At 44.0% G+C, this 232,117-nt stretch overlaps 4 protein-coding genes, 1 long non-coding RNA gene and 1 pseudogene across 11 annotated transcripts; 4 read left to right on the forward strand and 2 right to left on the reverse strand.

The window, feature by feature from the left end:
- The first annotated feature begins 28,492 nt into the window (after positions 1 to 28,492).
- On the forward strand, positions 28,493 to 46,059 carry LOC124042770 (annotated as a pseudogene).
- A 5,616-nt stretch (positions 46,060 to 51,675) lies between these two features.
- LOC124043400 (protein mono-ADP-ribosyltransferase PARP10-like) lies at positions 51,676 to 63,284 on the forward strand. Of its 2 annotated transcripts, XM_046361980.1 has the most exons (12): positions 51,676 to 51,755; positions 52,277 to 52,452; positions 52,694 to 52,936; positions 54,356 to 54,586; positions 55,019 to 56,073; positions 56,363 to 56,578; positions 57,001 to 57,139; positions 57,321 to 57,975; positions 60,773 to 61,182; positions 61,572 to 61,705; positions 61,803 to 61,977; positions 62,194 to 63,284. In XM_046361980.1, exons 2-12 carry the CDS (start codon positions 52,278 to 52,280, stop codon positions 62,490 to 62,492), a joined length of 3,732 nt encoding a protein of 1,243 aa, XP_046217936.1. In that variant the 5' UTR covers positions 51,676 to 51,755; position 52,277; the 3' UTR covers positions 62,493 to 63,284. The 2 variants fall into 2 exon arrangements, with proteins under 2 accessions (XP_046217936.1, XP_046217937.1); XM_046361981.1 differs by lacking the exon at positions 52,694 to 52,936.
- Positions 63,285 to 63,451: 167 nt separating this feature from the next.
- On the forward strand, positions 63,452 to 77,189 carry LOC124043399 (cleavage and polyadenylation specificity factor subunit 1-like). 5 transcript variants are annotated; one of them, XM_046361976.1, is made up of 35 exons: positions 63,452 to 63,590; positions 64,075 to 64,235; positions 64,391 to 64,418; positions 64,699 to 64,832; positions 65,030 to 65,110; positions 65,224 to 65,372; positions 65,606 to 65,752; positions 65,941 to 66,080; positions 66,200 to 66,310; positions 66,556 to 66,649; positions 67,312 to 67,399; positions 68,014 to 68,166; positions 68,822 to 68,873; positions 69,205 to 69,299; positions 69,406 to 69,480; positions 69,659 to 69,739; positions 70,012 to 70,251; positions 70,453 to 70,594; positions 70,745 to 70,923; positions 71,025 to 71,167; positions 71,363 to 71,552; positions 71,861 to 72,067; positions 72,183 to 72,272; positions 72,403 to 72,558; positions 72,740 to 73,100; positions 73,214 to 73,298; positions 73,451 to 73,592; positions 73,806 to 73,958; positions 74,243 to 74,419; positions 75,742 to 75,808; positions 75,921 to 75,968; positions 76,106 to 76,261; positions 76,455 to 76,584; positions 76,703 to 76,841; positions 76,960 to 77,189. In XM_046361976.1, the coding sequence occupies exons 2-35, from the start codon at positions 64,092 to 64,094 to the stop codon at positions 77,005 to 77,007; spliced, it is 4,425 nt and encodes a 1,474-aa protein (XP_046217932.1). In that variant the 5' UTR covers positions 63,452 to 63,590; positions 64,075 to 64,091; the 3' UTR covers positions 77,008 to 77,189. The 5 variants fall into 5 exon arrangements, with proteins under 5 accessions (XP_046217932.1, XP_046217930.1, XP_046217931.1 ...); XM_046361974.1 differs by having other exon boundaries at positions 63,453 to 63,590; positions 64,067 to 64,235; XM_046361975.1 differs by having other exon boundaries at positions 63,458 to 63,590; positions 64,091 to 64,235.
- On the reverse strand, positions 77,126 to 84,303 carry LOC124043401 (uncharacterized aarF domain-containing protein kinase 5-like). Its single transcript, XM_046361982.1, has 15 exons — positions 84,132 to 84,303; positions 83,143 to 83,228; positions 82,791 to 82,940; positions 82,621 to 82,696; positions 82,131 to 82,331; positions 81,784 to 81,924; positions 81,503 to 81,616; positions 81,243 to 81,374; positions 80,900 to 80,983; positions 80,732 to 80,813; positions 80,474 to 80,552; positions 80,217 to 80,308; positions 79,854 to 80,106; positions 79,502 to 79,618; positions 77,126 to 78,103 (listed from the first exon to the last, which is right to left on the reverse strand). The coding sequence occupies exons 1-15, from the start codon at positions 84,153 to 84,155 to the stop codon at positions 78,001 to 78,003; spliced, it is 1,734 nt and encodes a 577-aa protein (XP_046217938.1). The 5' UTR covers positions 84,156 to 84,303; the 3' UTR covers positions 77,126 to 78,000.
- Positions 84,304 to 84,996: 693 nt separating this feature from the next.
- On the forward strand, positions 84,997 to 213,110 carry LOC124043402 (RNA polymerase II subunit A C-terminal domain phosphatase-like). 2 transcript variants are annotated; one of them, XR_006840307.1, is made up of 13 exons: positions 84,997 to 85,683; positions 86,722 to 86,805; positions 86,963 to 87,056; positions 87,234 to 87,362; positions 87,555 to 87,705; positions 92,068 to 92,158; positions 93,055 to 93,221; positions 94,787 to 96,025; positions 103,277 to 103,418; positions 103,524 to 103,733; positions 108,297 to 108,459; positions 109,697 to 109,810; positions 113,674 to 113,863. XR_006840307.1 is itself a non-coding variant. In XM_046361983.1 (13 exons), the coding sequence occupies exons 1-13, from the start codon at positions 85,382 to 85,384 to the stop codon at positions 212,716 to 212,718; spliced, it is 3,207 nt and encodes a 1,068-aa protein (XP_046217939.1). In that variant the 5' UTR covers positions 84,999 to 85,381; the 3' UTR covers positions 212,719 to 213,110. The 2 variants fall into 2 exon arrangements, 1 of the variants encoding a protein (XP_046217939.1); XM_046361983.1 differs by lacking the exons at positions 109,697 to 109,810; positions 113,674 to 113,863 and adding exons at positions 145,762 to 146,039; positions 212,562 to 213,110 and having other exon boundaries at positions 84,999 to 85,683.
- LOC124043403 lies at positions 172,840 to 174,173 on the reverse strand. The gene is made up of 3 exons (XR_006840308.1): positions 174,058 to 174,173; positions 173,541 to 173,676; positions 172,840 to 173,361 (listed from the first exon to the last, which is right to left on the reverse strand). It is a non-coding gene; the product is annotated as an uncharacterized LOC124043403 (long non-coding RNA).
- Positions 213,111 to 232,117: the final 19,007 nt, after the last annotated feature.

Genomic DNA, 232,117 nt, shown 5'->3' on the forward strand with positions numbered 1-232,117 from the left:
TACACTGAAGAGTACTGATTAGATGAAACCTATACGTGAGGAGTATAACTATCTAGTTAGTGGTATCAGCAGTGCAAAATGGATGAACCTTTCTACTGCCTCATTGCTAGCTTTTCAAGAACCTTTTGTTCTTTGGCTATGGGCAAAACATGTATATACAAATACAAATTAGAATGATACAAAAATGGTTTTCAGATATAAATATTTACTAGTATAAAGGTCAGCTGTAATGCTACATGGTTTGATATCTCTGTAAAACCTCTGACAATATGACCCCCATTAACTCTTAACTGCTCAATGGCACAGTAATGATTAGTAAGCACAGACCAACATCTGTTGACTGTATTATATCTAATGTAGCAGGTTATAATGCTGTTCTCTCTGCATGCCGTCCACACAATAGTACATTATGTGGACATCCAAAATGGCACACTATGCCATATATACACTGCTCAGAAAAATAAAGGGAACACTTAAACAACACAATGTAACTCCAAGTCAATCACACTTCTGTGAAATCAAACTGTCCACTTAGGAAGCAACACTGATTGACAATACATTGCACATGCTGTTGTGCAAATGGAATAGACAACAGGTGGAAATTATAGGCAATTAGCAAGACACCCCCAATAAAGGAGTGGTTCTGCAGGTGATAACCACGGACCACTTCTCAGTTCCTATGCTTCCTGGCTGATGTTTTGGTCACTTTTGAATGCTGGCGGTGCTTTCACTCTCGTGGTAGCATGAGGCGGAGTCTACAACCCACACAAGTGGCTCAGGTAGTGCAGCTCATCCAGGATGGCACCTCAATGCGAGCTGTGGCAAGAAGGTTTGCTGTGTCTGTCAGCGTAGTGTCCAGAGCATGGAGGCGCTACCAGGAGACAGGCCAGTACATCAGGAGACGTGGAGGAGGCCGTAGGAGGGCAACAACCCAGCAGCAGGACCGCTACCTCCGCCTTTGTGCAAGGAGGAGCACTGCCAGAGCCCTGCAAAATGACCTCCAGCAGGTCACAAATGTGCATGTGTCTGCTCAAACGGTCAGAAACCGACTCCATGAGGGTGGTATAAGGGCCCGACATCCACAAATCCATTTTTGTGTGACTTTGTTGTCAGCACATTCAACTATGTAAAGAAAAGTATTTAATAAGAATATTTCATTCATTCAGATCTAGGATGTGTTATTTTAGTGTTCCCTTTATTGTTTTGAGCAGTGTATATTTAAAGGTTTCTCTTTGATTTTTACTGAAAATAGTGAAGACATCAAAACAATGAAATAGCACATATGGAATCAAAGAAGTGTTAAACTGTCATGCCCTGACCTTAGATCCTTTTTATGTCTCTATTTTGGTTTGTTCGGTGCGTGAGTTGGGGTGGGCAGTCTATGTTTTGTGTTCTATGTTTTCTATTTCTGTGTGTTTGGCCAGGTGTGGTTCTCAATCAGAGGCAGCTGTCTATCGTTGTCTCTGATTGAGAACCATACTTAGGTAGCCTTTTCCCACCTGTGTTTTGTGGGTAGTTGGTTTCCGTATCAGTGTTTGCACATTATGTGTTTGCACCTTTCGTTTAAGTTATTATCTTGTTATTTTTGTATTTAGTGTTCAGTTCAATAAATAATATGAACACTTACCACACTGCACCTTGGTCCACACCTTCTTCATACGACGACCGTTGCATAAACAAATCAAATTGTTCTATTTGTGATTCTTCAAAGTAGCCACCCTTTGCCTTGACGACAGCTTTGCACAGTCGTGGCATTGTCTCAACCAGATTCATGAGGTAGACACCTGGAATGCATTTCAATTAACATTTGTGTCTTGCGGAAAAGTTAATTTGTGGAATTCCTTTCCTTCTTAATGCGTTTGAGCCAATCAGTTGTGTTGTGACAAGGGAGGGATGGTATACAGATGATAGCCCTATTTGGTAAAAGACCAAGTCTATATTATGGCAAGAAGAGCTCAAATGAGCAAAGAGAAAAGACGTGAAGGTCAGTCAATGTAGAACATTTCAAGAACTTTGAAAGTTTCTTCAAGTGTTCAAAGTAGCCAACCTTTGCCTTGATTACAGCTTTGCACACTCTTGAAATTATATCAACCAGCTTCACCTGGAATGCTTTTCCAACAGTCTTGAAGGAGTTCCCACATATGCTGAGCACTTGTTGGCTGCTTTTCCTTCTACAATGGAATGGTTCAAAAATAAACATATCCAGGTGTTAGAATGGCCAAGTCAAAGTCCAGACCTGAATCCAATCGAGAATCTGTGGAAAGAACTGAAAACTGCTGTTCATAAATGCTCTCCATCCAACCTCACTGAGCTCGAGCTGTTTTGCAAGGAGGAATGGGAAACAATTTCAGTCTCTCAAAACTGATCGAGACATACCCCAAGCGACTTACAGCTGTAATCGCAGCAAAAGGTGGCGCTACAAAGTATTAACTTAAGGGGGCTGAATAATTTTGCACGCCCAATTTTTCCGTTTTTGATTTGTTAAAAAAGTTTGAAGTATCCAATAAATGTCGTTCCACTTCATGATTGTGTCCCACTTGTTGTTGATTCTTAACGAAAAAATAGTTTTATATCTTTATGTTTGAAGCCTGAAATGTGGCAAAAGGTCGCAAAGTTCAAGGGGGCCGAATACTTTCGCAAGGCACTGTAAGTACTGGTCTAAAATAATTTTACAAGATTCTATCATGTATTCCCTTGATAAAACAACTATGTTCCGAGGCTGCTTAGAAAGAATGACTACTCAGGAGTCTACTGTAGGATAAACCAGACACAGTACAGTAGTCATAAATCACATTATAATCTAGTCAGTACAGTAGTCATGGTAAGAAGAGTACTATAGTCATAAATCACACTGTAATATAGTCAGTATAGTACTCATGGTAAGAAAAGTACTATAGTCATAAATCACACTGTAATCTAAATCAAATGTATTTATATAGCCCTTCAGCTGATATCTCAAAGTGCTGTACAGAAACCCAGCCTAAAACCCCAAACAGCAAGCAATGCAGGTGTAGAAGCACTAGAAGCAATCTAGCCAGTACTCTAGTCATAAGAGCCAACTATTGTGGTCCATGCAGCTCAGCATCCTACACTGTGGAGATGCCATTCTATTAAGCACAGAGCCTGTCAGAGCCTTTTCTGCACATCATTCTTTTATACTGTAATTGCACGGTCTGGTCTGGGCACCAACCCTGCTGCACAGGAGATGGGAAAAGAGAGAGCACCATCCTGTGAACAGTCAGACCTCAAAGCTGTGGTTCCTGGCTGCTGTTATCTGAAGTGGTTACAGACAGCTTGTGAGATGAAAAAAAATCCAGAAAATCACATTGTAGGATTTTTAATGAATTTATTTGCAAATTATGGTGGAAAATAATATGCTAGTGTATTTTTTATTTGAATACACCAGCCTATTTTTGTTGTTTCTACGGTCTCCTGACACAATGAGGAGGACTACTATGCATGGCGAGCTGACAGTGGCGATCATCATCATTCTGAGTGAGTGGAGAGCTCAAAAACAAATTTAATCTCTTTCTTCAAGACCAGAGATAGTCAAGGCAACAGAGAAGTTGCAGTCAGGCAGCAGGGAAGGTGTGAGGTGCCGGTGAGACGCCAGGAATAGAGAGTGAACTGTGCTGCCTGCCTCTGGAGGACATGCTCATGTCCCCCTGTTGACCACTTCCTCCCTTTGCTCAAGCCATGTCACTCCATCTTTTGTGGGCTTGAATCTAAATCGTAGCCCAGACCTAACTGTGTCATCCATTTGATTGGATTCTTGTTTGTTTAGCTTTTTCAAGCGCTTTGAGACTATTTCTGTAATGAAAAGCAGAAGTTCAATAAATTGTATAATTATTATAATATTTAAATTGTATATTTTTTATTTCACCTTTATTTAACCAGGTAGGCCAGTTGAGAACAAGTTCCCATTTACAACTGCAACCTGGCCAAGATAAAGCAAAGCAGTGCGACACAAACAAGAACACGGAGTTACACATGGAATAAACAAACGTACAGTCAACAACACAATAGAAAAATCTATATACAGTGTGTGCAAATGAGGTAAGATTAGGGAGGTAAGGCAATAAATTGGCCGTAGTGGCGAAGTAATTACAATTTAGCAATTAAACACTGGAGTGATAGATGTGCAGAAGATGAATGTGCAAGTACAGATACTGGTGTGCAAAGGAGCAAAAAAAATAACAATATGGGGATGAGGTATTTGGATGGGCTATTTACAGATGGGCTATGTAGAGGTGCAATGATCTGTGAGCTGCTCTGACAGCTGGTGTTTAAAGTTAGTGAGGGAGATATGAGTCTCCAGCTTCAGTGATTTTTGCAATTTGTTCCAGTCATTGGCAGCAGAGAACTGGAAGGAAAGGAGGTATTGGCATTGGGGGTGACCAGTGAAATATACCTGCTGGAACGTGTGCTACGGGTGTGTGCTGCTATGGTGACCAGTGAGCTGAGATAAGATTGGGCTTTACCTAGCAAAGACTTATAGATGACCTGGAGCCAGTGGGTTTGGCGATGAATATGAAGCGAGGGTCAGCCAACGAGAGCATACAGGTCGCAGTGGTGGGTAGTATATGGGGCTTTGTTGACAAAATGGATGGCACTGTGATAGACTGCATCACATTTGCTGAGTAGAGTGTTGGAGGCTATTTTGTAAATTACATCGCCGAAGTCAAGGATCGGTAGGATAGTCAGTTTTATGAGGGTATGTTTGGCAGCATGAGTGAAGGATTCTTTGATTTAATTTTGGATTGGAGATGCTTAATGTGAGTCTGGAAGGAGAGTTTACAGTCTATAACCAGACACCTAGGTATTTGTAAGTCATAACCGTCCAGAGTAGTGACGCTGGACGTGCAAGCAGGTGCGGGTAGCGATCGGTTGAAGAGCATGCATTTAGTTTTACTTGCATTTAAGAGCAGTTGGAGGCAACGGAAGGAGAGTTGTATGGCATTGAAACTCGTCTGGAGGTTAGTTAACACAGTGTCCAAAGAAGGGCCAGAAGTATAGAGAATGGTATCGTCTGCGTAGAGGTGGATCAGAGAATCACCAGGAGCAAGAGCGACATCATTGATGTATACAGAGAAAAGAGTCTGCCCAATAATTGAATCCTGTGGCACCCCCATAAAGACTGCCAGAGGTCTAGACAACAGGCCCTCTGATTTGACACACTGAACTCTGTATGAGAAGTAGTTGTTGAACCAGGTGAGGCAGTCATTTGAGAAACCAAGGCTGTTGAGAATGTAAGAATGTGGTGATTGACAGAGTCGAAAGCCTTGGCCAGGTCGATGAATATAGCTGCACAGTACTGTCTTTTATCGATGGCGGTTATGCTATCATTTATGACCTTGAGCGTGGCTGAGGTGCACCCATGACCAGCTCGGAAATCAGATTGCATAGAGGAGAAGGTACAATGGGATTCGAAATGGTCTGTGATCTGTTTGTTAAATTGGCTTTCGAAGACTTAGAACGGTAGGGTAGGATAGATATAGGTCTGTAACATTTTGGGTCTAGAGTGTCTCCCCTTTGGGGATCTCAGACGATACGATAGAGAGGTTGAACAGGCTAGTAATAGGGTTTGCAACAATTGCGGTGGGTAATTTTAGAAAGAGAGGGTCCAGATTGTCTATCCCAGCTGATTTGTAGGGGCCCAGATTTTGCAGCTCTTTCAGAACATCAGCTATCTGGATTTGAGTGAAGGAGAAATGGAGAGGCTTGGGCGAGTTGCTATGGGGGGGTGCAGGGCTGTTTACCGGGGTAGGGGTAGCCAGGTGGAAAGCATGCCCAGCCATAGAAAAATGCTTATTGAAATTCTCAATTATTGGGGATTTATCGGTGGTGACAGTGTTTCCTAGCCTCAGTGCAGTGGGCAGCTGGGAGGAGATGCTCTTATTCTCCATGGACTTTACAGTGTCCCAGAACCTTTTGGAGTTTGTGCTACAAGATTCAAATTTCTGTTTGAAAAAGCTAGCCTTTGCTTTCCGAACTGCCTGTGTATATTGGTTCCTAACTTCCCGAAAAAGGTGCATATCGTGGGGGCTATTCGATGCTAATGCAGTTCGCCACAATATGTTTTTGGTCAAGAGCAGTCATTTCTGGAGTGAACCAAGGGCTATATCTGTTCCTGGTTCTACATTTTTTGAACGGGGCATGCTTATTTAAGATGGTGAGGAAAGCACTTTTAAAGAATAACCAGGCACTGTCTAATGATGGAATGAGGTCAATATCCTTCCAGGGTACCCGGGCCAGGTCGATTAGAAAGGCCTGCTCGCTGAAGTGTTTTTGGGAGCTTTTGACAGGGATGAGTGTGGTCGTTTGACCGCAGACCCATTATGGATGCAAAGTGATCGCTGAGATCCTGGTTGAAGGCAGCAGAAGTCTATTTAGAGGGCAGGTTGGTCAGAATGGTATTTATGATGGTGCGGATTTTACGGATTTTGGGTTGTACCTGGTAGGTTCATTGATACTTTGTGTGAGATTGAGGGCATCTAGCTTAGATTGTAGGAGGGCCGGGGTGTTAAGCATGTCCCAGTTTCGGTCACCTAAAAGGAAACAAGCTCTGAAGATAGATGGGGGGCAATCAATTCACAAATGGTGTCCATAGCACAGCTGGGGGCTGAAGGTTGTCAGGATTTGGCCAGGGTTGTTCCGGTTTTTGGTCACTAGATGCCCCCATTGTGCCTTTTGACCTTTTCTTTTCCCTTGATCCCCATTATTATTTGCACCTGTGCCTCGTTTCCCCTGATTGTATTTAAACCCTTTGTTTTACCCAGTTCTTTGCTCTGTGTTTGTATGTTAGCACCCAGCCCTAGTACTCTGTGAACTCTTGTTGATCCCGGTGGACACTCTTGTGGAATTCTGTTTTTTGTTCTTGTTTGTTTGTTTTTAAGTATCTTTTGAGGCTTTTTTGTGCTATACCTTCCACCTTGTGGATTTACCTTTTTGTCTTGGAGGATTACCTTTGTTCTTGTGGAATTCCTTTTGAGGTTGTGGAGTTACATGTTTTCCTGGAGAACTTCACTTTTTACTTCATTAAATACACCGTCTCAAGTACTGCTGTGTCTGCCTCATCTTCTGGGTTCTGCTGACTATTCGTGGCTCAGTTGGTTTAGTGACTGTTTCTCACTCCGGAGACCCGGGTTCTTAACCGGGTCCTGACAGAAACACAGAGCCAGAAATGAACCCAGAGGCAGCCAGTTCCCAGGACCTTGTTGCCATGCTGTCCCACCACCAGGAGACTGTCCAACGCCACGAAGCCGCCCTGGTTCAGCAAGAGGCCTTAATGGCTAGACATTCTCATCTTCTGTCGGAGATGCTGACTTCCATAAAGCAGATATCTGATCGACTTACCCCGGCAACAGTTCCCGTCCCAGTACCTCAGATTCACGTACCCATGGCAGTTAACCCTCTGGCTGAACCTCGTCTTCCACCTCCCCAACGGTTCTCAGGTGATCCAAGTGCTTGTAAAGGGTTTCTCACCCAATGTTCTCTCTCCTTCGAGCTGCAACCCTCGTCGTTCCCCACCGACCGGTCTAAGATCGCATATATCATCACCCTGCTGTCGGAAAAAGCCCTGGTCTGGGCTACTGCTGTGTGGGATGCCCATAGTTCCTGCTGTGCCAGCTACTCTGCCTTTGCTGAGGAATTCAAACGAGTGTTTCAAGGCCCAAGCAGTGGTCCTGACTCAGCCAAACAGCTCCTGACTCTCCACCAAGGTCGGCGCAGCGTGACGGACTATGCCATCCAGTTCCGCACGGTGGCAGCAGCGAGTGGCTGGAACAACGAGGCGCTCACGGTGTGCTTTCTGAAAGGCCTTTCCGACACTATCCAAGATGAACTGGCCACTCGGGAACCACCGGACAAACTCGAGTCCCTGATCAAGTTGACCTCGCGCATTGACCAGCGTCTGAGAGAGAGAGAACTCAACCGTAGACCTCTAGCCCCTATCAGTCCCAGCTCCGAGTCCCCACCTTTATCCTCGCTGGCTCCACTGGAACTCATGCAGATTGGACGCATCTCCCAGGATGAGGGAGCGACGCTGTCTATATTGCGGCAAACCGGGCCATTTCCGTTCTACGTGTCCCGGGCTCCAGGGAAACGCTCTGTTGCGTACAGACCGGGGGAACTGTAACGGGAAACATAACCTCCTCCCATCCGTCCAACTCCCGTCTGCTCATTCCAGTCATCCTTTCCTGGGACAACCACAAGCTTCACCTTCAAGCCTTGGTAGACTCTGGAGCCGCAGGTAACTTCATGGATGGTGTCTGGGCGAAGGAGAATGGCGTTCCCTCTGAACCTCTAAGTGACCCCATGAGGGTTACTATATTGGATGGAAGCCCTTTGGGATCTGGACTTGTCACTCATGTCACTACCTCCTTGCGACTTTCAGTTTCACAACACCAGGAATTGATGAACTTTCATTTGATCTCCTGTTCTGAGTTCCCTCTCGTCCTTGGAGAACCCTGGCTTCACAGCCATAACCCTCACATCAACTGGTCTGTGGGCACTATCAAGCAGTGGGGTCCTACGTGCCAAGCTACTTGTATTTTCCCGAATTCCCCGAGTTCTACTCCCGAGTCTTTAGAATCCATCGACCTGACCCGAGTTCCCGAGTGTTACCATGACCTCAAACTGGTATTTAGCAAACATAGGGCCACCATGCTACCACCCCATATACCTTATGATTGCCCCATCGAACTGTTTCCGGGCACTTGCCCCCCCAGGGGTCGGATCTTTTCCCTATCTCCACCCGAACGAGCTGCTATGGATACCTACATCAAGGACGCTCTGGAAGCAGGCCTCATGCGTCCATCCACCTCCTCGGCGGGAGCAGGGTTTTTCTTTGTGGCCAAGAAAGACAGTGGATTACGTCCTTGCATCGACTACCGGGGACTCAATGCCATAACCGTCCGTAACCGTTACCCGCTACCCCTTATGGCCACAGCCTTCGAGCTGCTCCAGGAAGCAGTTGTTTTCACTAAGCTTGACCTGCGGAACGCATACCATCTTGTGCGGATCAGACCTGGTGACGAGTGGAAGACCGCTTTCAACACGCCTACTGGTCACTATGAATACTTGGTGATGCCCTTCGGCCTGACCAACGCCCCAGCGGTGTTCCAATTGCTCATAAACGATGTGTTAGGGATATGCTTAACATATTTGTGTTCGTTTACTTGGATGACATCCTCATCTTTTCGAGCTCTCTTCAAGAACACACAAAGCATGTCAGACAAGTACTCAAACGCCTCCTAGACAGCCATCTGTACGTTAAGCCGGAAAAAATGTGAATTCCATTCATCCCGAGTACAATTCCTGGGATTTGTAGTGGAACCCGGTCGAGTCCAAATGGACCCCAGGAAGGTAGGGGCGGTAGCGGATTGGCCCACCCCCAAATCCGTTTAGGAAGTTCAGCGTTTCCTGGGCTTCACTAACTTTTACCGCAAGTTCATCAAGAACTTCAGCTTGGTGGCAGCCCCTCTCTCAGCTTTAACCAAGGGTGGTTTTTGTGGGGAAGAGAAGCTGAGACGGCCTTCCAAGGACTCAAGCAGCGCGTCCTCTCTGCTCCCATCCTGATACTACCGACTACGGATGAACCGTTTGTGGTGGAGGTAGACGCCTCAGAGGTTGGTGTTGGAGCTGTCCTGTCTCAGAGGGGTGAAGATAAGAAGCTTCATCCGTGTGCTTTCTTCTCACACCGGCTTACCCGGCTGATAGGAACTACGATGTGGGGGATCGTGAACTCCTAGCGGTTAAGATGGCATTGAAGGAATGGAGACACTGGCTCGAGGGGGCTTCTCACCCATTTCAAGTGCTTACGGACCACAAAAATCTGGAGTATATCCAGCAGGCGAAGCGGTTGAACTCTAGACAAGCTAGATGGTCTCTTTTCTTCAATCGATTCCAGTTTATCCTCACCTATCAGCCCGGGTTGAAGAATCTCAAACCGGATGCCCTGTCCCGAGTCTACGCTCCTGCCATTCGAGATGACACGGACATGCCTGTCCTTCCTGCTGCTAAGATCGTGGCTCCGATCTCGTGGCAAGTTGAGGATACCGTGAGACGAGCTCAAGCTATTGAACCGGACCCGAAAGGAGGTCCTGCCAATCGGTTGTTTGTCCCGGGCGTAGGTTGTTTGTCCCGGGCGTAGGTCGCACCTTGGAGTTCATCCAGCGTAAGTTCTGGTGGCCTACCATAAGAGAAGACGTTGCCACTTTCGTCAATGCTTGCCCCGTGTGCTGCCAGGGCAAATCTTCTCACCACCGCCCGCAAGGACTCCTTCACCCTTTACCTGTTCCCCACAGACCCTGGTCCCATATCTCGTTGTACTTTATTACTGGTCTTCCTCCATCCCATGGCAATACTACTATCCTAGTCATAATCGACAGGTTTTCAAAGGCGGCCAGGTTCGTCCCTCTGACTAAGTTCCCTTCTGCCAAGGAAACGGCTGAGTTGGTAATTAATCATGTGTTCCGAGTCTTCGGCATTCCTCATGATATGGTTTCTGACAGAGGTCCCCAGTTCGCCTCTAGGTTTTGGAAGGCCTTTTGCCAACTCATGGGGGCTTCTGCCAGTCTATCTTCAGGGTACCATCCGGAGTCCAACGGCCAAACAGAGAGGATGAATCAAGAGCTGGAAACCACCCTCCGATGTATGACTCGTAACAACCCGTCCACATGGTCGTCCTTCATTGTTTGGGCCGAATACGCGCACAACACCTTGTGCTCCTCCTCCACTGGTATGTCCCCGCACGAGTGTCAGTTTGGCTATGCCCCTCCATTGTTCCCGGACCAGGAGGCAGAAGTCAGAGTGCCTTCAGCCTTGAAGTTCGTCAGACGCTGTCGGCTTATGTGGAGGAAGACCCGTCTTAATCTTATGCGTCCCTCACAGAGGTACCAACAACAAGCCAACAGACGTCGCCGTCCCGGGCCTACCCTGCGCCCCGGCTAGAGAGTCTGGCTTTCCACAAGAGACTTACCACTACGGGTGGAGTCTCGCAAGCTGCCCCAAAAATACATCGGTCCCTTTAAGGTTGCCAGGAGAGTTAACCCTGTTTCTTATCGCCTACACTTACCCAGATCCCTTAAGATTAATCCCACGTTTCACATTTCCTTATTAAAACCTGTTGTTTTTTCTCCCCTTGTCCCGCCAGACAGACCTCCCCCTCCGCCTCGTGTCATTGGAGGCCAGCCGGCTTATACCGTCCATCGGATACTGGATTCCCGCCGGGTGCAGCGGTCCTGGCAGTATCTGGTAGACTGGGAAGGCTACGGTTCCGAGGAGCGCTCCTGGGTTCCTGCCAAAGACATACTGGACCCTGACCTCATTCGTCAGTTCAGGGCCCTCCACCCTGAGAGAGCTGGTAGGAACGTTATTATTTGCACCTGTGCCTCGTTTCCCCTGATTGTATTTAAACCCTTTTGTTTACTCAATTCTTTGCTCTGTGTTTGTATGTTAGCACCCAGCCCTAGTACTCTGTGAACTCTTGTTGATCCCGGTGGACTCTCTTGTGGAATTCTGTTTTTTGTTCTTGTTTGTTTTTAAGTATCTTTTGAGGCTTTTTTTTGCTATACCTTCCACCTTGTGGATTTACCTTTTTGTCTTGGAGGATTACCTTTGTTCTTGTGGAATTCCTTTTGAGGTTGTGGAGTTTACATTTACATTACATTTAAGTCATTTAGCAGACGCTCTTATCCAGAGCGACTTACAAATTGGTGCATTCACCTTATGACATCCAGTGGAACAACCACTTTACAATAGTGCATCTAAATATTTTAAGGGGGGGTGAGAAGGATTACTTTATCCTATCCTAGGTATTCCTTAAAGAGGTGGGGTTTCAGGTGTCTCCGGAAGGTGGTGATTGACTCCGCTGTCCTGGCGTCGTGAGGGAGTTTGTTCCACCATTGGGGAGCCAGAGCAGCGAACAGTTTTGACTGAGCTGAGCGGGAACTGTACTTCCTCAGTGGTAGGGAGGCGAGCAGGCCAGAGGTGGATGAACGCAGTGCCCTTATTTGGGTGTAGGGCCTGATCAGAGCCTGGAGGTACTGAGGTGCCGTTCCCCTCACAGCTCCGTAGGCAAGCACCATGGTCTTGTAGCGGATGCGAGCTTCAACTGGAAGCCAGTGGAGAGAGCGGAGGAGCGGGGTGACGTGAGAGAACTTGGGAAGGTTGAACACTAGACGGGCTGCGGCGTTCTGGATGAGTTGTAGGGGTTTAATGGCACAGGCAGGGAGCCCAGCCAACAGCGAGTTGCAGTAATCCAGACGGGAGATGACAAGTGCCTGGATTAGGACCTGCGCCGCTTCCTGTGTGAGGCAGGGTCGTACTCTGCGGATGTTGTAGAGCATGAACCTACAGGAACGGGCCACCGCCTTGATGTTAGTTGAGAACGACAGTTTGTTGTCCAGGATCACGCCAAGGTTCTTAGCGCTCTGGGAGGAGGACACAATGGAGTTGTCAACCGTGATGGCGAGATCATGGAACGGGCAGTCCTTCCCCGGGAGGAAGAGCAGCTCCGTCTTGCCGAAGTTCAGCTTGAGGTGGTGATCCGTCATCCACACTGATATGTCTGCCAGACATGCAGAGATGCGATTCGCCACCTGGTCATCAGAAGGGGGAAAGGAGTTACATGTTTTCCTGAAGAACTTCACTTTTTACTTCATTAAATACACCGTCTCAAGTACTGCTGTGTCTGCCTCATCTTCTGGGTTCTGCTGACTATTCGTGGCTCAGTTGGTTTAGTGACTGTTTCTCACTCCGGAGACCCGGGTTCTTAACCGGGTCCTGACAAAGGTGGTCTATAACAAGCAGCAACAGGGGGAGACTTGTTTCTGGAAAGGTGGGTTTTTAAAAGTAGAAGCTTGAATTGTTTGGGCACAGACCTGGATAGTATGACAGAACTCTGCAGGCTATCTCTGCAGTAGATTGCAACTCCGGCCCCTTTGGCAGTTCTATCTTGTCGGAAAATGTTACAGTTAGGAATGGAAATTTCAGGACTTTTGGTGGTCTTCCTAAGCCAGGATTCAGACATGGCTAGGATATCCAGGTTGGCAGAGTGTGCTAAAGCAGTGAATAAAACAAACTTGGGGAGGAGGCATCTAATGTTAACATTCATGAAACCAAGGTTTTTACGGTTACAGAAGTCAACAAATGAGAGCGCCTGGGAAATGGGAGTTGAGCTAGGTGCTGCAGGGCCTGGATTAACCTCTACATCACCAGAGGAACAGAGAATGAGTAGGATAAGGGTACGGATAAAAGCAATAAGAACTGGTTGTCTAGTGCGTTCGGAACAGAGAGTAAAAGGAGCAGGTTTCTGGGTGAGGAAGAAGAGATTCAAGGCATGATGTACAGACAAGGGTATTGTAGGATGTGAATACAGTGGAGGTAAACCTAGGCATTGAGTGACGATGAGAGACGTTACGTCTTCAGAGACACCATTTAAACCAGGTGAGGTAATATACAGTTGAAGTCGGAAGTTTACATAATTCATAAGTTTACAAAATTCACCCAACTTATTGTGGGAAGCTTGTGTAAGGCTACCCAAAACTTTTTACCCAAGTTAAACAATTTAAAGGCAATGCTACCAAATACTAATTGAGTGTATGTAAACTTCTGACCTACTGGGAATGTGATGAAAGAAATAAAATATGAAATAAATCCTTCTCTCTACTATTATTCTGACATTTCACATTCTTAAAATAAAGTGATGGTCCTAACTGACCTAAAACAGGGAATATTTACTAGGATTAAATGTCAGGAATTGTGAAAAACTGAGTTTATATGTATTTGGCTAAACTACCGACTGTATATATATATATATATATAGGGCTCTGGTGAAAAGCAGTTCACAATGTGTAGGATCTTAATTTCATCACCCAGTTACAGGAGAACTTTCCTTCAATGCAGAAAATTAAAACGTGTAGTGTATATGAGCTTTAAAAAGGTTTCTGAAGTTTATCATTTCCACTTTGAAATTTCAGACATAAATTTTCGTTTATGAAAAATGTATCAACCACTATTCATTGTAATCCACGTAATAATTCACATTTCCTGTTTCTGCAGGATTATTTTCATGCTGTAGCAAATTGGCTCAAATTAAGAACCGACATATCTAGGGAAAAGGATGCCATTTGGGACGCATCCAGAGTCTCCGCCCAAACAGCATAAACACTCAGAGCAGTCACAGACACTACTTTCCCTCCATAGAGTTTCTCTCAAGAAGAATTCTCTCCGGGCTTTTGGTTCACCGCCTTTTTTTATTTACAGCAGGGGTCCCCAAACTTTTTCCTGTGAGGGCCACATAACTTTTCCCTTCTCTGATGGGTGGCCGGTGTCAGTTTGTAACAGAAAAAGTGTGACGATCGTAGGGGAGCTTAATAAATGTATTGTTTTCCAGAAAGCCACACATAACCAAATAACCCTTTCCAGGTTCTTTACAGAAAAAAAGTCAGGAAACAAATAACACTATTAATGAAATAAATAATAACTAAATAACCCTCTGAGTTCTTCACAGATAAAACAGGAAATAAATAATAACTAAATAACTCTCTCTGGGTTCTTCATAGAAAAAAAGCCATGGAACAATAACTTTCTGTTGTGCCATGCACAATCTTAACAGATAAAAGTTCAGCTCAGTTGTCAGAGCAGAATCTCTCTGACACATATGAGCAGTCTCTTAAAGTTCTTGTGTTCCTTCCTTATAATCGTTTTGTGGGTTCCAGTAGGCTTGTAGACACCGCTGTTTGCAGCTCTCTCTCATCAACTTCCCTGTGAAAACCACAAAAGAAGCAGGTTGAGAAACTGAACTAAGTGATACAGCACCTACACAGCACAATACATTTCACTACCAGTATGGTTGTAAAGATGGATTTTATCCCAGTAGATTTTATTATGATTATATTTGTTTATGCTCAGAATGACTCATTCAAGTCAGAAAAGTGAGCTTACCTATGTATGTTCATCAGTGTGAACTGTGGGCCTGCATCTGGCTGGTGAGAAGTTGAATATCAGGTTCCATTCTAGTTACAGCCAGTCTCAAGCACTGATGCAAATGTTCATCTGTCAATCTTGATCTCATCGGGGTTTTCAGCAGTTTCATGCGAGAAAAGGTTTTCTCGCAGATATACGTGCTGCCAAAAACTGTGGACATTTTCATTGCGTGTTTTTTGATGTTTGGATATGTGTCGTTTGGGAGGGCGGCATAGAAGTCAATGAGACTGTTGGGCTTGAATGCGTCTTTCAGAACATCACAGTTCTGTAACTCAACCAACTCAAACTGATATGAAGGCTGGGCTTCATCAATGTCGGCAACAAAGGGGTTCTGAAAAAGACGGATTTCTTTTGCATGAACATGTAGTTCACTGAATCGCACACCGAACTCCGCCTTCAGCATTTCCAGTGCTTCCACGCACTTTTCAGCTGGGAACGGACCGCTGGGTTCTCTGTTGACAGGTTTTGGGTAGCAGGAAGATGGACGAAGTTGCGCTTTTTCACTTGTTCCAAAAGCAGCGCTAATTTCACCTCAAATGCTTTTATGTGTGAATACATGTCGCAAATGAGTTTCCCCTCGCCTTGTAGCTGCAAGTTAAGGCTGTTAAGTATTTCTGTCACGTCTGTTAAAATTGCGAGGTGCCATTTCCATTCTGGGTCGATCAGCTCTGGGACCGTTTTGTCTTTTAAATGAAGAAATGCGTTAATTTCGTGTAGCAGCTCGTAAAAACGCCTCAAAACTCTGCCCCGGCTCAGCCATCGGACCTCTGTGTAGTACAGCACATCTCCGTGCGTAGACTCCAGTTCAGACAGGAATTCTTGGAACTGCCTGTGTTTAAGTCCCTTTGCTCTGATGAAGTTTATGCACGACACCACAACCTTCATTACAGAATCCCACGTCAACACTTTGCAGCACAGTGCTTGCTGGTGAATTAGGCAGTGGACTCGTAGCGGGCGGTGAGACCCCTTTTTCCAACTCCCGGTTCATGCGTCCTATTAGACCGCGAGTTTCGCCCACCATGCTAGGAGCCCCGTCAGTCGTGATGCTAGCTAGCTTTGACCAGTCCAGGTCCAACTTCTCCATGGTTTGGCACACTTTGTCAAAAATATTCTCTCCCGTTGTAGTCCCTTTGAGACTTTGGAGGGCTGCCAGCTCCTCGCATATCTCAAAGTTTGCGCTAACTCCACGAATAAAAATGAGCAGTTGCGCTGTGTCTTGCACGTCCGTGCTCTCATCCAGTGCTAATGAAAAAAAGTCAAATTCTTTCGTCTTCTGCTGCAGCTGGGCATATACATTACTCCCGATTTCTTCAACGCGTCTGGTGATTGTACTCGCCGACAGACTTACGGCATTAAATGCATCTTCTCGGGACACACCTCCTCCGCGACAGCATCCGTACATTTCTTAACAAACTCTCCGTCAGTGAAAGGCTTACCGCTTCTTGCTATCAGTTTAGCAACCCGAAAGCTGGCCCGAACGGATGCCTGGTTCAGCTGAGCTTGGCGTACAAATGTATTCTGCTGAGATAGTAGTCCACTTTTTAGCTTTGAGAGTTTGTCTGCTCGTATTTGGCCTTGCAAGCTATCGTACTTGTCTTTGTGACGGGATTCATAGTGTCGGCGAAGATTGTATTCTTTGAATACCGCCACCGTCTCTTGACAGATGAGACAAACAGCCTTTTCTTTGCATTGAACAAAAAAATAATCGTTTGTCCACTGCAGGTTAAATACCCTGCATTCTAAATCAATTTTTCTCTTACCTAACCTTTTCGCCATTATTCCGTTCTCTCTTTGACAGGGCCGGGCCTAGGATTTTTTTTCTGGAGGCCAAATAGGAAAAAAATTAGATAGCGTCTCTGGTATTGTTCAGAGGGCCGGGCCAAATGTGCTGACGGGCCGTATCCGGCCCGCGGGCCGTAGTTTGGTGACCACTGATTTACAGTCTTGGCTCTGTGCCAAACTTATCTTTAAAGCACAGCATCCTACGTGACAAACTCCACATACCAGTCCACCACTTTCTACTGCTGGCTGAGGTCATGAAAACAACATTTTAACGTGTCATTGTCACCTATCGCAGATGTCATGGTATTATGACACAGCAATAGTATATTGTCTCCTTTTGGAATTTTTTTAACAAGTGGTTATAAATTGCAGTTATGTTGAGAGAATTGCCAAATGTCTGTTTTCCTTGGCACAAGGATTACCAGTTTAATTAATTAACTTCTGTCTCCAAATCAATTAACAAGGTGCAGACAGGCAACAGCCAGCTGTCTAAGGAGAGAACATGTTTAAAAGGCTTTCTACAGCTGCTCTGTTTCAGGAGGGATTGATGCATTATGTAGAACTGTAAATACCACCAGATATGTTGTATCCTTTTGTACATCACATTTTATAGATAGTTGTGAGAAATTAGATATAATGGATGTTTTTTTCCTCTCGTTTTGGTGGACAGATTTTCTGTCCTTGTCTTGTAAGGCGCTGTTTATGTGTCCCAAATGGCACCCTATTCCCTTTATGATGCACTACTTTTGAAAAGAGCCCTATGGGCCCTGGTCAAAAGTAGTAGACTGGGGTGCCGTTTGGGATGCAGTAGGGCGGAATCATTCTTTAGTCATTACTCCCATGTGTGTCGTCAGTCATGTGAATAGGCCACAGCTTACATAAAGCTTCTTCCTAAACCTTTTATTCCTATATAAGGTCATGTTGACAAGGTCACGCAGACCCGGACCCTGTCTGTTAGATAAAATGAACTACATTTCTACTTCCTATTGTAGACTGACTCTGTTTAATAGCGCACATGTTAAATGGCAAACCAACTACTGTTCTCCCTCTCCCACAGCCTATCCACACTGACTCTATGCCCATCCACAGGTCTCCACCTACTCAGACACAACCTACGCTTCTGCTAAAATGATTATTGATTAGATGTATTATTCCATTACACTGCTGTCCATTGATAATTGATTACCATTACCATTCATGTTTTATGTATTTATCCTGCTACTTGTCACTATTTCTCCTGTTTACATGCACACTGAGCGTACCAAATATTAGCAACAACTTCCTAATATTGATTTGCACCCCTTTTGCCCTCAGAACAGCCTCAGCTCCTCGGGGCAGGAACTCTACAAGGTGTCAAAACGGTTCCACAGGGATGCTGGCCAATGTTGACTCCAATGCTTCCCATGGTTGTATCAAGTTGGCTGGATGTCTTTTGGGTAGTGGACCATTCTTGATACACAGGGGAAACTGTTGAGTTTGAAAAATTCAGCAGCGTTGCAGTTCTTGACACACTAAAACCGGTACGCCTGTCACCTACTACCATACTCCGTTCAAAGGCACTTAAATATTTTGTCTTTCCCATTCACCCTCTGAATGGCACATATACACAATACATGTCTCAAGGCTTTAAAATCCTTCTTTAACCGGTCTCCTCCCCTTCATCTACACTGATTGAAGTGGATTTAACAAGTGACATCAATAAGGGATCATAGTTTTCACCTGGATTCATCTGGTCAGTCTAAGTCATGGAAAGAGCAGTTGTTCCTAATGTTTTGTACACTCAGTGTATATCCTACTACAAGTCATGTTGTATGTATAAAACCCCTTGAACCACTCCAGTAACCCTGCACATTAAATAAGGTACTGGTACTAACCTGTATGCACGTGTATTCTCGTGTTTCTTTAACTCTCATCTTGTGTGTCATTTTATTATCTATATTATTATTATTATTATTATTATCACTGCCTTGTTGGGAAAGAGCTCTCAATGTAATAATTTATCTGTATTGTTTTACACCTGTTGTATCCTGTCCAAGTGGCGAATAAACTTTGAAACTTGAAACTATGTCCTAGTACTCCCAACTGTGTCCGTCTTCCACCTCTCTGTCCTGTTTTCTGTTGGTAGGTCTGTTTGTTTGTTTGAAAAAGGCTAGTTGTCATGCCTCAGAGGTGTGGTGTTAATTAGGAGTTCTCTCTCAGATCTCAGCTCTTCATAATGGTCACAACATTCATTTTGTTTTGTGAGACTAGTTCAACTCACATGGCTGGTACGTGTTATGTGTTGGTGACACCCATCAGAATAATGTATGTATTACATCAGAGTCTCTAAGCAACAAGAATGGCATCCATCTGATCTGAATATTGGGTGTGATATATGCTGCAGGTTACAAGCATAACCTGTCTGTTTGTGTTTGGAAGATCTGCCATTGCTTGGTTTTGTCTTGAATAAAACAGAGGGAATGTTGAAGGATATGGTATAATGACCTTGTGGAGTCGTCGTCTTTGTTCTCTATGACAATGAATGTTTGTCTTTTCACCCCAAAAACTCAGTAGGGCTTTGTGTCTGGGTCTGAATCCATAGGCCTCTAAAGGTCTTGGTCAAGTAGTGCACTAAAGGAATAGTGTACCATTTTAGGACAGAAACCTAATAATTTCTCATCTCTTTTGCCTCTGGCCATTGTTCATTCCTCTTACTGTATAAATCATACCTGACTAACTGAAGCTTTATTCTGTAGTTTTAGTCAGAATTATCACCTTCCGTGAGAACTATAAAGTAAATGAAAAATACAGTTAATCACACTCTTACAACCTTATCTTACGAGTGACTTATTAGCTTGGTATAACTCTGAAGTGCTTACATAACAGTTTAACCGGCATTATAACGGGTTCAGATTAAACACATGAATAAAGGAACAAATACCTCATTGGCTGCTTATTACAGAAGGGAGGAAATCAAACTTCACACGTATTATTCCTGGCATGAATTCACACTTCATCCTAACATACACTCTTCAACCTTTATGAACTACACCCGATGACATGAAAATTTAGCTAACGCAGCGCAGGATTGCCTTCCCTCCAAAAGTGTGTTGCTACAATAAGGATCCCCGTTACAACAGTATTAGCTACGTAGTTCCGCTTGTATTATCATTTCCCCCGCACAGCGGACACATAAACAATTCAAACAAAAGACAACGACATAACCTGTAAGTCTAACGGTCAGTTACAATGGGTGCAATAGGGGAAACCTCCTGAATGGATTAGTCCATTGTTATTGTGGAGGGCCTTAGTGTTGTTGTAGATTGCCCCTGTGGAGTTAGGCTACAGCGGTGTTGGGCCCCATGGTTTGGCCCCTGGGCTGTACTACCATGTGTTTTCTCCATCTCCGACCACATACACAGAACAAACAGAGAAAAAACACCCTACCCATTAGGAGGGTTGTGTCCTAAATGGCACCCTATTACCTATATAGTGCACTACTTTGATTAGAGCCCTAACAAAAGTAGTGCAGTATATAGAAAATAAAGTTTGTAAAGGAAGCAACCTAGGAGAGCAGTGGGTTCACTACTAGGAGAAGAAAATGTTGCTAAGCACAACTTGTTACTGTATTGCCTTGCCATAGAGGGGAGGTTGCTGTTTTCATGACTTTCCTTAGAACATTCCCAAGATGTATTTTGCAACATTACAAACCAATTAGATGGACAACAAATGCTGTAACTGTCATGTTTTGTCATTGGTTATCATGTCTTGTCTCTGTGCTTCCCTTCTATTCGTTTCCCTCTGCTGGTCTTATTAGGTTCTTTCCCTCTTTCTATCCCTCTCTTCCCCTCCCTCTCTCCCTCTCTCGCTCTCTCTCCCTATCGTTCCGTTCCTGCTCCCAGCTGTTCCTCATTCTCCTAACTACCTCATTTACTCTTTTCACATCTGTCCCCTATTTTGCCCTCTGATTAGAGCCACTATTTCTCCCTCTGTTTTCCGCTTCTGTCCTTGTCGGATCCTTGTATGATGTTCGCTGTTCTGTGTCCTTGTCTCGCCCTGTCGTGTTTTACCTTCTTCAGATGCTGCGTGTGAGCAGGTGTCTTAGTCTGCTACGGTTGGTGCCTTCCCGAAGCAACCTGCAGTCTATGGTCGAGTCTCCAGTCAGTCATCGCTACTGACGAGTGGATTTCAGTTTTCCTGTTTTGTTTTTTCCTTGATATTTCCAGGATTATTACTTTTGTCTTATACTGGAATAAAGACTCTGTTTTCGTTAAGTCGCTTTTGGGTCCTCATTCACCGGCATAACAGAAGGATCCGACCAAGAATGGACCCAGCGACTACGGATTCTCGTAACACTGCCGTCGAGATCCAGGGAGCAATGCTCGGCAGACACGAGCAGGAATTGTCTGCTGCTCGTCATGCCGTTGAGACCCTGGCCGCTCAGGTTTCCGACCTCTCAGGACAGTTTCAGAGTCTTCGTCTCGTGCCACCAGCTACTTCCTGGTCTTCCGAGTCTCCGGAACCTAGGGTTAATAACCCACCATGTTACTCTGGGCAGCCCACTGAGTGCTGCTCCTTTCTCACCCAGTGTGATATTGTGTTCTCTCTCCAACCCAACACATACTCAAGAGAGAGAGCTCGGATTGCTTACGTCATTTCACTCCTTACTGGTCGGGCTCGAGAGTGGGGCACAGCTATCTGGGAGGCAAGGGCTGAGTGTTCTAACAATTATCTGAACTTTAAAGAGGAGATGATACGGGTTTTTGATCGTTCAGTTTTTGGTAGGGAGGCTTCTAGGGCCCTGGCTTCCCTATGTCAAGGTGATCGATCCATAACGGATTACTCTAAAGAGTTTCGCACTCTTGCTGCCTCTAGTGAATGGAACGAGCCGGCGTTGCTCGCTCGTTTTCTGGAGGGACTCCACGCTGAGGTTAAGGATGAGATTCTCTCCCGGGAGGTTCCTTCCAGCGTGGACTCTTTGATTGCACTCGCCATCCGCATAGAACAACGGGTAGATCTTCGTCACCGAGCTCGTGGAAGAGAGCTCGCGTTATCGGTGTTCCCCCTCTCCGCATCGCAACCATCTCCTCCCTCCGGCTCAGAGACTGAGCCCATGCAGCTGGGAGGTATTCGCATCTCGACTAAGGAGAGGGAACGGAGGATCACCAACCGCCTGTGCCTCTATTGCGGTTCTGCTGGACATTTTGTCAATTCATGTCCAGTAAAAGCCAGAGCTCATCAGTAAGCGGAGGGCTACTGGTGAGCACTACTACTCAGGTCTCTCCATCAAGATCCTGTACTACCTTGTCGGTCCATCTACGCTGGACCGGTTCGGCTGCTTCATGCAGTGCCTTGATAGACTCTGGGGCTGAGGGTTGTTTTATGGACGAAGCATGGGCTCGGAAACATGACATTCCTCTCAGACAGTTAGGGAAGCCCACGCCCATGTTCGCCTTAGATGGTAGTCTTCTCCCCAGTATCAGATATGAGACACTACCTTTAACCCTCACAGTATCTGGTAACCACAGTGAGACCATTTCCTTTTTGATTTTTCGTTCACCTTTTACACCTGTTGTCTTGGGTCATCCCTGGCTAGTATGTCATAATCCTTCTATTAATTGGTCTAGTAATTCTATCCTATCCTGGAACGTTTCTTGTCATGTGAAGTGTTTAATGTCTGCTATCCCTCCTGTTTCTTCTGTCCCCTCTTCTCAGGAGGAACCTGGTGATTTGACAGGAGTGCCGGAGGAATATCATGATCTGCGCACGGTCTTCAGTCGGTCCAGAGCCAACTCCCTTCCTCCTCACCGGTCGTATGATTGTTGTATTGATCTCCTTCCGGGGACCACTCCCCCTCGGGGTAGACTATACTCTCTGTCGGCTCCCGAACGTAAGGCTCTCGAGGATTATTTGTCTGTTTCTCTCGACGCCGGCACCGTGGTGCCTTCTTCCTCTCCCGCCGGAGCGGGGTTTTTTTTTGTTAAGAAGAAGGACGGTACTCTGCGCCCCTGCGTGGATTATCGAGGGCTGAATGACATAACGGTTAAGAATCGTTATCCGCTTCCCCTTATGTCGTCAGCCTTCGAAATTCTGCAGGGAGCCAGGTTCTTTACTAAGTTGGACCTTCGTAACGCTTACCATCTCGTGCGCATCAGAGAGGGGGACGAGTGGAAGACGGCGTTTAACACTCCGTTAGGGCATTTTGAGTACCGGGTTCTGCCGTTCGGTCTCGCTAATGCTCCAGCTGTTTTTCAGGCATTAGTTAATGATGTACTGAGAGACATGCTGAACATCTTTGTTTTTGTCTACCTTGACGATATCCTGATTTTTTCACCGTCACTCGAGATTCATGTTCAGCACGTTCGACGTGTACTCCAACGCCTTTTAGAGAATTGTCTCTACGTGAAGGCTGAGAAGTGCGCCTTTCATGTCTCCTCTGTCACATTTCTCGGTTCTGTTATTTCCGCTGAAGGCATTCAGATGGATCCCGCTAAGGTCCAGGCTGTCAGTGATTGGCCCGTTCCAAGGTCACGTGTCGAGTTGCAGCGCTTTCTAGGTTTCGCTCATTTCTATCGGCGTTTCATTCGTAATTTCGGTCAAGTTGCTGCCCCTCTCACAGCTCTTACTTCTGTCAAGACGTGCTTTAAGTGGTCCGGTTCCGCCCAGGGAGCTTTTGATCTCCTCAAGAAGCGTTTTACATCCGCTCCTATCCTTGTTACTCCTGACGTCACTAAACAATTCATTGTCGAGGTTGACGCTTCAGAGGTGGGGTGGGAGCCATTCTATCCCAGCGCTTCCAGTCTGACGATAAGGTCCATCCTTGCGCTTATTTTTCTCATCGCCTATCGCCATCGGAATGCAACTATGATGTGGGTAACCGCGAACTGCTCGCCATCCGCTTAGCCCTAGGCGAATGGCGACAGTGGTTGGAGGGGGCGACCGTTCCTTTTGTCGTTTGGACTGACCATAAGAACCTTGAGTACATCCGTTCTGCCAAACGACTTAATGCACGTCAAGCTCGTTGGGCGTTGTTTTTCGCTCGTTTCGAGTTCGTGATTTCTTATCGCCCGGGTAATAAGAACACCAAGCCTGATGCCTTATCCCGTCTCTTTAGTTCTTCTGTGGCTTCTACCGATCCCGAGGGGATTCTTCCTGATGGGCGTGTTGTCGGGTTGACTGTCTGGGGAATTGAGAGACAGGTTAAGCAAGCACTCACTCACACTGCGTCGCCGTGCGCTTGTCCTAGTAACCTTCTTTTCGTTCCTGTTTCTACTCGTCTGGCTGTTCTTCAGTGGGCTCACTCTGCCAAGTTAGCTGGCCACCCCGGCGTTCGGGGTACACTTGCTTCTATTCGCCAGCGGTTTTGGTGGCCTACTCAGGAGCGTGACACGCGCCGTTTCGTGGCTGCTTGTTCGGACTGCGCGCAGACTAAGTCAGGTAACTCTCCTCCTGCCGGTCGTCTCAGACCGCTTCCCATTCCTTCTCGACCATGGTCTCACATCGCCTTAGACTTCATTACCGGTCTGCCTTCGTCTGCGGGGAAGACTGTGATTCTTACGGTTGTCGATAGGTTCTCTAAGGCGGCACATTTCATTCCCCTCGCTAAGCTTCCTTCCGCTAAGGAGACGGCACAAATCATCATTGAGAATGTGTTCAGTATTCATGGCCTCCCGTTAGACGCCGTTTCAGACAGAGGTCCGCAATTCACGTCACAGTTTTGGAGGGAGTTCTGTCGTTTGATTGGTGCTTCCGTCAGTCTCTCTTCCGGTTTTCATCCCCAGTCTAACGGTCAAGCAGAAAGGGCCAATCAGACGATTGGTCGCATATTACGCAGCCTTTCTTTTAGAAACCCTGCGTCTTGGGCAGAACAGCTCCCCTGGGCAGAATACGCTCACAACTCGCTTCCTTCATCTGCTACCGGGCTATCTCCGTTTCAGAGTAGTCTGGGGTACCAGCCTCCTCTGTTCTCGTCCCAGCTCGCCGAGTCCAGCGTTCCCTCCGCTCAGGCGTTTGTCCAACGTTGTGAGCGCACCTGGAGGAGGGTGAGGTCTGCACTTTGCCGTTACAGGGCGCAGACTGTGAGAGCCGCCAATAAACGTAGGATTAAGAGTCCTAGGTATTGTCGCGGCCAGAGAGTGTGGCTTTCCACTCGTAACATTCCCGTTACGACAGCTTCTCGCAAGTTAACTCCGCGGTTCATTGGTCCGTTCCGTGTCTCCCAGGTCGTCAATCCTGTCGCTGTGCGACTGCTTCTTCCGCGACATCTTCGTCGCGTCCACCCTGTCTTCCATGTCTCCTGTGTCAAGCCCTTTCTTCGCGCCCCCGTTCGTCTTCCCTCCCCCCCCCCGTCCTTGTCGAGGGCGCACCTATTTACAAGGTACGAAAGATCATGGACATGCGTTCTCGGGGACGTGGTCACCAGTACTTAGTGGATTGGGAGGGTTACGGCCCTGAGGAGAGGAGTTGGGTTCCATCTCGGGACGTGCTGGACCGTTCGTTGATTGATGATTTCCTCCGTTGCCGCCAGGGTTCCTCCTCGAGTGCGCCAGGAGGCGCTCGGTGAGTGGGGGGGTACTGTCATGTTTTGTCATTGGTTATCATGTCTTGTCTCTGTGCTTCCCTTCTATTCGTTTCCCTCTGCTGGTCTTATTAGGTTCTTTCCCTCTTTCTATCCCTCTCTTCCCCTCCCTCTCTCCCTCTCTCGCTCTCTCTCCCTATCGTTCCGTTCCTGCTCCCAGCTGTTCCTCATTCTCCTAACTACCTCATTTACTCTTTTCACACCTGTCCCCTATTTTGCCCTCTGATTAGAGTCACTATTTCTCCCTCTGTTTTCCGCTTCTGTCCTTGTCGGATCCTTGTATGATGTTCGCTGTTCTGTGTCCTTGTCTCGCCCTGTCGTGTTTTACCTTCTTCAGATGCTGCGTGTGAGCAGGTGTCTTAGTCTGCTACGGTCGGTGCCTTCCCGAAGCAACCTGCAGTCTATGGTCGAGTCTCCAGTCAGTCATCGCTACTGACGAGTGGATTTCAGTTTTCCTGTTTTGTTTTTTCCTTGATATTTCCAGGATTATTACTTTTGTCAAATACTGGAATAAAGACTCTGTTTTCGTTAAGTCGCTTTTGGGTCCTCATTCACCAGCATAACAGTAACAACAGTCTTTGGTATGACTCGGCCAAGGATCGAACTCCTAATCCCAGAGCAGATACTCTAACAATAAGGCCACTGAGTTGGTAGATGATATGTTACATCCAATATAATACGGGGGGAAATGTTTTAGGGAGGTAGGAATGTATAGATCCATTTGAAATGTAAAGTATACATAATGTTAGCAACAGCATAACATACACTCAAAAAACCCAACAAAAAAAAGAAAACAAAACACAATTGGTCTTCAAAATAAATAAGGACACTGTAGTAAGTCATGCTAAAACAAAACACAAAGGTAAATTTAAAAACAATTAACTATCGAATACAGGCAATTTACTGCAGAGTAGAGGGAAATTGCAGGCTCTTCATAATTGAAGAAAAGCTTCCACATTTGGTAGAATTTCCTATATAGTACATTGTTATTATCAGTTACTCATCGTGTACAGTCATGGTTTCACGTCCTGATTAAGACACATCCTTTTAGTTTATATCAGGGGACAAACTATATGACTTGATACTAACGTCATGGAATACTAGCGTGTACTAAGCGTGCTAAACTCCCACAAATATTACAGTACATACCTACGGTTTTGCAACCCTCGGGTAGAATTCAATCAGAATGTTCTGTCACTCAGCACCCTTTCTTGCTCAAGGTGTTACCTAAATACCTGTTATTAAGCAATGAATGTTGCTGCACTTGTTCCTTCTTCGTTGTATGGTAGCCTATACATTGTGAACAGCCAACCAGATTTAAAAAACAAATCAAGCAAAACCTCACGCCACTCCCCCATGTGATATACTTTTTTGTGTATATGTACTGACGTGCATGTGTAACTGATAAAAGAACACACACCACATATTTTTTTTTACGTATGTAAATCGCAAAGTATTTAGTCTGTTGTGTCATTTTCGTTATGTATCGGACCCCAGTAAGACTAACTGTCGCCAATGGGAATCTTAACAAAATCATATAGCTATGTGGCTGTAATTACGATACCAATCATTCTGAAAGCGTTACACCAGTTTTTCCAACCCCGCCCTCGAGTACCCCTAACAGTACACGGTTTGTGGTAGCCATTGACAAACACACCTCATTCAACTCATTGAGGGCTTGATGATTAGTTGACAAGTTGAACCAGTTTGTAATTACGATACCAATCATTCTGAAAGCGTTACACCAGTTTTTCCAACCCCGGCCCTCGAGTACCCCTAACAGTACACGGTTCGTGGTAGCCATTGACAAACACACCTCATTCAACTCATTGAGGGCTTGATGATTAGTTGACAAGTTGAACCAGTTGTGTTTGAACCAGTTGTCCAGGGTTACAATACAAAAGTATACTGTTGGGTGTATTTGAGGACCAAGAAACACTGTATTGCGCAATGCTCTTGGGTAATTCCCAAACACCGGCCATTGCAAAGTGTTCCCAATTTTGTTTAATTTAAAACATTTTTTATTTTATTTTTTTACATGTGTTCAAATTTTGCCCAATAGGTTATGGCGTTAGAGTCAGAGTTGTCACATGAATGTCACTATAAACACGTCATAGGGGTGGCGGCCCGAGTTGATATCATTCTTAAACTCTAATTCTGCTCTTGCACATCGATTACTCGCTCATTATGCAGTTCCTCTAAACACCTGCTGTGCTGTTGGACTCAAACAAGCTGCATATTTCAAGGGCGTTTAAAAAACCACTTGAACCAGGTTGTCACGCCTTGGTCTTAGTATTTTGTGTTTTCTTTAATTCAAATCAAATCAAATCAAATTTTATTTGTCACATACACATGGTTAGCAGATGTTAATGCGAGTGTAGCGAAATGCTTGTGCTTCTAGTTCCGACAATGCAGTGATAACCAACAAGTAATCTAACTAACAATTCCAAAACTACAGTCTTATACACAGTGTAAGGGGATAAGGAACATGTACATAAGGATATATGAATGAGTGATGGTACAGAGGCATACAGTAGATGGTATCGGTACAGTATATACATATGAGATGAGTGTGTAGACAAAGTAAACAAAGTGGCATAGTTAAAGTGGCTAGTGATACATGTGTTACATAAGGATGCAGTCGATGTTGTAGAGTACAGTATATACATATGTATATGAGATGAATAATGTAGGGTAAGTAACATTATATAAGGTAGCATTGTTTAAAGTGGCTAGTGATAATTATTTGTTCAGGCCAGGGTGTGACATGGGTTTATTGTGTTGTCGTATTGGGTTTTTATGTAGGCATTGGGATTGTGGTTGATTAGGGGTGTAGCTTAGGTTTGGCTGCCTGAGGCGGTTCTCAATCAGAGTCAGGTGATTCTTGTTGTCTCTGATAGGGAACCGTATTTAGGTAGCCTGGGTTTCACTGTGTATTTCGTGGGTGATTGTTCCTGTCTCTGTGTAGTGTTCACCAGATAGGCTGTAATTAGGTTTCACGTTCCGTTTGTTATTTTTGTATTTATTATTTATTTCATCATGTATCGTCATTTGTTTCATTAAAGTCATGAGTAACCACCACGCTGCATTTCGGTCCGACTCTCTTTCGACAAACGAAGAACGCCGTTACACAGGTCAGTCATTTGTATATCTGTCAGAGCTGTACTCGCTCTGGTGTGACTGGAGAGTGCGTGAGCCAGAAACACTTTTTTTTTCCTTAATCGTTTTTGACAGGTTTGCATTTGTATGGAGCACAATACCACTGAGGAGTTTACAACGTCTATATTTTAGTCATTTAGCAGACGAGAGCGATTTGCAGTTAAGGTGAGACTTTCCAATGTGTTACGCTATCACAATATTGTACAAATTAGTTACTGTATGTGCGGATGCTGGGGCACGCTGAGGGAGAGTTTTTGGGAAGGGGATTTGTGCGGCGGGTCACTCCTGGAGTGCGTTGTCTGTGTTCATCCAAACAAAATACAACTAGGTTATTTCATGGGAAATCGGTGTCCTAGACTGTTTACGCTAGTCAACAAACGACGTGCGAGTTTCGGTGGCCTTACAGGTTCGTTACAATAGTTAGGTGGGACAACTACTTATCTCAGTCATTATGTGTGTCAGAGCTTGGGGGTAAAAAGTCAAGCGTAGTTCACAAAAACATTTACGAAAGGAGCGCTCATGTGGCACATGGTGGCTCTACCTTCCACCAGCCAAGTTCTGCCAACACCGAGCATACTCCCCCTTTCTGGGCAAGAACCTCATGACACTTCAAATTAACTTCTAATTTTGAGTTGCGAACACTTGTAAATTCAACATGAATTGCTCTAACCCGTGACATTATGTTGACCTGTGGTTTAATTCTGGTTAAAGTGATAATAAACGGTGTACATTGACGGTTAACGTGAGTCTGATGAGAATAACGTATATTTTTGACCAGTGGGATAACTGTTTACTACCGCTCTCTAAAATGAAAAGTGTTCTCTAGTCCGCTCTCTAAAATGAAAAGTGTTCTCTAGTCCGCTCTCTAAAATGAAAAGTGTTCTCTAGTCCGCTCTCTAAAATGAAAAGTGTTCTCTAGTCCGCTCTCTAAAATGAAAAGTGTTCTCTAGTCCGCTCTCTAAAATGAAAAGTGTTCTCTAGTCCGCTCTCTAAAATGAAAAGTGTTCTCTAGTCCGCTCCCTAAAATAAATCTGAAACATCCATGTTATCCTGTGTCCAAGGCTGAGTGCATCTCCATTATAGTCCATAGTAGTGCTTCCACATTTGCATTTTTTTTTTATATCTGTACTTTACTATTTATATTTTTACAACTTTTTCTTCACTACGTTCCTGAAGAAAAATAATGTACTTTCTACTCCATACATTTTCCCTGACAACCAAAAGTACTCTTACATTTTGAATGCTTTGCAGGACAGAAATGGTCCAATTCTCACATCCCTGGTCTTCCCTACTGCATCTGATCTGGCAGACTCACTAAACACATGCTTTGTTTGTAAATTATGTTGGAGTGTGCCCCTGGCTGAAAAACATCAAAATTGTGAAGCCTGGTTTGCATAATATAAGGAATTTTTAATTATTTAATTTTAAGTATCAAAAGTAAATGTTAATATACTTAAGTAAATGTAAAACCAAATACTTTAACTCAAGTAGTATTTTACTGGTGGATTTTTACTGTTACTTGAGTCATTTTCTATTAAGGTATCTTTACTTTTATTCAAGTATGACCTTTGGGTACTTTTCCACCACTGGGGAAAAAAGCCTAGATAGCTTGTTGGAAGTCTGCCATATTTTTAGGTCTAAAAGCTTTAACTTTGGGAAATGCTTACTATTCCTCAAACTGACACAATTAGAATTTGCTATCAAGCAGAAAGCACTGGAATTCTGACTCAATGTAAAAAATTACCTGATCAGTCTTGTAAATGACTGTGTAATAGAATCTCATAAATCTGATTGTAATTTCTTTGAGGTGAGGAAACTCACTACATAGTGTAATAGCTTTATATTTTGATGGGGTTATTTTTCCAGCTAGAATGTCCTTTACAGTACAGATGTGCTGTCAAACAAGTAATAAAAGTGTGATTCAAGAACTCAACTCTGCAGAAGTTTGAGAGCTGAACTTGCTCACAGGAAGCAGGAAATGAATAAGCAATCTCTCGGAACACAACTTATCTGTTGCGCCATCCTGTAAAGTTGATGACTTGTATAAACCTGAGATTAGAAAAGAACCTAACTCCTCAGCCGTCATACTTTTCCTCCCTCTCCTGCTCGCTCTCCCTTATTTCTTTATTTTCTTCACTTGCCTTCCTTCCCCTGTTGTACCATACAGCCTGTTCAGTCTGTCATCTCATTTGTAAGTCGCTCTGGATAAGAGCGTCTGCTAAATGACTTAAATGTAAATGTACAGTACTTGGCCTTATGTCTCCAAGGGCTCCCTGAGTTTAATACGCCACCTTTTACATTAGTGTGCATAAACCACACCACACACGTTCTCTCTCACTCAAACACACACACCTGTCATACTGCCTTCATGTTCCAAATACACATCTAATGGAAGTTCAAATGAGAAGTCACACATTTTAATTTTGAATTATACCTATGTCTTACAAAGACTTATGACTCCGAGTAGCAGTAGCACGATAGGCCTACTGTTTACACCTTACAGGTGATGTGGATATGAGAGGTTGATGTTTTTCTCAGATTAACCCGTCCACAGAACGATTACGATCCCTCCCACACAGCCTCTGACATTCCTCCATTCCATTATCTTCATCTCTCCCAGACACCCTTCACAACCCCTGCTCCTCTGTCTCCCTGCAGGGCAGACCCAGGGTTTCCTGGTAGATTCCTAGTTTTAAAAATAAAATAATTTAAACACCCCCCAGCCTCTGGTCTGTGTCCCTTTTTGTATTGGAGATCTGCACTAAATTAACATGACACAGATTTGTAATGATCAAAAATGGGAAGTTAGTATGTTTTTCTGCTAACCCCTTATTTGATCAACTCTGCCTAAACTTTGACAAGAGATTTCTGTGTGGAATGTGGCTATAGACTTGGTCCTTCTGTAGCTCAGTTGGTAGAGCATGGCGCTTGTAACGCCAGGGTAGTGGGTTCGATCCCCGGGACCACCCATACGTAGAATGTATGCACACATGACTGTGTCGCTTTGGATAAAAGCGTCTGCTAAATGGCATTTATTATTATTATTATTATTATTATTATTACTTGCCTTGGCTGAATGTGAACAATTCTGTGACATGTTAACAGTAAACCCAGCCTGCTGCATAGTGGAGCTCTGTCCTTTTATGTGGAAGTAGATCCCAGCCAGGTCTTCCTGCTTCTCTGTTTTTTAGTACAAAGCTAGTTGGTTCTGGGAATACTTAAAGTTGAATGCTGTTGAAGGGCCTTTTTTTTTCAGCACATATGATCGTTAATTTACCCAGCAGTGTGTATTTGTTTTAAATGTCTTGTTTGCCTTCTAGGTGGGTGATTGACTGTACAGGCAGTGAATGCTAGATGCCCCTGTCACTGACCCTATGCTGTCAACAGCAGAAGAGCAGATGTAGTTATCTGGCCATTGTTAAATTGACAGGACCATCCTGGATTGTGTACCACAGTGGAATTACCATACTATTGGTCAGCAGACGAATAATGGACATGTACCAGGATTCCTCATCTATGGAGATCAATGGAGTGATTTTTGTCTGACAAACATTTTCTATAGAAGGCCAAGGCTTTCCCTACAAAATATAAGGAGCTAGTATTCTGGTCACATTTTTAACTGAGATGTTGTTTTCCAACGGCTTGAAGTGGAGCCTGTAATTGTGATGAAGACACGGCCTGTTTCTGTTCATCAGAGAAACCCAGTGTTCATCCTGTTATAGCCAAGAAATCTCGAGGGGAGGAATTATTCTCAGACATCCCTTGGAAATCTGAATTTTCAATAAGGGGCTTCTGTTTTTCCCTTCCCTCCGCTTACCTGAATTTAATTTGTCTACCACTACACCATGTATCCATCGATGCAGAAGAACTTCAGGGCATTTACTGTGTTAGCCTTTATTGTAACTTTCACCATGTTACTCTTCGGTTTCACGTTGAGAGATCCCTCTGTACTTCTTCAAATACGGCATACACCAGTCGGACAGCTTCTTCTCTAATGGCCAGTGTGGCTGTCGACAGTGTATGACAGAGCTGGAAGACGACCCCTGGTTCACTGAGCGGTTCAACCTGTCAGTCCACCCTCTGCTGTCTAGGAGGAACAGCCTGCTGACTAATGACACATACCGCTGGTGGCAGGTGAGATGTTACTACTGCAAGGGTTAGGATTGAGCTTGGGTTAGGGTTGAACTGGGTTGTGGACATGAATCAAGGGTTAGGATTGAGCTTGGGTTAGGGTTGAACTGGGTTGTGGACATGAATCAAGGGTTAGGATTGAGCTTGGGTTAGGGTTGAACTGGGTTGTGGACATGAATCAAGGGTTAGGTTTAGGGTTGAGGCAAGGGTTAGTTGAACCGGGATGTGGACATAAAGCAAGGGTTAGAGTTTGGGTTAGTCTACCCTCTGACCTGTAGGGACAGTCTGCTGACTGGCATGTACATGTGATGGCAGATGAGCTGTTCTGAGACTTACAGGTGAGTATTCAGAGGTGAGTTTGGTTCAGTCACATCAGGCAACCCATCCTAAAGATAATCAGGACAAGGAAGAAAACAATGTGTCCATGACTACGTTATTAATGATATGCACGTATCAACGCAATTAACTTTGTTTTCTTAACAATGCCATCTGCTAGTCAGCTATGCTTTATTATGAGGTGGCTAAAATTGCACCAGAAAGAACTGAATGAATACCATTTAACACTGCTAGAAATGTCTAGATTCAATAAACAGGGAAAAAAACATCCACTCCCTTTTGCTCAGTCTTTCAGAGACATTCTATTTTTGAACCTAATCTGTCACCATATTGATAGTTATAGGTTAGTTTAAATTAAATGTGAACTTTTTTTTTATTGGTGCATTGCCCCAGATTCAAACCTATGATCTTCTGCTGTCTATCCATTGAATGAATCCACTGCTCCACAAAAGCTGGTAATTTTAGTCTATTCAAACAGACTCTATTTCAAAGGAAACAAGCACTCATTAAGATTCAATTAGTGGGCATGGCCAACACAACTGAACATACTTTAAGGGATACCTCGGGATTTCAGCAATGAAGCCCTTTACCTACTTCCCCAGAGTCTGATGAAGCAGTGGATACCGTTTGTATGTGTCTGCGTCCTGTAGCCAAGCAGTTAAGAGTGTTGGGCCAGGGGCTTCCCGGGTAGCGCAGTGGTCTAGGGCACTGCATCACAGTGCTAGCTGTGCCACCAGAGACTCTGGGTTCGTGCCCAGACTCTGTCGCAGCCGGCCGCGACCGGGAGGTCCGTGGGGCGATGCACAATTGGCCTAGCGACGTCCGGTGTTAGGGAGGGTTTGGCTGGTAGGGATATCCTTGTCTCATCGTGCACTAGCGACTCCTGTGGCCGGGAGCAGTGCACACCAAACAGGTCGCCAGGTGCACAGTGTTTCCTCCAACACATTGGTGCGGCTGGCTTCCGGGATGGATGCGCGCTGTGTTAAGAAGCAGTGCGGCTTGGTTGGGTTGTGTTTCGGAGGACGCATGGCTTTCGACCTTCGTCTCTACCGAGCCCGTATGGGAGTTGTAGCGATGAGACAAGCTAGTAACTACTAACAATTTCTCCCCACAAAATTGGGGAGAAAAAGGGGTAAAATTCAACAATTGTTGGGCCAAAGCTCAGAGCCAACTAGGTGAAAAATCTGATGTGCTATTGAGCAAGACACTTGTAAGTTGCTCTGGATAAGAGCATCGGCTACTACTGAGGTAGTTTTGGCTCAATGACTGGAAGTCTATGGGTATCTGCTAGCAGATTTCCAGTCATTGCGCTATTGTGCTAGTTAGCAACTTCCTTCAAAATGCACGCAGATGTAAAAATGAGTTCATCTGACTCTGGGGAAGTAGATACAGGGCCTCATTACCAAAATCACAAAGTATCCCTTAATAGGATTCTTTTTTGATGCTGAGAATAGAATTGTAAGTCGTTCTGGATAAGAGCGTCTGCTAAATGACTTAAATGTAAATGTAGAATGTATGTTTTTAAATGACTTAAATGTAAATGTAGAATGTATATGTTTTTAAATAACATTCTTTGAACTAATGTTTTGTGGTTTTTATTGAGTTCTTGAACATGACTTTAAATAGAATGAGAATCTGCAGAACATTATGCTAAAATCCTGGAATTCCCACAGAAAAACGCTGTTTCTTAACGTTTTCTGATCATTCTGAGAACATGAGTTTAAATAGAACCATGAGGAAACGTTATAGGAAGGTTGTATGCAAAATAACCATAGGACAACCATGCTCTCACCAAGCAACATATGGTTCTCAGAACATTGTGGTAGCTGGGCTGTCTATGCTGTGTGTCTACCTCTTCTGTCTTTGCTGTCCAGAGTGGTTGAAGACACAGCTAAATGATTAACGGTTTCCGTCTCTCTCCAGCGCTTGCAGTATCATAAGGACCCGGCCGACTTCAGCGAGGTGGTGGAGAAGTTGTTCCAGGTCATCCCTGATAATGATAACCTCTACAAGGACGCGGGGCCTGAGCGCTGTAGGACCTGTGCTGTGGTGGGGAATTCTGGGAACCTCAAGGGCTCCCGCTATGGACCCCTCATCGACTCCAGTGATGTCATCATCAGGTGACTGAGCAAGCTTGTTTTTTGTTTGAGAAGGGGTCAGCTAATGAAATGTACTCCTGAGAACATTACTTTAAAACCTTTTATTGCAGTGGGCTAAATTAGGGCCGCAGTGATTTTTGGTAGTCTTAAATAAATCTATTTTGAAACAAAAGTATATACCTCACACACATCGTTATGAACTTATAAAAGACACCATCTTATAAAAGATGTAGTGTAAATTTGAAATTGAGTTTGCATACAAATATTACACTTTATATACATCACAGAAGACTGAAATATAACAACTGTTTGCCATGGAAACACCGGATTTTCTGAAATCTTTATGAATTAACATTCCACCCATGAGGACAAAGCGTGCGCTTTTGGTCATTGACTACAGGGAACGCTACCTGCAGGTGGCAGTTAATAGCCCTTGGTTTTAAACGTGGTGAGACTAGACACACTCCAGCACATAGGTGGGGGTATGTACCTTTTCAGTTTATTTACCAACCTCCAAGATTTCGCTGGGATTTGTTATATTTGCAGGAAAAAATGCTTGATTTTGCAGAGGTGATAGAGGAATTTTAAATTCCCTTATGTTTTATTGTCAAAACCAATTAAATTCGCACTCATTTCTAATTCATGATAAGTTGTAAGTTTATCATTTGCATGAATTAGCAAGAGACCAGTCTTAAAAAACAAGTTCAGCATTTATTCTTGATGAGTACTCTCCCAAAATACAAAGAACATTACATTTTAAAGAAAGAAGACATAAAATGACATCATCAGTTACACCCCCTCTCCCAGCATTACAATGGCGTAGTATTCGGTCCTGGAGATAGTTTCACTCCCCTCATAAACTACATTCCAACCTGTCTAAAGGATAAATTATCTCCCCTAATGGAATCCAACCAAAATATTCTTATCTGTTAGATTTTCAATCTTATCCCTCCTTCCTCAAACTTTCCCAGGAGACACAGACACTATTAATTTCTGCTTACATTTTTAGTAACAGTACAATTAAGAACCCATACTTTTCAGATCATAACATAGTATTAGCATACATGGTTCTAATCATTAATGTATACAATTGATCATCTAACTATATTTTCCTCTAACGAGGCAATTCTGCAATTTTGCATAGCAATGTGCAACGATTTTGGCAAACTTGTTGCGGAAAGGCACTGATGAGGGGAAAAAGTTTGTTTACGTGTGGCTTGATGGAACCACATGCGATAAATGTGCAATGATTGGTCAATTATGAGCTCTCTTTGTATTACAGCGATGGGTCAGTTGTATGTGATGACTGTTTTTTTTTTTTTTTCTGAAATAGTGCAGTGAATGGTAAAATTAGCAAGGAATTGTTGATTTTGCTAAACATTTTGATATCACGGAATCCTGGAGGGACCGGCCAATACATTCAAATAAGATTGGGTTTGTTCGAGCAGTGAGGTTCCTTTACCCCCATATCAAACAAAACATAACATGTATAGGCTACAATTAATTTGTCTCATCACTTTCATTTGTACCCCATGTAGAATTGCGGCAAAGTTGGTTCCTGTTTGTCACGTTTGGTCAAGTCCGTGTGGGTTAAGCAAAAGAACCCTAATAATTGGTTGACAAATGGTGCATCCCACAATTCAGGTAATGGCTGCATGGTGCAGTTGGTGAGAAGCAACTTATTTATTAACTGCATGACCTTTGATCACACGGTTTTTGTAAAGTTCATGCAGTCAACATATAAGTCCAGCTTTAGATTTGATTTCTGCATGGTTTTTCAATGAGGAACCAAACCAACTATCAATGTGTAAATGAGGAGGAAAGTCCTTGGCTGAAATGGATTATACTGCTCATCCCACACTCACTTAAAACACAAACACACAGAGAGGGAGAGATCCTCTCTGCAGAACTAACTAGATTAATTGAACAGGCAGAATCACAGCTTTCCCCTCAATGCACTCACTGTTACTGGGACACATATGAACTGTATGATCATGTGGAGAAGCAGGAATGCCACAGACTGCCACATGATTCATCACCATGTTCACATTCCAAATGAACTAAAATTAATTTAGATACAATTTCGAGTTTTTTTTAACCTCCGGGCATCCCACCCTCAAAACAGCTATGTTGATAAGTATGTGGAAGTAGATTCATTTATATGTTATATTGCAGAAGATACTACCTTAACCGTAACCCTGCATAATGAACATGGCTCCTACCTCTGGCTTTGAGGAGGATGTTGGGAGCTGGACTGCGCATCACATCATATACCCAGAGAGCACCATAGATCTGGACAACACCCACCAGTGTTCTGCTCCATATGTTATATTGCAGAATATACTACCTTAACTGTAACCCTGCTCCTGCAGAATGAACATGGCTCCTACCTCTGGCTTTGAGGAGGATGTTGGGAGCCGGACTACACATCACATCATGTACCCAGAGAGCGCTTTAGATCTGGACAACACCACATTTCTTCTGCTCATCCCCTTCAAGACTCTGGACCTGCAATGGATTACCAGTGCCTTGACCACCGGCTCCATCGAAGAGTGAGTGATCAATAAATATGCTCTATACGTTCACATAAAGTATGTAAGTGCTCCTTAGCAAACCTTCAATAGAAACTGTAGTTGACGCCTGTGGAATTGTCTGCAAAGATGAAAGTATAAACAACATTCTCATCACTGAGGTCCGGAATCATTTATCCTTCAAGCTGTGTAAACTTTCTGTTGTGACATGACTATCATTAATCTGATGACTGTTATTTATTTTATCAACTGTTTTTAATTGTTACTCATGTCACAATTAACTCATTAGGAATATGGAATATGGGGCACCATGCGAAAAGTTGTTTATCGAATTAAACTCTAAACAGTCAATTATTAGCTGTCAATTATTAATCATTACCTAATAGCAGTCTCATTCTGAACATCACATACTCTTTGCTATCTGCAACAACCTTAACTTTATTGATGAATCAGCAATACACAAATTGGCTTATTTTCTAACTAAATAATTAAACAGAATACATGCATACCACTGTTGGCTTGCTTCTGAAGCTAAGCAGGGTTGGTCCTGGTCAGTCCCTGGATGGGAGACCAGATGCTGCTGGAATTGGTGTTGGAGGGCAAATAGGAGGCACTCTGGTCTAAAAAATATCCCAATGCCCCAGGGCAGTGCCCTGTGCGGGGTGCGGTCTTTCGGATGGGACGTTAAATGGGTGTCCTGACTTTCTGAGGTCATTAAAGATCCCATGGCACTTATCGTAAGAGTAGGGGTGTTAACCCCGGTGTCAACCCCGGTGTCCTGGCTAAATTCCCAATCTGGCCCTCAAACCATCAGGGTCACCTAATAATCCCCAGTTTACAATTGGCTCATTCATCCCCCTCTCCCCTGTAACTATTCCCCAGGTTGTTGCTGTAAATGAGAACGTATTCTCAGTCAACTTACCTGGTAAAATTAACAGATAAATTAAAAAAATAGATTATTGATTAGATGTAATACAATGAAAACAGGTCCCTAGTGGACGAACAAAAGCATCACTGCTTGGTTAAAAAGGGAGGGGTCAATAGAAAGGGAAAGGGAGAGACATAAATTCAACTTATCATTGTTACGTTTGGAACCTACGCTCAAAGGAATAGTAATACTTTGCACATGAACCACCGCTCATTCTGATAGGAAATGCATTATATAAATATTTACGCGTAGATGTCTGTCTTCAATCGATCCGTCTATGGGGAGTGGATCAATGTAAGGCTCTGGTTGTCCACCAGAGGTCACAATGTCCTTAGTTGTAGAGCTGCTCTGGTAGGAAAGTGTTTGTTAGAATAGATATCTCAGATGTACCAACGGTTGTCTGAGAGGGATTCTTCCTTCCCACCTCGTGTCTTTGAGTCAAAGTTCTAGGACCACTTTTGCATGCACAGCTGCAGACTGTGAATGTTCTGGTCTAGTCTTTATCATTTTCACTCTTGTTGAGGTTGAGAGCTTCAGAGTTTCTAACCATTTCTACGTGTAGACCACTGTCTCACGTCTTTTGGTTTCGTAGTGGTCTCAATGATTGAATATTCAGGGTTCAGCTCCCATACACTACACGCCAGTATTAACCCGACAATGTACTGGTCTCACCATTTTCAGCCGTGTAGCCACCGCTCCACTCTTTCTAGTGTTGTAGTTTTAACCATTCATGACGTCCGGCTTACACTGTCCGTCTGCTTGGTCTAATGTCAATTTCGCTACCAAGGCTTTTATCCTCTGGTAAAAAGGGGACATTCCATCGCGCCAACACAATGTCTGTGCTCACTTGTGCCCAGTCAGTAACCATGCCCAAGTTTATGAAAAACGGATCTAATTTAGAAGGTCAAAATCACATTGCCATCATCACAAAAGTATTCTCATATTTAATATATTTTATACAATATTTAGATGTAAAGTTGATTCAGAATACCTACACTTTCAGAGTGACAGTTACTTTGTTATACCATCCTTAATGACATCACAAAATAACAAACAATATGACATTGGTCGATGGGGATCTAAAGAATATTCTTAGCATTTGGATGTCAGGAATAATGTTCTCCTTTTATTGATGTAAACGTTTTGGCGGAAAAGAGACTGGAACAAAGAGGTTTCAGTCTTCCCATACTAGAGAACCAGAGGGAGAGTTTCTGCAAACTATTTAGGTCTGTCTTTTAATTCTTAAAACCCCCACTCCTCTCCTGTGTCTTTACTGGCACCTTGAGTATCTGGCATTTGGGGTAAATGCCAGATGGGTTGGTCCATTTTTAGCCAATTTGGCCTGTCTAACTTGGATTTTCTGTGGAACATGATTACGGTCTTGGGGGCTTCAAGGAAGAACTAAGCCAGTGTGGGGGCCTCAAGGGGAAAGAATCGGCCGGTGTGTTAGAAAAGCCGGGGCTAATTTCTGGTCCCAGAGCAGTCCTGGGTATCTGGGTAGCTTAATAATGTTAAGGGTAAGGCCTCGCGAGTGGCGCAGCGGTCTAAGGCACTGCAGTGCTTGAGGCATCACTACCGATTCGGGTTCAATCGTGGGCTGTGTTGCAGCCGGCCACGATCGGGAAACACATGAGGCGACGCATAATTGGCCCAGCTTTGTTAGGGGATGGTTTGGCTGGGTATTATGTCCTTGTCCCATCAGGCTCTAGCTGCTCCTATGGCGGGCCAGGTGCATGCACGCTGACACGGTCGCCAGTTGTATGGTGTTTCCTCTGACACATTGGTGCGGCTGGATACCGGGTTAAGTGAGCAGTGTGTCAAGAAGCAGTGTGGTTTGGCAGGGTCGTGTTTCGGAGGACGCATGGCTCTCGACCTTCGCCCATACGGGAGTTGCAGCGCCGGGACAAGACTGTAACTACCAATTAGGATATCACGGAATTGGGGAAAATACATGCATACATACAGTTGAAGTCGGAAGTTTATATACACTTAGGTTGGAATCATTAAAACACATTTTTCAACCACTCCACAAATTTATTGTTATTTAACAAACTATAATTTTGGCAAGTCGGTTAGGACATCTACTTTGTGCATGACAAGAAAATGAAAATGTCATGGCTTTAGAAGCTTCTGATACACTAATTGACATCATTTGAGTCAATTGGAGGTGTATCTGTGGATGTATTTCAAGGTCTACCTTCAAACTCTGTGCCTCTTTGCTTGACATCATGGGAAAATCAAAAGAATTCGGCCAAGACTTTAGAAAATAAATTGTAGACCTCCACAAGTCTGGTTCCTTGGGAGCAATTTCCAAATGCCTGATTGTACCACATTAATCTGTACAAACAATAGTACGCAGGTATAAACACCATGGGACCACAGTCATCATACCGCTCAGGAAGGAGACTCGTTCTGTCTCCTAGAGATGAACGTACTTTGCTGCAAAAAGTGCAAATCAATCCCAGAACAACAGCAAAGGACCTTGTGAAGATGCTGGAGGAAACGGGTACAAAAGTATCTATATCCACAGTAAAACGAGTCCTATATCGACAACCTGAAAGGCTGCACAGAAAAGTAGCCACTGCTCCAAAACCACCATAAAGCAATACTATGGTTTGCGACTGCACATGGGGACAAAGATGGTACTTTTTGAAGAAATGTCCTCTGGTCTGAAGAAACAAAAATAGAACTGCTTGGCCATAATGACCATCGTTATGTTTGGGGGAAAAAGGGGGAGACTTGCAAGTCGAAGAACACCATCCCAACCGGGAAGCACGGGGGTGGCAGTATCATGTTGTGGGGGTGCTTTGCTGCAGGAGGGACTGGTGCACTTCACGAAATAGATGGCATCATGAGAAGGAAAATGATGTGGATATATTGAAGCAACTTCTCATCAGTCAGGAAGTTAAAGCTTGGTCGCAAATGGGTCTTCCAAATGGACAATGACCCCAGCATACTTCCAAAGTTGTGGCAAAATGGCTTAAGAACAAAAGTCAAGGTATTGGAGTATCCATCACAAAACCCTGATCTCAATTCTATTGAAAATTTGTGGTCAGAACTGAAAAAGCATGTGCGAGCAAGGACTCCTACATCTGTTTGTGAGCATTTCTCCTTTGCCAAGATAATCCATCCAGCTGACAGGTGTGACATATCAAAAAGCTGATTGTAAATGACATAATCATTACACAAGTGAACCTTGTGCTGGGGACAATTAAAGGCCACTCTAAAATGTGCAGTTGTCACACGCCATAGATGTTTTGAGGAAGTGTTCAATTGGCATGCTGATTACAGGAATTTCCATCAGAGCTGTTGCCAGAATTAGTTAATTACTCTACCATAAGCCGTCTCAATGTTATTTTAGAGAATTTGACAGTACGTCCAACAGGCCTCTTGACCACGTGTATGGTGTTGTGTGGGTGAGCGCTATGCTGATGTCAACGTGAACAGATTGCCCCATGGTGGCAGTGGGATTATCGTATGGGCAGGCATACGCTATGGACAACAAACACAATTTCATTTTATCGATGGCAATTTGAATGCACAGATATACCGTGATGCGAGCCTGAGGCCCATTGTCATTCCATTCATCCGCCACCATCACCTCATGTTTCAGCATGATAATGTCGCAAGGATTTGTTCACAATTCCTGGAAGCTGAACATGTCCCATTTCTTCCATGGCCTGCATACTCACCTGACATGTCACCCATTGAGCATGTTTGGAATGCTCTGTATTGACGTGCCAATATCCAGCAACTTCGCACAGCCATTGAAGAGGAGTGGAACAACATTCCACAGGCCACAATCAACAGCCTGATCAACTCCTGCTGCATGAGGCAAATGGTCACACTGGTTTTCTGATCTATGCCCCTACCTTTTTTCTTTTTGTCACTATCTGTGACCAACATGCATATCTGTATTCCCAGTCATGTGAAATTGATAGATTAGGGCTTAATGAATTCATTCAATTGACTTTGAAGTTGTTGCGTTTTTTATATTTTTGTTCAGTATGTTACATTTTAGATAATTGGATCTACACTGCAGCTTTTATTTTCATACAGCCTAGCCTACCTGTTGTGCAAATCAAATCATTCCCAAATCAACATTGGTTATATGACCTCACACCCAGCACATCTTAAGACTGTGGTTTTAAATCATGTTAGTGTGTGACCTTATGCATGACCCTTGACCTTGATGGGAAACAAGCCTCTGCTATTTGCATCTGGATCTGGTCATCTTCATCGTTAGGACTGTCACTGTGATAATCTATAAAAACATAAATAATTTGACAATGTGTTTGCAAACTGTTACTTGGTTTAACTGTTTGTTGGTACAGTAACCAAAACAATATCAGTGTCACAAATTCACTATGAAATGTAACATTTTCTAACCTGAAATTGGGTTTCTTTTCCAGACATGACAACCTTTTACTGAACATATTACTGGTATAGGCTACTAGTTTGCCATGAGGAGCTCATATTCAGTAGTCTGTTAGCCAATGCCGATAGACGGGCCACCACAAAGTAAACAAAGTTGGTGGTGCCTCTGTTTCTGTCAGAAATAAGGTGAACTTTATCAAAGATGGTGGTTTATACTGACAGGACCCTCTCCCTGCTGCTATAACAGCCTCCTGGAAGGCTTTCCACTAGATGTTGGAGCATTGCTGCGGGGACTTGCTTCCATTCAGCCACAAGCTTTAGTGAGGTTGGGCGATTAGGCCTGGCTCGCAGTCAACGTTTCAATTCATCCAAAAGGTGTTCAATGGAGTTGAGGTCAGGGCTCTGTTCAGGTCAGTCCAGTTCTTCCCCACTGACCTCGACAAGCCATTTCTGTATGGACCTCACTTTGTGCACGGGGGCATTGTCATACTGAAAGAGGAAAGGTCTTCCCTAACTGTTGCCACAAAGTTGGAAGCACAGAATTGTCTCGACTGTCATTGTATGCTGTAATATTAATATTTCCCTTCACTGGAACTAAGTGTGATAATACTTTGTTTTTATATTATGCATTTTGCTTCCTGTAGAACATATGTTCCGGTCCGGTCCAGGATTAAGGCAAACAAGAACAGGGTGAGTGAACCTTTGGTTCTGTCTGTAATAGCACCCTATAGTGGAGCATTACTTTTGACCAAAGCCCTATGTATGGGTCGATCTGCTTTAGTTTACCTTACCTGGAGACAAAAGAATGCAGATTTTGAAGAGTGATTGGTTGGTTGAAAAACATTTCAATTTAATGATTTCAACTTCTCACAAGGTCAAAGTTTTTTTTATTTTTTATTTTGCAGGTGTTGATATACAGCCCAGCCTTCTTTAAATATGTCTATGACACATGGCTGGAGAGTCATGGCCGGTATCCCTCCACTGGCTTCCTCAGCCTATTTTTTGCCTTGCACATCTGCGATAAGGTGAGTACACCCACCTTCACAAGCTTTACACTTCCATTTGGCTGTCTGACAAAGTTCTATACACCTTGAGCGTGACTGCAAAGCATGAGCTGGGTTCGCGTTGAGTTTGTGCTGAGCTCTTCGAGTTTAAAGCTGCAAAAAGTGTCCCAAATTGTTTTAATTTTTAATTACTGCCGATGGAATTGAAGTCACCGCCTGCGTTGGTGAAATGGCTGTGCAGCACTGCTTTAACTACCCACCACTTTGCTCAAGAAGCAACGCTGCTCTACAAAAAAAATTTGGGCTGGAAAGAGGGGCAGAGCACAGAGTGTTATGCTAATTATCTCCATCTACACTGAAGGTGTGAATTGCAGGCAATTACCATGTCCTAGGCAGAAGCCATTAGCCCAAAGAAAGAGAAACATGTTTCAAAGTTGATATATGTGCCTCCAGGTATAAATATATGTATATTTTAATGACATTTATTTCATATTTAAACATGATTTTCAAAAAGTGTGATCTATTTGAAGTAAAAATTGAAAATATACTTGAAACATTTAATTTAAGACTTCAGGAAGTAGGTTAACTGCTGTTTAATAAAAATGCACCCATGGTTGCCTTGGTTGTCAACAGCCTTGTTGTATATTTGTCTTTTGAATGTAGAAAAAACAGGAATCTATACAGTTTACCCAAGTGATGCAGAGGTAGGGGCAACCGTCTTTGAACGAGTCACACTGCCAATGTCCTGTAGTTGTTACATAGTGCTTGACTGAGTCAATGTTAGAAGCGCAGACTTTCTAGTAACTGTATACTGACATCTAGAGTTAGTGCATTGCCCGTATCAATAGGCCTATGTTTTGTATGTTTCAAGAAAAAAAAAAATCCACAAATAGATGATTTTGACGATCTAATATGTGTCAGAGTACCAGGACACCGTATAGACGCTTCAATCAGTACAGCAACATTCCACCTCATCAGTTCTGCAGCACATGGTATTATCTGGGTCAAAGCACATATGTATATGACTAAGTCATATGGTAGTCAGTGGCATTGTGCACCAAACAAGTTTGGGGGAGGGGGGGTGGCACACTGATGGCCAAATCCAGGGTGGATGAGTATCTCTGCATAATGGTGTATTGTATCATTTAGGTGAGTGTGTACGGGTTTGGAGCGGACCAGTATGGGAACTGGCACCACTACTGGGAAAATAATTACCACGGAGGCGAATTCCGCAAAACCGGGGTGCATGATGCGGACTATGAGAACAACGTCACCCTGCTTCTGGCTGATAAACACAAAATTGATATTTTCAAAGGCTTCTGATATCTGGAGATGTCATTGGCCTGAGACCATCAAGCCTCATCAACCTAAATCCTGTTGACTCAGGGATTACCCACTGGGGATAAACAGGTTAAAATAACATTGTTTCAATGTAATTTGTCACTGTCGTGATGTGGAATGCATGTGTAAAATGTCTTGGAGTTACAAAAAGTCAATGTAAACAATTGTTTTGAGGGTGAAATTTCAACCAGGATTATGTCATGGTAACCTATTCTTTTAAGACACAATTTATATAAAATGTTACATTTGTACCTTTTGTGTAACAATGTCAGATCTTTAATGTTATATCCACTATCAGACCCCCCCCCACTTTTATTTTTTTCCCCCTGACTAGCTCTGACTTTGCTGATAGCTACTTCATTTGTGGATAAATGTACGTACTGTAGGTTTAACAATGCAAAGGAAATGTAACCATACTTTATCAATCGGATACCATCAATGATGCTATTTAGGCCTATATAGCTGTTGATGACTGTCGCAAATGCTATTTGAATTCAACCCAGGATTCAACTAAAAATAGACAATACATATAGGCAAATGGTTTGAGTCTTTTGGTTAATTTAAAAGTTAATGTATGGGGGGGGGTTGCGCTAAGCTGACATGGAATTGTTTTAGATGGTCATACTGTGAATCCCTTAGCTATTTGATTTTGAATTTTAGAACTCCTTTAGGTATACATTTTTGGGGATAAATTATTAATTTTGGCCTTTACTACTAAAGCGCATTGAATAGCACATTCATAAATGGCAAAAAGTAACAAAAATCATAAACAAGGTTTTGAAGTGTCATAAACCCAGTATACAGTGCCTTGCGAAAGTATTCGGCCCCCTTGAACTTTGCGACCTTTTGCCACATTTCAGGCTTCAAACATAAAGATATAAAACTGTATGTTTTTTGTGAAGAATCAACAAGTGGGACACAATCATGAAGTGGAACGACATTGGATAGTTCAAACTTTTTTTAACAAATCAAAAACTGAAATTGGGCGTGCAAAATTATTCAGCCCCTTAAGTTAATACTTTGTTGCGATTACAGCTGTAATTCGCTTGGGGTATGTCTCTCAGTTTTGCACATCGAGAGACTGAATTTTTTTTTCCCATTCCTCCTTGCAAAACAGCTCGAGCTCAGTGAGGTTGGATGGAGAGCATTTGAACAGCAGTTTTCAGTTCTTTCCACAGATTCTCGATCGGATTCAGGTCTGGACTTTGACTTGGCCATTCTAACACCTGGATATGTTTATTTTTGAACCATTCCATTGTAGATTTTGCTTTGTTTTAGATCATTGTCTTGTTGGAAGACAAATCTCCGTCCCAGTCTCAGGTCTTTTGCAGACTCCATCAGGTTTTCTTCCAGAATGGTCCTGTATTTGGCTCCATCCATCTTCCAATCAATTTTTAACCATCTTCCCTGTCCCTGCTGAAAAGCAGGCCCAAACCATGATGCTGCCACCACCATGTTTGACAGTGGGGATGGTGTATTCAGGGTGTTGCTTTTACGTCAAACAAACTTTTTGGCAACAATGCAAAACGTTAATTTTGGTTTAATCTGACCAGAGCACCTTCTTCCACATGTTTGGTGTGGCTTGTGGCAAACATTAAACAACACTTTTTATGGATATCTTTAAGAAATGGCTTTCTTCTTGCCACTCTTCCATAAAGGCCAGATTTGTGCAATATACGACTGATTGTTGTCCTATGGACAGAGTCTCCCACCTCAGCTGTAGATCTCTGCAGTTCATCCAGAGTGATCATGGGCCTCTTGGCTGCATCTCTGATCAGTCTTCTCTTTGTATGAGCTGAAAGTTTAGAAGGACGGCCAGTTCTTGGTAGATTTGCAGTGGTCCGAAACTCCTTCCATTTCAATATTATCACTTGCACAGTGCTCCTTGGGATGTTTAAAGCTTGGGAAATCTTTTTGTATCCAAATCCGGCTTTAAACTTCTTCACAACAGTATCACGGACCTGCCTGGTGTGTTCCTTGTTCTTCATGATGCGCTTTTAACGGACCTCTGAGACTATCACAGTGCAGGTGCATTTATACGGAGACTTGATTACACACAGGTGGAATGTATTTATCTTTAGTCATTTAGGTCAACATTGGATCATTCAGAGATCCTCACTGAACTTCTGGAGAGTTTGCTGCACTGAAAGTAAATGGGCTGAATAAATTTGCACGCCCAATTTTTCAGTTTTTCATTTAAAGTTTGAAATATCCTATAAATGTCGTTCCACTTCATGATTGTGTCCCACTTGTTGTTGATTCTCCACAAAAATATACAGTTTTATATCTTTATGTTTGAAATGTGGCAAAAGGTCGCAAAGTTCAAGGGGGGCCGAATACTTTCGCAAGGCACTGTATATAAAAGTGTATATATTTTTATTTGTAAAAAGAGTGCACGTTCAAGATCACAGGTCTGGACCGCTTCACAATTTCTACAATAAACAGCATTGATCACTTGCATCATGTCATTTTAATGTCACGTATTCTCAACTGCAATCTGTCATTTGGTTGTGCTACTAGATGGAGCATCGTGATAACACATTAAGTTATCGTATAAATAACATATGACATTGTATTCCCAGTTTAACTTTGTGCTTTTAAATGGTCTTAAATCCAGTGATACACGTACAGTGCCTTCAGAAACTATTCACCCTAGACTTTTTCCACATTTTGTTACTGCAGCCTGAATTAAAAATGGATAACATTGAGATGTATCACTGATCTACACACAAAGCCACATGTCAAAGTGGAAGTGTTATTAATTTTAACTAATTTATAAAAACGAAAAGCTGACTCACTCCTTTATCGCATGCCTAAATAAGCTCAGGAGTAAATATGTGCTTAGCAAGTCCAGTAAGTTGCATGAACTCTGCAATAATGGTGTTAATCCATTTCTGAATGACTCCTTTCTGTACCCCCCCCCCCCCCACACACACACACAGTTATCTGTAAGGTCCCTCAGTCGAGCAGTGAATTTCAAGCACCGATTCAACGACAAAGACCAGGGAGGTTTTCCAACGCCTTGCAAAGAAGGGCACCTATTGGTAGATGGGTAAAAACAGCAGATATAGAATATACCTTTGAGCATAGTGAAGTTATTAATTACACTTTGGATGGTGTATCAATACACCCAGTCACTACAAAGATAGTTGTCCTTCCTAACTCAGTTGCCGGAGAGGAAGGAAACCGCTGAAGGATTTTCCCATGAGGCCAATTGTGATTTTTAAACCAGTTGCAGCATTGTAGCAACATTGTAGTTACTCCACAATTCTAAACTAAATGACAAAGTGAAAAGGAAGCCTGTACAGAATACAAATATTCCAAAACACTGTTTGCATTAAGGCAATAAAGTAAAACTTAGAAAAATATGGCAAAGAAAGGTCCTGAATACAGAGCATTGTTTGTGCAAATCCAACACAACAAATCACTGAGTACCACTCTTCATATTTCCAAGCGTGGTGGTGGCTGTATCATGCTATTGGTACGCTTGTCATCGGCAAGGACTAGGGAGTTATTTAGAATAAAAAGAAAAGGAATAGAGCTAAGCACAGACAAAGTCCTAGAGGAAAACCTGGTTCAGTCTGCATTCTAACAGACACTGGAAGACAAATCAACCTTTCAGCAGGACAATAACCTTAAAATGCAAGGCCAAATATTGTACAATCCAGGTTTGCAAAGATCTTGGAGACTCTGTCTCCAAAGTTGCCAAAGTTGATTCTAACATGTATTGACTCAGGGGATTGAATACATATCTAACTAGATGCCTGTTTTATTTCCCATAAATGTATTTATTGTGTAGATTGTTGACCAAAAAAATGACAACTCAATTTTAATCCCACTTTGTAAAAAAAACGTGGAAATAGTCAAGGGGTGTGAATACATTCTGAAGGTACTGTAGGTGACCACTCAACCAAACAACTAGACATTGTTTCTCCGTTGGAATTGACTTGTGCTTTTAGACAGTTGAAAGCATAGTGATAACACATTGGGAATTCAACAACCTTTCGGCTGTCTTTTTGAGCGAGTGAATATAGATTGTAATCTCATTGATCAACGTCTCAACCAAATATTACCCAATTGTCCACATTGAAATTATGTGTGCCCAGTGGGTATGGTTTTGATACAGAGCTGATGCTGGTGGATTTATATAGATGACTGAAACAAAACTATTTCATATTCACATTTAGCCACCATGTACAGTCGTAACCCCAAAACACAGAAGGGTGTCATTTTTGGGTGGTAATTAAGTGCCTTATCCATTATATTAATTTGACCAGTTAAAGCAGGTCCAAAGTGCCGTTGTTATTCTTGTGAGGGAGCAGTGCAATATTCTTTGATAAATTATTTAACATGTACAGTATTACAATTCTGGAGCTGCTGCTCATGACAGCTCTGCAATTACTCATTACCAAATAACATTATTATTTATGACAGGCTTTTCAGATGTTACGGGCTTCTCAAAAACATCTCCACTAGTTGGACTCTGATACAGAGAGATGTATCAGACCTTTAACGATGATGGGGAAACTGTAGTGACCTAGAACCAGTGGTGTAAAGTACTCAAGTAAAAATACTTTAAAGTACTACTTAAGTAGTTTTTTTGGGTATCTGTACTTTACTATTTATATTTTTGACAACATTAATTTTACTTCATTACATTCCGAATGAAAATTATGTACTTTTTTACTCCATACAATTTCCATGACACCCACAATTAATCGTTACATTTTGAATGCGTAGCAGGACAGGAAAATGGTTAAATTCCCACATTTATCAAGAGTAGACTGCCTCTAATCTGACGGACTCACTAAATAATGTCTGAGTGTTGGAGTGTGACCCTGGCTATCTGTAAATGTAAAAAACAATAAAATAGTGCTGCCTGGTTTGCTTAATATAAGGAATTTGAAATTACTTGTACTTTTACTTTTGATACTTAAGTATATTTAAAACCAAATACTTTTAGACTTTTACTCAAGTAGTATTTTACTGAGTGACTTTCACTTTTGTCATTATCTATTAAGGTATCTTAACTTTTACTAAAATGTGACAAATGGGTACTTTTTCCACCACTGCCTAGCATTGAGTGGAATATTTGTTTGAAGTTTATGAAATGTGATATCATTGAAGCCAGTCAGATTCAGAACCTCTCACCCTTTTACATGGGGTGCTTGAATCTTGTGTTATTGCACTCATTCATGCATTTTAAATATATTTTACACTCTCGCTTGCATATTTTAATATTTTCACCTTTTAGATGACAAAAACAAAATCTCACAGGAGAAATGACATGGTAAGATAACTGATGTTCCTGCGTTATTCTATTTAAAGTATCATAAGATAAGCTGAAGGATGCCTCTGTGATTGATTTATCTTTGGGACATTAGGACTTTAGTTATGTGCCTTGAGGCAACTCTGTCAGTCAATGGGTATTTTCATTGCTCCAAAGTCTTATCCTTCCCCCCACACATTTTTTGAGCCATGGGATAGATCTCAATTGCATACTCCTCACGTCCTCTCTCATCTCCTTCTCAAAATCCATTGGATAAGAAAACAGAGGTCCCGCTCCTCTGACCTTTTCCTCCAATGGGTTTTGAGAAGGAGACGAGGAGAGAGGACACAAGGCGTTTGCGATTGAGCTATTCCCATGTTTTACATTACAAGTTTTGAGACCCTGTAACATGTTTCATTTTAATAAATATTTGTTTAAAAAAGGAGACCAGTAACACCATGTATGAGTATTATTATTAATGGTCAATGAATTCAATATCAGTGATAATAACACGCTCCACGTTTAAAAAAAAAACCCTGACCTAATGGATAAACTGTGGTATTTGCCAATGGCTCTGCTTCACAAGAGCATAATGACAATATCATCTTTGCTCTCCTGAGACTGTCTTGTTGAAGGATCAAGGTATTAACATACATACATACATACATACATACATACATACATACATACATACATACATACATACATACATACATACATACATACATACATACATACATACATACATACATACATTAGGCTACAAATTATAGTGTAGAACTACATTGCAACTACATGACCCAGCTGGAATCATCAGGGTCATCTGACTCTCTCCTCCATTCGTGTTCCATTAATATTTGCATATTTAACCAATTAGGATAGTCAAACTAATTAGGCCTACTTACTCCCGAGTGGCGCAGCGGACTACAGTCCCTGGTTCGAATCCAGGCTGTATCACATCCGGCTGTTATTGGGAGTCTCATATGGCAGCGCACATTTGGCCCAGCGTCATCCGGGTTTGGCCGGGGTAGGTCATCATTGTAAATACGAATCTGTTATTAACTGACTTGGCTAGTTAAATAAAGGTTAAATTAAAATAAAATAAAATACTCAAGTGGCCTTGCTACTGTAAATGCATAAATCCTGTAGCTGGCGCAAAAGCGCCGATTACCGGTGGCAGGCGGAACAACCAGGAAGTCGCTAGTGAAAACATTTCCGTGCGTCATGATCTGAGAATGCTTGTATATAAGGTAAGTTTTCTTGACAAACTGCAAATAAAAGTGTGTTTAAAAAATCACCCGATAACTAACTGGACGAGTTTATATTTATACCCACCGAGAGTTATTATTCCTTTTCATTATGCAATTGTGTCATTTGCCTTTCGTGCTGCTTGCGTTGTTGTACGTCGAAGATGGTTTCTATTTCTTCGAAAATGAGAACTAATGTACTAAAAATCCCCCACATTGTATTATATTCAGCGATTTATTAGTGTTTAAGTCAATAACTTAACTCTACTTTTGCAGCCAAATAGGACATATTTTGTGACCAATACACAGTTGGCTGCAGGTGTGCTCACACTAGGCCCTGTCTGTTAGCTTTGATTCTAACTTTCACCTTGTGCTTTGCAATACAGTAGTATATTCTCTTCACCGTTAGAAAGCCAAGATAAAAGTTGTAAAGATTGTCAATCAATCCCATGTATGTATGTATGTATGTATGTATGTATGTGTGTATGTGTGTATGTGTGTATGTGTGTATGTATGTATGTCAGGATGTCTGTTGAAAGCCAAGAGAACCGGACAGTGGAGGTACTGGGGGTACCTGAGGAGGTGGAGGATGAGCTCCTGTATTTGTACTTTGAGAACAAGCGTCGTTCTGGAGGAGGTAGTCTGGTGTCTGTGGAGCTGGAAGGGAGCCGGGCCATATTACTGTTTGAAGAGGCAGAGGGTAAGAATGGATTCCGTCTGTGTAATTCTTGTAATCTGATATAATGTTGAAGGCTAATAAATTTCCTATGTACCTACACAACATCTTCATGAATCATTCTTTATCTGGCTCCCCATTAGCTGATGTCTTCGCAACAGCTAGTATTCCTGCGGTCCACAAATTTAATGATACTATTGTACCAAAAACAATTATTCTATTACCATCCATAGCATTCTGATTTATATCTGTGTTTGATTGACAGTTGCAGCAAGGGTCCTGTCTAAAGGACCCCATGTCCTGCACAACTCTGAGTTGACCGTAAGGAAGCCTGCGTGTAAGGATCCATGGAGACTGTTGCTGCGGGGGGTTAACCCAACCACCAGTCAGGAGCTGGTGGAGCTGTATGTAGAGAACATGATGGGAATGGACATAGACGATTACACTCTGTACCCCTCACCTGGCAGGGACCTGTTCCTAGTACACTTCCGTCAGGCCTTCAATAAAGGTTAGGGGTTTTCCTATCAAGTTCAAAGATGGAATCCACAGTAGGGGGAAACGGCATCGTTGTGCAGCGTTGTAAAAACATCATAGGACATATTGTGCTCTATCGTGTGTGCAATGTCAGAAGGGGAAAAAAAGTTTGTTTGCAGTAACTTCTTTGATGTTGTAGTATCACAAACAGACATGCAGAGTTCAATTTACACCATGACATTTAGGGGGTGTCTGTATCGAGTGCATGCACTTGCACAACATTATTTTCTAGGCCTAATAATAAAGATATACTTTAAATGGTAAAAATGTATTACCTTTTAATGTGGCATGAACACAGCAAGTCATATTTTCATCTGATTGTCAAACAAATCACTTCAAAAAGTAGGCATGTTCGTCCACTTCAAAATGATTCCAGCATTCCAACTGGATGTATACTCGTGGCATTTGATGACTGTAAATATACATCTCTTACAAAATGACAGAAAGTGTTCCTAATGACATTCAGCGATTGCCATCGATTAGGCTGGCATTAATTTATGCGTCTTGCTGACAAAAATACTTTTTTTGTAGCCAGAAAAGTTGGGACACTTGAAATTGCCTGAAACTGTCCCGGGACAAATGTGATGGTCACCCTAACACACACAGTCAAATTACTAGACTAGGCTACAATGTGTATTAAAATGAAGTTCAAATAGGCCTACTGGCAGCCAGTGATGTAGTGTTAAAAAAAAGAAAGCAGGTGGGTAAATTGGTTGTGGTGGAAAAAGTTACACTCCCTATACTTTCAATGCATTCTTAAAATGTATTTTAATTTAAAGGGTGGGTAAACGGCACACCACTATGTCTACACCACTGCCGGTAGACTACCCTCTCAGACAAGGCAGTTTTAAACACCTGAACACATGCAGTATAGGTAGCCTACATTCAATTAAATAAATGATTTGAATAAGCCTGAAGGTATACCCTCGTTCATGAGTTGTCCATAATTCATGAGTTAATGCTTGCGGTCTTCCCAGATTGTGTGACATAAAACACTACCTTTTCTTTCCTTACATGAATGACATTTGACAGTGTTATTTGCCACTGGTAAGCATTTAACAATTGAATAAAAACATTGAACTTAAACCCTGTACAAATCATGGATCGTGGCGATCTTGGAACATGCACTATAAGTGTAACAATGCCTACGTAACATTTCATGATGTTTCACCGTGAAGCTGTTCTCATGGGCACACAAATCCAAAATAATGTAGGCTTATGCCATTGCAAAATCAAATGCTTCTAACCGTCACTATAGGCCTAATTAAAACCATAGATTTTAAGTAATTGAAATGATTTGGCAAACAATATAATTATGAATGTATTTTAAGTGGCTCTGCTTTTGCATACAGTATAGTTAATGTGTGTATTCTTCCTTATTTTGCATGCACAGACTTCCAGAAGCTTTTCACAAAGATTTCTAAGAAGCCTCTGGATGGAGCGCAGATTGATCTGGAACAGATCGATCAGACTGACTCCGTCTTAGTGGAGAACCTGCACCCCAGCATCACAGCAGACATGCTCAATCTGTACCTGGAGAGCCAACTGGGTGGGGGCGGTGGAGTTAAGGAAGTCGCCATCATCTCAGAAGGGGTTGCCAGGGTCTCCTTCCTGGACTTTGACTGTAAGTTTTGAACATAGACTTATATGGTTTGAATGTACTGTGTCTCTACCGAATGTCTCTTTTTGACTGTAAGTTATGTTTTCTACTCAAGAAAAAAAAGGACTTCGTACATTTTGTATACAAGCATTTCTGTTGTAGCTGTTGTATCCATTTTAAAGTACTAATGTTGAAGTATGTTAATGAAACATAAAAGCTATAAAGAAAGGTATTCAAATCCTACCATGAGGGTCTGGAGTACTGCTGGTGCTCCCTTCTACCTGATAATTAATTGCACCCACTTGGTATCCCTGGTCTAAATCAGTCCCTGATAAGAAGGGAAGAATGTACTGGAACTGGCTTCGAGATCCAAATTTGAATTTGATGGCTATAAAGCTTGCAAGTTTTATGTAGCTGTTGAATGTGTTTTATTCCCTTCCTTATTACATCTAACAGCAGTGGAACGTGTCCTTAAACAATCACACAAACTCGAGAAGATGGATCTGATGGTCAGGCCTTACTTCTCCTTCCTCCAATCAGAGGACTCCTCCTCACCTCTGACCGATCCCCTGACCTCTCTGAATGGAACATCCGATAGTAACACAACGAACACACCACAGACAGAGAGTGGTGGGCAATCGCAGACTGGTTCTCTCCCTGCAGCCAGTACCAGTGACTATTCTCAGTCCTCCCATCAGGTTACCTCTGAGCCCCTGGTCCCCCTGCTGTCCCACCCTGTATCCCAGGCAACAGCAGCCCAGGGAGGCATGAAGGACTTAACATCGATCCCAGAGCCCATGTCGAGCCACATCCCCGTCACTGACCCAGTGAAACTCGCGCTGCTCCAGCTCAGTCCCCTGCTCCAGAACCTTCAGCTGGCCCACCCAGCTTGTAGCGTCCAGATCAGGGAAGACGGGGTCCACATGACCGGGTCTGACCGGCTGGGGCTGGAGCAGCTGAAGAATGCTATGTTGGAGTTCCTTGGGGGTGTGGCCCAGGCTCATCTCACCTTTGACCTCGAGAAGGCCCACTTCCTGGCCAAACAGGAAGTGAAGGACAAGCTGCTGCAGACGTTGAAGGACAAGGGACTGCCGTCCATGTACACAGTGTCGGACTGCGTTGTTGTGGTAACGTCTCTGTCTTTCAGCTTGGTGAGCCAGGCGTGTAGCTTACTGAAGACCCTGCTGTCTGACTTCAGTATCCCCGTGGACAGAGAGTATGAGTGTATGCTGTATGCCCAGGAGTGGACTGGCTTCCTCCAGTCTCTGGGTCTCTGCTCTGCTAATGTGTCAGAGAGGGGACAGATAGATGTTCTGACTCTGAGAGGGTTGGAGGAGGAGAAGCAGGCTAAGATAGTAGAGTTCCTCAGTACACCCATTAAAACAGAGGCTATCATCTCTATGGAGCCAGGCATGTTGAAGTACATCCAGACCCACCATCATCAGCTACTAGCTGATATGGACCAGGTGTCTATCTTCCCTCTGGATGCACATGGTATCTGTGGACTCCGAGTAGGTGTTTTACCTTTTTGAAATATAATAAAAACATTCCCTTGCATTATCTAAATTAATTCACATTATATGCAGTAATCCTCTCATACCCTTTTCACACAACCGAGTCAAGCTGAGCTGTACTGGGTTGGCCTGGTTACACGTGCTGGAGAGGACATTGTGAAAATCAAATATCTGAGCCAGAACAGTACGTTTGAGTTTGGCTTACTAGTGTGAAAAGGGTATCCAATGTCTTTGTGAATAATGGTCTTATAGAGCGTTTCATACTCGTCATGTCTGTGATTGGTAGATCCACGGCAACGCAGGGGCGTGTCAAATGGCTGATGAGGTTCTGAGGGGCGTGGTGTCGTCCATCGTTACCAGAACCATCACAGTGAACGAACCGGGCGTGGCGCGGTTCCTCATCCAGGAGGGAGAGGGGACCAGCATCCTCAGGGAGATGCAGGCCAAGTTCCAGGTCTACATCAACATGGAGAAGGTGCACTGGGAACCCCTGGAGAACGAGGTAACTGGCCCAATGATGACGATATTAATATAGACTGTATTATCGATGCTTTTACTATCATTACTAATTCACTTGACAAATGAGGTTGCCGAATGATAAAGATCTACACATGGATGTATAATGCAATTTGTTTTCTGTGCCATGAACTTGTTCTTCTACATTGTTTGGATAAGCATAGTTAGACAAATGGTGTATTTCAGAGATCATAGGAGGCTGGTGGGAGGAGCTATAGGAGGATGGGTTCATTGTAATGCTGGAATGGAATTCACAGAACTGTATCAAGTATCAAGCCGTTTCATTTATTCCATTCCAGCCATTACAATGAGCCCATCCTCCTATAGCTCCCCCCACCAGCCGTGTGTGTGTCTGTGTGTGTACACAGTATGTCTCTGGTGTATTCTAGCTTTGTGATCTCCCTACAGGACATCTTTGAGGCTGCATGGAATATGACGTCCCATCAGAGCTTCCAGAGAAGGTCCTCAGATGGTTCCTTACAGGCTTCCACATCAGTTCTGACTCATACTAACCAGTCTTCCAACGACCTCTCAGCTCCAGACATAGGTACATACTTTAATTATTCTCTAAGCGATCACATATATTTGAAAAAAACGTTTTACATAAATTGTCAGTGTTGTACCCAGCCTAGACACTGAAGAGCATATGGAAGCACAGTGGCCAGAAGGGAGTTATTCTATTGGCATTGTTGTTTTGCAATCACTGAAAACATATGTACTGATCCCAGGTCTTCTAGAGGAGGCAAAGAGGCTGTTCTCAGCCATAGATGAGATGGTGGACTGTGGCCTCTCTAGTCTGACCAGAACCACTGACATTGAGGAGGATCTGTATACGGCTGGGGAACCCATTGCCCTCAGCACCGACCAGGGCCCAGACAGAGACACCACTGATGTGGAGGAGCAGGCTACAGAGCCGCTAGTGGAGGGAGGGGGTAGTGATGATGAGGGTGCTCTTGCTCCTCTGGTTGCCCAGGATGGAGGGCTGTCCTGGGCCACGCAACTCTCCTCTACCCTGGATGAGGAGGCCCAGATGTCCCTGGCCATCCAGTACTCCATGGAGACCACAAAGAGGTCCCTGACTGAGGAGGAGGAGCTGCAGAAGGTTCTGGAGCTGTCCAAGAAGATGACGAAGATGACTCGGCATGATGGTGGTGCCATGGCTACCCCTTCCCTCCCTGCTGCTGGCTTGCACCTCGATCAGGCTGTCCAGGTGTCTCTGCAGGAGGCCATCCAGTCAGCCAACACGGCAACAATCTTTGTGTTCGCTGGCTACAGTTGTGACCTGATCAGAGTGGACATTGCCCTGAACAAGAAGGTCACTCTGAGGAAGCATGAGGAGAAGCTAGAGCACCGCAGCCTGAGGATCCTGTCTCAGTACCACAGGTACGTGTGTGTGTCTGTGTGTACATTGCATTTTTTTTATAGTGAGGGGCACCGACATGGAAAATGTATATCGATATCAGTTGCAGTTTTTCCATTTAATATTAAATTGGTTCGTAGAAAATACGTTGTGAATGTTTACTTCTATTTGAAGTCCAGACAAGTGCTTGCTGATTGTCCATTGGGACAGGTGTGTTCTGACGTTATAAACCTACCTAACTGTTTTGAAAGTGCCTTCCTCACCATCTTCAATAAGCATGCTCCATTCAAAAAAATTAGAACCAAGAACAAGATATAGCCCTTGGTTCACTCCAGACCTGACTGCCATTGACCAGCATAAAAACATCCTGTGGCGAACTGCATTAGCATTGAATAGCCCCCGTGAAATGCAACTTTTCAGGGAAGTTAGGAACCAATATACACAGGCAGTTAGAAAAGCTAAGACTAGCCTTTTCAAACAGAAATTTGCATCTTGTAGCACAAACTCAAAGTTCTGGGACACTGTAAAGTCCATGGAGAATAAGAGCACCTCCTCCCAGTTGCCCATGGCACTGAGGCTAGGAAACACTGTCACCACCGATAAATCCACTATAATTGAGAATTTCAACAAGTATTTTTCTACGGATGGCCATGCTTTCCACCTGGCTACCCCTAACCCGGTCAACAGCCCGGCACCCCGCACAGCAACTCTCCCAAGCCTCCCCTATTTCTCCTTCATCCAAATCCAGATAGCTGATGTCCTGAAAGAGCTGCAAATCTGGACCCCTACAAATCAGCCAGGCTAGACTATCTGGATCCTCTCTTTCTAAAAGTATTTTTGCAACCCCTATTACTAGCCTGTTCAACCTCTCTTTCGTGTCATCTGAGATCCCCAAAGTGGAGACACTCTAGACCCAAACTGATAGACCTATATCTATCCTACCCTGCTTTTCTAATGTCTTTGAAAGCCAAGTTAACAAACAGATTACCGACCATTTTGAATCCCACCGTACCTTCTCCGCTATGCAATCTGATCCTGAGCTGGTCATGGGTGCACCTCAGCCACGCTCAAGGTCCTAAATGATATCATAACCGCCATCGATAAGAGACATTACTGTGCAGCCGTAGGCTTTGGACTCTGTCAATCACCATATTCTTATCGGCAGACAAAAAAAACGTTGGTTTCTCAAATGACTGCCTTGCCTGGTTCACTAACTACTTCTCAGATAGAGTTCAGTGTGTGAAATCGGAGGGCCTGTTGTCTGTACCTCTGGCAGTCTCTATGGGGGTGCCACAGGGTTCAATTCTTGGACCGACTCTCTTCTCTGTATCCATCAATGATGTCGCTCTTGCTGCTGGTGATTCTCTGATCCACCTCGACGCAGACAACACCATTCTGTATTCTTCTGGCCCTTCTTTGGTCACTGTTAACTACCCTCCAGACGAGCTTCAATGCCATACAAATCTCCTTCCGTTGCCTCCAACTGCTCTTAAATGCATGTAAAACTAAATGCGTGCTCTTCCACCGATCGCTGCCCGTACCTGCCTGCCCGTCCATCATCACTACTCTGGACGGTTCTGACTTCGAATATGTGGACAACTACAAATACCTAGATGTCTGGTTAGACTGTAAACTCTCCTTCCAGACTCACATTAAGCATCTCCAATCCAAAATTAAATCTAGAATCGGCTTCCTATTTTGCAACAAAGCATCCTTCACTCATGCTTTCAAACATACCCTCGTAAAACTGATCATCGACTTTGGCGTTGTCATTTACAAAATAGCCTCAACACTCTACTCAGACTGCATCCAATTTATCACAGTGCCATCCGTTTTGTTACTAATGCCCAATATACTACTCACCATTGCGACCTGTACGCTCTTGTTGGCTAGCCCTCGCTTCATACTCGTCGCCAAACCCACTGGCTCCAGGTCATCTACAAGTCTCTGCTAAGTAAAGCCCTGCCTTATCTCAGCTCACTGGTCACCATAGCAGCAACCACCTGTAGCACGCACTCCAGCAGGTATATCTCACAAGTCATCCCCAAAGCCAATTCCTCCTTTGGCCGCCTTTCATTCCAGTTCTCTGCTGATAATGACTGGAACGAACAGCAAAAATCACTGAAGCTGGAGACTCATATCTCCCTCACTAGCTTTAAGCACCAGCTGTCAGAGCAGCTCACAGATCACTGCACCTGTACATAGCGCATCTGTAAATATCCCATCCCCATAATGTATTTATTTATTTATCTTGTTCCTTTGCACCCCAGTGTCTCTACTTGCACATTCATCTTCTGCACATCAATCACTCCAGTGTTTAATTGGTATATTGTTATTATTTCGCCACCATGGCCTATTTATTGCCTTACCTCCCTTAAGTAATTTGCACACACTGTATATAGACTTTTTCTACTGTATTATTGACTGTATGTTTGTTTATTCGATGTGTAACTCTGTGTTGTTATGTGTTGAACTGCTTTGCTTTATTCTTGGCCAGGTTGTAAATGAGAACATGTTCTCAACTAGCCTACCTGGTTAAATAAAGGTAAAATAAAAAGCATGGGATGCCCATTCACAGTTGATGGCCCATCAGCAGGCAATTAACTATGGTAACTTGAGCCTGTGAAAATATCTGTTTTATGCCTGCAGGAACAGTCATGTTAAGTATGCTTTTTACAGAATGGTGTAGGTTAAAAATAAACCTAGATTACGATATGCCTTGCTCATATCAATATTAAAAGATATCATATGGAATTTGCAATATTGGTGCCAGCAAGCAAATGTTTTTATATTTACAAATAAATTCAATCAACCAATCAGGAGGTGTCTGGACTTCATCAAGAGGAAACATGCCGTGGAGGTCACCATCCAGGGAACCACGGCAACCATCTCCGGGTTCAAAGACTTCGTTACCGGGGCGATGCCGGACATGAAGCTCCTGCTGAGGAGGATATCCACGACGACATCAGACGCCGACATCCTGCGGACGGTGCAATGGCTGTGGCACGACCCAGCGTCGTCAGGAACAGAGACCGCGTACGCTCCGGAGGCGACAGTGTTTATGGAGAACGCCTGGAAGATGAGGCAGAAAAAGATCGACATCCTGCTCAACAACCTGCCGCACATCATCAACTTTGAGAAGATGCAGGAGTACAACGTGGCCTCTGGGAAGTCAGTAACCATCTCCAGGAAGATGCTGAGCTCAGAAGACTTGTACTCAGATATACAAGGTAAAGAACTTAGCAAATACTGTATGTGAGCCTATAATCATGTTATTTATTTTTTGGTAAATAACAATTACATTTGTGAGATGCAATTTAATTACTGACGCAATATCTTAACAAAGCTATTTAATATGTTGCACCGTTTTCCGTCATGCTATATCGCACTTATATTGCTACAATATGTTGCACCGTTTTCCGTCATGCTATATCGCACTTATATTGCTACAATATGTTGCACCGTTTTCCGTCATGCTATATCGCACTTATATTGCTACAATATGTTGCACCGTTTTCCGTCATGCTATCTCACACTTATATTGCTACAATATGTTGCACCGTTTTCCGTCATGCTATCTCGCACTTATATTGCTACAATATGTTGCACCGTTTTTCAGAGGAGGACTACAGTCTACTGTCCAACCTGCCTGAAACGTCCAGAGTGAATGAGGATTCTGATGAGTTTCAGGATGTTGTGAAAGACTTCTACGACTCCATACATGAATACCACAACAGAATCAAAATCATTAAGGTATGTAGGATCTATCGATGTCAACAGCAACTAACCATTAACTTTGTGCTGTATCAGTGACGTCAGAAGCCATTCCTATGTTAATCGCATTTCCCAGGTTGAGAAGCTGATGAATAGGCTCCTTTACAACCAGTATAGACTGAAGAAGGCTAGTATAAATCAGAGTGCCAATGACCCAGAAGTGGAGCGTACGCTGTACCACGGCACAAGTGAGACCAGCGTGAAAGAGATCTGCGTTCATGGCTTCAACAGAAGCTTCTGTGGAAAGAATGGTAAGGCTTTTCTAATAGTTTTTTTGTGTGTCTCACAGTAGTTCATCAGCATTTTTTCCATTTCACTTCATTTTAGCATTGTTTTCATGTAGACTTGTAATAATGTGGCCTCTATATCCTGGTCTCTCTGCAGCCATATACAAGTTATACTTTACTAATTTGGCCTGTATCTCTTTCTGTAATAATTGAGTCTCTTGTTGTGGTTTCTCTTTGCAGCCACTGTTTATGGTCAGGGGGTCTACTTTGCTCTGAACTCAGCCCTGTCTGTCCAGGATCAGTATTCTCCCCCCAACGCAGACGGACACAAGTTTGTGTTTGTGACCAAGGTGCTTACTGGGGACTACACGCAGGGCAGTCACTCCATGAAGACGGCTCCTCTGAAGGAGAGCTCTGAGATACCCCTCAGATACGACAGCGTGGCAGATAAGATGGACAACCCCTCTCTGTTTGTGATCTTCAACGACACACAGGCTTACCCTGAGTATCTCATCACATGTCAGAAGATTAATTGCTGAGGGAGGGAACTCTGTTATCCTAACTCTGGTTCGGGCATCGTGTTTTTACATTTTTCCCTATTGGGAAGAGGATTCATGGGAATTCTATTTGAAAAATACTGTGCATTGTGTTTCTTTAATCATGCATCTTAATTTAGTTTTTCTAACTTGTTTACGCCACTGCTCTTTATTTATGAGACAATATAGCCTTCAACAGTATAATGATTACAAATACTCAGTTATCCATACCAATAATGAAGTGCTCATTCTGGGGCGGCAGCGTAGTCTAGTGGTTAGAACGTTGGACTAGTAAACGGAAGGTTGCAAGTTCAAATCCCCGAGCGGACAAGGTACAAATCTTTCATTCTGCCCCTGAACAGGTAGTTAACTCACTGTTCCTAGGCCGTCATTGAAAATAAGAATTTGTTCTTAACTGACTTGCCTAGTTAAATAAAGGTTAAAAAAAATACAAAAATCACAGTGCAATTGAATCATGAATTCGCCAAATGCTATGTTCTCGACTAAAACCGTATATTTAATTGTATAGTTTGATTATAAAATATCAATGTATTACATGATATTTTACCTGTGGAATGCTGTTTTAACCAATCAGGATTAGACCCCACGGTTGTAGAAATGCATTTAACAAGTAATGTGTCTTGAACAGCCAAACATTGACCCTACTTATTATGTTGCCTTTCATATTTATTCTATTCCATCTGTGTGATAAATACCCTATTTATCCTTTACATTTACTTTGGGTAAAAAGGTGGCGTTAATTGGATTTATGTTCAATAAAACTCTTGTCCTGTCTGTTTTTCTTTTTGTGCACACACAACTGCAACAAGGTTGAGATTTGAATCGTACACACATTCTTTCAATGAAGATGGGAACTATTATTGCGTGGTTGCTTTTTCTTGACGAATTCAGTTTAGCTGCGCATTTGGGTCGAATGGCAGCCTGGGAAATGTTTGAATGAAAATAATTTCAACCTTTAATAAATGTATAGCTACAGTCATTGCTTAACCACACTATTCTTTTTGTGAACTGAATTATGCTGCAATAAAAGTGAGAAAGGCAAGACCCAAACTGGAAACTATTGTAGCTTGTTCGTAATAGGTAGGTTTATGTGATAAATTTGAACACCTGCTTGAAGCACGTTAGCAAACAAGCTAACCGACGCTAGTGGACCATTGGCAAGTGAGCCAAACGGCTATTCCAACTAGCTAGCGTTATTTTAACTCTTTAGCTAGCTACCAAACTAAATGGAAACATAATATAACTAGTATTCTCCCAAATAAAGTAGCATTTGCTTCGTCCCGCAACGAGCCAGGCAAGTAACGTTCGCAGACAGGCGAGCCAGCTAAAACATAATTGACCAGCTAGCTACTGTGCTAGTTAGCTTGCTAACAATCAACCCTGGATTGTATTTAAGCCTGACATCAATATGTTTAGCTACAATGTGCAACGTATTAGCTAACTTAGATATATATTTTTCTAACTAAGTAGTACTGGTGTAATATCCTTAGACGTGTCTTCTAATATAATGCGTATTCAGATTAATATGTAGTTATTAACTCTGCTGTAACGTTAAGGTGCTTAGGGTGTGCTGCTTGCAGGATGTATGCCGTGTACCGCCAAGCCCACTCCCCCACCGCCATCGAGTTTTCTGTCTACTGCAACTTCATCTCCAACGAGGAGAAGAACCTGGTCGTCGCTGGAACATCTCAGCTTTACGTCTACAGGATCATTCACGATGTGGAGGTAAAGTAGCTTTTAGCCGTGGTCGTCTTTCGTTCCTCAATCACTGATCAAAAGTACAATCAGATAAATAAATTGTAGCTACCGGTCGTGGGGAGTATGTTTTTTCCTTCATGACATCCAGTTTATTTATTTACATATTTGTCTTCATATTTCAGAATGCTTCAAAGACAGACAAATCACCAGGTATGTCCAAAACGGCCTTGCAATCTAGCAACGTTCTGGTGAATGAGCAGCTAATCCCAGACCTGGGGAAAAATCACTATACTATGTTGGAACATTGGTAACATTGTGGGAGGCAACCTGTCTGTCTAGACTCTAGAGAGACTAGTGAACCACACTATGCTATTATTATGTTGTCAGCCTTCCTCAGAAATGCACGTGCCAACGGTAGTCTCTGACGGACTGTTTCTGACATCTGATTTCTTCTTTGACACATTCTTGATCTTTTCCTTGTCCTCTGCAGATGTCAAGAGTCGTAAGGAGAAGCTTGAGCAGGTGGCTTGTTTCTCCCTGTTTGGTAATGTCATGTCCATGGCCTCTGTTCAGCTGGTAGGAGCCAACAGAGATGCTCTCCTGCTCAGCTTCAAAGATGCTAAGGTACCTGAAAGGTCTAGATTGATTGTTTTACTAATCCTAAACTCACAACTGTAATTTTCCAGGTTTCTTTAGCCTACTTATTCTTTATATTTCAATGTTATCAATTACCATGTAGCTGTACGTAGTAGGTGCAAGCAAACTGTCCTAGAAAATGTCTCTGACTGCTGTTTACAGTGTCCTGGTTTTGTTTACTCCAGCTGTCAGTGGTGGAGTATGATCCAGGAACACATGATCTGAAGACTCTCTCGCTTCACTTCTTTGAGGAGCCAGAGCTGAGGGTAAGAGGAAATGAACTGCTTGAAAAACATTCAAAAACATAATCTGCAAATTACTATTAAGATGAGCATATATGCAAAAGTTGTACCTTATTCCATAATTGTTCTATCTCCAGGATGGGTTTGTCCAGAACCTGCACATCCCCATGGTCCGTGTGGACCCAGAGAACCGCTGTGCTGTGATGCTGGTGTATGGCACCCAGCTGGTGGTGCTGCCATTCAGAAAGGACACGCTTACTGACGAACAGGAGGGAGTAGTGGAAGGGTATGTAGACATATTTCATTTCATCGTTTTATTTATTTAGTTAGGATAGACCACTCAGTAACATTTGCCACTGTTTTTCCAGAGAGTCCTAAAATCATAGCACCTCGTAGTGATATTTAGGATACCCATAGAATGCACTCTTGAGTTGTAGTAACTGTTCTTTGAGGGGTTTTGCCTTTGATGATTTCTTATCAGTCATCTTGACTCATGTTTTATCTTACCACTGATTTAAGGCCCAAGTCCAGCTTTCTTCCCAGCTACATCATCGATGTCCGTGAGCTGGATGAGAAGCTTCTGAACATTGTCGATATGAAGTTCCTCCACGGTTACTATGAACCCACACTGCTCATCTTGTATGAGCCCAACCAGACGTGGCCTGGGTCAGTACACCACAACGGCACCTGTCTTCCTCTCTGTTCTGTCTGTCTGTCTGAGACCGCCCCCCCTAAACAAAAGTCTGAGTTAACATGAAGAAGGCTAGGAACTTAGTCATATCTTGTTCAGACCTGTTTATGACTGGTAATATTGTGGTGTGCAGCTCTAGTCTGACCATGTCCTCCTCCTCCAGGCGTGTAGCAGTGAGACAGGACACCTGCAGTATCGTAGCCATCTCTCTCAACATCATGCAGAAGGTTCACCCTGTCATCTGGTCCCTCAGCAACCTGCCCTTTGACTGCACACAGGTCATGGCTGTGCCCAAGCCCATTGGTAATCACTCACTCCATTTATGGGTTCTTATATTCTGAGTTACATATGAAGAGACTTGTATGATCAGTTTCTAGATAATATCATGACTCAGATTGTGAATTTATTCCCATTGTTTCTAGGTGGTGTGGTGGTGTTTGCTGTCAACTCCCTTTTATACCTCAACCAGAGTGTTCCTCCATATGGAGTGTCACTCAACACACAGACCACTGGGACCACCGCCTTCCCCCTGCGTAAGTACTGACAGGACAATAGCACACATACATCAGTGTTCTCAAGCTCACCCTGCATATAGAAAAGAAAGCCACTTAGCCTATTTAATATTCCTAAGACATTTATACCATGCCTAGGGAAGTAATTTGGTAACACTTACACTGCAATATATCTGCAGATATAAAGCGTTATAACATGTTGTAAGCATGTAAGAGCCTTTATGTATTCTAATAAGGCTGATAAATCATGTGTGTTGGTGTTTCAGGTATACAGGAGGAGGTGAAGATCACACTAGATTGTTCCCAGTCCACCTTCATCGGCTCTGATAAGATGGTCATCTCTCTAAAGGGAGGAGAGATGTGAGTAGAGCCCACAACAGTTGTGATGGAATAGAGCCCACAACAGTTGTGATGGAATAGAGCCCATAACAGTTGTGATGGAATTAGCTATGTATGCTGAACAAAATAATTAACGCAACGTGCAAAAATTTCAATGGTTTTACTGAGTTGCAGTTCATATAAGGAAATTAGTCAATTAACATAAATAAATTAGGCCCTATTGTGTTGTGTGACACAACTGCACATTTTAGAGTGGCCTTTTATTGTCCCAGCACAAGGTGCACCTGTGAAATGATCATGCTGTTTAATCAGCTTTTTGATATGCCACACCTGTCAGGTGGATGGATTGTCTTGGCAAAGGAGAAATGTTCACTAATGGATGAAAACACATTTGTGCACAATTTGAGAGAAATAAGCTTTTTGTGCATATGGAACATTTCTGGGATCTTTTTTTCCAGTTCATGGGACCAACACTTTACATGTTGCGTTTTTGATATTTTTGTTCAGTGTATATTTATTAGCCATAACTGCTTTATTAGACCGTGTTAAAGCAATTTTTTGTTCCCTCAAATTGGTGTGGCATAGTAGCAATAACTGCATTGTGTAGCAACAGCTAGAATGGCATTGTATTTTTTTCATAACCTTGTAAGAGTCAGCTTTGACTGCCTGTCTTCTCTCCTCAGCTATGTGTTGACCCTGATCACTGATGGCATGAGAAGTGTCCGGGCCTTCCACTTTGACAAGGCTGCTGCCAGCGTCCTCACCACATGTGTAAGTAGGATACAGTAGCTGGGAAGAGAGAGAGAGTTGTTGGCATAGAAGGGATGATATATACACACTCAGACTCACTTAGGTTTGAAGAATGCTGTGCAGTGCTATTCTCAGTCAGCTGTCAATGGTTAGCCAAGAGAGAACTGGTCATAGAGGAGCTATGGAAGTATAGAGGTTCCCCACCCCTCGCCCCTGTCTCTTCTCCTCGCCCCTGTCTCTTAATATAATAAATAATATAATATATGCCATTTAGCAGACGCTTTTATCCAAAGCGACTTACAGTCATGTGTGCATACATTCTACGTATGGGTGGTCCCGGGGATCGAACCCACTACCCTGGCGTTACAAGCGCCATGCTCTACCAACTGAGCTACAGAAGGACCACTTCTCCTCGCCCCTGTCTCTTCTCCTCGCTCCTGTCTCTTCTCCTCGCCCCTGTCTCTTCTCCTCGCCCCTGTCTCTTCTCCTCGCCCCTGTCTCTTCTCCTCGCCCCTGTCTCTTCTCCTCGCCCCTGTCTCTTCCTCCTCGCCCCTGTCTCTCCTCCTCGCCCCTGTCTCTCCTCCTCGCCCCTGTCTCTTCTCATCCTCCTCGCCCCTGTCTCTTCTCCTCCCCAGATGATGACCATGGAGCCTGGGTATCTGTTCCTGGGGTCTCGGCTGGGAAACAGCCTCTTGTTGAAATACACAGAGAAGTACCAGGAGAATCCAGAGAAACCACCAGTGGAGGAGGACAAAGGGAAGGAAGAGGAGACCGATGAGGAGAAGCAGGTGAGTTGGTTTGATTTTAGCTCCTATGTAGATATTCTCCTCAGTCTGGTCCCTGTGGCATATTGCTGTGAGTGATTCTGTCAAAAATGTAAAGATTCCGGAGATTTTTGATTCTAGCCAAGGCAAAGTTGATCAAATTGAGCATCAAAATGTAGCCAGTTGTAAATGTCGCCAAAAGAGGATGTTTCAAAAACAAGTAGCGGTCGCTGCCCTTCTTCTGTGCTCGTGTTCCACGTATAAACAGATTTTTAGCACTGACTGGTCTTTGACTAGCAGATGTGGAAATATGCCACTTAATATGTGATGATGTCGCATATTATAGTTCACCCCTGAAAAAACAAGGTGTTTTGTCACACATACTGGATAGGTGCAGTGAAATGTGTTGTTTTACAGTGTCAGCCATTGTAGTACAGTGGCCCTGGAGCAAATCAAAGTTAAGTGCTTTGCTCAAGGGCACATCGACAGGTAAAAAAATCCGTCACTGGTGTTCGAGCCAGTGTTCTTTCAGTTGCTAGTCCAACGATCTAACCGCTAGGCTACCTACCGGCCCAGTGTCCATTTTGTAAACAGAAATGCTAAATGAGTTGCTGATACACATTTCTATGTCTGTATTCTGATATAAATTTCAGAATTAACTTGAATTTGATCATTCCAGGAGGAACCTCCCAGTAAAAAGAAGAGAATTGATTCCTCTACCAACTTGACAGGTATTTGGACAGCTGTTGTATTTTATTTATTTTACTAGGCAAGTCAGTTAAGAACAAATTCTTATTTGTAATGATTGCCTAGGAACAGGGGGTTTAATTGCCTTGTTCAGGGCAGAACGACAGATTTTTACCTTGTCAGCTCGGGGATTCGATCTAGCAACCTTTCGGTTACTGGCCCAACGCTCTAACCACTAGGCTATGTATTACAATGTCTTGGTTGTGTCTTGCATATTACCCTTTACATATGTATGGAACTAACTGAGGGGATATGGTCACCTATAATGTTCTTATATTTCTAAATAATATGTTTCCTCCCATGTCCTCTATCCAGCTGGTAAGAACCAACTGCCTGATGAGGTGGATGAAATTGAGGTGTACGGGAGCGAAGTGGCATCTGGTACTCAGTTGGCCACCTACTCCTTTGAGGTAGGACCCCTTGTTACCCCAGTAGAAGCTTTATCAGTTCATTATTCATATTCTAGTCTTGATTATTGCAGTCTTTACAATATGGTTTTCCTATATTTTCCTCCAGGTGTGTGACAGCATATTGAACATCGGACCATGTGCTGGTGCGTCCATGGGGGAGCCAGCCTTCCTCTCCGAAGAGGTACTTTTAATTCACAAAAGAGGTTTCTAACCTCCAGTCATGATGTCCATCATGGTTGTTGTATTTGTGAAAGCACTGATTTAATATCCAATACCTGTACCAAGTTATTTTCTCAAGCCTTTGCTATGCTAACAGTAAGATGCACTAAGACTTGTCTCTGGTGTTTCTGTGTCCACAGTTCCAGACCAACCCAGAGCCTGACCTGGAGATAGTGGTGTGTTCTGGCTTTGGGAAGAACGGGGGTCTATCTGTGCTTCAGGTAAATACTCTCCTCAACTGTTCTGTATTTCTGTGCATGTGTGTGGCTGCACTGTGCTAAGACCTGTGGTGGTGAGGCCTATCTACCTCAGGTTCAGTGACTGTGCTACAGAGAAAGACCACTGATTGTTTGTGGCGCATTAGAAGTAACTGCCGGAAAACAATGTGAAGAGCTGCTATTTTCAGAGTCAGCTATAGGAGTTGATGATTCAATTTTTCCATCTGGCCATTGTTCTGCGACTATTGATGACTGTTTTGTGTGGCCCCTTCCAGAGGAGCATCCGTCCCCAGGTGGTCACCACCTTTGAGCTGCCAGGTTGCCATGACATGTGGACTGTCATCCCCAATGAGATGAAGGAGAAAGGCAAGAAGAAAGACACGCCTCCTGCAACGGAGGAAGGGGGTGAGACCCATGAGGAAGAGGAGGCAGAGGAGAATCTGGAGCCTGCACCAGTGGAGGGCGACAAGAAAAAACATGGCTTCCTGATTCTCAGCAGAGAGGACTCCACCATGGTACACCTCCCACCTCATCTCTACACAGTACAGTACACACTGCACCCCTAGACACACTCCGCTCTACACAGCAGTCTGACAGGGAGCTTTTTCCTCCACTACGGAGCTCAAGCATGTTTAGATTGAGTGTGTAATGTTGATTAAGGGTAATGATTGAGGTCTATTGAAGGTAACTGGAACCCCTCCTGTGTGGTTCTCTAGATCCTGCAGACGGGCCAGGAGATCATGGAGCTGGACACCAGTGGTTTCGCCACCCAGGGGCCCACTGTGTTCGCTGGGAACATCGGAGACAACAAATACATCATCCAGGTCTCCCCCATGGGTATACGGCTACTGGAAGGAGGTAGAGAGATCTGTCCAATAAAATAATCCCTAATACTCTGTGTCGCTACCTCTCACTTGTACTCTTTCACAGACTGGAAAGCACTTTGTGACAACTGTTGCTGTAAAAATGGTTTCAGAAGTACATTTGATTGATTGACGTTCCTTCCAGTGACGCAGCTGCACTTCATCCCGGTGGACCTGGGTTCTCCCATAGTGCAGTGCTCCGTAGCGGACCCCTATGTGGTCATCATGACGGCAGAGGGAGTGGTCACCATGTTCGTCCTGAAGACCGACTCCTACATGGGCAAGACCCACCGGCTGGCCCTGCAGAAACCACAGATAGCTGCTGTGAGTCACGGTCATATCCTGTTCTGTACAACTAAGCCAGGCAGTATTACAACCCGATGAATGAGTGAAAAACCGGTGACTCTCTCTGTCTCCCCGTGCAGCAACCCCGAGTGATTACGCTGTGTACGTTCCGTGACGTCAGCGGGATGTTCACCACAGAGAACAAGCAGACCTGTCACACCAAGGATCAAGACACCATGTTCAACAGCCAATCAGAGACTGAGACCATCATGCAGGATCTCAGGTAGGAGCCAATCATATAGAACCTCAGGTAGGATGTTTTTGAATAAAGTAGATTGTTTTGAACTGAAGAATGAAAGATATGCCAGCTGTCCCCATGGACACTGTTTTTGGGCTGCACCTCATTTCTTTAGACAGTGGAAGCACAGTCACCTCAGAGTTTATTAGTACAGCTCTGTCTTCCATGTCTCCTCTTTAGTAACACGGTGGATGATGAGGAGGAGATGTTATATGGAGACTGTAACCCAGCAGGCATCACCCCCACCAAGGACGAGTCCCACCCCGGCTACCGCACCTCTGGGGCCCTGGGTGGGGGGTCCGAGGGGAGGTCTGGACGAGCTGAACCGACACACTGGTGCATGATGGTCCGCGAGAACGGCGTCATGGAGGTTAGGATCAATGTCTCTATTTTATCAGCACAATTTTAGTAATAGCTGTATCAATACACTTTTTATATTGTATCATAATCACTTTGTTGACTTAATTTACATAGCTGTTACAATTCTAATACTGTTTAATGCCAACATTTATACTATGGTGCCATTTAGAGGTTGGATAAAAGCCTGGGGACTTTAAACTTGTGTTCAGAAATTCACAAGAACTCAGTGGCCATAGCAATGAGTGTCACCACAACCGACAGGTGAACATTTTCTACAGGACAGAGCTAATAGTAAAACAACTTCCTCCTGTTCTCTAGATCTACCAGCTACCTGACTGGAGACTGGTGTTCCTGGTCAAGAACTTCCCTGTTGGCCAGAGAGTGTTGGTTGACAGCTCCGCCGGCCAATCAGCAGCCCAGGGGGAAGGGAAAAAGGAGGAAGTGACACGACAGGGAGAGATCCCATTGGTCAAAGAAGTGGCCCTGGTGTCGCTCGGCAACAACCACTGCAGACCCTACCTCCTGGTGAGTTTTCAGTACAGGTATTAAAGTAGAATGACAACACCAGAATATGTAGCAGTGGTACTTTGGGAAATTACTTTAGATAGAGCTGAGGTTTTATGTTGCGTTTCTTTCCCAGGTCCATGTTGAACAGGAGCTTCTGATCTATGAAGCATTCCCATATGACCAGCAGCAGGCTCAGAGCAACCTGAAGGTCCGCTTCAAGAAGGTAAGAAGAGCAAGGCCATTGGACAAGCTTTTTAGGACTAGGCTTAATCTGTGTCTAGGAAACCAGTCTTAAAATGCCCATTCAACACTGATAATTTATGTCTTCCAACTGTTCTCCTGACTCTTATCAGATGCCCCACAACATCAACTTCCGGGAGAAGAAGTCGAAGGTGAAGAAAGATAAGAAGGCTGAAGGTCAGGCTGGTCCCAGCGAAGAGGGGCCAGCGGTGGTCAAAGGTCGTGTGGCCAGGTTCAGATACTTTGAGGACATCTCCGGTTACTCTGGGGTAAGAGGTTCTCTTCCTACAGGACTATATCTACATCATGGGTAACGAAGGGTACGCTTTTAGATACTCAGGTTCCCTGCCGGATACATCTTGAAAAAGACGTACTGCTGTCTGCACAGACTTTATATATCTATACTGTAGTTCTGTAGGTTCTCATGATGTTTCCTTGTTTGTGTGTCAGGTGTTCATCTGTGGCCCCTCCCCTCACTGGATGCTGGTGACATCACGAGGGGCGTTGAGGCTCCACCCCATGACAATCGATGGACCAATCGAGTCCTTCTCCCCCTTCCACAACATCAACTGTCCCAAAGGCTTCCTCTACTTCAATAAGCAGGGTGAGCTGAGGATCAGTGTTCTACCCACGTACCTGTCGTATGACGCCCCCTGGCCAGTCAGGAAGATTCCTCTGAGGTGCACGGTTCACTATGTGTCGTACCATGTGGAGTCCAAGGTGTATGCAGTGTGCACCAGCGTGAAGGACCCCTGCACTCGCATCCCCAGAATGACCGGAGAGGAGAAGGAATTTGAGACCATAGACAGAGGTGGGACCAGTATATGCATTAGTCTCCATGACGTGCACATCACTTTCTCATTTGTTTAATACTTCGCTCATTCTTCCGCCATTAAAATTCCTTTGTGTTGTGTGTCTCTTCAGACGAGCGCTACATTCCTCCTCAGCAGGAGAATTTCTCCATTCAGCTCATATCTCCTGTCAGCTGGGAGGCCATCCCTAACACACGGTAACAACTGTAGCTACTGCAGCGCGGCCTCTAACATGAGGGATGTTCATTATAGAGCTGATGCATATTGATATAGATATCTTTTATATTTAAGCATCTAGGGCGTATTAGTGGGTGTCTGTTCTGACCTCCCTCTCTCTGATATTGGTCAGAATTGACCTGGAGGAGTGGGAACATGTGACGTGTATGAAGACTGTGGCGTTGAGGAGTCAAGAGACGGTGTCTGGGCTGAAGGGATACATAGCTGCTGGTACTTGTCTCATGCAGGGGGAGGAGGTCACCTGTAGGGGCCGGGTGAGTCACCAAAACTACTCTGACTACTGACTAGAGTCAGGAATATATTTTGGGCCCTAGTTATGTGCTGTAAGTTATAGTCTAAAGTAGGGTCCAGAGTTTGTCCTAGTCAGGAAACTCAGGACCTATTATGGAGTCCGACAGACAGATGATGCCTTTTGAAATCATGATGTTGATTTTAGTGTGGACTTATTTCTCTCTACTGTTGTTCAGATACTGATCCTGGATGTGATTGAGGTTGTCCCGGAACCTGGTCAGCCCCTGACGAAGAACAAATTCAAGGTTCTGTATGAGAAGGAGCAGAAGGGACCGGTCACAGCTCTGTGTCACTGCAGTGGATACTTGGTCTCTGCCATCGGACAGAAGGTGACAGACCCACCTCTGATTATATCGCTACAAATATCCCAATCTAGATCTATTTCCCACCCACCTCTCAATATAATTCTGTTCCGATTGACACTGTTTTCATTGTGTGGCCACCATGTTGCACTTGAGTGTATTTTTTATATTGAATTAGCCATTTATTATAAGAACTGGTCAGAAAGCCCTTTTAAGGAGCACAAATACAGTATGTCAACCATCTCTCCTGTAACCCTGAGACAAAGTCCTGGTTGTGATCGATGCATCTGTCTATTCTCCTCTCTGTCTAGATTTTTCTGTGGAGTCTGAAGGACAACGACCTGACAGGCATGGCCTTCATTGACACCCAGCTTTACATCCACCAGATGTTTAGCATCAAGAACTTTATTGTGGCAGCTGACGTCATGAAGAGCATCTCTCTGCTCAGATACCAGCCTGAGAGTAAGACTCTTTCGCTAATTAGCAGGGTAAGACAGCAAGGCTACAGGACTACTTAAGTAATAACACAGGGGAGATGTCAAACTAACTTCAAAGTATTGTGTTTAAGTGGCACGTGATTTACCATCTTCTGACTCTGATGATCATTCTCTGAGTGGTTTTGTTCTATGTTAGTTTGTTGTTTATGGATTTAACTGTACATCCCCGATGAGGGTTCTGAACATGGATGAAAGAAAGCACCGTCTTTGTTCCCCTGTGGGATCCCAGCGTTTTTGTGTGTGTCGAGTTTATCTTCCAGAGAGCAGTGCTGTGCTGGAGGGGATGATTAAATGATCAGGGCCGTTCTTCATGCCAGTGTTCTGAGTCTTAAGGGACTCTTACATTTACATTTAAGTCATTTAGCAGACGCTCTTATCCAGAGCGACTTACAAATTACAGACTCTTCTCTTAATGCAGGGTTCCTCATTAGGCTAAATTCGGCCCATGGGTGATTTGATCTGTGTACTACTCCTGTGAAGGGAGTAGAACACAGCGTTGTACCAGATCTTCAGTTTCTTGGCAATTTCTCGCATGGAATAGCCTTCATTTCTCAGAACAAGAATAGACTGAGTTTCAGAAGAAAGTTATTTGTTTCTGGCCATTTTGAGCCTGTAATCGAACCCAGATACTCAACGAGTCTAAAGAAGGCCAGTTTTATTGCTTCTTTTAATTAGAACAGTTTTCAGCTATGCTAACAATTGCAAAAGGGTTTTCTAATGATCAATTAGCCTTTTAAAATGATAAACTTGGATGAGCTAACACAACGTGCCATTGGACCACATGAGTGATTGTTGCTGATAATGGGCCTCTGTACGCCTATGTAGATATTCCATTTGAAAAATCTGCCGTTTCCAGCTACAATGGTCATTTAAAACATTAACAATGTCTACACTGTATTTCTGATCAATTGGATGTTAATGGACAATTTCTTTTGCTTTAATTTCAAAAACAAGGACACTAAGTGACCCCAAAATTTTGAATGGTTGTGTGTATATATATATATTACATGTTTGTTTTTGGAAGACTGTTAAATCACCAGGAAATGAGCTTAGTGATTTTAATCTAGGAAATCCTTTTCCAAGTATTCTCACTTATATAGAGGCATATCTGATCATATCCCAATGTAATCGAGGTTAGAAATGATTCTGTTTTTGTCAAAAATCTGTTTTGGATTCTTGTGGTCAATTTGTTATGTACAAATGATTTAACTACTGTATGTTCCGGTCTCCCGACCGAGGAAAAATCAGCCCACGGCTAAATGTAATTTGGGACCCCTGTCTTAATGGTTTTGTTTCTGTGTTTGGTTCCCTAGGACGCCAAGCCTCTGGAAGTCTACAGTGTAGAGTTTATGGTGGATAACAACCAGCTGGGATTCTTGGGTAAGGTTTATATAACTTTGGTAGTTAGCCTGGTAGTGTTATCCTGGTTAACTCTTTGGATGGAGCCTATATATGCCTCGACCTCTCAAAGTAAACTTATTTTCTGTTTCAGTGTCCGACCGAGATCAGAACATATCAGTGTACATGTATCTGCCTGAAGGTAAGTGATAACGTAAACTGGGTAATACTGTCCCACAAACATCACAATATCAAATAAAGGCCGAGGTCATGTGTGATGACAAACTACAGCTCCACCATGTCATGATCACATAACTGGTACTTTGCGTCCTGCTGTAGCTAAGGAGAGTTTCGGGGGCATGCGTCTGCTGAGGAGGGCAGACTTCAACGTGGGAGCTCATGTCAACGCCTTCTGGAGGATGCCCTGTCGAGGGGCACTGGACACAGCCACCAAAAAGACCCTGGCCTGGGACAACAAGCACATCACATGGTTTGGTAGGACACAATTTTGACTTTGAGATTTTGTATTGACCGACACGGTAGAAGAAGCTGTGAAGGGTTGTCTGTTTAAAATCTTGCTTCAGTTGGCCTGATCAAATGCTCCTCCTGGTATGTTCTCAGAAGGATGAACATGATTTTGTCAGTAGTAATTCTTAGTAGTAATTCTTCTCCTCTTCCCTCCCTACAGCCACTCTGGATGGCGGCATCGGGTTGCTGCTACCCATGCAGGAGAAGACCTACCGCAGATTGCTGATGTTGCAGAATGCTCTCACCACCATGCTGCCACACCACGCCGGGTTAAACCCCAAGGCATTCAGGTAACTTACCACACATCACTGATAACTGTTATGGTAATCATTCTCTCCATGCCACTAAAGTAGGTAACGCTTAAATGCTTTCAATTTGCTTTTTATTTTTTGGGATCTTGTCCTTCAGGATGTTGCATGCTGACCGACGGCAGCTCCAGAACGCGGTGCGGAACATTCTGGATGGAGAGCTGCTCAACAAGTACCTGTACCTCAGCACCATGGAGCGCAGTGAGCTGGCCAAGAAGATTGGCACCACCTCTGATATAGTGAGTATTATTAGTTCTCTACAAAACTAGCATCTTAATGTATCGAACCCATCTTATTCATGGTCCAAATCACAATTAGTTATGAGATGTTTGAATAAAGTATTTCTTTCCGTTTCAGATCTTGGATGATCTCCTTGAGGTTGACAGGGTGACTGCTCATTTCTGAGAGCAGCATCCTTGACTACGTGTGATCTTCCATCGGAAAATGCTTTTTGGTATCTGTTCTGTATGGAAACTTCTGCTTTTAATCAATTTTGTTCAGTCATAAGGAGTTCGTAAACATGTTTCTCAGAATATTTTGTAAGTAAACTTTATTAAAAAAAGTGGGATTGTACACTGCTTTAATCAGCTTGGTCTTTTAGGTTCAAATAATTTGAGATCTGCACCTGTAACATGCAAATCTATCATGGACATCAATGCATTATTTACAAGAGAAAGAATTCCAAGGGGAGGTAGGGCACTTCATTTAAAGTAGAATACAATTTAAAGATTTCTTCAGCAGCATTCGTTTTTGCAGTTAGGTGGGTGCTTGAGTGATAACCAAATAGTTCCAAAAGTAATCTCAGCATCTATAAGCCCTATTATCCAGGTAATGCAACAAGATTTAAAAATCTGGAATATTGTGACTAAACATGTGCTATTAATAAGATTTGATGAGAAGGCTGACTTCTCATTCAAGTCAGATTGCAACAGCAAGAATCTTGGCTAAAAGGAATCACTTCATGTTTTGTTTACCTACACATACTGCAATCATTCATCCCCAGTGAACGAGGTCAAATAAACCACCAAAAGAAATGGTTCTACATTTGTAATCATTAAATTGTGTTCTTGTCATGCCAGTTGACATTCCTTGGAGGCATTGAGACAGTGCTCCTCAATACCATGACTCCTGGCAAGTCAAGTCTTTGGCTTGGAACTGTGTTTGGTGCTTTTTCCCCTGTCTTAAGACAAGTCCAAAAAATATTTTGAAGTCTACACATTCTGCCAAAGCAGATTTGGCATGTACTGTAGATGTGTCAAATGTATAGCACCATTGTAGCAGCCCAACTGACAACTATCATTAAACTACTTAGTTATCTTCCTGTCAAACGGGGTGCATTTCTTGAGCTTTAATCAGGAGTCAGTCTCAGGTATGCAGCTGAGGTCAGGGTCTCAACCTCTACTTCAGGTATTGGTCGACTTCCTCATCCAGCGATATGAGGTTAAAGTAAGACAACAGGTATAGCAGGTATCGTGTCAGACGCATCGTCGCCATTTCTGACCTGGGAAGAAAATGATTGTTTTAGGCTATCTTGTAGGAACAAAAAATGCTGATGTATTTTGGGTAATGCCTGGAGCAAGACCTACCCAGTTGGGTCTACTGCTATGCATTCAGTGACCAGTTTATTAGGTACAGACAATAGTTTGCTCCTACAGACAGTGAGTCACGTGGCTGTGGCTTGCTATATAAAAGCAGGCAGACAGTTACTGTTAGTGGGCAAAGTGTGTGACCGAGTGTGGTATGATCAGTGCCAGGGATACCGGATCCAGCATCTCTGAAGTTGCCAGGCCTCCTTGGCTTTTCACGCACAACATTGGGAAACCCTGCCCTAGACAAACTCAGTCCTCAGGTCCCTAAGGGCTGCATGTTTTGGATTTTGCCCCAACACTACACTGCTGATTCAAATGATCAAAGCTTGATTATTTGAAATCAGATGTGTAGTGCTAGGGCAAAAACCAGAACGTGCACACTCCCTGGAGTCCTGAGGACCGAGTACGGGGAAACTCTGGTCTAGCTAGGGTTTACAGAGAATGGTGCGAGAAACAAAACATCCAGTCAGCGGCAGTTCTGTGGGCAAAAAAAATAGCTTGAGAGGTCGAAGGAGAACGGCAGGAATTGTGAATTGGTTCTTGTCACACTGCAGCAGAGGACCACACCAGGTTCTACTCCTATCAGCTACAAACAAGAAGCAGCTCCAGTGGGCACGACCTCACTGGACAATTGAGGAGTGGAAAAACATTGCCTGGTCTGACAAGTCCCGGTTCCTGTTGCTTCAGGATTTGGCATAGGCAGCATGAGTCTTTGGCCCCATCCTGCCTGGTGTCAACGGTACAGGCTGGTGGGGAATGTTTTCCTGGCACACGTTAGATCCTTTGATCCCAATTGAGCAATGTTTTCATGCCCCTGAAGAATACAGGGAGAGCTGGAGGCAAAGCGTGTTGACACTTGCGCTCTTAGATACAGTGCGGGTAGGCTACTCTACATTATGGAATTACGGACAAATGCGAGAATATTGGGATGTCAAACTGCAGTCAAGCATCATGTCATCAGAATAAGACCCTCAATATTTATAGGAAAGGAGCATCAAGAACACTGTGCACTTTCACCACACTGATATTAATAAGTTCTCATCTGTAGCCTAAAACTGCATGCTTTCCCCGGTCATAGTGGGAAGACCACACTATCACACGAGACTCCAAGTTTACTTCGATATGTTATATTTGCGCAAAAAGGCATTTCTCACATAATTAATCTTACCATCAGCATTCATAGAATTGTACGGAAACTTCCCGTTTCCATCACAGCTGTCATGATTATACATTTTTTATACAGTATGATTTTACTCAAACTGGATGGAAACGTGGTTACTGAGTGTACAGTGTTGAGGATAATTCGTTACCTCAGGGCATACTCGAATTTGAGGCTCTCCCAGGAGGTCCACACCCATCGGAACACCCTGAACCTGGGAAGAACTCCCGGCCTCTCTGCCCAGAGCCGCCCCCAGCCTTGCACAGCGCTGGAGACAGGACAACAGGTTAGTAAGTATCTACAACTGCTACTATTTGAAACAGTCGTCTGTTCGCCTCTTTAAGCCATGACAGTGTCTGTCTACCGGAGCTCCCAGCCTGATACGACTAACCTCTTGGCCATGACACAGTATCTGTCTACCGGAGCTCCCAGCCTGATACGACTAACCTCTTGGCCATGACACAGTATCTGTCTACCGGAGCTCCCAGCCTGATACGACTAACCTCTTGGCCATGACACAATATCTGTCTACCGGAGCTCCCAGTGTGATGTTGATGCTGCGGACCGTGTTAATGTTCCTGAACACCAGCAGCATGGGGCGTGGCATGGACTTGAGAACGACCATGATGTTGTCAAAGTGATTGACAGCCATGTCCCTCATATAGGATGTCTCTTCACGACTCAGGATGTTGGACAGGCCCAGCTCCCGCATGTTGATAGGCCGCTGCAGCAGCATCTCACAGAAGATGAAGTAGTCTGATTGGATAGGAATCAGGATATTGTAAGCATGTTATTAGTCTGTGAGACTGGATTTGTTTAAGGCATAGGACTTATGTTTGAAATAATGATATTAGTTGTCCTCTCACCTTTGACCCCCAGGCTGTTGGAGTACCTTTTCATGGCAGTGTCGTCTCTCAGGACTATGGACCGCCACAGTTTACACAGCGCTACCCTGTCACTACAGGGTCAAAGGTTAGGTGATGATATAACATACAAGCTGTACTATTAAAAAAAATGATTGATTACATTGCAAGGTTGTAGGTTCTAAAATGTATCCACACCACTGAGCTGCTTTGGATAAAAGTGTCTGCTAAATGGCTTATGATTATAGTTTAAATCTTACGTTTCACTGAGGTATTCATACAGACCATGATCCAACAGTACCAGCTCTGCCTTCTTGTCTGGACCTCTTCTCACAAGCACTGTAACATGGTACAGAACATGCACTCAAGGTCACCAAGTCCTTTTTAGCAAATATTGTTGAACAGTTAGTTATTTGTTATCAACTTGACATATACAAAGTTATCTGGAAAGAGCTCTTGGAAACTGCCCTGATACAAGTTAGAGTTCAGCAGAAACTGTAAACATGCCCCTGACCTACCGTTTCCAGGGTGAGGGTCAGCGTGAATGAAGCCTGTGTAAAATATCTGCTCTGCAAACGTACGGATCAGCTTGTCAGCAGTCTGAAAAAAACAACTGTTTATATGCTTATCCGAGTACTAACGAGCATCGACAAAGGCTGCTCTACGGTGTCACGATCGGTACTCACATCTTTCAAGCTAAGTCCTTGTCTTTTGATTTCTTTCACATTGTTGATTTTGCAGCCTTCACAGAACTCTGCAGTCAACACTCTCTAAAGAAATGGTCTGTTTATTACAGTACAATAATACAAAAGTGGTCAAAAAGGTATCAAAGGCGTTTAGACAGGCAGCCCAATACTGATTTTCCCCCCACTAATTTATCTTTTGACCAATCAGATCTGAAAAAGAGTGATGTTAAAAGATCAGTCATTGGTCTAAAGACAGTGGGAGAAAAAAAAAAGAATCTGAAATGAGCTGCCTATTTGAACACAGCCATTGTAATTTACAGCAGTGAATAGTTCTGGGTCTCACCTTGCTGGTTTGGTCCCAGTAAACCTTTGGCACGATGACAAATTTGAAGTGTTTCAGTTCCTCTGCACACCTCTCAGAGTTCCTGGCCTCATTCTCAAAGTCCAGCTCCTGAGCCAATGTCCCCTTCAAGTCCTAATATCGTCAGAGAATGCCAACGTTAGGTTAGGGGACCATGTCTATCTAATCATGCTCTGCGAGGTATTATCTGATGTCAAAAAAAGCATTTTCAGCCAAATTAGCAGAAAAGTTTAAGCCCTTACTTTGAGGACCCATCTGAAGCCAAAGCTGGGGTGCATGAACTTTATAACGTCCAAAAGGATCTCCAGAGTCCTGATGTCACCGTCAAACCGATCCCTGAGGTCTATGTACTGCACCTGGAGAAGAGGGAGAGGTTAATATTCAGAATAAGGAGTGATATCTAGCCTGGTTTAACCAAAGTGTTCTGTTTGGTTTAGTCAGGCAAGGTGAAGAGAGTAAATAAATCACACACAGTGAACCATTAACTGTGGCTGAATGTGTTGTACAGTTAACCTGAACCCACTTTGACAGCAACAGGAGTCCCGTCCTGCAGCTCTGCCTTGTGGACCTGAGCCAGACTGGCTGCTGCGATGGGCTCATAGTCAAACTTCTTAAACATCCTGTCTGGAGTAGTGTTGAAGTCCTCTCTGAACAGAGAGTCTACCTGGTAGAACGTGACAGATCATTTCAAGTAAGTGTGTTTCTCAACACTTTTCATTGTAAATGATAAAATTGCCAGCCTCGCATTATGAATGGCCAAGAGCCATTCAAAGCCATGACAACTATAAGCATGGCTCCCCATCACTTTCACTACATATTGCTTCATTAATTACTCAATGTTTGACAAGACAAAAATACTGCAGGTCTTACCTCCTTGTATCTCCTGTTAAGAGCCTTATCCTCCAGGACATGCAGTGTCTTGACGTACTCAGGAGGCAGCAGGTGGTTGAAAGCACACAGTCCCTGTCCAAGTTTAACATATATCCCTCCGTTCTGCACCGCTCCCTCCACCATGCTGTCTGCTGCCCTTTGGTGGCACAATGACATCCCTGCCACGAATGATGAGCTGCTCTGGCAACACAGAGGGGAAGACGGGATTGAACTACAGAGATCGTTTCAGACTCACACCATTGTTTAGCAGACAGAGACAGACACATAGGGCTATCACAATTAATAATGGTCGCGTTCCCCTGCTCAGACGTTGCATGCATCAACCAATGGTTGCGGTGCTGTCAGGCACCAGATCACTATAACATATGTGGTTAGTGGATACTTAAAAATACCAATCCAGACGTTCTAAGATCTGGCATGCGTCAGCAACACCTGGACAGGGGAACAATATGTATTCTGTCAAACTTACCTCGTCCATGCAACGTAACGTCACATTGGAGGTCCACCAATAATCTACTGAGATATAGAGGCCTACATATATAGACCTGTAGGGACAGAGAGAGGGACATGGTTTGAGTAACTCAAAAAGGAAATTACTCAAAATATTTGACCACATGCAAAAAGGATGATGAGACCCACCTACAGAAGCGACCGACTCCCTTCACCAAGATCTTCATCTTCCGTCTCTCTCGAGGTTCCGCAAAGGCGTACTGGACCCCCACCACCGCGGGAACACCCACCGCCACACCCAGAAACATCTTCCTGAACAACCCTCGGCTCTTCCCTGGCCTGAGAGGAGAAGACATAGGCATTTCAGCAACAGTGTGTGTACATTTCTTTCGATGTTGCTTTCTGGAAGGATACAGTGTTTGACTAACTGCTATAAAGTTCTGCTTCCTGCCTAGGTGGTGTTCTTGTACATTAAGCTGACAGACGCTATAGGAACAGGAGCTTGGCCATTGTCTCAGACAAGGTGTAGTTAGTATAGTACCTTTGTGAGCTGAAGGATCTGTACAGTTGTGGATGTGGGTGGGGACATCTTCGCAGCAGGGCCAAATGAGGCCAACACAACCTTAACTACAGAATGACAAAAACACCACTACAATTAGTGTCACTTTGAAGCATCAATTTAAAACTAATCCACTGTTTTTGCTAGTCACTGGGAAACACCATCCCTAGAAATGTAGAGAAAAACAAACTCTGCATGTTACCATGTTAAATTGAATAACATGGAGACTGGTGTTGGGGACTCTGCATCAAGGCCACTCTCCATAGACCAGAACAGGCTGTTGTTTTCCTTAACCATCTAGCACAGGACAAACCGTTTCCAGAGTAGTAGATTTATAGATAGATCCTTTATGTCAGGTCACTGACCACGTGCACACACACACACACACACACACACACACACACACACACACACACACACACACACACACACACACACACACACACACACACACACACACACACACACACACACACACACACACACACACACACGATTACTCATGCTACCCTGTTTCCCATGGCATTGAATAAAACACGTGACAACTTATAAGTAATGGAGGGTAAACTACGATCTCAAAATTAGGGACATCACACGAGCTCTTGATCTCGTTTAGCGAGTTTGTACGTCGACCTCTGATTTTAGTATGGAGGTTATACATTGCATTAGGTTCTACATTGCATCAAATGTCCAAGCGCATTTCCTGTGTGTTAGAGAGTAACGTTAGTTATTGGAACTAGACCAACCCTTGCTGGTAAATAAAAGTGTAACATTAGCAATATACTGTGCAACGTTAACATACAAAGCGCACACATACATTTAACCTAGTCATTATTTATGACATTTAATCCATACATGCATAAACTGTTAAATGTCAGGTGTTGATTTAGAAGGTATGTACAGGCATATTTTAATTTAACGTTACCAAGCAAGGAAAAGATAACATTAAAAAAAAAAACAGTTCAACTCACTGCTTTGAAGGTCTCCCACGCCATGTTCAGCCTATACAGTCACTGTGCTCTCTTCTCACTAATATGTAGTTTAAAAAAATAAAATTGTAAAAAAGTGTAGCCTATTCGAATGCAACTGCCTCCTCCAGTTTCAGATCGTACTTGATTTCCTGAACTGGCTACAAATGATGTAAGGACACATTTGGCACGAAATTGATCACGTGACAAATGGTCCGAATGTGACCGAAGATTCTCCAGTGAAAAGATTCCTCACTTGACTCGCATCGAATTGAATCAACCCAAGCATATACTTTAAAATTACTTTTTGAGTTTAAATCACAAATGTACAGAATAATGCATGTATTTTTGTGGTTGAATCAGAAATGGAGGTTGTAAAAAAAATATTCATTAATGTGGCTAATTACATAACATGTATCAGAAACTATTCAAGTGTGCATTCTCTGCACAACCTTGTTTACAGTCAGGTTTACGGTATTAGATGGTATGCGTATGGTCTGTAGAATCTAAACAATGTTGTTTTCGATGATAACGGCAAAATACCACTGACTCTGCCTTTGACTTGATCATTTGTGATCCTCCTTCCCAGCCTCTCAGCCATCACATCACTTGCATAGCCGGAATAATATGTATGATAGATAACTGTTTACATTAACATCAACGTGAGAATTACTGTGATCAGCCCCTTATTAGTGTGACTTTAGGTCAGTGGTAGCAGCTCTACTAATCAGGAGGAGCAGATGCATGATTTATATGTCACATCATCTTACGTCATATCAGGTAGAGCATACCAAGGGATATCCCCAGAGCTTTGAAGGGGAAGAAAACAGTGAGTGGAAAACAGAACAGCATGATGTTTGCATCTTCCATTTGATTTCTTTAGCATCTTGTTTACATTGATAGTCTCGACTTCTCTTTGACGTGCAATGCATGCACCTCAAACTGACACGTTTATTTCAACACAAAAGGATGACAACTGCATTTTAAGTGACTTAAAAGTAGAGAGGTCCTCTGTCATCAGAGCCACCGGAAGCTGTCCGACTGTCGTTGCTGAGGTCTTGTGTTTCCTGTTCACTGGCGGGAAGAGCGAAAGAATCTGGACCATCGGTCTGTTTTCAAAACGCACGTTGCTTTTTAAAATTATTATTAGCGCAGTTTCAGTAATTTATGATAAACCGAAATCCACATGATTTGGATACATATATTTGCTTGACCTGTGCTTATAGTTTAAAGGGGTTTGAAGCGCGAAACCGATGGAGGAGCCCGCTGACTCCGTCCGTGGCGGGGCAACACAGGGCCCCACAGCGCAAGTGGCAGAGATCCGCTGCCCAATGGCAGCGCGTCCTATGCGGCTGCTGGAATGGAAAGTCAAACCAGGGTCCCTCGTCAATGTGGACTCGGTGTTGGGGTTATGTGTTCCCATCCCGCTGGAGAAAGAGGCCGGGTCTCAGCCGCCAGAACAACCCAAAAGGCTGCAAGAGAAGAAACTGAAATCGGATCGAGCTGGAGTGGTGAAGGACTTATGTTGTCTACTTGGACAAGTCATATCGCCTGGGTGAGTATGCTAGCTAGCTAACGTTAATTTAGCTCATATTGTCTGTCAGCAATGTTTTTATATTGTGCTGTTGTGTGTAGTTAACTGTGTTTGCTAACTAATGATGTTGCTCATAGACCACATTCGCAGTAGCATTACTAACTAGCCTAGCTGATGGGTGGTAATGGTAGCTATCTATCCTAACTCGGTGCCTGTGCAGAAGCGTCAATCTCCAGAACAGCTGAAATTATCATGTCAATGGGGCGAGTTCGTTTTGCATGTCCCGGTGCCTTCGTAGTGCGGTGTTTAATAGTAGACCATTCGATTGGTCCTTAAGTCAAATATTCAACCGCCCGGGGCACACGCCAAACGAACTTGCCCCATATTGTAGTATGCACATTACACCATCCACATTGGTATCAAGTCGTCGAATTTGCACGCTCGAGCACTTTTGGTCCAGTTTTTGATGGACCCCCAGAATTCAGAGAACTTTCTGCTTCAGAAAGCATTTTGGTGTTATGAATTTGGGTAACAAGCCAATTATATAACTGATAACAACACATTGTGAATATGACCCATTGTTCGCATGACACCATTCCTGTACGACTGAAAACAGGAGTGGACTTTCATTGGAAATTGCACCCCCCCAGTTTTATAGTTGAAACGTGATACAAAACGAGGCAACGGTTTGCTTTAGGACCATGCAGATGCCTCCTAGCTGTTGGGCAGGCTGTTTGAGTGTTTAACTGACTGGGTATCTTAGAGCTGAAGAAGACACCCCTTGTTTCTGTTTTTAAAGTTTGAATGTGACGATTCAGTTGTCAATTTGTTGTTCAGAAACTGCTGACGGCTTTATGCCCTGGTGCTTTTCAATATGGAGGCACTAATGTAGTCTTATGGGGAAGTGTGAGGGGAAGTTGTTGATTAACGTGTTTGTTTAAATATGCATGTACACATGTTGGAGAGACAGTGGCCATTCTATCCGGCATCTGCATTGTAAAGCCCTTTTTAAGGGGGACACTCGTTATGCTGCGGTCTCAAGTGCCACTTCTCTTCCAGTGCTGTGATTGTCAGAGTAGAAGAATGCAGTCATCCAGTCGTGATGAAGGGGCTGTGTGCTGAATGTGGTCAGGACCTCACACAGTAAGTACACACCCACACACACACACATGTGTTCCATGCTAGAATTTCAATTGGCATATTCACACACTTAAAACAAAATAAAATAGGCCTGCTTCTTAGCTGTAGATGACCTCTTATGCGGCTGCATTACTAAGTGGATTCTCTCTCTCTTTTTCAGGATGCAGAGTAATAATGGGAGGCAGCAGGCTCACATCTCCACGGCAAATGTTTCCATGGTGCACAGTGTCCCCGAGTTGATGGTCAGCTCTGAGGTGAGGCTAAGGATGTCATGGCACTAGAAGACGAGTTTCCACTGACAACAATGTGACCTTGTAGAACTACCTCTGTGTCGTTGGAATTCAACTTTACAATGTAGTAGAGACAGTTTTGTGGAAGTCATTGTCTCCTTTTAATAAATGCCTAATCTTTGTGATATGTCCCCAACACAGCAAGCGGAGCAGTTGGGCAGAGAGGACCAGCAGAGACTCCACAGGAACAAGAAGCTGGTTCTGATGGTTGATCTGGACCAAACCCTGATCCACACCACCGAGCATCACTGTCGGCGCATGTCCAATAAGGTATGTGTATCTGATCTCCATAGCTACAATGACATTTTTTCCCCCCCTCTATTTCTATGCCCCAGGCTTTGCTGTGGGTTTGGTATTGAAGAGTCACCCTGTATGTAGCTAGTATGCAATTAACCACTAATGGTTATGTAGCTAGAACAAACCATTGATGGTTCTGCCCATGCCTCTGCTCTTATTCCACAGGGAATCTTCCACTTCCAGCTGGGGCGGGGGGAGCCCATGTTACACACGCGACTGCGTCCGAACTGCAAAGACTTCCTGGAGAAGATCGCCCAGCTCTACGAGCTGCATGTCTTCACTTTCGGAAGCCGCCTCTATGCGCACACCATCGCAGGTACCCACACACATTCTCTGATAATTATGCCGACATTAAATCACTATATCATTTGCTTTACAGTAAGTCGTGGAAAAAGTATCAAGAATGCAACAACAACAAAAAAAGAGGTAAATACCAAAAGTGTGTGAGTGCTCAGAAGCTAAATGCCAGGTGAATTTAAACACATTTAATTATCTAGGATGTCATCCTCTGTAAAAAAAAAAATCTCTACGGAATTATAGATCTTCGCTTAATGCCTGAGTGCGGTCTGCATTATAGGTGTGAATAGTTTTATTTAAATGTTTGTCTATACACTCCCAGTTTGAAAAATTAGACACCTAACAAGACTAACAGACATGCCTCAATGTGATTGGTTTCAGCATTGGAGGCAAATACTGAGTAGCCCTAGAAGTCTGAGTGGCCACTAGAGGTCAGCATTTACCTTCCATTTGTGTCCCAGGTGCTCATGAGTTGGGCTTCTGGGATGGATCTGTCTGAGCTGACTTCTCTCTCTGTCTCTCTGTCTCTCTGTCTGTCTGTCTGTCTGTCTGTCTGTCTGTCTGTCTGTCTGTCTGTCTGTCTGTCTGTCTGTCTGTCTGTCTGTCTGTCTGTCTGTCTGTCTGTCTGTCTGTCTGTCTGTCTGTCTGTCTGTCTGTCTGTAAATTATGTATATGGGTGTCTCTGAGCAGTAAGCCTAACGAAGCCAACCGTAGACGAAAATCAGCAAGGGAAGTCTGGGGAGGTGCATCTGCGACAGCCAAAAGCCGGACACTAGTGGTTTTCCAACAGCAAGGCTCAGATCAATATGACGGTGTCAACATACAGTGCCTTCGGAAAGTATTTTTACCCCTTGACTTCTTTCATATTTTGTTACGTTACAGCCTTATTTTAAAATTGATGACATTTTCTTTCCTCATCAATCTAAACACAATACCCCATAATGACAAAGCAAAAACAGGTTTAGAGATGAAATAAAACACGGAAATATGACATTTCCATAGGTACTCATACCCTTTCACTCAGTACTTTTGTTGAAGCACATTTGGCAGTGATTACAGCATTGAGTCTTCTTGGGTATGATGCTACAAGCTTGGCACACCTGTATTTGGGGAGTTTGTTCCATTCTTCTCTGCAGATCCTCTCAAGCTCAGTCAGGTTGGATGCGGAGTGTTGCTGCACAGCAATTTTCAGGTCTCTCCAGAGATGTTCTATTTGGTTCAAGTTCGGGCTCTGGCTGGGCCGCTCATGGACATTCCGTGTGCTAAGGGTCGTTGTCCTGTCTCCCAGTCCCTGCATCTGAAAAACATCCCCACGGCATGATGCTGCCACCATCCTTCACCGTAGGGATGGTGCCAGGTTTTATCCAGACGTGACGCTTGGCATTCAGTCCAAGCGTTCAATCTTGGTTTCATCAGACCAGAGAATCTTCTTTCTCATGTTAGGTGCCGTTTGACAAACTCCAAGCGGGCTAACGTGCCTTTTACTGTGGAGTGGCTTCCGTCTGGCCACTCTACCATAAAGGTCTGATTGGTAAAGTGCTGCAGAGATGGTTGACCTTCTGGAAGATTCTCCCATCTCCACAGAGGAACTAGAGCTCTTTCAGTGACCATCGGGTTCTTGGTCACCTCCCTGACCAAGGCCCCCCTCTCCTGATTTCTCAGTTTGGCCGGGCGGCCAGCACTAGGAAGAGTCTTGATGGTTCCAAACTTCTTCTATTTAAGAAAGATGGAGGCCACTGTGTTCTCGGGGACCTTCAAGGCTGCAGAAATGTTTTGGTACCCTTCCCCAGATCTGTGCCTCGACACAGTCCTGTCTCAGAGCTCTACGGACAATTACTTTGACCTCATGGTTTGGTTTTTGCTCTGACATGCACTGTCAACTGTGGGACCTTTTTATATAGATAGTTGTGTGTCTTTCCAAATCATGTCCAATCAGTTGAATTGACCGCAGGTGGACTCCAATCAAGTTGTAGAAACATCTCAAGGATGATCAATAGAAACGGGATGCACCTGAGCTCAAGTTCAAGTCTCATAGCAAAGGGTCTGAATACTTTAGTTTAATACATTTTGTAACATTTCTAAACCTGTTTTCACTTTGTCAATGTGAGGTATTGTGTGCTGAGTATTTATACAAATTAAATGTTGAATAAGGCTAACTTAACAAAATGTGGAAAAGGTTAAGGGGTCTGAATACTTTCTGAAGGCAAAAATAAAGTTTTCTATACCTCATATCACACACACGAACTGAAAACATAACGTGTGTTCAATTAATTGGTAAGAGAGAGGTCTGAAACATCATTTGTATCCAGAATACTTTAATTTGTATCCAGAATACTTTAATTTGTATCCAGAATACTTTAATTTGTATCCAGAATACTTTAATTTGTATCCAGAATCGTGGTAAAGTTGCCTCTTGTTTTAGTCACGTCTTTGGCCAAGTTCGCGTGGGTCAAACAAACCACCCTAATGTTTGGTTGACAAATAGTGCCTCCTATGTAGTTGCGAGTTGGACAATGTTTTATAACCATAATGCAACACACTTTGAAAAGTGGTCACCAACTTGACAAGAGTGATCTGCTCGAACCATGTCTCTGTAGGAAGCTGAGCCACAAAGGAAACTGGAAGTCTACCACCCCACCGCTTGGAAGTTTTGACAGACTTCCATGCAGTGCAGTCAGCACATATGACTGCTGTCCTCGTTATGAAATCATCAACTTTTCCCTGTATATTTAGAAATGGACATATACTTATGATTGTTTCAAGTAAAACTATTGCTGATGGTGAACCTGAATAATCCAAATAAAATGTCATGTGCCCCGATCAGCATGTAGCCTCCCTAAAGCCAGACTCGTTGTCTCCGGTGGCAGCTTTTATTTCGGTTAAACACCATTTTCAACAGCGCATTTGATAAAAAAAAATAACATGGCAAAATACATTGTCACTCAACCAATAAAGCTTCATTTTGCGCCATTACAAACATTTTGAATTCAGAAGGTGACGCGCAGATGTGCCAGATCAAGGATAGGCCTGCCTCTCGTTAATCAGCGTGCAAAGCTGCACACAGCGTACAGTTTGACTGATATCGCCTGGGGTTGTTTGGGCATGCAAAATTATTTGTTGATCAATGACTGTCAACATAGTTACGTTCTTAGTTTGACACAGGTGAGGGGTATTTTCGGAAGATAGAAAGTCATTTGAGCAAAAAAAAACATTTGCGAACCGGCTATTTGTAACGTTTGAGTTGATTTTCAGACTGATGCATGCTACATTTGGGTTGGGTTCCCTCATACCGATGCACTCATATCTTAAACATTTGAACACATTGGTGAATCGTTACATCCCTACTATATAGTGCACTACTTTTGACCAGAGCCATGTGGGCCCTGGTGCACTATATAGGGAATAGAGTGCGATTTGGGATGCCTCCTCACTGGTCAGTTTACCAGCCTCTCACAGAGAATAATATAGCCACTTCATACTCAACCTTACTTTTAACCATATCTCAGTTTACATTAAGTTACTATGAAAGGTTGAGCATTTTAGTCATCTAAATATCTGCATTTTGGTTATAGAGGTGAACATTGGATCTCTTTTTTTAAAGTTTGGAAACGATATTTCGCTACCAATTAGAAGTTATTCTATAATGAATGTCAACGCTGAATGTTGTAAGCAAATGATTAGTGAGTGTGTGATGTAGTACTTACCTCAGTCTGTGGAGCAGAGAGGTCACTGTATCTGGCTGTTTCTCCATGTAGGTGGGTTTGTGTGCTTTAGTCGACACCTGCCCTCTTCTCTGGGATTGAATAGCAGCCAGGTAACAAGGTGTTTGTTGTGAAGTGGGGATGTCGCTCCTCCATCAAAGCTCGGCTTTGTCGTTCCTCCAGACACACATTATTCTGCAGCTTTTAAAGAGGAACTGAGAAGACCCCGCTTGCATTTAGTTCTCATCTCAAAGCTTTGAGGTTTTAATGAAAGCCTGCGGGGTATACAGAGATGTCTCGCGCACGCACAGCGACGCCTGCAGTTTCATTTGACTTAAAATTGAAGATGTTGTGTAACAAAACATGAAAACGGCCAGATAAAGAAAAAACATGAGAATTGTCTCTAAATGGACTCAAAACCTTTTAGCTTTGTTGTTAGACAGCTACCCTGTGTGGCGCCAGGCGGCCGGGGAGTAATGCAGATTGGCGGTTTGGCAAAACTGCGCCTTTACTTTAGTGAATACATCCTGGTTTTCCACAGTGCTCTTTCAAATAAGATGTCTAATGTAGTCTCTCTCATTCTCTTTCTCGTGCTCTCTCTTTCTCGTGCTCTCTCTCTCTCCTATAATTTATTGAGTCCATTTTTAAGATGTTTTTCTTGTGTGTTTCTGTGACCGTAGGCTTCCTGGACCCTGAGATGAAGCTGTTCTCCCACAGGATCCTGTCCAGAGACGAATGCATCGACCCCTTCTCCAAGACAGGGAACCTGAGGTCAGACCTGGCTCTGTCTGGCAGAGCTGCTAGCACACACACTGCTTTATGAGGCCCACGCATTACACTTTGACACATACCAGTAGCATCTTCCGCCAGGACAATTTTAAGAAAAATCTGTTCAATATGAAAAGGACACAGCTGATATGTTAACTTTAATTTAGACAAAGGCATTTATTCAGTCAAGGAGAAATTGATTTCCACTCAGCCACTACTGCAGAAGAGTTCAACTGAGGGAATTCCTGTAATGATTGGTGCTACCAGACCTTAGTGTTGATTAAAACCTGGCATCAGTCAAGTCATCTGAAGTCACTTTGTTGTCCCCACAGACAATATGGCACGGTAAAACTGAGCCATCCAGCTCTAGCATGACAGCGCTATAGATGAGCAGAGGGAATAGCCAATAGCCATGCAGTATTCCTTCTAATCAGTGACTCCTGTTATAGAAGCCTGCTAGAACATTGTTCTCTTATTAAATCAAAGTCTTAATGGTAGAACATGTGCTTCTTGTATAGTTATGAAGTTCAGATAATGATTAGTAAGCGTGACAGACAGAATTAATTTCTACCCTGAAGGGATTCTGAGGGTCCTTCCCAAATGGCACCCTATTTCCTTTTCTAGTGTGCTACTTTTGTCCATGGCCCATAGGGAATCGGGTTCCATTTGGGACGTAGCCTATGACTGGGAGATGGCGAGAGAGCATAGCATTGTGCTCTGTTACTGTGGGACTTTGTTATTCCCTAAAGACACACTGCCTAGGTTGTTACACGTGTCAGTGGCGAGGGAGTGCCAGTTTCACTTATATTTAACTCTTATTCTCGTTCTTTTCTACCTTTCACTCTCTTTCCCCCTCTCTTTCTCTCCCCCTCTTTATCTCGCTCTCATCTAACCCTAAGGAATCTGTTCCCGTGTGGTGACTCGATGGTATGTATTATAGATGATCGGGAGGACGTGTGGAAGTTTGCTCCCAACCTGATCACTGTGAAGAAGTACGTCTACTTCCAGGGCACAGGAGACCTCAACGCTCCGCCCGGGTCTAAAGGGGCCCAGCAGGCAAGGAAAGGTACGGTATACAGGGTCTGAATACAATGAGCTTAACATGGCACAGGGGGCACTGTTTTGAAGTGGTCAATACATGACGCATGGTGATCTATTAAAACAGTCCTCACTCCCTTATAAGGGCATTCAGTGTTTTGTCAGTGTTACACTAAAGAAAAAAAACACTACCTTCTAAAAACCGTCGCGTGACCGAAGTTCAGAGAGGAAGAGGGAGTGGTTTGATGGTTACTTCAGGGGGATGTGATCTCATCCTGGTACTCTGGCTGCAAATGGAGTCTCACTGTTTTGATTTCATTTGCATCAACCGCTGCACCGCTCTCCGGCGTGGCAGACTGCTGCACCGCTCTCCTGCGTGGCAGACTGCTGCACCGCTCTCCTGCGTGGCAGACTGCTGCACCGCTCTCCTGCGTGGCAGACTGCTGCACCGCTCTCCTGCGTGGCAGACTGCTGCACCGCTCTCCTGCGTGGCAGACTGCTGCACCGCTCTCCTGCGTGGCAGACTGCTGCACCGCTCTCCTGCGTGGCAGACTGCTGCACCGCTCTCCTGCGTGGCAGACTGCTGCACCGCTCTCCGGCGTGGCAGGCTGCTGCACCGCTCTCCTGCGTGGCAGGCTGCTGCACCGCTCTCCTGCGTGGCAGGCTGCTGCACCGCTCTCCTGCGTGGCGGGCTGCAGCTCCGCAGAGGGAGGGTGAAGCTTTTTAAGAGAAATGGTTGTGATATGTAAATGTTATGATCCATAAATGGCAGGGAGGCAAGTGAGTTTTTAGTTTGGTAGGTAAGTTGTTACGATCCTCTCAACACAGGTGAGAGGCAGGGAGGTGACTGGGGGACCTCTCTGTGAAAATAAGGTCCAAATTGAACATTTTAGAACCGTGTCAGGCTAATGATCGTACTCAAAGGCCAGGGTTGACCAGAATCCAAATACTAAATACATCAATCTGATAAAGATAGAATGAGAGCTACCAAGCCTTAACAGCACCTCACCATCAACACTGTATTCATACTCCCACACCAAGCCTGGGTAGCCATGATGAGATTGGGTTCATCTGAACCGTGATTACCCTCTCAGACTTAGTCTCAGGAGGGCGTGGGTTCTTTCCTCTCAGAGAGCCTCTCCCAGTGGAGAGCTTTTTTAGATGAGCAGTAGAGACAAACAGGACAAGCTACAAATGAGGGAGAGTACTTCTATGGGTTCCCAGGAGAGAACGACACACAGGCTGTTCGATCAATTAGGGAAGTGCTGCTAATTTCCGTGACATCACATGGACAGCTGCCAGACCCATGTATTTCTGTATTACTAAGAGTTTGTAGATGACCTGCGAGGATAAAGTGCTATGAAGAACATTGTTGTTGTTGAGCCATGCACCATGGTTTAAACAGACCATGTTTTCAACGCTGATTCAGTGCCTCAGAGGCCACCGGTTAACTTGCCTTCATTCGGTTACACCTCCAAAACAACTTCAGTGAAATGTATTCACAGACACTAGTCCAGTGATTTCAGTGACAAAATGTCTGCGCATGTGTTTTCATGTGCTAACGGATCTTCCTGTGATGTTGCTTTACCCCAGCCGGCAGCCAGGCCAGCCGACCGGCAGAGGCCTCGGAAGCAGCAGTAACGCCCGGGCCTACAGCGGGGTCGTCTGCGTCAGAGGAGCGGAGTAACGGCCGTAAGAAACAGCGGTCTAAAGACCACAACAACGGAGGGAGGGTGGAGTCAACAGCCCCCGCAGCCACTCGGGAAGCAGCAGCCAATGAGCGGACTCAACCGGGCGAGGCTGTGGAGGAGGGTCGGGGCGGGGGGGCCGATGCCAGCACGGCAGCACAGGTGAGCGACAGGACACATGTGAAAGAGGATGTGCAAGGAGAAGAGGATGGCAGCAGGACAGTGGGCTCAGAGGAGGAAGCTCCTCCTACATCCTCCACTCCTCCAGACCTCCATGAGCCCAACAGCAACCTGGACTTTGACCTGTCCAGCGACTCTGACTCTGTTACGTGTAAACCACCCTCATCAGACAGTGAGGGGGAGTACAGCCAGACCAGGAAGTCCAAACAGGAAGGGGTGGAGCAGGCGGCAGTAGAGGATCCATCAGGCGGGGCTGGAGGAAAGGAAGAGGGAGGTATTAAGCAGAAGCGCACCGGGGAGAACAGCTCCGAGGTAGGAGGGGAGATGTCTGTGCTTGTCCTGCCTCCTGAGCAGGAGAACGGGCGCTCAGAACGGAGGGAGGCTGAGACAAAGTCCCAGAACAGTGAACAGTCAGGAGTCACCATGGAGGAGGAGGAGGACCAGGATAACCACCTCATCTATCTACAAGAGGTGCTGGAGCGTATCCATGGAGAATACTACGCCCGCTACAGCGCCTTCCTCAGGAAGGAACGCCCAGAGACGCCTGATATCAGGAAGGAACGCCCAGAGACGCCTGATATCAGGAAGGAACGCCCAGAGACGCCTGATATCAGGAAGGAACGCCCAGAGACGCCTGATATCAGGAAGGAACGCCCAGAGACGCCTGATATCAGGAAGGAACGCCCAGAGACGCCTGATATCAGGAAGGAACGCCCAGAGACGCCTGATATCAGGAAGGAACGCCCAGAGACGCCTGATATCAGGAAGATCGTCCCGGAGCTGAAGGCCCGGAGCCTGGAGGGCACCATCATTGTGTTCTCTGGGCTGTACCCCACCAACTACCCAATGGAGAGAACCAGGGAGAACTACCATGCCAAGGCCCTGGGTGCAAAGATAGGCAAGAGCCTCCTGCTCAGCTCTAAAGACCCTGGCAGAACCACGCACCTCATTGCTGCTAGAGCAGGTGAGTTACTACATACATTTCCTTCAGAAAGTATTCACACCCCTTGACTTTTTCCACATTTTGTTACAGCCTGAATTTAAAATGGATGATATTGAGATTTTGTGTCACTGGCCCACACACAATACCCCATAACGTCATAGTGGAATTATGTTTTTAGACATTTTTACAAGTTAATAAAAGCTGAAATGTGTTGAGTCAGTAAGTATTCAAGCCTGAATATGTTCAGAAGAAAACATGTGCTTAACCAATCACATAAGTTGCATGGACTCACTCTGTGTGCAATAATAGTGTTTAACATAATTTATGAATGTCTACCTCATCTCTGTACCCCACACATACAATTATCTGTAAGGTCCCTCAGTCGAGCAATGAATTTCAAACACTGATTCAACAACAAAGACCAGGGATGTTTTCCATTGCTTCACAAAGGACATCTATTGATAGATGGGTAAAAAAAAAAAAAAATCCCTTTTGAGCATGAAGTTATTTATTACACTTTGGATGGTGTATCAATACACCCAGTCTCTACAAAGATACAGGCGTCCTTCATCTTCTTTTTAAGTAGGGAGCCAATGAGCTTTCAGCACTTTTATTTCCATGACTGATCAACTTGATTTCTCATGGCTCTATCTTGTCCCTCTGCGGTAGACAAATGGTGAGCAATGTGTTTGGAACATCAAATCTCAATAAAATCACAATGCATATGGAATCGCAATACTTATCGTATCGGCATCAAAGCACCGTGATAATACCGTAACGTGAGGTCCCTGGCAATTCCCAGCCCTACTGGTTATGCCGTTGTTAATGGAAGTCTGAGTGGTGAGGTAAAACCACAGGCTGAATACCACACACATGGATGAAATAATTAGTCTCTTGTCAACAGAGGTGGTCAGGTTACCGTCAACACAGGGAGAATCTCTATTGCATACTCCTCGCGTCCTCACCTCCTCAAAGCCCATTAGAGGAGAAGGTCAGAGAGGATGGATATTTCTGGATCTTCCCCGTAGCCTGTTGCTCCAGCAGGTCAGAGCAGCACTATAGAGCCAGCATGGTCTGACTCATTACATCCATAATGACATGATGATCACCTCTCAAATGCATCAGTCTGACCCTGGTTCACGCCTCAAACGCATAAGAGCCTGTCCCCATGGTCCATAGTCATCTCAATCACATCAACTATCCCATTTTTACCAGTTCACTGGTCCAGGTCATTTCAAATGTCAGTTTACGCGGTTGTTAATTGCTCATTTGGCAGAATAAAAAGTTGGCTCATTCACAAACATTATCAGATACTGACTGGACTACTGAGAGAGAGAGAGGACCTGTGTACTCTCTACCAGGGTCTCAGTGTGTCTGTTTCACTGGGTCCTGAGACCAAACCAACTAGAGAAGAGCAGAAAAGGCACCAACAAAACAGCCTGAAGCATTATGTTTTCACTTGAATGTCAAGTGATTTTCCTTCCCAGAGTAAATAACCATTTGCAAAGGAAGAAGCTGCTAACAGCATTGCAATTGTCTTTGTGAAGAAACATCAGGAAGAAGAGTACAGAATAATGGTTGTTTCTGATGGAGTAAAATCTCAATGAAACAAGGCAACAGTAAACATGCCATCCTTCATTCACCCAACTTTCGTCAAAATAAAGCCAGTGCTATCTGAGATATTTTGTGTGACGAATGTATTAACTGACAGAGACAGGTCCACTGTACCCTCCCCAATTTTCATCACAATACATCAACATAATAGACCAGTGGTAGGCAGCCCTGGATTACTGCAGGCACTTCATGTTTTTGATTTAACTGCCCTGGAAAACCAGGTGTGTTGAATTCAGGCAATCACTGAGCTGATCAATTAGCTCAGTTGGTCAGGTGTGGTGCCTGGTTGGAACAACATCCTGCAGTACCTGTGTTGCCTACCTCTGTACCAGGCCATTGATCCCGTCAGGCATGGATGCTTACATTGATTTAGACAGGGGTCCTGAACTGCTCTGACTGAAAAACATAAACTATAAGACATTAAACTCAGTCGGCGTTCCAATTCTGCCCAAATGTGTTCGATGGGGTTGAGGTCAGGGCTCTGTGCAGGCCAGTGAAGTTCTTCCACACCAATCTCGACAAACCGTTTCTGTATGTACCTCGCTTTGTGCACGGGGGCATTGTCATGCTAAAACAGGAAAGGGCCTTCCCCAAACTGTTGCCACATAATTGGAAGCACAGAATAATCTAGAATGTCATTGTATGTTGTAGGATTACAATTTCCCTTCACTGGAACTCAGGGGCTTAGCCCAAACCATGAAAAACAACCCCAGACCATTATTCCTCCTCCACCAAACTTTACAGTTCGCACTATGCATTAGGGCAGGTAGCGTTCTCCTGGATTCCGCCAAATTCACCCGTCGGATTGCCAGATGTTGAAGTTTGATTCATCACGCCAGAGAATGCGTTTCCACTTCTCCAGAGTCCAATGGCGGCGAACTTTACATCACTCCAGCAAACGCTTGGCATTGTGCATGGTGATCTTATGCTTGTGTGCTGCTGCTCGGCCATGGAAACCCATTTTGTGAAGCTCTCGACAAACCGTTCTTGTGCTGACGTTGCTTCCAGAGGCAGTCTGGCCTACCACTTCGCAGCTGAGCCGTTGTTGCTCCTAGACGTTTCTATTTCAATAACAGCATAACAACTATAACCGCACTAGGCAGCTCTAGCAGGGCAGAAAATTGACTTGTTGGAAAGGTGGAAACTTATAACAGTGCCACGTTGCAAGTCACTGAGCTCTTCAGTACGGGCCATTCTACTGACAATGTTTGTCTCTGGAGATTACATGGCTGTGTGCTTGATTTTATACACCTATGGGTATGGCTGAAATAGCTAAATTCCACTATTTTGAAGGGGTGTCCACATCCTTTTGGCCATGTTGTGTATGTACTGAATTTCGCGACTTTTGGTCAAACTGGGTGAGGGGCATGACCTTTCAAAGTTAGCATTTTCATTCTCTTGTTAGAGAGCCACCATCTGGCCGATGTGTCATTTTTGTAAAGGCCGGATCTATGGCAAGACATCACTCAAGTTTTGTCAAAATCGTGCAATGCTGTCTGAAATATCGCGTAGGAAAAACGTACTAATGTACTGAGACCAGATCCACAGTCATCGTGGGGGACAATTGTGGTTGGAAACTAATTCAACGCAGTGTTCCGGTTTAAGCTATCAGGTTTCTAATGGGGAAGGCAGGGATGTGTCCCAAATGGCACCCTATTCCCTTTATAGTACGCTACATTTGACCAGGGCCCATTTGGGACGCATGCCATGTCGGGAAGAAACAGGCTGGAGTAGGAGGAGAAAAGATAATGGCACTTCTAACTGCTCCAGTGACATCATCTGCTCAACACATTCAACCTCAACGTCTAGCAGAGAGTAGGTTTTTAATGGGATGGCGAAGTGATACTCTGATGTTTTCTCTCTGTTCCTCCCTATTAACCCAGTAAACAGGCCAGAGGACTCTCTCCTCCATCACTGTAGATCTAGATTCTCTAGCGAGCTGAGCCATCATGAATATTAGGCCTACTTTAAGTGATGAAACCAGAGAGCCATATAACCTACAGTACATATTCTCTCCTGAATTTAATCCATTAATGAAATCCAAACAGAGACTAGCCTAAACTGTTTCTGAATTGCTTTTCTCGTCTTTCGCTTTCTCATATTCCGGTCCCTAATGGGTGTAGATGATATCATCTATATTAGAGAGATGATATCAGCTATTAGAGAGATTGCACTGTCATTTGGATTGTAAAATGGATTCTAGTGAAACGGATCATCAGACTGAGGGCCTATGGCTATTGAATCTGTACGTGGCTAGTTATGGCTTGCACAGTGAAGCCCCACAGTGACCAAGTAAGCCGTACTATGACCAGGTGTTACTGATTTGGATGAACACGTACAACTATAAGACAGACACCATTCGCTTGTCGCTGTTCCGTTTAAAATTCTGTCGCCGTGTAGCCATGGTTTCAATTTGGTCTCCCTTAGCACTTTGCTGGCGTTCAATCAAATGGCACTGTCAGAGTTCCTACTGACCGAAATGAGGTCCGGTTTGAATTGCTAACATGACCCATTCTTCTAAAGATAGAAGACCATTACGAGGGTTCTCTTTTCAGTTATAAAGGGGTGAAGATTCCATTAACAAGACCAGCATGCCTGGACAATGAATACAACTGTGTTCTCAGATTCTCCTTTAACATTCATGCACTTCAGGATGGGGGACTGGTTTCCCATTTTGAGTGTACAGAGTGGCAGACAGCCCCTTTCAGGCCCATTTTTAAAGGTAAATCACACAGGCACCTCTCTTCAGCCATTAGAGACACGTGGACGGTCTGAGAGACGCAGGCTTTGTCGGGTCACCTTACCTCCTGACATTCCAAATGTCACAAGTACCTTCTTCCTGCACTTGGAAACCCATTGACTTAAGTGATGCTACTCTGAAAGAGGAGCAGGGAATAATTGTCTGGCTGTGCCAAACAGGTGATTACTTCCCTTCCATCTCTCAGAGTAGCATCATTTAAGTATGTGGGGTTGGCTGTCTGACTGGCAGGCGAACGCCGTGTCTCTAAAGGAAGGCGCAACAATAGCCCAGCATGATGTGGTTTCTCATCCAATCCAACGTGCCCTCAGACAGCAGGCAGCGTTGTCGTGGTACTGGCTCTCTCGGAGCTGCACTTTGCAATTAACGGTCCGTGGTCTGTACGTCAGAACCGGACAAAATCAACCACAGAGAAAAGGAGAATGGGAGAGAGAAGGAGCACTTAACGGCCCAGCAGCATACAGGGGCCCACTTCATGTGAAGAGGCCATGTTAAGAAGCAGCCATTGTGTGGGCTGTCTGTACAAGAGCATAAGACTGTCTGGCATTCATTGTATTGGGCTTTATATAGCTTCTTGATTAGGTGATTGGTTATTTTAATTGCATCTGAAGACAAGTCTGGTGGTCAAGGATCAGGACCACCATGCCATGAAACACCACAGTCCTCCCCTGTTCTCTCAGCATCTCATTTTCTCTCGCTCAAGTGGACAAAGCCACAGGGGACAGTATGTCAGCAGTGAGATTAAGAGCCTTCCCATGGTTGTTTCTCTCCATCATGCTGACATGCGGCTGATCAATACCTGTCTGTCTGAATAGCCTACATGTCTGTCTCTGCTGGAGAGGGGACATCTGACTCACCACTCGGGTAGCGCTGGGAGGCAGGCGGGGCTGGGAGGAGTGCTCTGGAGCAGCCAGCCGAGAGCACGCACAGCATGAACAGAAAAGCACTGCTGGTGGCCTATGGGAAATGGTTTCTTTTGTAGTGATTTAAAGAGAGAAGATTGGGGGGGGTCGGGCTCACTTGAGATGACAATGTCTTATAGTGATTGTCTTGACGGTCCCATGTCCCTAGAGTTGAAAATGTGTGATAGCAGTGCAGCAATGGCAGCTTTCTGTGTTCTCACTGTTTCTTACATCCCTCCATCCCATTCATTTTCCCCATAGGGATATTCCCATATGACAATGTCATTATACAACACGTAATTGCTCTCTGACAGTGCCTTCAGAGTATTCACCCCTTTTACTTTCCCCAAGTTTTGTTGTCATAGCCTGAATTGAATTGTTTCACTCATCTACACACAATAACCCATAATGTCAAAGTGGAGTTGTTTTAAAAATGAAAAGCTGAAATGTCTTGAGTCAATAAGTATTCAACCCCTTTGTCACTACAAAGATACAGGCGTCCTTCCTAAATCAGTTGCCAGAGAGGAAGGAAACTACTCGGGGATTTCACCATGAGGCCAATAGTGATTTTAAAACGGTGTTCAATGGCTGTGATATGAGAACTGAGGATGGATCAACAACATTGAAGTTACTCCACAATACTAACCTAAATGGCAGAGTGAAACGAAGAAAGCCTGTACAAAATATTCCAAAACATTCATCCTGTTTGCAACAAGGCACTTTTCTATACTGCAACAAAAACAAAATGGATACAAAGCATTATGTTTGGAGCGTCTGCTTTCCAACAGACACTGTGAGATGAATTCACCTTTCAGCAGGACAATAACCTAAAACACAAGGCCAAATCTACACTGAAGTTGCTTACCAAGAAGACATTGGATGTTCCTGAGTGGCCAAGTTAAACTTCTCAAACAACATTTCAAATGTATTAGGGTTTCATTTTTTTTAAAGCAATTTATACAGGCAATTCTGATATGTCGCAAAGTTCTGTTGACCTGAACATTCTGGAAATGTCTGATGGATAGCTGTCTGTCTGACTGGCAATGCTGAAATTTGAGATGACTGAAAATAAAATAAAAATGTATATTTTTTAATATATATATAATTTTTTAAATTTACATTTTCAGTCATCTTTCAGCATTGCCAGTCAGATCATATTCAGAGGATTTGTTTGTCTGGCTGTTGTTGCTATGCAGTCTCAGGGCTGACCTCTTCTTGTTCTGGATCCCTGAGTTATAGCTAGCTACAGTCAGAACAGAACAAGCTTGTTTCAGTTTCAGATGCACCAGATACATTTGGGGAGAAAACATGGCCAAAAAGGAAAGGCTGTTAATGTGCAGAGCAAGGTCAGTACTTGTTGCCGTGAGATGGGCTAACCTTGTGTTAATGAGGTACGGTGTTCTGATGAGGTACACTGCTGCTCTTAGATGCAGTTCTCCTTGTCTGTGTGTCAGACATCAATGGTCCCAATTCAAATGGAAATTGCTGCTCCCAGCCCTCTTCTGAACTGATGTAATGACAAAATAAAACAGAAGCTGATTGTCAATGGAACCTAATGGTTTGGTGAAAAATGAAATGCTTCAGGATAATTGCTAATTGCCTTTGAATGTATGATAGAGGCTACAGCCCAAAATCTGGTTTTAACAATAAAATCAACTTCCATTGTCATCTGAGAGTTGCTGGATATTTCTCTCTTCAGTTTGCTCTCTCTGGATTGAATCCCAGAGCTGGCAAGGTAAAAATCTGTCGTTCTACCCCTGAGTAAGGCAGATAACCCACTGTTCCCCGGGCGCCGAAGACGTGGATGTTAATTATGGCAACCCCCCCGCACCTCTCTGATTCAGAGGGGTTGGGTTAAATGCATTGTGTTACAACTGACTAGGTCTCCCCCTTTTATTTATGCAGCTTGGTTGTTAAGAGGGGTACCTAACGACAGACAGTATCGATTCCTCTTCTTGATTTGTTGATTGATCCTAGCTCTCCCTGTCTCTCTCCCAGGTACAGAGAAGGTGCGTCAGGCCCAAGGCTGTAAACGCCTCCATGTGGTGAATCCTGACTGGCTGTGGGGATGTCTGGAGCGCTGGGAAAGGGTGGATGAATCACTGTATCCACTGAAGGAGGACTACACCAAGACCCAACGGTGTGTACACACACACACACACACACACACACACACACACACACACACACACACACACACACACACTTGCCCATTTTATCTGATGGTGTTTCTCTCTGTCTTTAGGAGCAACAGCCCAGCCACGTTCCCTGACCACCAAGGGTCCTTCCAGAACCCCCCGGCCCCCCTCCACCTCCCCCCTCCAGCTGCCCCTGAGGTGCGGACGTACGACCCGGTCACGGGGAAGCTGATTCGCCGCGGGCTTCAGGCCTCCAAACCACCATCTTACCTTCAGGCCTCCATGTTTGCTGCCCACGGTGACCAGACATCCCTGAGGTACTGACTTGGCTATTCAGCCTTGTTCTCAACTGTGCATGACGTGTACTTTTTTGTCTTTGTAACAAAGTACACGCATAACATAACAGATATGTCCACTTCTGTGGTACTCCTTCAGATGTATTGATATCTGGGATAGATGGTTGGCTTTTCAGTGCTTCTAAGTACCTGGTAAGCAGCTCCTCTTAAGTCCTCTTGCCCCCCTCCCCTCATACCTAGATGAGCAGGGACACCTGGTCTCGTACCAGTTAGAACATTCTGGAACGCAGCTTGTGTCTATCCTGTCTGCTCTGATGGCTGCTATAGGGCGGCAGATAGCCTAGCAGTTAAGAGTGAATACCTGAGCCGACTAGGTGAAAAATCTGTCGACATCCACTTGAACAAGGCATTTAACCCTAATTGCTCCTGTAAGTTGCTCTGGATAAGAGCATCTGCTAAATGACTGAAATGGAAATGTATTGCCTCACCTTTTAGTAGACACTGGCCCTGTAGACCAGAAGAGCACTGAAAACCCTGGCAATGCTTACAGCTGTTAACATAGAGAGCAGCATCTGGCCTGTTAATCCTATTTCTATTTGGAGGCCGGAGACCACCTGTCTGTCTAGCAGCAGAGCAGCAGGCGTTTACGCTGTTAGGCAGCTCCCAGACCGACCTGGCCACGCTCCCTCGGAGCTCTGACCCAGTCATTTTAGAGCTGTGTTGAAAGTGAGAATATATTGTCTGCTAGAGGGTGAAGTGCCTGTTCAGCACTTACGACTCTGGAGATGCATGTTTATTTCTATATCTAATGCCCTGGTCTGAGGGGCCTATATGCTGTGTGCGGCCTTTACCTTCTTGTGCCAAATTGGATTTTCTCCTAAAATCCATCTATACATGAATCTCAGGCTCGAAATCAAAATGTGAGCATCGTAAAGTCAGGTGGGCGTTGGCAGCTTTGGGATTGTTCTCCTGGAATTAAATGATTAGCCAATTTGCTGCTGGAATTTCTGCCTGTTCACTCTGCTCTACAGCTAGATGTTAATGTTAATGTTGGAATGTAGGAGATAAAAAAAAACCCGCTGGGGCTTTGATGAATGTGACAGGAAACTGCTCGTAAGTCAGCAAGCAGCTACAAGAAGTTGTAGTTGTATTAACTGAGTTCTACTTCCCAGTCCAACGTGAAGGGTTTATTACTTGCGGTGTTTGCACGCATTTCTGTGTTCAAGAGTGTAGGTAGCTGCTTTAGTTTCTTTACTCAACACCTCAATTGCCAGGTACAAAAAGGGTTAACATCCTAGGCTTGGTGTTGATGCTTTCCTTTTGAGCTGGCTCAAAATGTTTCCTCTGTCTGGCATCTGTTTTCCGGACGGTCTCTGCCAGTGGCTCCATAGCTTTCTGCTTTCAGCCAGATACTATTGTGTGTATATATATATATGTATATGTATATGTATATGTATGTATGTATATATATGTATATATATATATGTATATATGTATATGTATATATGTATATGTATATGTATATATATGTATATGTATATGTATATATATATATATATATATATGTATATATATGTATATATATATATGTGGACACCCCATCAAATGAATGGATGTTGCTGACGGGTGTATAAATCGAGCACACAGCCATGCAATCATGACACACATTGTCAGTAGTAGAATGGCCTTACAGAAGAGCTGAGTGACGTTCAACGTGGCACTGTCATAGGATGCCACCTTTCCAACAAGTCAGTTTGTCAAATGTGTGCCCTGATAGAGCTGCCCCGGTCAACTGTAAGTGCTTTTGTTGTGAAGTGGAAACGTCTACGAGCAACAACGACTCAGCCACGAAGTAGTAGGCCACACAAGCTCACAGAACGGGCCGCCGAGTTCTGAACCCTGTGCCATGAAGAAATTGTCTGTCCTCGGTTGCAGCACTCACTACAGAGTTCCAAACTGCCTCTGGAAACAACGCCAGGACAACAGTTGTTCTTCGGGAGCTTCATGAAATGGGTTTCCATGGCCAAGCAGCCACACACAAACCTAAGATCATCATGCGCAATGCCAAGCTTTGGCTGGAGTGGTGTAAAGCTCTCCGCCATTGGACTCTGGAGCAGTGGACACACGTTCTCTGGAGTGTTGAATCATGCCTCATCTGGCAGTTCGACGGATGAATCTTGGTTTGGCGGATGCCAGGTAAAAGCTACCTGCCCAACTGCATAGTGCCAACTGTAAAGTTTGTTGGAGGAAGACTAATGGTCTGGGTCTGTTTTTCATGTTTCGGGTTAGGTCTCTTTGTTCCAGTGAAGGGAAATCTTAACGCTACAGCATACAATGACATTCTGTGCATTCACATTCTGTGCTTCCAACTTTGTGGCAACAGTTTGGGGAAGGCCCTTTCCTGTTTCAGCATGACAATGCCCCCTCTGCACAAAGCGAGGTCCATACAGAAAGGGTTTGTCAAGATCGGTGTGGCAGAACTTGACTGGCCTGCACAGAGCCCTGACCTAAACCCCATCAAACACCTTTGGGCTGAATTGGAACATCGACTGCGAGCCAGACCGCATCGCCCAACATTAGTGCCCGACCTCACTAATGTTCTCATGGCAAGTCCCAGCAGCAATGTCCAACATCTAGTGGAAAGTCTTCCCAGAAGAGTAGAGGCTGTTATAGCACCAAAGGGGGGACCGACTCTATATGAATGCCCATGATTTTAGAATGAGATGTTCAATGAGCAAGTGTTCGCATACTTTTGGTCATGTAGTGTATGTCATGTTATTAACATCACAATGACGCTTCGCAGCAGAGCATGGTGCTGTATTATGCATGCTGAGCCACACGGAGGAATAGGTTTGGTCATACACACACACACACACACACAGTGAGGCAGAAAGCTGAGTTTTAGAATGGAATCATCACATGAAGCTCCTCACCAAATTGGAGACCGCCAGGAGGAAGTGCTCCCGCCTGCAGTGCGTCCTGGGTGATGTGGAGTGTCATTCACCTCCTTAATCTCTCAATACTTACCTTCTCAGTTTCTGAGAAACATTCCTCTCTACATCACCACTCAGTCCCCAGCCAGTCTCACTTGTTTATCCTCAGCTAGATACACCCATGTTCTCAATGAGGTCCTCCAACATGATAGATGTGAGATGTGCCAGTCTTCCCAAAGAGCGATTTATTTTTTTAAAGCCCGACTGATGTTTCTTTTGGGGTCGGATTCCTATTTTTACGGGGTACTTAAACTTACGGATATCTGCCGATACGATGTTTTACTGCAGGGAAATTAAAAAGCGTACTTTTTCCACACCGTATCTCCTAAATTGCCATTCAAAAGTGCAATTGTCCAGTAGCTATGCTTCAAATGTTGATTTCACACATTGTGACAATAATGACACATCATGAGAATGGCCACTAGTGTTGAGAGCCGCATGAGTGCCTTTTTTCATCCTAGTTTATTTGTTATTGGTCGGGCTCTAATTATTTTCCCCGCCCCACCTTGGCTCCACACACACACAACCTCAGCTTGGCTGTCCTAAGATGTCCTATAGCCTAAACATTTAGCAAAACATGTTCTCTAAGCCTCGCTTCTCAGGAGCTCCTTGTAGCTTATTCAAGGACAGGCCGCTTCTGGGTTCTCCTTTATCTGTAAAATGCTATACAGTAGCAAATACCAGCCATTGGGAGAAGTGGCTGTGATTTCCAAACGTTCCTCACAATGTGATTGGCCAGGAGGAGCTTGCTGAAATAGACCAATCAGGTTCATCAATGAAGGGCAATATTATTATTTTGAGTAGACTTCATTTAGAACATGTTATGAACAACAGGACATGTTATGTATCCTGCTTAGTGTAAAATGAAGGGAATATATCTGTCATTTCCTACTATCCCAGTGGATCTATCACTGGTCTGCAAACTGCTCTTTCTCCCACTGGGAAATATCTCATTTTCACCGCGTTTTTAAAAGCCCCGAAATTGCACCCCTACTCTCATCGTCTTTCCCTCCTCCCTACTAGTTCTCCCCCTCCACTCACAGATTGTGTCCTGCTACATGTCGACGTTGTCCTAGATTAAAAACGGAAAGTTTAATGGGTAGCATCTGTCTTTTTGATTATATGAATGTATAGTTTTACTGTATCCTTCCTACGTAACACCTGTCCTTGACTTTCTCCAATATCTTTGGAAACTCACACAAACTTGGAGACAAATGGAGGGGGGTAGATATATATCACCCGTTCCAGACTCTGTAATGTGTTTTTGGCCAACCACATTTCACCTGCCTTTTTAACAGGACTAAATGTCTAGTCTGGTTGTATATTAGCTCTATACTCCAGCTACCCTCTAAGGCTGTAAGCCTGAGCCTCTACTAGGAGTTCAGAACATAATGGATAAGTGTGTGTTCTGGAGGCTGAATGTAATTTTAATCACACACTGGGTGTTTGTGTGTCTCTTCGTCTTTCAGACCACCGGTGTTGAAAACGCCCCAGTTATCGCATGGGGATTCACAATGAGGTTATGGCTAATTAGGTAATAGTTGGAGATGTTTGTGTCTGGCTGATGGTTGTTTGTTTGTGGTGTGACCAGGGGGGGTCAGAAGGACCAGCAGGGGGAGACGGCGGGTCCCTCCAGTCGAGACGAGGAGCAGCCTGGACCCTCCTGCCGCCGGAGGGAACGCCAGCCCAGCATGTCAGAGACCAACCCTCTCTACACATTCTGTAAAGAAGACCTGGACAGCATGGACAAGGAGGTGAGGAATATATATATATATATACATACATACATACATGCATACATGCATACATACATAGTAACTACCACAATTTTAAAAAGGTATGTATACTGAATGAAGGACCATGAAAATACATTCTGTCATGAACACTACCTTTATTGTGTCTCACAATTCTATAGTCTCCTGACCGGGTTACAGCAGTGTGCTGGGCTCTCTGCGTTGTGTGTTATTCTGAGCTCCTCATATCTGCCATACACAGACAGAACTATACATACACACACACACACACATATCTCTCTTCAAGGAAAGGATTCTGAGAATAAAATCATTTCACATGCACACACACACACACACACATTGATTATAGTGCTGCTTTTCCTGGTACATCCACTAATGTGTGCAGGCCGTGCACCTCCAGCCTCGAAGCTAGATAATGGTGTTTAGTGACGTCTGATGGCTGCTAATGTGTCGGGACAGACTCCTGGGTCCTCTCCAGCAGCCTTCTCTCTTTGTCTCAGTAGGGCTGTCCAGAGTCTGCCTGCCTGGGAAAAAAACAAATCTGTCCGTTCTCTGCATGTTCAGAAAATAGAGTAATAGTAATGGCGTGTAACTCTGCCGTGGTTCGTTGGACAAAGCATGATGAAAACGAATGGCGCTTTTGGATAAATGTGGAAAATAAGGTCTGTGGTAAACACAAGGTGTAGGAGAACTTACACAATTTGTTCCTGGAATCTTCATCAGCTGATGACACTTTGTGAATTTTGAAGAGTTTATGTAATTATAAAATACACAAAGCACATCATTCATAAAGATCTGCTATTGTCTCATAGGACAGAGCATCTCCTAAGCCTGTGTTAACCTCACCCCTTATTTCTTGCGTTTATTCCAAAAGCCTATTAATTCCCCATAGAGATGCCCGAATGAACCTGGGGTAACTTATTTCCCGGGTTTTAGGACTACAAGTTGGCGCACTCTGACAATGGATAATAAAGTATTGCTCTTCCTAAGTCACGTTTCTCTACCTCTGCGTTGGTGCTTATGTTCGCTGCTCTCTGTCACTCACTGGTCTCGTGTGTTGTAAAGACTGTACTGGTTGCATTGCTAATGATTTTAAATGTATTTTTATTTAACTAGGCAAGAACAAATTCTTATTTACAATAATGGCCTACTGGGGAACAGTGGGTTAACTGCCGTATTCAGGGGCAGAACGACCATGTCAGCTCGGGGATTCGATCCAGCAACCTTTCTGTTACAGGCCCAACACTCTAACCACTAGGCTACCCACCGCCCCAAATGATGACAGCACCACAGTGTTTTAATTGATTCTCCAGAGAGCCCAACTCTCAGTCCTCCTACATTTGGCTGGCTGGTAAGAGAAGTTCCTCACACAACACGTTTTAACTGAATGGCCTGTTTAAAAACAGTCTGCTTGATGCCTCTACGTCTGTTTTTGAGGTTGAGCTGTGTGGCGTTCAGCCATGCTTATTATTGACCCACACACAGTCAGATAGAAGTCATTTGTATATAAAGGCTAGTTTTTTTATTGATCTGTTCTCATCGGTATTCTGTCCCCTTACACTGGCTGAATGCCACTAGTCATTTTGTGGACATGTGGCTTTTTAAGTTATTTGGAGAGAGACGAGGTGAAATAAATGAGAATCTGATGAATGATGGGCTGAATGAAAACAGGAGCGACGCTCATGATGGAAATCTGTGACGTTGACCTGGGTTTTATTACTGCCATACAGAATATGACTGAAGGCACTTTTGATACTCTTCTTTTATGAAGTTTCTTTCACTCTGCCCTCTCCCTCTATCCTTCACTCCACCTCTCTCCTCTCCCTCTATCCTTCACTCCACCTCTCGCTCTCTCCCTCTATCCTTCACTCCACCTCTCGCTCTCTCCCTCTATCCTTCCCTCCATCTCTCCCTCTATCCTTCACTCCATCTCTCCCTCTATCCTTCACTCCACCTCTCGCTCTCTCCCTCTATCCTTCACTCCATCTCTCCCTCTATCCTTCACTCCATCTCTCCCTCTATCCTTCACTCCATCTCTCGCTCTCTCCCTCTATCCTTCACTCCATCTCTCGCTCTCTCCCTCTATCCTTCACTCCATCTCTCCCTCTATCCTTCACTCCATCTCTCCCTCTATCCTTCACTCCATCTCTCGCTCTCTCCCTCTATCCTTCACTCCACCTCTCCCTCTATCCTTCACTCCATCTCTCGCTCTCTCCCTCTATCCTTCACTCCATCTCTCGCTCTCTCCCTCTATCCTTCACTCCACCTCTCCCTCTATCCTTCACTCCATCTCTCGCTCTCTCCCTCTATCCTTCACTCCACCTCTCGCTCTCTCCCTCTATCCTTCACTCCATCTCTCCCTCTATCCTTCACTCCACCTCTCGCTCTCTCCTCTCCTTCACTCCACCTCTCGCCTCACTCCACCTCTCGCTCTCTCCTCTCCCTCTATCCTTCACTCCACCTCTCGCTCTCTCCTCTCCCTCTATCCTTCACTCCACCTCTCGCTCTCTCCTCTCCCTCTATCCTTCACCCCACCTCTCGCTCTCTCCCCTCCCTCTATCCTTCACCCCACCTCTCGCTCTCTCCTCTCCCTCTATCCTTCACTCCACCTCTCGCTCTCTCCCTCTATCCTTCACTCCATCTCTCCCTCTATCCTTCACTCCACCTCTCGCTCTCTCCCTCTATCCTTCACTCCATCTCTCCTCTCTCTATCCTTCACTCCATCTCTCCCTCTATCCTTCACTCCATCTCTCGCTCTCTCCCTCTATCCTTCACTCCATCTCTCCCTCTATCCTTCACTCCATCTCTCCCTCTATCCTTCACTCCATCTCTCTCCCTCTATCCTTCACTCCATCTCTCGCTCTCTCCCTCTATCCTTCACTCCATCTCTCCCTCTATCCTTCACTCCATCTCTCGCTCTCTCTTCTCCATCCTTCTATCCTTCCTCCATCTCTCGCTCTCTCCCTCTATCTCCCTCTATCCTTCACTCCACCTCTCCCTCTATCCTTCCTCCCCCTCTCTCGCTCTCTCCCTCCCTCTATCCTTCACCCCACCTCTCGCTCTCTCCCCTCTATCCTTCACCCCACCTCTCGCTCTCTCCCTCCCTCTATCCTTCACCCCACCTCTCGCTCTCTCTCTCCCTCTATCCTTCACCCCACCTCTCCTCTCCTCCCTCTATCCTTCACCCCACCTCTCGCTCTCTCCCTCTCCTTCTATCCTTCACCCCTCTACCTCTCCCTCTCCTTCACCCCATCCCTTCACTCCATCCTTCACTCCATCTCTCGCTCTCCCTCTATCCTTCACTCCACCTCCATCCTCTCCATCTCTCGCTCTCTCTATCCTTCACTCCATCTCTCCCTCTATCCTTCACTCCACCTCTCGCTCTCTCCCTCTATCCTTCACTCCATCTCTCCCTCTATCCTTCACTCCACCTCTCGCTCTCTCCTCTCCCTCTATCCTTCACTCCACCTCTCGCTCTCTCCTCTCCCTCTATCCTTCACTCCACCTCTCGCTCTCTCCTCTCCCTCTATCCTTCACCCCACCTCTCGCTCTCTCCCCTCCCTCTATCCTTCACCCCACCTCTCGCTCTCTCCTCTCCCTCTATCCTTCACTCCACCTCTCGCTCTCTCCCTCTATCCTTCACTCCATCTCTCGCTCTCTCCCTCTATCCTTCACTCCATCTCTCCCTCTATCCTTCACTCCATCTCTCGCTCTCTCCCTCTATCCTTCACTCCATCTCTCGCTCTCTCCCTCTATCCTTCACTCCATCTCTCGCTCTATCCTTCACTCCATCTCTCGCTCTCTCCCTCTATCCTTCACTCCATCTCTCCCTCTATCCTTCACTCCACCTCTCCCTCTATCCTTCACTCCATCTCTCGCTCTCTCCCTCTATCCTTCACTCCATCTCTCGCTCTCTCCCTCTATCCTTCACTCCATCTCTCCCTCTATCCTTCACTCCATCTCTCGCTCTCTCCCTCTACCTCTCGCTCTCTCCTCTCCCTCTATCCTTCACTCCACCTCTCGCTCTCTCCTCTCCCTCTATCCTTCACTCCACCTCTCCCTCCCTCTCCCCCCTCCCTCTATCCTCTCTCCTCTCGCTCTCTCCTCCCTCTATCCCTTCACCCCACCTCTCGCTCTCTCCCCTCCCTCTATCCTTCACCCCACCTCTCGCTCTCTCCCCTCCCTCTATCCTTCACCCCACCTCTCGCTCTCTCCCCTCCCTCTATCCTTCACCCCACCTCTCGCTCTCTCCTCTCCCTCTATCCTTCACCCCACCTCTCGCTCTCTCCTCTCCCTCTATCCTTCACCCCACCTCTCGCTCTCTCCTCTCCCTCTATCCTTCACCCCACCTCTCGCTCTCTCCCTCTGACCTTGACAGTAGCACAGGTCAGACAGCTTGTCACGACAAATGGGTTCCAGTTATGAGTTTGAATCTGTTTCAGATATCACTGTGATTGGTCATGCTATGATTGATGAAGGGCTTGTTGTGAACCAGGAGACTGCAGAAAGGGATCATGGCTGTGTCTAGAATAGCACCCTGTTCCCTTTATTGAGTTTGCCTTTAGGTACGTCATTGAGAACACGTTCTCTTTAGCGGGGTACCTTGAGCTCTGGTCAAAAGTAGTGCACTACATAGGGAATAGGGTGCCATTTCGGACACGCATCAAGAGAGACTGTAGACATTCGCTCGGTCTGTTTATGAGTTCAACTGAAAGATGATGTTTGGCAACCCTGGTCGCCACGGGCTACGGTTCTGCACTTCTGCTGCTGCTGTGTCAGAATCTTAACATGAGAAGACCTATCTTTCTTGTCTTTGGTCTTTTTTAGTTTAGTGTTGAATGGAGTCTCGGGCTGCTCCACAAATAAAATGCCGAAGCAAAACCTAAAGCTCTTCTTACTTCTGTATTTTGGATTGGTACCCCTCTGTTTCCCAGTTCCTTTGTAATTCTCCTTTCTGAGAAGGTGCTCCGAAGGGCTGTGTGGGGATGTGGATAACTTGTTTTTTCACAATGTTGCATTACGTCCATGAACCATGAGAGGCCTTTCCATCGAAGTACAATTTGCTCCTTTCTTGCCACATGCTTTTTGCATGTACAGATATCAGGAACAACTAGATGGGTTAGGGTTAGTGGTATACTATCATCTATTTGATGATATACTATGTCCAATATCGTACCATGTTCGTTCATCTCCATGTCTCTGACGTCATTTCAGAAACCTTTTGCGAGATCTGAAAACAGCAGTTGGTGGAGGGAACCCCTGAAATATTGAAGAATTAGAGCAGTTTGCTGCTGAGAAGTGGGTCAATTGTCAGTAGAAAGGTGCACCAAGCTCATTGATGGCTACGAAAAGGCATTTGTCTGCGGTCCTCTTGGCCAAAGGCTGTGCATCGAAGTACTAGCTCCGGGGCGCCAATTTTGTCATTGACATTTGTGTCTTTTCAAAATGTTTACAATTAAACTTACGTTTACAATAAAGAAAATTGGTTCCGCAATGTTAAATCCAATAAGGTGTGGTGAATTATTTTATTTAAAAAAATGTCAACCTATTTTAGACTGAGTCCTGCAGGAGTCCCGATTTGAATATCACTCTAGTATATGCCATACAGTTAGTGTTTATAGCAGGTAAATGAGTGGTCAAAAACATCCATATATCAGTAAATCTTGTTGCCCTGTCACTGAGCTACCAGCCATTTTCATTACTGTCAGTAATCTGCCTGCATTCCTGTGTTTAAATATTAGTGGTGGCCTGGGGAAAGTCAAACTATTAATGATGAAGTCAAATCTTACCTGATTTGACTGGCCTTGATGTTGCCAGGGATGCGTGTTAGTGATCGATTACTACAGCCAAACCGAGAGGAGAGTTTTATTAAATCTGTTCTCGGCAGCATATGGCATCGGGACTGTCAGACAGGCTGAGGAATGGGCTCACTAATGTGGTGATCACTGATCTACAGGACGCTCCTACGGAAAGACGGGTACTGAGCTCCCATGGAAATGGAGGAAGAGTAATGGGTCTATCCATCTTACACCATCTATCGTTCCCGGAACATGGAAGACGGTTGAGAAGCAGGGCTTGGTTACATGTAACATACAAAACAAATGTATGTGCTAAGGATGTTCAGGTTCATTTGCAATTAATTTACTTCTGTCTGTCTGAGACAGGCTAACTCCCACGTGTGTGACTTGAGTGGAATAAAATACCCCCCCCCCACGTCAAGCATTCTGGGGCTTTTTGCTCCTTTGGCGGTCACCTAAAGGTTTTTTTCATGGTAATCGATTCCATGGCGGCATTAAAACAATTGAATGGTCATTCAAGAGGTTCAGACCTGCCGTTGATTTTTCTATTGTGACTCAAAGGCCAGTCTTATCTGCTCACAAACCTCAGTTATCACTGTAGATGGAGTGCTGTGATTTGCTGTGTGATGGACCATGAACAGGGAGGAATGTGGGTATTGTTTCCTAAAGACCAGCGGTGTTGTTGTGTAAATGTGACATTTTGGATGGTAGGACTTAAAGCTCAGAGGGCTTTAGAAGCCAAACGCCAGAATTGTAGCAGGCAGACATTCTCCCAAACCGTAGCTGCATTATACGGTATATTTTTCAGTCCCTCCAGGATTCTGCTATTGCATAATTCAATGTAAAATCAACCAATCCACAGACATTATGCGAGAGCTCGCAATTTTGACCAATCACCGCACTCTTACCGCATAAAACAGTCCAATCAAAAGGGGATTTGTAATTTTGAGCACTGTTACCGTGGGAAACCGCCCAATCAAACCACATAAGAACAAAAGGTATTTCCCCAGGTGTCAGCATGTGAAGCTGAAATTTGATGACGGGCAGAACAATGAACAGGAATCCATCTCATTTACCACATTTACATTTACATTTAAGTCATTTAGCAGACGCTCTTATCCAGAGCGACTTACAAATTGGTGCATTCACCTTATGACATCCAGTGGGACAGTCACTTAACAATAGTGCATCTAAAACTTAGGGGGGGGTGAGAGGGATTACTTATCCTATCCTAGGTATTCCTTAAAGAGGTGGGGTTTCAGGTGTCTCCGGAAGGTGGTGATTGACTCCGCTGTCCTGGCGTCGTGAGGGAGTTTGTTCCACCATTGGGGGGCCAGGGCAGCGAACAGTTTTGACTGGGCTGAGCGGGAGCTGTACTTCCTCAGTGGTAGGGAGGCGAGCAGGCCAGAGGTGGATGAACGCAGTGCCCTTGTTTGGGTGTAGGGCCTGATCAGAGCCTGGAGGTACTGAGGTGCCGTTCCCTTCACAGCTCCGTAGGCAAGCACCATGGTCTTGTAGCGGATGCAAGCTTCAACTGGAAGCCAGTGGAGAGAACGGAGGAGCGGGGTGACGTGAGAGAACTTGGGAAGGTTGAACACCAGACGGGCTGCGGCGTTCTGGATGAGTTGAAGGGTTTAATGGCACAGGCAGGGAGCCCAGCCAACAGCGAGTTGCAGTAATCCAGACGGGAGATGACAAGTGCCTGGATTAGGACCTGCGCCGCTTCCTGTGTGAGGCAGGGTTGTACTCTGCGGATGTTGTAGAGCATGAACCTACAGGAACGGGCCACCGCCTTGATGTTGGTTGAGAACGACAGGGTGTTGTCAGGATCACGCCAAGGTTCTTGGCGCTCTGGGAGGAGGACACAATGGAGTTGTCAACCGTGATGGCGAGATCATGGAACGGGCAGTCCTTCCCCGGGAGGAAGAGCAGCTCCGTCTTGCCGAGGTTCAGCTTGAGGTGGTGATCCGTCATCCACACTGATATGTCTGCCAGACATGCAGAGATGCGATCGCCACCTGGTCATCAGAAGGGGGAAAGGAGAAGATTAATTGTGTGTCGTCTGCATAGCAATGATAAGAGAGACCATGTGAGGTTATGACAGAGCCAAGTGACTTGGTGTATAGCGAGAATAGGAGAGGGCCAAGAACAGAGCCCTGGGGGACACCAGTGGTGAGAGCGCGTGGTGAGGAGACAGATTCTCGCCACGCCACCTGGTAGGAGCGACCTGTCAGGTAGGACGCAATCCAAGCGTGGGCCGCGCCGGAGATGCCCAACTCGGAGAGGGTGGAGAGGAGGATCTGATGGTTCACAGTATCGAAGGCAGCCGACAGATCTAGAAGGATGAGAGCAGAGGAGAGAGTTAGCTTTAGCAGTGCGGAGCGCCTCCGTGATACAGAGGAGAGCAGTCTCAGTTGAATGACTAGTCTTGAAACCTGACTGATTTGGATCAAGAAGGTCATTCAGAGAGAGATAGCGGGAGAGCTGGCCAAGGACGGCACGTTCAAGAGTTTTGGAGAGAAAAGAAAGAAGGGATACTGGTCTGTAATTGTTGACATCGGAGGGATCGAGTGTAGGTTTTTTCAGAAGGGGTGCAACTCTCGCTCTCTTGAAGACGGAAGGGACGTAGCCAGCGGTCAGGGATGAGTTGATGAGCGAGGTGAGGTAAGGGAGAAGGTCTCCGGAAATGGTCTGGAGAAGAGAGGGAGGGGATAGGGTCAAGCGGGCAGGTTGTTGGGCGGCCGGCCGTCACAAGACGTGAGATTTCATCTGGAGAGAGAGGGGAGAAAGAGGTCAGAGCACAGGGTAGGGCAGTGTGAGCAGAACCAGCGGTGTCGTTTGACTTAGCAAACGAGGATCGGATGTCGTCGACCTTCTTTTCAAAATGGTTGACGAAGTCATCTGCAGAGAGGGAGGGGGGGGGTGGAGGATTCAGGAGGGAGGAGAAGGTGGCAAAGAGCTTCCTAGGGTTAGAGGCAGATGCTTGGAATTTAGCGTGGTAGAAAGTGGCTTTAGCAGCAGAGACAGAGGAGGAAAATGTAGAGAGGAGGGAGTGAAAGGATGCCAGGTCCGCAGGGAGGCGAGTTTTCCTCCATTTCCGCTCGGCTGCCCGGATCCCTGTTCTGTGAGCTCGCAATGAGTCATCGAGCCACGGAGCGGGAGGGGAGGACCGAGCCGGCCTGGAGGATAGGGGACATAGAGAGTCAAGGGATGCAGAGAGGGAGGAGAGGAGGGTTGAGGAGGCAGAATCAGGAGATAGGTGGGAGAAGGTTTGAGCGGAGGGAAGAGATGATAGGATGGAAGAGGAGAGAATAGCGGGGGAGAGAGAGCGAAGGTTGGGACGGCGCGATACCATCCGAGTAGGGGCAGTGTGGGAGGTGTTGGATGAGAGCGAGCGGGAAAAGGATACAAGGCAGTGGTCGGAGACTTGGAGGGGAGTTGCAATGAGGTTAGTGGAGGAACAGCATCTAGTAAAGATGAGGTCGAGCGTATTGCCTGCCTTGTGAGTAGGGGGAAGGTGAGAGGGTGAGGTCAAAAGAGGAGAGGAGTGGAAAGAAGGAGGCAGAGAGGAATGAGTCAAAGGTAGACGTGGGGAGGTTAAAGTCGCCCAGAACTGTGAGAGGTGAGCCGTCCTCAGGAAAGGAGCTTATCAAGGCATCAAGCTCATTGATGAACTCTCCGAGGGAACCTGGAGGGCGATAAATGATAAGGATGTTAAGCTTGAAAGGGCTAGTAACTGTGACAGCATGGAATTCAAAGGAGGCGATAGACAGATGGGTAAGGGGAGAAAGAGAGAATGACCACTTGGGAGAGATGAGGATCCCGGTGCCACCACCCCGCTGACCAGACGCTCTCGGGGTGTGCGAGAACACGTGGGCGGACGAAGAGAGAGCAGTAGGAGTAGCAGTGTTGTCTGTGGTGATCCATGTTTCCGTCAGTGCCAAGAAGTCGAGGGACTGGAGGGAGGCATAGACTGAGATGAACTCTGCCTTGTTGACCGCAGATTGGCAGTTCCAGAGGCTACCGGAGACCTGGAACTCCACGTGGGTCGTGCGCGCTGGGACCACCAGAGTAGGGTGGCCGCGGCCACGCGGTGAGGAGCGTTTGTATGGTCTGTGCAGAGAGGAGAGAACAGGGATAAACAGACACATAGTTGACAGGCTACAGAAGAGGCTACGCTAATGCAAAGGAGATTGGAATGACAAGTGGACTACACGTCTCGAATGTTCAGAAAGTTAAGCTACGTAGCAAGAATCTTATTGACTAAAATGATTAAAATGATACAGTACTGCTGAAGTAGGCCAGCTGGCAGTGGGTGCGTTGTTGACACTACACTAATCAAGTCGTTCCGTTGAGTGTAATAGTTTCTGCAGTGTTGCTATTCGGGGGCTAGCTGGCTAGTTGGCTAGTTGGTATTTTTTTGTACCAACTGTTGTCACGGCTGAAGACCGTGCAAAACTATTTCCCAATGTTTTACATCAGCGATGTGTAATTTGGAAGGGGGTGGGGTCCACAAAAAATATGAACTCATCTTGAGGGGCTGCAGTGGTTCGCGGCTCTGCAATTCTACACATTTTGTCATGGATCGGAGAAGTCTTTGCAATTGTGCAACTAATTATCTGCAATTCTACACATTTTTCTATATGGAGGAGGGAGATAAATATTTGCAGTTTTTAATATGACATCTGAGTGAGATTGTCGGTAATTTAACAATGATTACTACAAATTTAGATGGTCGAGCCAGCTAATTTACCAATCCAAAATAATTTTAGTTGACATTGTTAATTGAGTGACGTAAGGAGGGAAACTGCTTATGCACAACCACATTTAGAAATTGCACCTTTTGTATTCTACTATTGTAACTCTGAGCAGTAAGTAGTTTTTTGTGTGTTTTTCACCTTTATTTAACCAGGTAGGCCAGTTGAGAACAAGTTCTCATTTACAACTGCGACCTGGCCAAGATGAAGCAAAGCAGTGTGACCAAAACAACAACCCAGAGTTACACATGGAATAAACAAACGTACAGTCAATAACACAATAGAAAAATCTATGTACAAGTGTGTGCAAATGGAGCAAGATTAGGGAGGTAAGGCAATAAATAGGCCATAGTGGCGAAATAATTACAATTTAGCAATTAAACACTGGAGTGATAGATGTGCAGAAGATGATGTGCAAATAGTTCAGACCCTGACTGAGTTTGGAAATTGATCCGCGTGCCTACAAAAGGGGGGCTGCCAGTTGACCATCTCTATTTTACATGAAAGTGGGGATGAATTGTTGTGCAGGAACACAAGAGAAACTTCGAATCCGAGAAGAATGTTCAAAGAATGTCCGCACAGCCACCGCAGCAGCGGAAGTCGGCAGATAACCAAAGCCATAGCAGGGACATCTGTGGTAGTGATGTGCAGTTGGCAAACGATTCATTCTTTTTGAACAACTATTTTTATTGATTCGAGAATAATCATTATTCTTTTTTGTTTGAGCTGCTGGCCGCAATGAATCAATAAATCACAATGAAGGATTGAGCCAATCTACTCCGGCTGAGCGCAGCGGCTTCAGAGACATTTTGCTGGACCCCAGGAAGAGTAGCTTCTGCTTTGGCTGCTAATGGGGATCCATAATAAATACAAACTCTCTCTCATATGTGCGTGCTAGAAAATTGATCATGCCGCAGACAGCGTCAAGGCATATTCTGCTTAAAATCGTACTAGAACTGAGCACACATTACTTTTTATTGCTTTATATGATATGACATTTTTTTAAATGTAAAACAGCTGCAGAATCAAGCATTTTTTGCAGCATATATCACCCCAAAAAACATGTACAAATCCTGGAGGTATGATTTTGTGCTTGCGTGTGTGTCATAAAGAACATATGGCTTAACTAACATTCTATTCAAAGGCGCCTCGAATCTCAGTCCAATGCTTATTCTGTCCCCTGTGTTTTAGCTGTGTATTTATTCTGCTCTGTATTAGATTGGTGTCCCTTAGGAGGTGCTCTGTGTAGGAAGTGTCTTTCTTGGTTCAGTGGTACTCCATTTTCTTTCAGCAATATTTTTTACAACTGGATTTCACAATAGAAAATAATGGATCATTTGTGAAGGTGTAGGCTATATTACATGGATTTATTAGACTTTTTAAAATGGCTTGTAGCCAGGAGATGCTAAATGTGTTTATGTTAATTCGCGGGTCAATTACCATGAGACTGACTTTATTTGCTTGACGATCACCGGCTGACAACATTTCGTGACCGCCACAGCTCTATGTCCAATCAGCTGAATTTACCACAAGTGGACTCCAATCAAGTTGTAGAAACATCTCAAGGATGATCAATGGAAGCTGGATGCACCTGAGTTTAATTTCGAGTCTCCTAGCAAAGGGTCTGAATTTTTGACACGTTTGCAAACATTTCTAAAAACCTGTGTTCTCTTTGTCATTATGGGGTATTGTGTGTAGATTGCTGACAATATATATATTTTTACGCATTTCGAATAGGGCTGTAACAAAATGTGGGAAAAGTCAAGGGGTCTGAGTACTTTCCGAATGCGCTGTATACAGGGTATAGGGTGCAATTTGTGACGCACACTGGAGTCTTCTCTGTCAGGTAGGCTGGCTGCTGACTCACATTTTAAAACGTCAGGGCTGGTTCCATCCCTGGAGGTCTCAGTTTACGAGAAGCAGCCAAATGTATCCGGTTGCCTGATGGTGTGTTGTTGCCAACTGGGTGACCTTTACTTTAGAACTCATGCAGCCTTGTTAGCACTGTGATTAGCGAGGCTTTAGCATTCTGCCATAAACCCCTGCTAGCAGTTATGCTGTCATCTGCTTTAGCCAATCTATCTGGAGTAGGTGAACTTAGTTTTATGTTCTTTAACCATTCAGCCTTGTTGGTTTCTTAGCGGTTTAGTTATCCGGCCCGTTAACATTACTCCACCATTTCATTGTCCTTGTGGTTTGTGACCTCCCTGAGATTGGAAGGATGGGAGTTCGATCCCCGGCTCGATCCCCGAGTCATACCAAAGACTATAAAAATGGGTTCCGGTGTGTCGCTGCTTAGCATTCAAGAGATATATTTGTGTTAAGGCCCAACGATAGACTGGCATCCTGTCCAGGGGGTGTGCTTGTACATCAAGCTGCCTCACGCTACAGAAACAGGAGATGGCTCCTGCTCCAGTAAGTCGTTCCGGCTCCACAACCCAAGGCTCATGCAAGTCTACTTACCATAGGACACTGCTTGGACCTCCCGGCCTTTAAAACTCCTATAACCCGGTTGGCGTTGTGTACCTGATCAATCCTACACTGCCTGCAGTCATCTGATCTGATAGGGTGTTTACTGGCATGTAGTCGTGGCTGATGTCAGTAAAATCCGGGGACAGACAGGATTCATCCCCCAGTATCTCTAATTGGATCAGGAGGTGTTCTGCTGAGATGTGAACATCTCACCAGTACATGTCGTCCCCGTGTCCTCAGAAACTCTTGGGTTGAGTTCTAATTTGATTTGACTGGCGACAGCAGCACGATTTCAAATACTATTTGAACCCAGGTATTTTTCCTCTGACTAATTAGAACTGTTCTGGACTGAGTTGCAGTATATCCTATGTTTTCATCCAGTCAGCCATGTCACTTGGCACATCTTGTACTAATGAATGCTAATGATGTGTCCTTCAAGTACAGAGTTTCCCCTTTGACTTACTGAGTGTTCAGTCCCTCTTGACTCCCTCAGGAGAATTGACTGTTACTGGTCGCATCACATCAATGGTGAGTCAAGCTGCTCATTAGTCTGTGTAATGAGGGATACAGTTGAAGTCGGAAGTTTACGTACATCTTAGCCAAATACATTTAAGCTCAGTTTTTCACAATTCTTGACATTTAATTCTAGTAAAGTTCCCTGTCTTAGGTCAGTTAGGATCACCACTTTATTTTAAGAATGTGAAATGTCAGAATAATAGTAGAGTTTTATTTATTTCATCACATTCCCAGTGGGTCAGCAGTTTACATACACTCACTTAGTATTTGGTAGCATTGCCTTTAAATAGTTTAACTTGGGTCAAACATTTCGAGTAGCCTTCCACAAGCTTCCCACAATAAGTTGGGTGAATTTTGGCACATTCCTCCTGACAGAGCTGGTGTGACTGAGTCAGGTTTGGTGGCCTCTTTGCTTGCACACACTTTTTCAGTTCTGCCCACAAATGTTTTATAGGATTGAGATCAGGGCTTTGTGATGGCCACTCCAATACCTTGACTGTGTTGTTCTTAAACCAGTTTTGCCACAACTTTGGAAGTATGCTTGGGGTCATTGTCCATTTGGAAGACCCATTTGCTTTATGTCTCCATTAAACCCCTTCAACTAATCCAGAACGCCGCAGCCCGTCTGGTGTTCAACCTTCCCAAGTTCTCTCACGTCACCCCGCTCCTCCGTTCTCTCCACTGGCTTCCAGTTGAAGCTCGCATCCGCTACAAGACCATGGTGCTTGCCTACGGAGCTGTGAGGGGAACGGCACCTCAGTACCTCCAGGCTCTGATCAGGCCCTACACCCGAACAAGGGCACTGCGTTCATCCACCTCTGGCCTGCTCGCCTCCCTACCACTGAGGAAGTACAGCTCCCGCTCAGCCCAGTCAAAACTGTTCGCTGCCCTGGCCCCCCAATGGTGGAACAAACTCCCTCACGACGCCAGGACAGCGGAGTCAATCACCACCTTCCGGAGACACCTGAAACCCCACCTCTTTAAGAAATACCTAGGATAGGTTAAGTAATCCCTCTCACCCCACCCCCCCTAAGTTTTAGATGCACTATTGTTAAGTGACTGTCCCACTGGATGTCATAAGGTGAATGCACCAATTTGTAAGTCGCTCTGGATAAGAGCGTCTGCTAAATGACTTAAATGTAAATGTAAATGTAAAATGTCTTGAGATGTTGCTTCAATATATCCACATCATTTTCCTACATCATGATGCCATCTAATTTGTGAAGTGCACCAGTCCCTCTTACAGCAAAGCACCCCCCACAACATGATGCTGCCACCCCCAGGCTTCATGGTTAGGATGGTGTTCTTATGCTTGCAAGCCTCCCCTTTTTCCTCCAAACATAACGATGGTCATTATGGCCAAACAGTTCCATTTTCCTCCAAAAAGTACGACCTTTGTCCCCATATGCAGTTGCAAACCGTAGTCTGGATTTTTTAAAGGCGGTTTTGGAGCAGTGGCTTCTTCCTTGCTGAGCGGCCTTTCAGGTTATGTCGATTTAGGACTCGTCTTGGCTGATTTTCGTATGATGTCAAGCAATGAGTTTGAAGGTAGGCCTTGAAATACATCCACAGGTACACCTCCAATTGACTGATTGTCAATTAGCCCATCAGACGCTTCTAAAGGCATGGTGTCATTTTCTGGAATTTTCCAAGCTGTTTAAAGGCACAGTCAACTTAGCGTATGTAAACTTCTGACCCACTGGAATTGTGCTACAGTGAATTATAAGTGACAATTGTTGTAAAAATTACTTGTCATGCACAAAGTAGATGTCCTAACTAGAGGTCGACTGATTAATCGGAATGGCCGATTTAATTAGGGCCGATTTCAAGTTTTCATAAATATCGAAAATTAGCATTTTTGGGCGCCGATTTGCCATTTTATTTATTTTTATTTATTTTTTACACCTTTACTTAATCTTTACTTAACTAGGCAAGTCAGTTAAGAACACATTCTTATTTTCAATGACGGCCTAGGAACGGTGGGTTAACTGCCTCGTTCAGGATCAGAACGACAGATTTTCACCTTGTCAGCTCGGGGGAACCAATCTTGCAACCTTACAGTTAACTAGTCCAACGCAATAATGACCTGCCTCTCTCTCGTTGCACTCCACAAGGAGACTGCCTGTTACGCGAATCCAGTAAGCCAAGGTAAGTTGCTGGCTAGCATTAAACTTATCTTTATAAAAACAATCAATCATAATCATTAGTTCACTACACATGGTTGATGATATTACTAGATATTATCTAGCGTTGCATATAATTTGACTGAGCATACAAGTATACAAGTATCTAAGTATCTGACTGAGCTGTGGTAGGCAGAAGCAGGCTTGTAAACATTCATTCAAACAGCACTTTTGTGCGTTTTGCCAGCAGCTCTTCCTTGTGCGTCAAGCATTGCGCTGTTTATGACTTCAAGCCTGTCAACTCCCGAGATGAGGCTGGTGTAACCGAAGTGAAATGTCTGGCTAGTTAGCGCGCGCTAATAGCGTTTCAAACTGCACTCGCTCTGAGCCTTGGGGTGGTTGTTTCCCTTGCTCTGCATGGGTAACGCTGCATTGTTTTGATGGCTGTTGTCATTGTGTTGCTGGTTCGAGCCCAGGGAGGAGCGAGGAGAGGGACGGAAGCTATACTGTTACACTGGCAATACTAAAGTGACTATAAGAACATCCAATAGTCAAAGGTTAATGAAATACAAACGGTATAGAGGGAAATAGTCCTATAATTCCTATACTAACTACAACCTAAAACGTCTTACCTGGGAATATGGAAGACTCATGTTAAAAGGAACCACCAGCTTTCATATGTTCTGAGCAAGGAACTTAAACGTTAGCACATATTACACTTTTACTTTCTTCTCCAACACTTTGTTTTTGCATTATTTTAACCAAATTGAACATGTTTCATTTACTTGAGGCTAAATTGATTTATTGATATATTATATTAAGTTAAAATAAGTGTTCATTCATTATTGTTGTAATTGTCATTATTACAAGTATATATTTTTTACATCGGCCTATTAATCTGTATCGGCTTTTTTGGTCCTCCAATAATCGGTATCGGCAGCATTGAAAAATCATAATCGGTCGACCTCTAGTCCTAACCGACTTGCCAAAACTATAGTTTGTTAACAAGAAATTTGTGGAGTGGTTGAAAAACGAGCTTTAATGACTCCAACCTAAGTGTTTGTAAACTTCCGACTTCAACTGTATGTGTGAGTGTCTGTCTGAGACTGACTGACTGAGCCAGGTAACGCTGTCTGTCTGAGACTGACTGACTGAGCCAGAGGTAACGCTGTCTGTCTGAGACTGACTGACTGAGCCAGGTAACGCTGTCTGTCTGAGACTGACTGACTGAGCCAGGTAACGCTGTCTGTCTGAGACTGACTGACTGAGCCAGGTAACGCTGTCTGGTGTTTGGTTTGAGTGTCTCCTCCCTTATCAGCTGTGTTCCAGGTCTCTGTCTGCTTCTCGCCTTTCACACCTCAGTACAAATTAGACAGATACGACTGCGCCTTCCTGTGATAAGCATCAGACAGACACAGCCTTGCCCACCCGGTGTAAACACGGCCCACCCTCCCGGTAATGACCACCACTGTATAGTATTCTCTCTGATCTGGAGGAAAGGGGAAATTTAAGCCACAATCCACTTTTCCCCTCGTCTATGCATTTTGTTCCCCTTCCATCTTCACACAACAAAAATCTTTCAGATTGTCTTGAATAAATCATGAAAGGGAGAGCCAGACAGCCGAAGGGTGTAAATCTGCTCCGCTCCCAACAGCCTAACTTTCAGACTGTGTGCCGCGACTGATCAGCATTAATCAACAACGCTACAGAGATTGATATTTGCAATGGCTGACTACTCATACTTTGCTCAGGGATTTCTGTTGTGATCAGAATTGAGATTATTCAACCCCCTCCATTTTAGTCGTAGACAACAACAAAAAAGGCTAGAACCTATTGAAGGAGTAGTTCACCAACATGTTTGATGATTCCTCACCCTGAAAGTAGTCTTCTATGGGTCAGGAGAAATTGCAATCCATGGCTTGGGTTTTTCTTAAACAGCCACAACAAACTTCAGCTAACTATAGCCACCGCTAGCTAAAACTCAATGGTAATGATGAGGGCATTTTTTAAATGGCAAAATCACCTTTAAGAAACATCCAAACCATATATGGTATTGATTTTGCTCATGGGGGATCACATGACCCAATCCCTTCCATTGATTTTTAGCTAGTGGTGGCTAAAGTTAGCTGGAGATTGTAGTGTCTGTTCACAGAAAGCCAAACTATGGATTACAATTTATCCTGGCCCATAGCCTACTTTCAGGGTGAAGAACATGACATGTTGTAAAATAGTGGTCTACTCTATTTTCAGTGTTGAAGGTGGTCTAAGCATAGGGCAGGCTATGTCTTTTTGATTCATCTTGAACTTATACCATGATTGCACAGTATCATGACAGCTGAATGTACACTAATGTTGTGGATGTGCAGTAGTTACTAGCTGCATTACAGACATAACAAGATGATTACAGTTCTCCTAATGGTCTCTTATCGAGGTAGGGGGCTCCATTCACACATCACTGGGTTCTCACTATACCCTGTGCAACACTTCTTTACATTTATTTAATCAGAGCTTTATTACAAGACCTGGATAGTTAATGTTATGTCTAGCCAGTATTGCCAATTTGTTTCGGATTCTCATCAAAGAGCTGATGTCTTGATAATATATATTTGAATAATTTCCTGATTTTTAATGTAGTTTCATCATGTAAGCCTGTTACTTGTGTTAAGTTATAATGGCAATGATCAAAAGCATGAAGTCTAGATATGTAAATTGCATGAGTGCAATGACAAAAAAATGTGGTGACCTTTGAAGAGATACTTCGGGATTTTGACAATGTCTCTGTGTTCAGTGTGAAAGAAGTTGGGAGGTAGTTTCGTGAGCCAATGCTAACTAGCCAACTCCGAGGGACGCTAGCCGTTACCATAGACTTCCAGTCATTGTACTAACGCGAGTTAGCATTTGCGCTAACACTAGTTAGCAACTTCCTTCCTTAAGATGTGGTTGTAAAATAGCGTAAGGCCAGTGAGGATGCTAAGAGACTTTGTTGAGACCTAATAGCACATCAACATCTAGTAGAACTCCTCAGTCACCATGGTGACTCATGCTTACCCAATGATCTCTCAACACGCTCCAGGTTATTGATCACATAGTGACCAGATCAGTGGGGTCCGACCCTAGTGGACAGCCGTCTGACCTCTGTCTGACCTTAATGAGAAAGAATACGATACGGTCGCTACTTCACAACCAGATGTAACCCAACGAAGGCTAGACGCTAAGATGGTTTGCTATTAGCAACAATAGGTTTAAATGGAGAAATTATTTAACACTGCTGCAGTGCTACGGGAGGGAATGGACATGACACAGCTCTTTCTTATCTTTGATTGATAGAATCACATTATGGTTGAAATTAGCCAGCTCGTCCATGCTCTCTGTAATGAAAGCTCTACCAAAATGCTTTCTGTGTATGTTTTTCGGAGGAGAACTCATTTTGTCAGTGTGAATCTGTCGGATGTTTGATTACACAACCAGACTTGACAATGATTCTTTAGAGTCCGTCCTTGTTTCAGTGGATGGCCGACTCCTCTTTTCAGCTTTCAGCTCTCGCCTCTTCAAACCAGCACAAAAGCCCAGCATGACTAAGAGAAGAGCCAGCCTTGTGAAAAATAAATGGAAAAACATGACCAGTGCTCAGAATGCCGTGTCCCCGAAAAACCGACATCATCTGGCTCCAAGCGAATGAGAAGCCTTTATCTTTGAGATTAGTCTCATTGTATCTCCTCTCAGTACAGAACAGAAGGGAACGGGGCAGTCAAGGAATGTCTCCCTCGGAGTTGGTTGTAATGAGATGGCCATTGTGTCTCTGCCTTCACAGGATAGAGACAGATAAGCTTTGGAGATTGGCCTACTGTCTTCCGCAGATGACAAGAACTGAGCCCCGTGCTTCCCCTCGCCTCCTCTCTTCTCACCGTCCCCTATTTTCCACTCTACCACCCGAATAGGAGGCTGCCAGAAGAAGACATCAATGTGTCACATTTAACAAGGGCCAGTGGGGGGATACAAATAATTCAGTATGGATCATCCAATATTTCCATGTTTCTACAATGGGAAGAAAAAGCTTTTTGTCCGTGAAATTGTGTTGATTTTAGCTTTCTGAGTAATCTCAGTAATCAGACATAATGAATGCCTGTGAGTGGCTCTACTTCCCCTTCCTGGTTGGCTTTGTCCCAGCCGGACTAGGTTCAGATTGTTCCAGCATTGGGCTGTGTTCTGAGTTCTGGGACCAAGCCAGGCTGTACCAATCAGCCTATGCCAGCCAACCAACCAGTCAGACAGGCAGTGGGAACATCTCGATCAGTCGGGGTGCCTCTGACTGAAACAGATCCCAGGTTGTGGGTGGGGAATCATAGCAAAGCAGAAGTTTCCCATCACCTTGAGAAAAATGGCAGACGATCCATAGACCAGACGCCTGCCTGTGATGGTGGTGATGAAGAGTTTGAGGCTCTGTTCATTTGGTTTATTTGCCTGCATGCCAACAGGCTGATTTAGTTTTATTTCGATGCTGGTCTAAAGCCTCCCTCTGAACTGACCAAGCTGCCGGGGCCAGATAAGAGAGGCTGCTATTCGGTGTGTAACGCCAAAGGCTCTTTAATCAATGGGTGTCTTTTTAATATGTAGTTGTGGCGTCAACTGTCCTATGCTTGGCCCTGCAGTGATGTGGAGGGAATTGCCTTGCAACTGAAGAGCAAGATGTGTTTCTCCATTTCGAGAGCTTAGTCAAGAAGTTATACATTTGACATCTTCACTGTTGGGTTTATAACTAGCAAAGATATAGTCTATGGAAAAAGTTTACTGATTTTACAAGACACCAACCAACCCTCCTATACATACACCTTGTCTTATTACATCCCAACATCAATATTTTCCAATCAGTTTCCAGTCTCTAAAAGGACAAACCCAGCCATGACAGTCTCTCATGTTGACCCTTAACATCAAGCAGACTTCACAGTGGATTTAAAGTCGAGCCGATGCTAAAATACCACACCGCTGCATGTCTCGCCCCATAATCCTTTGTCTGATCAGATTGAGGTGATGGTGTTTGCTTCACTGCTTGCTTTGTTCCCAACTCATTCTGACCTTTTTCCTTGTTCCACATCAGAAATCAATGTCCTTTTTTAAGACTGACTGATGTGTGTTCAGGAGTAGATTTGTAGAGGTTTCACTTCCAATCATTTTAATCTGTTTCCCTGTAGGTGTTGGCTACAATTCTCATCTTCTCCGCCTTCTATTGTGTGTGCTGCAGAGAGTTTAAGCACATATGGAACAATGAGAGATATTTCACTGTATGTATAAATGTGAAGCATCCTCTTGGCGTTTCCACTCACTACCAAATATGGTAGTGAGAGGAAGCCCACTGGCGGGCAGTGGGAGCTGATGGAACGAGATGGATTTAGCCGACATTCTGCTCATTTTTCTTATCTATGAAACATTTGCTCTCAATACAGTTATATGTATAATTTGCTATGAACAGAGTGGACTAAGTTTTTTTTTTTTGTGGACTTTACCCTTTGCAAAAGTTTTTTTAAATTGCGCTGTGTAGGAGTGCGAAGGTGAATTGAGTTGTTGGACACGTGCACTTCACAGAATAGGCGGTACTTAATGGAAATATGCAGACGCATGCTAGAACTCGCCAATAGGCAGAGCCAAGCACGCGCTCGCTAGATCCTATCTCCTTGCTTGTTCTGCCCACGATTAGTCCTTTGTTCTCATTAGACCACTGCCTGTCATTTCCATCTTGGTTTAGTTACAACTCTTTGGTGTAAGTATTTCTCTCTGATAACGTGTTGATATCGCTGTCCAAGGTGCTGAAGCTGGCCATACAGGGCCGGCTGTCCTCACAGACTACTAACCTCACACCAGTCTGAGTTATGTTTGGTTTGTACTGTCACTCACTTACTAATGCCGTTAGTGATCAGTAAATTTACAAAAGTCCCTGGGCCATTCCAGGCCCCTCCATCACCAGGGGAGCGACGCCGTCATCGGTCCCAAAACCTGGAACCAGGAATATTCTCTCTGATCAGTTCCTCATGTACACAGTCCTTGGCAAACTGACAGCAACACTAACAGTCACTCAACTGTCTGTCCGGGCAACATACTAGGAGGTGGGACTGTTTGGAACTGTTACTTGTGAGGAGGGAGAGGAGATGGGCATGGAAAGATGGCCCCTTTCTATACTTAGATGTGCATATTGGTATCTGTTTTACTAGGTGTTAGATGTCAAGTGAATTAATCCTTGTCGGTTACTTCTTCCTCTTCAGTTTCTACAACTTCATTTTCGCATAAACACCATATTTTGAGGTTTTATCTTATGTTGCAGTCCTAGCTTAACGTATAGTACTGCAGCTACTTTCTTGTTTCTCTTGGTTAAATGGAGAAAATAAGTTGTCCTGTCCTTTGCTGTTCATCTGTGCCTCTTAACAAAATCCCATCAGGCAGCGAGGCAGAGTTACATGCCCTTTAATTTGAGGTATTTATGCATCTCTGCACCTGAGAGTCCCTGTGAGGGTTGGACTGGAAGCTAAGAGCAGACCGACAAGACGATACTGAGCTGCTTTGAAGATTTTAACTTCCTTCTGGGGTAATTGCTCCGATCAGGATTGGACTGGCTCCAGGCTTGCTCTTGGCTGTGTTACAGAGGAAGCATACGGCCTTTGATCTGACCCTGACCTCGAGGAGCACAGTGAGAGGACTGCTGGAGAGAGAAGTGGCAGTGGAGGTCTCTGTCAGAGAGGCTCAGCTGCAGCGTGGGTGTCTGTCACCTCACTAGTCTCACTCTACCCCAGGTACATTTTCTTCTTCTCTTCTTTCCCCGGTTGTTGTGACTGACAGGTGGTAGTTAAAACTTTCCTGAGTTTGGGGAAGTGGACAGTGAAATCTATTAAGCGCCCTTGTAGTATCTAGTGTGATGCCCCTGCTGGGAGAAGCTCTTTCTTTCTGTGTCATTTGGGAGTGAACTATAGGAGCTAAACAGAGAGACTGTGGGAATTGTTTTAATGAGTTTACACTGCATGAAAGCGTTTTATCTATGATAATTGTCTAAGCTGGCGACCGTTTTGTTCTTTGCTCCCAGTATTTAGTGTTTTTCTATCGATACTCTTCTCCAACACTACATTTGGGCTCTTACCCTGCTCACCAGTAACCAATCATCTGGGCGGCCAGTAAAGGTTGTATAATCCCCTCAATGAAGAATGTTGATGTGTACATTTCCCTTTAGACTGCTCAGGGCAGAATCTCTCTTTATCCAATAACCTAGAGCAAACAGCAGTGGGCCAGGAAGTTGAGCTCTGATCGACTGACCCTCTGAATTCTCCTTGGCCGGTGTCAGTCAATCAACCTCTACCCAGTCTGTCTATCCACCCTACTCTGTCTGTAGGAGAGTTCAATCTACCTCTACCCAGTCTCTCTGTCAGTCTTTGTCAAACCACTGCCTCTAGCAGGAGTACTGCCCAGTCTGTGTGTAAATGGTTTAGCCTGCCCAGTCAAATAGAAATGTTTTTCTCTCAAACAGACTCCACAGTACTTCAGTCTACCTCCTGAAGACATAGAAAACATTTCCCTCCATCTGAAACGGTTTCTTTTCAACTCCAAGGACAGCGTTCCTAAAGATGTTGTCGCTTTTGATTGTAGCCCCATTGTGAAGGAATCTCACCACCACTGGTGAATGGAGAATGAGTTGACAACGATGTGTCCTCTCCTCTCTCTGTGGCGCTGTACAGCTGTGGCTCCTTCCCTTCAGCACAATCACCCCCTCACGAGCTGAAGTTAGACATTAAACTTCACACTCTCTTCCGTCCCGAAGTTTATCTCAACAGTAATCCATATTTCTATCGTAAATATAATGGTAATTCATTCACTTGTGCTTCTTTTGTAAAGAAAACCTCTGTGCCAGGGCTTCTGCCTTAACTAGAACCGCTGGGCCTCGAGGGCCCCTTCAAGCGAACGAGCATTCAGACTGCAACATTCTAAGTGTCATTAGTACATTTCATATATGCTATTGCGAAAATAATCATTTGCTTGTGTTCATGACGGTCTAAAGTTTCATTAGTTTATGCTACTGTGGGCTATATGTAAAAACGAAACACTAGAAAAAACACACATTAAACTGTTCAATAAATGTTATTTGTGGCGTGCTTTTGTTCCAACTATGAAACAGAAAGCATACTGTATGTGTTGGAACATGGTAACATGGTAAATCAGCACAAAGGCAATGATAGGCAATTATTGTCAGCTTGTGCTTACATGGTGTGTGTGTTCACGCAGTGGCATCAGTTTGATTTCATTTAGCGGTTAGCCCTTGTCCGAACAGTCGACACAAATCTTCGCCACTTGCGAGACACACTTCCCACGAACATGTCGCTTGCAGGTGGTACAGGTCTCTTTGGGTTCTGTTCTTTGTGCGCCTGGCACTGTCTCCTCCCCTGGAGCTGTGTGCAATTTTGTCTCGCTTGGAATCTTTGCTGCTGCCTCGGCCCTGGTTTCTCACGTAGCCCGTATGCCTGACTCATGATGAAGTCTCCCTGGCCCTGGTTTCTCACGTAGCTCGCATGCCTGACTCATGATGAAGTCTCCCTGGCCCTGGTTTTCACGTAGCCCGATGAAGTCTGCCTGACTCATGATGAAGCCTCCCTGGCCCTGGTTTCTCACGTAGCCCGTATGCCTGACTCATGATGAAGCCTCCCAGTGGTTTCTCACGTAGCTCGTATGCCTGACTCATGATGAAGTCTCCCTGGCCCTGGTTTCTCACGTAGCCCGTATGCCTGACTCATGATGAAGCCTCCCAGGCCCTGGTTTCTCACGTAGCCGTTATGCCTGACTCATGATGAAGTCTCCCTGGCCCTGGTTTCTCACGTAGCCCGTATGCCTGACTCATGATGAAGCCTCCCTGGCCCTGGTTTCTCACGTAGCCCGTATGCCTGACTCATGATGAAGTCTCCCTGGCCCTGGTTTCTCACGTAGCCCGTATGCCTGACTCATGATGAAGTCTCCCTGGCCCTGGTTTCTCACGTAGCCCGTATGCCTGACTCATGATGAAGTCTCTCCTGGCCCTGGTTTCTCACGTAGCCCGTATGCCTGACTCATGATGAAGTCTCTCCTGGCCCTGGTTTCTCACGTAGCCCTGATGCCTGACTCATGATGAAGTCTCTCCTGGCCCTGGTTTCTCACGTAGCCCGAATGCCTGACTCATGATGAAGTCTCTCCTGGCCCTGGTTTCTCACGTAGCCCGTATGCCTGAGTCATGATGAAGTCTCTCCTGGCCCTGGTTTCTCACGTAGCCCGTATGCCTGACTCATGATGAAGTCTCTCCTGGCCCTGGTTTCTCACGTAGCCCGTATGCCTGACTCATGATGAAGTCTCTCCTGGCCCTGGTTTTGTTGATGCACTGCTTGAACAACACTTGTGTGTTGATAGCAGCCAAGTCAAGCTTGTTGTAGAATACCGCAACTGGTCAGCGGTGGGTGCCTCCTTTCAGAGTACAGCCGCGCCACCTGATCCAAAACATCCAAACCAACATATGGAACAGAAGAGAGGAGAAAACATTAGGATTATTTTCCCCATAGGAAAAACAACACGTGTTTTACAGAAGAGCATAATGCATTGCAGAACTGTATCTATATATGGTGACGCGTGTTATGTGCTACTGACATACCTCTGTTTTGGTTGTCGTTCCTGCTCGGTGTGTACCGTTTGGACCTTTTTTGCGCTCGGGTCTTCGGGGGGGTTCAGGCTGAGGCTCAGAATCAGAAGAATCTCATCAGAGATGTCATGGTTAATTTCTTCCCCACCATCTGAGTCGTTTTCATCCTGATTTTGTAGCAACGCTAACGCAGCATGTGCATCCATTTGTCTTGGTCTTATTGCCATTGTAAATTCTGCATACTCTCACTGTGTAGGCCAGAGTAGGCTGATAAAACTGTGGATTTGGTGGACCAATGTAGGGTAAGTACCATTTTGAGATTGTATTGATCTAGTTCTAATCTAATGGCCTGCCCTGTTCTTCATTCACAATTGGTGATTACATAATTCTGCATCATTCTTCCCCTCTCATCAACTTTCTCCCCCATCATACTTTACTTCATTTATTTAATCTGTTGTTATATGTGTGAAATTAGTTTAGGTTCAGTTTTGTGGCAATTATTGGGGTGATTATCAACTGGGCACGACACCTTCATGTTGGGAGAAGGAGGGGAGCGGGCCCCACTGTTGGGAGAAGGAGGGGAGCGGGCCCCACTGTCGGGAGAAGGAGGGGAGCGGGCCCCACTGTCGGGAGAAGGAGAGGAGCGGGCCCCACTGTCGGGAGAAGGAGGGGAGCGGGCCCCACTGTCGGGAGAAGGAGGGGAGCGGGCCCCACTGTCGGGAGAAGGAGGGGAGCGGGCCCCACTGTCGGGAGAAGGAGGGGAGCGGGCCCCACTGTCGGGAGAAGGAGGGGAGCGGGCCCCACTGCCGGGAGAAGGAGGGGCAACTGGGGGAAACCATTCAAATAATGACATGCCCTCCTTAAACTGGTTTTAACTCCACTTCTGTTTGATATTAAGATTCTAACAACGACAGTGTGTTATATAGACTTGTTTAGGACATGTCAAACTGAGGAAGGCATGACTTAAATGGCAGGGTAATAAAATAAATGAATTGATGAGAAGTCAAAATGACCATATGGGACTCTGAGACACGCGGTACAATAGGTGCTCTGTCCTATCTGGCACAAGACACTGAATGATTAGGATAAATGTTTCCGGTTCCTGTTCTCCGATTTGCTATTGAGGAAGTATTTTATCAAACCAATTTCATGGCGACACCTCACCAGTTCTGCTTTCACACGGTACTACTGGTGACACCTCCCCAGCTGAAGGTATTATCTCAGTGGGAACGCTGAACCTGGAGTTCCCTGCAGCTCCCTGGGGATCCACTTGTGCCCCTGTTGAGCATCATGACCCATCAGAATCACATTCACTTCTGCCTACAGCAGCATATTATACGCTTTCTAAGGCCTTCCTATAAGCCTTCATTCTTCTTCTTAGCCTGAGTCACTATACCAATAAGGGCTTGTAAGCATTTCACCTGTTGTATTTGGTGCAAATAAAATGTGTTTTGATCATGCAATTCAGTTCTGATGTGAATCAGAAAGGTGCATTATGTGTAATGCGGTCAAAACAGAGGTGACAGGTCTCATAACTCTTTGTAAAGCCGTGCTGTTTCCAACACCAAGGCTGTGTAGCAGTTTAGACAGCTCAGGTCACAAACTCAAGATCTGCATGTAGTTTCCTATGAGAAATTTGCTTTGAATTTCATAGCAGGATTTTACATTAAGCCTTGGGTGGCGATTCTTCTATATCTGCCTCCTAATTTGACTCTTAAACATATATTTACAGCTCTCGTGTCTAGGAGTACTCTGATACTTTTCCACTCAGTTTTGGGTCATTGTTCTTCTTAACTGAAGTTCATAAAGGAGACATGGACAGCGATGTGTGCCTCAGCCTGCTCTTGATTGCCTGTCAATCACTGATTAACATGTCCTCCGACTCTCGCATTACAGGTTTGGCTGTGAGCCTTCCCAACTTTTTAAGCCCAATCGCAACACACTAGTAGACAGTGGGTGAGGTGTGAAATAGCACCCTATATACCCTAACTGGGTCCTGGTCAAACGTAGTGTAGGGAATAGGGTGCCATTTCAGACGCAACCAGTGTTCTCTAAGGGATGGACCAAAGCGTTGCAGTGATGTCTAGAACATGTTCAGCTGATGTAGTTTTCTTCAAATGGACATTGACGGATCCAACTGATCTGTTCTGCTTGTGTTTCATCAATACACATCCATCCACACGTCTACTGCTTTTCATTCACGTCCTTTCATTAGCATTCAAGGAGACCGAAGTGAATTGACTGAAAGGAAATCGTAATGAGTCCAAGGTAAGAACGAGAGGCGGGAAGAGCTGTACATCTCTTTGTCTGTGTGGGTGTCAGATAATTCTAAAGTCCTGCTGTCAATTATCATGTCTCTCTGTCTGGATCGTTGCGTTTGAAGTGGCCAGTAACCAAGGTAACTCATGCAAAACAGATTGAGTCTTGGGGGGGTGTGCTGTGCGTACCTGGCTCATGGTCATATCTATGCAGGGGACTGAAGCCAGCCTGAATAGATTCTGAGAATGGAGACCAACAAGTGGAAACAAGCTCCAATCCATCTACACCGAACCAAAATATCAAATTCAACATGTAGCAATTTCTGAACTTTTACTGGGTAGATGGATTGGATTATATTTATATATTTATATTTATATATATAATATATATTTATATATATATTTATATTTATATATATATATATATTTATATTTATATTTATATATATATATATATATATTTATATTTATTTATATTTATATATATTTATATATATATTTATATTTATATATATATTTATATTTATATATATATATATATTTATATATATATATTTATATATATATTTATATATATATATTTATATATATATTTATATATATATTTATATATATATTTATATATATATTTATATATATATTTATATATATATTTATATATATTTATATATATATATTTATATATATATTTATATATATATTTATATATATATTTATATATATATTTATATATATTTATATATATATATATATTTATATATATATTTATATTTATATATATATATATATTTATATATATATTTATATTTATATATATATATATATTTATATATATATATATATATTTATATATATATTTATATATATATTTATATATATATTTATATATATATTTATATATATATTTATATATATATTTATATATATATTTATATATATATTTATATATATATTTATATTTATATATATATTTATATTTATATATAAATATAAATATTTATATATATATTTATATTTATATTATATATATATTTATATATATATATATATTTATATATATATATATTTATATTTATATATATCTGTTGCTCACAGATACTTGGGAGAGAAAAAAATTAAGTAGGGATGTGGATCAGAAAACCAGTTCGTATCTGGTGTGATCGCCATTTGCCTCATGCAGCTTGACGCATCTCCTTCGCATAGAGTTGATCAGGCTGTTGATTGTGGCCTGTAGTGTCGTCCCACTCCTCTTCAATGGCTGTGCAAAGTTGCTGAAGCCTTAAGGACTCTGATGACATGGCTCTGGTAGGACTCTTCTTTTCTTTTTTTTAAACAGACAAACAACCTTCAAGAATGGTGTCGGTCAAGTGCCCTCCACATCAATGTTTTAAAAGACAACGGAGCTGATCATCAATGGCAACAACTTACCAATATCCCAAACACTCGCTCTGAACGACCAACCAGTGGAGGTGGTTGAGTGTTTTTTTTTAAATACCAAGGGACACAAATTGATAACAAGCTGAGTTTTACAGAGAATGCAGACTTTTTTTTTTAAAGCAAGCCAACACCTGTTCTTAATCAGGAAATGAAAGGGGTTTGGGGTCAGCCAGGGTGTTCTGGAGAGGGTGTACAGCAGCTTGGTGGAGAGCATCCTCACCTTCAATATGACAGTCTGGTATGGTCATCTGAGCGTGAGGAGCAAAAGCAAACTGACCACAATAGTAAACACAGCCAGCAAAGTAATTGGTTGACCCCAGGCATATTTGAGCATTCTGTTCCACAAGGCAACCAAAAAGAAGACACTGGCTGTCGTTGGTGACCCCTCCCACCCTCTACACCCTCAGTTTGAGAGGCGTCCCACTGGCCGGTGCTTCAGACTGCCCATGGCCAAGAAGAACGTGTTCAAACATTAATTTGTTCCTTGTGCCGTTGGACTACTAAATACAACGTAAATTGTATCGGTATATGTACTTATCTGTCTAGTGCAGTTGGGACAGTTGCGAGTGAATGTATTCATGTCCTCTATGTTGTTAGTGTTTGCAACATGATGGACTGACTGGTTGAAATGTGTCTGATTGTGAGAATGTATGTGTATGTGATCCTTTTAATGAAGGTGATGCCAAAGAAACATGTCCATCCTGGATGGACAATAAAGATTGATTCTATTCTATATTGCTGGGAACTGTAACATGCTGTCGTACACGTCGATCCAGAGCATCCCAAACGTGCTCAATGGGTGACATGTCTGAGTATGGTTGATAGATTATCTTGCAAAGGAGAAATGCTCACTAACAGGGATGTAAACAAATTTGTGCACAAAATTTGAGAGAAATACTTTTGTTCATATGGAACATTTCTGGGTGCTTTTATTTCAGCTTATGAAACATGGGACCAACAATTTACATCTTGCATTTTTATATGTTTGCTTAGTATAAATAAACATTCAGGTCGTTTTATGGCTCTGTTAAGCATGGTGTACCTGTGGAGGGCCCTAACCTCTGCTTTCTTCAGCTTCTTACTAAAGCTTCTAGACCACTGGTGTAGAGCTGAATGAGCATGGCAAATTACAGCAGAAACGGCAGTCCAAACCCTAGAGTCATCGTTTTCTTAAGGCACTAACACTTTACTCTTCACTGGTGCGCTTCACTCATTCAGGGGTAGAGAGGTCAGTGCCTTTAGCCAGCAATAGAACAGTTCTGAATTGCCTTTATATTCCGGCTTCACTGCTCCTCGTAATAGCGAGGCCTCCGAAATACTCTGGCTCCCTGCAGCCTCCCTTTGGTGTTCTGAGAGGCTGTGCTGCTGCTGCTTGTTTCCCTCTGCTTGGGCCCTTATTACCAGTGGTGTAAAGTACTTAAATAAAAATACTTTAAAGTACTACTTAAGTATTTTATTTTTGTGCTTTACTATTTATATTTTTTGCCAACTTTTACTCCACTACCTTTTTTCCTGACACCCAAAAGTTACATTTTGACAGGAAAATGGTCCAATTCACACACTTACCAAGAGAACATCCCTGGTCATCTCTACTGCCTCTGATCTGGAGGATTCACAAAACACAAATGCTTTTTGTCAATTATGACTGGGTGTTGGAGTGTGACCCTGGCTGTCTGTCAAAACAAGTGTTTAAATTGTGCTGTCTGGTTTGCTTAATATAATAAATTTCAAATGGTTTATACCTTTACTGTGACTTTTTTTGATACTTAATAAGTACATTTTAGAAATTCCATTTACCTTTTTAGTATATTTAAAACCAAATACGTTTAGACTTTTACTTAAGTAGTATTTTACTGGGTGACTTTTACTATTAAGGCATCTTTACTTTCACTCAAGTATGACGATTGAGTATTTTGTTTCGACCACTGCTTATTACTCACAGAAACATGACATTGTGTGAAGAGAAATGCCTCTGGAAAAGACCATGGCTGTACTGCAAATGGCACTATTTCCTTTGCATTGCACTGCTTTTGACCAGGGCCCATATTAGTCTGATCTAAAGTAGTGCACTATGTAGGGAATAGGGGGCCATTTCTGGTTCGGGGGGGGAATATATTACTAACCGCTCTGACGTTCTGAACCGCGCTCTGGCTTCTGCAGGGTAGTGATTTGAGCCCATCACAAGGCAACCGTTGGGGCACGGCCGCACTGCCCACGGCAGGTACAGAGATGCGTTAAGCTGAATGTATTCAAGTTAGGCATATGTTTTTGCAAACAACCGGTAGTAGTAGGTGAAAGAGTGGAGCCTGTTTGGTTGTCTGTGACTGTCTTTTCAAGGATTACAGTGGTTGTGTTTATCAGCCATTTTAATAAAAGCCAGAGCCCATTTGTATGTGTTTTGTCAGTCTCTGTAATCCCTATTGATCTCAGCATGACTCTCCTTGGGGATTTTGGGGTTGGTTCGTGTTATTGCGAATGCCGTCTTGCCTCCGAGGGACCAAACACAGCCAGAGGAGATGACTGCTCTGCAGGGTTTCTTATTGACTCAATGCAGTGTGTGGAGACGATTTCTGTGATGTGAGGGTTTACATTGATTTGAAGTTGTCAAAAATATTTGTTGATGAAATGTGCTTTAGCGGTCAAAGAAGTACGTGTGCTTTGTTTGACCTTGTAATATAGCTTTAGTGCACTGCATTCATTTCACACCATTTCTCTGTTTATCTTTCTAGTTATAATGGATGCATAACGTAAGTGCTATTTCTTTCACATAAGTGTCTTCTGAGCCATTGGAATGAATACAGCTCTTTGTCATTGGTAGCATCTCAGTGCCTCTTGTATTGCTAGATTATAACTATTACACTCTCTTGAACATTACATTTACATTTACATGTGATGTAGAGCCTCCTATCTGACTGCTGGTGAGTTGTGATATATTGTCTACACTAGTTTAAAGTCCCACTCTGGGAGTGATATATATACAGTACTTTAAACTGCGTCTCTGTGATGTATACAGTACTTTAACATCATGTCTGACAGAAAGATGGCCCTGCCTCCTTGAAATGCATCACGAGCTGCCACAGGCACAGTTATCGATCATGTGGAGAAAGGGAGACAATATTGTCTGTCAACATACTCCTGGGGTATTCTGCGAAGTGCCGTTAGGAGGACAAACTTCCTCAAAGACAAAAACAGACAGGGCAGTGTGTGTTTGGGAAACACATAGCAGTTCTGCAACAGGAATCCACAGGCTTACGCTTGGTGTTAGGTTACTTTCCGTCAGTGAGAAACACGCACAAAACCCTTCTACCAACCGTCATTTCATCGACATTCCCAATTCGCAGGGGCCTTAGGGTGTTGAGCTACTTGTATTAGATTAAAACACCTAATAGCAGGCCAGTAAACATACACTTAGCAAAAATATAAACACAACATGTAAAATGTTGGTCCCATGTACCATGAGCTGAAATAAAAGATCCCAGAAATGTTCCATACATACAAAACTATTTTCTCTAAAATGTTGTGTATAAATTTCATCCCTCTTAGTGAGCATTACTATTTTGTCAAGGTAATCCATCCACCTGACAGCTTCTTGATATGCCACACCTGATTAAACAGCATGGTCATTACACAGATGCACCTTGTGCTGGGGACAATAAAAGGCCACTCTAAAATATGCTTTTTTTTTGTCACACAACACAATGCCACAGATGGCCCAAGTTTTGAAGGAGCATGAAATTGGCATGCTGACTACAGTAATGTCCACCAGTGCTGTTGAATGTTCATTTTTCTTCCAACCTCCAACAAAGTTTTAGGAAATTTTGCGAGATGTCCAACCAGCCTCACAACTGCAGACCACATCTAACAACGCCAACCCAGGACCTCCACATCCAGCTTCTACCCCTGCGGGATCGTCTGAGACCAGCCACCTGGACAGCTGATGAAACTGTGGGTTTGCACAACCAAAGAATTTCTGCACAAACTGTCAGAAAACATCTCAGGGAAGCTCATCTGCGTGCTCGTCGTCCTCACCAGGGTTTTGAACTGACTGCAGATCGGTAAATTCTCACCTTCGAACTGTACTAGGCAGGTGGCAGACATGGGGTCTTGTGGGCGAGCGGTTTGCTGACGTCAACTTTGTGAACAGTGTCCCATGGTGGCGGTGGGGTTATGATTTGGGCAGGCATAAGCTACGGACGACTGTTACCACAAATGTATTTTATCTATAGCAATTTGAATGCACAGAGATACCGTGACGAGATCCTGAGGCCCATTGTCGTGCCATTCATCCGCCGCCATCACCTCTTGTTTCAGCATGATAATCAACAGCCTGATCAACTCTATGTGAAGCAGATGTCGTGCTGCATGAGGCAAATGATGGTCGCACCAGATACTGGTTTTCTGATCTACACCCCTACCATACACAGATCTACACCCCTACCATACGCAGATCTACACCACCCCTACCATACGCAGATCTACACCCCTACCATACGCAGATCTACACCCCTACCATACGCAGATCTACACCCCTACCATACGCAGATCGACACCCCTACCATACGCAGATCGACACCCCTACCATACGCAGATCTACACCAGATCGACTACCATACGCAGATCGACACCCCTACCATACGCAGATCTACACCCCTACCATACGCAGATCTACACCCCTACCATACGCAGATCTACACCCCTACCATACGCAGATCTACACCCCTACCATACGCAGATCTACACCCCTACCATACGCAGATCTACACCCCTACCATACGCAGATCGACACCCCTACCATACGCAGATCGACACCCCTGCCATACGCAGATCGACACCCCTGCCATACGCAGATCGACACCCCTGCCATACGCAGATCGACACCCCTGCCATACGCAGATCGACACCCCTACCATTTTTAAAGTATCTGTCACCAACAGATGCATATCTGTATTCAGTCATGTAAAATCCATATATTAGATTTTCCTTATATGAACTGTAACTCAGTAAAATTGTATGTTGCGTTTAATAATGTTGTTCGGTGTGTAATGTTTTTATTGCTCGTTTCCTGCTGGTTCCACATCAACGTCATGCCTTAGGCTTTTCTCTATTTGCTCTCTGTCCGTCTAAATTGATGTTGTCAACAACAGTTTGTACCTTAATGAACCTGGCCAGACACCAATAATGAGCCCAGCTCTAGGGATGTTCTCTCTGCCGTGATCCCAGATCTCCACTGCTCTGACACGTGTAGTGCTGTGCTTATGACTTAATGGATGAAAGTCTACATGCTAGTTCTTCTGGAACCTCTGCTTCTCTCCTTCCATTATAAGGAAACATCTCTCCCTCCTGTTTCCAAATTGATTTAGTTTTACCTCTGTGAATGTGGGGGGCGTCTCACCCTATTTTAATTGACCCAAATGGCCCTCGGGGGACAGGGGATAATGAACACTAGGGGACTGCTGTAATAGTGTGTGAGGGAGTAGGACATCAGGACATTTGTAATTTGATTTGTCCTTTTCAAATTTGTGTATGTCACTCCTTTGTCCAAGGCCTGTGTTTCAGTTTGTAGCCTAAATTCTGGCTTCTCGTTGAGGTGTACTCTCTAAGGCTGAGTCCCAAATGGCATCCTGGTTAAATATAGAGAATAGGGTGCCATTGGGGAATTAACCTTTAATCTATCTATGTCTAGGTTAGGAGTGTAATTCTTCATGACATCAACAGATGTCTATTAGGAACCACTTGACTGTAAAGTACTGGTTGATACTATTATTCCTAATAAATCTACCTCCGGCCTTGTGAATGTTAACCTATTTATAGGTCTTACTCACATCGGCTAGGGAGAGCGTGATCCTACAGTCGTCTGAAACAGCTGATGCTCCCACACATGGTTCAGCGATGCTTGCCTCGAAGCGATCATCAAAGGAATTTAGCACATCTGGTAGGCTCGTGTCGCTAGGCAGTTCTCGGCTGGGTTCCCCTTTAACCCGTGATAGTTTGCAAGCCCTGCAATATCTGACGAGCGTCAGAGCCGGTGTCATATGATTCGATCTTAGTCCTGTGTTGACTATTTGCCTGTTTGATGGTTTGTCTGACTGCATCCGGACTAATGTCCTATATCTTGAAATCTGCAGCCCTAGCCTTTAGCTCAGTGGAGATGTTGCCTGTAATCCATGTCTTCTGGTTGGGATATGTATGTACGGTCACTGTGGGGACATCGTCGATGCACTTATTAGCCGGTGACTGATGTTGTAACCTCCTCAATGCCATCGGATGAATCCCAGAACATATTCTAGTCTGTGGTAGCGAAACAGTCCATTAACTTAGCATCCACTTCATAGGACCACTTCTGTATTGAGCCTGTCACTTATACTTCCTGTTTGAGTTGTTGTTTTAAGCAGGAATCAGGAGGATAGAGTTATGTTCTGATTTGCCCAATGGAGGGTGGGGGACAGCTTTGTATGTGTCTCTGTGTGGAGTAGAGGTGATCTAGAAGCACTTTGTTGAAGCACCTCTGGCAGCGATTACAGCCTCAAGTCTTCTTGGGTATGACGCTACAACCTTGGAAGTTTCTCCCATTTCTTTTTCTCTGTAGATCCTCTCAAGCTCTGTCAGATTGGATGGGGAGTGTGGCTGGTCTCTCCAGAGATGTTTGATCGGGTTCAAGTCCGGGCTCTGACTGGGCCACTCATACTTGTCCTGAAGCCACTCCTGCGTTGTCTTGGCTGTGTGCTTAGGGTCGTTGTCCTGTTGGAAGGTGAACCTTCACCCCAGTCTGAGGTCCTGAGCGCTCTGGAGCAGGTTTTCATCAAGGATCTCTCTGTACTTTGCGCCGTTCATCTTTGCCTCGATCCTGACTCATCTTCCAGTCCCTGCAGAGATGGTTGTCCTTCTGGAAGGTGTTCCCATCTCCACAGAGGAACTCTGGAGCTCTGTCCGAGGGACCACTGAGTTTTTGGTCACCTCCCTGACCATAGCCCTTCTACCCCAATTACTCAATTGGCAGGGTGGCCAGCTCTAGGAAGAGTCTTCGTGGTTCTGAACCTCTTCCATTTAAGGATGATGGAGGCCACTGTGTTCTTGGGGACCTTCAATGCTGAAGAAATATGTTTGTACCCTTCCTCAGATCTGTGCCTCGACACAATCCTGTCTCTGAGCTCTATGGACAATTCCTTCAACCTCATGGCTTGGTTTTTGCTCTGACATGCATGGTTAACTGTGGGACCTTGCATCGAGAGGTGTGTGTCTTTCCAAATAATGTCCAGTCAATTGAATTTACCAAAGGTAGACTCCAATCAAGTTGTAGAAACATCTCAAGGATGATCAATGAGAAGATTGAGGATTTATTATTTATTTAATCCCTTTTAGAATAAAGCTGAAATGTAACAAAGTGTGGTACAAGTTTTCTGAATACTTTCTGAATGCACTGTATATTATCCATGTCCTTGCTCAGCCATGACTCTGAGAAGCATAGTATATTACAGTCCTTAATGCCCTGTTGATAGGATAGTCTTGAACGGAACTCGTCCAGTTTATTCTCCAGTGATTGCACATTCGCCAATGTGGGCCTGCTCCAGGATAATCAATATGTCTTTCGTCTCTGACTCGTCCAAATTGAGGTTAGTGTTAGCTGTTCTGATGTCCAGAAGCACTTTTCGGTCATAGGTAACGAATACACAAAATGGCACAATTCGTCAAAAGCTCGTAAAAACGTCCACCATTCCATCCAGCACCATTATATTAGCTAATAATGTTTCAGATTCAATTTATATTAGCTAATAATGTATCAGATTCAATTTATATTAGCTAATATTGGATCAGATTCAGTTTATATTAGCTAATAATGGATCAGATTCAATTGAAAGAAAATATTGTCTCAGCTGTTTTTCCTATAGGAATATAAAGCCTTCGCCTAATGTGCATTCCTATAGACTTTCCAGGTAAGGGATCCTCTCTCAATAACGGTCCAAACAGCATCTGATTGGTGTTCCCTGCAGACAAAGAGGGATCTGATAGGTTATTCCCTTCAGAATAGACAGTAATTAATATTGGTAACAGGCCAGAGGAATCCATATGTGAAGAGCTGTTATGTAATTTGCTGCTAAATGTAAATGTGCAAGAGAACAAACTCTAAGTAAAGAGTTAAAGTGAGGGGTTGGTTCAGTGTGTTCTCTAATCATCTGATGGGATCTATGTGAAGAGTTGAGGTTTTGTCTACTGTATGTTGCGCTCTGGTGGACAGTGAGATGCCTGCTGTACTGTATAGACCACCCTACCCTGGGGGAGCCAAGCCTCACCAAACCAACTCTCTGTTGTCAGGTGGACGACATGCTCGATGAGGAGAGCGACGAGGAGGGAGAAGGCCGGGGGAAGAAGACTATGGAAGAGGAGATGGAGGAAGAAGAGGGGCAGCGGCCAAAGGGTTGTGGACAGAGCACTGAGGGAGAGAAGCACCACCAACGGCACCACCTCCGCGAGCAGCAGCACCATGACCAGCTGAAGCAGCAGGGTCTGGCTACCGTCGTAGAGGAGACTGAGAAAACACAGATGCCGCCTAGTCACCAGGGCGGTACAACGACGGCGGACAGCGTGCCAAGGTAAGGCCACCAGAGCACCACCTTTAAACCAGGCAGGGAAGTATTATGGAACCCATTACCAGATTAGCTGTTCTCTAACGGAAGAGTATGTGTTTCATCAAGCAACTTAATGATGAGAGTTTAAAGACGTCTGTAGCTATAAAGGTAAGGACTATGAAGGTAAGGGATGTGGTCATATTCACGATCGCAGGTTTGTTTCTGATTGGTGCTCTGTCGCTCACCACAGAACCACTACAGTCTAGTGGTGGTAATACCGAAGTAGCCATCCTCTCCTTCAATATTCCAGGCATGGTCTGTTTCCATGGTGATGTTTCCATGCTGGAAACAAACCAGTCAGATGGTTAGGGTTACAGTCTCCCACTTCTGCGGGACAGGGTTGCGAGTCTACACTTCCAGAAATCTGCCTCCCAGATGCTTGCCTTGCTCTGTGCTGACGCTGCCCAGTTTAGAGCCTGGAAACAGGGTGTAAAGGCCTCCATCTGTGTCCTCCACCCACACCACAGGGAAGCCAGGTGGGACAGGTCCTCAGTCATATGGTGTCCCTCCTAGGGATGTGCATGCTTATTCAAATATCCGAACGGAGGGTAGTATTCGAATACTTGTGATTTTATTTATTTTTTACAATTAAAAAATATATGGGCCTATTTTAACACAGGCTTTTTCTAAATTAGCTCAATGTGGAGTAAGAGTTCTCTAATGCAGTGCAGGATGGAATAAAATTATGGAATTAAAAGTTAGTGAAATGACAAGGAGTAGGCTACAACGGAAAACAAACAGGTAGGCTATTGTTTTATCGGAATTGGGTTGGGGAGAAAGCTCAGCATGTAGCCTCAATTAGCCTACAGTAGTTAGCTACAGCTGGCTAGCATACTTAGCTACAGCTGGCTAGCATACCTAGCTACAGCTGGCTAGCATACCTAGCTGGCTAGCATACCTAGCATACCTAGCTATAGCTAGGTTCTCTAGGCTACTCCAGTCAAAACAGGCACTGTTTGGGATGGTAAATAACACTGTGGCTGCTACCAGTTAGCTAATATTGGCTGTAGCTGAGTTGCCTTTGCTAGTGGCTACTGTGTCTCTCTCTCCATCTGCTCGCCCCCCATCTCACACACACACCGCCCCCGCCGCAGCTGCAGCAATAGAGCGCCAGCATCTCTCCCTCGCACAGCAGTGCTCAGGTCAAAACATAAGTTTAAAAAAATAACACATGTATTTCAAATATCCGGATATCTGACACAAATTCATGATACTATTTGAATAGTGAAATGATTTCAAACCCTAGTCTCACCTACATGAGTGGAGGAGCTTGGGCTTAGTTTTACACCTTGAGGAAGAGAGGAATGGACAGATGCCTTGTTGAAGTCTGCTGATCTGACTGTTTGTGTGTTACGACTCAAGGCTACTGAAGGCCGAAAGGTACTAAGCACCGCTGCCCAGAATGTCGGCAGTACATGTTGTTCCCATAGCACAGATCTTCCGTCTGCTCCTAAATTTGTAGATGGTTAATGTAAGCTAACTTGCACGCTGCACTAATGTTGTTGCTAGCAACCTAGAATTTGTAGTCCTTGTTGATACTACGAGAGCTTCTAAAATGAGTTAATCACACATAATTGCTTTGTAGATGATTCTCTATGTCTGTGAAGATATGTATTTTTTAAAGTACATTTTAAGTGGCGGGGGAAAAATAAACTAGAAAGAGTCCCATCTCCATAAAGCCATTTGAACGTGGATCTCCACCACTAGCTTTTCTTCTGGTGTTCAACCTTTTAAACTCTTGTAGCTGACTGTTGTAGTACATCTGTTGTGTATATTTGGCATGGGACGGAAAGAGAGACGGGCACAGAAACAGGCCAAAGGAGTATACAGAAGAGCTACAGCACCGTTCTGTGACTCTCTGCCTGTCTACAAGCACACAGAACCTGCAAACAATGAAAGCATCTCTTTTTAATGCAGCTTTGCCAATCAGAGTTGCCAGGTTGGACTCAGAGAGAGGGATCAGGATGAGAAGACTGATGGCCAGGAAAATAGGAAAAATAGAAGCGCAGGATAGGAGGTGGAGCATTAGGGCTGCTGTCATAAGATATGCTGCTCCTTGTTAGACCCACGGGGTGAGACACAATGTGAGAACTGAAGGCCGATAGGTACTTAGCACAGTAGGAGGCCTGTCATTCTCTTGGCTCATCATTGCAAAAGATTGGCTAAGCAGGAGGTAGACAGGTAGTCAAACGAGGTAGTGTTATTTATTCAGGAACTCTGTCTAGTGGCGACATTATGACAGCAAATATAGAGATTAGCCTACATCACACAAATGCTGATAGTTTTATAGATGGTAAATGACATGTGCAGAACGTGATCCGGATCCTTCGCTTTGAGAAAGTGGTTTCCGGGAGGGGTGGGGGCGAAATCTTTATATTCGCAGACACGGTATGGAACAAAAGACGAGGCCTGTTGGGTACCAAGCTGAGAGGGGAGCTGAAAGGAGTGATGATAACAAAGAAATAAGGCACTTTCCCCAGACTTTTATTTTTTACTCAACCGTGTCTCTTAATGTTAGTTTGATAACTGAGCCAGGCAGTCACACACTTCATATGAAACGAATGGGGCGGTAAGTGCAGCACAACGCACACAACCCTAAATGCTTTACCAAGCTAGCTATCAAGATGAAACAAATCATTTTATGAACTCCTTTATCCCATACTGCCAGTGCCAGTTTGCTTGCAGCTAACGTTCGCTAAACGGTTATCATTGTCATTTGCAGTTTGCACATGGCTAGTTAGCTACTCCACTGACTCTCAGCAGCTAACAGACAGCTGCTTCGTTCAAAACCGAATCCATTGAGATTTAATTATAATGTTGCTAGTTATCTAGTTGTGGCCATCTGGCTAGTTGTGACTATAAAGGTTCTATCTGCGTGAAGCATAGTTCTGAGATATTGAGCATCAAAGTTTCCACAATTCAGCTAAGAACTGTTTTGCAGTGAAATCATATTTTATAACCCATTAAGATTGCACCATTTATACCTCTGAAATGTCAATCTGGGTTCAGACATAAGGCTCTGACACATCTGAATTAGACATTTTCAGTTCCCACATGCTTCAAGAGGGCCACCATTGTTCCTGTTCCCAAGAAAGCTAAGGTAACTGAGCTAAATGACTACTGCCCTGTAGCACTCACTTCCGTCATCATGAAGTGCTTTGAGAGACTAGTCAGGGACCATATCACCTCCACCCTACCTGACACCCTAGACCCATTCCAATTTGCTTACCGCCCCAATAGGTCCACAGACGACGCAATCGCAACCACACTGCACACTGCCCTAACCCATCTGGACAAGAGGAATACCTATGTGAGAATGCTGTTCATCGACTACAGCTCAACTTTTAACACCATAGTGCCCTCCAAGCTCGTCATCAAGACCCTGGGTCTCGACCCCGCCCTGTGCAACTGGGTACTGGACTTCCTCACGGGCCGCCCCCAGGTGGTGAGGGTAGGTAACAACATCTCCACCCTGCTGATCCTCAACACTGGGGCCCCACAAGGGTGCTTTCTGAGCCCTCTCCTGTACTCCCTGTTCACCCACGACTGCGTGGCCACGCACGCTTCCAACTCAATCATCAAGTTTGCGGACGACACTACAGTGGTAGGCTTGATTACCAACTACGACGAGACGACCTACAGGGAGGAGGTGAGGGCCCTCGGAGTGTGGTGTCAGGAAAATAACCTCACACCCAACGTCAACAAAACAAAGGAGATGATTGTGGACTTCAGGAAACAACAGAGGGAGCACCTCCCCTATCCACAGGACAGTAGTGGAGAGGGTAGTGAGTTAAGTTCCTCGGCATACACATCACGGACAAACTGAATTGGTCCACCCACACAGACAGCGTTGTGAAGAAGGCGCAGCAGCGCCTCTTCAACCTCAGGAGGCTGAAAAAATTTGGCTTGTCACCAAAAAAACTCACAAACTTCTACAGATGCACAATCTAGAGCATCCTGTCGGGCTGTATCACCGCCTGGTACGGCAACTGCTCCGCCCACAACCGTAAGGCTCTCCAGAGGGTAGTGAGGTCTGCACAACGCATCACCGGGGGCAAACTACCTGCCCTCCAGGACACCTTCACCACCCAATGTCACAGGAAGGCCATAAAGATCATCAAGGACAACAACCACCCGAGCCACTGCCTGTTCACCCCGCTATCATCCAGAAGGCGAGGGCAGTACTGGTGCATCAAAGCTGGGACCGAAAGACTGAAAAACAGCTTCTATCTCAAGGCCATCAGAATGTTAAACAGCCACCACTAACATTGAGTGGCTGCTGCCAACACACTGACATTGACACTGACTCAACTCCAGCCACTTTAATAATGGAAATTGATGTAAAAAATGTATCACTAGCCACTTTAAACAAGGCCACTTAATATAATGTTTACATACCATACCCTACATTACTCATCTCATATGTATATACTGTACTCTATATCATCTACTGCATCTTGCCTATGCCGTTATGTACCATCACTCATTCATATCTTTATGTACATATTCTTTATCCTTTTACATTTGTGTGTATAAGGTAGTAGTTGTGGAATTGTTAGGTTAGATTACTCGTTGGTTAGGTTAGATTAGATGACTCATTGTTAGGTTAGATTACTCATTGTCGGAACTAGAAGCACAAGCATTTCGCTACACTCACATTAACATCTGCTAACCATGTGTATGTGACAAATAAAATTTGATTTGATTTTAAGAAAGCTGTAGCTGCTATAATACAATTTTATCAAGATAGTCAGAACACAACTTGCGTACCATTATTGATGGCTAGACTAGCCTAGACAATACTAAAAAGGAGATGGGAAAGATGTGTTCTGATTGGTCCATCTGTATATGTTCAGGCTTGTGATTGCAGATCGAACCGGGCGCTGGTCTGTTGGGCACCTGGGCCGTATTCAGCAAGGTACATTTGAGTCATTTAGCAGACATTATTTTCCAGAGAGACTTGCAGGAGCAACTATGGTTAAGTGCCTTGTTCAAAGGCACACCGACAGATTGTTCAACTAGTCAGCTCGGGATTTGAAACCAGCAATCTTTACGTTACTGGCCCAACGCTCTTAACCGCTAGGCCACCTGCCCGCCCAACATTTGTGAAGCATTCGGATATAAATAAATGTTGTAGAACTCTGACATGTAGAATAAGTAAATCACGCTGGCCGTTTTCATGAAAGAGCGTTCTATCAGTGCTACAGTCGTTCACTCTACCAGCGTCTCCTCGGAGCCGTGACACTGCTGATAGACATGCAAATTAAGTCCATTGCCTTGTTCGCGCTAGCTTTCTCTCTCCCCGTCTATCCGTCCACCCTTCCCTCTCTCTCACTCTTTGTCTTTTTCCCCAATCTATGCATCCACCCCTCTCTGTCTCGCTCTTCCTTTCTCTCCTCTAGTGATTTAATGTGTAAAGCTGTCTGTTTGCAGGGAGTTTACTGTAACATCAGGATGCACCTCTGAATACTATACTTGAAAAAGCCTGGCATTTCTACATGAGTACTTAGTATAAGGCATTCATACAACATTAAATATCCCTCACTGCTAGTATAATACTGGTGTCGTACTGTTAAAGAAATAAGAAAAGTGAGTCTGGCAAAGTGAGTATGATAGTTCTGTGCCACTTTACATCTACGGAATGACCGGATGTACAAGGGACTGAATTGGACTGGTTCTATTTTGGACTAAGAGGTGAGCGTGCCTCCATCTCTTTTCTTCTCCGTCTTTATATCCCTCACCTCCACCACTTCTTCATTTTAGCCTCTAAACTGACAGGAACCTGTTGCTAAGATACAGTAGAACTAGAGAGCCATAGAACCAGCGTCTTTTCTCTTGAGACGTTCAGCCCCTCTGGCGTCCTGGTCCCCTGAAGTTATTTAATCAAAACACGTAAAAAGGTATCTAGGGCAATACCCCTTACCCCAGCTCTATCTTTTCAGTAGAATGAATGACAACTGATGTTAGCTTTTTTATTTATTTTTTACCATGGAGAGATCCAGAAGAAAAGTTTGTTTTCATCCAAGTATGACGACATCAAAAACATAGAGATTTTTCAATTTGTTATCTTGAATAAAAGTACATGTTTGCACCCTTTATTCCTTTGTGCAGCTTTTCATTCAGTTGAATGCACACAGGCATATGTGGGATGCCAACAGAACTGAAAACTAAATGAAGAATGCACCTTGCCTTCCTCCGCTCCTTTTGGTCATTGTCCTTCACCACATGAGTAGAATAACAGTTATCTCAATCCGTGTGGGATGTAAGTCTGTGTTCTCTGTTTACTAAATGGCTATTCAAAAAAAGCTGCCATTGACTAGGACTTTTGCGATCTGCGATATTTAGACTATATTTAGACAATACTGATTAATGTTCTCGACTTTCGACTACTTCATTTTTCCTATGGCCAGTTGCCATGGATACCGTCCGGGCAGAGAAACAGTAATGTGATGTTGTCAAGTTCTGTAATTAACAACTGGGAGAGAAAAAGACCATTTCAACACTGCCCTTCTAACCATTTTTAAATCAGCTTTGAATGGCTACTTATGTAACCTCCAACTTTTCAGCGCATCTATACTCCCTCCCTTATCTGCACTTTCAACTTGATTTAAATCAGTCAGTCAGGTAGGTTAAGGTCGGCCTCAGAAGTCATGGGCTGAATATCGCGGATTCATTCTGACAGCGTGTTAGTACCTATTACCCCTAAGTCATCAACAGTGATGATTAAATGTGAATGGGCGTCGCAAAAATAGGGGGGTTATTTAAAATAAAAAAACAGCAGTTTATGGCAGTTTTTTTTTTTTTTGTCAATGAAAAGTACAGCACTTTCACCTCTGCGGGAGATGGTCTATCTTTGGAAGAGGTGAGAGGCAGCCTAGCGGGAGGAAGGAGGTGGGAGGTACTCACCCTCTACCCCAGTTCTTCATTCTGCAATGATTGCAATCAGCCACCACTCCACGCCATGTTATGCTACTCTTGTCATCTGGAGTGGTGTGGTCGGATGCTTGATTTCCGCAGCGGCTAGGAGTTTTCTTCAGAAAGTCGAGGCATTTTGAATGTAATAATAATAGAGATTGGCTACTAATGCCGTCATGGTCCCTAGCTGTGTTGATGTAACATACAGGAAGGAACATCTCTGGCCATGAAGTTGAGGGGCTATAATGGTGGGTTAGGATGGCAATGACGCACAGACTCGTCAGCAATCAATTCTTCTAGAAAATGAATAATCTTCCCCCCCACACTGCAACTGAACTGCCTGAGCAAAATAGATGTGACATTTGTCACAAAGTTGAGTTTTTTTTCAACTTGAAGCACAGAGGGATGGAGAGCCCTTGAGTTAACGCCACCATCTTTAAAATCACTGAAAAGTTATTGTCTGAATTTTTCTCCAACTGTCCGTTCATGTTCTGACTCCAATACTACTTTACTGGTCAGAGGTTTGACCTTTCCTTCCTGGCACACTCTCTTTTATTTCTTTTTAAGCAGTTGAAAATATCACTTAAGCTACTGTCTAAGCTGGAGCAAGTAAGGTGAGCGTATTTAAAAGAGATAATAGTCATTTAAATCCATCATGTTGACATTTGTACTGTAATTAAGTTTGTGTGTTCATTCCATTAAGTTCTGTTTGGTCTTGGCTCCACTGCCTCCCATTTCTCTCAGGACAAATGGAGGAGAACAGAGTCCTTTATCACGCTGGCAACTCTGTTTTTAAAGTCTAGAACCACTATATACAAAGTATATAAGCACTACAGCAGAGTGAAATAATTTCACTGACTCTGAGCGTTGGATGTTTCAGACATGCCTAGCCACCACCAGTGATGTTAAGTAGTACTTTCAAGTATTTTTACTCTAGTTGTTTTTTGGGGGTATTTATATTTATGTCTTTATATTTTGTCTACTTTTACTCCACTACGTTCTTAAAGAAAATAAGGTACTTTTTACTCCACTACGTTCTTAAAGAAAATAAGGTACTTTTTACTCCAGGACGGGAAAATGATCCAATTCACACACTTATCAAAATAACATCCGTGGTCATCCTGACTCCCTCTGATCTGGCGGACTCACGAAACACAAATGCCTCATTTGTAAATTATGTTGGAGTGTGCCCCTGGCTGTCTGTAAATGAGAAAAACAAGAAAATTGCGCCATCTGGTTTGCCTAATATAAAGAATTTGAAATTATTTATACTTTTACTTTTGATACTTAAGAATATTTTAGCAATTGCATTTACCAAATACTTTTAGACTTTTACTCTGGTAGTATTTTACTGGGTCTTTCACTTTTACCTGAGTCATTTTCTATTAACGTATCTTCTGCTTCTACTCAAGTATGACGAGAGCATAGTATATAGAGCTGCTAGACAACCCAGAGTCATTGACACGGATCACACATCTCTATGCAGGGTTTAACGAGTCATGCCTGGCTGTCTGCCTCAGGGTAGCAGGGATGAGATGAGTAAGATGACGGCCGCGTGTGTGTCTGTCCGTATCCGTGCGGCGGGAGCCTGTTGGTCTGCGTAAACTGTCAGTCGTCCACAAAGAGCTGACGGCCTGCCGCAGGCCTCTTTCTGGTCTGGAGACTCAGCGTGCCAGACAGAGATCTCAATGGGTCACTGGTGCCTTAGCAGTCATGAATATGCATTAATATGTGTAATAAGTAATGACATCTTGAGGGCAACATTGAACAAATAATGGCTCGCTCTTGCATTTTCTATCTAACCCTCTTCCCTTTTCCTTTGTGATATTCTCCTTTCTCTTACTTTGTGTGTTATATGTCATACATTGACTTTCGGCCCATGGGACTTACAACAGTTAGGCCAACCTTATTAATTTCCTGTTGTCTGCTGCCTTTCCTCATTTCTCTCGCTCTCTCTCTCTGCCTCGCTCGCTCTCTCTCTCTCTGCCTCGCTCGCTCTCTCTCTCTCTGCCTCGCTCGCTCTCTCTCTCTCTGCCTCGCTCGCTCTCTCTCTCTCTGCCTCGCTCGCTCTCTCTCTCTCTGCCTCGCTCGCTCTCTCTCTCTCTGCCTCGCTCGCTCTCTCTCTCTCTGCCTCGCTCGCTCTCTCTCTCTCTCTGCCTCGCTCGCTCTCTCTCTCTCTCTGCCTCGCTCGCTCTCTCTGCCTCGCTCGCTCTCTCTCTCTCTCTGCCTCGCTCGCTCTCTCTCTCTCTCTGCCTCGCTCGCTCTCTCTCTCTCTCTGCCTCGCTCGCTCTCTCTCTCTCTGCCTCGCTCGCTCTCTCTCTCTCTCTGCCTCGCTCGCTCTCTCTCTCTCTGCCTCGCTCGCTCTCTCTCTCTCTCTGCCTCGCTCGCTCTCTCTCTCTCTCTGCCTCGCTCGCTCTCTCTCTCTCTCTGCCTCGCTCTCTCTCTCTGCCTGCCTCGCTCTCTCTCTCTCTGCCTCGCTCGCTCTCTCTCTCTCTCTGCCTCGCTCGCTCTCTCTCTCTCTCTGCCTCGCTCGCTCTCTCTCTCTCTCTCTCTGCCTCTCTCTCTCTCTGCCTCGCTCGCTCTCTCTCTCTCTGCCTCGCTCTCTCTCTCTCTCTCTCTCTCTCTCTCTGCCTCGCTCTCTCTCCTCTCTCTCTCTCTGCCTCGCTCTCTCTCTCTGCCTCTCTCTCTCTGCTCTCTGCCTCGCTCTCTCTCTCTCTGCCTCGCTCGCTCTCTCTGCCTCGCTCGCTCGCTCTCTCTGCCTCGCTCGCTCTCTCTGCCTCGCTCGCTCTCTCTCTCTGCCTCGCTCGCTCTCTCTGCCTCGCTCGCTCTCTCTCTCTGCCTCGCTCGCTCTCTCTGCCTCTCTCTCTCTCTCTGCCTCGCTCTCTCTCTCTGCCTCGCTCGCTCTCTCTCTCTCTCTGCCTCGCTCGCTCTCTCTCTCTCTCTCTGCCTCGCTCGCTCTCTCTCTCTCTCTGCCTCGCTCGCTCTCTCTCTCTGCCTCGCTCGCTCTCTCTCTCTCTCTCTGCCTCGCTCGCTCTCTCTCTCTCTCTCTGCCTCGCTCGCTCTCTCTGCCTCGCTCGCTCTCTCTGCCTCGCTCGCTCTCTCTGCCTCGCTCGCTCTCTCTGCCTCGCTCGCTCTCTCTGCCTCGCTCGCTCTCTCTGCCTCGCTCGCTCTCTCTGCCTCGCTCGCTCTCTCTGCCTCGCTCGCTCTCTCTGCCTCGCTCGCTCTCTCTGCCTCGCTCGCTCTCTCGCTCGCTCTCTCTGCCTCGCTCGCTCTCTCGCTCGCTCTCTCTGCCTCTCGCTCGCCGCTCGCTCTCTCTGCCTCGCGCTCGCTCTCTCTCTCTGCCTCGCGCTCGCTCTCTCTCTCGCTCTCTCTGCCTCGCGCGCGCTCTCTCTCTCGCTCTCTCTGCCTCGCGCGCGCTCTCTCTCTCGCTCTCTCTCTTCCGCGCTCGCTCGCTCTCTCTCTTCCTCGCTCGCTCTCTCTCTCTGCCTCTTCTTCCTCGCTCGCTCTCGCTCTCTCTCTCTTCCTCTCTCTCTGCTCGCTCTCTCTCTCTTCTCTCTGCCTCGCTCTCTCTCTCTCTCCGCGCTCGCTCTCTCTCTCTTCCTCGCGCTCGCTCTCTCTCTCTCTCCTCGCGCTCGCTCTCTCTCTCTTCCTCGCGCTCGCTCTCTCTCTCTCTTCCTCGCGCTCGCTCTCTCTCTCTTCCTCGCGCTCGCTCTCTCTCTCTCTTCCTCGCTCGCTCTCTCTCTCTCTCTTCCTCTTCCCGCGCTCGCTCTCTCTCTCTCTTCCTCGCGCTCGCTCTCTCTCTCTTCCTCGCGCTCGCTCTCTCTCTCTTCCTCGCGCTCGCTCTCTCTCTCTCTTCCTCGCGCTCGCTCTCTCTTCCTCGCGCTCGCTCTCTCTTCCTCGCGCTCGCTCTCTCTCTCTTCCTCACGCTCGCTCTCTCTCTCTCTGCCTCGCTCGCTCTCTCTCTCTCTCTGCCTCGCTCGCTCTCTCTCTCTCTCTGCCTCGCTCGCTCTCTCTCTCTCTCTGCCTCGCTCGCTCTCTCTCTCTCTCTGCCTCGCTCGCTCTCTCTCTCTCTCTGCCTCGCTCGCTCTCGCTCTCTCTCTGCCTCGCTCGCTCTCTCTCTCTGCCTCGCTCGCTCGCTCTCTCTCTCTGCCTCGCTCGCTCTCTCTCTCTCTCTCTGCCTCGCTCGCTCTCTCTCTCTCTCTCTCTCCTCTGCCTCGCTCTCTCTCTCTGCCTCGCTCGCTCTCTCTCTCTCTCTCTGCCTCGCTCGCTCTCTCTCTCTCTCTCTCTGCCTCGCTCGCTCTCTCTCTCTCTGCCTCGCTCGCTCTCTCTCTCTCTCTGCCTCGCTCGCTCTCTCTCTGCCTCGCGCTCTCTCGCTCTCTCTCTCTCTCGCTCTGCCTCTCTCTCCCGTCGTGGATGTGAGAGTCTCTAAAGACCGCAGTGAATGGTCTGTATCTAGAGTGGTTCTTAACACGTGGCGCTTTTCTTTTAGCCCTATGGACTGTACCATCCTCCTGCGATATAGTCAATGTAACCAGGACTATACATATTCATACATACATTCAAAAAGATTTAGCCTTTGATTAATTAGCCTGTGTAGATGTTTTAAGATTCTTCTCATCTTTCCCCTTTAATCTTCTCATTTCTATTATTTGATGCACTTTGTTAATAATATGTGTTTCCTGGATGTATTCAGCTGCTTGGCTCTAATTAAAGACTCAGGTTGCTTTGATCGGCTATAAGACTATCACCAGCCGTGCGTATGCGCGACTGTGTGTGTTGACTAGAGGGGTGTCATAATTATTACTTGTCAGATTGAGTGTGTCTCTAATGTAGTTTTGCGTTCATTTTATCCTGCCTGCAGTTCCCGTATGTTCCCCTCCTCATCCCAGATTACACACCACAGTGCCTCCCATTTCACGCAGCATCACAATAACATCACAAATCCTACCAACGCATGCCTAAAATACAGCTACAAACAATGGCACTTATGACAACCTAAACCAGTCTTTATACAGTGTACCGTATACACCAAGAGATAAGGAACAGCAGGGAACATTGAGGCTACAGCTCTTACCAGGATTTAGCCTAAAACTCTTTCTCTCTGCCGAGGAGGCTGTCTCTGCCTTCAGGGTGTCTTGACCTCCAGAAGGCTCTGCGGAGGCCTGATCATTGTTTCATCTTGTTAGCGCCTCTGTAGGTGGTGTGTTTGGAGCCATGAGGAGATGAGCCCCATGCAGTGTCCTGGCCATGTCTGACTCAATCAGGAATAAATATGGAACTGACCGACCTGCTCTCCTCTGAACAGTGCTGTTTTATCTAACGCTGCTCTGAATTGGACAGATTTATGGAAACAAAATAGGACTTTGGAGTAGGGTCAGTGCTGATCTACTGTATAACGAGGTTATGCTCGTGAATTACTACAATGATCATGTTTCACATCTAAAACCAGGGTATAGGCCTACTGTTCAATATGTTTGGCAATCTGGATTTGATGTAATTCCCCCTCCTGCTGTTGTCGTGGAAATTCAGAACAGAGAGAGACTTCAAACAATCGTCTTTATTTAATATCGATTAATTATTGCAATAATGAAGCCGTCAATCCAACAGTCTTGACTGTCGGAACGAAATGCTTGAGTCATACAGGGAATAGCTGGTCTTTATATTACCAAGCCTAAAACTTCTTCAACCATGGCTGGCTCCGCCCCCGATAAAGCTTCACAGCCACATTCCAGTCTATCATTAGTGGTGCATGTGAGACGTACAGTTGAAGTCAGAAGTTTACATACACTTATGTTTTTCAACCACTCCACACATTTCTTGTTAAAAAACTATAGTTTTCGCAAGTCTGTCAGGACATCTACTTTGTGCATGACACAAGTCATTTTTCCAACAATTGTTTACAGGCAGATTATTTCACTTATAATTCACTATATCACAATTCCAGTGGGTCAGAAGTTTACATACGCTAAGTTGACTGTGCCTTTAAACAGCTTGGAAAATTCCAGAAAATTATGTCATGGATTTAGAAGCTTCTGATACGCTAATTTACATCATTTGAGTCAATTGGAGGTGTAACTGTGGATGTATTTCAAGGCCTACCTTCAAACTCAGTGCCTCTTCATGGAAAAATCAAAAGAAATCAGCCAAGACCTCAGAAAAAAAATTGTAGACCTCCACAAGTCTGGTTCATCCTTGGGAGCAATTTCCAAACGCCTGAAGGTACCATGTTCATCTGTACAAACAATAGCACGCAAGTATAAACACCATGGGACCACTCAGCCGTCATTCCACTCAGGAAGGAGACGCGTTCTGTCTCCTGGAGATGAACGTACTTTGGTGCGAAAAGTGCAAATCAATCGCAGAACAACAGCAAAGGACCTTGTGAAGATGCTGGAGGAAACGGGTACAAAAGTATCTACATCCACAGTAAAATGAGTCCTATATCGACATGAAAGGCCGCTCAGCAAGGAAGAAGCCACTGCTCCAAAGCCACCATAAAAGCCACCATAAGAAAGCCAGATGGTTTGCAACTGCACATGGGGACAAAGATCGTACTTTTTGGAGAAATGTCCTCTGTTCTGATGAAACAAAAATAGAACTGGTCGGCCATAATGACCATTGTTATGTTTGGAGAAAAAATGGGGAGGCTTGCAAGCCGAAGAACACCATCCTAACCGTGAAGCACGGGGGTGGCGGCAACATGTTGTGGGGGTGCTTTGCTGCAAGAGGGACTGGTGCACTTCACAAAATAGATGGCGTCATGAGAAAGGAAAATTAGGTGGATATATTTAAGCAACATCTCGCGACATTAGTCAGGAAATTAAAGCTTGGTCGCAAAGGTGTCTTCCAAATGGACAGTTGTGGAAAAATGGCTTTACGGTCAACAAAGTCAAGGTATTGGAGTGGCCATCACAAAGCCCTGACCTCAATCCTATAGAAAATTAGTGGTCAGAACTGAAAAAGTGTGTGTGTGAGCAAGGAGGCCTACAAATCTGACTCAGTTACACCAGCTCTGTCAGGAGGAATGTGCCAAAATTCACCCAACTTATTGTGGGAAGCTTGTGGAAGGCTGCCTCAAACGATTGACCCAAGTTAAACAATTTAAAGGCAATGCTACCAAATACTAATTGAGTGTATGTAAACTTCTGACCCACTGGGAGAACAAACACTGAAATGTTTGTTCTATTCCTTCAGACTATCTATATCTCGTCTATCAAATGCAGGCCCAGTTAGACCGGAGAAATACGTCTCACACGAACCACTAATGATAGACTGGAATGTGGCTGTAAAGTTACCACCGAGACATCAATTAATTGTCAGCTTCAAGATATCTCTAGTAAAACCCCTGTCCTCGACACCGAGACTAGCTGCAGGAATCTAGAGTGGACCCTTTTAAAAAACTCTTACTCTTAGTTAAATATATAATAGTTTACAATTAATATCAAACAAATCCGTTAAGTATGTCATTTTTCTATCACACGGTTTACTATCTCCACCATGTTGCAAAGGGTTAGCTAAGCCTACGTGTTCCTGTTTGTTTGGCCTTAGTATGACTGTACAGGATAGGCATTGGAGGAGGTTGTACAGGTTGGGCATGGAGGAGAAGAGCCGAGAGCTGCCCTGGGGCAGTGGTGTGATGTGCAGTGGGGATCGGTTTGTGTCTCCATTGACTGGTTGTTGACATCAAAGCAGCTGTAGAGCCACACCATGTTTTACTATCTGATAACCGATGAAATATGAATCACTGCTAAAGCCCACCGGACAGTACTAAGGCGCTTGATCGCTCACTCACTCGTTCTTTCTCTTGTTTGCTCTCTCTCCTCTCGCTCTCTTACACATTTAGACACACACTCACACAACTCTAAAGCACCCATGCTTTGACTTGCCCCATTGGATGCCTGGATTACGATATCCCATCCTAGATGCACCTAGTAGCTGTGAGAATCTTGTATTGATGCAGGGCCAGGAGTCATAGTCCAGATCTGTCTCTAGAGATGAGGCTTCATATCACACTCACCCCTCTGGAATATTATCAAATCTAATGTTATTGGTCACATACACATGCTTAGCAGGTGTTATTGCGAGTGTTGCGAAGTGCTTTTGCTTCTAGCTCCTACAGTGCAGCAATATCTAACAAGTAATATCTAACAATTCCACAACTACCTAATAGACACAAATCTAAGTAAAGGAATGGAATAAGAATATATAAATATATGGATGAGCAATGACAGAGCGGCATAGGCTAAGAAGCCATAGTATAGAATACAGTATATACATATGAGATGAGTAATGCAAGATATGTAAACATTATTGAAAACATAAAGTGGCATTATTAAAGTGACTAGTGTTCCGTCCCTCCTGAGGTTGAAAAGATGCTGCCTTCACCACACTGTCTGTGTGGGTGGACCATTTTTCAGTTTGTCCATGATGTGTGTTTCCACCTTCTCCCCCGCATGGCCCTCTGCTGTTTCCTGAAGTCCACGATCATCTCCCTTGTTTTGTTGACGTTGAGTGAGAGGTTACTTTCCTGACACCATACTCCCAGTGCCCTCACCACCTCCCTGTAGGCTGCTTCGTCGTTGTTGGTAATCAAGCCTACTACTGTTGTGTCGTCTGCAAACTTGATGAATGAGTTGGAGGCGCGCATGGCCACGCAGTCATGGGTGAACAGGGAGTAAGGAGGGCTGAGAACGCACCCTTGTGGGGCCCCAGTGTTGAAGCTCAGCGGGGTGGAGATGTTGTTACCTACCCTCACCACCTGGGACGGGCCCGTCAGGAAATCCTGGACCCAGTTGCACAGAGCGGGGTTTAGATCCAGGCCCTCAAGCTTAATGATGAGCTTGGAGGATACTATGGTGTTGAATGCTGAGCTGTAGTCAATGAACAGCATTCTTACATAGGTATTCCTCTTGTCCAGATGGGATAGGGAAGTGTGCAGTGTGATGGCGATTGCATTGGTAAAATGGAGTGCGTCTAGGGTGACGGGTAATGTACAGGTAATATAATCCTGGACTAGTCTCACAAAGCACTTCATGATGACAGAGGTGAGTGCTACAGGGCGATAGTCATTTAGTTCAGTTACTTTTGACTTCTTGGGTACAATGGTGGAACAATGGTGACCATCTTGAAGCATGTGGGGACAGCAGACTGGGATAGGGAGAGATTGAATATGTCCGTAAACACTCCAGACAGCTGGTCTGCGCATGTTCTGAGGACGCAGCTAGGGATGCCGTCTGGGCCGGCAGCCTTGCGAGGGTTAACACATTTTTAAGTGTCTTACTCACGTCGGCCACGGAGAAGGAGAGGGGGGCCCCGCCAGTCCTTGGTAGCGGGTCTCGTCGGTGCCACTGTATTATCCTCAAAGCAGGCAAAGAAGGTGTTTTAGTTTGTCTGGAAGCAAGACGTCGGTGTCCGGGACGTGGCGGGTTTTCCTTTTGTAGTCTGTGATTGTCTGTCTGTATTATCTCTACATCAAAGTGGAAATCTTTGGGTTGGGACTTACTGGGTTTTATTGGTATCTATCTGCCCCTCTCATCACATCTGGATCTTCCATCAGAGCATAGCAGAGGCCTACAAATAGCTGAGGATATCCCCTTACTGTAGGTTTCTCCTCTCTCCTCTCACTGGGGTCATTAAGAACATGTTTTCTGGCCCCGGTGTTTGACAGACAGGACTTGGAAATCTGCTGATAATGAAAGATGTCCTCTGTCTGATAATACATTGACTACTTCTCCTCTCCTCTCTCTGTTTGATAATACGGTACCGTCACTAATTTTCCTCTCCATGAAATATTCACCAAGTAAAACCTTTAGATCGGCCTGATGGAGAGTGTGTCTGATGATTAATTTCTGATATGTGAGTGGCAGGTAGCCTAGTGGTTAAGATGTTGGGCAGTAACCGAAAGGTTGCTGGTTTGAATCCCCAAGCTGACTAGGTGAACAAATCTGTCTGTGCCCTTGAGCAAGGCACTTAACTCGAATTGCTCCTGTAGGCCGCTCTGGACAAGAGCATCTGCTAAATGACTGAAATGTAAAAATCTATGGTGTGTTTAACAGAGCGATGGCGTGTGGGTGGTATGTGTGGCACTGTGGACACAGTTAATTTAATGGCTGTATATAGAATAGTATATTCTCCCCTGCTGTTTCTAATATAGATGTCTTGTTTTTTCCCGGTGAGACTCCTTCCGCTCCCCGGTTTTATTAAATCACTAAACTGATTTTGCACACTAATTTAGCGTGGCCTTCAATTGCATCGCTTGTGTAATGTACTGCCTGCTCTCTCTCTCTTTTCTGTGAGCATGACCGGTATTGTTTTACATTTATGAATATTGACATTGTCATTTCACGCTTGTGAATCTGACTTAAATGTTTTGAAGTCAGTCCTCCCGGCTCTATAAAACAGAGAGGGGAGATGGAGAGGAAGGATTTTTCAGAAAGTGCATATTATGTGCTCACATATGAAAGCCTTGCTGCTGTTATTCTTTTACGGGTGCTTTGTCAGATAGGGCTGTTGGAGGGAGGTTCCATGGCGATTTTAGCATGTAAATCTTGGTGGGGCAAAGATTTATTTTGTATTTTTATGCATGCCAGCGAAGCCACTAAACAATGCATGAATTGCACTATAACGGTGATAAACGGTGCCCACAAACTGTTAGGGCCTACATAAAGCTGTCCCAACAGCAGAGTCCCAACAACAGTCCCAACACCTTACCACTGCTACACCTGGCTGTCAGTGGAGCCTTGTCTGGCAGCAAAACAGTTCATTCAGCCTCGTTAAGAGCGTCGGCTAAATGACTTAAATGTAATGTAAATGTACTGTCTTTTTGGGGGGGGGACAGCTGATATGGCTGATTTGCTTAAACAAATGTGGTTTCTACTGACAGTTGAGATGTACAAACTATGGCGTAAGGGGACGAGGAGTGGATAATATAGTAGTCAATATAACTATTTGTTAAGCGACAGAATTCAGAACATGGGCCGTTCTTACTGTATCCTCCCTGTTCACCAAGTCAAAACAGTAGGTGAAATGAAGAGGGAGAAAGGGAACAAATTATTAGGGTGAGGCACAGGGGCTATTAACAGCTTACTACACAACATACACTTAGTATGACTTTCTTAGCTACAGTCTACATATCTCTCTGGCATATTACATAATTTATGCAGCAACATACAATACATTTTTGGACCTTGTTGTGCTCTGCTCATTTGAACAGGAAGGTGGTGTGGCGGTCCTTCATGGGTAAATTGTGTCATCAAACTTTGTCATCAAAGTCTGACTTTATGATGCTCTCAACACAAATGGGAACTCTGGAAGGGAAAAAACTAGGTTGAATGATGATGATGACGCCAGTGATCTCTAGAAAGAGGCCTGAGTTCCCGGACTGCAATTCCGAGTTGGATGACCGCTCAAAACGTATTTTACCAGTCGAAGCCCCCCGAGTTCCCAGTTGTCTTGAAGTCACTGAAAACAGATTTCCCAGTCCTGAGTTTCCAGTCGTTTTGAACGCGGTAGAAGTCATGCTGGATTGACAGCATGGCCAATATTGAATGTATAACATTTTAAGCTTGGAAAAGAGACCCTTAAATCCAGACATGGGAACACACAACTACTCCACTGACTAACAGGCTAGTGATTGCTTTGAAACGTTTGCAGTTAGCCACTGATTCCTTCCAAACCACTCATTTGCGATTTTCAACTTACTTGTGTAATGTTTGTGTCCAATGCCAGATCAGCACCGATACGTTTTATATATTATTTATCTTCATATGACGGGGATTAAAAAGGATTTGCCAGTAGATTGCCGACTTGATTCATGATGATGCTTGCTAGCTAAGATTCTGAAAGTATGATGTTGACATGATCAGTCCAATCAAAGCTACTGTAGATATAACATGATTTAACATCATTTTATCTGTGGTCAATGACTTTGAGCCTTCTTGGATGGGTACTTCTAATGTAACTCTATGGCAGCACCCAAGGGGCGTGAATGTTTTAGCTCTACCCTTAGATTTGCCGGTGACGGAGTGGCCCCAAGAGTGACAGAACACTTAGCCAATCACAGCACAACTAGAGAATATTACCAAACCCTATATTCCGCTGTCTGCCCCACCACCACAGAAAACACTGAACTAGGCTGAAACACCTGCATTTTGGAGCCCACGTCGTAATGACTACTCTGCGGCTTCCCTGTCCCATCTATTGTTGCCCCCTGGACCCTATGATCACTTGGCTACATAGCTGATGCCCGCTGGACTGTCCATTAATCACGGTACTCCATTCTGTTTATTTTATTGTTTTTTATTGTATATCTGTTGGCCCCAGCCGCAAACTCAGGCTCTGTGATTAGTTAACCGACCCTCTCTGCCCATTCGTCGCCATTTTACCTGTTGTTGTTGTCTCACCCGTTGTTGTCTTAGCTAGCTCTCCAAATCAACACTGGGGTTACTTTATGCCTCGCTGTATGTCTCTCTCATATGTCGATATGCCTTGTATACTGTTGTTTAGGTTAGTTATCATGTTTTAAATTTACAATGGAGCCCCTAGTTCCACTCATTATACCTCTGATCCCTCCTTTGTCCCACCTCTCACACATGCAGTGACCTCACCCAAGATAACCAGCTTATCCAGAGATCAAATAAAATTGTATTTGTCACATACACATGGTTAGCGGATGTTAGCGAAATGCTTGTGCTTCTAGTTCCGACAATGCAGTAATAACCAACAAGTAATCTAACTAATAATTCCAAAACTACTGTCTTATACACAGTGTAAGGGGATAAAGAATATGTACATAAAGATATGAATGAGTGATGGTACAGAGCAGCATTGGCAAGATACAGTAGATGGTATTGAGTACAATATATAAATATGAGATGAGTATGTAAACAAAGTGGCATAGTAAAAGTGGCTAGTGATACATGTATTACCTAAGGATGCAGTCGATGATATAGAGTACAGTATATACGTATGCATATGAGATGAATAATGTAGGGTAAGTAACATTATATAAGGTAGCATTGTTTAAAGTGGCTAGTGATATATTTACATCATTTCCCATCAATTCCCATTATTAAAGTGGCTGGAGTTGAGTCAGTGTCAGTGTGTTGGCAGCAGCCACTCAATGTTAGTGGTGGCTGTTTAACAGTCTGATGGCCTTGAGATAGAAGCTGTTTTTCAGTCTCTCGGTCCCAGCTTTGATGCACCTGTACTGACCTCGCCTTCTGGATGATAGCGGGGTGAACAGGCAGTGGCTCGGGTGGTTGATGTCCTTGATGATCTTTATGGCCTTCCTGTAACATCGGGTGGTGTAGGTTTGCCCCCGGTGATGCGTTGTGCAGACCTCACTACCCTCTGGAGAGCCTTACGGTTGAGGGCGGAGCAGTTGCCGTACCAGGCGGTGATACAGCCCTCCAGGATGCTCTCGATTGTGCATCTGTAGAAGTTTGTGAGTGCTTTTGGTGACAAGCCAAATTTCTTCAGCCTCCTGAGGTTGAAGAGGCGCTGCTGCGCCTTCTTCACGAAGCTGTCTGTGTGGGTGGACCAATTCAGTTTGTCTGTGATGTGTATGCCGAGGAACTTAACTTGCTACCCTCTCCACTACTGTTCCATCGATGTGGATAGGGGGGTGTTCCCTCTGCTGTTTCCTGAAGTCCACAATCATCTCCTTAGTTTTGTTGACGTTGAGTGTGAGGATATTTTCCTGACACCACACTCCGAGGGCCCTCACCTCCCTGTAGGCTGTCTCGTCGTTGTTGGTAATCAAGCCTACCACTGTTGTGTCGTCCGCAAACTTGATGATTGAGTTGGAGGCGTGCGTGGCCACGCAGTCGTGGGTGAACAGGGAGTACAGGAGAGGGCTCAGAACGCACACTTGTGGGGCCCCAGTGTTGAGAATCAGCAGGGTGGAGATGTTGTTACCTACCCTCACCACCTGGGGGCGGCCCGTCAGGAAGTCCAGTACCCAGTTGCACAGGGCGGGGTCGAGCTTGATGACGAGTTTGGAGGGTACTATGGTGTTAAATGCTGAGCTGTAGTCGATGAACAGCATTCTCACATATGTATTCCTCTTGTCCAGATGGGTTAGGGCAGTGTGCAGTGTTGTAGCGGTATTTATTAGAGAGGGGTGGGGGCCTTAAAAATGTCCACAGTCTTCTCGGCCACATGTCATTAGTACACCCCACCTCAATACAGTTCACATAATATACAACTTGCAAGCAACCTCCCTTTCAACTAACATGTCCATCCAAATACTTCTGGCAGGGCAATAATAGTCCAGCTCTAATGAACTGCAATGGGAAGTGCATTTGAAAAATAGAGAGTCTGTTGCAGAGTAAAGCACTGAAACGATAGAGGGAAGAGAAAGAGAGAGAAAAATATATTTCTTAGCTGTGGTCTTCAGGCCTGCCGGTGTCTGACTGGCCGATGGTTTGTTGGTTTGTATGTTAAAGCTTCGCAACAATGTTGCTACTAATCCATGCGATCCATAACGGGCACGGTCCCAAACAAAAACAACCACGATCTAAAGCGATCACACCGATGATTGAGTTAAATACTTTATAAACTACAAACGCTGAAAACAAACAACTTCTGCAGCACAGCACACAATCAAACTGTCGCGCCACCCAAAAGCCCCTCCCCAAAGAGCTGAATGAGCTCTCTTTATTTCCTCCTTCCTTACTGCTCATGCGCTCTTAAAGTGGCAGTGCATGGTGAAGTCTCTGTGCAGATTTCACCACAGTGTGGTTGAGATTGCATCGCCTGTGGACATATTTGGGCGGTAAGCAAATTGGAGTGGGTCTAGGGTGTCAAGTAGGGTGGAGGTGATATGGTCCTTGACTAGTCTCTCAAAGCAATTCATGATGACGAAAGTGAGTGCTACGGGGCGGTAGTCATTTAGCTCAGTTACCTTAGCTTTCTTGGGAACAGGAACAATGGTGGCCCTCTTGAAGCATGTGGGAACAGCAGACTGGGATAGGGTTTGATTGAATATGTCCGTAAACACACTGGCCAGCTGGTCTGCGCATGCTCTGAGGGTGCGGCTGGGGATGCCGTCTGGGCCTACAGCCTTGCGAGGGTTAACACGTTTAAATGTTTTACTCACCTCGGCTGCAGTGAAGGAGAGTCCGCATGTTTTGGTTGCGGGCCGTGTCAGTGGCACTGTATTGTCCTCAAAGCGGGCAAAACAGTTATTTAGTCTGCCTGGGAGCAAGACATCCTGGTCCGTGACTGGGCTGGTTTTCTTTTTGTAATCCGTGATTGACTGTAGACCCTGCCACATACCTCTTGTGTCTGAGCCGTTGAATTGCGTTTCTACTTTGTCTCTATATTGACGCTTAGCTTGTTTGATTGCCTTGCGGAGGGAATAGCTACACTGTTTGTATTCGGTCATGTTTCCGGTCACCTTGCCCTGATTAAAAGCAGTGGTTCGCGCTTTCAGTTTCACGCGAATGCTGCCATCAATCCACGGTTTCTGGTTTGGGAATGTTTTAATCGTTGCTATGGGAACGACATCTTCAACGCACGTTCTAATGAACTCGCTCACCGAATCAGCGTATTCGTCAATGTTGTTGTCTGACGCAATATGAAACATATCCCAGTCCACGTGATGGAAGCAGTCTTGGAGTGTGGAATCAGATTGGTCGGACCAGCGTTGAACAGACCTCAGCGCGGGAGCTTCTTGTTTTAGTTTCTGTCTGTAGGGAGGGAGCAACAAAATGGAGTCTTGGTCAGCTTTCCTCTTATCACTCAGTACCTGGGCTTACCTCCGCTGTACCCACACCCCACCATACCCCTGTCTGCACATAATGCCCTGAATCTATTCTACCACTCCCAGAAATCTGCTCCTTTTATTCTTTGTCCCCAAAGCTCTAGGTGACTAGTTTTGATATCCTTTAGCCATACCCTCATCCTACTCCTCTGTTCCCCGGGTGATGTGGAGGTAAACCCAGGCCCTACGTGTCCTTCCTGGCTTAGGAAGGCCACCGACAATTCTGAGATTTCCATACCCAGCTACAACATTTTCCGTCAAGATAGAACTGCCAAAGGGGGAGGAGTTGCAATCTACTACAGAGAGAGCCTGCAAAGTTCTGTCATACTTTCCAGGTCTATACCCAAACAGTTTGAACTTAAAATTTAAAAAATGAACCTCTCCAGAAATAAGTCTCTCACTGTTGCTACCTGCTATCGACCCACCTCCGCTCCCAGCTGTGCCCTGGACACCATTTGTGAATTGATCGCCCCCCATCTAGCTTCAGAGTTCGTTCTGTTAGGTGACCTAAACTGGGATATGCTTAACACCCCGGCAGTCCTACAATCTAAACTAGATGCCCTCAATCTCACACAAATCATCAAGGAACCCATCAGGTACAACCCTAAATCCGTAAACATGGACACCCTCATAGACATTATCCTGACCAACTTGCCCTCCAAATACACCACCCATCTCAGCGTTCACTGCCTCCATTGCCTGTATCCGCTATGGGCCCGCGGTCAAACGACCACCCCTCATCACTGTCAAACGCCTCCCTAAAACACTTCTGCCAGCAGGCCTTTCTAATCGACCTGGCCCAGGTATCCTGGAAGGATATTGACCTCATCCCGTCAGTCGAGGATGCCTGGTCAGTCTTTAAAGGTAATTTCCTCACCATCTTAGATAAGCATGCCCTGTTCAAAAAATGCAGCACAAAGAACAGATTTTGCCCTTGGTTCACTCCAGACCTGACTGCCCTTGACCAGCACAAAAACATCCTGTGGCGGACTGCAATAGCATTGAATAGTCCCCACGATATGCAACTGTTCAGGGAAGTCAGGAACCAATACACGCAGTCAGTCAGGAAAGCAAAGGCTAGCTTTTTCAAGCAGAAATTCGCATCCTGTAGCTCTAACTCCAAAACGTTTTGGGACACTGTAAAGTCCATGGAGAACAAGAGCACCTCCACCCAGCTGCCCACTGCACTGAGGCTAGGTAACACGGTCACCACTGATAAATCCATGATAATCGAACATTTCAATAAGCATTTCTCAACTGCTGGCCATGCCTTCCTCCTGACTACTCGAACCCTGGCCGACAGCTCCGCCTCCCCCGCAGCTACTCCCCAGCTTCTCCTTCACCCAAATCCAGACTGCAGATGTTCTGAAAGAGCTGCAAAACCTGGACCCGTACAAATCATCTGGGCTAGACAATCTGGACCCTCTCTTTCTAAAACTATCCGCCGCCATTGTTGCAACCCCTATTACCAGCCTTTTCAACCTCTCTTTCGTATCGTCCGAGATCCCTAAAGATTGGAAAGCTGCCACGGTCATCCCCCTCTTCAAAGGGGGTGACACTCTCGACCCAAACTGTTATAGACCTATATCCATCCTGCCCTGCCTCTTAAGTCTTTGAAAGCCAAGATAATAAACAGATCACTGACCATTTCGAATCCCACCGTACCTTCTCCGCTGTGAAATCCGGCTTCCGAGCCGGTCACGGGTGCACCTCAGCCACACTCAAGGTACTAAAAGATATCATAACCACCGTCTTCATCGACCTGGCCAAGGCTTTCGACTCTGTCAATCACCGTATTCTTATCGGCAGACTCAATATCCTTGGTTTTTCTAATGATTGCCTCGCCTGGTTCACCAACTACTTTGCAGACAGAGTTCAGTGTGTCAAATTGGAGGGCATGTTTTCCGGACCTCTAGCTGTCTCTATGGGGGTACCACAGGGTTCAATTTCTGGGCCGACTCTTTTCTCTGTATATATCAATGATGTCGCTCTTGCTGCGGGCGATTCCCTGATCCACCTTTACGCAGACGACACCATTCTGTATACTTCTGGCCCTTCCTTGGACACTGTGCTAACTAACCTCCAAACGAGCTTCAATGTCATACAACACTACTTCCGTGGCCTCCAACTGCTCTTAAACGCTAGTAAAACCAAATGCATGCTTTTCAACAGTTCGCTGCCCGCCCGACTAGCATCACCACCCTGGACGGTTCCGACCTAGAATATGTGGACCACTATAAATACCTAGGTGTCTGGCTACACTGTAAACTCTCCTTCCAGACTCGTATTAAACATCTCCAATCCAAAATCAAATCTAGAATCAGCTTTCTATTTCGCAACAAAGCCTCCTTCACTCACGCCGCCAAACTTACCCTAGTAAAAATGACTATCCTACCGATCCTCGACTTCGGCTATGTCATCTACAAAATAGCTTCCAACACTCTACTCAGCAAACTGAATGCATTCTATCACAGTGCCATCCGTTTTGTTACCAAATCACCTTATACCACCCACCACTGCGACCTGTATGCTCTAGTCGGCTGGCCCTCGCTGCATATTCGTCGCCAGACCCACTGGCTCCAGGTAGTCTATAAGTCTATGCTAGGTAAAGCTCCGCCTTATCTCAGTTCTCTGGTCACGATAACAACACCCACACGTAGCACACGTTCCAGCAGATATATATCTCACTGATCATCGCCAAAGCCATTTGGCCGCCTTTCCTTCCAGTTGTCTGCTGCCAGTGAACGGAACTAATTGCATAAATCGTTGAAGTTGGAGACTTTTATTTCCCTCACCAACTTTAAACATCAACTATCTGAGCAGCTAACTGATCGTTGCAGCTGTACATAGTCCATCTGTAAATAGCCCACCCAATCTACCTACCTCATCCCCATACTGTTTTATTTTATTTACTTTTCTGCTCTTTTGCACACCAGTATCTCTACTTGCACATCATCATCTGCTCATGTATCACTCCAGTGTTAATCTGCTAAATTGTAATTAATCGCTCCTAAGGCCTATTATTGCCTACCTCATGCCTTTTGCACATACTGTATATAGACTTTCTTTTTCTACTGTGTCATTTACTTGTTTATTGTGTTATTGGCTTGTTTATTGTTTACTCCATGTGTAACTCTGTGTTGTTGTCTGTGTCACACTGCTTTGCTTTATCTTGGCCAGGTCGCAGATGCAAATGAGAACTTGTTCTCAACTAGCTTACCTGGTTAAATAAAATTCATTTAAAAAACAGAATGTTGTTGTTTTGTGTGTGTGGGGGGGAACAAATCTCAATCAACATTGAAATGTCTAAAACCAAATCGAAATTGTGTAGAAATGATAATGGACCTACATTTATAGTCTCTTGCCTCTGTCCAGCTTGCTAACAGTCATCAAAACGAAAGCTAGACAGTCAGGGAGCATCAAAAATTCCAAAAGCAATGGATAGAGGTCTATTTTTACGGCAAGGAAATATAATCACGTTTAAATACGCCCCTCCAGACTTCAGTGAAGACCAAATGAGGCCCGCAGAGGAAATGAGTTTGACACTCCTGCTCTACATTCATTAGTCAACGTCAGCTTGGTTTCTCCTAGGATACAAAACAGAATAGAAAAAGTTACTTCTAAAAGCCTTCTCCCTGGGGCTTTGGATGTTTCAGAAGAGTTAGTTGAATGTCCTAGATGTTTGACCTGAAATGCATTTTTGTCAGTTCCGTCTCTTCGTCAATTGTGTGTAATGGGGTACTGCACCCGCTGATTTGGCCTCGTTTTTTGGTTTGCTCTTAAGAAATACTGGTGGCCATGACAGAAGCCAAACGTGAGTTGGCTTGGAGGTATGGTTTGATGTGGGTGGGTGTGTCCTTGCAACCATCAAGACACACCCATCTGTCAGAACCTTGTCTGCAGCCGTTTCACCCCACTCAGTCTCAACAAACAAACCTCCTGCGGGTCGAATCAATTATTGGCAAACGTATGGTGAGATGCCGGAGGAAGCGGTGGATAGGTCAGTAACCTGCAGAGTAACATGAGAACAATACTAACAATGCTGAATGTATGTAGATCAAATCAAAAAATAAATGTTGTAATTGTCTTTATCACATGCATCTTCAACAGGTTTAGAATAACAGTGAAATGCTTTACTTATGGACCCTTCCGTATGTAACACGAGTCATAAATACCAAGTGACAAGATATTTTAACTTTCAAATGTAGTAACAGGTCCATGTAAAATCAAAATCAAAAAACTTGACATAGTACCATAGAAGCAGTGTCCTGCTAATATAACAGTCTGTACATTTCATCTTTCATTGTCATTCCCAGCCAATACATATATTGTGCCTATCTGCATTTTGTCTGGTGGTAATAGGTCTACCTTGGCAAACGTGGTCATGCTTTCCTGTGTGGTATCCCATATGCAACATGAGTTCCCTGATCCTGGAGGAGAATGCACAGAGATTTCCTTCCCCATATTGACTGACATCATTCAGTTCCCCAAAAAATACAATACAAGTACAAATGTCCATTCAGAGACATTAGCATCACGCCCGTCTTTTAGTCTGGACTTCATCACATCATCTTGCAAGTTTTCATGTGCTGGCTCCATACATTTCTGTGAACACATAGACATACACACACACACACACACACACACACACACACACACACACACACACACACACACACACACACACAGTCACTTCTATAGGGATGGGGCAGTTAGGGATAGGTGATATCTGATACCCAAACATATACTATGTTGAATTTTGAACAAGTCTGACTAAAACCTACCTAATTCTGATCTCCCCCATGGTCAACCGTTGCTGAGCAGGCAAGAGGTGAGACTGGAGGTGAGGTCTTTGCCAGAGCCATGTTGATGGGCATAGCAGTGTAGATCAGCTTCTGGCCCCTTATCAAAGATACTGGTCTGTCACAGACAGACACAGACACGGAGCACTTATTACATTATCAATGGTGGTTATGATTAGCATGGTGGAACCAGCCGGATCACTGCGTTCACCTTTCTACTTCACTTCAAATATAATAACACAGAGATCAGGCTGGTTCCACAAGGCTAGGTAATGCCCTGGACATAATTTGTACAAACACTGAGGGTAACCCACTTCATAACTCTGGTACATAACCTAATTGTGAAACATTTATGTAAACTGACATTATTTGTTGCTTATTTTCTACATCTTAGATGCATATAATGAGCCTGTGAACGCGGTTGCCGCTGACTGGTGCAGGTTGCTGGCCGGAGACTTGCTAACGTGTGGCTGATTGTCGCATTCATAGGAATACTCACAGTGAGGGCATGTCTGCATGAGGCTGATGAGGGCCTCCTTGCTGGGTTTCTCTATGCTGCATGTTCGGCTGCAAACTGGACATCTCTCAAGCAACTGCAGCAGGCAATCTTATGCGGTGTTGTTGACTGGGAGTGCCTGTGTCGAGGTGGTATAAATAGACAGCCAAGTGGTAAATTGCATTTCGTTTTAAAGAAAGGACAAAGCTTTTTGCTAATGCACTTCACAACCAAAATTGCTCTACTACTTGTCTCTGCTTGGCTGGGGATTTAGCCTACTATTTTATCAAGTCGGATATTTTTGAATACAACATATCACATTTTACATAACACACATTTCGCCGTCGTTGTTGTTGACGCTGTCTGTTATCAGGGCAGTAACTCGGGGCAACTGTGCACTTTGTCTAACAGAAAAACAGGATCAACAATTGTCATCATCCCTAAGTATTAAACATAGCTTGAGAAATAACAATCTGGATTGGAAGCTAATTCTATGCTTTGCAGGTGTAGACTGACTGATTGGATTAGATTCATGCCGGTGATGCTGTTACACACACTATGCAACCAACTATGACATGTTTTGCTATGGAGTTTGTTGCTGCTCGTTACAGTCAGACATGAGTTAGCTACTCTAGTACCACCATTTCTGCATCCAATATTTATTTGTGCCCTAGGCATGGGTTGCACCTCGGAGGCTAATGTGACTGTCTCGTCTAAATTACACAAATTTAGTGGCATGGAAATACGATGACATTGATAAAGTATGCAAATACGTAGTAGGAAATAACTTTGCCATATAATGATGTCGTCAAATTTACTTTAGAGAGATGCAATGTTTCCATTACTGTTACTAGCCAAGTTAGTTAAACATACCTTGCAATGCTAATGTTAGCTAGCTAAAAATAGTGTTTCCCTCAATCTTAGTTAGCTGGCAAACATTATACTGCATCAGAAGTCAATCTGGCGACAACGCAATCATAACAAAAGGTTTTCCTACATATTGTTTGCCGCCTTCTAAAATACTATTGTGTGTCCAAGCCAAATCAGAGTTGTATTGAAGTAGGCTAACCTTAGCCAGCTAGCTAGCTAATTCTTCTGACAATATGGAATGGGGAAACAACACTAAATAAATGATGTAATATCAGAGAGACTGTTCTTACAGCATAGCAAAGATTTAAAAACAGCCTAAATTGTTTATACGACATGTTGGGATTGAGGCTTGATGCTCAATGAACCAGTAGGCTATTAAACAAACTTTCAAACGGCAACACACACAGGATCTGACGTGTGTGTGTGTGTGTGTGTGTGTGTGTGTGTGTGTGTGTGTGTGTGTGTGTGTGTGTGTGTGTGTGTGTGTGTGTGTGTGTGTGTGTGTGTGTGTGTGTGTGTGTGTGTGTGTGTGTGTGTGTGTGTGTGTGTGTGTGTGTGTGTGTGTACGAATATTTGTATGAACATAAGATTCAACAGCTGAGACAAACTGAACAAATTCCACAGACATGTGACTAAGAGACATGGAATAATGTGCCCCTGAACAGAAGGGGGGATAAAATCAAAAGTAGCAGTCAGTATCTGGTGTGGCCACCAGCTGCATTAAGTACTGCAGTGCATCTCCTCATGGACTGCAACAGATTTGCCAGTTCTTGCTGTGAGATGTTACCCCACTCTTCCACCAAAGCACCTGCAAGTTCCTGGACATTTCTGGGGGGATTGACCCTAGCCCTCACCCTCCGATCAAACAGGTCCCAGACGTGCTCAATGGGATTGAGATCCGGGCTCTTCGCTGGCCATGGCAGAACACTGACATTCCTGTCTTGCAGGAAATCACGCACAGAACGAGCAGTATGGCTGGTAGCATTGTCATGCTGGAGGGTCATGTCAGGATGAGCATGCAGGAAGTGTACCACATGAGGGAGGAGGATGTCTTCCCTGTAACGCACAGCGTTGAGATTGCCTGAAAAGACAACAAACTCAGTCCGATGATGCTGTGACACACCGCCCCAGACCATGATGGACCCTCCACCTCCAAATCGATCCCGCTCCAGAGTACAGGCCTCGGTGTAACTCTCATTCCTTCGACCGATACCAGCCAATCCGACCATCACCCCCGGTGAGAAAAAAACGTGACTCGTCAATGAAGAGCACAGTCCTGTCTGGTCCAGCGACGGTGGGTTTGTGCCCATAGGTGACGCTGTTGCCGGTGATGTCTGGTGAGGACCTGCCTTACAACAGGCCTACAAGCCCTCAGTCCAGCCTATTGCGGACAGTCTGAGCACTGATGTAGGGATTGTGCGTTCCTGGTGTAACTCGGGCAGTTGTTGTTGCCATCCTGTACCCGTCCCGCAGGTGTGATGTTCAGATGTACCGGTCCTGTGCAGGTGTTGTTACACATGGTCTGCCACTGTGAGGACGATCAGCTGTCTGTCTTGTCTCCCTGTAGCCCTGTCTTAGACGTCCTACAGAACGGACATTGCAATTTATTGCCCTGGCCACATCTGCAGTCCTCATGCCTCCACGTTCACACGGATGAGCAGGGACCCTGTTTATCTTTCTTTTGGTGTTTTTCAGAGTCAGTAGAAATGCCTCTTTAGTGTCCTTAATTTAGTGACCTTTAGTGACCTTAATTGCCTACCATCTGTAAGCTGTTAGTGCCTTAACGACCGTTCCACAGGTGCATGTTTATTAATTGTTTATGGTTCATTGAACAAGTATGGGAAACCGTGTTTAAACCATTACGGATTATCTTTGAAATACAGGGTCCTGAAAAAGAGATTTATTATTTTTGCTGAGTTTGTTTGTGTGTGTGTATAGATAGATAATTTATAAAGCCAGGCACAGTTAAAAGTTAGACTATTGATTATAGAAGTAATTAAGTTGGTTTCCTCTCCTCACTTGTCTTAGAAAATTAAGGCATGGGCTATTTTCTTGTCTCTTAACTCCACTGCTGCCTCCGCCACATTGTTCTTAACACCAATATGCAGGGTAACTTTGCTATTATGCACATAGCAACATGGTCTAGGAAAAGGTGCCAATTCAACAGTGCCACGCTGATCTTTCAGAACCGTGGACTGCGACCGCTATTGAATGCAGGAGAAAGCACGTTTGTTATCAAATTGTATTATTTTTATTAGTGTTGCACCACTGTGCTTATGTAATATAACCATATACAATTTCAGTAGCTCATGTCTTAGAGTACCATCCCCACGGCCTCCACAATGATTTATGTTTGCGCCACTGCTCGACTAAAGAAATCTTGGTCGACCAAACAATCGACCAGTCGGTTAAATGGTGTCAGTCTTACTAGTTACCGGTATACTCACCACCACTGAGGACCAACAAACTCCAAACTCCTGACCAGCACGATAAGGTCCTACCGCAGGGCATGAAAACCATAAGTTGTTGGCTGTGCATCCTGCTGGATGCATACATTGCATGGTCAATCCGTATAGGGCTTTTCGGTCTCCAATGGCATTGAACGCATTAGTTTGGGGCGATGAAACAGAGACCCATTCGATGAAGGGAAATGAAGTGGGCGGAGGGGTGATTTGCATGTGGTGCTTTGTGAAAAGGGGGCATGATTTGTTGACATAATTGAAATCTAAACCAAAACCTTAATTTACTCGTTGTGGCTCACTGAGGTGTCAAACTCAGAGACTGACTTTGACTAAGATTATTTACACTTTGTAGTCAATTTTGACACTGGAATAAATGTTTCTGACTCATATCGATGACACAGGCTGTTTCAAAGGGAGTAGTTATTTTTTTAGGGGCAGTTGCCAGCCCTGTAAAGGAATGAGAGTAGTAGCCCTACAGTCTCCTAAACTCTACAACTAACGTTACGCTCTCTGCTCACCAAATCGTGTGTGTGTGTGCACTGTCCTCTCATTTCTTTGACGGAGGTTCTTTTCAGGGTCTCTGTCCCAGCTGTCAGTCTAGCCGCCTGTCATTTCCTGATTTCTGTGTCTCCAGCAGACCCCGCCCCTTACTGGGAATGAAGACCAATGCCAATACAGAGCAGGGATTGGTTCTTCTGGTGGAACTTAGCCAATCCCTTAGCAGAATCAAACTCCTTTAGCTAGTTACTGTAGCCTTCAAACTCCATTCATTTGTCCACCCTTGTAAAGCTAGCTATTGCTCAAGCTGTTCCCAATTTGACTGAAACGTAAGCATTTTGTCACTATTTCTCTCTCCATGTTTGTAAGTAATAATAATCATTCCTCTGCTCCACTGTGAGCTGTCGTCTCCTCCAGGGTAGAGAGGGACCTGCTATCTCCTCGTACACACGTTGGTAAGCTCATTTAAAACAACCGTGTGTGTGTGTGGTTTAGCTTATTTAACACCAAATCCACCCTCCCTTTTCACATAAGAAAGGGTCTGCTGTTCTATTCTGTTTCTCATTTCGCCTTGTGAATGTATTACACCAGCCACGAATGAGTGACTTGTGTTGAGAGACACCCCAGAGCAGCTACGGTAACTAACTATGTGCTTTAATGGGTTACTTCGTGTTAATCGATGTCTATTTCAATTTCGGGTTTAATGTGTTTTTGTGTGGACCCCAGGAAGAATGGCTGCTATTTCGGCAAAAGCTAATGGATACCTGAATAAACCAATAAATAAATATTGAAAGCATCAGACTTCTTGCTATGATGATATAGACATCATCAAAACCCTACGTGCTGCTTTCTGCCTTCCGCAGCATATTAGTTTTGAATTAATCCAAATTAATTTCCTGCATTAATTGGCCAAAACTAAACTTAGCGTTAATATAGATGAGAAGTTAAAGTGGGACACATCTCAACAGATCTCAAACTTAAAACACTGTGCTCATCGTACTGTTGCTCAAGCTATTCTCTTGATAAATAGGTATCCAGGTTTAGGGTTTTAGTGCTGTGAGTTACTGTTGTAAAGGAAATAAGACATTAAATATACAGTATATTGTTGATTTTTCTCTTCAATAGCAGGACAGTACGGTTAGTAAGAATGATTGTGGTTGGGCGGAATTATGCAAAACTTGCATATTTTTTATGTACAGTACCTGTCAAAAGTGTGGATACATCTACTCATTCAATGTTTTTTCTTTATTTGTACTATTTTCTACGTGTAGAAGACATCAAAACTGTGTTGTAACCAAAAAAGTACTAAACAAATCTAAATATATTTTAGATTCTTCAAAGTAGCCACCAATTCTCAACTTAATGACTAATGCTTTTCTAAATGCTTTTGTTTTTTATTTGACCTTTTATTTAACTAGGCATGTCACAGATTCTTATTTACAATGACAGCCTAGGAACAGTGGGTTAACTGCCTTGTTCAAGGGCAGAACGACAAAGTTTTACCTTGTCAGCTCGGGATTCGATCTAGCAACCTTTCGGTAACTGGCCCAACGCTCTAACCACTAGGCTACCTGTCGTCTTGAAGGAGTTCCCACATATGCTGAGCACATGTTGGCTGCTTTTCCTTCACTCTGCGGTCCAACTCATCCCAAATCATTTCAATTGGGTTGAGGTCAGGTGATTTGTGGAGGCCAGGTCATCTGATGTAGCACTCCATCACTCTCCTTGGTCAAATATCCCGTACACAGCCTGGAGGTGTGTTTTGGGTCATTGTATTGTTGAAAAACAAATGATTGTCCCACTAAGAGCAGACCAGATGGGTTGGTGTATCGCTGCAGAATGCTGTGGTAGCCTTGCTGGTTAAGTGTGCCTTGAATTCTAAATACATCGCAGACAGTGTCACCAGCAAAGCACCCCCACACCATCACACCTCCTCCACAAAGACACGGCGGTTGGAACCAAAATTCTCAAAAATGGACAGATTTCCACCGGTCTAATGTCTATTGCTCGTTTTTCTTTGCCCAAGCAAGTCTCTTCTTCTTATTGGTGTCCTTTAGTAGTGGTTTCTTTGCAGCAATACAACCATGAAGACCTGATTTTCACAGTCTCCTTTGAACAGTTGATGTTGAGATGTGTGTGTTACTTGAACTCTGAAGCATTTATTTGGGCTTCAATCTGAGGTGCAGTTAACTCTAATGAATGTATCATTTGCAGCAGAGGTAACTCTGGGTCTTCCTTTCCTGTGGTGGTCCTCATGAGGTTTGGTTTTTGCGACTGCACTAGAAGAATCTTTCAAAGTTCTTGAAATAATCCAGATTGATTTACCTTCATGTCCTAGGTATACCTCCACTGTATTCACATCCTACCATACATTTGTCTGTACATTATACCTTGATGCTATTTTATCGCCCCCAGAAACCTCCTTTTACTCTCTGTTCCAGACGTTATAGACGACCAATTCTTATTGCTTTTAGCCATACCCTTATTCTTCTCCTCCTATGTTCCTCTGGCGATGTAGAGGTGAATCCAGGCCCTGCAATGCCTAGCTCCACTCCTATTCCCCAGGCGCTCTCTTTTGATGACTTCTGTAACCGTAATAGCCTTGGTTTCATGCATGTTAACATTAGAAGCCTCCTCCCTAAGTTTGTTCTATTCACTGCTTTAGCACACTCTGCCAACCCGGATGTTCTAGCTGTGTCTGAATCCTGGCTTAGGAAGACCACAAAATTCTGAAATTTTAATTCCAAATTACAACATTTTCAGACAAGATAGAACTGCCAAAGGGGCGGTGTTGTAATCTACTGCAAAGATAGCCTGCAGAGTTCTGTCCTACTATCCAGGTCTGTACCCAAACAATTTGAACTTCTACTTCTAAAAATCCACCTCTCTAAAAACAAGTCTCTCACCGTTGCCGCCTGCTATAGACCACCCTCTGCCCCCAGCTGTGCTCTGGACACCATATGTGAACTGATTGCCCCCCCATCTATCTTCAGAGCTCGTGCTGCTAGGTGACCTAAACTGGAACATGCTTAACACCCCAGCCATCCTACAATCTAAACTTGATGCCCTCAATCTCACTCAAATTATCAATGAACCTACCAGGTACCCCCCCCAAAGCCTTAAACACGGGCACCCTCATAGATATCATCCTAACCAACTTCCCCTCTAAATACACCTCTGCTGTTTTCAACCAAGATCTCAGCGATCACTGCCTCATTGCCTGCATCCGTAATGGGTCAGCGGTCAAACGACCTCCACTCATCACTGTAAAACGCTCCCTGAAACACTTCAGCGAGCAGGCCTTTCTAATCGACCTGGCCGGGGTATCCTGGAAGGATATTGATCTCATCCCGTCAGTAGAGGATGCCTGGATATTTTTTTTAAATGCCTTCCTAACCATCTTAAATAAACATGCCCCATTCAAGAAATTTAGAACCAGGAACAGATATAGCCCTTGGTTCTCCCCAGACCTGACTGCCCTTAACCAACACAAAAACATCCTATGGCGTTCTGCATTAGCATCGAACAGCCCCCCGTGATATGCAGCTATTCAGGGAAGCTAGAAACCATTATACACAGGCAGTTAGAAAAGCCAAGGCTAGCTTTTTCAAGCAGAAATTTGCTTCCTGCAACACTAGCTCAAAAAAGTTCTGGGACACTGTAAAGTCCATGGAGAATAAGAACACCTCCTCCCAGCTGCCCACTGCACTGAAGATAGGAAACACTGTCACCACTGATAAATCCACCATAATTGAGAATTTCAATAAGCATTTTTCTACGGCTGGCCATGCTTTCCACCTGGCTACTCCTACCCCGGTCAACAGCACAGCACCCCCAACAGCAACTCGCCCAAGCCTTCCCCATTTCTCCTTCTCCCAAATCCATTCAGCTGATGTTCTGAAAAATCTGGACCCCTACAAATCAGCCGGGCTAGACAATCTGGACCCTTTCTTTCTAAAATTATCCACCGAAATTGTTGCCACCCCTATTACTAGCCTGTTCAACCTCTCTTTCGTGTCGTCTGAGATTCCCAAAGATTGGAAAGCAGCTGCGGTCATCCCCCTCTTCAAAGGGGGGGACACTCTTGACCCAAACTGCTACAGACCTATATCTATCCTACCATGCCTTTCTAAGGTCTTCGAAAGCCAAGTCAACAAACAGATTACCGACCATTTCGAATCTAACCATACCTTCTCTGCTATGCAATCTGGTTTCAGAGCTGGTCATGGGTGCACCTCAGCCACGCTCAAGGTCCTAAACGATATCTTAACCGCCATCGATAAGAAACATTACTGTGCAGCCGTATTCATTGATCTGGCCAAGGCTTTCGATTCTGTCAACCACCACATCCTCATCGGCAGACTCGACAGCCTTGGTTTCTCAAATGATTGCCTCGCCTGGTTCACCAACTACTTCTCTGATAGAGTTCAGTGTGTCAAATCGGAGGGTCTGCTGTCCGGACCTCTGGCAGTCTCTATGGGGGTGCCACAGGGTTCAATTCTTGGACCGACTCTCTTCTCTGTATACATCAATGAGGTCGCTCTTGCTGCTGGTGAGTCCCTGATCCACCTCTACGCAGACGACACCATTCTGTATACTTCCGGCCCTTCTTTGGACACTGTGTTAACAACCCTCCAGGCAAGCTTCAATGCCATACAACTCTCCTTCCGTGGCCTCCAATTGCTCTTAAATACAAGTAAAACTAAATCCATGCTCTTCGACCGATCGCTACCTGCACCTACCCGCCTGTCCAACATCACTACTCTGGACGGCTCTGACTTAGAATACGTGGACAACTACAAATACTTAGGTGTCTGGTTAGACTGTAAACTCTCCTTCCAGACCCATATCAAACATCTCCAATCCAAAGTTAAATCTAGAATTGGCTTCCTATTTCGCAACAAAGCATCCTTCACTCATGCTGCCAAACATACCCTTGTAAAACTGACCATCCTACCAATCCTCGACTTTGGCGATGTCATTTACAAAATAGCCTCCAATACCCTACTCAACAAATTGGATGCAGTCTATCGCAGTGCAATCCGTTTTGTCACCAAAGCCCCATATACTACCCACCATTGCGACCTGTACGCTCTCGTTGGCTGGCCCTCGCTTCATACTCGTCGCCAAACCCACTGGCTCCATGTCATCTACAAGACCCTGCTAGGTAATGTCCCCCCTTATCTCAGCTCGCTGGTCACCATAGCATCTCCCACCTGTAGCACACGCTCCAGCAGGTATATCTCTCTGGTCACTCCCAAAACCAATTCTTTCTTTGGCCGTCTCTCCTTCCAGTTCTCTGCTGCCAGTGACTGGAACGAACTGCAAAAATCTCTGAAACTGGAAACACTTATCTCCCTCACTAGCTTTAAGCACCAACTGTCAGAGCATCTTACAGATTACTGCACCTGTACATAGCCCACCTATAATTTAGCCCAAACAACTACCTCTTTCCCAACTGTATTTAATTTATTTATTTATTTTGCTCCTTTGCACCCCATTATTTTTATGTCTACTTTGCACATTCTTCCATTGCAAAACTACCATTCCAGTGTTTTACTTGCTATATTGTATTTACTTTGCCACCATGGCCTTTTTTGCCTTTACCTCCCTTCTCACCTCATTTGCTCACATTGTATATAGACTTGTTTATACTGTATTATTGACTGTATGTTTGTTTTACTCCATGTGTAACTCTGTGTCGTTGTATCTGTCGAACTGCTTTGCTTTATCTTGGCCAGGTCGCAATTGTAAATGAGAACTTGTTCTCAACTTGCCTACCTGGTTAAATAAAGGTGAAATAAATGTCTTAAAGTAATGATGGACTGTTGCTTCTCTTTGCTTATTTGAGTTGTTCTTTATAATATGAGCTTGGTCTTTTACCAAATAGGGCTATCTTCTGTTTACCACACCTTCCTTGTCACAACACGACTGATTGGCTCAAACGTATTAAGAAGGAAAGAAATTCCACAACTGAACTTTTAACAAGGCACACCTGTTCATTGAAATGCATTCCAGGTGACTACCTCATGAAGCTAGTTGAGAGAATGCCAGGTGTGTGCAAAGCTGTCATCAATGCAAAGGGTGGCTACTTTGAAGAATCTAAAATGTATTTTGTTTCGTTTAACACTTTTTTGGTTACTACGTGATTCCATAGTTTTGATGTCTTCACTATTATTCTAAAATCTAAATAATAGTAAACAATTCAGAAAAATCCTGGAATGAGTAAGTGTCCAAACTTTTGACTGGAATTGCATATCAACGGATAGCTAGCTCATCACTATTTAGATGATAACTTTTGTGTAAACTTTGCTGTAAACACTCATGGAGCAAACCACGCAAGGCTTGTAATGTACTGTATTGTACTAGGGTGCTTTTCTGTATCGTCATTGCCTTCCTTTCCTTCCCAACCACCTCAGCCCTCAGGAGTAGAGGGGGTTTGTTATGTAATGTAATGCAGTATTTAGGTTTTAGGTGCTGCATGCCCTACTTAGCTACTGTAATTCCTCCTCACTGTGTCTGTCTCAGTTAGGAGGACCACACTGTATCAGTTTGGATGATCACAATGTATCTGTGTCAGTTTGGATGATCACAATGCATCTGTGTCAGTTTGGATGATCACAATGCATCTGTGTCAGTTTGGATGATCACAATGCATCTGTGTCAGTGTGGATGATCACAATGCATCTGTGTCAGTTTGGATGATCACAATGCATCTGTGTCAGTTTGGATGATCACAATGCATCTGTGTCAGTTTGGATGATCACAATGCATCTGTGTCAGTTTGGATGATTACAATGTATTTATGAGGATCCACAGTCTCATCTGAGTCAGAGCATAATAAAAGCACTTATAAAGAGAAATATAATGAACATTTCCACTGAATCATTATGAACATATTTACCAGAACTTATCCACTGAATCACTATGAACATATTTACCAGAACTTATCCACTGAGTCATTATGAACATATTTACCAGAACTTATCCACTGAATCATTATGAACATGTTACCAGAACTTATATACAGTGTATCATAATCAACATGTTACCAGAACTTATATACAGTGTATCATAATCAACATGTTACCAGAACTTATATACAGTGTATCATAATCAACATGTTACCAGAACTTATATACAGTGTATCATAATCAACATGTTACCAGAACTTATATACAGTGTATCATAATCAACATGTTACCAGAACTTATATACAGTGTATCATAATTAACATGTTACCAGAACTTATATACAGTGTATCATAATCAACATGTTACCAGAACTTATATACAGTGTATCATAATTAACATGTTACCAGAACTTATATACAGTGTATCATAATCAACATGTTACCAGAACTTATATACAGTGTATCATAATTAACATGTTACCAGAACTTATATACAGTGTATCATAATCAACATGTTACCAGAACTTATATACAGTGTATCATAATTAACATGTTACCAGAACTTATATACAGTGTATCATAATCAACATGTTACAACAGAACTTATATACAGTGTATCATAATCAACATGTTACCAGAACTTATATACAGTGTATCATAATCAACATGTTACCAGAACTTCTATACAGTGTATCATAATCAACATGTTACCAGAACTTATATACAGTGTATCATAATTAACATGTTACCAGAACTTATATACAGTGTATCATAATCAACATGTTACCAGAACTTATATACAGTGTATCATAATTAACATGTTACCAGAACTTATATACAGTGTATCATAATCAACATGTTACCAGAACTTCTATACAGTGTATCATAATCAACATGTTACCAGAACTTATATACAGTGTATCATAATCAACATGTTACCAGAACTTATATACAGTGTATCATAATCAACATGTTACCAGAACTTATATACAGTGTATCATAATCAACATGTTACCAGAACTTCTATACAGTGTATCATAATCAACATGTTACCAGAACTTATATACAGTGTATCATAATTAACATGTTACCAGAACTTATATACAGTGTATCATAATCAACATGTTACCAGAACTTATATACAGTGTATCATAATCAACATGTTACCAACATGTTACCAGAACTTAGAACAACATGTTATATACAGTGTATCATAATCAACATGTTACCAGAACTTATATACAGTGTATCATAATCAACATGTTACCAGAACTTATATACAGTGTATCATAATCAACATGTTACCAGAACTTATATACAGTGTATCATAATCAACATGTTACCAGAACTTATATACAGTGTATCATAATCAACATGTTACCAGAACTTATATACAGTGTATCATAATCAACATGTTACCAGAACTTATATACAGTGTATCATAATCAACATGTTACCAGAACTTATATACAGTGTATCATAATCAACATGTTACCAGAACTTATATACAGTGTATCATAATCAACATGTTACCAGAACTTATATACAGTGTATCATAATCAACATGTTACCAGAACTTATATACAGTGTATCATAATCAACCAAGTAGAACAATGAATACAGCGTCAAACATTTTCATAATAAATGACTATGTTGGGCATGTCTGCCTTTCCTTTTGTGTGAAATAAGACTACGGAGACAGCGGGTTATTGACATTTTGCTGCTGCTTTGGGCTTCTTCACTCTGCTCGGTGCAGAACTAAAACACAGAGACAGGCTGTCATCAGTTTCTCTTCCTTTTGTCAAATGTGTTCCTTGACTGGACAGACGAGGTAAATATATCTCAGCAGCATGCTTTGTCTGTTTTCTGTCACTCTTTCCCTCGTTCCTTCTGTCATCGGGTGGATGGTAGCCTAGTGTTAAGACCGCTGGGCCAGTAATGAAAGGTGGCTGGTTCTAATCCCCAAGCCGACTAAGTGAAAAATCGGTCTGTGCTCTTGAGCAAGGCACTAAACCCTATTGGCTCTCCTGTAAATCACTCTGGATTAGAGCATCTGCTAAATGACTCAAATGTTTTTTTTTAAATAATAATCAAATGTATTTTTCTTTCACTCTCTCCATCCTTCCCTCTCCACCTTCACATATGTCTTATTCTCTCTTTATTTTTGCCTCTCTCCCTTCCTCCCTCCCCCTCGCTCTGCCCCCCTCCTTCCCGCCTCCCTCCCTCCCTAAGCTGTAGCTAGTGTTGCTACAGAGAGATGTGCATGTCTGGCACTCTGCCCTCTGTACAGGGGATTAACTAAACGCCTCATATTCATGTTCTCATGGAATATAGAATTCAAAATATGAATGCTCATTTACATATTTGTTATCTCCCTCCCTCCCCCCAAAAATCCATACAAAGTGAAACGTGGATCACCTCAGGGGTTTCTATGCGGTGTTATATAATTGGTGGGATAGCTAATGGTTTTTGTATGTTCTCCTCTGTTCCTAAATATAAACTGGCCCACATCCCTTTTAGTGCTGTTAGTGTATCAGGGACTGTCCGGTACTAAATGCGTAGGTGTTGGTGTCTGCGTCCAGTACCTGGATGTGGTCTTTAAGTGTATGCATACTGTAGCTCTTACATACAATGCTTCAAACGGGAGACTTAACACACAGCAAATGACTGAATCCAGAAGAGCCACCTCGTGTCACTTTGGATAGGTTGTGTATTTGAATAGGACTTCCAAACAATTTGGGGATAACTTTGAATTGATTGGTTTGTATTCATTGAAAAGTAACTGGATGTGATGTCTTTAACGCATAAACGGTTCTTTCTGACGTGTTCGGTCTGCCGTTATCAATACCATAAGAGTGCCGATCACAAAGCTACTTCAAGCAGTTCCTCATCTTAATCACTTCACGCAAGTTCTCGAAGGAGAGAGATAAACCCGCTGCGTTCATCTTGTCGAGCACCAATGTTTGAGTTCAAATGAGTTCATGCTGATGCATGATAATGTAGAGCTCGTCAGACTTGTTTCCCATGAACATTTCTCCCCTTTCCTCTGTAAGGCAGAATGCAGTAGAGCCAAACCACATCACTGGTCTCAGTCTTCCACCTATAACTTTATAGCATCCGCTTTCTCCAGCAATGTCTCTCACGGTCCAGTTGAGTTGGATATGTAGAGGCTCTGGAATGGTTTGTTCAGCATCCGTGCTTTACCACGAAGAGAATAGCTTGGAAGAGAATAGCTTTTCATTCAGGGAGTCTGATAAACCGCATTAATGTTGAAATTAAATTAATTTACTAAATCATTACACCCCTCATGGTAAAGCTCTGGTCGGTGCATTTTGAAAAAAATATTCCCTCTAAGGAGAAATAAGCAACATCAATTTCTAATTGATTAATTATTACCTAGAATAGTAGTGTAAATCGTAGGCGAACATATTTAAGTAGGGTTCATCACCACAAGACCACAGTACTGTTAGACTACTGTAATAGTGACTGTAACTCTCAGATAAGACGCTAAGAACAGGATAAACCATGTTGAATTGTTTGTCTTCGGGTGTTGTTTTCCTTATTACTGTAAAAGTCAAAGCTCTCATATCTGGCTTACCCTGCCAAGCGTTCTGTTGTCATCGCTCTGCTACGGTTTACTTCAACAGTCCACAGTATAAAGGAAACTCTGCAGGTGACTGATGCTTCAAAGGAAGAGGATTTTCTTTCTTTTTTAACAACAAAAACTACTTAAAATGAGTTTGTAAAAGTGGTGCGTCGGCACTTTCACCGCAATACCAATGCTCACATCGTTGTGCAGTTGATTTAATGTAATTCTATGTGTACTGTAGGTACACCCAGTGTGCTGTACTGGGCTCTGCTGTGATGTGTTAGGTACAAGTATTCTCTGTCAGCCTTTACTGCTACGGTTGATTCAATACCGCTGGTGGTTCACTGAGCAACCCTCCCACTCCCTCCCTTTCTAGTGCTTTTACTGCCCAGAGCTGCTGTTCAGATGGAAGGTCAGAGGAAAGGAAAGGTGTGGAGGCATGTATACAGGTAGTTAGAAGGTCAGCTGTCAAATAGAGTGTTCTGGGAGAGGCAGCTAAGATGAGAATGATCTTTGTACAGGAAGTGTGTGCGGGAGAAGCCTGCTGTTGCTCAACCACTGCTTTACCCACAGAACATGTCTCGTGTACTAATGGATCCTATGAAGATGAGAGAAGGAGAGCATTTTCCCTGGGGATGATTTAGCAGGTAACACACAGCCTTGCTCTGTGTGTACGCAGCCCCAAGAGAGAACTGCGGACCCTCATGATGAGTTCAGATGTTTTGTGGCCCTCACCCCCATCAAAGGTTCCCATCCCTGCCCTATTTAGTGCATTTCTTTTGACTAGAGCCCTATAAGAAAGAGGGTACCATTTTGAGACACAACCTGAGCCTCCTGAGCCCTGCATGGTGCTGCTGCCCCGAGCAGACATCAGAGACGTGACAGGCCTTTTCTCACCAGAGCTGCAGAGCAAACCAGAGGCCTCCAGCAGACCAGGGTAGTCCAGCAGGAAGGTGTAGTGTAGCGCTAGGCAGCGTGTCCGAAGTTATTGACACTGCTAGCCAGACGCTCCTTCTGAGTTGTGTTGCTGTAGGATGAACAGAGCTGTATGCGGGGGAGGAGCGAGAGATGAGGCAGACTGACTGAGAAATGGGAATGCTTACTAAGGCTTTTCACAAATACTAAAAAGGAAGAGACAAAAATTCACAAATAAGAAAACTGCAAGTAATCTGACCTAGTTTCCAGTATTATTCTCTTCTCTCTCTGTTCCAAGCCGTGGTGCAGGAAGCAGATTCCTTATTCCCCCTCTTAATTAACCCTATCATTCCTGAGACCCCAGCTAAAATCGTCTTTTCATTCATCTGCATGTCCAGCCCTTTATATTTAGCCTCACAATGAAGTGTTTTACCATCTTCTTTTCAGGACGACCAGGGCTACAAATAGAACACAAAGGAATTTGACATAAACCGTGGCGTTCTCGAGTTTTATTGACAAATGTCAGTGACAACTGTGTGGAGTTTGTGACAGACACTCTGTCCTGGGATTTCCTATGATCTCCTATGTAGAAGAACCCCTTACCCTTGTAGAGACTCTTGTGTTGCTTGTGAGCGTCATAGAGCAAAACATGTCCCACATGTCGTGTCTCAGCTTTTCATAGTTTGTAGCTCAAATCATTCTGATTCTACAGACACCTTCAGGTGTCAGGCCAGGTGAATCATTACACAAGTGTGATTCACCGAACCACCTCCAATGCACATGATTGGGCCAAATATCAAGAGAGGACAGTATGCGATTTCTCCTTCCCACATGGTCAGTGGGAGCTTGCCATTAGTATGACTGGTGGCGCCATGGTTACTGTAGAGAGGACTATCTGATACCATGGTGTGGAGGAGAGTGTCAGAGAGCCCATGGTGACTGTAGAACAGTGTCTGTCAGAGCCCTCATTAGAGAATGACACGTCACACATGGCAGAACAAGGCAATTAGCTGTCTGACGAAGGACACCTCAGAACTCAGAGACCAGGCTGCTCATTTAACCAGCTCTGCTTACTACCTGGCTGGGGTGTGTTGGAAGTAGCAGGGTGGTGGTGGTGGTGGTGGTGGTGGGGGCATGTTCCTGGCTGAGTGGTGTTATAGGCTGGTGGTAGAAGGGTGGGTGGTTACCACTCAGACCGTACCACCATTATCTCTACAGGCCAAGTCTTGCTTTTAAAAAAAAATTAAGTCCTCTTTGTAATCTGGCCTCCGGAGTGGCACAGTGATCTAAGGCACTGCATCGCAGTACTAGAGGCGTCACTAATGACCAAGGTTCGAACCTGGGCTGGATCACAAACGGCCGTGATCGGGAGTCCCATAGGGTGGCGCACAATTGGCCCAGTATCGTTAGGGGAGGGTTTGGCCGAGGGCCTTTACAAGTAGGCCGTCATTGTAAATAAGATTTCGTTCTTAACTAACTTGTCTAGTTAAATAAAAGTGTAAGAAAAAATCGGAGCATCATTCTGTTGGTGTTATTTTGCCAGTTTCACCACCTGCGTGAGATACTGAGTACTGAAGTTGAAAGAAACTCTTTCAAGTCAGCGTCTGTGATTGGATCCAAGTAGACGTCTTGGTTCCTGTTCACCCAGAGCTATTGATGTGAAGTAGCTCCCACCTTGGCCACCAGGAGAAAGGTTCATTTTGAAAACACAACTCTGCAGGGTTAGTTCGTCCTGCTGCTTCTCCTCCATCTTCTGGCTTGCTGGGCTTTTTATCTCTTCTGCCTACAGTTAAAGTGAGAGTAGTGAGTATTATTTTGTTTCTTGTGGTATCAAATGTTTTCTGTCTCAGTTTTAGCTCTGCTACCCAGCATGTAGTTTGCTACAGGTCACAGGGTCAGACTGTTTCAAAAACATAAACTGCCTGCTCTGTACTGTATCCTCCTATATAATAATATATACTGAACAAAAATGTAAATGCCACATGTAAAGTCTTGGTCCATATTTCATGAGCTGATCCCAGAAATTTTCCAGAAGCACAAAATGCCTATTTCTCAGTCTTGTGCACAAATGTGTTTACATCCCTGTTAGTGAGCATTTCTCCTTTGCCGAGATAATCCATCCACCTGACAGGTGAGGCATATCAAGAAGCTGATTAAACAGCATGATCATTACACAGATGGACCTTGTGCTGGTGACAATAAAAGGCCACACAACACAATGCCACAGGAATGTCCATCAGAGCTGTTGCCAGAGAATTGAATGTTTATTTTTCTACCATAAAGCACCTCCAACGTCGATGTAGAGAATTTGGCAGTACATCCAACCAGCCTCACAACCGCAGTCCACATGTAACCACGCCAGTCCACTTCCACATCTGACTTCTTCACCTGTGGGATCGTCTGAGACCAGCCACCCGACAGATGATGACTGTGTGTAATAAAGCCCTTTTGTGGGGAAAACTCATTCTGATTGGATGGGCCTGGCTCCCCAGTGGGTGGGCCTAGTCATGTGAAATCCGTAGATAAGAACCTAATAGATTTTTTTTCAATTGACTGATTTCCTCAAATGAATTGTAACTCAGTAAAATTGTAAAAATTGTTGCATGTTGCGTTTTTATATTTTTTTGTTCAGCGTATATATAAATATATATCACACACACACGTATGTAGACACCCCTTCAAATGAATAGATTCGGCTATTTCAGCCACACCCAATTGCTGACAGGTGTATACAATCAACCGCACAGCCATGCAATCTCCATAGATGAACATTGCCAGTAGAAGGACCTTACTGAAGAGCTCAGTGACTTTCAACGTTGCACAGTCATAGGATGCCACCTATCCAACAAGTCAGTCTGTCAAATTTCTGCCCTGCTAGAGCTGCCCCGGTCAACTGTAAGTGCTGTTACTGTGAAGTGGAAAACGTCTAGGAGGAACAACGGCACAGTTGTAAAGTGGTAGGCCACACAAGCTCCCAGAACGGGACCGGCGAGTGCTGTAGCGCGTAAAAAATTGTCTGTCCTCGGTTGCAACACTCACAACCGAGTTCCAAACTGGCTCTGGAAGCTGAGCAGCCGTGTCACTTAAGATCACCATGCACAATGCCAAGCGTCGGCTGGAGTGGTGTGAAGCTCGCGGCCATTGGACTCTGGACCTGTGGAAACGCGTTCTCTGGAGTGATGAATCAAGCTTTACCATCTGGTATTCCAATGGATGAATCTGGGTTTGACGGAAGCCAGGTGAAAGCTACCTGCCCGACTGCATTGTGCCAACTGTAAAGTTTGGTGGAGAAAGAATAATGGTCTGGGGCAGTTTTTCATGGTTTGGGCCCCTTAGTTCCAGTGAAGGGAGATCTTAACACTACAGCATACAATGACATTCTAGACAATCCTGTGCTTCCAAATTTGTGGCAACAGTTTGGGGAAGACCTTTCTTGTTTCAGTATGAAAATGCCCCCTTGCACAAAGTGAGGTCCAAACAGAAATGGATTATCGAGATCGGTTATGAAAGAACTTGACTGGCTTGTACAGAGCCCTGACCTAAACCCCATCAAACACCTTGGGGGTGAATTGGAACGCTGACTGCAAGCCAGGCCTAATCGCCCAACATCAGTGCCCAACCTCACTAATGCTCTTATGGCTGAATGGAAGCAAGTCCCCTCAGCAATGTTCCAACATCTAGTGGAAACCCTTCCTAGAAGAGTGGAGGCTATTATAGCAGCAAAGGGGGGACCAACTGCATATTCTTGGGGGGGTGAATGAGAAGTCCAGCGCGAAAGCTTTGAAGACATGGCAATATGGATGATGGACCAAACAAATGTTACAACTGTTTCATCTTGTTTTTTACCTCTGTTATTTTAGGGTATTTGTATTTGTCCACATGCTTTACATGGAAGCCTGTTTCCATTACATAGCCTAACATTCTGACCTGATGTTGTGGCCAGTCTAAACTCGGTACAGCCATGTTAATAGCATCATTACAGAGCACAGTCAAACAGCCACAGCTTAAATATTGAGTTAGACAGGAGACAATAAATAAGTATTAGTTTAATTACCCTCCATCTTGCAGCTGTGATTGGTCCTCAGGGAAACCTCTGATTGTTCAGTCGTCATGGAAGCCAGCGGAGTCGAGTGTGAAGTGAAACATCTATGCTATTGAAAACAAACGACTTGAAAGCAGGCGGCACGTGTTGCATTGAAACGGATGACTTTGTGTCCTAAGCTGTTGTCAGTGATGTCGCTCATAAAAGTCGCTGCTTAATGCTTGGAGGTCTTTATCATGCCTATAAAATACAAATGAAAGCGGTTGTGTGAGCACAGATTGAGGTTCCAGTCTGATTACGTTCCCCTACAGGGTCTTGGTTTACAATGCTGATTGTATGTGGCCTGCATCTAGCCTTGAACGCTTCATCTTCCTTTATAATGATGAGGACAGAGCACACTGCAGATTTTACACTCCTGTTCTGTGTATCAATGGACGCTAATCTGAAAGCTGAGCAAAGCTACACCTGTTCGCTTAAATAGGCACAAAGGCCAGGGTTAGACACTACACTAGTAGTGATGAGAGTGGCCAGGGTTAGACACTACGCTAGTAGTAATGAGAGTGGCCAGGGTTAGACACTACACTAGTAGTAATGAGAGTGGCCAGGGTTAGACACTACGCTAGTAGTAATGAGAGTGGCCAGGGTTAGACACTACACTAGTAGTAATGAGAGTGGCCAGGGTTAGACACTACGCTAGTAGTAATGAGAGTGGCCAGGGTTAGACACTACGGTAGTAGTAATGAGAGTGGCCAGGGTTAGACACTACACTAGTAGTAATGAGAGTGGCCAGGGTTAGACACTACGCTAGTAGTAATGAGAGTGGCCAGGGTTAGACACTACACTAGTAGTAATGAGAGTGGCCAGGGTTAGACACTACACTAGTAGTAATGAGAGTGGCCAGGGTTAGACACTACACTAGTAGTAATGAGTGGCCAGGGTTAGACACTACGCTAGTAGTAATGAGAGTGGCCAGGGTTAGACACTACACTAGTAGTAATGAGAGTGGCCAGGGTTAGACACTACACTAGTAGTAATGAGAGTGGCCAGGGTTAGACACTACACTAGTAGTAATGAGAGTGGCCAGGGTTAGACACTACACTAGTAGTAATGAGAGTGGCCAGGGTTAGACACTACACTAGTAGTAATGAGAGTGGCCAGGGTTAGACACTACACTAGTAGTAATGAGAGTGGCCAGGGTTAGACACTACACTAGTAGTAATGAGAGTGGCCAGGGTTAGACACTACACTAGTAGTAATGAGAGTGGCCAGGGTTAGACACTACACTAGTAGTAATGAGAGTGGCCAGGGTTAGACACTACACTAGTAGTAATGAGAGTGGCCAGGGTTAGACACTACACTAGTAGTAATGAGAGTGGCCAGGGTTAGACACTACACTAGTAGTAATGAGAGTGGCCAGGGTTAGACACTACACTAGTAGTAATGAGTAATGAGAGTGGCCAGGGTTAGACACTACACTAGTAGTAATGAGAGTGGCCAGGGTTAGACACTACACTAGTAGTAATGAGAGTGGCCAGGGTTAGACACTACACTAGTAGTAATGAGAGTGGCCAGGGTTAGACACTACACTAGTAGTAATGAGAGTGGCCAGGGTTAGACACTACACTAGTAGTAATGAGAGTGGCCAGGGTTAGACACTACACTAGTAGTAATGAGAGTGGCCAGGGTTAGACACTACACTAGTAGTAATGAGAGTGGCCAGGGTTAGACACTACACTAGTAGTAATGAGAGTGGCCAGGGTTAGACACTACACTAGTAGTAATGAGAGTGGCCAGGGTTAGACACTACACTAGTAGTAATGAGAGTGGCCAGGGTTAGACACTACACTAGTAGTAATGAGAGTGGCCAGGGTTAGACACTACACTAGTAGTAATGAGAGTGGCCAGGGTTAGACACTACACTAGTAGTAATGAGAGTGGCCAGGGTTAGACACTACACTAGTAGTAATGAGAGTGGCCAGGGTTAGACACTACACTAGTAGTAATGAGAGTGGCCAGGGTTAGACACTACACTAGTAGTAATGAGAGTGGCCAGGGTTAGACACTACACTAGTAGTAATGAGAGTGGCCAGGGTTAGACACTACACTAGTAGTAATGAGAGTGGCCAGGGTTAGACACTACACTAGTAGTAATGAGAGTGGCCAGGGTTAGACACTACACTAGTAGTAATGAGAGTGGCCAGGGTTAGACACTACACTAGTAGTAATGAGAGTGGCCAGGGTTAGACACTACACTAGTAGTAATGAGAGTGGCCAGGGTTAGACACTACACTAGTAGTAATGAGAGTGGCCAGGGTTAGACACTACACTAGTAGTAATGAGAGTGGCCAGGGTTAGACACTACACTAGTAGTAATGAGAGTGGCCAGGGTTAGACACTACACTAGTAGTAATGAGAGTGGCCAGGGTTAGACACTACACTAGTAGTAATGAGAGTGGCCAGGGTTAGACACTACACTAGTAGTAATGAGAGTGGCCAGGGTTAGACACTACACTAGTAGTAATGAGAGTGGCCAGGGTTAGACACTACACTAGTAGTAATGAGAGTGGCCAGGGTTAGACACTACACTAGTAGTAATGAGAGTGGCCAGGGTTAGACACTACACTAGTAGTAATGAGTGTGGCCAGGGTTAGACACTACACTAGTAGTAATGAGAGTGGCCAGGGTTAGACACTACACTAGTAGTAATGAGAGTGGCCAGGGTTAGACACTACACTACTAGTAATGAGAGTGGCCAGGGTTAGACACTACACTAGTAATGAGAGTGGCCAGGGTTAGACACTACACTAGTAGTAATGAGAGTGGCCAGGGTTAGACACTACACTAGTAGTAATGAGAGTGGCCAGGGTTAGACACTACACTAGTAGTAATGAGTGGCCAGGGTTAGACACTACGCTAGTAGTAATGAGAGTGGCCAGGGTTAGACACTACACTAGTAGTAATGAGAGTGGCCAGGGTTAGACACTACACTAGTAGTAATGAGAGTGGCCAGGGTTAGACACTACACTAGTAGTAATGAGAGTGGCCAGGGTTAGACACTACACTAGTAGTAATGAGAGTGGCCAGGGTTAGACACTACACTAGTAGTAATGAGAGTGGCCAGGGTTAGACACTACACTAGTAGTAATGAGAGTGGCCAGGGTTAGACACTACACTAGTAGTAATGAGAGTGGCCAGGGTTAGACAACTAGTAGTAATGAGAGTGGCCAGGGTTAGACACTACACTAGTAGTAATGAGAGTGGCCAGGCACTACACTAGTAGTAATGAGAGTGGCCAGGGTTAGACACTACACTAGTAGTAATGAGAGTGGCCAGGGTTAGACACTACACTAGTAGTAATGAGAGTGGCCAGGGTTAGACACTACACTAGTAGTAATGAGAGTGGCCAGGGTTAGACACTACACTAGTAGTAATGAGAGTGGCCAGGGTTAGACACTACACTAGTAGTAATGAGAGTGGCCAGGGTTAGACACTACACTAGTAGTAATGAGTGTGGCCAGGGTTAGACACTACACTAGTAGTAATGAGAGTGGCCAGGGTTAGACACTACACTAGTAGTAATGAGAGTGGCCAGGGTTAGACACTACACTAGTAGTAATGAGAGTGGCCAGGGTTAGACACTACACTAGTAGTAATGAGTGGCCAGGGTTAGACACTACACTAGTAGTAATGAGAGTGGCCAGGGTTAGACACTACACTAGTAGTAATGAGAGTGGCCAGGGTTAGACACTACACTAGTAGTAATGAGTGGCCAGGGTTAGACACTACACTAGTAGTAATGAGAGTGGCCAGGGTTAGACACTACACTAGTAGTAATGAGAGTGGCCAGGGTTAGACACTACACTAGTAGTAATGAGAGTGGCCAGGGTTAGACACTACACTAGTAGTAATGAGAGTGGCCAGGGTTAGACACTACACTAGTAGTAATGAGAGTGGCCAGGGTTAGACACTACACTAGTAGTAATGAGAGTGGCCAGGGTTAGACACTACACTAGTAGTAATGAGAGTGGCCAGGGTTAGACACTACACTAGTAGTAATGAGAGTGGCCAGGGTTAGACACTACACTAGTAGTAATGAGAGTGGCCAGGGTTAGACACTACACTAGTAGTAATGAGAGTGGCCAGGGTTAGACACTACACTAGTAGTAATGAGAGTGGCCAGGGTTAGACACTACACTAGTAGTAATGAGAGTGGCCAGGGTTAGACACTACACTAGTAGTAATGAGAGTGGCCAGGGTTAGACACTACACTAGTAGTAGTAATGAGAGTGGCCAGGGTTAGACACTACACTAGTAGTAATGAGAGTGGCCAGGGTTAGACACTACACTAGTAGTAATGAGAGTGGCCAGGGTTAGACACTACACTACTAGTAATGAGAGTGGCCAGGGTTAGACACTACACTAGTAGTAATGAGAGTGGCCAGGGTTAGACACTACACTAGTAGTAATGAGAGTGGCCAGGGTTAGACACTACACTAGTAGTAATGAGAGTGGCCAGGGTTAGACACTACACTACTAGTAATGAGAGTGGCCAGGGTTAGACACTACACTAGTAATGAGAGTGGCCAGGGTTAGACACTACACTAGTAGTAATGAGAGTGGCCAGGGTTAGACACTACACTAGTAGTAATGAGAGTGGCCAGGGTTAGACACTACACTAGTAGTAATGAGAGTGGCCAGGGTTAGACACTACACTAGTAGTAATGAGAGTGGCCAGGGTTAGACACTACACTAGTAGTAATGAGAGTGGCCAGGGTTAGACACTACACTAGTAGTAATGAGAGTGGCCAGGGTTAGACACTACACTAGTAGTAATGAGAGTGGCCAGGGTTAGACACTACACTAGTAGTAATGAGAGTGGCCAGGGTTAGACACTACACTAGTAGTAATGAGAGTGGCCAGGGTTAGACACTACACTAGTAGTAATGAGAGTGGCCAGGGTTAGACACTACACTAGTAGTAATGAGAGTGGCCAGGGTTAGACACTACACTAGTAGTAATGAGAGTGGCCAGGGTTAGACACTACACTAGTAGTAATGAGAGTGGCCAGGGTTAGACACTACACTAGTAGTAATGAGAGTGGCCAGGGTTAGACACTACACTAGTAGTAATGAGAGTGGCCAGGGTTAGACACTACACTAGTAGTAATGAGAGTGGCCAGGGTTAGACACTACACTAGTAGTAATGAGAGTGGCCAGGGTTAGACACTACACTAGTAGTAATGAGAGTGGCCAGGGTTAGACACTACACTAGTAGTAATGAGAGTGGCCAGGGTTAGACACTACACTAGTAGTAATGAGAGTGGCCAGGGTTAGACACTACACTAGTAGTAATGAGAGTGGCCAGGGTTAGACACTACACTAGTAGTAATGAGAGTGGCCAGGGTTAGACACTACACTAGTAGTAATGAGAGTGGCCAGGGTTAGACACTACACTAGTAGTAATGAGAGTGGCCAGGGTTAGACACTACACTAGTAGTAATGAGAGTGGCCAGGGTTAGACACTACACTAGTAGTAATGAGAGTGGCCAGGGTTAGACACTACACTAGTAGTAATGAGAGTGGCCAGGGTTAGACACTACGCTAGTAGTAATGAGAGTGGCCAGGGTTAGACACTACGCTAGTAGTAATGAGAGTGGCCAGGGTTAGACACTACACTAGTAGTAATGAGAGTGGCCAGGGTTAGACACTACACTAGTAGTAATGAGAGTGGCCAGGGTTAGACACTACACTAGTAGTAATGAGAGTGGCCAGGGTTAGACACTACACTAGTAGTAATGAGAGTGGCCAGGGTTAGACACTACACTAGTAGTAATGAGAGTGGCCAGGGTTAGACACTACACTAGTAGTAATGAGAGTGGCCAGGGTTAGACACTACACTAGTAGTAATGAGAGTGGCCAGGGTTAGACACTACACTAGTAGTAATGAGAGTGGCCAGGGTTAGACACTACACTAGTAGTAATGAGAGTGGCCAGGGTTAGACACTACACTAGTAGTAATGAGAGTGGCCAGGGTTAGACACTACACTAGTAGTAATGAGAGTGGCCAGGGTTAGACACTACACTAGTAGTAATGAGAGTGGCCAGGGTTAGACACTACACTAGTAGTAATGAGAGTGGCCAGGGTTAGACACTACACTAGTAGTAATGAGAGTGGCCAGGGTTAGACACTACACTAGTAGTAATGAGAGTGGCCAGGGTTAGACACTACACTAGTAGTAATGAGAGTGGCCAGGGTTAGACACTACACTAGTAGTAATGAGAGTGGCCAGGGTTAGGAGAACGTCAAGGGGCTGAGCTGATAAATCAATGAACAGGGTTTGACCCGGTCAAACTCAATGAATAAATGATGACTCTTTAAAGATAAGGAGCTGACTTGACCCTGGTACTGAACCGTGTTAGACCTGCATCAGGTATAGTGCAATCCTCTGGGCTCAGCTCCCAGGATACATCGCAATGGTACCCTATTCCCTAGTGCACTACTTTTGGCCAGTCGCATTTTGGACACAACCCAGTGAGGAGAAACCACCACGTCTGTTAGCGACAGAACTGTGACAGTCCTGCCAGAGATGTCTGAGTCTTCAGAGGGAACAGAGAGGAAAAAACAGACTTATGAAAGGAAGCCCAGGGCCTTTAATCTGGTTGGGACTGGGACGGGGGAGGGCTAAGGGACTGGAGGGACAGAGGGGCAGGAGATAGTGACACTCATGTGAGGACACACTGGTGACTCCACACACATCTCTCACGTTCAGCTGAGACTGAGATGCCTTTGCTTTGGCACCTTCAGCAGGTCGTTCTGTGATGGTCATCGATTAAACAACTTTGTGGGGGAAGAGAAAGCACTTGGGTAAAAAAAAAATGTCTGGGATGAATGTTTTTATTATGTGGGTGCGTGTTGTCGTGCTGTTTTGCATTTCTGTGTTTTTCATTCCCCTGCTCCTGTATTGAAACAGTGATTGTGGTTTCAGCATGGCTAAGCAAAGCTCCCCAACACATCCCTCACAACTTGTCCCCTCCTTCTCCTCGCCAAATTACCTTCTTTCATCTTCCTCTGTGTGGCTCTTTAATTAGGTTACAGAAAGAGCCAGGCCCTATGGGCTTGAGGAAATGTAGTGCACTATGAAGGGAATACGGTGCCATTTGGGACCCAGTGTTGATAGAACTACTTCCTGCATGGTATTAGTGTTTAATCCGCTGTTAATATGGTGACTAGTTAGAGGAACTGCTGGTGCACTGTGATAAGTTCTGCATTCTCCATTTGCACTGGCAATACATCTTAGAAGATGAAGAGCCTCCATTTTCTCTTTAGACTCTGGTGTCCATGAAAAGATTCCATTTGTCTCTTTCTCCCCTTCCTCTCTGTATTGTCTTCCCTCTTTCTTTTCCCCCTTCACTTTTTCACTCTCTCTCCCTCAAACACACCACACACACACATCTTTGTTCTCCTTTCTCTCTCTCTCTCTCTCTCTCTTTTTTTTTTTTTAAGCAGTGTCAAACTCTGAGCTGTCAGATGTGTTCTCAAGAACAGCTCGGAGCTGCTTGAAGTCTGCTGTCGTGTCGGGGTTTCCCCCACACTTCCTTTTACTCTTTCGCTCTCTTTCTGTCTCTATTCCCTCGTGTCGCTCTCTGATGCTCTCCTTACTCACTCAGACACACACACACCCTGCTCTCTCCTTCTGCAACATCACCATCTCTTCCTCTGTATTGTGTAAACTGCATATACATTGAAGAGACCGATTCACAGACAGGGAAAATGGAGTTGTATCTAGTCTTTTTGGGGGGGGGGGGGTCTTTAGCATTTGGCACCCACCTCTTCTCTGCACTACCCATCTCGTCTTCTCCCCCTTTCTCATCTCCTCTTATCCCCTTTCATCTCTGCTGGTGTTTCCCCGTAGTGTCTCCCTGCGCCACAGGATTGTGGGAAGTGTTTGGAGCCCAGGAGACTCTCACAGAGCTGCTTCTGCTGCCTGCTTCCTAACTACTGACTGCCCTGCCCTTATCTGTGGGGGGGGGGCATACCCAAAACAGAAACACTGGGTTGTGTACTGCTGAAACACGCCAGCTTCTGCAATACCTTCCCCAGCTCATCTTATCTGCAACATGTTGTCTGGACTGTCTGTGTGACTAAAATACACAGCTCTGAGACCAAACGGAGCGCTTCAGGTCATCTTTATCCTCCCCAATCCTGTTTTCTCTTCTCATATCAGTTACCATCACACTAACACCAGTGTGTGGAGCTGGAATGGCCTGGTGTGGCCTACGGCTGTTAGTTCACCGTCACAAAGGCAGAGGGCTGGGGAGCATGTCCTATTGACGCCCTGGATATAATCACAACACACACACACACACACACACTGCCTCAGACGGGACACCGCCTCATCGCAGCCCACAGGTGATTGCATTAGGAAGTGATTTCGGATGTGCCTTGTGTCCCTAACACCAGGTAATTAGAGAAAGTTGATTTGTCTTCTGTTCTGAATCAGCCATGCATGAAGCAGTGTCTGACAGCATGTTAATTAAATCAACCAGACCATAATGATATTGACATGGGGGACAGACACATTAAAGCATTCAACTGAATCTCCTTTTAAAGATGACTGATGTTTTGATGACTTAGGTGGAGAAAGCAGTCTTTCCAACAGTGGTAATTTAAAGATGCATGTCATGCGGAATGAGTTAATAGTTCTGTAAATTACCATGATAATAGCGAGCTATTTCTATTCAAGTGTTCATTTGACAGTCTGGTCTTGTGGTCTCTCTAAGGCCATTACAGAACGCTTCATATGTCTAACTTTCTCTCTCTGGACTGAGAGCCAATCAATAGTTTAGCCTTTTAGCCAGGCGTACTCCTTTCAGTGTTCACCACAGATCTGCAGCGGGACTGCTAGAATACATCATTTCTCTCCCTGGATAAAAAAAACGTTGAATTCGATAGAGTTGGTTCTCTGAGAGTAAGTGCTTCGAGGAAATGTAAAGAATCCACTTGTGGCCGATTTGGCCCCTGCTGCTACTACATTACATAGTGATTTCTAGGTGTTCGATAGTGTTAGGCCAGATGTTGTTTAGAACAACTTTGATGTAGGTGTTTCTCTCTGAGTCTCTTCCTCCCCGAGCTGAGTGATTTCAGAAACACATCAGACCAGTTGTTCTCTGTTATTGGCTGATCTCAGAGGTTCTAATGAGAAAATGCAAATGAAGGAGCTGTTTCAGAAGGTTCCGTCATCTCCATGTTCTAGCGGAGTCAAGCAGGGTCTGAGAGGAATCTTGGAAAAGTCTCTGTTTCGAGGGTTAGCTAACCCTGCTGTAGCACAGCAGGCTGTGGGACTAGAGCAGACAGACCGACAAAGAGAGATCTGTCCTCTACCTCTTCTCTCCATTCTCTTTCCCCTCTCGCCTCTCTCTGGTTCTCTTTCCTCTCTCTCTCTCTCTCTGGTTCTCGTTCTTTCCTTCTCTCTCTCTCTGTTCTCTCTCTCATAAATATATGAATTGAAACCCTAGGTTGTTTTTTTATAGACTCTTCCTGCTCAGTCATCTCCCTAAGTTGATATACTGTATGTAATACAGAGGAAAGAGACATTGTGTTCAACTGAATTGAAGTCTCTGCTCTGTCTGGACGGAATCCTCAGAGGAACCAGAGTTAGACTGTAGCTCCTGGCCTTTCATTGGACCTTCAGATGAATACAATACTGGACGTTTAACCGTAGCCACTCCACGCGTTGCAGGCAGTTAGAGCTGAATACCAGGGTTCCTGAGGGCTACTGAACAAGTACTTTAAGCCCCAGGCTCCTCGCTAATTTGAGACACTTATGATGAGAAGGGGATAGGGAGGAAAAGGAGTGGAGGAGTTGGAGAAGGCAGAGAAGGATGATCCCAAGGTAGAAAAGTACATTCCTGATAAAAACCTGATTAATTGATGAGTTTGTTTTAAAGGGTGAGATGGTACGGTGTGTGTGTGTGTTGTATTAATAGCCATGGTGCTTGTGTCTGAGATTGGTGGTAATCATGTGGAGAGGAGATCAGTGAAGGAACTCCCCACTGCTGCTGACACACACACAGCCTCCCCCTGAGTCTGACTATTAATGTAGAGCTGTTACACACACACACACACACACAGCCTCCCCCTGAGTCTGACTATTAATGTAGAGCTGTTACACACACACACACAGCCTCCCCCTGAGTCTGACTATTAATGTAGAGCTGTTACACACACACACACACAGCCTCCCCCTGAGTCTGACTATTAATGTAGACCTGTTACACACACACACACAGCCTCCCCCTGAGTCTGACTATTAATGTAGAGCTGTTACACACACACACACAGCCTCCCCCTGAGTCTGACTATTAATGTAGAGCTGTTACACACACACACACAGCCTCCCCCTGAGTCTGACTATTAATGTAGAGCTGTTACACACACACACACAGCCTCCCCCTGAGTCTGACTATTAATGTAGAGCTGTTACACACACACACACAGCCTCCCCCTGAGTCTGACTATTAATGTAGAGCTGTTACACACACACACACACAGCCTCCCCCTGAGTCTGACTATTAATGTAGAGCTGTTACACACACACACACACAGCCTCCCCCTGAGTCTGACTATTAATGTAGAGCTGTTACACACACACACACAGCCTCCCCCTGAGTCTGACTATTAATGTAGAGCTGTTACACACACACACACAGCCTCCCCCTGATTCTGACTATTAATGTAGAGCTGTTACACACACACACACACACACACACACACCTCCCCCTGAGTCTGACTATTAATGTAGAGCTGTTACACACACACACACACACACACACACACACACACACACACACACACACACACACACACACACACACACAGCTTCCCCCTGAGTCTGACTATTAATGTAGAGCTGTTACACACACACACACACAGCCTCCCCCTGAGTCTGACTATTAATGTAGAGCTGTTACACACACACACACACACACACACATACACACACACACACACACAGCCTCCCCCTGAGTCTGACTATTAATGTAGAGCTGTTACACACACACACAGCCTCCCCCTGAGTCTGACTATTAATGTAGAGCTGTTACACACACACACACACAGCCTCCCCCTGAGTCTGACTATTCATGTAGAGCTGTTACACACACACACACAGCCTCCCCCTGAGTCTGACTATTAATGTAGAGCTGTTACACACATACACAGCCTCCCCCTGAGTCTGACTATTAATGTAGAGCTGTTACACACACACACACACAGCCTCCCCCTGAGTCTGACTATTAATGTAGAGCTGTTACACACACACACAGCCTCCCCCTGAGTCTGACTATTAATGTAGAGCTGTTACACACACACACAGCCTCCCCCTGAGTCTGACTATTCATGTAGAGCTGTTACACACACACACACAGCCTCCCCCTGAGTCTGACTATTAATGTAGAGCTGTTACACACACACACACACACACACACACAACCTCCCCCTGAGTCTGACTATTAATGTAGAGCTGTTACAAATACACACACACACAAACACACACATAAACACAGATAAACACATACACACAAATAAACACACACACACACAGATAAACACACACACACACACACACACAGATAAACACACACACGTTCTTCGCTGTCAGCAGCCAGTCTTCACTGATGAGATCAGTTTGATAACTCCACTTCTCAGATGACAGCCTGCTGAGATGGTCCTGTTTTGAAAAGACAACCATAATAAAACGTAATGTAACTGCTGTGATATAACACAAATACAATACTAGATATAATTCAACTCTGCTCTTAGCCACCATATGACCTTGCTATTACCTCCTAATATGTGCTCTATGTTTACAAACCAAACAGCCTGATGCCAGTAGGTCATTCAGTTGCAAGCATGACAAGACTATTCCATAGTTAGGGCGACACCTGAAGGTTCAGTTTAGAGAGACAGTAACGTTTCACACAGCAGGCTACTGTACTCGACCTGGGCTGCCATTTTAGGAGTTTTTCCTAAACTAAAGTTAGATGACCTCTGACCTTTAACAGTAGAACCGCTGGGCTTCCCAGGAGCCTACAGGTCATTTCACATAGGTAAAAGGATATCAATCCGCAAGCGCGAACGCTCAAATGATTTGCCGTAAACATAAGCACCAATGCTTGATAAATAATTCAAAACGCAAATATAAAAGATGAATTGCATAAAGAAACCTTTGTGGAAATATATAATTGAAATTATATAGAAAGAATAGTCATTCCCGCTTCATTTGAAGAGCATCTTATGGGCTTCATTAGCACTACTTAGATGCTTTACAAATCACCATATATCATGCTCTCTAAAGATTCATGTCATATGTCATAACTGTGTGACATAACATCAATTTATTTGTTCACATTTATTAAACCTATATGGAGCATGAAATATGTTTTATAGATGTGTGGCTCATTTATGTAGTGCTTATGAAGCATATATGATTGCTTTAGGAAGTCTCCATAAGATGCACATCAAGTAAAGCGGGACCGTAAAAAAGTGATTTGTTGATACATGTAGGCTACGGATAGGTTTTGTATTTGCCTACTCTACAGGCCTGAAACTCATTGAAAACACCACAATGTCATACATTTGATTCTAAAGAAGAATAATGTTAGATTAGATTAGTTCTAGAGTAGTAGTAGTAGTAGTAAGTAATACAGTCCAGTAGCTGTTTCTTTTGAAGTTTCTCATTTCCAGATTTGTCTCATGCACAGGATACAGCAGGTGTAAAGGAGTACAGTTGAAATGCGTAACTTGTGAGCTCTTTCCCGATAATGCGCAGTAAAGGTAGTAATATAGATAATAAATAAAAACCTGTGAAGTGTGAGGGAAGAGAAAAGGAGCAGTTATATACAGGTCTTATATAGAGGTAGGTCAGTGCCAGTACTTTTATTCCAGTGTGCAGCGGTACTGGAGGGATTGTTAACAGGGGTAAAAGTGGCTGGTAGCAGGATGCATTTACATTTGTTCCACCTGAGCGTGTCTGACCAGAAGTCAAACGTTTGATGGATCCTTTTTGTCGTTTTCTAATGCCTCTTAAAAGGGGAGACGGTAATCAGATTACATTATTGAGTTTAGGTCATCCAAAAAGTTACCTTACTGATTACAATTTTGGACAGATTATATTTAGAAAGTAACCTACCCAACCACAAGTAAGTAATAAAGTCCAGTGACATCTTTTTAGTTGATGAATTCAAAGGGAAAGAGTTTCGTCAACCCACAAGGCGTGTGGTCAAATGATTTGCCGTGAACATAAGCGCCACCACTTGTGGTTCATATGGTGCACCACAATATCAAACGGCAGTGGGCGTCGGCCTTCGGCGGTTCTAGTTTTAATGAACACACTAATCAAGAGTGTTGCTGCCCTGTGTGTGTGGGGGTTGGTGAGAGGGTTAGGGGGACAAACTGACAGAAGACCACTAATGAGAAAGCCCCCTTCGCTCTCTGTGGAGGTGTGTGTGTGTGTGTGTGTGTGTGTGTGTGTGTGTGTGTGTGTGTGTGTGTGTGTGTGTGTGTGTGTGTGTGTGTGTGTGTGTGTGTGTGTGTGTGTGTGTGTGTGTGTGTGTGTGTGTGTGATGTAATCCTACTGAACACGCTCCCCTACCTGCCTCATTAGCATCATGCTAACGAGCCCTCTGCTGCGGAGGTGTCACTAGGGGGAGAGGGGAGATGTCACAGAGCCAGGGGTGGAGGGGGGGAGAGGTGGGCATGTTTAACCCTTCACTCCCCTGGGGGGAGTCCCTTGGTCTCTTGAATACATGTCCTATCCTCTCTCCATTTGGTTTCACCTCTCTCAATTCAATTCAAGGGGCTTTATTGGCATGGGGAACCTATTTTAACATTGCCAAAGCAAGTGTGACGGATCACCACCTCAAGCTGAACCTCGGCAAGACGGAGCTGCTCTTCCTCCCGGGGAAGGACTGCCCGTTCCATGATCTCGCCATCACGGTTGACAACTCCATTGTGTCCTCCTCCCAGAGCGCTAAGAACCTTGGCGTTATCCTGGACAACACCCTGTCGTTCTCAACTAACATCAAGGCGGTGGCCCGTTCCTGTAGGTTCATGCTCTACAACATCCGCAGAGTACGACCCTGCCTCACACAGGAAGCGGCGCAGGTCCTAATCCAGGCACTTGTCATCTCCCGTCTGGATTACTGCAACTCGCTGTTGGCTGGGCTCCCTGCCTGTGCCATTAAACCCCTACAACTCATCCAGAACGCCGCAGCCCGTCTGGTGTTCAACCTTCCCATGTTCTCTCACGTCACCCCGCTCCTCCGCTCTCTCCACTGGCTTCCAGTTGAAGCTCACATCCGCTACAAGACCATGGTGCTTGCCTACGGAGCTGTGAGGGGAACGGCACCTCAGTACCTCCAGGCTCTGATCAGGCCCTACACCCAAACAAGGGCACTGCGTTCATCCACCTCTGGCCTGCTCGCCTCCCTACCACTGAGGAAGTACAGTTCCCGCTCAGCCCAGTCAAAACTGTTCGCTGCTCTGGCCCCCCAATGGTGGAACAAACTCCCTCACGACGCCAGGACAGCGGAGTCAATCACCACCTTTCCGAAGACACCTGAAACCCCACCTCTTTAAGGAATACCTAGGATAGGATAAAGTAATCCTTCTCACCCCCCCACCCCCTTAAAAGATTTAGATGCACTATTGTAAAGTGGCTGTTCCACTGGATGTCATAAGGTGAATGCACCAATTTGTAAGTCGCTCTGGATAAGAGCGTCTGCTAAATGACTTAAATGTAAATGTAAGTGAAAGGGATAAACAAAAGTTAAATAAACAATAAAAAGTTAACCGTAAATATTACTCACACACAAATATTACTTTCAAATGACATATTCTGTCTATATACAGTGTTGTAACAATGTGCAAATAGTTCAAATTTACACTGGTTGGCTTTTTTCTTTTGGCAACCGGTCACAAATATTGCTGCTGTGATGGCACACTGTGGTATTTCACCCAGTAGATATGTGAGTTTATCAAAATTGGAATTGTTTTTGAATTCTTTGTGGGTCTGTGTAATCTGAAGGAAATATGTGTCTCTAATATATCATGTATTTGTTAGGAGGTTGTGAAATGCAGCTCAGTTTCCACCTCATTTTGTGGGCAGTATACGCACAGCCTTGCTTCTCTTGAGAGCCAGGTCTGCCTACGGCAATGTTTCTCAATTACAAGGCTATGCTCACTGACTCTGTACATTGTTTTGGGTCAGTCACAGGGGTCCGGTATTCTGCCACTGTGTACTCTCTGTTTTGGGCCAAATAGCATTCTAGTTTGCTCAGTTTTTTGTTCATTCTTTCCAATGTGTCAAGTAATTATATTTTGGTTTTCTCATTTGTTTGGGTCGAATTGGGTTGTTGTCCTGGGGCTCTGTGGTGTTTGTTTGTGAACAGAGGACCACCTTGCTTAAGGTACTCTTCTCCAGGTTCATCTCTCTGTAGGTGATGGCTTTGTTATGGAAGGTTTGGGAATCACTTCCTTTTAGGCAGTTGTAGAATTTAACAGATCTTTTCTGGATTTTGATAATTAGAGGGTATCAGCCTAATTCTGCTCTACATGCATATTTGGAGTTTTACGTTGTACACAGAGGATATTTTGTGAATGTTTGGTTGGTGAGCGGACCCCAGACCTCTTAACCATTATAGGGTAATGGGTTCTATAACTGATTGAAGTATTTTTAGCCAGATCCTAATTGGTATGTCAAATGTTATGTTCCTTTTGATGGCATAGAAGGCCCTTCTTGCCTTGATATTTCACAGACTTGTGGAAGTTACCTGTGGCGCTGATGTTTAGGAAGCACCAGATCAGAAGCACCAGATCATCTGCAAACCGTAGACATTTGACGTGAGATTCTAGTAGGGTGAGGCCGGGTCCTGCAGCCTGTTCTAGTGCCTTCGACCAATTTATTTATATATATGTTGAAGAGGGTGGGGCTTAAGCTGCATCCCTGTCTCACCCCACGGCCCTGTGGAAATAAATGTGTTTTTTGTCCATTTCAACCGCACGCTTGTTGTTTGTGTACATGGATTTTATAATGTTGGATGTTTTTCCCCCCAACACCACTTTCCATCAATTTGTATAGCAAACACTCATGCCTAATTGATTCAAAAGCTTTTTTGAAGTCAACAAAGCATGGGAAGGCTTTGAGTTTGTTTGTTTGTCAGGGTGTGCAGGGTGAATACGTGGTCTGTTGTACGGTAATTTGGTAAAAAGCCCATTTGACATTTGCTCATTACATTGTTTTCACTGAGGAAATGTACAAGTCTGCTGTTAATGATAATGCAGAGGATTTTTCCAAGGTTGCTGTTGATGCATATCCCAGGGTAATTATTGGGGTCAAATTTGTCTCAATTTTTGTGGATTGGGATTATCAGTCATTGGTTCCAAATATTGGGGAAGATGCCAGAGCCGAGGATTATTTTAAAGAGTTTAAGTATAGCCAATTGGAATTTGTGGTCTGTATATTTTATCATTTCATGAACAGAATACCATCAACACCAGAGGTCTTTTTGGGTTGAGGGTTTGTATTTTGTCCTGTAGTTCATTCAATGTAATTGGAGAATCCAGTGGGTTCTGGTAGTCTTTGATAGCTGATTCCAAGATTTGTAATTGATCTTGTATATGTTTTTGCTGTTTTCTATAGAGCTAAAAAAAAATGGAGAAGTAGTTTATCCACACATCTCCGTTTTGGATAGATAACTCTTTGTGTTGTTTGTTTAGTGTGTTCAAATTTTCCCAGAAGTGGTTAGATTCTATGTATTCTTCAATTACCTTGAGCTGATTTCTAACGTCCTGGTCCTTCTTTTTCCATATTGTATTTCTGTATTGTAGTAATTCACCATAGTGAAGGCGTACCCTCAGGTTTTCTGGGTCTCTATGTTTTTGTTTTGATAGGTTTCTCAATTTCTTTCTTAGGTTTTTGCATTCTTCATCAAACCATTTGTCATTGTTGTACATTTTCTTAGGTTGTCTGCTTGACATATTTTGATTTGGTAGGGAAGCTGGAAGGTCAAATATACTGTTTAGGCTTTCTACTGCCAAGTTTACACCAACTATTACAGTGAAATGTTTTGTCCAGGAAGTTTATTGTTGCCTAATTGTTTTTTGGTTGGTTTTGACACTACTTTCCTTCCATCTATACCATTTCTTAATATTATTCAGTTCCTTTGGTTTGGATGCCTCATGATTTGAGTATTGCTCTGTTCAAGTAGACTGTGATTATATTGTGATCTGATAAGGGTGTCAGCTGGCTGACTGTGAACGCTCTGAGAGATTCTGGGTTGTCAGTGATAAAGTAATCTACAGTACTCCTGCCAAGAGAATAGCTGTGGGTGTACCTACCATAGGAGTCTCCTCGAAGCCTATCATTGACTATGTACAGACACAGCGTGCGACAAAGCTGCATGAGTTGTGACCCATTTTTTGGGGTTGTTTTGTCTTAGTTGTATCTAGAGGGGCATATTTGGGATGCAATACTTTCTCCTCTATACCATGTTTCTTGTAGGATGACACTGTCTGTATTTCCAATTTCTTTGAAGTCTTGGTTCCTGTTCTTTAGGCCAAAGGCAGATATCCGCAGACCTTGTATATTCCAGGATGAGATAGTAAAAGCTTTGTGTTCCATAGTGTCTAGTGCTGTTTCCGTGTGGTTTAGGCCACGACTATTACAGTAGGTGTGAGCAGAGCATGTTGAGAATCTAATACATAGCTCTTAGGTTGCAGGATGCCAGTAGCATACCACCCTGCATACCACTGCTGGCTTGCTTCTGAAGCTAAGCAGGGTTGCTCCTGGATAGGAGAACAGATGCTGCTGGATGTGGTGTTGGAGGGCCAGTAGGAGGCACTCTTTCCTCTGGTCTAAAAAAATATCCCAATGCCCCAGGGCAGTGATTGGGGGACATTGCCCTGTGTAGGGTGCTGTCTTTCGGATGGGACGTTAAACGGGTGTCCTGACTCTCTGAGGTCATTAAAATATCCCATGACACTTATCGTAAGAGTAGGGGTGCTTACCCCGGTGTCCTGGCTAAATTCCCAATCTGACCCTCAAACCATCACGGTCACCTAATAATCCCCAGTTTACAATTGGCTCATTCATCCCCCTCCTCTCCCCTGTAACTATTCCCCAGGTCGTTGCTGCAAATGAGAACGTGTTGTCAGTCAACTTGCCGGGTAAAATAATGGATAATAACGGATAATACATTGCTTGGGCAGTGTATTAGTGGAGGTTGGGCCTGTTGCTCTGCTCACGGCGTGGGCGTATGTCCTGCTGTCATATTGAGGTCCTTGATGCAGGGGCGTGGGGCCAGAAGGGGCATAGGCCTAATCTGGGGGGGCCTGTATAGGTTGTGGCCAGGGATTGTTTGGGGTGGTCTCAGCTGGTTGGGGCGTGGCTGGTGACACTGGTCTGGGTGTAGGCTCTCTTGCCATGAGTTCTCTTGGTGCTAGTCCTTCGGGGGGGGGTGTCTCGCTGGTCTGGGCAGGGTGTACGTTGCTCCTATGTGAGGTGCTGGGGCTGCATCGGTCTCTCGCTCTGTCTGTCTGTCTGTCGCTCTCCTTTAACTGGAATAGAAAGGAAAGGCGGATGTATCACACGCCGTGTGATCCGTCTGTGACTTTCTCTCTGTATTTCTCAGCCTTTTGTGAATGGCGTCGGCTGGGGGAGAATAGAGGTACAGCGGCAGTAACTAGACAGCTCCAGTAGAATAACACTTGCTGCAGCTCTGTGGAGAAGAGAAGAGTCCTACTCTCTCATTACATCAGACTGTTCTCAGGGGTGTTACTGTTAGAGCAGTCTTGTGTGGAACAAGGAAAATTATGAATCTTCAATATAGTGGTGAGTCCTATTCATGTTGGATAGGGATATAGGAGATTTGGTACATCAGTAACCCCCTGTTCTGTCTGAATAGGGTTGTGATAGTTACCAAAGACCCCCACATGGATGTAATACTGTTCAGATTTCATGTCTGGTTGTTTACTCAAATATTGTTGCTGTTGTGTTTCGCTGCATTGCTCTTTCTGGTAATGCCTAAATGACATGCCTTCAGTATGATCTATACACACGATGTAACATCATATTAGGAGATAATTCTGTTTGTGTCAATAGCAGTAAGTGTCAAGACGAAAAGGTTTTACTCATCAACCATTCTCTCCCTCTCTCTCCAGGGGACAGAAGCGCAAGCTTGCTGAGGCCAAGGAGGAGGAAGAGGGGGAGTCGGCGGACGAGTCCACCAAGGATTCTAATGAGGAAGAGGAAGGAAGCAGCTCAGAGGCTGATGAGATGGCCGCTGCCCTGGATGCGGAGCTCAACGACTTCATTTGACATGGATGAATTTGATTGGACAAAAGAACTGGGGCGTTTGATTGGACGTTTGTGAACGATGCCTCACAGAAACACTCTTAATTTCCCCAGCAGCTTTACGTCCGGGTGGTGCCTGAATCTTTGTCTCTACTGTGTGTGTGTGTGTGTGTGTGTGTGTGTGTGTGTGTGTGTGTGTGTGTGTGTGTGTGTGTGTGTGTGTGTGTGTGTGTGTGTGTGTGTGTGTGTGTGTGTGTGTGTGCGTGTGCGTGTGCGTGTGCGTGCGTGTGTGTGTGCGTGTGTGTTTTAACGAGGTTGAATGTGTTGTACAGAATGAAAAGGTAGGTTAGAACAGTAGGAAAACGTCGGTGTGTAAATATACGCTGAAAAAAAATAAAGGGACCACTAAAATAACACATCCTAGATCTGAATGAATGAAATATTCTTATTAAATACTTTTTTCTTTACATAGTTGAATGTGCTGACAACAAAATCACACAAAGATGATCAATGGAAATCAAATTTATCAACCCATGGAGGTCTGGATTTGGAGTCACACTCAAAATTAAAGTGGAAAACTACACTACAGGCTGATCCAACTTTGATGTAATGTCCTTAAAACAAGTCAAAATGAGGCTCAGTAGTGTGTGTGGCCTCCACGTGCCTGTATGGCCTCCCTACAACACCTGGGCATGCTCCTGATGAGGTGGCGGATGGTCTCCTGAGGGATCTCCTCCCAGACCTGGACTAAAGCATCCGCCAACTCCTGGACAGTCTGTGGTGCAACGTGGCGTTGGTGGATGGAGTGAAACATGATGTCCCAGATGTGCTCAATTGGATTCAGGTCTGGGGAACGGGCGGGCCAGTCCATAGCGTCAATGCCTTCCTCTTGCAGGAACTGCTGACACACTCCAGCCACATGAGGTCTAGCATTGTCTTGCATTAGGAGGAACCCAGGGCCAGCATATGGTCTCACAAGGGGTCTGAGGATCTCATCTCGGTACCTAATGGCTGTCAGGCTACCTTCTGCGAGCACATGGAGGGTTGTGCGGCCCCCCAAAGAAATGCCACCCCACACCATGAGTGACCCACCGCCAAACCGGTCATGCTGGAGGATGTTGCAGGCAGCAGAACGTTCTCCACTGTGTTTCCAGACTCTGTCACGTCTGTCACATGTGCTCAGTGTGAACCTGCTTTCATCTGTGAAGAGCACAGGGCGCCAGTGGCGAATTTGCCGATCTTGTTGTTGTCTGGCAAATGCCAAACGTACTGCTTGGTTGGGCTGTAAGCACAACCCCCACCTGTGGACGTCGGGCCCTCATACCACCCTCATGGAGTCTGTTTCTGACCGTTTGAGCAGACGCATGCACATTTGTGGCCTGCTGGAGGTCATTTTGCAGGGCTCTGGCAGTGCTCCTTGCACAAAGGCGGAGGTAGCGGTCCTGCTGCTGGGTTGTTGCCCTTCTAAGGCCTCCTCCACGTCTCCTGATGTACTGGCCTGTCTCCTGGTAGCGCCTCCATGCTCTGGACACTACGCTGACAGACACAGCAAACCTTCTTGCCACAGCTCGCATTGAGGTGCCATCCTGGATGAGATGCACTACCTGATCCACTTGTGTGGGTTGTAGACTCTGTCTCATGCTACCACTAGAGTGAAAGCACCGCCAGCATTCAAAAGTGACCAAAACATCAGCCAGGAAGCATAGGAACTGAGAAGTGGTCTGTGGTCACCACCTGCAGAACCACTCCTTTATTGGGGGTGTCTTGCTAATTGCCTATAATTTCCACCTGTTGTCTATTCCATTTGCACAACAGCATGTGACATTTATTGTCAGTGTTGCTTCCTAAGTGGACAGTTTGATTTCACAGAAGTGTGATTGACTTGGAGTTACATTGTGTTGTTTAAGTGTTCACTTTCTATTTTTGAGCAGTGTAGTTGTAGATCATTTTTAGGGTTAATGTAGAAACTTTCGACGGTTTTATTGTAAGATTTTTTTTAAAATAGAGATTTTGGCTAATTTAGTATTACTTGAGGTTTTTTTCACATTAAAGACTTTTATATAAATTCAACAAATTACTTAATTCATTGGTCGTATGATGCCAAAGAGTTTGAACTAGGCCAATCAGAGCCTGCAGCTAAAGATTTTACTCTGAAATCACATCCTGTGTTCCTATTTCCTGTTGTTTTTTAGGGGTGAACCATTAAATAATTGTTACCAGCAGAACGACTAAGACGCCTGAATGTGTCCCATTGGATCTTTTCCTCTCTGTTCTTCTTTACTGTGGCGTTGGTACCAGAGACATATATAGAGATCCATATGTATATATGACTCTGGTTGGTACCTTTAGGAAGTCAACTGAGCTATCTGAGACAAACACCCAGGATGCACTGCAATATCAACATCTTCATCATACAATCATTGGTTATCACCAGTTTATCTTCTGACTGACCTGGCTGAAAGCTCAAAGCAAGAAGTATATAAGCAGCACTGTGGCGGCAGTCCTGGCTCCACCAATGAGCTGTGCTGGTCCTCCTGGCTCCACCAATGAGCGGTGCCGGTCTTCCTGGCTCCACCAATGAGCAGTGCCTGCCCTCCTGGCTCCACCAATGGTCTTGATCAACCTTTCCAACACCAACTTCGAAAGTTACCTGGTCGAGAGAGAGAATGCTAGTACCCAGAAGGCCGTTCTGATAATCACCATTTTAAAGTACTTACCTGGGTGGGACTTCCTATGGGTTAAGGAAGGATCACATAATTCCATCCAACTCATCAGTAGGGATCATCCAATGAATTACACTCGTGAGCAAACATTCCATAACTGCAGGTGGTAGTAAATCGCCAACTTTGGCTTTATACCTGTTCAAACGACACACTTCTGGTGGCAGTGTGCACCCTTTCAGTTTGTTTGCAACTCATAGAAGTAGAAGAAGAAAATTGACTACTTCAAAATGGAGATGACCTCATTGGTGCTGCCCATGCTCTCACAGACGCTATAATGGGCCAGATGCAATGATGCCATGTCTATGGTCGAGACTCATTCACCTGTCAAAGGGTTAGGTTCAAGACCCACCAACCAGGTCACTGTCTCAACCACTCACTGGAGCCTGTAATTGGTGGAGCTATTTTGTTTAGCTTTATTACCATTCTTCTTATTAGGTGTTATAGCTACTTCTAGCAGGTGATTTATGTTTTAGCCACTTGCAGAGGCATTAATTTACTAACATTTCAGCCAGGGTCAGCAAGTGTCCCAGTCTCAACTGCTCTTAGTAGGAACGTCAAAACGTTCAGGCAGCTGCCCAGACACTGTGGAGGCTCTAGTTTAGAGCGCCCAGTTAAATTGTGTTTGAGAGCATTTTTAAACTCTTAATTGGTTAAATGAGTGAGAAATAGATGTCATTGTTCAATAGTTTGAGTGGGCAACATATAACATTGACATGTTGAATTATTTTGACACATACAATTATTTTACACTGAGCAAATTTCCCTAATGTGGACAGTTTGTGTTGCTACTTTGGACAGGCTTGCATTTTCACTCCATAACATTTTGTGGAATTGCACGTCCTTTTTTACATCAGATTGGTGATGTTAGTATAAAAGTTTATAGTCATCACGATGACGTAAGATAAATTGCTTAAAACAAATCAATCTCTTTTGATTTCATACTGTTGATTTTATCACACACACTGCCGAGTGCAGGACTTAGAATGCAGAGTTAATTTTCAAATTCTAAAATGCCAGAAATTGGGTCATTCTCTCTATAAAAGTAGCTGGCCACACACCAATGCATGGATTTGACAGTCAAACTATCACTTAAATCGCATCCAACCGTTGTCACTGTTGATATTTCCTATAACACGTCATGAATCAGCAATAAGTGGTTTTCTGCCTTTTCCTTGATGGCAGCCTCCTGAAATGAACACCCTATATTCCAAGGTATAGATGTAAGCCTTCTGCAAGTTTTCATGTTTACCAAATATGTACAGGTCCTTGAGAAAATATCCACACCTCTGGACTTGTTCCACACGTTGTGTTTCAGCCTGAATTTAAAATGGATTCAATTGAGATTGTTTTTGTCACTGGTCTACACACAGTACCCCATCATGTCAAAGTGGAAATGTATTAATAATGAAAAGCTGAAATGTCTCGTGTCAATAAGAATTCAAGTTCTTTGTTATGGCAAGCCTAAAGTTCAGGAGTTAAAATGTGCTTAACAAGTCACATAAGTTGCACATAAGTTACAATAATAGTGTATAACATGATTTTTGAATGATTTTTGACCTCATCTCTGTACCTCACACATACAATTATCTGTAAGGTCCCTCAGTCGAGCAGTGAATTTCAAACACAGATTCAGTCACAAAGACCAGAGAGGTTTTCCAATGACTCGCAAAGAAGGGCACCTATTGGTAGATCGGTAAAAAAACAGACATTGAATATCCCTTTGAGCATGGTGAAGTTATTAATTACACTTTGGATGGTCTTTCAATAAACCCAGTCATTACAAAGATGCAGGCGTCCATCCTAACTCCGCTGCCAGAGAGAAAAGAAAGAGAACTGAGGATGGCTCAACAACATTGTAGTGACTCCACAATACTAACCTAAATGAAAGAGTGAATAGAAGGAAGCCTGTACCAGATACAAATATTACAAAACATTCATCCTGTTTGCAACCAGGCACTAAAGTAATACTGCAAAAATAAGACAAAACAATGAATACAAGGTGTCATTTTTTGGCCAAATCTAGCAGGTAAGTACCACTCCTTATTTTCAAGCATAGTGGGGACTGCATCATGTTATGAGTATGCTTGTCATCATTAAGGACTGGGGAGTTTTTCAGGATAAAAAATAATTGAGCTAAGCACAGGCAAAATCCTAGAGGAAAATCTGGTTCATTCTGCTTTACATCAGACACTACAAGGTAAATTCACCTTTCAGCAGGACTATAATCTAAAACACAAGGCCAAATCTACATTAAAGTTGCTTTCCAAGAAGACAGTGAATGTTCCTGAGTGGTTGAATTACAGTTTTGAGTCAATCTACTGAAAAATGTATGGCAAGATCTGAAAATGGTTGATCAACAACCAATTTGTCAGGTTGAAGTATTTTTAAAATAATAATGGGCAAATGTTGCACAATCCAGGTGTGGAAAGCTATTAGATTTACCCAGAAAGACTCACGGCTGTAATTGGTGCTTATACAAAGTATTGACTCAGGGGTGTGAATGATTATGTAAATGGTTATTTCATCTCACGTGATTGTTTTCAACATGATAATATGAGTGATTGATAAAACATTGTTGCGTCTCTGTAGCTGACTGTGTTCTGGTTGTCAGTGATGGAAACATTTCTCCGCTCCCCACCCCACCCCTGTTTTTTCGGTGTAGTTGAAAAATATATGATCACTATTGCTGCACATGCATGTGTAGATGCTTTGGTTTTCAATATATCATATCACAAACTGTTTGTGTATATTGGTTATTGATTTGGGCACTTTAAAACTCTGACATTGGGCTATTTATTCAAATGTCTTGTCAAGAGAAAGCAGTGACAGCATCATTTTCAATTGAACTTTGAACGTTCATTTCTAATTGCACTTAAGGTAAAAACTGCTGACTGAGTCCAAAAACGTGCTGTGATTGATTGATTTATTTTGATGATATACCAGAAATCACCAAAATGGGTTTTCCCCGCCTACTCTCAGGTAGTGTCGGAATCCAGGGCTGCGATTGGTCAGGGGTCAGGAGTTAAAATGCTGTGCCACTGTGATGCTGAGTCCTCACCCAGAACATGAACTGCCACTGTACAGTGTCTCCTTAGACTCTGTCACATTACTCACCTTGGTTTTCTCTATTAAATTTTTGTTTGCTGTATTTTTATTTTCAATAAAAAGACTATGTAAAGTATTTATATATTCTATTTCATACTTGACCTGACAGAAAATACTTTTCATTGAATAAAGATTTGTTTATTAATTTGTCTTTGAAATGACTGTCTCTCTTTCTCTCTCGGTGTGTCTGTGTGTTGAGAAGAAGAACAAGTAACGAGTTCCCAGAAGAAAAGCTGGTTGCTCTCCAGCTCAGTGGTGGCATTTAGCAGCAGTCGATAGAGATTCGTTCAGCCAGTCAGACGAACAACAAATTTACAAACAATGTCTCTGTTGGAGGGACAGCCGACCGTCCGTTACCTCTGGATGAACTGCTACTGGCCCAGACATGGAGTGTGCGCACACACACACATACACCATACACACTATATTCATCACACACACACCATACACACTATATTCATCACACACACACCATACACACTATATTCATCACACACACACCATACACACTATTCATCACACACACACCATACACACTATATTCATCACACACACACCATACACACTATTCATCACACACACACCATACACACTATATTCATCACACATACACCATACACACTATATTCATCACACACACACCATACACACTATATTCATCACACACACACACACCATACACACTATGTTTATCACACACCATACACACTATATTCATCACACACACACACTATATTCATCACACACACACACCATACACACTATATTCATCACACACACACACTATATTCATCACACACACACATACACCATACACACTATATTCATCACACACACACACCATACACACTATATTCATCACACACACACACTATATTCATCACACACACACACTATATTCATCACACACACACATACACCATACACACTATATTCATCACACACACACACCATACACACTATATTCATCACACACACACACTATATTCATCACACACACACACCATACACACTATATTCATCACACACACACACACACACATGCACTATATTCATCACACACACACACACACCATACACGCTATATTCATCACACACATACATACACCATACACACTATATTCATCACACACACACATCTCTGGACCTCATTTCCCCATAAATGATTACATAAGAGTGAGTTGATAAACTGGCAGTGAACTACGTGACTTTATGATAAAATGATTGGATATGAGCTGAGACTTTGTTGCTGTGGCTTCTTGGGATGTGAATGAATTCTCCCTATCTTCACTGTCAGTATGTCTACTAAAGCTCTGTAAAGTAACATTTCCATTAGACAGACGTCTATCTACCTATCCATTGTACTGAAAAATGCCTAGACAGAAAACAACTTTTCTTCCATTATTCTGGTTCGGCTGACTATAAGAATTGATTTGGGACATTTTTCATGAGTAATATACTTCCATCAGTCTCCGAGATGCTTACTCACTAGTAGAACTATAGTCACACGATTTTAATAGCACCTATGACATTGATCAATGGAAAATGTATTGTGACTGAAGAAACCCAATCCCGGCCACCTTTAGGCCCTGTGCCAGACAACCCTCTCACAGAACTTATAATTGATACTTGTGTAATAATGTGTAACGAATGGAGTGTATTGTATCGTGTGCGTCCCTAATGGCACCCTATTCCCTATATACACTACCTTTCAAAAGTTTGGGGTCACTTAGAAATGTCTTTGTTTTTTAAAGAAAAGCACGTTGAGTGACCATCGTTGTGATTGGGGGAAAAAGGGGGAGGCCTGCAAGCCGAAGAACACCATCCCAACCGTGAAGCACAGGGTTGGCAGCATCATGTTGTGGGGGTGCTTTGCTGCAGGAGGGACTGGTGCACTTCACAAAATAGATGGCATCATGAGGGAGGAAATGTATGTGGATATATTGAAGCAATATCTCAAGACATCAGTCAGGAAGTTAAAGCTTGGTCGCAAATGGGTCTTCCAAATGGACAATGACCCCAAGCATACTTCCAGAAGTTGTGGCAAAATGGCTTAAGGACAACAAAGTCAAGGTATTGGAGTGGCCATCACAAAGTACTGACCTCAATCCTATAAAACATTTGTGGGCAGAACTGAAAAAGCGTGTGCAAGCAAGGAGCCTACAAACCTGACTCAGATACACCAGCTCTGTCAGGAGGAATGGGCCAAAATTCACCTAACTTATTGGGGTAAGCTTATGGAAGGCTACCCGAAACGTTTGATCACCCTGACACAGGGATGTTAGAATGTCAGGCTTTGCTCTTCTGTATGTAGGCCAGCAAGAGGAGGCTGAACTGGCTGTTAGCGGAAAGGTCTTCAAACAGAACGTTTCTGTTAACGGGAAATTGAGGACGACAAATCATCCTGAGTTCACCAATGTAGCAGCAGGAGCATCAAAGTTATTGCTTGAATCCATTCAAATCAATGTGGCTTGTGTGACATATACTTTTGATTGAAGCATCATTCTTCTTTACTGTCAATTATCAAAAAGTGCACGACTTCATGTGGAATTGATGACCCAGTGAGAAGAAACAGGCGTTTCGCTTCACGGTGCGATCACTTCCTGAGACAGAGAGGAACTTAACCATGTCTTCAGATACTCAATTCAGTAACTCTCTATGTCAACCATTTGTTCGATCCTAAAGTGTGTCTGTAGAAAGTTTGAGTTTGGAATATTTGCAGCGTCTTCAGGATCCATTCCCAGTGTGGTCTACAGCTTATCATGAGGTATTCTACCTCAGGTGGGCAATACCTCGAGACTACCTTAATATTAGACATCGCGCACCAGCTGTTAATGACAAATAGACAAACACCCCCACCCCTCGTGTTACCGGACGTAGCTGTTCTGTCCTGCCGGTTTACCTCCGGCGCCATCCCCTCTGGCACCCCTATGGGACCTGGTAAACAGTAGAAGTGGTGCCATTGGAGATATAGCCTTTGTCCTGGTTGTTTTGTTTACAGACATAGTAAAGCCAACTTTAAAAATAAGGGTTTTGAAGCTATTGAGCGCATTCCAGTCTTAGGTTCCGAAAATAGCTCGTGTTTGTATTTCAATAGCTGCAGTGTAAATCTGATCACGTGTTTAATGCTGCTGGTAATAACTGGGTCAGTTCAACAAGACAAGACAGCTCCCCCTCTGGTGTGTGTGTGTGTGTGTGTGTGTGTGTGTGTGTGTGTGTGTGTGTGTGTGTGTGTGTGTGTGTGTGTGTGTGTGTGTGTGTGTGTGTGTGTGTGTGTGTGTGTGTGTGTGTGTGTGTGTGTGTGTGTGTGTGTGTGGGCGCGTGCCTGCGTGCCTTCCTTATAATTCTGGTATCTTTAGGTGCCATGTTGAATTTGTACGCTTCTCAACACTCATTTTAAAGTGCTAGTTCAGGAACAACTATTGGGTGCCAGTGGTGCTACTGTCAAAGTGAATAAATACTCTGTAACTCAATCATGTCCCTCTCACATGCTTATAACATACCCCCCTTTGTCTGTCAAGCCGTGACTCTGTCCCTTGTGTCACCCGTAGTGACGGGCCATACGGTTCAGAATCCCAGACCTCAGCAGCCAATTACCCACTCCTCCAGTCATATAGCTGTCGGTTGTTAATGCCGTGGGTATTTTTGTCCACGGGCACAATAGAGTTTAGGCTGCTGCTTATTTGAAATATTAAAGTGGAACTACTCAGCGGTTTTTGCTGAGAGTACATTATGGCACCATGCACCTACGTATGTGACTTTATAAATCCACCGATGTGAATTTACAGTGTAATGGAGTTTTAAAATAAAATAATGCCAGCAGAGCTCACGAAGAGGTGGAAAGACCCTGCTGGTCATCTATGAATGCTTGAACATCTTGGCCATGTACTGTTATAATCTCTACCCAGCACCGCCAGAAGAGGACTGGTCACCCCTCAGAGCCTGGTTCCTCTCTAAGTTTCTTCCTAGGTTCCAACCTTTCTAGGGAGTTTTTCCTAGCCACTGTGCTTCTACATCTGCATTGCTTGCTGTTTGGGGTTTTAGGCTGGGCCCTTTGTGACATCAGCTGATGTAAGAAGGGCTTTATAAATACATTTTATTGATTGATTGAAACTGGGAATAACACTAATTATAAATGTTTTATCTGAACCATACTGTGTACAGTAAGAAATAGCCGATATGGTCTGGATGATTTGGTTGCTTGAAAATCTGTTAAAAAGTGCCTCTGGTCTTTATCTGTACTGTGCACTATGCCCTTTAAAATGAGAGATTATTTTCTAGCCTTGAAACAAAATACCAAGAAACATGTATTTGATGCCCCTTCTGAACGTCAGCTTTAGAATCATGATGTTTATTTCAAAGCAGAACCAGAGGTCTGAGGGGTCCTGTACATGTCCTGATGTCCATATCCATCAGAGGAGGCTGGTCGGAGGAGCTATAGGAGGGCGGGCTCATTGTAACGGCTGGCGCGGAATCAATGGAACGGAGTCAAACATGTGGTTTCCATATGTTTGATGTGTTTGATACAATTCCATTCCAGCCATTACAATGAGTCCTATTGCTCCTCCCACCAGCCTCTGATATTCATGTTCCTTCCACAACACAACAACAAGTAGCCAATCACCTCTCTCGCCATGCTTCCCTTGGCTGCTTCACAAGGGCTAAGGATTCTGACAGAGCTAACAAGCTATACAACAACCTTCCATTTAAAGCCCCTCTCTCTCAGATGGTTACTGTGTTTTTAGCCGCTAGCTGTTATGAGGCTAGCTCATCACACACAGACAGTCAAAGAAGACAATTTCATTTCATAGTGTATGTAGTGTATGTAGCTGGCATATATTTCAAGATTCCCTGTATTATAAATTAATAGTGGGAATAATCATGTTTTCATTGATGGTGAGATATTATATATCGAGGGAAGCGCAATTTTACCTACAGTGCCTTCGGAAAGTAGACAGACCCCTTGACTTGTTCGACATTTTGACAAAGTAATGACAAAGCATAATTACAAAGCAAAATGACAAAGCAAAACATTTTTTAATAAAGAAAATGATTATAAAAAATATATATTACAGAAATATTCAGACCCTTTTTACTCGTAACTAGTAATTTGTTGAATCACCTTTGGCAGTGATTACAGCCTCAAGTCTTCTTGGGTATGATGCTACAAGCTTGGCACACCTGTATTTGGGGAGTTTCTCCCATTCTTCTCTGCAGATCCTCTCAAGCTCGGTCAGGTTGTAGAGGGAGTGTTGCTGCACAGCTATTTTCAGGTCTCTCCAGAAATGTTCAATCAGGTTCAAGTTCTGGCTCTAGCTGGGCCACTGAAGGACATTCAGAGACTTGTCCCGAAGCTACTCCTGCGTTGCCTTGGCTGTGTGCTTAGGGTCGCTGTCCTGTTGTAAGGTGTAACTTCTTCCTCGCTGTCTGTCTTCCTCTCTTTCCTTCTCTCTATCTGTCCTCCCCTCTTTCCTTCTCTATATCTGTCTTCCTCTCCTTCTCTCTATCTGTCCTCCCCTCTTTCCTTCTCTATATCTGTCTTCCTCTTTCCTTCTCTCTATCTGTCCTCCCCTCTTTCCTTCTCTATATCTGTCTTCCTCTTTCCTTCTCTCTATCTGTTTTCCCCTCATTGCAATGTGAACTAAGGTTATGTCAATTGCATGAAGAGAATTTGTGGACTTCCTAAAGATTCCAACTCTAGCCCATCTGTCTGTGGTTGTATGATTTATTACAGTCATAAGACCTCTCACAGGGCCCCGAGCCTTACTGCGGCCGGTTTGTCTTTGTTTGCTCTTTGTTTCCAGTGTTGAGAGGACATGATAACATTTTGCTAATATAGGACGTGATAACATTTAGCTACTACAGGAAATTATAACATTTAACTAATATAGGACATGATAACATTTAGCTACTATATGAATTTCGAATTTTTAGCTACTATAGGACATGATAACATTTAGCTACTATATGAAATTATAATTCTTAGCTACTATAGGACATGATAAAATTTAGCTACTATAGGGCATGATAACATTTAGCTACTATATGAAAGTATAACATTTAGCTAATATAGGACGTGATAATATTTAGCTACTATATGAAATTATAACATTTAGCTAATATAGGATGTGATAACATTTAGCTACTATGTGAAATTATAACATTTAGCTATTATAGGAAATTATAATATTTAGCTACTATAGGAAATTATAACATTTAACTGCTATAGGACATGCTAACATTTAACTGCTATAGGACATGATAACATGTAACTGCTATAGGACATGATAACATTTAACTGCTATAGGAAATTATAACATTTAACTGCTATAGGACATGATAACATGTAACTGCTATAGGACATGATAACATTTAACTGCTATAGGACATGATAACATTAACTGCTATAGGAAATTATAACATTTAACTGCTATAGGACATGATAACATTTAACTGCTATAGGACATGATAACATTAACTGCTATAGGACATGATAACATTTAACTGCTATAGGACATGATAACATTTAACTGTTGTAGGACATGATAACATTAACTGCTATAGGACATGATAACATTTAACTGTTGTAGGACATGATAACATTTAACTGCTATAGGACATGATAACATTAACTGCTATAGGACATGATAACATTAACTGTTGTAGGACATGATAACATTTAACTGCTATAGGACATGATAACATTAACTGCTATAGGACATGATAACATTTAACTGCTATAGGACATGATAACATTAACTGCTATAGGACATGATAACATTTAACTGTTGTAGGACATGATAACATTAACTGCTATAGGACATGATAACATTTAACTGTTGTAGGACATGATAACATTTAACTGCTATAGGACATGATAACATTAACTGCTATAGGACATGATAACATTAACTGCTATAGGACATGATAACATTTAGCTACTATAGGACATTATAACATTTAACTGCTATAGGACATGATAACATTTAACTGCTATAGGACATGATAACATTTAACTGCTATAGGACATGATAACATTTAACTGCTATAGGACATGCTAACATTGAGCTACTATAGGACATTATAACATTTAACTGCTATAGGACATGATAACATTTAACTGCTATAGGAAATTCTAACATTTAACTGCTATAGGACATGATAACATTTAACTGCTATAGGACATGATAACATTAACTGCTATAGGAAATTATAACATTTAACTGCTATAGGACATGATAACATTTAACTGCTATAGGACATGATAAAATTTAACTGCTATAGGACATGATAACATTTAGCTACTATAGGACATGATAACATTTAACTGCTATAGGACATGATAACATTTAACTGCTATAGGACATGATAACATTTAACTGCTATAGGACATGATAACATTTAACTGCTATAGGACATGATAACATTTAACTGCTATAGGACATGATAACATTTAACTGCTATAGGACATGATAACATTTAACTGCTATAGGACATGGTCGCTCTGGATAAGAGCGTCTGCTAAATGACTTAAATGTAAATGTAAATAACATTTAACTGCTATAGGACATGATAACATTTAACTGCTATAGGACATGATAACATTTAACTGCTATAGGACATGATATCATTTAACTGCTATAGGACATGATAACAATTAACTGCTATAGGACATGATAACATTAACTGCTATAGGACATGATATCATTTAACTGCTATAGGACATGATAACAATTAACTGCTATATGACATTATAACATTTAACTGCTATAGGAGATGATAACATTTAGCTACTATAGGAAATTATAACATTTAACTGCTATAGGACATGATAACATTTAACTGCTATAGGACATGATAACATTTAACTGCTATAGGACATGATAACATTTAACTGCTATAGGACATGATAACATTTAACTGCTATAGGACATGATAACATTTAGCTACTATAGGAAATTATAACATTTAACTGCTATAGGACATGATAACATTTAACTGCTATAGGACATGATAACATTTACTGCCACTGCACTACTCAAGTGGAAGTCAGTGGTTAGATATCATTTTTGCAGAACTGTGTTAAAAAAGTATTTGGTTTTCTTTCAAATTCTTTAGCTGGGCTTGTTTTAGCTTCCCTGGTGAAATGGAACCAATGTGATAGTCCCAAAAGTGAAAACCACTCCAGACAGGCTCAATCGCAGAGCAGCTCCTTGGGTAGTATTGCGCCTGGAGATATTTTGAGAAACTGCGAGGCTTTAATGTTTGGACATACAGATCATCATGACTTAAGATGTTCCTTTTCATGTGCTGCAGCCTCTTAATTAATGTTGGCTTCCTCAACTTCTTGGAAACTCACAGAGTGTATGTTTTTCATTCTTGAGCCTCACTGAAAAACTAGCAGTTCGCAGTGCTGACGTCTAGGACGCTGCTGTTGTGACACTTTGACACTTCATAACAACAACACGCCATACAGTACAGAACCTTATGGCGGATGGGCTGCTGACAGGAAGTCAAGCGGAAGAGAAAGAAAAACATGAAAAGAGAAAGAAAGACAGACTTCTCTAACATCTGCAGCCTGCTCTGTTTATAAGACGTGTCATAATAATCATGGCGGAAGGTGTTGTATACAGTTCATCAATGGACAGACGCCTCAGCCATGCAGCACATTTAAAACCAGTTGCATTTTTATTTAACTAGGCAAGTCAGTTAAGAACAAATTCTTATTTACCATGACAGCCTACCGGGGAACAGTGGGTTAACTGCCTTGTTCAGAACAACACATTTTTACCTTGTCAGCTCGGGGATTCAATCCAGCAACCTTTCGGTCACTGGCTCAACAGTCTAACCGCTAGGCTACCTATCGCACCCACATGCAACTCTCTATTTTATGGCTGTTTTCCCCATTGATGTTCAATGATTTGCAATTGAATGTGGGGCACATTAACCATTATGATTGTTAAGGACATGGGAGGAGAAGGAAGTCGCCCACAGCAGCAGCCTACCAAACAGGCTGGGACCTTTCCTGTGACTTTGTCTTTTTGTAGAAGGTAGAGTGTCAAAACTGCCTCTCGTCAAAACTCCCTCTAAGCAGCAGTCGTGAGTAAATAGTGGATTTATTTCATTGTAAATACTTGACTGTAAATAAAGTTGGGTGAGTGAATTACTATCTTTCCTTTTTTAGCTGGAAGTGAGTTATGATTCCGCTCAGCAATATCATTGATTTGCCAGCCACAGAAATATCTTGATGCGATGTCAAAGTCCATCAAAGGATCCACTATAATGATAGCCAGACAGCACAGTGCATTTGGAAAGTATTCCACATTTTGTTACGTTACAGTCTTTTTCTATCATTTAAAAAATACAATTAAAGTGTCTCATCAATCTACACACAATACCTCATAAAGACAAAGCAAAAACAGGTTTTTAGGAATTGTTGCAAATATATACAAAAAAAACTGAAATATCACATTTACAAAAGTATTCAGAGCCTTTACTCAGAACTTTGTTGAAGCACCTTTGGCAGCAATTACAGCCTTGAGTCTTCTTGGGTATATCGGTCACATGTTATCGGTCACATACACATGTTATTGCAGGTGTGACGAAATGCTTGTTGTAAAGGGTGCGTGTTGGTGGCAGGGAAGTCAGTATAAACGGAGTCGTTTATTAAGTGCTGACAAAACTCCAAAAACCAAAATATACAAAAGTGGGTTCAAAACCCGTCACACACCAACACATAACTTGCACATCACATACAATCAAACAATCTCTGACAAGGACATGAGGGGAAACAGAGGGTTAAATACACAACATGTAATTGATGAGATTGGAACCAGGTGTGAAGGAAGACGAGACAAAACCAATGGAAAATGAAAAATGGATCAGTGATGGCTAGAAGGTCGGTCACGTCGACCGCCGAACACCGCCCGAACAAGGAGAGGGACAGACTTTGGCGAAAGTCATGACACTTGTGTCCTAGCTCCAACAGTGCAGTAGTATCCAACAATTAACAACAATACACACAAATCTAATAGTAAAAGAATGGAATTAAGAAATATGTAAATATTAGATTGAGCAATGTCGGAGTGGCATTGACTAAAATACTGTAGAATAGAATACATGTGAGATGAGTAATGCAGTATATAAACATTATTATAGTGACTAGTGTTCCATGATTAAAGTGGCCATTAATTCCATGTCTATGTATATAGGGCAGCAGCCTCTAAGGTGCAGGGTTGCATAACTGGGTGGAAGCCGGCTAGTGATGGCTATTTAACAGTCTGATGGCCTTGAGATAGAAGCTGTTTTTCAGTCTCTTGGTCCTTCCCATATAGGCCTACCTTCTCTCTCCTCTTTTCAGTCATTGTCTTACTTCAGATGGCATCACTCCTACGTGACAGTCGTCCCTCAGTGTAGACAATGCTCTTCAGTATTACACAACACGTCTCCCTGTCAGACAGGACCAATCAGGAGATAAAGTGTTCTGACATCACGCAGATACTCTGTCAGATGCTGCCTTATTGAATTTCTCTTGCACCTTCATGTTTACTTTACAAACTACACACACACTTCTCTCTGAGATGTGCTACAAAACTACACACACGCACACCTCCCTGAGACATGCCGTACTCCCCTTCTCATCTCTCTCTTTCTCTCGTCTTCTCTTCTCTTGCTCTCCAACCCATAATGCTGAGCCTCACACACTCCGTAGCGTCTCACTAGTCATTTCTACTATACATTTGCTCGTCTATTCTCAGGTTTGACCATATGGAATCTATACATGAGGCCATGTTAGTGAAAGTGTTTTTGAACGAGTTCACCTACTAATCTAATTTAATCGGATCAAGTCAAATTTCATGGAATTGGATGGAGTTCATTTTTACGACGGTCGTGGGATTTTTATGCAAAGCTGGTCTCCGTTAGTGGTTGGTCCCTGTTGGGTCTTTATCAATATAACCAGAGAGGAAGAGGCGAAGTGAGATATTTAAAAGCCTGGTTGCCAGTCTCTGTTTAGCTAACATTCCACTGCTTGTACTCCGTGTCATGTGACAGAGTACAAGGAGTGACAACCCTGCTTCATCTATAGACCTACAGTATGTCTTTGGATTAGATCCTAGTTGAGCTACAACCTCACAGCAGGCAATGGAAGGAAAGACATACTTTCATGTATACATCTCTCTCTTCTCTTTTCTCTTCTCTGCTAATGGAGAGGAGAAGGTTAATATGACTAATACAGCTGACTCAGAGCCTGTCAATCACATTACTTGTTCTTTCAGCACCCTTACATTTTTCTCTGATGGACAGAGACCTTGAGTAAAGAGCAGGGATGAACATTTCTCGCCTCTGCTCCGCTCCACTCAGCTCTCTCCTCCAAGGCCTGTCTATGAATGATCCCTGCTGAATCCACTCCCAGCTCCAAGTCATCACAGAGGCAACATTTCAAAGGAGAACGATTGAAAAGGAGAAATGTTTTATGATTCCGACTTCCATTATCCAAATGGGCACTTTATTCAAATGGATGTGACTATTATGGGTAATTATCTTGTAATGATTAAGTTGAATGCTGCATTTAAGCGATAGTTTCTCTCCATGCTTCTCCAGAGGAAATATTATTATTTTAATGAAGGGAGAAGGCAATAAGCTTGAAAGCTTAGCCAGAATAAAAGGCTGATTTGGGAATAAATGGTATTTAGAGTAGAGATTTGTACTTTTTATGTTTGTGTGGGTGTTGGTTTATATGTATGAATGTTTCTTATTATTATTATGTGTGACCATGAAATGCATTTGTGAAAGATAGACTATGTGTGTGTGTGTGTGTGTGTGTGTGTGTGTGTGTGTGTGTGTGTGTGTGTGTGTGTGTGTGTGTGTGTGTGCGTGCGTGCGTGCGTGCGTGCGTGCGTGCGTGCGTGCGTGCGTGCGTGCGTGCGTGTGTGTGTGTGTAAGCGTGTGTACAACATGTGTACGTAGACAATAAAGTGTTTTGATTAATATGGCGTCTGGTCCACTGTGAAATCAAAATCTAATTTTATTTGTCACATCCACATGTTCAGCAGATGTTATTGTTGATGAAGCGAAAGGCTTGTAAAAGCTTAGGAGCAGAGCTGCCCTGTGTCAGCCCTACTCTGGAGATAATTGTGATTGTGGCCTTTTTAATATGGGTCAAGAGCACCATAATTACACTGATATGTGCTCATAGTGTTTATGTCTCTCTCTTTACTTCCACAGAACAGAACTGAAGAAGTACGTGCCCTACTAATGAGGGAACGTACACTGAGTATACCAAACATTAGGAACACCCCCCCCCCTCCTTGCCCTCTGAACAGTCTCAATTCGTCAGGACATGGACTCTACACGGTGTCGAAAGCATTCCACGGGGATGCTGGCCCATGTTGGCTCCAATGCTTCCCACAGTTGTGTCAAATTGGCTGGATGTCCTTTGAGTGGTGGAACATTCTTGATACACACGGGAAACTGTTGAGCATTGCAGTTCTTGACCGGTGTGCCTGACACCTACTACCATACCCTGTTCAAAAGCACTTAAATCATTTGTATTATGCATTCACCCTCTGGATGGCACACACACACAATCCATATCTCAAGGCTTCAAAATCCTTCTTTGACCTGTCTCCTCCCTTTCATCTACACTGATTGAAGTGGATTTAACAGGTGACATCAATAAGGGGTCATAGCTTTCGCCTGGATTCACCTTGTCAGTCTGTCATTGAAAGAGCAGGTGTTCATAATGTTTTGTCTACTGGTTTCTCCAAACGTAATATCTTGTGGACAGACTTTGTAAACGTCTGATGAAATTACGCAAGATTTTAGTTCTGGATTAACCGAGTCCAAACAGCAAGTGAGTGTGGTGGTTCAGTGGACAAAGCTTTTATGCTGCTCAACCTTTCCCGTGACCTGAATACTGACATTATCTACCCAATTTAATGATTTGGCTTTAGTATTTTCCTTTATTTTCCCTAATCTGGTGATGTTTCTAGTGTGGTTGGCAAGCATGCCATTGTAGGAGAAGGTAGTCCCATTCTAAAGGTTCAAACCACCCTCCTCCTGTGTATCACTGATCCCTAATGGCTGGGAGCATCCTAGTCTGCTTAATCAATACCTGATACAGACAGCGGCATCACTATGAATCATTAGCTCAGAGCAAACAGAGCTGCATTTTTAATAACCTCAGTGAAAACACACTGGTTTAAATGGCACCCTATTCCCAATCGTGCACTTCTTTTGACCGGCCCTCTGGTAGTACACTGCATAGGGAATAGGGTGCCATTTGGAACTCACAACAGACTCACAGGTCCTGTTTGTCAAAGTTCCAACAGTATTCCTCTCTTCTATACTTTAAATCTATGGGTTTCCCTCTTCATCCTCCTCCATCACTCTATCCTAAACCTACGGCACAACCCGGAGAGTGTGTAAACATAATTATGGGTTTATAAACTCATTACTCACGACCCTGATGGAGTCAGTAGATTCTCCCTCCGAGGGGTTGCTTGTATAGGAGGACTGGAGACAGAGACAGTGGAATCAGTTGATGTTGGACATTCTGAACACGGTAATTCATCAATGTCACAAACCATAGCGGC

Source organism: Oncorhynchus gorbuscha, linkage group LG09 (assembly GCF_021184085.1).
Source record: "Oncorhynchus gorbuscha isolate QuinsamMale2020 ecotype Even-year linkage group LG09, OgorEven_v1.0, whole genome shotgun sequence".
NCBI classification, from domain to species: Eukaryota; Metazoa; Chordata; class Actinopteri; order Salmoniformes; family Salmonidae; genus Oncorhynchus; species Oncorhynchus gorbuscha.

Excerpts from the sequence above, each read along its gene's own strand:
- LOC124043401 (XM_046361982.1), bottom strand. The coding sequence starts at position 84,155 with ATGGCGTGGGAGACCTTCAAAGCA. Across the intron at positions 81,925-82,130 it reads TTAACAGGAGATACAAGGAG|GTAGACTCTCTGTTCAGAGA; the intron begins GTAAGACCTGCA and ends ACGTTCTACCAG. Across the intron at positions 81,375-81,502 it reads GCTTCAGATGGGTCCTCAAA|GACTTGAAGGGGACATTGGC; the intron begins GTAAGGGCTTAA and ends TGACGATATTAG.
- LOC124043400 (XM_046361980.1), top strand. The coding sequence starts at position 52,278 with ATGTCTGTTGAAAGCCAAGAGAACCGGACAGTGGAGGTACTGGGGGTA. Across the intron at positions 54,587-55,018 it reads CTCCTTCCTGGACTTTGACT|CAGTGGAACGTGTCCTTAAA; the intron begins GTAAGTTTTGAA and ends TACATCTAACAG. Across the intron at positions 57,140-57,320 it reads CCTCTCAGCTCCAGACATAG|GTCTTCTAGAGGAGGCAAAG; the intron begins GTACATACTTTA and ends TACTGATCCCAG.
- LOC124043402 (XM_046361983.1), top strand. The coding sequence starts at position 85,382 with ATGGAGGAGCCCGCTGACTCCGTCCGTGGCGGGGCAACACAGGGCCCC. Across the intron at positions 87,363-87,554 it reads GTCGGCGCATGTCCAATAAG|GGAATCTTCCACTTCCAGCT; the intron begins GTATGTGTATCT and ends CTTATTCCACAG. Across the intron at positions 146,040-212,561 it reads ACGGCGGACAGCGTGCCAAG|GGGACAGAAGCGCAAGCTTG; the intron begins GTAAGGCCACCA and ends CTCTCTCTCCAG.
- LOC124043399 (XM_046361976.1), top strand. The coding sequence starts at position 64,092 with ATGTATGCCGTGTACCGCCAAGCCCACTCCCCCACCGCCATCGAGTTT. Across the intron at positions 65,753-65,940 it reads CCCAACCAGACGTGGCCTGG|GCGTGTAGCAGTGAGACAGG; the intron begins GTCAGTACACCA and ends CTCCTCCTCCAG. Across the intron at positions 76,842-76,959 it reads TTGGCACCACCTCTGATATA|ATCTTGGATGATCTCCTTGA; the intron begins GTGAGTATTATT and ends TTTCCGTTTCAG.